This window comes from Trematomus bernacchii, unplaced genomic scaffold (assembly GCF_902827165.1).
Source record: "Trematomus bernacchii unplaced genomic scaffold, fTreBer1.1, whole genome shotgun sequence".
Classification (NCBI taxonomy): domain Eukaryota; kingdom Metazoa; phylum Chordata; class Actinopteri; order Perciformes; family Nototheniidae; genus Trematomus; species Trematomus bernacchii.
This window is the reverse complement of record NW_022987973.1, coordinates 11,695,512-11,983,869: the sequence shown is the minus strand read 5'-3', so window position 1 is coordinate 11,983,869 and position 288,358 is coordinate 11,695,512. Positions and strand designations below refer to the sequence as shown.

At 38.6% G+C, this 288,358-nt stretch overlaps 2 protein-coding genes across 3 annotated transcripts in view; one reads left to right on the top strand and one right to left on the bottom strand.

Annotated features, from left to right (window-relative positions):
• The window catches only part of gpc5a (glypican 5a), a 109,186-nt gene extending 22,220 nt beyond the window's left edge, over positions 1 to 86,966 (top strand). Inside the window, exons 3-9 of the mRNA XM_034116688.1 lie at positions 230 to 690; positions 779 to 1,012; positions 1,806 to 1,936; positions 2,028 to 2,153; positions 32,060 to 32,180; positions 44,854 to 45,016; positions 85,689 to 86,966. Of these exons, the coding sequence (XP_033972579.1) occupies positions 230 to 690; positions 779 to 1,012; positions 1,806 to 1,936; positions 2,028 to 2,153; positions 32,060 to 32,180; positions 44,854 to 45,016; positions 85,689 to 85,849 (1,397 nt within the window). The 3' untranslated portion in view covers positions 85,850 to 86,966. The remainder of the gene's footprint in view (positions 1 to 229; positions 691 to 778; positions 1,013 to 1,805; positions 1,937 to 2,027; positions 2,154 to 32,059; positions 32,181 to 44,853; positions 45,017 to 85,688) is intronic.
• An 11,003-nt stretch (positions 86,967 to 97,969) lies between these two features.
• Positions 97,970 to 230,106, bottom strand: LOC117471715 (glypican-6-like). Of its 2 annotated transcripts, XM_034116909.1 has the most exons (10): positions 229,947 to 230,106; positions 198,820 to 198,978; positions 164,912 to 165,303; positions 148,115 to 148,280; positions 133,002 to 133,132; positions 131,394 to 131,537; positions 130,001 to 130,030; positions 106,338 to 106,468; positions 104,154 to 104,329; positions 97,970 to 102,713 (listed from the first exon to the last, which is right to left on the bottom strand). In XM_034116909.1, the coding sequence occupies exons 1-10, from the start codon at positions 230,104 to 230,106 to the stop codon at positions 102,490 to 102,492; spliced, it is 1,713 nt and encodes a 570-aa protein (XP_033972800.1). In that variant the 3' UTR covers positions 97,970 to 102,489. The 2 variants fall into 2 exon arrangements, with proteins under 2 accessions (XP_033972800.1, XP_033972801.1); XM_034116910.1 differs by lacking the exon at positions 130,001 to 130,030 and having other exon boundaries at positions 102,490 to 102,713.
• Between the last annotated feature and the right edge of the window lie 58,252 nt (positions 230,107 to 288,358).

The following is a 288,358-nucleotide window of genomic DNA, read 5'->3' as shown; positions in this document are numbered from 1 at the left end:
TCAAAGTAGAAGCTTCATCAAGAATCTGTACTGTATTCAGCCCTGTTCATATTACAGCACAGTAGTTTAGTGTGAGAGGATGAGAGGGCTTTAATGTTATTGCATCGCTCAAGAGGCAGCAAGAATACTTAACTTTGAACCAAGATAAAGATGATAATATGTTGAAATCAGTTCTCTCTGTAATCGTTTGCCTTTCTTTGTCTCTTCCTCTCCTGCTGTCTCCCCACAGAGACCTTTGAGGCTTTGATTTGGCAGGCTGAGAATCACACCAATGTGGTTCTCCAGGCGTCGTACCGCAGCATGGCTGATCAGGCTGTTGGCCCGGTGCGGGAACTCTTCACAGACATCAGTCTCTTCCTGCTGGGGTCTGAGCTCAGCGTTGATGACTTGGTGCATCGATTCTTTGATGCACTCTTCCCACTGGTCTACAATCACCTCATCAACCCTGGCCTCAGCGACATATCACCGAGCTACGCTGAGTGCGTGAGGTCGTCCAGGCGGGATGTGAGACCGTTTGCCGCGGCGCCCGGCCTCCTGGCTGATCAAATCGCTCGCTCTGGGGTGTCTGGGAAACTTCTGATTCAGGCACTGCACCTGGGCATTGAGGTCATTAATACAACAGACCACTTACAGCTGAGCCGCGAGTGCAGGCGGGCCCTGCTCAAGATGCACTACTGTCCTCACTGCCAGGTATGGATGCAGATCTCTGAAGCCAAGTACATTGATCTGATGTAAGTCTTTTTCAGCATTACTGATCATAAAGTAATTTGCTCCACAGGGCTTAACCCAGTCCAAGCCCTGCATGGGTTACTGCCTCAACGTGATGCGAGGCTGTTTGGCAAGCATGGCAGAGATCGACAGCCACTGGAGAGAGTTCGTCCACTCGCTGGAGGGCCTGTCAGCGCGGATGCAAGGGCCTCAGGATTTGGAGCAAGTGCTTCTGGGAGTTCACACGCTGCTTCATGATGCTGTCGGACATGCCCAGAAAAATGGGCCTCGCCTCTCTGCACAGGTCAGATCCTCTTTAAGGAGAGATTAAGCACTGTTTAAGATGGTAGACTCGAAGCTGTTCTAGGGCTCTGTGGGAGAACATAGGAACCACCAGTCAAGTGGACAAGAATAGATAAAGTACAAGGTATTTTTGTTAATATTGGAGTGTTTTTACTTTGAATCTCAAGGCTATTCCAGCTGCCAGCTCCATACTAAATGGTTTGAGGTGTGGAGACCAAAGATAAATTGCACAAGTCACACACAACAATTTAGTCAGACCGGAGCAGGCCAAAATATGTCCAGAAATACATCCCCAAGGCGCTCAGAATTGTTGTAGTTAGACTGTCAGACACGGGAGGATTCAGTGTCAACAGCCACTCTTCAGTTTGGGCCAATGAGTGTAAACCTAAGGAGTCTTTATTCTTAACACAAGTGATCTATCAAAGCCTAACCATAAAGTATTTGTTTATGTACTAAATGTAACTTTCTGTTTACATGTATGTTGCTTGTTTAGTGAATGCCTCAGGATGTTTGTCCCTGAACCACACTAACATTCCTGTTCTGATGAAGACCCCACATCTCCATCTAGTGGCTGTCTGGTGTCTCTGCTGCTTGATAAGATTCACATGAAATACATTTAGAAATTTGAGATGATAGGCTTGGCTGCACTAATGGCCTTGGTATAAACAGCTGTCATTCCAGCATCTGTAATGAGGCCTATTCGTCATGCACCAGTACAATTTTCCAAGACTTAAAATGCAGGGTTCTCCCTCAGTGTTTAGGCCTAAATCTGTGCCTGTCTCTTCGGGTAATAGGTGCACAAACTGTGTGGCGCACCGAGCAGAAGGTCTGCGCAGTCAGTCAGCATCCAGCACAGCAGCCGGGACTCCATCCCTCTTAAAGCTGCGCTCAGTGGATCCGGGGACACGCTGGCTGTGAGGAGGAGGTACGTGGGTTAAAGAATGAAGCGTCATTTTGTGATATTAGTACGTAAGCCTACTATAAGTAACCCCCCCCCCCCACACACACTTTTTCAGGGACTTTCTAAACAGCTTACGCCTCTACCGTACGTTCTACGGTGGCCTGGCCGATCAGCTGTGTGTGAGTGAGCTGGCCTCCGGTGACGGGCAGGCCTGCTGGAATGGAACCGACATCGTAAAAAGGTGTGTGTGTGTTTAAAGAAGTCAAGGGGTCACTTAAGTCATGTGGATGTTTGACATTCACTGTGACACAAAGAAGGCTGTTTTTACCTTCCTCTGCTGAGGGGGAAATAGTCTCTAAGCTCACATTACATAGGTATATTCGTCAAAACTTGTTTGGGAGTCCTGATCCAATACACTGAGAATGGACTTTTCAGTAATGTCAAAGATTATTTAGGTTTTAATTTTTTGAAGTAAGCTTTTCTTTTACATGAATAGTTCTCATTTTGTAGATTTAAAAGAAAATGTGTGAGGTAATATTGTGCAATTGTGCATCTCTTTTTTGTAAATGTGATGTCTTATTTAAATAAAGGGAAGTATGTTTGAATGACAGAAAGACATCACTCTAACCAGCGATGAATTTAAGTGAATGCTACCTTTGTAATATATGGTAAATGTTGGTAGTGGCAGGCAGAAATCGTATGTCACCTACTACCACCATGGCAGAAGGGGTTTCCATATATTAAGACATATTATTTTTATTTTCCTATGTATATAAAGTAAATGATTGAGGTTACATGACACCCATTTCTGCATTCGGCAACACTGACTTTTTACCATTTTAAATCCTTTAAAATGGAAAAAAATGTCAGGATATGTAAGTGACCTGCCGCACTGGCAGATATATGACAAATCAGACCCTGACTCAACAGATAAACATCCAACAACTATACATATTGGGTTTTAAAGGGCTTTCCTTTGAAGGGTTTCAGCTCCAGAGACATATCACTGTATGATCCTGGAGCAAAGGCTGTTTGCACACCATTTGACCCTGATCTAATGCACATACACACACCCTTCACATACACAGTGCCCTCAGGAACCGGATGACACCGATGTAGGATTCATCTATTAACCGGTAGTGCTCTCAGACATAGATCTTGGATATGAATGGTTGTGAACTGGAGCAGACAAACTGGTCTCTTTGGTAGTATCAGTCAGCGGCCTTGTCTCCATTACATCACGACTCTCCATCCTACCCATGCTGTCATCACTCAAGGACCCCCTCATATATCCGCAGTCTGTGGTGGTTCCTCTTAACTGTCAGCCTCTTTCAGCGCTGTAGAAATGGCAAGTGGACCCGTATTTCAAACAACAGCGAGGTGGAAGTTGCCAGTTCAGGTTAGACGGCCCATTGTAAAGGATGACAGCCTTGTTGAGATCGTTTCACAGCGGCTGTGTGAAGGTATAAAAAAGGAGGGAGGACCGGGGGAAGAAAGTCTTTCACAGCCTTCATAGCAACCAGAGACACTCTGAAGTATGTGATATGCTGTTCTTCAAAAATTGCATTACTATGGAAACGGAGTATTGAGGTTAAGTTTCATTCTACCGTTGACAATTTGCACTTTTTATCTTTTGTTATTTTCCAACATAACACCTCAAGTTTCCATTACAAAGCAGGCAGCCATCTCTGAGAACAGAGATGTTTCTTATGTGCTGGCGAGAGAGGCAGGCCAGCAGGCTGCCGACTGTCTGTCATCTCTGCAAGCCGCCTCCGGGAAAAATGTTTATGGTCTGTGCGGGCTTCTCTCAGCTCCTAACCTGCCTTCCTCTTTTTCTCATTCACTCTCACACTTATTTATAGGGACTCGCTCACCTCAGGTTCACCCATAGGTTCTCATTTTGATTCGCTCATTACCCAAAAAAACAGATGAAGAAAGCTAAGGGGAATTGTGAGACATTAAGAAACTGGGGAGACGAGGCTCTGAGGAGGCTATCGAGCTGCGGCCCCGCAGCTTAGCAGGCTTCCTGCAGATCTACAACCCGGTGCTGCTTTCTATTAGCCTAGAACCATAGGTGAACAAAAGCAATAAATAACCTCCTGCCTACGGGTCATAACCCAACATCCACTGAGAGAGAGGGAATAAAACTCACCGCCGGATGGTGGCTGATTTACAGAAGCTTATCGAGGCCTCTGAGACTTTAAACGATTGGTTCAGTGTGTGTTTGTGCTTGTGTGTGAGAAACTGTACATTTGAATGTGTGTGGAAGACAACGGCTCTTTGTGTGTGCTGCCGCAGATTGTTTTATGGTCTGAAAGTAGTGAGTTGCACCAGAGCTTTGTCTTATTTAATAAAGAAAAAAGACAGGCACAAAAAAAACATGGCACAGGAGTCTGAGATTGAAGGGAGATTTAATGCACATCCTCATCTGGGTCCCTGGTAAACAAAAAGATAAAAAACAATCAGATAAGATCAGAGAGGAAGAACACAAGCTGCTTTCATCTCAATGTCTGTGTGAGTGTGGATGATGGGGTCTCGCTTCAGGGGACATTTGGTAAACACATTCTTTCTATCAGTCTCTCTCTCTGGCGCGTCCCTCGCCATGACATTCAGAATGGGAGGAAAAAAAGATTGGACATTATATTTTCTGATTAGTGTTATGGCTTATTAACAGTTTTCTCTTCTTTTGTGACAGTCCATGATCCCACACTTCTGCATTGAATTGAAACTGGAGAGGTGTTATATTATGTTCACAGTAACAATGTGAATGATGCAGAAACAAATTATCACATTTACAATAGATGCAGTGCAAGGACCTGGATATCACACCTCTGTATACTATTGTGTCACCATCAGAACTGTCTGTACCAGAGGTCGGTATCTAATGCCTTGTCACATTTATTCTTACCTTTTCAATCATATCTATTTGGTCATTTCATGCCAAATTGGTGTCTTGTTAGCTAGCAGAGTTGTAGTATAGTTTGTGTTCAGACAAGCATTTCAATAATATAACTTTGGTGTTATATAAACCTGCAAAAACACTTGGACACTTGGGGTCACTGTAAACACAATGATGGACAATTATCACTTTCTTAAGCACTAAGAGTTGCAGACTTAGACATCCACCAGATAGTAAGCAGATATAGAGGAAGCTTTAATAACTTTAATTTGGAGTTGAGTTTGTGTCTACCTGATGACTATTTGTCAAATCTTAACTCTATTTGTCTAAATGTTTGGTCCCAACAAAACCCTTAGAGAAATTACTGGGTCTCTACTAGGTTCCCTGGCTATCACCAATTGATGCTGAGCAGGTAGTATTCAAATGTTTGTTGTTGTTAAGCTTTTTACTGAAAACGGCAATACGAGCTTTGAGAGTGAAACACTGATGTTTAGAGATATAAAAATGCACTCAGATGCTAACAGTCTCCTGAGCTGAGGGGAGCTGCAGAAGTGGGTGATATTTCTCTGTGTTCATCACTAAAAGCGGCCTCTTTGAAATACAAGTACTCGTGTTATACCTTGGAGGGTTTGTTTTGCCCTAGTGTTAGGCACTTCAAGACTGATTAAAAAGTTGCAGTGATTTATGTCACTGGACCGCCAAGAGACAAAAAAAAGTAAAACAGTGAAACATCCCTCAAACTGGATCAATCTGGAAGTGACGGTGATCTTTTTCGGTTGGAGGCGCGGCCCTGTCTCTGCAGAAAGGTTAACACATTCCCACATGCTTTCTCCATCCGTCATGGATACGCATGCACACACACACACACACACACACACACACACACACACACACACACACACACACACACACACACACACACACACACACACACACACACACACACACACACACACACACACACACACGGGTTGCCAGGTTGTCTTTGTTCTCTATCGAAGTAACAGACTGACAAAGACTGACACACTTTTATTAGATGAGGGATTGCAGGGACCCTCATTCCTCATCAGTTTCGACACATTCACCTTCTATTTCAGTTTGACACATGAATTAAAAAAGTATATGTGAGCCTGCGCAAAGAAATGTTTGTTACTATATTATTTTCTCCCTGATAATGAGCTGCAACCACCAGAGTTACAGCAGTGCTAAAAAGCTGTGGCCTTACTGTGTGTGATGTGTTATTCATGATTCCCTCCTCCGGCGCAGACTCACTTGAATTCATCCCCACCTGCAGTCTGTCTCACGGCTGCCAACACGCACCAGGTGTTTATGTTTTCAAACGAGCCTTTTTCTAATTGAGTACAAAGGTTTTTATTTTAAATTTAACGATAATAAGGCAACTGACCTTGCATGCTGTTGAAATATAACATTGGAGGGATGAATAATGTGGGATGAATGCTACAGTATGTATTGAAAATATGCTTGAAGGCAGGTGGGCAGAATTAAGCGTGGCCTTCTGTTTAATAGGCCACCCTTCATGCTGGAGTAGATGTCCGAGCGCCGACCTTTAACCTTTGTGTGTCTGTCTTTGCCCGGTTAATCCTGCAGAGGTTAATCACATGGTAATACGAGCCCTGGAGTTCAGACCTCTCCTCAATGAGGGGCCAGTCAGGAGAGGACAGGGGTGATTCTGTAAATGTAGGTCTATGCTGCTCTCTTTCATATATTTTTTACACTTCCTGATACGCCTCTTTCATCATTAGTCTCATTTCCGCACTCCCCCACTAGACGTGAAGCTCAGGTGATTTGCCTTGGCTTAACTGAAATGACAGCTTTTAAGCTCTGCTAATAGGAATCCACTGAGGAAGCATCAAGAGCTTAGGTTATCCCAGGCTGCACAGGAACATGCTTCCTCATCTGAGGGCTGTCTGGCCTCACTGCTGCAAAACCCACACAATGTGCCCATCAGGGGACAGTATGTGTTGAATAATAAAATATATATTCGCTCTAACTTTTCTTTACTTGTGAACATTAAAACAGAGCAATAACCATTTGTGCCACCTTCCCAAAAGTTATCTGAGAAAACTGCTGAAAACTGCAATTATTTAAAAAAAAATACTATCTAACCAAGTCCAAAATCAACAATATACAGTAATTGATACATAGGCCATATACAATTAAAACATGACATTTTTCCTATATTAGTCTTATGAAATGGCTTTGTTTGTTTCTATCAATTTGGTAGAGGAACACGCCACTTTGACGGTTTCAACAAATCACAAGGGTTAAGAAAAAGTAGTTGTAATGTCAAACTCTCCATATAATGCTCACATTAGCATATAACACTGCTGTTTATCTTTGTACAGTGCAAATAAATGCCCACTCTTCCTCCATTAATAAACCTGCTGGCAAAGAGGTAGTGCCCATTCAGTAAAATGACTGTGGTCATTATAGTCGTAAATCCAACAACGGTTCCTCAGGCCTGCTTCAGTGCTGTTGCAGCTCTCTGTCACCAGCAGGTGGAGCTCTGCTCTTGAAACACAGCAGGTTGCTGATCCCTCCACTGCCTCTCTCTGCATCCGTTTTGAAAGATGTATGCCGTGGACTGGTGGTTCTTATCCACGTTGTCCCTGACAGTGACAGACATGAAACCACATTTAAGTGATAAATAGACACTGCAGAACACCAAGTCTCACCGCCTCCACATGCATTGGTTTGCAGTTATGAACTGACCTTATTTGGAACGGAAAGGAATAACCTTTTTAAACATGCACTGTCAAATATATTATGCATAGCTGTCCTCTTAGTCACTCTCATGCGAGAAAGTAGGAGAGTTGTTTCCCTCCATCCCCTGCAGAAAACATGTGGTAAAGAATCCTCCGCACTTTATGAACTGTCGGTAGCCTTCAAAGTTGAATATAATTATAGCGGATGTTTTTCTCTCTTTAACAGCCTGGGAACAAACTGGGTAATTTAGTGCCTTGTAATTCTCTTAACACTAACCATAATAGTTTTGTTTTGACTTGTTCTAGGTGTTAATCTTTTGGTAACACAAAAATAGCAACAGACATTTATTCACAAATGTACACATGCTAGAAGTAGACCAAAGAAAGCAGGACAGAGATGGGTGGGGTGATTGGACAGTTTTGATAGATAGATGAGGGAAAGATGAGAGGAAGGGGAGAGGGGACGTTCTTGAAGAATTCCTCTGTATTGCGACAGCTGGCTACTGCAGATAACCACAAAACCACTGGAGCACTTGAGGTCTGGGTGCTGCATGGCTAGAGTTCCACTCCAACATGACCTTATATCCTGCCTGGGTTTAGAGCAGGGGCTCGGTCAGAGTACCACATCCTGACGATTATCCCAAGTGACAGAATCAAGAACTCTGTCTGGCTGACTAAATTGAGTTCATAAGTCCCTCTTGTATGCACATATAGATGTGTGTGCGTGTATCTGTCTGCTTCAGCCCCCCCCCCTCTCTCCCCACCCATCTCAAATTATGCATGATTGCTCCGCACAGATACATTTTCAATCTAGCTCCCTGGAAAAGAGCGATTTCATTTATTGTGCTCAGAGATTTTCCCTGATGTTGCTACAGTAACTGCCAGCGAGACCACTGTGCAGAAGAGACAGTAAATTCTGAGTTGGCTGGTGGCTGGAGGTGCGTGTATGTGTGTTTATCCGTTCCCATTCATTTTTCAGTGTATCCACCCCCCTCCACCACTACGAGTTGGACGCCTGCCTCCAGCATCTGGAGCAGATTGTGACCCTGCAGCATGCCAGGTAGCAGGACATTAACAGCCAAGGCCTTATTGTCCACTGATGAGCTGTCAGAGCACACACCCTCACCCTCGTGTGTGATACCGGCCCGCCTCCGTCTACCGGCAGGCGAACACACTCTGTCCCGGCGGAGCACTCTTCCTCTTTACCTCAGATATAAATCAGAGGCTGCTGAAAAACTGGGAACAAAGAGTTGGAAAAAATGTGAAGTTGATGCTCATAAAGAGGGAGCAAAGGTAGCACGTCTTTGATGAGAAAAACCCTCTGCGTGAGCGGGGTCTATTTGTTTTGCTATAAAAGACTGTTAAGGAATTTGAGGTGCTGACAAAAACTTGATTTAATCACAAGGACACAGCAATATTGTTCTGAGAACAAAAGCAGTTTCCCACAGTTCTAGCTGGAATAGTTCTGCACTACATACCAGTAAACAATAGACTAATAGAGCAATTCTAGTAATGGACGTCAGCAATAAAGCTCCTGATATTTCCTTTCTTGATTTGTTTTGTGTTTGGAGTCCGTAGTGCATTCCCCGAAGTATTTTTCTCTGTTATTGAGACAATCACAATGTCGGGCTGAATGCAGAATAAAATGCCTAATGTGGAATTCAACAGTTTCCTGCATGTCAACACAAGAATAAGAGTCGTGTGCCATCTTATCAAGAGCTCCTTATTTCATATCAACTTTATGGCTGCATGTGGACCGTATCCATGTTGGGTTCTGCTCCAGAAGAGACTTAATTTCTCTGCCGGAGTGTGGCTGGAAACAAAGACCCTCATATCTTTGTATCATTGTCTCGGTTTATCTCACCGCTGCAGGCTTTTGACAATGCGTGTGGTAGCTTCTGTTCCTTTTGATTTTCCACTCATTTGTTAACTAAACATGTTTCCCATTTACTGCCACAAAGTGAAAACTGTGGTAGTCATTAAGTATTCATTACCTGTGCAATTTGTTTCTTCTTTATGCACTTTTAGCCTGGAGTATTCTCTGAATGCGTAGGTAGCTCGCATTTAGAATATTGACGTTTTTTTTAAGACAACTCTTATGCTGTTGCATGTGTTTTAGTGTTTATTACTGAATAAAGTTAGGAAATGTGCCTGTTATCGTCCGTATATTGTTTAAACATTATAATATCCCTATAAAAAAAAAACATTATTGCCTTTTGATGTCTTTTCTTTCTTTATCGGGGAGTTTGTACCCACAGAAGACTCAGCACCTCTTTATAAGTGGTAAGCACCTTTTAGCTCCTGACCTAAACTGAAGCTAGGTGTGAATATGCTCTCATTAATCTCCCCTCCCACAGTACAAAGGTCTGAGTCTGGAGGCTCCTGGAGAATACATCTAAATAGCTCTTTTATTTCTCTGACATAAACACAAATGTCTCCGACAGCAATTGCACACACAGTGGGAGGCCCTGAGACCAGACTTTGCTCTCTTATCATTGGCCCTCTAATGTTGTCCTGCAGTTTCTATGGAAACCGAGTCGGCCTTATTAAAAAAAATAAAAAAAGTTTCACCTTCTCTGAGTCTGCCCTTTACCTGACAGCCAAGATAAACGAGCAGGGTCCTGGGAGGAAGGCAACACAAACATGCATCTCTGCTCAGTGGCCCGTGCTCATTGGCTCTCTGCTGGAAGCCCTTATTTACCTTAATGCTGGGAAGGGGGGGGGGGGAGGAGGAGTAGTCAGCGGAACGTGTGTGTGTGCAAGGAGGGGGCAAGATTGTGATTACTCACAATACCTCCCATCAACAACCTTGAACCATGCTGCAATAAAAAGAAGAAAACAACTCTTTCTAGCCCCCATAATGCACACGGGCCAGATGATGTCATATGTCACCTTCAGCTAATGAAGGTGATGATGACATGCATGAGCGCCGCATACGTTCACCATCTGCTAGGTTCCAGCAGACTGAAGCTGCTCCCCACAATGCTGCAGAGAGGAGAGGAGGCAGCGAAAGTGTCCCTCGACGCGTGTGAAAAACAGCGCCTGCATCCCGATGCCTCGCCGGCAGTTTAATCATACCTGCACATCACAAGAGGCTAAATTGACCAGTCTCTGAGGCCACTTACTCTATCTGACCCCAGCAAGCAGGGCAAGCCTCATGATATGACAGCGGTCACCAGAAAAAAACAACACTGAATCACCTGTTAGTAACACAACCGATTGTAATAAGATAACCATAAATGATGTTTCCTTGGATTTGTATATTAGCTTTTTCCTGCTTCCCTTTGGTTTAATTATAATTAAGGACAATGATTAAATGTCAGGATGAAATACATTAATAACCCGAATAAGATACAAATATTACATTTAAGATAAATACAGTAAAGGGAAACAAGACATGCTATAAATAGTAGATTTGTATACCATAGTTTTCAATCTTTTCTAGCATTCATGTGTTTTGATTAATCTCCTCAGGGAACTTGTTGCAATAACAGCAGACCTTACATTTAAAAGATTCATGATGTGGAATATTTAAAAACATGTGTGTCAGTTTCGACTAAGAAAACCTATCCTTCAAACAAACAGACCACAGTGAAGCTGGATGTAAAAATAGGGCTGCAATCGATGATTATCTTCAATTGTCTAGTTACAAATAACATGATTCAACATATAAAGATCATTTTTGACACATGTTTGTGTTCAGAGGGTCAACCTACTGATTACATCTACCAAATATGAGCCAAAGAATTGATTCAGCAGGTTTAGTGTTCAATGTCTGCTTTAAATATGGTTTTCAGAACGTTTTTTATTTCACACCCTGTCAATGTGTTTATTTTAATTTGGCATATACACCTCACAGTCACACATACTATAAGCGTGGAAACAGATAGTTAAAAGTTTGAGTGAAAGAAAATGTATTAGCAACAACAATATTGTTTCCAGCTTCGAAAGGCTGAGTATCTTTGCTTTTTTAATTGCTCTCTGATATTAAATGTGATTTACTGGGTTTTGTTCTCGCTGTTTGCACATATTTTGCAGACCAAACAAAGAGAAGATTTGTGAGTAGATGTATTGAAAGTAAGGGTTAGCTACAAAATGTGACTGATAATGCATTTGCAGATTTGACATGTGCTTAAAATAGATGATCTTATAGAGGCATTCATTTTTTGAACAAAGCTAGAGACAGGAATTTATATGGAATAAAATGGGCTGGCTGTTTTACTGTAGTTTGATTATTTTTCTAAATTACATTTCAATGTATTTGTTACTTGCATACATACAAAGATATCTATGGTACATTTCAGCCATATTCTCCTCTTACATTGCCCATTAAACAGCAATGCCAAAAACAATATTTTACAAACCCCTCCAGGTGAACTTTGTTCCTCATGCTTTCAGTCATTGTATTCATTGTTTGTGTTCATACTTGACAAAGAATAGTTTTTCAGATTGATTACATTGGGAAGAGAAAGCCCATTTGTTGTCGCTGCAGGTTATGGATTTTAGATTGACAGGTGCTTGACTCCAGCTTCTGAGCAGAGTGGGAAAAGGCGAGTTTTGGTGACAGAAGATGATCTTTAGATAACATCAGATGACCTTTGAGAGCAGCTGAAGGTATCAGTCTCCACGGGGAAACTCTCCTCTTGTCTTGTCTATACACTTTTTTTTCTTCCTCTCTCCCTCTTTTCTATCTCCTTCTCCCTTTCCCGTTCCCTCTCTGTGTCTGGTGAGTGGAGTTTCTGCGAGTTGGCAGCCTGTATCTGATCCTGAAGTAATTTACTGGTAGCGATAAGGAAGTGGTGTGCACAGTCTTTTGCTATAGTCCTTTCTGACAGGGCAATCTGAAGCCTATGGAGACTGAGTTGGAGGAAAATTGATGGAAGGAAACACGCGAGGTTATTATTATACAAATTCAACAAACTCAGATTGAGTGGAAAAACAATCACAGGTGACTGCTGGTTTAATTTTAAGCGATGGGCTTATTCGATTGACTTTGGAAGTAGAAATAATCGCATAGCAATAACAGAAGAGGAAAGGAAAGAATGGAGTAGTATGTAAATAAATGACCCTCGTTTAGCACAAAAGGATGCTTATTTGCACCATTTTATGTCTCGAAATAAGCCTGAATAATTATTTTTTTGTCGACTATTTTGGGTTTGTGAGAAAGACAAAGAGACGTTGACTTGTTTGGCTTTGACTACACAAGCTAGTATGAATTGATATGTACGTCTTTGTGTGTATTTTTGTTGTGTCAAGTCCAGTTTTGCCCAGAGGATCTGTTTTTCTCTCTTAGCCAGGCAGAGCAGGGTCATTGCCTCAGGCGTGTCTTGGAGAAATGCTTCTCTGCTGTGGGCAAGAAGAAATATAAAAAGAGACCCTAAATCAAGACACAGAGCCCCATGAATCATGTCAGCAGCAGAGCTGAAGAAGAGGGATGAGACCATCTGTACCGGCATATGAATGGCTAACTGACTCACAGTGCTGTTGACACAAGCTGAACAAGTGTGAAGAGGTTGTGAAGATTAGCGCCGCTACTCGTCGCATAGCCTGGAAACCTGCTTCATTCAAAAACGAGAAAACCCAAATATGCTGCATGCTCCATTCGTCACTCTGTCGTTTTACAGAATTGCACGAGGGTATGTTTTTGAAGTGCTTTAAAATCAAATAAATTATCATTACAACATATCTTTGACACCTAAATCCAAGCTGAATGGTGTGCTAGCTTCTTCAGAAAGTTTCTCCTTTTTTTTTCTTTTTCTAAAAAGCCTTTTTGAGCCTTTTAAAACAAACAAGGTACACTTTCACAAAAATGTACTTTGTGGTGAAACATTGTTGTTATTCATGCCTGAATAGGAGGTTATCGAGGGAAGTAAAACTGTTAGTTAGACAAGCAGATGAGGCATGTTGAAGTAAACAACACCATGAAACAGATTGATTCATTACAATACTTAATCATGAAACTTTGATGTCCACACTTTGTTGTCATTGAGCAGCATAAAAGTGTCGGCTGGGTGTGTCCCTCCTGTAAAGTTAATATAAGACAAGGGGAAATGCTAATTAAATTTAAGCTCATGGTCAGGCTTGTAAAATGGAATTTAATTTTCGCTCTGAAGCAAATGATTTTGCCCTCTAAAGTAAAATAACAGTCAAGGCATTGTTTTGACATTTAAATGACTTGACACTGCACTGTCGTAAAAGACCTTGTGGCACGGATAAATTAGTCTCCATGAGAAGGGACTGAATCCTAATGACTGAGCCCAGGGGTGAGATCATGTTGTTAAAGCACAGTTACAGGACAGATGATCATCACAAAACTTCACGGCCGACCCTGGGGCTTGTTATTTAAAAGAATACACTAGATATATTAACCCGTCAAACCCCTGGCACACAATGAGGTGGTATTTATGGATGTGTAGGTGGGCTCAACCTCATGACAGCAGCTATTGTTAAGTGATTCATGTAATGTTACTGTGCTGGAGGATAATGCACAATCTTCCTCCTATCAATTATGATGATCTCCACTGAGTGTGCAGACTAGACTTGTTTGCACAAGGCTGACAGGGGGAAGATACATTACTTTACCCCTTAAAGTCTATAGACAACAAGGAAGCATATCATAGTTTGTGCTAATAAGGATCAGCCCACTTTGTGCTCTTTAATAAATAAATATGCCATCTTAATTTGTAAAATGGTGCAAACACATCATCCAAAACAACACAAGCTGTTTGTTGAATGTTTTGTTATTCTGATACTAAATTAGCTACAAAAGCATCAACATTGTTTTAATGCAACTGCACTTGTTGTTTACTGTGCATCATTTCCCACCCCTCTCAAATGAATACATGCTTTGTTTAAACCCTTTTCTTCCGCACCGCAGCTGTGAGCACAGCATCCTAAAGCTGGTGTTTGTTGGATATTTCCTTAATTACAAAAGCAATTTAAACAGCGAGCCATACCTGAAGGGAAAAACATATTGACTTATTTAGCATCACACAGAGAGAGATTAAAAGATATGTTTAATTGTGATGGACCTTGGGGGAGAGCACTCGTCGTCTATCGAGCCTCAGCCTTGGCGGTAAGGGGGGGCAGTTTTGCAGTTGTATTATTCTGGTAGACCGTATAGCGACAAGTGAGGGGAGATACTGTGTGGAAACATAAACACAGATAAGCCCATCAGAGGATGAAAGGAGAGACACTACAGTTGGTGATCAGTCAACTATAAAATTGACTCAGACTGAGCAGTTTTACTGTCTCTCAAGAAAGATTGGTGATATGACATCGAAGGAAAATGTTAAACAATCCTCCTATATTTTATCTCTTTCTCTCTCGACTCCACTCTTCACTTTGTGTTTACTGTGGCCGGATAAGAAACATCATCTCAGTTGATTTATTAACAGGTGCAATGAAACTCATTTACCTAATCTAATGCAAACAGGCCTGCAATAAATCCCACCCTCATGAAGGTTGTAATCAGGGTTATTGTGCCATGTGAAAGTGTTGAGCCACCTATGTACCTCCACTGCTGCATAGAAAACGTAGAATGTATGGAGAAAACAGTTTGATCAAAGTATAAAACAAGTGACTGAACGATTGTGTTTGAACATTAAGCTAACTCGCATATGTGAACAGTGTGAGCTTTAATCTGAATGTAACCTATTAACGGAAACTGCACATTTTAATAATGTGTTTACAACAAGCAATGGCCTCTGTGGAAGTGCCGTAAACACCTGTTGCATAAAGTAGTCTGATTGGGTAGAAGTCTATGAGAAAATGACCCAATTCTTACTTTGTTATAACCAAACTGATGAAATTTTCCTGATGAGTTAATGGTCGCAAGCTCTAGTTTCAAGTCTTCTTTAATATAGCTTGATTAAAGTTCATTTATTTGTATTCATTTGAATTTTGAGCAATGGCAAAATAGACTCTAAACTATAGGGTGTAGCTTTGGCCGTTGCTACGTGTAATTGACGGGTTGCTACCACAGCATTGTCCAGTTTGGGGGATCTCTGTGTTTCTGTCTCACAGTTTTTTAATCTTTCAAAGTGTTTCTACTTCATGAAAGTTAATGGTAACATTCTCTTATCCACTTTGTCTGGTTGTTGGTTGTGCTTTGCCCGTCCATTTGTTTGTCACTCGTTTCAAAGAAGCAAGATGGAGACGGCCAAAAACAAAGATGGTGATAGCCAAAATGCCAAACTCTAGGCTTCAAAACCGTCCATAAAACTAACGTCACAGCGATTACAGCAAATTGTTTTCTACAGGCTTTAGTTTGAAACCGTTACTCAAATAAACAACATGATGAACACACGAAAAAAACATTGGTTTGTTTTGTATTGTTTATCGCTGTATTAAACAATCTGTCGTTCATTTAAAGTGTTTACAATTCTTTAAGCCTATAGTTTACAGTTGGCTTACAGATTATACAGAACAGAAATTGCATCTAGATGCAGCTTGGACAGATTTTCTGCCTCCTGTTTTGTCTGTTTAACGTCGGCATCACCAGACCTCCTGGGCAGCGTCTGCATGTATGTTTCTTTTCGCCCCATTTAACAGTTTCTTTTAATTCCGGCATGTTTGTTTTAATTTCTGCAAAGCACTAGTAAGTCGAGAATACATTTCATACAGTTTTTTCAGTGTTCACTCTAAGATAAAGTGTCGAAGTGAAAAACTGAACGAACAATATTAAAATATACTGAGAAAAATGTGACTGTGAGCTCAGTCTTACTGCAGTAACAGTGGTGTAGGACTACAGTTGAAGCATAATTGCTCAGTGGTAGCTACATTAACGTGATATCAGTTTATAATGTTCAGTTTTGTTCAAATGTTTTACGAAACAGCTGCTCTTTAATGGATGCAGTCTAAATATTATCTTTAAAACTGTAATTTCATTAAAGGTAGGGTAGGTAAGTTTGAGAAACCAGCTCGAGTGCGCTAGAATTTGAAAATACACAACCGGAGAAAATCTGCCACTTCCTTATAGAGCCCCTCCTCCAACACACACGAACGTGCACATGACCAATGAGGGCACGAGATAAGTTTGTGCACAGATGGAAGGCTGACAGGCAGGTAGGCCATCCAGTTATTTTAGCCTAAAATGATTGGTCGTACTTTTTACAGTACTACGGCTTCCACAGATGACATTTTTTTATGGATTTTTTGTCAAAGCACTTAAGATATTCATTGCTATCGGGATGTTAAGAGCATTCCATGGAATATAACAAAAAGTGTATCTCGAGCCGGTTTCTCAAACTTACCTACCCTACCTTTAAGGTGTAGATTAAATATTAAAGGGCCCATGTCATGGCCATTTCCACTGATCATAATTACATTGTTGAGGTATACTAAAATAGATTTATACTGTGCAATTTTCCAAACTCACATTGGTTTCGCATACAGCATCTCTGTCAAGCATGTGTATTCAGCAGTATTCACTTTCTCCACTAAACGACTCGTTGGAGCTCTTGCCCCCCCCTCCCTGTGAGCCTAGTGTGCTCCGATTGGTCAGCTCGGCCACTCGTTCTGATTAGTCAACCACCAGAGAGGCTGCGCCCATGTCAGTGCTTTTCCCGGCTGCTCTCAGCGTAACATCAGTCTTATCATGGCGTCGGTACAGCGGTATATTTTATATACATATATATTTTTAACTGTTGTTATAGAAGAGTGTGATGGCCCCAGGGCCTTTGTCTTACGATGGGGTGGAGCTGAAGAGGGTAATCAGCGCGATCACGGACACCTCCGGACACAGTCTCTCTCCAAAGCGGCTGCAGGAAGACTAACTCTGCGATCCTCTCAACCACCTATCTTTGCATTTACCACAATAAATGTGCCGTGGTTTTGTAAACTCGTGTATGTCTCCTTGTCTTTCCGTTGTGGCCTACGAGCTACTCTCATAACAAAGAGTAAGTTATTTTTACCCGTTATAAACTACTACTGTTTGATGAGAAATCAAATCATGGTTTGCTATATATGAATTCAGGGAAGAAAGGATAGGCCTACTAAGTATTTCCATTAAACTTTATTTTTAGAAATGTACAAAATGAACATAAATATACATATATACACACGGTATATCATTCATTCCTCCTCCTCGCATCTTGCCTGCGCACAGTCGGTGCGGTGCCTTTTAGCACCCTCAGTAGTAGTAGAATCCCTTCCCCGTCATGGATTGTCCGCCAGGATCTGGCTGGACGAAATCAAATGCAAATCACAAAATATTAGAGAAACTTAGTTGTTTTAGATTAGTTAGTAGTAGTTGTGTAATGAACAGCTTGCCTGCTAATATGCTAACCTAGCTTTGTTTACCTTGGTAGCTAACACGATATGAACGTTAGCTTGGAGGAAAGGCAACTATAATGCAGTGTAATAAAACTACTATGAACAAAAGCTAGTGGTTCATATTAGGCTAGCAATAACGTGTTTATAATTGCAATCGTATACGGGTATTCTGCTACCATACAATGTAACTTGCATGAATACATTGTTTTGCGCTAGCATACAGCTAGCCTCGTTAGCTACATGCAGTATATGTACGGTCACAATGTACGGTAAATCACAGTACAGTATACTGTATGAGTATTCCGTGTGTGTGACTGCAGACATTCTCCTGCCATGACAAACATGTAAGGCCATCTGCTGACATTGTAGTTGATATATTTAAACGCTAGCAACGTAGCATCACAAAAATGTTTTTCTGACCGAAACTAGCTCTAGCTCCGTGTGTTAGATCGCTACGCCAGCTATAATGTAATTACGTTTCGCGACTGACCGGCAAATCACCCGGAGTATACTGTCAATAGGTATTTTGTGTGTGAATGCAGACATTCTCCTGCTATGAGATACATGTATGCAAGGCCATCTGCTGATATTAGAGTTGATATATGGAAATTCTAGCAACTTAGTTAGCACTGTGTCAATGGCTTAGCAGTCCAACACAGTTTACACATTTAAACAGTCTTGTTTGATAAATACACAAATAACAATGCAAACTTACAGGTTGTATACCCAGATCTTCCCCTGCTCCAAACGGTCCAAACAAGCTGTGCATATCCGGCCTCAAACTGGGCAATGTTTTGGAAGCTTTCGTCTGTGAAATGCCGGTTCTTCGAACCTCTGGAGGAGGAACACGACGCTGCTGGTGTGGCCATAGCTCTTCGGGATTGGTCCATTTCGTTCCGGGTACCGCATGACATCATGCGGTACCCGGAAGAATCAAATGGGCAGTGACGTATCTCCAACGAGGCGTTTTGGGGAGGTATTTTCTGTGTTAGAGTTTTACTCGCTACAGGGTGTACTTTGAGGGTTTTGACTCTGCACACCGTTTACATGCATAAAAACCTTCATAACACACAAGGGGACGGGTAATAACCGGAAAAGCATGACATGGGAGCTTTAAGAAACATATAACTGTTTTTATATTGTATTTTGTTTAGAATTCATTCAGCTGATGAATCATACCCACACTTTAGTCTGCATCTCCCCACTTGGACGCCCTCCAATGCTTAGTGTCATTCTTTTAAATGTAGTGACACACAGACTGCTTCATTTGAAGAAGCCCTGAATAAAACTCAAATCACTCTGCCCGGTGTTTTTGCAGCTGTCACTCACCTTGAAGCTTTCGAGGGCCTGCCGGAGGTTTATGAGCTTCTTCAACATTAGCAGCAGTTTTTCTTTTTTTTCGGCCCATTCAGCCGCTGTTATGCCGAGTGAATGAAAGAATGAGGCTGAGAGAGCAAATATAAATTAGGGTTTTACAGGGGTGATTAGACTGTTGGTATTTTGGTCCCTTTTGCCAATGTGTTGTTTACTGATGCGGGTCCACAGTGCTCTCTCAGAGGTGCAGTGACAACACAATGGATCTCAGGAACAGCAGATGTGGCTACTTGCTTCTGCCAGCTGTCGTAAAATAATCAGAGATGTGAAGATAAAAGGCTTGAAACATAATACAATTTGCAGCTTTTAACTAATCCTGCTGGTGTCTGTTTTGGAGCTTGAATTAGTGTTTGACACACAGCATGTTGAGCTATGTCTAATTGATACATCATGCATTATTATTACTTCTATATATGTTCATATATAGTTATGCAAATAATGGTTTTCATCATGCCGGTTACCTATTTCACTTAAAGGATAGGTTCCAATGAATTCAGGTTTATTGCATGTTTTCTTTGACTACAAGATTCCCAGGACACATAAACACGTGATTAATCTTAGACTTTAATTATTGACCACTTCCATTGTCGATGACGGGCCTTGTGTTATATTCTTTCTTGAGGGTTGCTCAAACATTACATTACAGCCTTAAATGAATGACTACAAGGATTTCACATGCTCAGTTGAATAAAAAGATAAATCATCACATGTAGGTAATATGACAGCAGTGAGAGACAATCCTTGATTTAGAGTAGTGTTTGTGTGCACCTGATGTGAGTCGAATATTCACTTTCCTTTAGCTCTGTCTTTGGTTTCTTACTCCTGAGGGACAGACAGTATAGGGTGGGTTTATAGAGCTTTTCAAGGAAAACAGCTGCCTGATGGGTCTGAAAACAACAGTACTATTGCTTTGAAGCTGCACAGAGCCGAGGAGAGCTGCATATTTGAGTGACAGTTCTCAAATGGAGGAAAATACCCACATTAGATTTGAATGAACTTTATTGATAATATGAAGTTTTGGCACTTCACGGGAAAATATTTCCACTCTACTGATTTCTGAGTTAAAAATGTTTACTCCAATGCTTTACTTTTATTTTACATCAAAAGTTATTCTCTCTTTCCCCCTTTGCTGTCTATTTTTGTTATACTTTATTAAACACATAATACATTTTAATCTTTAAAATATTACTGTTCATTGCAAATAGTTACACTTTACTTCAATATTATAAATACTTTTTCCACCACTGCCCTTAACACACAGCTACACATATAAGATTAATATAAAAGACTAAAACAAACTAAAAATAGAAACCAGGTCATGGTATGGTTTTCTTGCCAATGTACACAAACTCTGCCAGCGTGAGATAAAAAGGCTGCAAATATTTTTCGCCTCCATGCATTTTATATTGCCATGAAGATTGTGTGCTTCCTGCTGCTCAAATCTTTGAAAGTAAAATACTGATAATTTACAGACAGAGAGACTTGCTGCACTGCTGAGCATAGCACCGACAAATTACATGTTGATATCCTGCTGAAATATCACAACACAAGGGTGCATGCTTCTTCAAGCATTAATACAATCTATTCATACATATTGTGATTGCACTGCTGGGCTGGATAGAAACCTTGTTCTGAAATGATTCAATCAGTGCTAAAGTTTATTTTATTTTAGTTATGATTTTTTGTTTACTGCTAACTTTAAACCTGACATCCTATCTGTAATATTTTATATCCTGGTAATAATAGTGTTGCTCTAGGCTTGTTGATTTGTTTATGCTTGTTTACCGAGCGCCTCATAAATCCATAATTATCCGCTCAATGTTTTTGTCTCTGCGTCTCCATAAAGCAGGTGTTGAAATGTTCACAAGCACGGTCAGTGGATGATGATGATGGCAAAGACGACTAAGCCTCTTAAGTTTTATGCCAGAGGAAATGTTTTTCATCAGAGTAATGATTTTGATAATCTGCACTGGATTGAGACCAAGAAATCAGTACATTTGATCATATTCGTTTGTGTTCCGCAGCGAGATGAATATTGTAGACGGATGGGAAAGATGCAGCATTGAGTGTATGCATTGTGAAGAAAACACAGTGGAGCAGTACTTTGAATGTGAGCATGTCGATCGCTGATGTCATAAAAGCTCTGATGAGTCTTTTATTGTCTGCCCTGCTCTTACCACATCTGTTTAATTCTGCACATTATTGTCCTTATGGGGCATTAACACCTTTGGAAATCCCTTCTTTGGGTGACCATCTGCTTTTATGAGACAGTTGTATCTCCTACTTAGCCAACTTTTACATTTGTCCTTATTACCTTTCATAAAACTCAAATATTTAAGAGGTGTTATAAAAGTTCTCTTGCCATTTTAGAACTTCTGAAATCTATGTTGCATTAACGGCATGCATGATGCAGTAGCTCATAAATTAACAGAGCTCTTAGATTCAGAGGGAAATGATTGGTACAATATAACACGCTCTTTACAACCCTAATAATGTATGTCTTTTGAATGTGAGGTAGATGTCATTTTGGGCATCAGCGTTAAGAGGTGTAGGGCCATATGCTCACACTAAATGTAAATGCTTTTATATTGTTTATAAACAGTTTGCTTGGGATGTGTATAAATAGTTTTGTTGTTGCCATCAATGTGAACCCGATGCACCGTTAGCAAGGTTATAGCTTCAACAATAGAGTTGAAAACAAGAAAATACAATAAAGCTGTTCATTCAACTACTAATGGACTAGCTATTTACTAAGCTTTTTCCCTTTGATATGTTTTGACTTTGATATCACCACATGGTCGCACCAACATGGGTTTTTAATGAGGCAGTTCGTGAAAGCAATTCATTAATGTATGGACTTGACCCCTGTAGTTCTGGTGCAGGGATATTTGGACTAGATACTATTAACAGAGTGTGTGTTCTCATTTTCCCAAGCGATGAATGTTGTAAAAACATGAATGATATAACAATCAAGGTAGCCCCCCCAAGCTGATATAAAAGAGACTGCATGGGCACATACATCTAAAGGTATAAGGATAAGAAGGGTATCCAGAAAAGCTACACAGTGTGATTAATAGCAGAAACAGAGTTAAAAATGATTTATGTGGCCATCTGACACTGGTCCAACTCTTGCTCCTTCCAATATGTGTTACTTAAAACCTAATTAAAAACTCTGAAAAGAGCCTTGTCAAAAGCACAAATCTATCAATTAAAGAAAACACAACTTTGAGTAATGTTTTTCTGTCATGTAGGACTAGAATTCTCATAATAAAAAGCAAATAAGGTCTTCTGGGCCAAACTGCCTTTAAAATGCCATATACATATTGTGTTGAATGTCGTAAAATGAAGATACAACTTAATTTTGTTGGCTAAAAGCTACAAGAAATACCCTTCCATATACAAAAATATAAATATAAACATATTTAATATAAACATTAGGACATCAGGACATTAGGACATCAGGACAATGTAGATAGGCATCTCTGGATGACTGTGCTTTGTGATCTAATACGCTTCTATGCAATCAACTTGACTTTTCCTATCTTTCCTCCATTAGTTCCTTAAATATGTTTTTTTTTCTTTCACCCACATTACAGTGCACTTACACATTCTGTCTTTTATTTGTCTCCGTCCGGATGAGCTTTGTGTTTAGAAATCTGTAATTAATCCTTCTTCTCAAAAAGCTTGTCCCAACATCTCAGTACAACAGTGTAAGTACAGGTTCCTGGAACAAAATGCCCATTATCCACAGACCAACTACCAAACCATATTAATTACAGCTGCCACCTTGCTCAAACAGCTCTGTCTGGCTTAGTCCATAGTGTCCTCCTGGCACAAGTCAATACAACTTCAAGGCTCATGGCTTCCTAGTAATTGGAACAAACATGGCAGTAGTGACGTTTGGAGCTAAATCTTTGCCAGAGGCACTGTTGACTGCTGCTGTATTATCTTCTTTGTCACAGCTCTCTGTAAAGTTACACAGTTCTAGATACACATGCTGGCAAACCTTGTAATCCTAATTATAGTAATCCTTTTTGAAAATACCTTTTTATTTTAGCCTTTCTGCAAAAGTCTTGACAGTCAATTTCTGTCATTCATGAATTTGTTATCCTCTAACAAACTCATAACTCACAGCACCTATTGTGAAATAAAACTGCACTTATTTACAGCAGGAGGTATGTAAATCATCATGTATTATTTAATTACAGTGTTGCAGAGTCAATATGTTTATTACCATATTAACTCTGGGTTATTGTACCAAACAGATGTTTGTTTGAAGCATGGCCCTCTTGTTGATTTTACACATTAAATTGCATATGTTCCATTGTCTTGCCTGAAGTATTTTCTGTCCTTTCTGAGTGAACAGACTGCTTTGAAGTGCACTGCAATGAGCCAGAGAGACTTGTGTTTCCTCAGTGACAACGGGAAGGCAGGTATTGCTTTCTAGCCTCCTAACCGCAGGCCTGCTTTGTTTCTTACTCAGCCAACCATGAACAGTGTGCATGGTCTACCTCCTCTATCTCCCGCCATGCCACTGAACTCCTTTATCCATAACATTTTGATGAAGGTATATTCAGGGAAAGATAAAACTGCATTTTACTTTTTAAAAATCCTACTGCTTTGTACAAAACTGTGAAATTAGATGGGATAGAGGGAAATGAAAATGAACATAATTGACATTTGCCTTATAGTTTCTCCTGACTTTTAAAATGAACATAGCCACATATTAAGAACAAAAACAAATTAGAAGAAAAATGCGAGTTACTCTGTATTTATCACCACAGAAATCATACATGTGAACTTGCAAGTAAAAGACAGATGGTGTGACTGCAAATAATTAATAGGCATGCTCAGCCACAGCTCATGATTGATACCTCAAAGGCAGCCGAAGCATACTAATAGATCTGAACAGTGAGCGCAGTCTGTGACCTAGTGAAATGATGTGAACATTCAGCTACCATCTGTACATTGCTTACAAAAATCCCAACAAGCTGATTGAACACAGCATCTTAGTTTGTAAGGGTTGCCTTAGTACAATTTTGAATAAAAATGGCGTTAACCAACATATAATTAACACCCACATCTGCAGATATCTTCAGCTAGTTGTTTAGCACTTCATTCCACAACTGACATTTTTGGTTCACTCTCACAGCTCACATCCTGTCACTTTAGGCCACAATGGTCAGCTGTTTTCTGTAACAAATCCCTCGAAACCCACTCAACAGTACCTGCTCAACGTCCAAATAGCTGCCAGACACATGTAGAGACTAGCCTGTGAACAAAGTAAACATAATGAGGCCAAAAACAGAGCTCAACTACAGTTAATACTGGGCTTACATGTATTGCCAACAAGACTTAAATCATTGCTAATGCTGCTCTGCAATTGCTGGATGTGTAAATAAGCAACTGTTTGCTAGCTAGCGCACCATATCTCCCTAAATGTTATGATTAGTCAATGTATTGTTGATAAATATAAGTGCATGATAAAGATATTATTACAAGTATCACATTTTAACACAGTGCATAGCAAATGTAAAGTGCAAGAGAACACATTCATTATAACAAAGCAATTCCTTGACCGACAATTAAATGTCCATTTAAGTGTCCATTGGAGTTTTTTGTTGTTGTTGCAATTTACACTTTGTGGGATCTAGATAAATTAATCCAACCTAAGAAAGACATATTATAAATTGAAAGCATACGTCACAGTAGCCTGCATCTGTGTTTTATTATTGTTCAGATTGAGGAAAAGCTGTGCTCCGTTTTGAGCTATGATCATAGTAAATTACTTTGACGTACCAATCCTACTCTATCCTGACGTCAAGGAATAGGCCTCAAATATCCTTGCTCCAGAAGTGGAGGTTTTGTACTTACAGACAAACATAGTTGGATGAGATAGGGATAAAAGATTGAAAATTTCAATCTGGAGGCGAACAGCAGTAATAGCAGAGATGAGATGCAAACCAAGAATCCCTCTGGGGGCGAAAGATATGGATTATAGGATCCTGTTGCTCGTCCACAGAGACACAGGCAATCGTTCAGCTGTTTGATATCCTTTTGTAGCCTCTGCTTGATGCTACTGTGTGCTTTTTACTCACCCTATAGAATATGTTATGACTATGATCAATGTTTTCTTTTTTATCTATGACACCTTTTAAGAATCCAACCTTTATTTTCTGAGATTGCAACTCCAAGAGAGTCTCTGTGTTGCACTGCTAGCCCTGCAGCATGTTACAAGAGATTGTATGTGCTTCAGGTTATGGATCCCAGTGGTATAATGAAATAGATTGCTCTCTGAATGCAAGAGAACCTGTCTGTATGTATGAATGTGAGTTTCAAGTTATATTTGATACATTCTTCAACCTTTACCTGTACCAAATTCATTCATGTCTGTGGTTTGTACAATATGAAATAGCTTTTGGTAACAACAGACCTTTTTCAATGTAGATGTGTGGCCGTTCACATTTTCATTGGGTAGAACTGGGCACAGATGGCTCTGATGTAATCTCTTCAATCTGCTATTAATCACACAGTGCAGAAAAAAAAGGAAAAAAGAGACTGCAGTAAAGGTCAACGAGAGGTGGATTTGTTACATGGGATGGTGTCTCCAGATAACTGCACACAACCTACTGTATGAGATTATCAAAGGCTACAAGTGCGTGTGGGCACAGTGATCTACCTTTACCGCTGACTTCATAACTTTATTTTTTAACAGGTTTACCGTTAACAATTTATAGTGGGGCCAGACCTAACATGGACTATCTTTATTCCAGCTCTTACAAATACAAGCTCCATCTCAGCAGGTGTGTCCTGGGATTAAACAGAGCTGCAGGCAGCAGGATCATAGCTCCTGTGCACACGGTTCAGGTGCAATTTAGTCCCAAAACATCAGCCTCAAGCCGCAGGCGCCTGCTGCAGCCAGCAAACAGGGCCTTCACTTTCACACTGAGATTTTGGTCGATGTGCACAAGAAGCCAAATTATTCAGAGGAATCGTGTTAGGGCAGAACATCTGAGAACTTGTTGACATGCACTGCAGTAGCCTGGTTACTCGAAATCCAACTTGCAGATGGTCAACCAACAAGATGTCTCCAGTCTCCTAAATCCACTCTGCTTTTCACATGTACAGTACTTCAACCAAAATTGAGTATTATTATCTCTCAAAAATTGGGTTGGAGATTGGTCTAGCCACCAGCATGTTGTTATCAAAGGCTGGCACATCTTTACTTCATATACACTATTACGCCTTACTTTATTAGAAGTGCAGACATACATACATGAGCTACATACATACAAATATGCTTCCACTTTAGTTAGATTAGGTTCAATATAAATCAAAGAGCTGCATCATATTTCTGTCAAATCATTTTAAAATGGTTTGCATCCTTTAATCCAGGCTTCTCAGAAATATGAAGAAGCACACATCAAAGACCCACAATGTTCCTGCACACCGACAAAAAAATGAAGAGACTGAAATGCAGACAACTTAATTTATTTCATGTGCTAAAGATGTTTGCTTATGAGCTATTGCAGGGTGTCTGCGGGGTCTTAAAAAGTATTAAAAGTTGATAAATCAATTTAGCAAATATTAAGGCTATTAAAAAGTATTAAACGGCATTTTCCAAGGTATTACATTTTGTAGCTTGTTTTCAATAAGTATACAAATTGTCCAAAGAGGTTGTATTCTAAAGTTTGCCTGAATGTAATCATTGCGAAGGTGTGTAGTGTGATTCTGTGTAGTTTATTTATGGCATCCCGTTGAATTTGACCTCATCTGAACAGGACATCGCACGCTCACTGCTTGATAGCGCGCGAAGGTCCGTTTACGCCGGTTGTTAAACAACATCGTTATGGGGAAATGCAAGTTTGCGTCCAAATGGTTGGAAGATAAGGAGGAAGGACAATCAATACTGTATAGTAAATGTGAGGTAAAGTGTGTCGCCAATGTAACCGGTTAGAACTCAAAGTGGCGATGAGGTCTTAAAATGTATGGAAAGGGTCTTAAAAAAGGTCTTAACCTGTTTAGCCCTGAGCCTGTTTTTCAGGTCTCAGGCTCGTAAATGACATTCCCAGAACAAATGACCATATCTTCACTTCTAAAAGGGGTAAATTAATAATCTTTTTTCTCAAAGCAAGGTTACATCTGTGAGTTGGATGTAGAAGTGTCAGAATCAATATAGATGTTTTTATTTTAAAGTAAATTCAGATTGAACATAGTAAAAAAATGTAAATTATAGTGTCTGTCCAAAAAAGAAAATTACTTATAGTGAAAACCACCCTTGAATGATGGGATAGTAGACTAAAAGCTTTAGGAATCCAAACTATAACATATAAGTACCCTGTATCAATATTGATGCAAAACAAGTGAAGTTTGACCTTTTTAGAGAGATTTAGAAAAAAAAACCCACTTCTGGGGTCATTTGGGTGCATTTTCCATATCTCTGGCCCCCCTCGGTCGATTTTGATGATTGACATCTCTTTTTAACCGTTAGAGCCAATAGAATCGAGGGGAAGTTCCTAAAATCCATCCAAACATTACCCATTGGTGAATGAGTGCTGCACAGCCAGAATGCCCCGGAACCGGAAGCTGCGATACACTCTGGTGGCTACCATTAGCAGCTAATTTAAAATCTCCGATTTTTACATAAAAATGGAATTATGGATTATCAATAATTTTTTCAAAGTGACAGACACATTGGATTAACCTATGGATTAACCTTCAGCATGCGTTTTTATCGTTTTAATGCCATTGAACACGACTTTTGATCAGAATAACAGCTAAGGTGAGACAATATCCCGTGTTTGCTCCGTAATGCTACGTGTTGTGATGTCTGTGTTTGCTTCCCCTGTCGCGAGTTCTGATCGCTCAGTGATGATACTAATACCTATATAATCTGATATCTTGTATGTGCAGTTACGATAAGTAATAAGGGTATTTCTACCTTGAGTTCTGTGCTAAGTGCGTTAGCATTTCTTCGCTCAGGGGTCATTTAGACGCTTCTTATGAGACTTTTGTTTTGTTTTGGTAAAAATGGTTCGTATTGTCAGTTAGCTGAGTTTCTTCCCGTTAATCTGGTATGACACATTAATAGGTTTTTAAATATTAAGAAGCCCTGAGACACAGTTTCGTGAAAAGAAAACCCGCAGCCCCCTCTACCGGGGGCTCTCGGGCTTAAATGAAAAGGTATTACATTTGACTTCAGGATTTCTGCATATACCCTGTATTGTGACTGGTGATTGATTGGTTGTGGCTATTTATGTTTTTAGCACTATATGCCAATGGTCTTTTTACTATTTTTGCCACATTTTTGTCATATTGTGGCACCTTTAGCAAATTATATAAATGTATTACAGCTAGTGTCAAAATGTAGTAAAAAGGACAATAAATTACATGATGAATCAATGATGGAGAGAATTTGAGCATAAAAAAGCCAACAACTTGAATAAAGTCTTAAAGGTCCCATGACATGCTTTCCCGGTTATTACCCGTCCCCTTGTGTGTTATGTAGCTTTTTCTGCATGTAAACGGTCTGCAAAGTCAGAAACCCTCAAAGTACACCCTGTAGTGACTACAACTCTAACACAGAAAAGACCTGTCTATGCTGCCCCAGAACGCCTCGTTGGAGATTTTTCTTTTTCCATTTTTTTCTTCCTGAGTATAGTGACGTAACTCCTCACACACACACACACACACACACACACACACACACACACACACACACACACACACACACACACACACACACACACACACACACACACACACACACACACACACACACACACACACACACACACACACACTCACTCAGCCTTATATTTTCTTAGCCGCGGTGCTGCGCGGATCTTCGCACACACACATTCACTCAGCCTTATATTTTCTCAGCCGCGGCTCCGTGGATCTCAACACACACACACTCACTGTGTGCTCAGGCTGAGTTCCGCGATGTCTTGCAGACCCCACGCAGCAACCAGGAAACGACACCAGTAATCCACCTCACACTGTCCGCTCCTCGAGCCTCAAAGGGCGGAGCAGCGAGCCCCGCAACGTCCCGCCAACATGGCACCCAGACCCCACGCAGCATTCTCATCTGTTTGTCATTACTGGTGTCATTTTCTGGTTGCTAACAAACGCCATTGTAACACATAATCACCGATGTTCCGCTGTAACGGTGGTGGACTCATCAGAACAGAGTGGGCGAGCTGACCAGAGCACACTGGGCTCATAGGGAGGGGGGGCAGGAGATCCAACAAGGCATTTAGTACAGAGAGTGAATACACATACTATACAGAGATGCTGTATGAGAAACCAATGTGATTTTGGAACATTGAACAATGTAAATCTATTCTAGTAGACCTCAACAATGGAATTATGATCAGTAGAAATGGCCATGTAATGGGACCTTTTAAAATATTATATTTACTTTGTATATTTCTGAATTCAACTCTGGCGATCTGCACCAAAGCATTGTAATTGTAGACAGATTTGAGATGTTCACTTAAATATTTTATTTGACGCAGCTGGAAGTTGAAAGTAGGGCTGTGCGATTATGGCAAAAATCATAATCACGATTATTTTGGTCAATAATTGATATCACGATTATTAAATACGATTATTCATTGACTTTGAAAACATCCATTTATTGAACTTTAAAACAAATATAAATAATAATTTGAACAGTATCTTTTTAACTGTTGATTACCCTGAACGTATAATTCAACTGAAAAACTAATATAAAAATAAATAAAATAAATTATACATTTATATTTACATTTAAATAAATAATATAAAAATAATAAATACCAATAAACAAGATCAACAAATATTTTGGAGCGCACTTCAACAAGCTACTAAACATATGTAAATATGATAAATACAAATAAATTAGACTAAAATAAATTAGATCAAATATGTTGCAGTGCACTGTCACAACCAAGCAAAGCAAAATAATCTTTTTTTTCGATTATGTTGTTTTCGTAATTGTGGCAGGCCAAAATCGTAATTGCGATTAAAATACGATTAATTGCACAGCCCTAGTTGAAAGACAGCAGCCGAAGCAGAGACAGGCCACCCAAAAGAGAGAAGAAAGAGAAAATAGTGGTGATGGCAGACTAACTGCTGATAAAAAGGACACTGAATGGCAGCTGCATTTTTCCAAAACTAATCACATTTAGGAGTTTAGACTTGAAGGAAATTAACAACAAAATTACTTCTCAAGGACCCAGACACACTGACCAAATTTGAATTCTGCCGCCTACCCTTTCTTTTAGACACCCAGGCTTCCTGCACTTTATTTATTCATTGTTTTTTTCCCTTTCTGACCTTGTATTGCTTGAAAACCACCCACCAATGTGTGTTAGCTGCTACAAAATCACCCACTAGTCATTAAAACCACCTAATGTATTTTTTGTTTTATTGTTAATTCTACATTCAGATATTTAAATTCAAAGAGAAATCGGGCCGAGATGTGCTGTGTGCATACATACTCACACAAGAGCTCAGCAGGGCTTTGAGCAATGGCTGACTTTACCTTGATCTACTAGTTTGATTAAATGATATGCTGCAAATTGAGATGTGAAAGGATTGTGCTCAGTCACCGGCAGCCACGGTCAAAGTCATTACAGCTGACAGACTGTATTCAAACTAAAGAGTGAGGAGTCCTTGAGGAGATCTGAAGCCTATTACCAAGCTATAACAACAATAACCGGCTTGGCAACAAGGAATAATGCCACATATTGAAACGTTAAGGCATGACTGAATAGATAAGTGTACTGTGCTGACACTCTTATTTCAATGAAAGGGAATTATATGTAGATACATACGAAGCCCTGCAGCATAGACTCCTGTCTGCTCACATGCAGGTGAATCATGATTCTCCCACGTCACAAATCCCCCGTTTACCTTTAGGGTATGCCGATGAATTATGCCATCACCTTGGTGTTAGTTCAGACTATTGATCATCTTTACCTATTGCTCCATAACGAGGTAATAGATTGTTTTCACTGTTGATTGTTTTCTAACACATCCCACGTGCATTGTGCAGTGGTGGAAGAAGTGCCTGCTCATTATTTGTGTTTGTTACTCCATCACTCTTCTTTTAAAATGCTACTTAATTAAAATTAGAGAAATATGATCAGTAATGTATTACAATTAAAGCAAATGTGCAACTGTTATTGTTACCCTCGTAGGTGGTTAAAGTCCCCTACGTGTATTGGGGTTACAGATGGGGTCCAAAACTAGCAAGCCACATGAATGTTATATTCATTCAATTCAATTTTATATGCTACATATATATGGCCAGGATCCGTTGAATTTTCGGAATATTGGGTTGCAGATTAACATTTTCAAAAGGGGGGTTTGTTTAGCATGAAACACTTGAAATAACTAAAGGATAAGTTAAAAAAGGATAGTGAGGTCAAAGAAAACTATTTCTGCTAAAAAGTTAGCAATGATTGAGAGTCAGACCTAAAGATTTCAGATGTGTGTATCTCACACTGCACTGTAACTTGAATTCATGTACCTTTTGTTATTCATGTTTTATTATCTTTGCTTTTAAATGAGTGTTTTTAAATGCCTTTTTATAATATGTTTCTTAATGCTCTTAATGTCTTTCATTTTTGTAAAGCCCTTTGAATTGCGTTGTGTTGAAAGGTGCTATATAAATCAACTGGCCTTGCCTTGCCTTGCCTTGCCTTGCCTTGCCTTGCCTTGCCTTGCCTTGCCTTGCCTTGCCTTGCCTTGCCTTGCCTTGCCTTGCCTTGCCTTGCCTTCCCTTGCCTTGCCTTGCAGATACAGTATATCACGTTGTATGCTTTAACATGCCTTATGCATATGAAAATACTAACAGATCCTTTTTTGTATTTTTTTTCACAGCTACACCCTCCGTGTGGTCGGCAACGGGATCAAGGCTCAGAGCGCTAACCCTGAGGTCAAAGTGAAGGTAGCAGACCCTGTCATAAATCAGATCATCGACAAACTCAAACACATTAACCAGGTGAGTCTCTACAGATTTACTATGTGTACATAATACACTTTCCTTTAAATCTATAATAGAGTCCCTCCTTTTTAACAGTTTTCTTAGGCAATCTGCTAATCTCTGTGCGTCTTCGTTAGACGTGAAGTAGCTGTCATTATATGATAGCTTGTTTTTTAAGATGCTCTGAAACCGCTACATTGAAAAGAAACTCACAACGCTGAAGCCCTTCACTCTTTACCTCTGGATAATCTTATCTTATTTGATCATCTTTCATATTACCAGTAAGTACCGGCTGATCCCCCAGGCTATGAAAAAAAAATCCATCATTACACATTTAAAAACCCATTTATTCCGGTTTGTGTGTCTTCACATTTACTGGTCTTTGTCAAAATCAATGTATCTTTTCTATCACCCAGCCTGCTTTTCCGCATGCTTGTGCTGCTGTGGCTCTTCTTGCTCTTCCTCTGTTTATCTCTCAGGATGATGAGATTACGGCAGTTTACTGGAGCACTTTCTCTTCTGTAGCTTCAATAACAGCCGCTGCAGCAGCCGCTGGGTTGTTGCACTGCAGCAGCAGCAGCCTCACATGTCTGTTGCTTTAGTTTCCCCAGTGGCGGGCTGAAGGCCAGGTCATCTCTCTTGACCTCGTGCTGGCACCCCCTCCCTGACTAATTCACACCATCTGTGGGATGTCAGAACACATACATCTATATCATAACCATTCAGAGCGCCTGATCTGCCTTGTTGACATAAATTTTGTATATGTCTCTCCCTCCGTTTGTGTTTTTGTGCCATCTACACCTTTGTGGTTCTGTGCATTTTTACATGTACAAAGACAGATTTACAACATTGAATATTTAGACATTTTAATCTGTAGCGCATGGTTTTCTGTTAATACCATAAAACAGATTATATTCATTAGATTGGCAAAGATTGTACAATGTAATCATTTGTAATCCTCTCAAAGCAAGTAATTCACAGAGTGTAACTATATTTCCTAATGTTCACTGTTAGAGGTTTGTAAACATAAAGACATCAAAACAACAGGTAAACATGGTCAGTTAATAATCAGTTGAATTAAGTAAACATTTTCTTCGTGTTATCTTATCTTTGTGTCTTTCTTGTCTTCTTACTTTTCTTCTTTCCTTTCTTGAAACTCTATTTATAACTAAATCAGAAATGTTCCTGAAACGTTATAAAACAACTCAGTGGAGACTCGTTAATGCAACAGTGATGAAAAGTGACACTTGGGCTCAATACCTGATATGATACTCATTATCATCTATCACACATCCAGTGTGTGAAGAACTTAAGTGAGTGTGTGTACTCACTTAATACCATACTTTAGCAAAGAAAGGTATATGTGAGTTTAGTTTTTGCCTTGTTTTTGGATTAATATTCTGCTTTCAGCCCCCCCACAGTAGTCTTTGCTGAGCAAATGCATCATTTATTTTCAAACAAAAACATTTATTCCCATTTAAAGATCTTGCTTAACAAAAACAAAGATAATGCAACCTTAACATGTTATTTTTCCCACCAATATGTTGAGTGTCTTCTGTCATGACCCCACCCCTCAGTAAGCTAGTCCGACAATAAGTGTAGCTGCATCAGTTGGTCGGTCGGTTGGTTGATTGGTCGGTCGTTCCACTACTTTGATCCCGACTGAAATATAAAGAAATCTATGGATGGCTTTGGCATTTTCACAGACATTAGGCTTTGAACAATGGCTTTCCATCTCGCACCACCAGCAGTCAACAAAAAAAAATCAGTCATGCATGGTTCCCAAATGTCCTTAGAACTTTGGTGATCCTCTGACATTTCCTCTAGAGCCCCAATAACTATTGGATGGAACGTGGGTCACACATTCATGTTCCTTTCAGAGTTAATTGGACTATATAAATATAAAATATATATAAAATACTATAAATTGTACACATGGCGCTCTAACCTGAGATGGTGATTATGGTAATGAGTCAGTGTTGCAAAATCTGGCTAAATGTAATGAATTGTAAAATAAGTTCACACACTAACATGAGCTATCTTCTAAGATATTATGTTCTTTATATATTCCTAACAGTCATTCAGCTATTTAAAACATATTTTAGCATGAGTATGTAGACATTAATAGCATCATAGGTTTTCACGTCAGCTGTATAAAACCACTGACATTTCCGAACATCCAGCATATTGTGTCTTGGGCCTCAACGACACAAACAAAGCTTAATATTTCACCCACTCTTCGGCAATGGTGGTAGAAGTATATCTACCATTGTTAGAAACATTAAATAAATAGAATAGAATCCAGAAAAGATGTATGAGATATTGACAGTGTTGGTGTTAATTAAACACAATATAAGGCACCACATTTGTTTTGTTTATCATTTAAACACATTTAATTTAGTGCATGTGTTATGTGTTGTAATAGAAAAAAAATACCGCAAACAACAAGAATCTTTGAAAACGTACATTTCTTTAGGTCAGAAAATAATTCTAAAATCACTTGAAAAACCAACACAAGTGTAACTCTTTAGAATATAATGACAATCTTTAAGTATGTAAGACACAATCTGGACACACTACTAACCAAATCAAAATAGTATTCTATTATTTGTCATTCACTTTGCGTGTTGACTCTTAATGCGTCCAATTGAAAATCATGTCCACAAGTGTTGAGCTGGGATGGTGTCTTCAGTAGTGTTCAAAAAGCAGTTCAAACATTTAAATAAAGCTCTCAAAAATGTGGTTTGACGAGTGAAAATCTCTTTCAAATCCAACATTTGCCCCTTTGCACGAGAGATGTTTGGCAAATCCTCATGATTGGCTCCAGCACTGTCTCCACCACATGAGGTGCTAACAACTAAAACCACTGTGCCGGTTCAGAGTAGAGATGGTGAACCTTGTATGTTAGGTATGTAGTCACTCAATGAGTTGTTCTATGATGAAAGCTCTTTTTCTGTTTTGTCTGGGTTTCCAGGGAAACCAAGATAGAAATATCAAATAATTAATCTTAGCAACATCTCTTGTACACTCAAGCTAAGTTTCACTCCATCACAAGGTCCAAAGGGAAGTGCTTTGTTACGCTCCTTGTAAGCCTCATGTCAGTAACATAAAGCACTCATTTTTGCAAAAATAATTTTCTCACAATCACTCTTGCGAATTAAATCAGACAGTATTCAAAAGCAATTTAGAATTTGTCCTGACCTCACTCAGATACACTTTTTAAACATGTTTTCCATCTGTCCGTCCCTCAGTTGACAACGAAAGCTTTTTGAGGTAATATAAATGCTATCGTTGTGGAGCCTATAATGACTATCTTTTCAGTAGCAAAGGCATCATTTGTGTGATGTGTTTTAATGCTGTTAAAATTGTCAGCCCAAAGTCACACCAGACGCAAGATGTTTGTAGCATACACAAAAAACCTACGCGATCCCTGATTCAACCCACACTGAACAGTGATCCGCCGTTACTAAAGCAGCGGTTTGACGATTTGTTTACCAAAGCACTAAATGCCCACAGTGCATCTGTAATGCTAGGAGGGGGCTTTGACCAGTCATTATTGATATTTGGTAAAACTCACAGCATATAAGCCCTATGAGATTGGTAATAGCTGGCTGTGGAGGGAAATAAATAGTCAAAGGCCTTTATTTAACGGGGCTCCTCTACGCTAAGTTCCAACCACGCCACAGGCTGGCGTTGTGACCTTTCCAGAAACATTTGTGATTCCACAAAATGCGACGTAACGAGTTGCAGAAGCGTCCTAGAAGTCACTCTCTGCTCTGCTAATATTACATGCCTAGTCTATTTTTGATTAAGCTGCAGGGCGTTACACAGATCAGATCAAGCCGGGTAGCAAAAGGAATGGCGAGAGCATCTGGTACATTCCAAAAATGAACAGACTAATATAATCACTAGGGTCTGTCTGTAGGCCTATTTTTCCTGATAGAAGCTAATTTTGAGAAAGAATTATAAATGAATGGTTATATTAGCAGCTCACATGGTCGCAAAGACAGCGTTAACATTCTGATGTTCGACAACTAAAGTGGTATCCATGTTCGTCTTATTAGTTTAGCGTGTTCATCCTCGGGGAATCATGGATCTGTTACAAATATAATGATGATTCATCCAATAATTGTTGACAAAATCCACAGAAAATGCAATGTTTTTTCAAATCAAATATATTCACACGTGCAAAAAATGAAAAAGTTTCCATCGTGATTACTTTTCAGAGCTGTTTAATCCTGTGTGATTAATAGAAACTGTGGTGCAGTCTTTGGTGATAAGCCTTAAATAAATAATCTGCTACTGAAACTGGACTCCTGGGATGGTGTTACGTTCCCTACTGGGCTAGGGGAACCAAAGGGAAGTAACACAAATATAAAATGACCAGGCGAGAGAAAAAGGAGAGGAAGCCAATCTCTGAAGCCACCAGCAGGTCTTTTAATGGACAAAAAGAAAAAGGGCTCACCAGCCAACTTTCAAAGTAAACTAAGGTACAAATATATACTGGAGCGCATCTCCTAATAATTATCAAAACACAGGTCCCACACAGAGACATAGACACCATGCTGCACACATGCAGCCAGAGGAGAAGAGGAGTGACTGCAGCCTTCCTCAGGTCCTATATGGAGGCCCTGATTGGGGATTGGGAGCACCTGGGGAGAGGCTGCACCTGGGGACAATCAGGCTGTACCTGGGGAGAGAGGGAGAGAGAGAAAGACACACACACACACAAACACTACGGCTACAGACAGATGGTATTTCAGTGTCTCATTAGTACCTTGGTTTTTTTGTTGTTTACTGTGACCATGATATTTCTTTTACATCAAAGTTTTATTATCCCCCAAAATATCAAAGTCATTTGGTGTGTTTTAGAAGGCAATGATGGGCGACCTATTTTTATTCCAACAAAACACCTAATCAGGCGTTAAGAGTGCCTTATACAGAGAAACCCTGCTGTCGTAAGTGTCACGCTGCGGTGCATAGGCTTTCTGAAGCATGCCTGGCTAATTAATCAACATGACATCTAAAATGTTGCATGTGAAATGTACTGTCCCTTTAGAGTCTGAAAACGTTTTTAAATGGTATGTTTTCAGACTAGAAGTCGACATAGAGCAAGGTTAGTTGAGTCTATATCTTTATGTTGCACATCTGGTATTATTCATTCAACAGCTTGAGTGTGCAGTCCTTGAGTCTACTTTGCATTATCATCTCATCGGGACTTGATTTGCAAATAGTTCTGATTGGCATCTCATTAGCCGGTGAAGCGCGGCACAATTGTCAACTTGTGACCTGAATTGTCATTTAGCACCCATTTTCTACCCTCACAATGTATTGCTCTGCCGTGTTTAAGGTTCAGACATCTCGTGAGGCAAGTTGAACAGAATACACGACCGGAAATAGTAATCATGTTATTCACCAACTATTTGGCTGTTTAAGATGGAAACTGGGCTTGGGGAGGACATGTGGGTCATGTTCAGTTTTAAAATGCATCCTTTGTTGAATGGTGATTATTTGAAATTTAATTTATTGCATTTATGTGAAACAGATGAATACTTGATGCAAGGGGAGGTAGTAGAGTGTGTGTGTGTGTGTATGTGATTCTGATTTGTTTGTGTGTGTGTGTGTGTGTTTTATGACCGGAAAACATATCAATTACATATACCAGTGCACACACTCATTCAATCGTGCACATGAGTGACCTTGTGCACAGCTGCGTATACACCACACATTATATTACTTCTATAAATCACTATGGTATAGGTGCACCTCATTAATATGATGAAACTTACCTTAAAGTACATGTGCATGTGTGCATGAAAAGCAGGTTGCCTATTTGAATGGATGGAGAGAAAGTGTATACTGAGGTATTGTATGGATGAAGGCAGAAGGTGAATTTGTATTACGTCTGAAGGCTCCACTGTTGTGCATTTTTATCAGGATAAGAAGGATGTGTCCATGCGAATGTTTGTTTTCATGTTTTCCATCTACATATCAGAGATGTTTTTTTTTACTATTTTCATTTATTTGCCCCTGACCTTGACTAACTCAAGTGCAGAAACCGCTCCCAGTTTCCCGAGAACCAAATGGAAATGTACCATTACTATTCCACAGCAGAGGCTGCAGAAAACACAAAACAGCGGTGCTGCTATTGACAAATTCATCATGCAATCTGAGTGTACAAACTCTAGATTTCATCATCTTGCTCATCAGCAGCTCTTTCCTATGAATTATTTGTTGGCTGCTCTCCTCCTTGCCTGTCCTCTCTTCTTGATGTGGTAAAACCCATCAAGAATCTATAAGTAGGCCCTGTCCCTGTGTCTCTCAATCAAAATCAGGAGCAAGCAGCTCCTCACCCCGTCTGCAGGCTGAATTATTTACCAGTCATTGATGTGGTGGTTGACCAGCAGTTTTGCTTTTGAATTATTCATGCCCCCTCTCCTCTAAGTCTAAAGGATTAACACTGAGAATATATTCACATTTTATTTGTTCCGCACCTAAAGGGCCATACCGCTTCATAACATTTGACTGTGATAAAGTCCAGTTAAGAAGAAAAGTAATATTGATTGAATATAACCATCATCCTTAATATTTAATATTCAACACACCACGACCGCTAAGCATTACTTACAAATTCAGTTTGTTCGACTAATTCATGTTGGTATCCAGCAGGAATCTGTTCAGTCAGATGTCAGAGCTGAGTCTTAATTGGAGACAAATCCCAAAACCTGCAGCATAATAATTCGTTTTTAGCCAAAACACATTCATTATATCCATAAGCACAGAAAATAAAAACATTCAAATACAAATCCAGCTTAGCTGCATACCTGTAGATAACAACTTTATCTTAAATTGTTGCATTTGCTTATCAGAGATTAAAATCCAGTTTGAGAAACAGCAGCATAATCCTCTGTGTAATTAGCCATGAGTTGCAGCATTTAAGTTCTACAATAATACAAAATGACATTAGAGTAATACATCATTTGAAATCTTTTCAATGAAGGAACATGTCACCAGGTGCAAAGTCGCAGCTCATTGCTATGTTTTTAAGACAACAATGATGCACAGAGGAATAAGTCATAGGCTTTACATGAATGCATTGTTATACAATTGTGGAGCCATGAGACAGAGAGTTAATTTGAGTTATAGTATTATTCTTGAAATCACATTATATAGTCATTTCTCCCCCGACCGCTCACTCACTGACCTGCCTGCTGCTGCTCTGGATCCACAGCCTGTCAGTGCTGCTGCTGCAGGGAGGGAGAAGGAGAATGACATTGTTTGTCCCAAGTACCGACTTACTGTACATCCTAACACTTTTCTCCTCTGACTGGCAAATATGATCATTGTAACAGCCTCTATTTACAGACGGTAAAGTGTTCAAAGAGAATACAAATTAACTCTGAAATCCACACACAGCTTTATTCATATTGTGGATCTCTGAAGGTGTGATATACTTTGCCAGATGACACCTTGTACCTCTCTAGGATATGCTCTCTACAAAATCTGTTTTTTATAATTAACTGTTAACACTAGCAGATGGTTAATATAACACTTTGAGTATTTGTCTTTGGAGTAGACCTTCCTTTTGTCTGTGGTGTAGAATAGTTGTCTAGATAGGATAAATATGGTGATAATACCTTTAAATTAGTAACATGACCACCACCATGTCCAATTACTGTAGACGCAGCTGAAATACAAACCCTTATGGCTCGAGGTCAAAATTGTAGTGTAAAAATGTTCAAGCATTAGAGTGCAATAAAACGAGAACCACTTTCTTTCCTTCAATATATATTTTTTAAATGATGTTTCAAAAGAGTTTATTATGTTTAATTTATCTATCTTGATCAATGACATGTACAGCCCAAAATACACCGTGTAGAGTTTAATTATTCTTATATTTCAGTTTCTTCTTTCTTCTTCTGATTCAGTTTGTTTATTCCAGAGGCAGATGCCAATATCAAGATCCCCTGCGATAATAAATAAAGAAAATAGTTGCACTGTGGCACTCTCAGCCTTGGAAAAGAAATAAAAAACACAATGGATAGTATAACCAAGTGATACCTGAGAAAAAAACACAATAAAAGTAGAGCCATCCACATTATAGGCACAGCTTTAGTGTCTGGGTGTGTGTGCATATTTATGTGTGTGGGGGTTCTATTCATTATTCTGACTACCTGTGGGAAGGAACTGTCTCTGAAACGGGTGGTGCGTGATTTAATGCCCTGGTAGCGTTTTCCAGATGGCTGGAGTGAAAATAGTGTGTGGGCTGGATGACTTGTGTCCTTGATGCTGCTTTGGGCCTTCCTTTTACGGCAGGTAATGAAGATATCATAGCTGTGGCAGTACATTCCTGATGCTGCTTTACAGGGTTTTGCTGCTGTTTCCAGTCCTGTGCAGTCAAAACTTCCAAAGCATAGTGATGCAGCTTGTCAAAATATACTCTCTATGGTGCGATGATGCAAGTTAGCTTCAGAGACCATGCTGAATCTTTGTTGTGATTTCCTGAGAAAGAAATTAAGAAGTTTGTTAGGTCTACAGTGCAGTGGTGGATTGAATATGTATACAATATCTCAGGTGGCCACAGGGCTTTTTTCAAGGTGAGGATCAGAGTTTGCATGTAAATATACAAGGCCATGATTAAGTGATGTGTCAGTAAAATATACAGTGTGTGAGTGAGGGGCAAGGAGTCAGAGACACACTATCCACATGAAACTCAAATCATTTTTGCATTTATTGTTTGCTCCCCAACCCCTTTTGTAATTCTTACCACTACAACTCCTAGCCTCTTGTAGCCATCGCTGGTCTATGTTCTCTATTGTCAATAGTAGAGATGTCCCGATCCGATCACGTGATCGGGGATCGGAGCCGATCACGTGATTTTCAAAAGATCGGAATCGGGAGAAAAAAATCGGGGATCGGATTATTTTTTTTATTTTTTTTTTTTATTTTTTAATAAAATATTTTTCTTATTTTATTTAATGTTACAAAACAAAAATGACCATGTTCACGTCTTAAAGTCATCCTGAGGCCTTAGTTTTGGTTTAAAATTACACAACATCATGTATGTGTTGCTTCTTTTGGGCTTGTTTTCATCGACCTGGTTGCTTATTTCTCTCAAATCTGGCAACAGAGTGGGCGCAGTGTCTAATAGTAGCAGTAAGCTAACAAGAGGCTACGTTCAGCTGGTGACTCGGGACAGAGAAAATGTCAGGAGTTTGGAAGTATTATAAATTGAAAGCGAAGGCAGTGTAACAGCCAGATGCAATGTTTGCAAGGCGGAGGTTCCGCGTGGTGGAAAGAACAGAGCTACGTTCAACACGACCAATCTAATACAAACACCAACAACAACACGACGAGTACACAGCGGCCATTCAGGTAACGGCACTGAAACAACCGACACTTTCAGAGACTTTTAAAAGGAAAGAGAAACTGCCCCAGAACAGTGAAAAGGCCAAAAAAATAACAGCCAAGATAGCTGAATTCATCGCGTTGGATAACCAGCCGTTATCTGTGGTGGAGAACGTTGGGTTTAAGGGACAACTTGAATGCTTTTCTCCTTTTTTTTCTCTTAATGCATTGCATAAAGATCGGATCGGGAAAAATCGGTATCGGCAGATTGTCAAAATCAAATGATCGGAATCGGATCGGGAGCAAAAAAAGGTGATCGGGACATCCCTAGTCAATAGTGTTCTTCCCATGGATATCAATATTGTATTTTCTACTTTAATTTGCAAAAAAGATAGATCAACGGCGGTATAAGTTAAACAACCTTTTTTCATTTTTCTTTTGACTTATATTTTCCACGCCATAAGTTGTAGATTAAACAAATGCAGTCATTTCAGGAGGACTTTTAGAATTAGATGACACTCAGAAAGTAGGTTAAAATAATGACTTCAGTGAGCCATAAATACAATTTAATTACTTAAGTGCTCAGTTATTAACTGGTGTTTAATTATTTCTGAAGGTCAGCGTTTGTATGTGTTTAGGTTAATTTCGTTTTGCTCCATTTGTTGCATTGCTCCAATTACATGAACCAAATTATGGGTGGAATTATCTCCCTCTTTTTCTCAAATAAAGGCTTGGTTTTCTCTTCAAGTTCAGGTTAGTAATTGTAACAATTGTACAATTATGAATGCAAGTGTTACTGAATAAAGAGCTCATAAATGAATCTGAACATTTGTTTTATTCTCACTTGCCCTGTACATACATCAAAGGATACAATTCTGTTAAATTCTAATTGACCATGAGCTTGTATTTTGTATAAAAGGTGTTGCTCATCATTATCTCTTGTGTAAGCTCTTAATTGGTGCAGCAATTTCAAAAGAGAATTGCCAATTAGTCTGAAATCTCTTTTTTCAGAAAATGCATTGCGAGTGTAAAGTACTGTTTATTAGCATGTGGTCAGTTTTTTTGCTAAGAGGGTAATTGGATTCCTTTTTAAATCGCCACACACTGCAGTAACAGCCTGCCCAAGGGTGTCTTCTCATCTGAAGATGAATTGAATGAAATCAGAGCACCTGTCTCACAGCCCGCAATAGACAAAGCCCCGTGTCACTCACACAAGAGAGGCTAATAACACAGTTAGGCCATTCAGACTTGCTTTATTATGTGTCAGAAAGAGCAGTACAGCTGTTCAATACAATCAAACCCAGAGCTGTTACTGCCCTGGCCTTGAACAGTAAGAGAATAAAGAAGCTGGCTGATTGACAGACCTGCTCAAACATGACCGGTGTCTCCTCAGCTTTAGAACAAATTGATTTAGCTTTGAAATATCATTAGCTAACAAGGCCTTATTAATGAATTAATTACTACTATTTCATGAAAATCAGGTCATCTGTGTGTGACTTCATAAACTAAAAGCACATGTTTAGCTTGTTCTTTTAACACCTGAATGTAATGGATGTGTAAAACAAATCATTTGATTCATCAAGGTGAGATATCATTATCACTCTTTTATCTCGTTTTTTTCCCTTTTTGCTGATTCTCATTTTAGTTGTATTCTCTAATTGACAATGTCAAAAATAAGGCTGTTGGCTACAACAATTTGTTACGATCAACAGATATCATGAAAATACAAAAACAAACTGTGAGTCTCATTCTTTGAAAACAGGTCATGAACATAAACATATTTTCTTTAATTAAAATGTCTATGCCTGTCTATAATCATGTGGCTTTTAGAAAACAATACTTAAATAATAGTAAATGAGGCAGCAGTAGGTAAGAAGGAGTTAAAATAAATATAGTGCCTGCATTCATCGTAATGAGAAATGCCTCAAAGAGTGTAACAATGTAACACTTGGAGGTCCACTGCTCCCTTTATCAGGCTTTGACAAGAGAAATATAGAATATTGTTTGCCTTGTCCCTTAATGTTGCTCCCTATTCTACCAAAGCTTATGTGTTACAAACCAGTATGAGCAGATAATAAACTTAAGTAAATAAGTAAGAACATGTCTCTGATGATCGGAGTGTAAGATTAGTAGGAATCAACTCTCTCATTATTCTCTGCATTATATTATCTTGGAATAAACTAAATACAGTTGTGACCTTGGTAAGTATAAGAAAGTGAATCTTAAAGCTTGGGTAGCGTATTGTCTCACATGTTCAATCTTAATTATCGCAAGATGCTGTTTCTTTGGTAAACAGGGCACAGAGGGGATAGCTTCTGAACTCCACATAGTGAGCCCACGAGCAGGGCTCTACCTCAACAAAGTTCAAATTTAGTCAAACTCCCAGAACAGGCTAATCTCAGGAATTATAGAAACCTAGTATTCCACTTAATGTGTTAAACATTTGGACATAAATGGAAAAAAACATGCCAATTACACAAGTGGAAGGATCAAACTCACAATCCACTCAATCCTTTAACCTGTCACATGCAGGAGCTGAAACTGCAGACAGGTTAGTCGCCAGCACTGAAGTGTCCCAGCTCAGCATGGCAGCCCCCTGACATGACACCCTGACAGCTGCTCCCCTGCAGTGAGCCGACACACTAACTAATTAGCATAGACACTACCTTTCTGATCAACACAAAGCATTCTCTCTTGTTTCCAATTACGCCATGTGCATTTAAATGAGCCAATTAGAGTATGCATTTCCCCTGGTATCCAGTTCACAAAGTGTTTGATTGAGATTCTGCTGCACATCAATACAGCAGGAAGTTTAACTGCCCTGCAGGCCACTGCGGACGAGAAGGATGAGCTTCATGTTATACATACTAGATTCATTTGGTTTAGGTGGCGATCGAGATACGTTTTGGATAATTATTTAAGTTTTTGTTAAAATGTACAAAACAAATTATTTCATTATTTATTTATGTTTGTATAAGCGATACATGATAAACAATCTGGGCAGAATTGTATAGAAATGAGAAATTTGCAATCCAGTTATTAAGTAGATACAAAGTTAGTTAATACTTAGAGGATTGTGACCAATTAACAGCATGAGGAACTATTTTGCATTTTCCCTGCTTCTTTCTGCATTTTCTGAATAAATATTCTGCACTGTCCTTTCTATGAAAGGAACTTGTTCACTTAATCCTGCTGTGAATATTAATGTGGTATACATTTAATATAGATATATATTGCTTAATTCAGCAGAAAAAAAAGCTAATTTAAACTAGTTTACTTTTTTTAAATAGTACGATATTTTAACTGAAAATGTGTCATTTTCTGTGTCTCATTTCACAACTAGCTGTTGCAAGGGAAGTCCATTCCTAAACTGGGGTCACTGGACCAGATAGAAACAGGAAGTGGAGACGCAGATGGACGCTACAGCGGCGACTGTGATGATGAGGACGGCTGCGGTGGTTCGGGGGGCGACGAGGTGAAGAGGAAAGTCCCCAGAGTCTCCAAATGTAAGTCTGATCTTTCTGTGATTTTATTGAAGAATAAACCAGTTAACCTTACCACGTGAAGACATGTTACCCAGCTTTGTTTAATAGCAACAGCATCTGAGAGGGAATATATATTATCATTTATGTTCTAAAGGATTGGGTGAAATGATTTTCATTTGTATGTTTCGATGCATAATTGCATTTAGTTGTTATTGTATAAATCTCCTCTTTGTATGAGGTTAAGATTTTGTACATGGTCCCTGATAAATGAATGAAATACACTAAACATAAAACACATTATTAAAACAAAATGTCACAAAGCACACATATCATTACAAGTAATACTGTATAAACTCTTCAAGTTCATTTGCTTCCTAATTTTCAAATGCATTAAATTGAGCCTTTTACTCATCGCCCTTTTCAAAATTGCAGAATTACAAAAGTTAAACAGGTTTTTGATCGTTGAAGATATTAAATGCATAAGAATATATTTTAATAAGACTGGCTCCAGTCTCCATTTTATGACAGTCATAATAATAGTCGTTAAATATAATAGTTGCTATGGGGACATTATTGCAATCAATGCCCGTTACTTTAAGAATTATGGCTCCTCAGAGGATCAGTAACCTCTGATGAATCACAGCGGCGGAGCTCTCCTCTTCACTTTGTGTCCCGTCGCTCCTCTCAGCACAAGGAACCCCCTCTCCTCTCTGCTCTCCATCAAACATGCTAACCACCTGATTAATCACCTCTCTCGTTTTGCCTATGGCGACAGCGAGGAAGAGGGGGTCATCCAAACAAGCCGTTCTATCCGTGTAAATGTTTCCTTTACTGCTTGTCAGTCTGTCTGGAGGCTTTAGCAGCTCAGGCTCAGGGAGGCTGTTTAACAATCGCTCATGTGAGGTAGTGGGGAGGCTCTGACATTTATCACCCATTACAGTACAGCAGCCCTTTCCTTGTCATAGGCCAGATCAGCCTGTCTCCCATATTTATGACCCACTGTCTGTCATGACCTTTGTCGAGCATCTGTCCCCTGCTGCCTGACCCTCACACAACTACCCAGGGTTTCCACCTCAACCAGACCTCTGGTCAGTTCCTGCACATTTCCACTGGTATTAAATGCATGTATTGCTTAAAAATGGGTTGAATTATTTCTTAGTGGCTGTTTGTTATTTAGGTTTTATTGTTGTAGTATAATTAAATGTAGAATTTGGATACAGTAGCACTTAACATGTTCAATGTCTCTCTCCTACTAAAACAAGTCTTACACAATGTAAAGCAGCTTGTAAGAACAGCACACACTTAATGTAAGTACAATGCATTATATTTATGAACAGGATTACAAATATGCCCTAAAACTATAACGGAAACAAAGTGCTACTCTTGGACTCCAGCCTTTTAGGCCATACCTCTTTAGACGAATTAGATCAGTACACCTAGTTGTTTGGTGATTATCTGCAGGTACAACTCAAAATGAAAGTATATTTTCAGATCAGAAACAAATGCTTTAATATGTGTTGTTCTAGAGGTCATGCATTTTTTTCAAGGACTTGTTGTGTCAGTGTCTCTGTACTCTGCGGTCTGGCGTCTGTGCTCTGACAAGTTCATATTAGGCGAGACCCAGCCTCTTGAGAAACCAATTATAAATGACAAATCACAGCCTGTAAGGATAACACCGATGGCAAACTTTAGGTCTTTTCAGTACAAAAAAGATACTCTATATACCTAATGTTTAGTTTCAAGTAGATTATCAAAAGAAAAGACTCTCATTTCAATAAAAGCTTTAACTTAAATGACTTGAAGGTGTCAAGTTAAATCATAGCATGTACATTGATTTAAATATTGCAGCAGTCATGGAGAGGGTTTGCTGTGTCTGAAATGCTCTGTGATCGTCACACTTCTTTAGATCAGACAAGCAGTAGCGTTAGAGCCATTGCGAAATTCTTCAGAGTATTGACATTGTTCTTCATTGATGGAGATTGTCATTTAATTTAGTTATATGTGTTGCCAGAAAAACAAAGTTGAGAGTTCTGAAAAGTTCCTGCATCATACTGCAGCAACAGAGCTGATACATTGGCTACCGAGAGGGTTAAATCACAGTGGTGGTGATGAACTATTAATGAACATTGTTAGTTTTTTATTTCAGTGTGTGTGCAAAACTTCAGAACAGAAGCCCCGTAGAGACAGAAATACACTATGAACACTGACAACTACAGAATCAAAAAAATAACAAATGAAAAATAAATAATTCGATGAAGGTGAGCTAAAAACTGACATGCTACCAGCTCCCCAAGAACATGATCGACAAACTAAAAACAATACAACTCATTCACAAGTTACAAGTGAAGGAGATCACAGGGAGAGTGAGAGATGTATGTTGCAAGATATGTGATATGATGGTTTTTTTTTGCAGTGTTTACGAGTTTATGAACTATATAGAAGTCACAAGACAACGTGATATATCTCAAGCTTACATTATTTGAAAGGCATGTCATTCTTCACGTAAATTAAGCTGTCAGTGCCAGATACTATAACACCATTTATAATTTAATTTGATTTCTTTCTCCACAGTTATCCATAATCCCTCTCTTGGTGTGTTTGATGTTTATCAGCAGAACATGCTGACGATAGATCAGGATGATGAGGAAATAAAAAGGGAAAAGCTCAATACTGACAATACAAGCCTGATTTAAGGGATTATCCTCATTAAGCAGAATTACTGTTGTGTGAGACTGCTATGTATGTGACAAGAAGCAACAATGTTAGCAGTTCATCCTTCAGAAATATTTCAAGGAGTTTCGAAATGTTTAGTGCTTACAGATGGCTTTTGTTTACTGCATTGCACTCCAGATCCCTGAGTTACCTGAGTTTTTTTTGTGTGTAATCTCAGACAATTATTTTAGAAGGTAACACAGACTAAGAAAACAAAGGATTCCAAGAAATATCAGAAAGATTAAATATATCCAGAATCTTTTGTGTATTTCATTTGACGTCAGGCCCTGTTTTTGCAGTAATTGCAGACCTCCCAATTACTATAACAAACACACACATTCCTCCTTAATTAAATGAAATTAAAATTGAACACAAATGAGAACTAGCACCTCAATGTCAAAACTGTTGTAATATCACAGTGTTGTGTATTGCAGCATATTACAGTGCATGCAAAGCATCATAACCAGGATCATAATTACCAATTATAATCAACATAACTGGAATACTCATTAAGAAAATATATAATATATCCCATGTCTGTGGAGCTGTGTTGGTCCAGACTGTGACTGTGTGCAATTGTGAAACTCCATTGACATACTAATTGCTCAAATCAGATATCATTTTAATATGACACCTTTTAACTTCATAATAGCAAAAGAGACATTTTAACTTTGTAGACCTTATCCAGACCTTCATTTTTCTAAATAAGGCGAGCCGGAGGGCCTCAAGTAGTGGGGATGAGACAATGCTTTTCTGCCGCCCTACTTTATTGTTGAGCCTGATGAGATAATTATACACCTTTTAATTACATAAAAAGCTTCCCAGATATGAATATAATGAATCCAGGTTAACAATTTAAGCCTTGGTGGCTTATTAATAACCGAACAGTTATGAGATAACAACAAAGAAAGTCTACAGCCATGCTATTGGGTAAAATGTTTGCCATGTTCACCGTCTCACTTTACTGTCTCAGAATGAGAATATTTCCTGTTTATCTCTTAATAAAAAGTACAGCTGAGGCTGATAGCATTAGTTTTGAAGATATTTTGTTACAAAGTTTTGGACTGACATTTTAACCATATAATGGTGCTAGAGGATCATCATTTATTACAATTTATCGCTAAGTGGAACCAAGTGGTGACATCGAATGTGATGAAAATCCTTGGAATAGTTGTTGAGACATTTCCTTCAAAGCCAAAAATGAGAACCTGTTGGTGGCACTGGAGGAACAGTTAGATTCATCAAAGATATCCAGGGCAATTGTACAGAACAGACCAACATAACAACATTACAAAACAGAAGATCCAAATGTCAAAATGATACAAAGAATGCGAGTATGTAAAATGTGTGTAAAAGATGGACACAGGCTGATGTCAAGCATCTTCTAGGTGTCTTTCAGCCAGAGCCTGAGTCACACAACCTCCACTCCATCATGTCTGCTGGAAAGAAGACAGTCTACACAAAAATGCAAGAATTAAGGCTGAAGAATCCTTCACACAGACAGTAAAATGAAACAAATACAGACAGATATTACTAAGGAAATGGAATCAAATCTCCCAAGCAGATTACTTACGACTGTAAGCACAGTTTTGGTGGGGTGGTAGGACATGGAAACAGACTGAAAGGGTTCAAAAAGATACTACTGAATATATCCTCTGAAAGTTGCTGGGATCAAAGTAGAGGATCGACTGACATCGAGCCGTGCCCGAAGAAGAAGAAAAAACGTGCCTACAGTTGCCGGATACATACTAAAGGAAAAATAGAGGTTTACCTCAACTTCCCTTTATCCAATAATACATCTTGGATCAGCATCGCCTGCAGTTGGGAAAAACTAAGAGGCTTTTTCATGCTCCAGCACCAACATGCACCTCATGTCTCTTTTCTGGCCTGGTGTAGTCGGCTGCAGACACTGTGACTGCTTGCAGTGTGAGCGTTGTACTGCAAAAAGACATCTTTCAGACACTGTGGCAGCAGTGGAGACACCAATCGATTTCTAGCAAGTAAGCACAATGAGGGGAAGGGGAGAAGCTGCTTTACCATGACTCTTATTCATTAAGTGTCACAGTAGGAGAGTATTTCATGTTGTTTAGGTTTTTACCTTGTGGTAAATGACTGGATGTAGCTGTTGCATGTAGAACTCCTCCACTATCTAATGTCAAGGGATGATTTGAAAGAACACATTCAACAAGGGAATTGGTGCATATTTAGAAAAAGCAATTTCATGTCGTAATTGACGTGTTGTATATATTCCAGCTCTAAATGAGAGATCTGAGAGACAGGGGATTACATGAAGGCCACTGTGGACATACAGTAATAGACCCATCACTGGGAGACATTTGCAGTTTTCCTAACAGGCCCTGTAATACTTTTCCGTGCCTATTAGACAAGTCTTTATCCTCGTTACAGTGTGAGATCAAATTAGGTCACCTGCTGTGACTCCTGCCCTCCTCTCTGCAGGTAATGATGGGATCAAAATCATTTACCGGGTCTCATTACTTTTTTACCAGCAAGCCTTTCTAGGTGGACAGCTAGATTGTCCGATCATCACACAATTAAATGACTAATTAATATCAATGTGATCCATCAAGACTTGTCTTTTGAAGATTGTACTATTCATATCCAAACTATGCAGTGTTTTTCTGATCAATTATTTTTGTATATTTATATAACAAGTTACCACTAAAAGACTGCACAATACACAGTATGATTGCAAGTATATTTTCAAGCTGCTACATTGTACACAGTAACTAGTTTATTCATATTATTGAACGTGTAGTGAAAATTAGATCACTGATGTATTTATTGTTCTTTTTGAATAATTTTACCCTCTTAACTTGGTATTTCCTAAACTCTATTCTGAGTTGTTCACCATAAACGTGGCGGAGAACACTTTCATTCACCAACAAAGCTAAACCAAATGCAAATGCCAATATCTCCATTTCAACAGTTGTTGTTATTTTCTGTGAATAAAAATAAATAAAAGGTCAAATAAAGTGCCCTAATGGTAGCCATAGCAGTGATCTACAAGAGGAGTTTGTTTACTCCGACTGTGTGCTGCAGGTCAGGTAACTGTTGTAGCTTAAAGGGCTGCTATAGCTGTTCTGAGAGTATTATTATCTTAAACAGCTAATGTGGGACTTGTGTTTACTTTTGGGACTGAAACTTTAGCCTTGTGTCATTACATGTTTGGGTGTAAGGATAATCAATTAACACCAACGCTGAGGGACCCAATCCCAGACTATTGCAATCTTCGTGAGCAGGGACCAATCTCTATTACAAAAGCAAATGGGTCCTGAAATGATTCACACCTACTAGGTGTATGGACTAATAGAGTTGCATTAACGCCAAGCAGCACAAATGAACCACTTTCTAACAGCAGACTCCCGCTGTGACTGTCTAACACAAGGCAGAACAATACTGTCCATGAAATGTTCCCACAGGGGGAATAGCACCATCCAACTACTGTCCAACATGGAACTCCTGTCAGACATCACAGTGTTGAAGTAGAAGGGACATGTGTGTTAGTACACAAACATAGCTCTGCAGGGGATTGGATACCACAGCAGAGGCCCAAAGCTCCAGCTACTGAAGACAGAGCTGTCACTCTACCAGTGCAAATTAAACGGACCAACCCACGCACAGTCTGGTAGACAGTGGTGGAAGATGTATTCCTAAAGAAGACTCCTTAACTGTACCTTTAGTGATATTACTAGTTTACTGTGGTACTGTATTGTGGTAGTTTAAACTAAAAACGTTATTGTGTTGTTTGTTGTTTGTTTAGAATGCAACATCTTAATCAACAAAGTGACTAGTGACTTTTACTGTTTAAAGTAGAATATGAATCTCTATTGTAGTGGTGTAGCACTATAAGTAGTATAAAACGGGAAAACTTACAGGAAGTCACCTTATATGTGTTCTTACATACAATACTTGAGTAAATATGCTTAGTAACTTTCCACCCAATAGAGCTCAACAGAGCCCAAGAGTTTCCTGATGTACCTTATCAAGGTCATACACAGTTAATTGCAATGATCCTCACTTGTGGTTTTGCATACACTTGAGATGATATATGACGGTAGGCTAAATAACAGAAATGCCTCTCCTCATGATTGAGTACAGTTCACCATCACCACAAAGCACATAATAAAAAGACATTCTCATAGTCATGATGTTGATGCCAAGCATACTACTAGCTATAGACGGGATGTACAACCATAACGACTCAGTGCAGCACTCATGGATCCCTGGAGCGTCTTGCCCTGTACAAGGTCAACAACTCTCTACAAGCCTTCGGGAAACGCAATGAGCTTGTGGAGAAAACCACTAAAAGCTACTCGATCACACAAGTGCCTATCGTTTGCCGCTCCATACCGACCTAATGTTTCATCCCTGCTGCTATTCAGCATAGCTTTCAAACCTTTCTGTCAGATCACCATAAATAGTGGATAAAGGTTCATGAAGGGGGCTACCATCAGTCAACTCTTCTACATGCAAGCCATCAAGCTCAATGACAAGAGGATCTACAGCAATGACAGAGGGAAGCCATTTGGAGGGGAAAATGTAGCTGGGTGAAACCAAATGGAGGCAGGATAATTGGAGTTGAAGGGTTGGAACTATCAAAAGACCACATCATAGACTGGAGACAGCACAGCTGCAGGACCCAAGAAATGCAGCAACGTCCAAGAACAATAACTTACCCTCCAGTACACACAGTATGCCCTACTGCTGGTCAGATATTCAGCTGGTATTGTAGAAGCTTAAACTAAAGCTGTTGATATGAAGACACAGAGAGGCCTCCCAGTGTACGGGGAATCAACCCAAAGTCCATCAACCTTCTGTCGGGCTGGAGACAATGGAGGTTAGCGTCAAGGACACTGTATGAAACACCAAGCATGTACATTAGTAAAATGGTTCCTCTCATCGGCAGACAGATGAGGTGGCTGTCAGAGGCTGCAAGAAAAGGAAACCTCCCATTTGGGGGTTGCCAGAGCTTATGGATCAATGTCGTTAAGAAAAAAGGTCATAATTTCACTTGTGCCTGTAAAAAAGTGACCAGAAAAATTGAAAAGTATCATGTTGGTCATGGTATTAAATCAATTATTTTATATTTTTTGTAGTGTATTGTTGTTGTCTGTAAATCATTTTTACACCTGAATCTATCCTACAGAACGACATCAACTTCTTAGTTACTTTGGGTACATTCTAATAATAATAATAATAATAAATTGTATTTTTATAGCGCTTTTCTCTAACCCAAAGACGCTTTACATTTGGGGAAGGGTAGACAAACAAGGACAGGCAATAAAACAACAAAAAAACAAAAAACAGAAAAGCAGTCAGGAGGAAGTTGGTTGAGAGGGGGGGGGGGCTTATGGATATACAGAGTTGAAGAGATGGGTTTTGAGGCGGGACTGGAACAGGGTGAGGGACTCAGACTCACGGAGGTCTTGGGGGAGGGAGTTCCAGAGCTTCGGGGCTGCCACAGAGAAGGCTCTGTCCCCAAAGCTCTGGAGTTTGGCCTTGGGGATGGAAAGCAAACCGGCTGAGGTGGATCTGAGGGACCGGGGTGGTTGGTAGAGGATGAGGACTCAGCAATTTCTCTGAAAGGTTTCTAGTTTTCTGGGAAACTTCCTGCAACACCCCTATTAAAAGTAGAGGATCAACTTGAAAATGTTTATGTAATAGAACAAGAATGAATGAATGAATGAAGTAACAGTAACACTGGCCTGAAGATGATCACTTCAACACCGATGGACATTCCCGTATTATGAATTGTTTAGAAATGATGGTGAAAACCTCGAATTCATTTTTATACCATAGCCAGGTTTCTCACAAAACTCACTGACAGCAAAAAAGCAGACTCTATATCAAATGGATTTATCTTAAGCTGAAAAACCTGACGGGAGATAATTCATTGTAGACCTCCAAGTTCAGGAGTTATAGGTCAAACAAATGCAGTATTTTTAATAACACCACTGGCTGTTCTGTGCAACCTTTTCTGTTTTGGAGAAAGCCTCTGAAATCAATTCAATATTGCTTGCTCTAAGAGCTGCAGTCTCAAGAGTAGGCAGTGCTGGTAGACACTCAGGGAAAAAATAAATAACAGCCCTACAGGATTCAACCCTTAAGAAATACATATCTGCAAACACAGAATAACAAAGTCTAAAGTCACTAATATACACTCAAATTGGTAGAATAACCAGATATATATTCAAGCCATCTGCCATTAAATTGTTGGATTAATCTGTTCCTCATAGCTACACATTAGTCTGAGTATGAGCCTGGTGTAGATTTCCTTTATTTAGGGCCTGAATTTGTTTGTATGTGTTTTTATGTGTTTGCTCTATGTTACACTGTCTGTTGCTTTCTCAGTTGAACTAAGGTTACCTTGACATGCTCTTGATAACTAAACTACCTTAAACAACATATTAACCCCACTGCCTCCCACTTATCCGCAAATTGTTCAAGGTTTAAGCTTTACTGTGGGATTAGTTTATGTAATCAGTCTCTTGTGACTCATCATGAAAGCCTCCCCCGTTTGCTGTGGGCTTATCAAATTCATGTGGATAATCATGCACCTTTCTCCGACTCGGTCTGCTTTCAACTATTGGAAATTATAGATGTGAGTGACTCATCAAAATACATGTTTTCTTTAAAAACTAAAATTAGGATGGTACTTTCTGTGGAGCCTTGCTCTCTGACATGGTTAAACATTTATAACCTCTGAGACCTATAAATAAAGAGCAGTGTGGCAATACATTCAAATACATGATTTAGGTCATGAGTAAGGTCATAATAGCAATGGACAGTCCACATCTAGAATTCAACTTTACCAATTGCACCCATCTATAGCATTGAACAGCTGTAGCATATATGGCACACTTACTGTATGACCAAACCACCTTCTACTTTCCAAATACTTTTCTTTGTCTTATGTCCTTGTTCAAGTACACAGGAAAAAAAAATCACCGCTTCCTGTTTGCGAATGAGAAAATGTGTACCCTTTCACATAAATAAGCCACAAAGCAGGGCAGATGAAAGCACACAGATTAATATCTGCTGTGTATTAACATATGGTCACAGCTCAGATTGGATCCTGTTTCAGATGAAATACACCAAACCTAGTGTATGTGCCTGCTCTAACTCAAGCCATGCTTCGATGAAAATGAATTGCAATTGCTTTTTGATTTGCCACAGTAAACATAATGACATTTTTAATTTAAGATAATAGAAACCTTGCATTTTCTTTATCAATTTGCTTCCAGGTGTTTGTGTTTTTTTGAGTGAAGCCTTTTAACCACAGTAAGTTGTCATTATCTTCAGCGGCACATTCCTGTTTTTCAATCATTCTCTCATACCCTGCATGATTTAATGGCTGGCTTAATGAGCTGCTGCTTGCATGTGGAAGGACATCTCATCGTGTTAATGAACTGTGAAAAGGGCAAGCACACATCATTGTGTGAACTGCTTTAATAATCAGCTCGGTGTCAGACACACAGCCCATCTACCAAGAGTCTGCTATATCAATAAGCACAGAAGCTGGACATTTCATTAAGACAACTTATTCTATGATCAACTCTCATCCTCTTCCTCCCACCCGTCTACTCTTTGTCTCTCTTGCTGTCACTCACTCTCTGTAGTAGATGCTTTCCATGCTACTGAATTGACTGGCCACAGTTTCTCCGTTGCAAGCTTAGATGTGATCCTTCCACGCTATAATAGCTTTCCTAAAAGGGTTTACTATAATGACAAGTTGAATGAATAAGACCATAGTATTACTGTATGAGCTAAATGCTGAAGTTAACTGTTGAGATGGTTGCCATCTTGCAGTATATTTGCACATTGGCTTCTCCATTTTTAAATCCAGGGGCACCATACCATACCTAGATGTTAACAATTAAAGTTCTATGTTCCTCACATTACATTACTTGAGTCGACAGCAATGCTGGTGGCGGTGGAATGTCGAACTTAGTCACAGTGATGCTTTGAGCGTTATCCTAACGACAGTGATGCTAACATATGGTAACAGTGTCAATGATGACATTCTGGTCTTTAACAAGTTTAATATTTACCATGTTCTTACTAAAACATTTGCTTATCAACACAAAGTACAGCTGAAGCTAATGGGAATGTTACTTCTGGTATTTGGTCATAAACAATAAGATGGGATAGTGGTGGTCTAATGGATATTGAGGTGGGCTGAAGATCGGAAGGTTGTGAGTTCAAATCCCGCCAGGAACACCACCACTAGTGTGCCCTTGAGTAAGGCACTTAGCCCTTAGTTACTCCTGGGAGAATATCCCTGTAATTGGTAATTGTAAGTCGCTTTGGATAAAAGCGTCAGCTAAATGTAATGTATGTTTGACCTCATGGTGGCAAGAACTACAAACCGCCCAAATGGCAATCCACACCAAAGGTTGTAAAGACATTTTACCAACATTTAAAAATGTCATTGTCAAGGTGAGAGGAAAAGTCGGTAAGATGCATCCTCTTGGGAATGACATTGCCAGACATTGAGCAACATATCATTGTTAAAAGTAGTGTGTGTAGCAATGTCATGTTTTTTAATTGGTTACGATTATAATCTGCCATTTTCTCTTGGCGAGTCGTATTTTACATCTGCTGGAGGAATGAAAGAAGACTTTGCATGACCCAGACCACTTGTCATCACGGTGACATTTGACAGGCAGGTTTTGTCTCCCACTCTTCATGTCCTACGAAAATGTCTCTCAGCCTTCATCTTCAGATCTCCAAGGTCATCCTTAGATGTGCATCAGCTGCCCTGGCAGACCCACGCTTTCTCTCCCATCATCCCACCTCTCTGTCTACCTGCCCTGCCAGGCATAAAAAGCCATCTACTATATGTCTGCTTCAAAAGCCCTCAGCTCACCCACGTTCTCAACAGTTCGCACACCCACAACCACGGTTATACACAAGCATGCAGGGACACACACACACACACACACACACACACTTGCTGACAGTTACATGTCAGGTGAACCGATGAAAATCTCAGTCGCCCAACAGGAACAAGTTGTCTGAATCTACTCAGGCTGATGTTCCGTGTTGACCTTCAGTGATAATGGATGAGAAATAATGGAAAAGGCTGATATCCAGACAGGAAACATTGCTGCAGCATCCTGGAGTCTGTCATGGTCACGAACAGAGTGGACAGGTTTGATGATGTTACATTTTGAGGTTAGAGTGCGGTTGTGATTTATAGCGCCGCAGAAGTTACGATATCATTTTTTAAATTATTTCTCAACGGACCCTTGTCTGGCGTCTAATAAATGCATACAGAATCCTTCATCTTAAATAATCAGCTTTTGATTGCCTATCCCAGATGCACTGATGCAAGGGCGTTTAGGATGTTTCATAAAGCTCCATATTTTACTCAGTTTCAAACCTGCTCACAGGTGATCTCTATCTTAAGTAATAGTGACCATGTTTCTCAAACTTTTAAGGAAAATGTGTTACTTTATTTCTTTCTTTCTTATTTTCAAACGGTAATTTACCATTCACTGGTTCAACCTCCTTTACTGTGAAGATCATGCTGCTTTTCTCTATCACGTATAATCGTTAAATTACATTCTGGAAATTATGATTGGCATTTCCACAATGCATTTGCTGTACATTAAATTAATAATTTTAAAATATAATCAGGATTAACCTGTAATGCAAATAATTGTTCCCATCACAACAGGTGACACTTAGTACTCTAAAAACATTCCATTGCCAAAATGATAGCAATGTGAGACTATGCATACTGTGTGTCAGAGCATGACATAGGCTGTGGCTCAGTGGATAGTGAGCTGGACTTAGAATCAGGGGATAGCAAGTTCGAGTCCCACTGCAGTCAGCATGTCGTTGTGTCCCTGGGCAAGACACTTCACCCCAAATTGCTCCTGTGGGGATTGTCCACAGTACTGAATGTATGTAAGTCGCTTTGGATAAAAGCGTCTAACAAATGACATGTAATGACATTATTACAGACTTTGGTAAACCTTTGGCTTTTTGGGCAGGAATTCCCTCGCCAGGCAAATCGTTTTTGTGGTTTGACATTTTTGATTGGACTCTGCATTAGTGCTGCAATCCTCTGGTTGCTGCTCATCTCATAGGTGCTCTGTTGGGTTGAACTCTGGTGACTGGGACGCCCAGTGGAGTGACTCACTATGACTGATGGACTTTTTTCTGGAAGCTTTTAGAAATAAAGAGTTCTTTGTAACACGGTTGGTTATCCTGCTTCATATATCCTTTGGAAAAAGGGTATACTGTGGCCACAAAGGGATGCTCCTGGTCAGCAGCTGAGGATGGTGTAGAATTTAAATGATGCTCAGTTGGCATTAAAGGCCCTGATGTGTGCCAAGAAACACTGCTCAGAGAGTTACACCACCATCACTAGATTGCTCTTTGGACACAGACCGGATCCAGGGTACTATTCACAACACATTCTCATCTCACATCAACATGATGCCACATAGAAATAGGGTTTTTTCACTCTTTAGTCACCTTTAAGTTTGGTGAGCATGTGCCGTCTGTAGGCTCATTTCCTTGTTGACAGCAATGAAACCTTGAAGGGTCCTTTTGGTGCGGCAACCCACACATTTTCAAGGTTCAACAAGATGTGGCACTGAAACGTCCTTCTTCACCTAGCAACACTTTTGTTCATGCCTATGTGGCCCTTCCTGCAAGCTTGAACAACGCTTGCCAATTTCCTTTGACCTCTTTCTCTGACAAGATGTTTTCCTACACAAAATTGCTTCTGACTGCATATTGCTCATTACTATTGCAATCGCTTTAAACTCTAGATGGTGTTGGGCAAGAATATCTTAACAAGGAGGCGGCTACTAGATTTAGCTCCTTTAGGTCCATTTTATCCTTCTTTAATAATCACATTATGATATTTGAATTCTACTGTTTATGTAGGTGTGATTAGTAATGTGAAAATAATTTAGCTCCGTTGGCCAAATGCGCACTAAACAATGGGCAAAACTGTAAACATCTGACACAAGACAAATAATATTATCTGAATAAACACAATGCGAGCTGCAGAGGCTGAAAAGAAGACTGGGCTTCTGACAGCGATAACATCTGGAACAGAAATGTGACAGTGTCAACAGTATTGCAACCACATGATCATATCAGTCAGATATCAAAGACCTGATGTGTCAGTGATCTGTGTTCCCCCGGTGGGAGTCACATATTTTCCTCGTGTTTGCCTCCTCAAGGCTCACAATGATTAATTTTCCACATCAGATTGATTGAATGTCACAACACCGTGAGCCACACTCTCAAATAGCAACACAGTTAACATGCAACACTTATACACGCAAACACAGTCCACGGGAGAACTGAGGAACATTAGGTCTGGGCTAGTGTTTGGAAAAAAATATTATAATAATTATACTTAAGTAAAGTGGAAGAATGATTTAATTAATTTTTCTGAGGAAATATTCAAATATCTTATTACATTATGATGTACAATTTAATTGAAGTAAAACAAACAGTGAACAATTCAATACCTTAAAATTCAAAGCTGACTTTAATCAGTGCGATTCATCAAGATTCAGTTTTCACTCCTAATTTAACAATATTTGTAATCGCACATTTACATTTATTATGTCAAACTGAGCAATCATCAAATGTAGTGTTTACCAAAAAAACTTCTTTATTCATTTTTTATTTCAGATTTGATTGGACTAAATTATCCTGAACTACTACTAAAGACTTAATAAAGTCTGATGCACAGCAATACATTGAAATAATCATTAGATGTTGCAGAATACACATCTTATCATTGCATTTTTACATTGTCACATTATTGTTGATCTATGACTGAAGCCCATTATATCAACAAATGTTCTCGCTCACTCTTGTCACATTTTGCTAAACTTGAGTATAAATACATCTAATTTATAGATGCTTTCAAATTCAACCAGTCCCAAAACAGAATCGTAGCCTGAAGCAAGAGACGGAAAATAATAAACTAACACTATGCTAATTGTACAGAAGGTGTCAAAATGTCTTTCCCAATAGGAGCAAGAGTCAGTGATATCTCCTGATCCGTTATGTACAGACGGCTGAATGAAATCCTTGCAACAGATTACATTTACTTTGGGCTGGATTTGGGCAGAAATGGTTGTCATTTGATGTTCAGCTTGAGTGATGTTTGAGTGTGAACACTGAACAATCTGGCTTTGCACAATTAGATATAATAGCATTTCAAAGTTTTGTTCAGCCGTTAAGCACTTTGTTACAGATAACAGGATTATTTAAAAACAAACTGACAAACTCAGAAGAGATGCCAAACACCTTGTACGATTCAAGCTATTTAAAAATCCAGTTTGCTGTTGCAACAAAATAAATACAATTTGTATTCCACAATAGGAGGGTCCTTTTAAATTGTACACGCACAACCAATTAAAGATTTCAGAAAAGCTACAGAAATACATCTATCTGTGTTTGGTGATATTCCATTTGTCATAAATAAATTCCAACAGCATTGCTTACAGTGAAACTAAAACTAAAATACAAGGCAGAGGGTGAAAAAGAGAACAAGAGCCTAAATAAAGCAAACAGTTTAACTGGTTATTGCGTTTCTTTGCAGGAGAAAATGGGTTCCAACTCAGGCCAAAATCCATAATTTCCTTGAAATGGCTCCAATAAATGAATGAAGTGGTAAAACGTGCAAGTGCCAACACTTGAGCCGTCATACACATGAGGTCTTTTTGCTAAAGTTTCCTTTATTCCTTTTCAATTCACTTTGATGTGTTGGTGCCTAACAATCAGAGAGACATAACACATTTGGGGAATAGAATATCCTTATTTTCCTAAAAACCTAAATTACAGAATGCAGCATTAGTCTACGTGTGTGCACCTCTGCCAAAGCCGCGCCAGGGGAAAGCACAGCAATAAAACAAATGCTCTGGGTGCTTTTATGTGCAGTGAAAAGCTGTTAGTAGGGTCAGCTTCTGCAAGCTGTTTAATGGTCTCGCTTTTACGACTGCCAAAGAATGATGAATATTTACTCACCAGTAATTGTTCCATCAAACATGAGAGGTTAATGTTCTGACTGTTTAGGTAGAGTTAGAAAAGAAATATAGCATTAGAATATTTGGCTGTCAGAACTGTGTGTTTATTGTTGAAACGTGGTTTCTTTGGCACACACAATGCAACAGAACAGTATAAATATTGTTTCTTCATCAATCAGTTCCAAAATACCTATAAAATAATCAAAGTAATGCCTGACTGACCCCAACATTATTTCTGAAATTGATTTCATCGCTATTCAGAAACATTTTCTTGCAAAGTATGAGTGAAATAAAGTCATAGATAATGTTGTGGGGGCGGGTTTTGAGCTATTAAATTCTCCATTAAGACCTATGTTGAAAGTGTCTATTATCTCTCCAATTGCTTTTTGAATTATATTGTAGAAAAGAGCTTTGCCATTGGCTTTATTACACATCCAGGATATAGCCTCCCAAAGCACCACACACTGCAGCGGTGGTTTTATTACTACTTACAAGAAATTGAAGGATTTCTGTGGATATTTTGTGAGTAATGTTTCAGAAGGTTTAGACAAAAACACCTTTATTCAATGGGAAATGTTTTTTTTTTACATCAATAAATATAAGGTGAAAGTTAATTCATGGTTTAAGTCCCCCATTAAGGTTTAGTGCCCTCTGTACAGCAACAGCAGCTATTTTTCCAAGATATACTGTGTTTTATCTGTTTTTCAGTATCCCAATAAATCATAAGACCGGCTCTACTATGAATAATGATCTTTTGGGGAACTACTCAAGTCGGCTAGATAAGCCATTGTGAATACAAGTTTTTTATTTTTTTGCCTCAAGTTGAATTAAAAGAAATATACATGAATAAACAAGGCAATCCTTCACCAGGCTTTACTGGTTATGCATTCTACATTGTTACTTATATTTTGAAAAAGCAACTGTGTTAGTACTCCTACACCTTTATTTAAAAAAATGATGATTTTCTTGGTGAATTATGTTTGATATTAATTATTAACATCAGAAAACACATGAAATGTAACTTTTTACATCAAACAGCTGACATATCACAGCAGGAATAACACGATTGTATCCAAAAACAGTAGTGCTGGCTTCATAGCAATTATTTCTGGCTCATCAACTGGGACCCTTGAATGCAACAGAAAAGGTGTCACAATTTGAATAAATCTAATGTATTTATATTCTTAGTTACTATGTTTATTATTTGAATTTGCACCAATGCCTCCACTACTGACAGATTGCTGTATAGTAAACAAAACAAGTTGTTTTTTTGGTAATAGCCTTCATTTGGAAATGAGGCAGTGCTGGTGCATCAAAGTGCTTCCTGTCTCAGTGTCGTATACATCTTCATTACATTGTGCATCTAATCACACTATTACATTGTACTTTATTTACCAGGAGTTGGATTACAAATATGATGAAATCACTAAAATGACAATGGTGATTATCCTTTATCATGAATGTAATGGGCCTCTTCAGCTCAATTATTTCTGAGTGCCTACTTTCCTGTTGTTTTAATTCTCTTTGTTCACTTTTAAGTCAAAGTTGTCGACAAAGTAGGGCAAACAGTAACAGCTCAACATGTATTGTGAGTATACTATATTGTATATTTTTTGCGTTTATAACAGTATTAGCTCACATTATAGTTGCAGATTAAAGCTTTGCATGCAGAGATGACTACAGATAAAAAACTTTTTTTCCTCAGGATTATTTGAAAAAGATGATGTGCAGGATATTCAGTGCATGTGGTGTAAGAAAGTCAGGTCTTCCTCGAGGCCAAAATGGGCTACATATAGTTTCAAATGGGTGAATGTCGTGCAAGCCAACAGGGCTGACTTTGTGTGCATGTTTTAGTCATAAACATTACATTTGTTGACATTATCAGCTGAAACTTGGCTGGATTCAACTGGATTGGGGGCAATGAGATTGAGGCCCCGGCTCCACGGGAACGCATACGGCAAAACGCATAGGAGTAACGCAAACGCAAACGCCAAAAAGCTTCCGCCCACACGCAATATACACCGGATTGTGTCAAGCTACACGAGACAGCTCCGTTTACATCCAACTGCTGGAAAAGCTGCAGTACATATGCCGAACCTGTACGTGGCGCTGTAACTTCCTCCACAAAAGCAGCAACTTCCTCCACAAAAGCAGCGAAGAAGAATGGTTGTCATGGCTGCACTTCTGTTTATTCTCCGCGGTGGGGGCCGAGGGATCCGGGCAGAGTTTTTCGCCGGTCAACGTGTGTTAAAGTTTAAATCTTCCGGACAAAATTATAAAAGTGCCGGTCAAAGGTCTTCATTGTTATTTATTGAGCTTTAAAACAAATGAATAACGACGATATAATGATATATAATCATAAAATACTCGGAGCCTGTCTCTTTTTCCTCTCTTCTCACAGCGTCAGTGTCTGTCTCATGCAGCAGCTGATCCTGTAATGAGTGACCCGACAGTAAAAATAAACATATTTATAACTAGTTTAGGTAGTTTGAGAGGTAATTAAAATAGCTAAGGGTGATGATCTGACTTGAAGTGTGTGTTTTGCTCCCGCTGCATCACAGCGGGAGGAGCTGCGTGTCTCCGTCCTGTTAGATTAGACTTCACTCGCGTTTATGTCCATATCGAGATAAAGATAAATAATCTGAATTCAGTGTGCAGTGTACTTTTGCGGGGGTGAGCAGCAGAGGCGGGGAGAGGCGGGGCTATTGCGTCGTCATTATCAGAAATGGATGACCGTATAGGCGACCACACGGCCCCGTTGGACCCCCCAGAGCGCTCCGTTCCCAGATCTATCCACCTTTGGACCCGTTGTCGTTTGCAGGGTCCGTTTCTACCATTCCGTTACGGCGTCGTCGAGCTTAAAGGGCTATACGCAAGAGAAATATGCGGATTCAACCCGTTTTCGTTCCCGTGGAGCCTAGGCCTGAGATGTCACTCCATCTCACTACGTGATAATCTGTGCTGACCTTCTGTCGCTTTGGTCCCGAAAGGTCCTTGAGTCAGCTCAGACTCTGTAGCCAAAAGAGGCAGCACTATGGCTAAAATTAGAGTAGTTATATAAAGTTTATTATGTAATTGAAAATAAAAAATAAAACAATTTGATCAGATCACACGTATCTAAAAAAGGAAGCAATTAGAGATTGTTCTTTTTTTTAAACTGTAAAATGTGAATGATTAGCAGCTAACAGTAGAGGTTGTAAAGTTATTGTGTCCCTTGGAGAAGTGTTTTCCTGTTAGAGCAGAATCTGAGAGGACGGACATCCATTATCTGTGGGGGCCGTGGAGCTAGAGAGAGGATTATCTGACTGCTGCAGGTTTAGCTGGCGTCCCACAGTTTGCAGACATCAAGATCCATCTCCCAACTGTCGATCAGAGTCTGGCGCGTGTCTCCATTAGCACCTTGTGGCAGATGTTTTCCATTCACCATCCATCGCTTAGTGTCACACATCCTTAATTGAGCATGGTAATTATCCAATCGCACAATATTAAGTGTCCTATTTGTGGAAATGCGGTTGCTGAAAATGAATAGTTATTGATCGGCGCCACTGACATTCAACTTACTCCTTTTCGCACATTAGCCTACCATTGATTGCTGGCAGCACTTCCTGTGTGCAATACTGTGAATCGACCTGATTCCTAATATGCGGTCTGGGCTTGACCATTAGAACCATCCATTATCACGCTTGCCATCCACAGGCTTGTCACCAGGGCCTGGTGGGAAATTGGCAGGCAGACATGATTGTGACAGTGAGGCAGAAGCAGATTTAAGTTCTCTAATTTCTGTCAGCAAGCTATTGCATAATTAATCGATTATAGTCTATATGCTTTACAGGCTTACTGCAGCTTAGAATATGTATGAGTGTTGTTTTATGTGTGTGAGTTAACCTGTTCTGTGTCAGCCACAATATGTGCTTTTTACAATATGCATAAAGCAAAGATTGTGGTTGAGGCGTTTCCTTCAGTGTTACGTATTTTGTTTAGTATAATCTTACTCTCTATCAGGTTAGGTTAGTTATTTGAAATGAAACATTGATCTTTAACACATATCAAATATTTATACATCTCATGGTGGGATGTGGTGTATGTGCAACGGTCATGGCCAGATACACCCATCAGGGCAGAAATGTGCTGTTGGCCTCTATTGAACCCACTCTCTTTCTGCCCTCCATGCACACAGCAGACTCTACATGACAGCTTCATTTTCCGCCAAGAGACCAGTGAGCCTGTGCTGGATAACACTACCTGACCAGAGGTTTACTATAGGGAAGTCTGGTTCAAATTATAATCCTTAAGACTTCAGTTCTGGGCAATGCAGCAAAACCTGTGGTTAGTAAGGGTGTGGGGGCAGCAAACAGAGAAGCAACTGCCATCCCCTGTGACAGATACATTTTATTTTTTTGAGTGATTCAAAAATAGAAGCAGCCATGTCTTTCACCAGTGAGATGTTTTGTAAAAAAGCTGCAGTAGGACAGGTTTTTGTTATCAGCTATTCAGCTCTGTAGAAGAGTAAACAGTGAAACTGATCTGTGAGATAAAATCATAAACAATGACTTGGATTACATGCATCTAAATGTGAGCTGAACCGTGCACAGGAATGGCAGACTTCACCACTGACAATGAGAACGTTATGGTAAATACTAGTAAATCGATTGAATGGCTACTGCTGAAAAAATGCAGACCATAAATTATACAAAAACTGGATTTTCCTTTAGATGAATCTTGAGAATTACAAGTTGAAACACAAATTAATTTGCCAGTAAGCGATTTAAAACAATTTTATTGAGAAATACATGACACATTCACCAATGTATGTATTATTATCATTAGGATTTTAGTTTTATTATTTTTTGTCCTTGTCATGTCGTTATCAAAGTCAAATCGAGCTTGCATTGCTGCGTATATATCATTCTTTCCCCCTCCAGTTGCCTTTTGTCCAAATAGAGAAGCATTCAGTCGTGTGTAGCCTGATTTCATTGCTTATACCGGTTGTCCGCACAAGCAATCTCTTTATGTTCTGCATTTATGGGTAACCAGGGCTTGCTGGGGGTCCGAAATTTGGAGGAGATCTATCATCGTAACACAGGTAGGCAGTTTAATAACGCTGCTGTGGACTCCTGAGAAAAGCAAGGCATTTATTTAATGTAATGTGGGCAATGTTGGGGGGCTGACAGATAGCCAAGGCAGGAAAAATGATGTCCTGTTACCTCTACCTGCAGAATTCATACAGGACAGCAGCCTTGGAGGGAAGGTGCTGTCTCTCCATAGGGATGAAATCTAGATGTTGAAACCTGTATTTTCCTTTTTGTACATTTTTGGAAATATGGTAAATAATTTGGGATTTAAACTTCTAATATTCTCTGCAATTTAATAAATCCTTCATTTATTCATGGTGGATATATCAGTCGCTCCACATAATCTAAACTTAAAGGGGACCTATCATGCAAAATGCACCTTTGTACGTCTTTTATACATGCATATGTGTCCCCGGTGTTCCAGGGAACTCACCAAGTGTCAGAAAACACAACCCTCTCTCTTTTCCTCCATACCCAAATCTCTAAAAACGGGGCTGCAACGGATCTGATACAGACTGATACAGATTTGAACACTTTACTGACGTCAGGACGGTGGCGCTACGGCTATTGGGCCAACTCCACCAATCAGGAGGAGACAGCCACGGCCATTGCCGTTCGAAAGCGCTGGAGACGCTGTAGTACATATGCCAGGCCTGTAGGTGGTGCTGTTCTCACAGAATCAGCCCTTGCAAAAACAGGGCTAAAAAAGTGCAAATTGAGCGAAATGAGGCATGGCTAAAATGCATGATCTGTTTGGTATTTTGAAAAAAAAAAAGTATAAATATGCCTTATATAGGTATGGTCCTACACTATATTATTATAATATAGCATGATAGGTCCACTTTAAGCTGATCTTTTAATCATAACATGCTGTCTTATCGTTTTTTAATTGACCCTCTGGTCTCTTCTGTGTTTTCTTCTAGCTAACATTCACAGGAACACAGAAAACTGTGCTTATATAAAATATAACAAAATACATAGGAACAGGTAAAACATATGCATAAACCTATACAAAGGTTCTTATAAAAAAACCTTGTGAGATCAGTGATAGCATAAAACACACTCATCCACACATGAGTATTAGCTTGGAGATCAGATTCCGTTTCATATTATTGCGTCCCCCTCGTAACCATCAAAAGTCCAATATATACATTATGCTTTCACATGAAGAATTGCTCAATAAGACTGTAACAGCCCACAACAAGAACTTGAATGTATTAATCCTACACACAGTGGGAAAATGAAGAACATGGCAACATTTTTGAACATATCCTTTTCCTCAATCATAAAACACTCAACTTTAAGTTATCATTGGTTTGCATTGATACCAAACCAACCTACAGCCGTTATGCACATTACAAAAAAGGGCTATAAGAGTTATGAATAATGTTGGATATCTTGAACACACTAATGTATTATTTTTGAAGTCACACATATTGAAGTTCACTGATCTGGTTAAATTTAAAACGGCACAAATCATGTACAGAGCAAGACATAATCTACTTCCTAGGAAATTAAAAACACTGTTCATAGACAGAGAGGGTGGGTATAATTTGAGAGGAAATCTACATTTTAAACAACTCAAGGTCAGAACAACTCTGAGAAGTATGAGTATAACAATCTGTGGGGTGATTTTATGGAATGGTTTGGAGCAGGAGTTCAAACAAAGCACAAGCATAATTCAGTTTAAAAGGATGTACAGAAACACTTTTTGGGAAAACTATGAGAATGAAGAGAGGTGATTGAAGATGAGAAATTATTGTATATGTATGTATACATGTAAATGTAAGTAGCAATAACTTGCATAATGATTTAAAGGACAATCATTGATCAAGTAAGGGGTGGGAATTAATAAGCATTTGCTTCCTTCTACTCCCTTTCGGACACATATGATTTATTATTATTATTAATATGAAGACTTTTTGTTTTTTGTTGAATATATAAATATTATCATGAATGTGGATAAATACTGTATTTTAACAATACGGTATTCTGTTTTTCACATTTGTTATTTTTTTATTTGTTATTTTTTTAATCTGTTCGAAATAAAGATTGAAATGAAATGAATACTGACAGCTCAGTACCATTCAGATAATGGAGTAGATTACATTACAGTATGGTGTCTATACCTATGGTCTATACATGTCAATCAGTTGAGACATGCCATCCTTTAAACCAGATAATTGTCTTTGTAAAGAGTATTCAATAATAAAACAGGTGAGTTGAATATAGAAACGCTGTCCTCTGCAACAACTCCTCAAACCAGCAAAGGTGTAAATACTTTGTGTTGCGCACAAGACATTTTTTATAAAAAGGCTTCACCCTGAAATACAAAAGTTAGATACTCTAAGTTCCTTTGACATTGTATTACATTGAGTGCTCTCACATACTGTATGTATACTGTAGATTGTAGAGGGTTGCTGCAGAATACTTTCTTCCCCCTCCACATTGATGCTCCTTATTGCCTGTAAAGTTTGCTGTGGCAAGAATCCCACTTGTAAATCATGCATATTGGATGAGACATGCAGCAGATGAGGCTCTCCAGTCAGGCCTAGCGCTAATTAAATATCTATTGGCCCTGCTTTCCTACCTCATTTCATGCCACATTCACACCTTGTCTAGGGTTGTTGAGGAAAAGTTGAAATAGAACTTGTGGCCTCACAGCTTTATTTAGCCCAGAGCACTGCTTGGCTATAGACATATTGGCCGTTAAAGCAATGAATTCTGACTGGATTCCTACAGGGAGTTCATAAGAAAAACTCAACAGTTGAAATGAAACCTCAGTAATATTTGAGTAATGATTGTAGCTGATTGCTCGTTTAAAACATCATTCTGTTGATAAAATGAAAAGATTGACTGAGATGGTAAACAAATCTGTGATATAAATGATTGTGTTATTGTTTCAGGGGAATACTTTGAAATGTAGTTTATATGCAACGCTGAACATTTACATGTTAAGGAATTCTGCATAGATGCTTAGTGATGAAATATTACCTTCTTGTCATAAACTGCAGCTGTGTTTCCCCCTCGAGGTTTCCTATATTTTATACGATGCTGAAAGGTGGTGTACATGATGGCTGAATGTAGGCAGGAGTTATAAATGTAAGATGTAATATAATGTTGGAAAAGAGTATCACCTGTAGAAACTCCACAACCCTGTTCATAGAAGGTTATTAATATCTGGATTATAAACTCAATCTAAACAACGTCATTAAAGTTAAATGCACATCACAAAGTATGTGCCTTTATAATGACCTGACATTTACATATACGTACTATATGTAAATGCAACACCTCCCTGTGATGGATCGCTTGTTTCATACTGTACTGAAATACTTTGACTGAATTTGTGCCCGGATATAAAATAATATATTAAACTTTGAAAGAGAATAACATTAACACTGATGTTAAGTACCTGAAACTTGCTCCTGATGTTTTCAAAGTTTGAACAATTTCATGATGTAAAAGTCGGACCTCAATTGTTTTTTCATTTTTCAAATGTCATCACGTCAGTGTTTTAAGCCTAAAAAAATGTAATACAAACATTTTAATCAGCTCAATAAAGGGAAATAAACGTCATTTATATTGAAAACACAGAACTTTACTGTACTCAAATTCTCGCTGGCTAATGGAAGAAAAGTGTATTGATAATGTGTACAGTACAGTAGGAAAATGAAAATGGTGTCGGACTGAAACATTGTTACCTTTATTTCCCAAGGAGTAATCCTGTGATTGGTACAGGTTACTGGCAGTAAATTGATATATTGTATAAACCTGCGATACCTTTCGGATGTTCTGTTTACTTCAGTGCTCACACTTGCATACATATCTGACCAGCCTTTGATTGTGATCGAGACAGCAGAGTTGCTGCTCACTTCTCGGACATTTTATAGAAAGTCAGCAGCACTGTTCACCTTGGGGTCCATTTGATGATGTCTAAGGGATTCCCCTAATCCTCTGAGGGTAGGGTGGAGGGCACTTTCTCTCCCCTGAAGGGATGAAGCCACTTAATGGATCACAAAGTTAATCAACCGCAGGGAGAGCCTGACTGAACTGGAGGAATAGGCTGAACCATTAGACTTCAGTCCTCTGGGACACACACACACACACACACACATCACAGACACAACAAGTCCTCCAATTAATACGACCAAATAGGCCGATTGTTCCGACCCATAATACGACCCACAGGAGCGTTACGTTACGTTTGTTATGAACGTATCTTAAATACGGTTATTTTCTACATATATTTGCCATTTATTGTCTTGCTTATAATAATGATAATAGTAATTTAACAAATATCATTTTAGAGCACACATTTGAAATCGACAATCGGGCTCGATATATGGTTAAATTAAAATCAGTAGGCAAGGCTGTAATTTCGCCAGCTGTTACTCTCATGAGCGAGGCAGAAAATAATAGTTGTATCATGCCAAAAAGCTGCTGTGTCGTTTATTGCACCTCAAACATTAAAACAAATCCAGAGTTACGTTTTTCTGTACTTCCTCTAAGAAGAAAGGACAGTAAAAGAAGAGCTCTGTGGCTTCAGGCTTGATCGCCGTTCAAATGACAGCGTTGGTTTCCCCAAAAGTGGGCGGGGCTGTAAAGTGACGTAGATTTTACTCTCATCTATTATTCAAAACCATTCTATTTATTCTAACGTAAATTACATGCCAGTGTTTTATCTTTTTATTTAGCGATTTGTTTAGGTTTAACTGGGAATGTTTTTACAGGAACAATACCGGAAACAGACGTAGGAAAGATCCTCAGCTCGGTGATTGGATTGTTTAGCCGCAATGCACGTTGGGATATGCTGTTTATGCAATGTGAAATCCGAAAACATTTAAAAAAATAATTATAATACTTTATTCCGAGTGTTCTTGCTTTTCTCTTTGGAAGTCATCACATAACGACATTGTAATACACGGTTCGGCTGCATTAAATATTACACATCTGCCGTAGATATTTATTTATAGAGCCCTGATCAGAAGGCCTTTTGACAAACTGTAAGAAATGCCGCCAAAACTGAATACGTGACGTGGATCACAAATATATTAGCAATTAAACAACATCTTCAATTTCTTTTCACACAATACGTCTCCTTGCAGTATCAACACTAATTCGGCTGACTTTTATATTTGATCCAGTTGGTAGATAGGTTATATTTACACCATAACGGTGCACAGCTGATAGAAAGGGACTTTTTTGTAGTTTTTAAAGATATTATTTACTGAACTACCTTTCCAACTCCTCATGCAGTTGACTGTTACAGGTCTATACAGGTTCATGGTACAATGCATAAGCTTCAAATCGAGAGACTGAAACTGTATTTTTCTTTACCGTTCTGTTTGAATTTCACAATAAAGTTAATAGTCATATTATGTTTGATATTATTATGTTTTATTAACTAGACCACTGTTTTTTTAACCAGCACCGCCTAGTGGTTAAAGCACGTTATTGAATTTTGTTGTTGAATACGTTTTATTTGATGAAAACATTTAAATATTAAGAGTAGCCTACATACAAAATTGGGGGAAAGTAGAAGGTCAATGATAGAAATATAGAATAGAAAATATCAAGAACATACTGTAGTGATCTCTACAATAAAACAGTTTAGTGCAGGACGTCCAAAGATATTAATAGGAGGATGTGCAAAACAGACAAACTAATAAGGCTTTATTTAAACATTAAAGAATACTTGAAGTTAAGGTCTTCTTTTGAATAAGAAAAAAACGTTGGGGGTATCAACAGATACATATTAAGTCTGACAAAGTACTTAACGTCTAATATATTGCATAGTTTATTTTGGCACTTGACAATCACCTTCCCTGAATTTGACTCAGGTGTAACTAAAGTCTGATTTAAGGGTTGTTTATATTTCACACCATTAATCAGAATCTGCAAAGTAACTAAAATAAATGTAGTGGAGTAAAAATACCAGGTTAACCTCTGAATTGTAGTGGAGTAGAACAAAGTAGTATGCTGCTGTAACAAAAACATTTCCCACTTGGGATCAATAAAGTATATCTTATCTTATCTTAAGATGATCGATGGCTACTGCCATATTTGCAAAATTTGCCTCTGAACCTTGACAAGTGCATGTTTCAGGCTTATCAATGAACAACAGGAGGGGTCACAGACATAAGACCAGCTGTTAAATAAAGCTCTTCTGACCTTAGGTGTCATGTGGGTATATTAATTCACCCATTTATTAATTATATGTTTTAAATATGTGTTTCGTATCCCCTAAACCTCCAGGGTGTACACAGTTTAATACTGGCAACTTCTAATTGTGGGAAATTACGAAAACGTCTTATAAAGAGACGTGGGGGGGGGGGTCTGGACCCGTCCAATTCCAGTTTTGGATAGTCTGCTGTGGTTCCATTCCATTTCATAGAGCTGTTTGACGCTCAGCGTAACCTTGTCGCACTGCCACTCCAACATCCAATCACAGGGCTTGATGACTAATCACGGTGTTTGTAAAGCAAGGCGGATGTTGTAGTCCCAAACGATAGCTGGGGATTCTGGGTAGTGTAGTGTCTTCGAAAACTGTAGTGTCTAAACTCCGAAAAAACTATTTGTTTCTCTGAATCGAAGGTTAAAAACACAAAAGCATTGTACACAATTTAAACCAATCAATATTGTGTAATTAACAAGGATAAACTGATGTTTTTTAGTGGATGAGTAATGCAGATATCACTGTGTAATCATTGGACAGTGAGGGGAATATATCCGGTTTTATTATGAAAATTTCGAGACCGGAAAAACTGTTTTCACCCCGTGAGGGTTGACGCTAACTTTACATGGAAGCTGCCGCATGTACACGTTATCCTGGCGAGACCTCAAATCATCTTCGTAATATCTATCAAACTATAGATCCTACACATCGACTGGACGTGGATTCTAAGAGTACAATATACACTTCTCGCCAGAAATCGAATCAAAAAGCATTTTAATGGCCAAACTATTCCACAATTTAAGATTTTCCAGAGAGGGTTATTTGTGAATAAACGTCCCTCCGGAGCGTTTGCAATGAACGGGCCAGGAGCATGTTGTTTCTTAGACGACAACTAGAGCAAGACAGTGGTCGTGTAAGAAACAACATACACTTTAAAACGTGTCTCTGGGTCGTAATAAGGGCATGAACAATCGGCCTATATGGTCGTTTTTTGTAGGAGGACAGGCTGCACAGACACACACGCACACGCACACGCACACGCACACACACACGCTTCACTGTCCTTAAACCCAATAGAAAACAAACAATTGGTTGCATTTCATTTGGTCAACAGTAGATACAAGTTTTTTTTACGACTTGTTAATTAGAACAGACAATACAATTCAACAGCACCGCATAGGACATCCTTCAAATTAACAGTCGAATCAACACCTCTCTAAAACAGTTTCAACAAAAACTGAGCATAATGCGTTTTATAAAGTTAGGAATTTTTATCATGACAGTCTTTCTAGATGCATTGGATTTATCTTGACTTACCCGATAAAAAGCCACTAAATGTAAATAATCTTTACAATACATACATGTTGCCATGTGTAATAATAATAATAGCCAGTGTTACAAAACAAAATAAGGATAAAACAATTAGATTAGTAATTAAAGTAATTAAAAATGATTGCTGAAATTAAATGTCTTTTTTCATAGTGTGCAATATTGTAGATAATAAAATACCCCGAGGACGCATGTCAAAGGACCAATTAAACTTTTTTTCATTTTACATTAACCCTGAAGGTCAGTACAGTTTATACTTAGCAATGAATCCTAACCAGTGGTCCTACTTCTTTATGTAAATGAAGTACCATTGTAGAAGCCTTGCACACATCTTTTTGATAAATGTTCAGATCTATCAAAGACCCTGAGAACAAAGAGAAACCTTTAGTCTTACCGTTTCTTTCACTGCAGCTTCACAGGGTCTCCTAATGACAGACATGACCCACACCGGTCGTACATGCACTTAGTAATTAAGTGCCAGCAGGGTTATGCTGTTGCGAGTTATTCATATGTGCTAGGACAAGAAATGCAATTCAAGTAAAGACTTATTTCTATTCAAATCTGTAGGATTTGCATATAATTGGCATAATAGTAGCTTAGAATATGTGCACATCTGTTCAATCAACCAGGAAATGTGTTACTTTAAAAAAAAAAAAAAGTTTCATCAAGGACCAGTATATTCTCTCTCGTTGTACTGACTTAATTTAGTGTTCTTTATAAATAACTTGGCTATGTTTTTCTTTCTTGATCAACAGTTGTGCCGTATTTGTCACTCCTGCATTGAGACTGTTCACACAGGAGAAATGATGGCATTTGTTGCTTGTTTGGATAAATACCCCACAATAGCCGTGGAAGATATTATCAAAATGCTGTAGAAAAGGTACAGCAAAATATGTGATGCTGGGCAGTGGGCACACATACGGGACTTGTACTCTTTTGTGGTGTAATGTTTTTTTGAAATCCTTAAGTTATGCTCAGATGTCTGGGTTACAACCTTTAGGGTGATCCAAGTGTTTAGCTAAGGAGCTGCCTCGCTTTGCTGTACAATGTCATGTTTTTCCTCCACCTTGGCATGATATTAGCTAACGAGCTTAAGCAGAGACTGATACAGACGTCTTCAACTGTCAGAAAAACCACAGCTACAATGTATCATGCTGGGAACTGTGACCATAAACTACTACTAATGATATCTAAACCTAGTGTTGACAGATCGAAGTGATACGCTTCGTCATTTCATTTGAAGGACTTGCATCATTGCTGTGATCAGTACGGCCTTGTGTGATTCAGAATTACACATCATCAATTTTTTAAGATGGCAATAAGAATGTAGTTGGGTTTCTTTTTTGTATCTATTGAAAACTCTTCAATAGATCAGCTTATAAAAAGTTATTGACGTATTCTTCTTTTGAAAACTCTAAATGGGATGAATACTTCCTGGAGGTCATACAGGTCTCTCTTTGTGTCTTTTGTCTTTTGTTTAGGTGTAAGATGTTCTGAGGAAGGTCAAAGCCAAAAATGTCGATACATTTTGGACGTGTTTCTGCAGTCCTTCCTAGCCCTTCACACCAAAGTAGCAATTACCAAAAACACATATTCCTTCTTATTATTTGAAACTTTAGAGAAATGTACAATATATTTCAGAATTGCTCTCTAATACATCTGAGATTTCTCCTCCACTGACTACATTTTTGTCGAAATAAAACCCTTGGCTTCAGTTTTCAAAAACAGCTTTCAAAATGGTCACCATCAGTGTTTCCTCTCGTATTGCTTTACCAATCACTAATGTATCCGTCAAATGACCTGTGTTAGGAAGGACATGCCGACTCAAAGGAAGCTCTAGCTATTTTGTAACCCCCTCGCTCCTGAGCAGCTTTTTACAAGGTCTTCATCTTCAGTGAGGCGGCAGCTATCAGTGGCCTAATCACCCAGGAGCTATTCCACAGCTGGTCTGATGCATTTAGGCTGGGCCTTTTGGTGTGTGTGATCATACGGGATAATGCTCAACGCTGCCTTTGTTTACGTAAAGGTTAATGGAAGGTTAATAAGAGAGGAAACAGCGCAAATTCAAAAACCTTATTATGCTAATTGTTTTTGTCGTGGTGGTTAAAACCATGACAAAAGGTTTGTGGTAGGAGGAACATATCTTATTGTTCATGAAGCTGATAGTAGGTGTTACTCAAACTGGGAATTTCTTCTTGATCGAGTTATAACCTGTGAAACTGACTTCTTTTAATCAACTATTTTCTGACTCTCTGTGCATGTTTTATTGTATACACAATCTTAAGTGGGTCCAGTGCTTTCCAATTGGTAGCTGATGCGGTTAATGTCATGCTGAGCTCAGCACCTTACCTGTACACAATGCTGCGATGCTGAAACAGAGTGCTAAACATTGCTCAGATTTTCATTCACTGTAAACAATCAACAACAATAGAACGAGAGTAGAAATGTTGCACTTGCTCACCCTGACTGTTTTATTACATTTCATTACCCATCTCATTACCTGAACTACTGCCTTCTGGTAGGAGTTTCAGAGTTGCTCTTAGAACATTTTTATAATGTTATCTCGGTCTTAATAAACCTTAAAAAAGGGTCGGATAAGGGATAAAGTATGGATGATCCTTGTATTTCTTTAAAGGTCCCATGTCATGCTTTTCCGGTTATTACCCGTCCCCTTGTGTGTTATGAAGGTTTTTCTGCATGTAAATGGTCTGCAAAGTCTCAAACCCTCAAAGTACACCCTGTAGCGAGTAAAACACAGAAAATACCTGTCTATGCTGCCCCAGAACGCCTCGTTGGAGATTTCTCTTTTTCTTCCTGGGTACAGTGACGTGACCATACCCAAATGGACCCATTGGTCCAAATCCGTGGAGCTCCTCACACACACTCACTCTCTCAGCGGCGAAACTGTGACGTGCTGGGGGGGTGCTACTAGTGGAGCCTCGCAGCGGCAAAACTGTGACGCGCTTACACTGTATAGTGCGCCACGTTTGGGGGCTTCCCGCGTCCATTCGCGATGTCTCGCAGCAAGCAGGTAATGACACCAGTAATCCAGCCACACTGTCCACTCCAACACGGCACCCAGACCCACGCAGCATTCTCATCTGTTTGTCATTACTGGTGTAATTTTCTGGTTGCTAACGCCATTGTAACACATAATCACTGATGTTCCGCTGTAACGGTGGTGGACTCATCAGAACAGAGAGGGCGAGCTGACCAATCAGAGCACAGTGGGCTCATAAGGAGGGGGGGGGCAGGAGCTCCAACAAGCCGTTTAGGACAGAGAGTGAATACACATACTATACAGAGATGCTGTATGAGAAACCAATGTGAGTTTGGAAAATTGCACTATGTAAATCTATTCTAGTAGACCTCAACAATGGCATCACGATCAGTAGAAATGGCCATGACATGGGACCTTTAAGGGTTTTTTAAGGGCAGAATTTTTTTTATCCATGGCTGTATTATTGCTGTTGATGTATGTGCCCTTTTCATAGCATCAGCAAGAGGGAACAGCTCAGGACAGATGTTGGGAAAGTAAAGTTATTTTCTATCTTGAATCTTGATTAATGCTTGCAAAAGCCATTATCACACAGGACATCTTTTTTTTCTTATCCTGTTTTTGTTCAAGCACCGATAGAACGACCATCTCTTTTAAATTTTAAAATATATATGTTTGTATCTAATTCAATTTCCAATGCAAAAATAAAATATGAATGACCAATGACGCAAAAATCTGTTTAGGATTAAGAAGTGAAATATCTGCACTAAGCTTGAAGTGAGTTTGTGAGTGAGAGGATGGGTTTTCAGGGCATTTAATGCTGCATTCATACTATGTTTTTTTAACTCAAAATGGTGAGATAAAGTTGCTGAATAACCTTGTACTGTGAGACGAAAGAGTTATTAGTTTGCTGTTGCATGAAGTTGACTTTGACGTGGGTTAACTCTAAGAATACAATATGCTGCTGGGGAGGAAAAGGAAGGAGAAGTAGAAGGGCAGGTTAGCACATGTCAATTTGATCAGGCCGGTTTGTTTTGTTTTCCTCAGTTGAAAAAGGAACTGTGCATGAAAAATGTAACACATTTCCTCCTGTTAACAATCTCTGACTCCAGCTGATACAATATTAACAGGATTGTTTTGAGCTTGTTTTTTATCACTCGCCAGGAATTACTTTATTCTTTCTTGCTTTTGCCAGGTAAATTGCTTTAATCAAGATTAGGAAATGATAAAAGATTATATTGCCAACATTTTACTGTGTTGGCGATGTATCACAATCTTTTATGTAGCAACTTTTCTCAATCATGATTAATCGATCATCTTTTAGTTTACCAAATCACAGGAAATACAAAAACAGCAAATGATCATGTTTGAAAAACCCTGAATGCTGCATTTACAGTATGCTTGAATGGTTGAACAGTCATCAATAGTTGCCATTCATTTTCTGACCACCCACTCATCGATGGATGATCTTAGTGCTCCACAATAGTCATAGACTTGATCACTTTTTATTTTGCAGAAAATATTTTTGTTCACTATGCCTAGAGTAAACAAATCATAAGCTTACGGGTATTTCTTTGCTCGTTTTGCATATTACTTAGAACATTTGCAATATTTGCAGCTTGGGTGTCCAGAGATTTTGTGCCTTGTAGATATCGTTTTCTTCGTGGCGACCCAAAGTAGTTGGAACCAGTCTGTTCAAACAACAGCCTGCTAAGAAACGGTGTGGACACAGAGCGGCTGCAGAGCCTGGAGTTTTTCAGGCTGATTAGTATTCTGCCTGTGTGTGCAACCTGAGAGTGACTGACTGGCAGTCAGAGCCCAGTATTGACTGCTCTGAGGATGTAATAGAGGCTGGGGTGATGGGATCCAGGACACGAACACTCTCACTGTGGCATGTACTGCAAAGCTATACAGGATATAAGCAAGGCACTTAATCATTCTGCTGGCTCCATGCAGAGATGCACTGGCTCTGTGTTTTAGAATAATGCCTCTGCCTTAAATTAGATTCCATTGATCCCACTTTTCTCTATAATTGTGCAAACAGGATGGATGCTGGTTTTATTGGGGGTCAGACCAGACATTTGGAAAAACTTTAGCTTTAAGTACAGGGGGTAATTAAATCAGACAAAAGGCAGGTTGACCTGATTCAATCCTGATTGGACTATTAAAGTATTGCCAGATGATGTGTCTGTAAGGAGAGCATGTGTGTATAAACCTTTACTAATAACGGTTCTGATTTATTCTTACTGTGATTGTGTCTTTTTAAAACACTGTGTTATGAGACTTCACAAGATGGCAGCCACAAAAGGCATCTTATTGTTTTGTCTTTGCTTTACAAATAGTGATGTGACGTGTTGTCAGTAAACACAGTCTGTTTGTGTTTACCAACCTGGCCAGTCTATGATTGCTTTCCAATAAGTATACAATAAATGCAATAAATTAAAGAGTCCAGCTGTCTCTGGACTGAGCGCCACAGTCTGAGACAGAATACTTATCGACGTCTTATTCATTTTGATTGCATTTTTATATAAACAGTGTCTGTTTTTTATTTATGTTATTGTTTTAATTATTTGCTTATTTGTAAGGGACACGTGCAGAGAAACATAACAGTTGCACAATCATCTTTTTATATCCTGTGTATACATGAGTCCCTTGAATGGCATCAATGTCATGGTTTAAAAAGTAAACAAATAGTTATAGCATTACCCAAATTAAATAATGAATGGTTGGTCACTTGATCACTGTGCTGGCCAAGGTTTAACCGGGAATTTTTGAGGTTTTTGCCTTTGATCGAGAATGCAGATTGTTCACAGAAAGTCTTACAGTGTTGGCTATGGCTCAGGAGGTAGATCGCTTTACACTATTAGGAAGGTCAATCTTCGATGCCTGGCTATAGTCCTCGAGATAAACCACCCCAAATTGCTCCTGACTGTGCATGTGCCTCTGCTTGGGCACCCATGTCTGAATGTGGTGTGTGTGAATCGTCTTGTAAGAAAGCATTAAAGTGGTCACTCAAACTAGAAAAGGGCCTTATAATGCAGTCAATTTACGACTAGTCCATTTACAGTAATAACTTCATGTGAGAGTGTTAGCAGGAGAATCGTGTAGGTTTCTGAACGAGAGTGGAAATTGATCAATTGTTAAAACTAAGAATATATTTTTCCTTTAGGATATTGCAATGGTGACTCTTAGCTGGGTCTTGTCCAGAACTGTAATAGCTTGATTATAAAGGGATGTTTAGTGTTAGATATACGTCCTGTGAAACAACCATTATGAATTTATCATATTAATTAAGTGTGCCTATGGAATTCCTCTCTCCTTTTAAAGATGATGTAGTTTTCCTCAAGCTATCAAAATATAAGTCTGCATGCCACAGTTACATAAGGTGACATTTGTGCTCCTTTATTACCTGTAACACCATTTGTTGGCAGTTAGAGCATCAAGATACTGGACAAACTGAGATATCGGAACAATGGATACTTAATAATTCTTCTTGAATCCATTCAGGTTCAACTTCTAATTACCCCCCTCCTCGGTACTGCTATGTACAGTAATACATATATTTTACACCAGTGCTAGAGATGTTATAAATTCCCACACACAATCGGGAGCTAAACCTTGCAGATGTGGCACCTCTTGATCATGTCAACGGTGAAAGAGACAAGAAAACAAAAAGGGAGCGCTCACAGTAGATCAGGGGTGTCAAACGCAATTTCATCGCGGGCCACATTCGCATAAAGGATGCACTCAAAGGGGCGGTTGTAACTATATAAATATAATATATATATAAAATAATGTATTATATTACATTATTGCCTCTGAATTGGATTATTATCGGATAGGATAATAACTTAGTAATTAACTACGTCTGAACGCAGAAGTCCAGGGCAAATAATTGCAAGTCTCTTCAGTGCGCATGTCACAAAACGAGATGCATTGTGGGACATGTAGTTTATGGGCAACCTGCTTCTGTAAAGTGGCATGTAACCGTATAATAAACTTATTATATTCTTTTGCAAGCTCTTGCGGGGGCCACATCAAATGAAGTCGTGGGCCGGATTTGGCCCCCGGGCCTTGAGTTTGACACCCCTGCAAGTAGATCAATCGAATAAAACTGGCTATTCATTAAACACTATAATTGTACAGACGACGTAAATGAATCAAAATGATGTGATTTTTTTGGAGTTAATTTATTCAACTTTCTCTTGGCATCTGAATTTAATTGAAAGGGGATGCTGTCTCCAGCACAGAGCTATTCAATTGTTGTGTTTGAGAATGGGAGCACTCAGCTTCTCTCAAAGAGGTCTCAGGTGGTTTCTCTTCGTTTAGCTTCTCCCCTCAGATGATCTTGTTCTTGTGTAAACAAAACAAATTCTGTGAAAAAATCTACTGGACTCAGAAATCTGCATGTGTCTTTTTATTTCCATTTATCCTGCTTGTCGCTCTCTATGGGCCGCACATGGATTCGGCTAATACATTGATCATTAGAGTTAATTTAGAGACGTGTATAGCTGCGCGCACTACAGGCATGCACGTGCATTGAGTGCGAAGGTGATGTGCGTCCATGTTCAGTATGGGGGTTTCAAAGTGTGACAGGGATCATTTAACTCATCCATTACATTGCATTTAGCTGACGCTTTTATCCAAAGCGACTTACAATAAGTGCATTCGACCAAGAAGATACAAACTTGAAGAAAACAGAATCATATAAGTACATCAGGTTTCATAGAGCTAAAACATTTCAAGTGCTACTCAACTGGCTTTAGATAAGCCAGTCCTTTGTTAGTATATAAGTGCTGTGGTTAGTAATTCTTTTTAGTAGTTCTAATCGCTCGAAGTGGAGTCGGAAGAAGATGAGTTTTCAGTCTGCTGCGCCGGAAGATGTGTAGGCTTTCTGCTGTCCTGATTTCAATGGGGAGCTGCATTCCACCATTTTGGATCCAGGATAGCAAACACCGACGTGTTTTTGCTGATGGGAACTTGGGTCCCCCTCGCAGGCATCCTTTTTCTCAAGGCCTTCTTTATAGTCACCACAGGGACAATAAGGGAGGGATTTCAGCAGAATCGTTGGGTCCTCTTGCTGTAATGGCCTTTTGAAGTGATGGTGCAGGGACAAAGATGGTGGTTACGATCAATGCGTTGGATTGATGTAGCACTTGTTCAGGGGAGATCTTCAACCACACAGGCCAGCTAAAACAAGACATCCTGTACGCATCTACATCGGAGACACGGTGACAACAGACTCCCATATTATACTGTCGGATAATGATGGACAGGATAGGGGACAAGCGGCATCCGTTTTGACACAGATATTTTTTATCTGTGACAAATGATAGAGGACGGGTCCCAGAAATAGGCTCTTTTTCAAGAGCCCGAGAAGATTAATGGAAATACCAGGGAGGACGCAACATTGTTGAGTTTATATGAGGCAAACTCCTGAATCCTGTGTGTATCATAATCACCAAGGAACAGTTTGAATATGAAGGAAATGCAACAAATGCAAGCAACACTTCTTTTGTCATATAAGACAGCGTCATAGACATCATCATCATCGTATCCAAGTCACAAGGAAGATATATCATAAGCAGTTGGAGAAAATGTGTGGTATCTTCTACAATTAGCTAATGAACCTATGAAAAAGTTCTGAATATCATTCCGAATAAGAGCAAGCAACCACAACATATTTTAAACAATCAAGGCTGAAACTCATTGCTTTGTGAAAAGCTCTGAGTTTGGTCATAGGTTGTAAATTCCCCGTTCTGGTACAAATAACGCAATTCTGAGGTCCAGATCCAAACTGACATACAAATCAATCTTACCATCAATCTGTATAGAAACATTTAGGAAAAGAAGTATTAGAAAATCTAATCACTGGTTTTTGCTCTTGCGTCTTAATATAATTCTGTTGCAGACTTTAAAAATAAAGATGATTTGACTTTGCCAAGGTTCAGTTCTCAGGTTTGTTTCTTGCTCAAGGAAGTCTAAAACAAACTGTCTCACAGAAATCAATCTGGTTGAATGGTGTTGAATGGTGTTGAAGCTCCCACCCCAGGCGACGATCGACAGCAGGCAGTATGGATTAAGATCTTTCTCAAGTTCTTGTTTAGTTCTGAAAAAAAAACCTGAATAAGCCCAATGGAAGCCTATTCACGTCAAATGTACATTGTCTGATTATTATGTTTATCATGACAGCCATTAGCCCATTTGTATTAAGATTTGTCTGCCAAATAACCAGAGTTTGGGAGTCACTGAAGAGCTTTTTCACAAGTACAATTTTGGGGATCTGGGGAAGTAAACACACACACAATATTCTCGACTCAATGGAACTCTTGCTCTCATCTCTCTCCTCTCTCTCTCTCTCCATTCTCTCGTACTCATCTCTCTTCTCTCTGTCTCTCTCCGCCTCTCCTCGTCTCACTCTCTCGTCTCTCTGTGGTCGCTCTCTCCTCGTCTCTCTACCATCATGCTTCTCGGCTCTCTCGATCTCTCGTCACCGTCTTCAATGCGTCTCTCCTCTAGTCTCAGTGTCAGTAGGGGGCAATCTCTCTCTCTCTCTCTCTGCTCGGCTCTCTGCTCGTCGATTCCGTCGCCGCATCTCTCTCTCTCGTCTCTCTTTGTGTTTCTTGTCTCTTCTAAACTGTTTTCAAAAAACACACAATTGCAAAAACTGAACACACTTCAGATACTACAGAGAACAATCACAGAGCAATTTGATTACACTTGTAATTGCCTTTTACATCAGAATATAGTATTTGAAGTACCAATCTGAAATCATCAGGGCGTGATAGAGGAAAGCTACAGTTTCCATGTAGGATCCTCTCCATTGTAACTAAAGCAAGGAAAGCTGTAATGAAGTTTGACAAATATGAGCTGTTTGTAATAACCTTACCTTCATATAATCGCACAAAAGCTGCTCTCCACTGCTGCAGTTGTTAGCTGTTTTTTCCTGGTGCACTTAGTGTGATATTGATCATTGTTGGTCCAAGTCCTCAGGAATCAGCTTTTATTGATTTCACTTCAGTTGTAAGCCTCTCTTTCTGACCTACGTCTCTTTTCAGACCAAGCACCTTTCAGACATCCTAACCTCTCTGCTGAGGATGTATTGAAACATGCCAATACTGCACCACTTTCCAAACCAATGTACCCAAAATCAGTTGTTTTTGGATCCAAAAAGAGGACAGACCATTATATCTATTTTCTGCCATTAGCATTTGCTATGGCCTGAAACCCTACTTTGACACAGGAGAGATGTAGCCTTTGTTGTGTTTTATGATTGAGGATGAAGATATGCTTTTAGAGGTGTAATATGCTCCACCTCATGGACCTGTACCAGTCATAAATGTGACTCTGTACATATATACATATATATCATTACTATTATTATTATAAATACATACCTACTATTATCATTTATTACATTATAGATTTTATTTTTTATACTCCTGGAAATAATTACTGCACTTTATTCCTTATTCCTAAGTATGTACTGTATGCTGCGTGTATTTGTTGTCTTATGTTGTGATGTTTTTTGTTTTGATGGCACCATTGAAAGGGAGAAGCATTTATTTATCTCATTGTACATGTATAATGACATTAAATGATTCTATTCTATTCTATTCTACCTTTATTACGATTCATAAAAGGAAGCCACTTATAGTCAGAAGATTCAGCAGTGATGACGGTTATTAATAGCCGCAGTGCAGTCAGAGTCAATACTGTGTGTGTGATATTAAGTAACATGTCCACGTTTGTGTTGGTAATCAAGATGTGTGTCGCTATTGAAGGTATTATTAAATGGCTCCATATTTGAATACTTGTATCACTTTCTGTAGTGGTGTCTGTCGTATATTAAATGCACTGAACATTCATAACACATTGAATATAATTGTTAGACTAAATACATTCATGCACATGAATCAGATCCTCAAAGGCAGTACAGTTTGTGTATGTTTTAAGTCTCTTGCAAGCAAACCTAATGTCCATGACTTAGTTTGAGATTTTTGCATCACACCATGAGTAACTTTCAGTTTCCTCTGCGGTTAAAATTTAAATGTGGTTAAAGTGATGCAGAATTAATTTGTCTGAAAGTTACATTTTGTCCTCCTGTAAACCTTAAGGCTTCAGTAAGAAGAATTGATTTAGGTGTTGAAGTTTGATGTTCTTGGGTCCAAAACCCAGGCGGACTATCTGTGAGCTGTAGACCTTTAGAAAGCTGTCCTGGGGACTCCTGGTGAATCAATAGGCAGTTAATTCAAGCCACTACTTCCGATGCTTCAGTAGTAGCTCATGTATGGGCCCTTACATGGAGAAAAGGCTGAGATGAGATGGGGATAAAATACGATTGGATTTAGTTTATTTTAGATTTTTTTTGTAGATTATATTATATTAGACTTTAATGATTTAATGAGGGAAAATGTAGCCATAACACGGGTTGAGGGTTAGTAATAGCTGTGGATCCCGACTGGGGAAAGGAATTTCAGGTTATTTCCTGGCTGCACCATAAAAAGTGGGATTGAAAACCACAAAATCCAAACGGCCTCTTTTGCTGGTCTTATTATATTCTGCAAGTAAAATAAAGTTTGATAAGCTTCTGGGTTAGACAGACTTATGATCTCTGGGCCAAAGTGAGAATCTCGGAAGTCTTATTGCTGGTCATCTATCAAGGTTTCAGCTTTGCTCCATCCCTGTGGTGAGGAACCAGTAACATTAACATCTTACAAAACTGACAGAAGACCCTAAAAACGAACCAACCTCAGTAATGAGTTGCAAAAACCAAAATAATTGTTCAAACATTGATTACATTTGTGTGATTTAATAAAGATTTAGAACATCCTGGCCACATACAAGCTTTAACATGTTTTAATAGCAACTTAAAATGTAAGTTAATTACCATATAAGATGCTTTTTCATAGTCCAATATGTGTACAAAGGAAATTAAGTTGGGATAGGGTCAGTTCAACATACACCATCCCGCCATGAATAATTGTAAGAACACCAAATGTGTATTATCTGCTGCTGAAAATTATACGCAACCAAAACGCTATTCACTCCTCTTTAGGTAACATTTGCCAAAATCTACAGTCCCAAGCTGCTGTATTATTATTTGTTAACCTACTTTAAAAATGAAACTATATATATCTGACCTATTTTAGGGATCAGATGTGCTCAGGGGTAAGTGCCACAGATAGGGAGGGAAGTCAGATTAGAAGACAGTTGGGTTTTTGGTATTTTCACAAGACGTTTTGACAAGAAGACAAACGTATAATAAATCATCCTTCTTAACAAGGCACACAGTAATACCTCTTCCATGATGTTATATTGATAAGGAGCGTTCTTCTGACTAACCTGTTGGTTTCTTCTGCTCTTTCCTCAGTGAGTCCAGATGTGACCAGCGATCAAAAACGTCGTCATCATAATCATCATTATCCACCTGCCGAGGACTCAGCGAGGGAGGGCCGATCCAGGAGCTTTGGACTGACAGGGGCCATCTGGGTGTTGATATTGCCTTGTTTACATATGCTCCTGGCCTTGTAACAGCTTGCCTTTTTGCAGCATGAAACTTTCAAGACTTCATTTCAAACTTATTTATCCAGAAATAAAAGGGCCAGGGAAAGTTACAAGCTCCAATATGTAATGGAGCACCACTTCCACACAGTGCAGGACACGGTAGGAGTGACCACTAACGGTTGTGTGGAAATTAGAAGACACTGATGGCTTATTTTAAACAAATGGTTCAGCTTTGCCAATATCCATTTTTTTAATCTGACATTCATTAACACTATAAAAGGACTTATTTATAACAGACAATGTCAAGTTTAAGTAAAACATACGGTATGTTCTAAAAGTTTGTTATTAATTTAATTGTATTTCTACACATAATATATGATTTGTAGATACAGGTAATACATCTTTGTAGTGGGGTTTTAAACTACTGTGAACACTTCTGTGAAAGAAGTCAAGTAATTTAAAGGTGACTTTTGGATTTGATATTTAAAAAAAAAAAAAAGGCTCTTTAACTCTTACAGTTGCCAATATTTGTACAAGCCCAAAATAAAATGGCCTTTTATTCTTCAGACATAAAAAAATATATATATTGTTACTTACAAACATTCGAAAGTGGTTCAGATCATTGTAGAAATAATTTGGGATATTTATGTTCTTATACATTTTGAGACATTGTAATTGTCTTCAATTGTAATGGCTGCAGTTTTGTCCAGTGTTCAAAATGGACCTGTAAAGCTTTCGCTGAGAAGAGTTGTTAAAGGAGAGGTGATGGCAGGTTGGGGAAAGTGAGAGAATTCATACTCCTTTCTTCTTTTAGGAATAGATTAGCTCCTTCCGGAGTCTATTATCATCTTTCAAACTCAATCCTCCTCTGCCTTCATGGCCTGGATGGGAGCTGATAGCTCCAGGAGCCACTGGTGAAGAAGAATCCAATTGCTCCCTCCTAGCACCTGACTGCGTGTTGCTGGCAGCTCTATGGGCAGGGAAACAGAAAAAGATTGGTTCACATATGCCCTGTATGTCTAGTCAATGGCAGAGAGAGAAAAGTACTCAAATGTGTTTTCGTATGCTGCAAACTGCTTGTATGGCTGAGGACAAAATCCTATTCAGATCCTGCAAAAGCTCAAATAAAATCTTTAAAACCCAATATCACTTTTCATTTACATGTAAACATACACATAACAGAAATAAATAAATAAAAAAACATTAAAATCTGGTACTGTAATAGACAACGGTACAATTACTTCTGGTACATGTTTGACCATATTCGATATGCTCTACTTCTTCACGTCGCAGTTATCATTTATAAACGAATTCTCATGGTTTATAAATGATAACTTAATTAATTGAACTCAATCATTTGTACTTTCCATTGAATCTAATGTCTTGTATTTGAGGCTTAATCTTTGAGGGTGAGATTCCTCTATGACAAAAGTCACTGCTTAACAACCGTAACACAATTTTAACTTACATTTATAACAACCAATTATAGTTGGCACCATCCAAGTCAGCTACTGTCATTTGAAAAGCTGTGCTAATGACACTATTAAAGAATAGTGTTCAGACTCACACTCAGCAGAGACATTAGCCTTTAGGCTAAGTATAAGATACCAGGTAATACCGGTTCTTCTGTACTTAAAGGAAAGAGTTCAACTTGATGTCTTATGTGATTATTATAGCTATGACAGTTATCCAAAGAAAGGGGGGGGGGGGGGGGGGGGGGGGGGGGGGCAGATGCTGCTGATGAGGATGAGCAAACTAATGTGTGTGCAACCACCTTTGACAAGGTGTCATCCTGCTGGTATTTCAATGTGTCAGAACCTCTTGATAAACATCATTCTTTACCCTCTGCTTTTTTGTTCTAAAAGTAAATGTGTTGATTAAAAAGGGGTTAAAAGCGCTGTGTTTACCGCCAGGTTTTTATCATCAACATTGGTTTAATTGTAACAGCCTAGGTTTTTCAGTTCAACTCTGTTTTTATCAATTTACACATCAATGTGATTGCTAAGATCTTGGAGCACAACAATATTGCAACAAAAAAAAGTCAGACATTGCAACAAACAACCAGACAGGTTTAAAACAAACCCCTGGGATAGTTGAAATGGAAAATAAAGGCAAACTGTAAAATCAATCCCAGTTTACAAACTTCCTAGTTGAACTTTTATGGGGCATTCTAGATATATAATAGCTCTCTGAAATTCGGCTCAACTCAATCTGAAGCCTGTTTTCCTGCAGAATCTTGAGGCTTTGGATTGTCATTTGTCCGTTTGCTGATTTACATTAACACCCTCAACTCTTTATGGGGTATCCCCCCCCAGGCCTGCTGACAGAATTAATCCAGAGTTTTTTTTGTTTTCTTGTGGCTTTAAAATGATTTCCTATCCGATATAAATTACAGCTTTTTCCTTGGAATGTGTGAGTTCTCTGTATAACTTAAATATACAACTTAACCAGAGATGGGTGTATATTTATGTCCTGCCTATTCTTTAATATATATTAGATGACATGTGAATATTTTTTTTTAAATAAAACTATGAGATTAAAGATTATACAACAATTTCCGCTGATGTTTGGCTGTGCCCTTAACTCGAAACCTTGAATGTGTGATCTCACTCTTTTTGGAGCAAGGATTGAGCAGTAAACTAAGATCTTTGCTTATTTACAGCTTAGCTCTGTCCTCAAAGCCAGTGTCCCTAACTGGCAGTCGGTCTCACTGGTAAATAAAACAATATCGGAGCTCCTTCACGTTGAGCAGCTGATCCCCACTCACCTTAACATCTGACACAAGGTGTGTCTGTCAAATGTTGTTTTCTCCACTAAGTGCTTCACCTACCTCTCAAAGCAGATATTTGTTCATTTATAATTTCAGTATCAATAAATAATGCATCGAGCTACAACCGCTAGTGCGTGTGGGTTCAACCACTGATTTTACAACTTGCCGTGAGTGTCTTTTGAGCTTTCCTATTATTTTTAGGAACACCAAAATCTCTCACAATGGTTCCTTTAAAATAAATGACTGTGATTTTAGTCAATAAAGAGGTAATTGTTTTTTGGAGATGTTCATGCTTTATTCCACACGTTTTAACAAGCAGTGATGTATGCAAGCATATATTAGTGCAATAGATCTGATATGGCAGATCTGTAGTGGGGCTAGAGCTTTGCTTTTTATCTTTGCTGTTAGCTTATCAGATGCAAGGGTGTCACTTTTTCTCACTAACTATACCGTGTTGTGTGGGCAACAAGTGTGGAAACAGCCCCCCCCCCCCCCCCCCCCCCCCCCCCCCCCCCCCCCGGCCACTAAAGCATCGCTCTTGACCGGAATAATTTGTCCTTTTACGCCATAAAATGTATCAATGACACCAAAAAGGGTGAGAGGCTTACAGAATAACAGGTGGTTTGGGTCAGATGCTCAAAGTGGAGTTATTCTTTGTAAAAATTGCCTTTGGACTTTTATAACACCAGTAATTGGGTGGTGAGAGTCCTGGACAGTAATAAGACAGTGTTCACTTTGCACATAGAGACTTAGGGAAGAAAGGTGATATTAATTAACTCCTGCATTTTAAAAGAGTGTAAGACAGGTATTTCAAATTGCTCTCAAGGAAGTAGTTTCTTTGTGCTGGAGTGAGTCCAATTACAATACACTTTGGTGTCTTCAAAAGGACTCTGAGGTAAAGCATTAGATATATGAACCGTTATATATGAACCGTTGTCTTTGGAGTCTTTTATCTGCATAGTGAAGAAGGGCTCCTGGGACCCTCTAAGAAGAATAGTGCTGAGCGCTGCTTAAACGTATACAGAGATTAATTTCATATTCCCATCGAGGTTTCTGTTTCACTCAAAATTATTACTGTGACCTTGACAGCATGCAACGTTTAGCCTCAACTTAGACGAGAGGCTTTAATCATCGCAGTGCAGACGCAGACAAGGCTTTGTCTTAAAGTTGTTCTTGTTAAAGCCAATGTTTTTCAGAAGCTTAACCCTCCACACAGCTCATCCCTTTGAATCACTCAAGGACATATATTGTTGTGAAATAAGAGTGAGGTCATTTTTAACTGAGCAAGGATTATTGCAGCAGAAACATTGCATGCCTTGAACTATTGGCATGACAAATATCTTTTTATTACATGAATGTGTTTCGTCATGTTTTTCCCCTTTCACTCAGTTCCAGTTACGCATTCACAAAGCTAATTGTACTACAAACAAAATACCGGAAGAAATAATAGCATTTGGATCAGCCCCCGCTATGTTTTGCATGTGTTGCTAATCAGCTAATGTTACCATGCTAACATACTAATATACGATGATGAACATGGTAATACCTGCAGTCAGCCTTTAGCATCATTGTACAGCTTCTCATAGGTGCTAGCCTGGCTCTATGTTCTTAGTCTCTACTTCTTAATGTCAATAGCATTGACACTAATTATAATGTGTTTTACCCCAATATGTTCAGATTTGCCATTCATTCTTCCTTCAGTTGAGCATTATTCAATTGCAGGTTTGAATCCTCAACATTTCTCTCTTTTATGAGAGTCCACTCCAGTGATCAGTTTACTCACAGGTCTGACGTCTGTATTGTGTGAACCTATAATCAAATCCCTCCTACACAAACCACTGCAATAGACTAACACAGCTACTGTGACTAACTGAACAGTAGCTACTGTGACTAACTGAACAGTAGTAGGCTACTGATGCCAACAGGTGGAGCTCAGGTGGAGTGCTGCTGTCGACCCGTGCAGTGTAAAAACACCGAGACATTATGGATGCTCACAGGTATATTTTGCTCCACATTCACAGCTTGAATCCAATAGTGAGGTTCAGAACACGCATTTATTCATGAATACGCTGTATCATTTCTATTATTCATTTTTTTCATTTTATATTTTCAGACAAAGAGAAAACTGTTGGCGTCGTCAACAAGCACCAAACCGAGCCCTGCTGCTTCCCCATACTGTAGGTACTTTTCACATGTGTTTTCAGACATTAATGGCAAGCTGAAAGTACAAAGGAACACACACACACACACACACACACACACACACACACACACACACACACACACACGCACACCACCTGCACCACCTGGAAATAAGTGCCTGTTCCTTCTCACTCTTTTGTTTTTTTGTGTCCAAGCCCCTTTCTTTTCCTTGGAGAAAGGGGTAAACAGCCCCATCAATATGGTGTTTTCCCGCTGTCTACCCACCCACTGCTTACAGATGATCAGACAGGACTACAGCACAGGTTTCACAATAAATCGTCTCATCCCTTCCCTCCCTGGCTTCCCTCTTGACTCATCTTTTGCATCACTTTCCTTCTCTTTTGTTACCCACTAAGGTGAAGTTACTTTTAACAAAACACAATTTTAATCTTTCTTTTTCACAAAAATGCATCTACAGCCAATTTATGAAGGGTGCATCATAAAACTTAAATCATACGTGTTTATAATCCTCCTTTAATACCAAGCTGATATACGCAGACACATTTCAGCCATAGTTGTCTGCCAATGCGACCTGAAATCGAAATTTGACAGACTCTAGCTGGGACATGAGCCATGCTGGGTTCATCCTCAATGAGCTGAGAACTGGGATCAGATGTCATGATAAGTGAACATAAATAAGCTGAAAATATGTAGGAGTCTAACATTTATGAAAAAGTATGCTGATGTTCTTTTTTGGTCTCAATGAGCCTGCTGTCAATTATAAATAAATAAAGGAGCCAAAGAGGACAAGGAAAACATTAAAAAACGTGGAAAATATGAAGCTTTATTTCATATAAAACAATTCTGTGCAAAACTAACCAACTCAGATGCTTTTTACCTTCATCATTTTACCTTTTAGCTTCTTCTCAAAGAGTTTGAGACAAACGGCATTAGACACGGATTGGTTCCTTCCTGATGCCTGGAGAGATCGTTGTTGTCCTCTTTATCGTCTTTATCCCCATGGCTGCTCTGGGAAGGTCAGTTGGCCACACAATGCAATAGTGCAAAGTGTGCGGCACACTACAGAGAGCTAATTTGGCACACAGTGAGACGATAAGACATGCAGTGCTAATCCTTGAAATGAGAAAAATCACATGTGGAGTAAATGCTTTCTGAAATATTTAATTAATCTTCTGCTTGTTTACACTATACCATTCAAAATCTCTCAATATAATTTACCTAATACTGCTATATTGCTTTGTCCTAAATCAACATATTTTTCTCATTTGATCTGCAACATCATTAGCATTACCATCATCACTTACCATGATGTTCTGTGAGAAGAGCTCCATTTTATTTACTGTCCTACTTATAACAGCTCACAGGATCATTGCTGCCACTTCTGAGACAATCCCCCTGGCCATTGACCTATTTGCCAGACAAGCCAAATTACGAAATGTAAATTGTTCAGATCAAATAAGTCATGATTAAATCTTTCCTTAATATCTTTTCCTGTGCTGCACACCACCATCTCATACATCCCTCTTATATTACACCCCCTACTATCTTTTCCCACATGTTCTCCGGTGCAAGGTGGGTGTCCCGCTCTACGTTAGTTCGTGACTGAGGTCTGACACATCCTCTCGCTGCAACCATGCCAGTTCCATTCATGACACAAGCCGATACATTATTGATGCTTTTTAATTAGGTAGTGAAGCATCAGCTTATGCCACACTTTCAACATCACTTTGCAACTGCATACAAAAGCAAACGTGATAAGTAATGTCACTGTAACACAGGATGTGGTATTTATAACTACAAGTGATGGTGTTACTGTGAACATTTGAATAAAGGTGACAATTAACACAGGTTTACCAATAGTGATTAAAACACAACTAACATTAAAGTTGCAGATTTACTAATAACTTGGATTTATATAGCACATTCAAGAAGCCCAAGGACACAGTCACACAACAGGGACGGGCAAATAAAGGAAACAGAAATAAGCAAAAGCTTTTGTTTTTCCCAATTGGATAATCATCGTAGGTCTAATTGGAATATTGTTTTAAATATAAAACACTCTGAGTGTTATTTTCTTAGAAATGTGAATGGATGCCTTTTATGTTAAATACAGTGGCATTTATCGTCCTCGTATTGTTTTTATAATTATTGCAAGGTTATCTACAGTAGTTAGCTATAGCAATCAGTTTTGAATGTCTGTATTTTAATAATATATGTGTATTAATGAACATATCCAAGAAAAGGCTGAACGTTGACTGCAGAAGCTATATTTTCAGAGCGGATTATTCTTGGTAGCTCTGGGAGTTACGCCTTTTTAGTTTCTTCTTGTCAGGTAAAAGAAAAGGTGCACCGGAGCTGTGTGCCTCTGACACTGGCAGTATGCAAAACCTCTTTTTTTTCCAGAGTGCAGATCATTGTGGTGACAGGCCTAATATCCACTGCAGATTCCTCTCTTACTCAAGTCAAGTGGTGGGTCAGAAGGGATAAAACCGCTTCCTTTTCTCTTCCCTGATACGTGCTAATACACAGTCTGTCAGTACTGAGGTGGCAGGGCCCTCGGGAGGGTTTCCACTGAACTGTTTCTTGTCTGTAGAAAGATCAGGCAGGGTAATCTCTGTCTCTGCTATCCAGGACTGTGCTGCTGTGTAATTCAGTCTTTATCCTAAATCCAGGGAGAGACAGACAGCAGAGAGAGACAGTGAAAGAGGGCGAGAGATTGAGAGAGATAGAGGGAGAATCATTTGAAAACTTCTAATGTATGAAACAAGAAAAAACTATTTGCGAAAGTAAAATGAATGCAAAGGGGGAAGGCATTGACAAGAGAGCAGATGTAGCTATAAGGATATATATATATATATTCGCGAACACTTTTCATCCTCTTACAAAAGCGGTGGAAAGATATGAAACTGAAGTGCTGGATTTGAGACAGAGCATACACACAAATAGAGGGGATTGAGAAAACATAGGCATCTCTTTTTGTTAAACATAAAGTACCATTTGTTCTATAGACCAACTTTTTAATGAAAATGTGATACTTGAGATTCACCCTGAAACTTATTTATGCCTTATTATACGATACTGGGTTAAATCCATTTAATTGCTCAACTCTTGTGGGAGGGAAAATTGAAAACCAAGGTTTAATTTCATAGGTCTCTATTTTCAGGGGATTTATCAGCGTCTCTAAAGCCCTCACACTATTACTTGTCATGTAAAAAGCAATTACTATCAGTGCGTAGATGAAATGTGTCATCAGAGAATCTATTAACATTGTCCTCAGACCTTAATATTTACAGGCACCACCCTACTTTCAGAGGCAACAATGAGTTTTATGAGTTGTGAAGGACAATTAAAAGACCTTGGTCTCATTGTCAGGTCTGTAAGTCTGTTCAAGCTAAGAATCATTTCTAAAAGCTATATTGTACTCTACTATTTTATTTATGTTGCCATAAATGATATGTGTTCTTGTTGGGTCCGAGTCTTATGCCGCAAGGAAATGTCCTTTGGCTCAGACATCATGACATTACTAATTATGTAGGCGCAATACAAATATTTGTTAAGAGAAAACAACATTATATCCTAGACGACTGCTTTTCTCACCTTACAGAAAAAATATAACTGGTAGTCTATTAATACAATTCAAAGTGTATAAGTACATTCCAGCTGGGAGTTGGACGAAAGGATTGAAAGGCTACCATTCTCATGATGTAGAGAAAGTGTGAGGCTACAGTTAGCAAGTTAGCTTGGAATAAACACCGTGAACAGTACACCTGCCAACCTGCACGATAAACTCTCACTAATTAATATGTGTAATGCACGGCAACCTCAAAGGTGATAACAAGACTACAGCACGTCCCCCTGCTTCCCCAGACATTCAGTCTTTATTCTAAGCTGCCAATTGTTATCTGGCAACACCTGTGAATTCTTTCACTCACATTGTCATGAAATGGTTAGAATATGTATATTTCTGCACATTTGAATTCCCCCTCACAATTGTGTAAAAATAATCATGACTATGAATCTGTTGGAAAACATGAAATCCACTTATATCATTTATGTTTTGATAACTAAGTTGAAGTTTCATTATAAAATTAAATCAGGAAAAAAGCGCTCCCACTAATCACCTGGCTCTCATTGAACTACATTTCTATGATATATGGAGTGTTCTTTTTTTTCAAATGACTCAGTTATTATTTAACTATTCCCAGGGCTAGAAGTACTGCCCTACATGGCAGCGAAACACAGAGACACTCATCACCAAGCAGTAAGAACTAAAAGTGCACCAATCTCTTGTTTGACATAAGACGCTCAACTGTTAATGTGTGTATTTAAACTGGAGGAAAGTATATAGACTGCCCCGTAAATCATCAGCTATACCGAATATGAGTTGAAAAATGTAAAGATATTTAAGTGTCGAAGAATTGACAAGCTACCGTTTATTGCTGACATTATAGCCTGCATGCTTCAGCAGCCATTTGCTGAAACAGCAACATAAAATACTGATCACTGAAATTAATAGAAATATGAAACTGTCCGGTTGCATGAAAGTAACACATTCAGAATGCAATGATAAGGCCCAGAACAAATGCTTTTAATTAATATTTTTTCAGCAGATCGAATGATGCTGTATTTCTCCCGCACTACAGTGGAGCAGAATTAATTCTGTCTACAGTCACAGGGGGGTTTTGCCAAGAGCAATCCAAAATTATCAAGTGGATCCTGCAGAAAAACTGAGCTCTGTCTTTGAAATCCATTCCTTTTTTTGTATTTCATCTGGAGTTTGGCTCTTTCACACTGCTTTTCCATAATTGAAGCACATAAATAATTGTACAGAAAGAAAGAGAGATTATAATGAATAATTCTAGTTTAGATGTGAAGCCGTTTCGTGTTGTCCCCCTTGCTGTTGTCATGTGAAAATGAATAAATTGATGTCTGGGGGAGCTACTAAGATGAATTGAATGTGGCAACGCAGTAAGCTTTTTTTTTTCTCTGTCTCTTCTGTCAGCCTGACGTTCTGCTGCCTCCCCTGACAAAAAGACACGACGAGCCAAGTTTGACAACTGATATATTACAGGTAACAGTTAAGTTAACACATTAATCCCAACTGAGCTCAACACAACCTTTCTCTCTTTCTCTTTCAACTAATCTTTTCTTGAGGGTGAAGATATCTTCACTTTTTGTGCACTAGCATTTGCATTGCATAACACTACTGGAATCCAGGCCCTTTATTCTGCTGCAAATATTAGACATTTTGTAACCTACAATGTGCAAAAGGAGCTACAACAGTACATTTGACTAAGCATGGCCTCCACTATGATCTGCTGTTTAAACTTTAGAGGACTGAATGAGGATGAAATGTTGTGTCTTCCCTAGAATAATCTCTATTTGAGCTCATACATTAGATCTCATTCATCTTAAATATAATGAATTTGTCACACAGAAGTTCTCAATAACCTCAAAGGTAAACTGAAATTATATTTCCTTTCTACAGAATATTCCAATATAAAGTTATAGATTTAAGCCAAATATCTGCCAAAGAACATGATCAACTTAAAAAGCTATATTAAAGGGGACCTATCATGCAAATTGCACTTTTTGATGTCTTTTATACATACATATGTGTCCCCGGTGTGTCGGGGAACTCACGCAGCGTCAGAAAATAAAACCCTTTCTCTTTTCCTCTGTACCCAAATCTTTTAAAAACAGGTGTACAACGAGCGGATACAGATTTGCTGCTGATATGACGTCAAATCGGCGGCGGACCCACAGAAAGTTGCTATCAGAAACAATGCCTGACGTGTTTTGGATGTAATCTCGTCTTTGTTTACATTAGCAAGCCTCGCTAACACTCAGAGCTAACCTGTACTGAAGAGCACATGTGTTTAAAAAGCAGGAAATAAAAAAAGGAACTCACCTTGTGATAAACCCGCAAGAGAAAAAGCATTTGAGCTCCATGCTGTTTCAGAAATAATCCTTGATGTGGTTTAGAACAGGATGGCGTTTTATCACAGCAGAATTTAACTTTATCTCCGGTAGAATTCTGATCAGGCATTAGCTCCGCCTCCTCTTCTTTCTTTTTTTCAAGCTAAGGACCCAAAATCCGCGTTTCTCTAACAGGGCTGCAAAAGAGGGGTATGAGCAGTATGAGGCATGGCTACAATGGGTGATCTGTTTGGTATTTTAAGCAAAACACTTCACAGACATGTTTTGTATAGGTATGGCCCTACAATATATTTTTCTAATATAGCATAATAGGTCCACTTTAAGTTACTGAGTGTTAAGAAAATGTCAGATATAAAAATGATTTTTCATCTCCAACTTAAGCAATAGAGCTTTTTCATTTAAACATTTTTGTCTTGTCACATTAGTAAAAGCACATGTGCAAATAATAAAAGTAGTCGTGGCTGAATTTCATTTAGCTGCTTCAGTCTCAGGGTCCTGTAATGTCGCTGTAATGTCTTCCTGGGACAATTAAGTAGAACAGAGCCTTCCTTAATGTTATTATTTACACCTGTGCTTTTCCCGCTATGAAGCATCAAAATGACCATATGATTAAGCAGTCATGTAAATAATTGAACCCTTTACAAAGTGATAAGATCTCAACACGATCTCTTATGCATTTTGTTATTTCTGTTGTGGCTTTGTGAAGATTGTCAAAATAAGACATGTCAAACATTGATACTGTAGGATACTTGTCATGGAAAGCCAAATTCCAATTGAATCACCAATTGAACGCATTATAGGAATAGTGATTAACACAGAGTAAGGTATAATAATAATCCAAAATTCTATAAGTTTCTTCTTCAAAGCATATATACCTGATTCATTTATAACTTGTAATATAGCTTTCTTTACAAGTAGTATTTATAACAGGAACGAAAGAGGCAGTAATTCCATTTATTAAGGAGTTCATGGTGGATGCATTTTCCACATATTTGATAACTGTTTAAACTGATGCCCTGTTATCTGTTACATTTTACAAAAGACACATTTGGATGGAAAAAGTGTGTGAAGTTAAAGCTCACAGTAATGTTATCCATGTAACACTTTGAACTATATAAGATAAAGCATTTCATATCAGTTCATATCTAAATCCAATCTGTCTTCCCCCAATTTAAACTTTTTAAAGGAATTGTAGAATATAATATCTTGTTATTTGTAGGTTCCTGATCAATGAAGATACATAGTTTGCAAAGGACATCGGCGATAGATAGAGCCACAATATAAAGTATTTTATTAATAAAAGGTTTATTATTACATTTGTATTATTTTCTGTATACAAGAATGTGTAACAAAAGCCAAATAAGCAATCCATTTTAGTCTTTTAAAAATGGTAAGGCATGTCTGCTTGTATAACCATCAACTTCAGTTCCCCCAAAACACTTCAAACAGCGTGCACTGACAGCTCCAAAATTCGTAATGTGCTCCTTAGTTATCTGATTTTGCAAATCACAACAGTACCACACTCACAGCATATGTTTTAGCAAAAGTGCAGCAAACGATTAACATCAAATGGAAAAGACCTTGCATAACACGTTTTCTGTAAAAAACCTCAGCCAACCACAATTTACTTTTTTTTCCGTTTTTCAAATGCCAAAGAGAATGAACAGACAAACAAAACAACAAAACAAACAGAAAAAGCTCCCAGACAAATTGAGCTAAGCATTGAAGCATCTCAGACGATGATACTGAATGTCTGCCTTGTCAGGAGAGAGAGAGAGGAGAACACAAGGCAGTGAAAATGGCAAACATTTCTCTCGATGTAATGAGAGAAGAGGGTTGTTTGTACTGATACAAGCTCTTTGGAAAATTCAGCTCACTTGTGAAAGAGTGTTTTCTCGATTCACTTTCTTTCCTGTTTTTCGGGAACACCATTAAAGACCTGCCTTATCCTCACTCATCCAAAAACTGTTGTTGCAATCAAAGATCTTGGGGAGTTCTCTCATGGGTGCATTCAACCTTTGTGTGGCTGCAGATGGTTACTGAGTTTCTTACACTTTAGAAAACATAGTTGTTAAGTTTCTGTCTCACTGCTGACCCTGACTCAGAAATATCTGCCTCCACAAAGTGTTTTTAATACTTGAAAACTGAATGTATACGTAATATGTAATATGTAACCTGCTAACCCTCACTTCTAATCAAACTTTTTCTCTTCCTGTCGTGTGCTGTATATTTATTTAATCAATTACAACATCTCTGAAGGATAACAATCATCTGAATTCAAATCTGTTACTGACAGAATGATTGTAAATGTAAGGGAAACAATATGACACTTGACATGGAAATGTGATACTTGACAATAAATGTGCTGACAAAAAATCTATTTCTGTTAAATTTATAAAATAAAGTGTAGCTGAATTCTCTGAGAACTCTAAACGCCTGAAGCTGAAATTGAATCATCAGTTCGACTCCATGTAACAGAGCATCATTTTTAAATGAAAGCTCTTTTATCTGCTGCTATCCAGGACTGCACTCCTGGGCAGATACATCCAGATCAGGAAAACTGTTGCTGCACATCCTGCCCACTAGCAAGTTTCTTTATTGAATATTTAGCACATTATAAATAGTTACTGCTGGATGTCCATCCCGTCTAACTGCCTCCCATCTGTCTGACCCACTAAGTGAGTTCAGATCAGGATCTGTTTACTGCCACTTCTGTCTGAGTACGGTGGCCACTCTCTGTGCTCATGCAAAGATGATCCGGCAGAGGACACACGAGCAATCCAAAATATCCAAAAAGTAGATTTTGGGAGGTTGGTAAACTGTTGTTATATTTTTTGTTTCCCATACACCCCTGGTTCTGTTTTATACACATGTTTTACCTCTAAGGTGCTCAACAGGCTTTCTCTGTCACCCCTCATGTATGCACTGACATCTGCATGTGATTGTTCGTCCAAACAGAATGGATTTACAGACCCAGATCTTAAAAATGCTGTATTTTATAACATCCACATTCACATTGTGACTGAAAGACTTTGGGACCAATAAGATAAACAATGAGACGAAGTTGACCTCCCCCTTCAGTGGCACTGTTGCGATGCTGACCTGAACCAGCAACGTGTTACCTTCACTGTATATTCATTTGGATAATTACTTACTTTTGTATCTTTATCATTACTGCTGATATGTCACATCTGCACAACGGTAATAATATTTTGGTAGTGATGTCTCTAATGTTATTTTTATACTAGCCCTTCTGAAAGGGAACGTTTTCAAATGTAACTGAATCACCAGAACATTTGAAAAATAAATAGCAAATTCATTCATGTTTCTCTCCACTAATGTCCTGTTGATATTATAAATTGGGTGCAAGTGCTTTATGTTTGTCATAATATATTCCCCAATTTGTTTCAATATCATTTTTTTATCTTTACACTGACCTTTCAACTCAGCCTGAAGTAAATACTATTTAAGTAATATTTCACGTTGGTTTACATTTGTTGCCTGTCCAATATGAATTTTATATAGACAAATTAAATACAGTTTGAGCATAAAAACAAATTAAAATGCATTTTCTATCTTTTCCTTTAGTGTTGTCTTTCCTCGGGCGTTGCTTGGAGAGAGGCCTGTCGCCGTGCACATTAAGGTTTACGCACCAGTAATTTAATAATCATGCTGGTTTTGGTAGGAGGCTGCTGTTCAGTCACCTTCTCCTGAGGCTGTTTCAGCAGGGAGTAAGGCAAGGGAGGTCAACATATTTTCCATCTATTCTGCAGTGGGAGCTTCCTGTGGTGTCGGGGTGTCTTTTGTGAGTCATGTGAAACCACTGAGGGGGGATTTTCTCTCAGGTGCCGTGAAGTGTGTGTGTGTGAAGACAACCATGCTGCTGCTGCAAACTTTAGAAATGTGGACATCAGTCCCGTCTTGTTGTTTCTCATTTGAAGGAGAAGTACTGCATTTCATGTAATTTGTGTCTAAGAACATCAGATATCTTTTTCAGATCTTGATGCTGTTTTCACTCGTGTCCCATGCGTGCTTTAGTATGCTTTGTGAAATGTTCAGTCTCATTGAGATGCTCAGAGCAGCTGTTCATTGCAGCTGTGGGTTTGTGGAAGCCCCATGTTGAGACAAGAAACTTACTTATTAGCTATGTGAAAGGATTTTAGGTGCTTATGGGCTGATGGGTTTCAATCCTCCAAGGCACACTCCAGCACTACGATGGCTGTTCTAAACATTTATGATTGAACAAATATCCCTTTTTTTGTTTGTTTGTATAACTTCTACATGTCTGGAACCACATTTTCCGTGTGACCTGAGGTCAAGGCCATAGTGTTGTGTTATTGGAGTGCATCTACAGAGCCAGTTAGAGGTCAAGCCATAGGAGATGAATAGAGGTTATGAATAGTAACCCTAGTTCTAAGATACAGAGCGCTCTAACCTTGGCGCCCTATTTCGTTTAGAGTTGCTGACTTTGTAAATGCTTTAAAAAAAAACCCTGACCACTTCTATAACCTGCTTCTATATTGGTGGATCCGTTTCAGTGGTCGAACAAGAACATGCACATTTCAGCGTGGTGCACTATAATATGAGAGTGTGTGAACCGCCAGGGCCTGTCAGAGGGCTGAGCTTACAGGAGTGTGGTTACAATTTGTAACATATATGTTATATAAAGAATTAACATTAATCCTTATAATAAATAATAAAGCAATGGAGACAAGAAATAAGTGAAAATATCCTTAGAATATACCTAATATCACGAACACACGTTTGAGTTCTCTGAGAATTAAAATAATATCTGAACTTTGTAGGTGTATGTCAAGTACCCAAACAGAAGAGAGTAAATCAGGTAACTGTATAGCGTTAGCAGGCAATTGTTGTATAATGGCTCACAATAACTTTCCTGTTTATTTTTAAATTGTTCAGGTGATCCAATAACTCGTTAAAACAAATATAATTGAGCTTTTAACTAAACCAGCAAGATTACATTACAGTACCTTCCAATGAAATACACACTGCAACTGTGTATAAGTACAATACAATCAGTTAAATGATCTGAAAATATAGGTCTTCTGTCTCTATGGGATGGATGTTTCCTGTAGCTTATAAACGTATGAAGCCGAGAAAAATAATCTGTGCTAAGTAGTTCTCTCTGTGCAATACATTAGCACTTTCAAGAATTAATCAAATGTGCAACTATAAAGTGGCTGTAAGAACTGCTGCTCCCTGAAGTCACACTGATATAACCAAACAGGAAACCAGGTGAACTGCTAGCTCTGTACAATCCTGTACCAACCAAGCCCAAACTGTGTAGCCTGCATAAATAAAACAAAACATGTTTTTGTCAGTTAACATCATTTCCATGCATGCACACAGTTAGACTTTCTCCATTTGTTTGAGGGGGAAAAGACTAATAGGACAAATTGGGTGTTGTCTTGTTGTCACAACTTCATCATACAAAAGGAAAAAATAAAAATAAATGTCCCTTGATCTGAAATATCAGAGCTGTTGTGTTTTAGAAGTATGTTATTTAAAACGCACTTTAGAATAATGAGAAAACCCCACGTTTTCTTTTTTTAACAGATGTGAAAGCTGGTTCAGTGACGGCACCAAGCATTCTTTGGGGGACAAGCAGGATGCTGCGCTGCACTCACTTCCTGTTCTACCACACCACAATAAGCCACTCTCCACAGGTTTCCAGAAGGTTCTACATGTCCAGTGAGGGAACAGCAGTAGAACTTGCTGTTAAACATACTGTATGTAACAGTAGAAAAGTCAGTGATCAGGCCACACTCGTGTATTATCTCCATTGAGTCTGCATTGCCCCCAGTGGGAGTGTGAGGGCGGCCACCACCAGCACTAGGGAGGGTGCGCTGGAAAAGGACTTTCCTGCCGCCGCTGCTGCTGCGCGTTCATCGCTTCTGTCGGCTCCAATCACAGGAGCCTCTGTTCCAACAAAAACAAACTCTGTTGTGCAGCCATCAGAGCAGCCGCTGCCACTGCCAGAAGTACTGCCTTCATCACCTGCAGCAACAAAATCACAAAAGTTAGAATTTAATTTAAATATTTTGTCACAACAACTATTATCTGATCCATGGCAAAGGGAAAGCAAAAAAGCTCAGGTAACAAAAGAAATCGGCCCGAGAAACTCACAAGACTTAAATTAATACTCATTTGGCTTATTTAAATTGACTATATAGTTTTGTTACCTTTTTAGGAAACACAACAATAACCATCATTAATAAATTGTTTATAGTTAAGTAATCTGTTAAAACGATAACTAATAAGGCATACTGATTATTAGTGACTATGATGTATGTAAAAGTCGTACAAATAATTTAAATACTATATCAAATATTTGCTAATGATAACCAAATGATTCGTATAACATCTATAAACATTACATAGATAGATGAACCACATTTTTATAACACTTAGTTCATGGTTATAGTTGGTTTGTAGATCGTCTATCAACTTTTTTACAATAGCTAATAGAAATGACTTGCAGGTAAAATAAAACTGCAAGGAAAAATCACACTAATATTAGACTGCTGATAAATAAGGGCTGAAATGGGTTGGGATTTGAAATGTTCTTATGTACTTTTTCAAGCACCTCGTGTTTGACAATGGATGTGTTAAAATACTGAGGCTGCATATGTTCAGCACCCAACTTCTCAGAGATAATGGTGATTGAGTAAGCTTTCAAGGGAACTTTTATCAAAATGAATTGACGTCACTGCAAATGTTCTGTGCTGGTGCTGGTGTGACCGGGCCTTCACAGGTTGCAGAGCAAGAAGTGTATGATTAGCTGCTATAAATAGCAGAGCACAAGTAGATCTTAATACAAGGATTGAATCTGCTTCTGTGAGAACCTATTCAACATATCAGTGCCTGCGGTACTAGGTTCCTGGTGACAAGGAAAACACAATTGCTAACAGAAAAACAAACATGACAGTGACACGAATGGAGTTGACAAACAAAGGTTAGTGGCAGTAGACTCACAGAGCCACATTTTATTTGAAGCTATGAAAATCTTCAATCTTGTCAGCTGTATGGGATCCCCATAATCAGGAAGAGGGAATGGTTTCTGTCATGGCAGCATTGCAGATGTACATCTTCCTAAATAGCCTTGACTGTCTGTCATTGCATGTGTCACCTCCGTACCTACGGCTATTTATTCTCCTAATAATGTCAGTCTTGCCTCAGTGCAACGCTGGTGCATCCAGTGGAGTTTTATGATGAGTTGCAACATGAATGACATCTGAGATCTTATTTCGGTACCGTTTATATTTCTGCAGGGGTATTTGTCTGAGTGTGTGTGTGTGTGTCTGTGTGTATGTGTAGTGTGATCCAAATCAACCAACATGCAGTGAAAGAAACTTTTCTCTGTGTTTTACTTCAAAATATTATTATTATCTTGTCTACACCTGCATTTGCAAACACCCAAGATATTGGAGAACTTACTTGAGTCTTGGAAGTAGATGTCATTGCCGTTGTAGGCGTTCTTTAGCTTGTTGGTCATGACACGTAGCGCCATGATCTGCTGTCGTATCAGTGTGTCCGGCCTGGTGATGTCCACATCCACCTCTGGGTTGCTCACCTGGTTGGTAAGACCCTCCCCCACGACTTCAGGAAAATATCTGGACACAATGACACAGGAACAAACTGAATCACCAATCTCCTTGTGGTATTGGCACTGAAGGCACTATCAAAATGGCAATATTTTCTAGATGTTATTCTGAGTTTGGGCCTCCCCTCAGCCAAAGCTTGAAAAAAGGCATCCCCCCCCTTCCTGCTTGTTTACCTGCTTTCTTTCACTCAATTCCTGGATAAATATTGGATCATGATTATGTTATTTGTTTCCATAGACACTCAATAATTGAGTTTGTATATCTCTAAGGCATTCAATGATTTCTGACTCTGTGAAAGTAGGGAACCGTTAAATCTCTGAAATATCTCCAACAAAATCACATGCATTTAGGCAATTCTATTGATCTCATGATAGGTAATCCAATATTCATACTGAGTTAAGCCTCCCCTGCAACTGTTTAGAGCCTCCCTGAGGAGGTCTCTATCGTGCTTTAAAAACCTCAAGTTTAGTCAATAATGCATCAGAACTAAAAAACTATGGATGATAGTAGAATACAAATATGCAGATAACAACATTTCCACATTTGCTTAATTTGCTATCTATCAGGCTAACAAGCAGCATCAGTGACACTGAAGGCCTATTACTGTATGGTGGCTGACAGATACACACTGCAACTTTAGAGAATATGAAAATTGTGGTGAGGATGTTGTCTTTATGTACATGTGTTTTGTTTACTTATATGTGTTTTCTTAAATTGCTGTGTTGTGCTCTATCTTCCACCAATGCAATCAGTTGTCGTTGTTTGCCAGAGTCAACCAATAGTGCGGATATTGTGTCCCTCTCTTTCACTTACTGTGTGTGTGTGACTAGTTCTTTGAATTCTTGCTTACTCCACAACACCACAAATAAATAATCTCTACAAATGGTGAATTATATGTGAATATTGATATATGATCTCGGTGTAAAAGCCGAAGAACCCATAAAGTAGACAAACTAAACCAAAATCACAAGAGCTACTCTTTTTATTGAAGGATGCTAAAATCACGCAACACATAAGTGTGTAAAAGGTCTCTATGGTCTCCTTCATATTGGGAGTGGTTTCACTTTGCTTTAGAGAGCCCTTTACGTGCCTGATGCCCACAAATAAATAGTGTGTGTGTTAATAAATAAATAACAAATACTTAAACTGCTGTGCAATGAAAACAATGCAAGTCACCGAGGTGTCACCATTGACTGCCCACACCTTTAGTACTTCCTACAAAGCCACTTCCCCACAATCATCATAATGAATGTAAACAACGTACATGGCAATTGTTAGTACTCAAAGCTCTCAAGCTATAGCAGCGTATTAGAGTCCTGCCACAGTAACAGATATCAGATATTTTTTGCTCAGTTCATTTCATCTATTGATTGCAGTCGGGTAGGAAAGAGTATTTCAATAAATATAGCAAATAAGATTTCAAAAATACATTACCAACCTTGGCTTTTCACTAGTTTTGTATTTAATTTGATACTGTCTATACAAAGTCAAGTGTGCATAGTTTGTTTTTAAGGAACAAGAAAATCCGATGATATCATAACACACTTCCTTCAGGGTCTGACATTTGATCATCTCTGGAAATCAATTTACCTTCCAGATTTAGAGCAATGCTTAAAATGTTACTGGCACAAACAAGAGAAATAACATGCCTTTTATAACACCATCTGGTGATTTTGTTACTTGGAGTAGTCCAGAGTGATGGGGTGATATATTTCCTCTGCCAACTTCTCTGGTTCACTGTCAGAGAAAACAACTCGCTCTCCAATCTACTGTATGGCTCGGAGACTCTCTACACGCTGCGGTGGTGATAAGAGGTGTTGGAAACTCCACAGTCCTCTGGGTATTAGAGCCTCGGAGCTTATATAGAGGTTCTCCATATGCACTAACCATTGTGCTCACAGAGAGAGTGTTAATCTGGGAATACAGTGTGGTTATTTTAATCCCTGGCAGGCAGAATGTGATAACCGTAGAGTGGGGGGAATTTGCCGTGGTTATACTGAGAAGCAGAAGTCCTCACCTGCCCTTCGTGTGGCTGTTCCAGCACTGATCCTCGTCAGACTCTGTCAGCTTGCCCTTGGCACAGATGTCATCAGGCAGGTTGGACCAAAACTTCTTGGACTCCTTTAACCTCTCTTTGATGTCAATCACCTGCCATAGGCCAAAACAGAAATATTATATATTAGGGTTGATCGTTTTGTATTTTACAGGCTGAGAAGTCAGGGTGAGAAGTGATTCAACTCCATTTGTCCTATATAACACAAAAGTACGCACAACCGTATGCAGTTCTCAGAATATGAAATTGTTTCCACTACCGTTAGTGAACTTAATTTGTAACGTATTAACATTTGCTTATGGTAAAACAAAATAAACTATCTCAGTGATACAGAAATAAACGATAAAACAAACAGTAATACAGCAGCCTCCATTAGCTCTATCTCTGTAAAGATATGCGTGACAAATCACGATTTTAAACATTTTTGTGGAGGCTAAAGTTTGTGCATTTGAACCCCCCCTTCTGGTCATTTATTCCACCCAGAGTGAACTGCTGTTGGACTGCCTGGGGTTTCTTTTTCTTCCAATTTTGCATGCTGTCCACTTCTATCCATATTGCGCTCATCTCTGATTCATACAAGACAGGCTTGGGCTTTGGAATTTGATATTTGGCATAAGTGGTCACCCCCGACTGATTCCATCTGGACTCAGCAAGAAGTTTGAGCAGACAAACAGGCGGAAAAAATAACAACATGAGGCTTCAGTGTGAACAGAAGAACCCACTGTCACTTTTTTAGTTTTGATATAGTTAGTAACAATGATGAAGACGGAGATCACGATAGCTTAACTGATCTCAATATAAGGTATTCATTTAGTAATGCTATCAGGTAATCTTTCTAAGTATGCATTACATGTGTAAGCACTGAGCTTCTGTTACAGGAGAGAAGTATGACATACAGTACAGAGCCTGGACATTCATTCAAAGAGAGTGTTGTGAGATCCAATTGAAGATGTATACACTTACAGAGTTCAACATTATAGGAAGTAATATCATTCACAGAGTTAAATGAGAAGCCTTAACACAAAGAAAAAAACATGCGATCTTCTGCTTTAAAACACATACAAAATCCACAGATTAGAAATCCTGCATCCATAAAACAGAGAGACTCGACAAGCGATGTATTCATTGTGTGTTTATGCTTGTGTGTGTGTTTGAATGTATTTTGGCAAAAAACAACACTATTGATGTTTCAAGACCTTCTCTGTGAAATTCTATTGCTTTCAACAGTGTTTCAATGGTTTCTTTAAATTGTTTTGGACGTGAACCAATTTCAGCAGTTTAATTCTTCAAGGCTCTGAAAAGCTTAGACTGCTAAAGTATTTCTCATACAATTCATACCGAAGTATTTCAAAAAGAAAATGTGATTAAATGCTGAGCCCAATGCCTTTATTCTCAATCTCAGTAATATTCAGGCAAAGTTGCATAAGTAAACAAACAGATATATGTTACCTCTACTTTAGAGGAGAAACCATGTGATTTTAATATTTATTATTATCTGTGCAGAGGTTCTCCGGTCTGGCAACAATCTTTGAAATAAACATTTGAAATTATGCTTTAAAGAGTTTATTTATTACCGAGTGCATGATAAAACGTGAACTATTGAGGAGTAATTGACATTAAGGACTACCTTTTATCTCAGGCCTTTCTTTATTGGTTAAAACACAGGTGAGAAAATAGAGCTGCCATTGTATCCAAGATTCTGACACATTAACCGGCTTGTTTGTATCAATACAGTAGATGCCTGTTCCTCTGGTCCATTTCTGGGCCATTCAACCTCAGTAGAGGTGAAATATACATTTACAGCTTCAACTGGTATTGTTGTGTTTATTTATAAGACTATAAATAAACTATAAACTAATAAACTAATAAACCGTTTTCACAAGAGCCTCTCACTAGAGGTGAGGTATATTGCATCATAAGTTAAGTTATAAGTATGCAAAATCAATCAAATATAGGTAACTTTGCTTGATAAATGAATATGCTTAAAGGTGGGGTAGGTAAGTTTGAGAAACCGGCTCGAGATCGCTAGAATTTGAAAATACACAGCAGGAAAAAATCTGCCACTTCCTTACAGAGCCCCTCCTCCAACACACACGAACGCGCACATGACCAATGAGGGCACGAGATAAGTTTGTGCACAGATGGAAGGCTGACAGGCAGGTAGGCCATCCAGTTATTTTAGCCGGGCTGGCTAAAATGATTGGTCGTGCTTTTTACAGTACTACGGCTTCCACAGATGACATTTTTTTATGGATTTTTTGTCAAAGCACTTAAGATATTCATTGCTATCGGGATGTTAAGAGCTTTCCATGGAATATAACAAAAAGTGTATCTCGAGCCGGTTTCTCAAACTTACCTACCCCACCTTTAAAGAAACAAACGGCCTACATCACAGCTTTCCATAAAGTCATTTATAAAAAGTGCAGTTCATTCCTTAAAACAGAAGCCTCAGATTGCTTATATTTAGGGGAAATATGAAGGGTATATTTCAAGCTTATTAAAATACATTATTGGGCTTTTTTTTAAATCGACTAAGATTGGTTAGAAAATGTTTTCAACTTTAATTGACACATGAATACAACTGTGTAATATATTTCATATATATTTAAGAAGTACAATATAAATCAAGCACACGTTTCAGGTGGTGGCCAAATTCCATAATACTTTTAGAATAAGCTGCGGGGCCAATTTAAAATGGACAATGGGCCGCAATTGGCCTCTGGGCCGTAGTTTGGACACCCCTGATATAAACAGATGCATCCAACCAAACAACATGTGCTGATGAAGACTGTGCGATAAGGTTAAAAGTTCCAGAAAAAGATACAAAGTAAATCTTGAATTATGATTGCTTAGTCAAACTATTATTTCCAAGGTCAAGAAAGAGCTAAGGTTTAAGATTTCATGTATACAGCAGCAATAATTCATTACAAAACCAGTCTATAATAACAAGGTTGAGGCTACAGCAGCATTTTATATCAAACCTTTCCGCAGCAAACTCTCTTAGAAAGAAATACCAAGATGTTTTAGAATTGAACAGAAGTAAATAATCCAAACACTTCTTATTTCATAACAATGCTGATTTTATATTGAAAAATGTTATTTCAGAAGAATTCAGCTTGATTTTGGTCTGAAGAGATTGTTTGTAAAAAAAGAGAAATCCGAACTTTTTTTAGAGAAATCCGATTATATTTGTAATTTGCCAAAATGTATAAGATTTTAACTTTTCTTTAATTTTCTTATTTCACGTGTACTGAGCTCAGTTTTGTAATCATTTTCAATCATTCAGTATTTTTCTTACTTTATATGAATTTTAATTATATTTTTGATGGTATTTGTCTGTATTTTGTAGTAATTTAGCTGTTTTTAAGAACTCCACCTATTGGAGAGCATTCCCAAATTCATAAAATATTAAATACTAACATGTTGTAATTAAAAATGTACATAATTTTGTAGAAGTTTTCTTTTTAAAAGGTAATGTGCTTTGTTATGTGATCAAGATGTGCTTGTTTTTGTATTATTGAGGATTGTACTTATTTCACAAGATGATCAATAATATGTAATCATTACTTTTTGGACTTTCATGAAACATTTTAATTTCTTTAGAATTTCACTTTTTTCAATGAACTCAGATTATTTTTGTGATTTAGGATTTTCCCAAATTCAGGAGACTAATTATTTCGTACTTAAAATGTTAAAATTGTCCGTAAACAAGTGTTGTGATTTTGGAACCGAGAAATGTTTTTGCTTCATAAGAATTTTGATTGATTTTGATTTTGTTGAGAAAAATATTGACCATTATTTCGTAATTTCGTAGATTACGATGAAGCAAATCGTCTTAAATTCTGAACACAGCAGAATCCTCCAGAAATCATGACGATGTTCAACATCACGGTAATAAATGCTGTCATTTGCTATGTACCAAAAAAATAATAAAACTTCTTTAATAATCCATGAAACTCTGAGAGTGAGCTGATTTCAAAAGTGTTTCTCCTGGTTGGAAAATGATGTGTTTGCTTTGTTTCTGTGTTATAACTAAACCTCAAGGCTTTATTTATAACAGGTTAGTATTGAAGTAATCTCTGTGTCAAACAAACGTTTATGATTCTTACACGTTTAGTTCAGCAGAATATTCTCCACATATTAACACCCACTCTTTTTGTGTCGATCACATGAATCTATTCACATACTCTATCTATATATTCCGCACACTTTGCCAGTTGTACTGCATATTTTAAACAGTCCAGGGAATTAAACATGTTATCATTTAGACATCCCATTAGAAGGATTCATACATCTTTCAACAGTGGTTAACTGTTCTGTGCAACGTTTTACACATGAGCCTTATCAGCTGATCAGGAACAATTATTTTTGCTAAAAATCAGACTGATTTGAATTAACTGTGTTCCCCTGAGTTGCAGCTATGCCCCTGTTTTATAATTTATGTTCATCAATGATTTGGAATAAAATATCGACAGAAAAAGCACTCAAATTCTTTGCCATGTATTCTGAACAGCTGTAGGAAACAGTATTTATTATCTGTACGTTTCAAGAGCTTATTATAAGTGACTTTGAAAACCAATGGGTCTCTGAGTTCACACAGAAGTAAACAAAAGCTCTCTTTTCTAACAATTGATATCAAGTTTATTTGCTGAATTAAAAAAATAATCCAGTTTTTAGCAGATGTTGAAGCTAAAGTTAGCTTTATATTACATTTTTGAGTTATCTGAAGACTTTGTCTACAGCTGAACCATACAAATGGATCCTTAATATGCACACTGGAGCAAGGCTGCAGTAGATGGTCCAAGTAAAATAGATTAAAAAAGGAGCACCACTGTTATTGCAAGAGAGATATTCAGATTTAATTTAAAGTTATAGTCGATTTCATCGGCATTGTTTGTATTTTCTAACACATTTGCTATACAAATGTGCATACAATTTCTCCCTAACAATATAAATAAATAACCAAAATACATTACACATGTCTGCTTTGCCTTTTCTACATAACTCATACAATGAATGCAGTGTTGATTATTTAGCATGCATGGAGTTGAATCTGTAAGTCACAGGTGCACTCAGCATCTTGAAGCAGCTCGCTCTGTGGTCAGTGGATAGTTGAGGATGCTGGAGCGACTGCTCTGCTGATGGAGGCTTGTGGAGAGACAGTCGAGAGAGAGCGGGAGCTATCAGGTTGGCTCTCCCAAGCCTAAGGTAATAACCCAGTGAGCAGCAACTTTTCTTTATATTGGCTTTGGCTGTGGGCCACAGCAGCCTGGGATTCATTCAATAAAGCCCTTGCTGAATAGAGTAAACACCTCATACAGTATAAATGTACTCTGCTCCTTGAGGGGGTTGAGAATTTGACAGGATATATAACTACTTCCCATTATGCTAAATATTTGACACATCTGCATGTGCCAGCTGTTGTTCTAAAAAATTATCACTCATTGAGATAAAAAATTAAATTAGTAATAGGTGGGAAAGGGAGTGGTCAACCCTGTGGTTCCTTAAAGACCCCTTCCTCTATTTAGAGAACCATCTACCTTGATTCCTGGACTCTGAGACATTCTACAAACTGAATGATTTTAAAAATAATTCATTGGATTTACATAGTTTAATGGATCATCTCTTCATTCCATTTCTTAGGCTTATTTTTATTGGACTTCAACTCAATTTTCTGGATCCGTTATAATCCTATTGTAGAATCATAATCCTGTTGCTGCACATTGTATTTCTACGAACCCTAACCCAATTTATGTTCATTTTTTGCAATTGCCAGTTTCCCACCTACAGGTCCTACTGCACTCCCTGACAACTAATGAAGATACATCTTATTTTTAATTTCTCTTCCTGAGGTTTTTTCCACTTAAATACAAAATATTTACTTTTCAGATGAGAAAGCCTATCAAAATGTCTATGGTAATGGCATGAACAAACACACTTGACCTCAAATAACTACATTATTATTACATAAGAGTTATTACCCTATAATGACTTAAAACAAATTGGTATGTTGCGTCACAGATAATGGGACAACTTCCTGGGCAATATTTGACTCCATTGGATATGTCTTTTAATACAAATAATATGTTCCAGTTGAATAAGATCACTTAACTTTATGTCCTTTGTAGAAATATTTCGGTATCAGTATTTCTTTTGCCAATTGTTTTTACATTCTTGCTAAAATAGGTTAACCTGATTGAGGCTGTTTCAGCTTCAAGATTTTCCTTTTGTTTTTAGTTGTTGTCCTAAGTGTACTTGGATTCTTTGTTCTTTTATTCAGAAATAAACCAAATACCACCCCCAGCTTATACATACATCCATTCTTTGGCTTCTAAAAATGAATGATCCTGAGAACAAAAACACATTGTTATCCTACCCTCTAGTTACAGTTGAAACAGTGATACTCAATCAAAGTGGCAGTTGAAAACAGTAATAGCCCAAAAAATAAAAGGCACATGGACACCCACACACACAACCATCATCATGTCCTAGCGACGCTGGGGATTTTGAAGAGTGTATACAGTGAAGCCTCGGGTCTTAACAGGACATGAAAGGGCCTCAACCAACAGGAGGCCACTGCAGGGGACTGCCCTCACATTTGATGTGGTAATCCTGTCATGGAGACACCAAAGCTGGTTAGGTTTAACACATGCTGGTGTGGCTGTGATTCATGATGGCCCAAGGCATGGTCGCACTTACAACAAAATACGTATCAGATCAGAATGTGTTATTATACTTGAGCTTTAACCATGTTAATGTTCTTTTCTGCAAACAGTATTTTTTAGGTGGTCCGGACCTTCGGCATGTTCATGAGCTTTTAGTGGCAATGTGGAAAGAATATGGGTGCTGTCACTGCTGTGATTCTTTGCTCAAAGTGTTTAAAACCAGTTAAGCCCCAGTATTAACTTTTAGCTGATTGTATAATGTGTATCTGGTGTTTTTAGAATAGTTAATTGATTGTTATAAAATAAAGTAATTGTGTTATCTGTAACTGAAACTGTCTCTGGCCCGTTATGTAAAACGAACCTGTGCTCCTTGTGGGTTAAATCTTTTATTATCAATAGTTAGTTCCTAGGGGTGAAACTCCCTTAGGTGGCGTTGTTGGCAACACAAACTCTTACCTACACCACACCGTCACGAAACGCAACATCTTGCAAGAAACAGCGTCTGAGGGCTTCTTAACATTTAACAAACTATGAATGTGTCATACCCACTTAACGGGAAGAAACTCAGCTATCAGACAATATTAACAATTTTTAGCTAAACAAAACACAAGGGTAATAACAAGCCTCTGAATTAGCCCTGAGCGAAAAAATGCTAACGCACTTAGCACAGAACTCACGGTAGAAATACTTTATTACTTATCTGATCTGCACAAACAAGATATTAGCTAGCAAGCTGAGATTCCACAGATTCCAGAAATATAAGTATCATCACTGAGAAACCAGAACTCGCGGCAGGGGAAGCAAACCCAGACAACACACAACGTAGCTTTACGGGACCAAAACGGAAAATAAGTCTTACCGTTGCTGTTTTCTGATCAAAAGTTGTGTTCAATGGCATTAAAATGATAAAAACGCTGCTGAAGGTTAATCCAATGTCTCTGTGTCACTTTGAAATGATTACTGATAATCCATCATCATATTTATGTCAATAACGGAGTTTTCATATATAGCTGCTATGATAGCTACGAGAGTGTATGACAGCTTCCGGTTTTGGGCATGCTGGCTGCGCATCACTCATTCACCAATGGGTAATGTTTAGATGGATTTTAGGAACCTCCCCTCGATTCTATTGGCTCTAACGGTTAAAAAGAGGTGTCAATCTTCAAAATCGACCGAGGGGGGCCAGAGATATGGAAAATGCACCCAAATGACCCTAGAAGTGTGTTTTTTTTTGCTAAGTCTCTCTAAAAAGGTCAAATGTCACTTGTTTTGCATCAATCTTGATACAGGGTACTTATTATATGTTATAGTGTGGATTCCTAAAGCTTTTAGTCTACTATCCCATCATTCAAGGGTGGTTTTCACTATAAGTAATGTTTTTTTTTGGACGGACACTACAATTTACATTTTTTTACTATGTTCCATCTGAATTTATTTAAAATAAAAAAATTCTATATTGATTCTGACTTTTCTACATCCAACTCACAGGTTTATCATTGCTTTGAGAACAAATATGATTAATTTACCTTTTTTAGAAGTGAAGATATAGTCATTTGTTCTGGGAATGTCATTTTCGAGCCTGAGACCTTAAAACAGGCTTGGGGCTTAACAGGTTACAACTCGTTTTAGTCAGCAATGTATTTCCATTACATTCCAAACATGAATTTAGAAAAATGCACATTTACAAAGTGAACAAAAACCAAACATATTTTTACATGTGCCCTAACAGGTTCTTCCTTGGTCCATGCGACGACCTTCTACCAAGTTTCATGAAAAATGGGCTAGCAGTTTCCTCTTATGTCTGCTTAAAGACAAGCAGACTAACTTAGCTGAATACACAACCTCCTCTTTGGCTGAGGTAACAAACATGCCTCTGAGTGTACATAACAGTTTGTTCCATATGTATAGCATTGTGTGCAGTTTACATAAACTGTGTCAAGAGTTCAGTATCAACACAGCCTATTCTCGCTACAGCAGTAAACAAACACTAGTTCATAAATAAATGCAAACATATATACAAAAGCACACACACACTGGACTGAGGGTGAATTGTGAAGACAAATGTCTAACCATGACTCTTAACATGAGCGCCCAAGGCAGTAAGTCTGACTCCAGCAAGAATATTTTCTGCTTTCACGGCATCTGTGCAGCTTCTGCAGCCACAGGGCTAGCTGCAGCCAAAGCTTCAGCGTCTCGCCGTGTCTCACAGGCACTCCAGAGTTCACTGTTGCACTGCCTAACAAGAACCTCTAAATTACAGATAATCTTTACGTAAAGTCATTGGTGGAAGCAATTGAGGAAAAGTAAAACAGATTTGCAGCTATTTGTCTTCCAATTTGCAGTTATACACTACATTGCCAGTTTAGTAGTTACACAAAGCTAAAACTGCTGTCGAGTACAGTACAATGGTATCGGTTCAACAAGACCAACTGCTGCATCAAAAAGGATCACACAGTTGAATAAATGCATCTCTAAAACAGTCTCAGTCTGAACATAATATCCTTAATGAAGAGGATTCACTGCAGGATCTGAAGCATTGTTTAAACACAATGTCACTATTAACAACGCACATCACATATAAGCCACTAAAAAAGGCACAAAAACAATGTGATCCACCATGACTCACTGTGTAAACAGATGTATACGTGAAAAGCTCACAGTTCTATACAGTAGCTAGACCTATATTCACGATCATATCTGACCTAATCATTGAGAGCGCTGTAGGTCACTGTAATCATTCCTCTTATTCATGTTCACATCTTCAGAGGAAGCATGGAGACAATGGATGATAACAGTTCATTTTTAACTTTTTCAACATGCACATCGCACAAGAGACAGTTGTGGCCACATATTACTGACCTGACTGAATCATAACATCCTGGATCAAGCTAACACACTTGAGGGGTTTGGGACATCGCACATGAATTCTCTTGGATAAGAGGAGCTGCGCTTACATCAAAGATGCTTGATGTTCCCTGATATTCAATGCCTAGATAAGTCACCATTATTTATGTTGCTGCTGTTTACATTCCTCCTGTTGAAAAATCAAATATGCAGTAAAGGAATGGACTTTATTCTAGTGTAGAATAAATGGTCTAGAGTCTAGACTACTAATACATTTTGTTGTGTAACCCTGTTTTTCAGATCAAAATAACGATCTATGAATATTGAAAGAATTTCTTGGATATAACTGAACATATCATTTAATAGTTTTTACTGTTAAGAGTTTGCTGTTCAAAATACATACAGAAAATGTTTTTTTGAGATTGGGTGAATCTAACACTTTCATTAAAATAATTTTTGCCCTGTCACTCAGGATATTCAAGCTTCAGACCCACTTATTCGTAACCTATGATGTGCATTTCATATTTATTTTATGAACATGTGGCAAATACCAAACAGGGCCTGTGAAACAAATAAATCAACAATATCTTCAAGATCTGCAGTTTGAATTTGACATTTTATAATGGTTTAAAGTTCAGGTGAAACTAATCACATTAACAAGGACTTGGTTCCATTGTTGCAGTAAGATATTTCAGTGAATCAGCATGCACAATACTTAAAGGGGACCTATTATGCAAAATCCACTTTTTCATACATAAACATGTGTCCCCTCTGTGTAAAGAGATTCTGAAAGTTTCAGGAAAAACGATTCGCTCACTTTTTGTCCTGATCCATTTATAAAAAAACCTGTCTGAAAATGAGCTGATCAGATTTTGGCCCCTTTATGTAACCATTAGCCAATAACCAACCAAGGTAACCCCCCCCACCTTATCACCTGAATCTCTTCCTAGTGCAACATTGTGTTATTTTTAACCAAATATCTCGCAGAAGGGGGTTTATGGGATGCTATGATCTGTTGGGTATTTCGAGCCAAACACTTCAGAGACATGTTTTGTATATAACTGAGAACTATAATATATTGATGAAAAACAGTATAATATGGGACCTTTAACATCAATAGAAGGCATAAATCATGAAATACAATAGACCGGTACATTTCCTACTACAACATGTCAAAATGTCTGATGTAAAAAAAGTCTAAAGCTGAAATGACTGAAAACAAAATACACACAAGCGCAGTATTACCATTTAAATATATGCCATCCTTTCTTTTGTTTACTGCCTGAATCTAATGTATTCTTACACAGCTTCATCCCAGCCCAGCTCTTAGAGGTGGGGTCAAGTGCTTGTTGATCTATCCGAGCGCGTAGGGCACCCTTTCAGCTAAGCATGTTAATGTAGGTCCAGTCATTTTAATTAGGACTTCCACAGGTCATATACAGCGGCTTCAGCTACAAATGACAGCCATACATTTGACTCTAGAAAGCTCCAGCTGCTTTACACTTAGCAGTAAGCGGACTTGATTATACATACAAGACAGCCTAATCAGACAGAACTCGCATGCTTATTTAAAGTGGACCTATCATGCTATATTTGAATAATATAGTGTAGGACCATACCTATATAAGGCATATTTATACTTTTTTTTTTTGAAAATACCAAACAGATCATGCATTTTAGCCATGCCTCATTTTGCTCAATTTGACATTTTTTAGCTCTGTTTTTGCAAGGGCAGATTATATGACACCACCAGCACCATCTACAGGCCTGGCATATGTACTACAGCATCTCCAGCGCTTTCGAACGGCAATGGCCGTGGCTGTCTCCTCCTGATTGGTGGAGTTGGCCCAATAGCCGTAGCGCCACTGTCCTGTCGTCAGGACAGTGTTCAAATCTGGATCAGTTTTTATCAGATCCGTTGCAGCCCCTTTTTTAGAGATTTGGGTATGGAGGAAAATAGAGAGGGTTGTGTTTTCTGACACTTGGTGAGTTCCCTGGAACACCGGGGACACATATTCATGTATAAAAGACGTACAAAAGTGCATTTTGCATGATAGGTCCCCTTTAAAGTCCAGCTTCTCGTTATGATCACTTATAGGTTTTTGTCTTGGCCTATCAAAAGTCCTATCTTATATGAATACTGTTAAATTGTTTATGTATGTGCAAATACTTGTTGTCTTAAGACTGCCTGGTTGTCATTAAGAGTTGTTGCTATAGCATACTGAAGCACAATATAATCACTGCTTACGCTTCTGTTAACTACAGTGATTGTCTACCATAGAACACATCTTAATCGATTTCACAAACGCAATGTGATCCACTATGACTCACTGTGTTTGAGAAGAAAGCATTAAGCGGAGCAAAGGCATGCATGGGAAGCTTGTCCTTCTTATTAAATTACTCATACAGCATCTTGAAATAAGTAATAATAAAGAAAGAAAACAAGAAAACAAGGAAATATTTGGTTGATGTTCTTGTTCTCTTTGGAATTTAATAGTTTTCTTTAAAAGTTTTAAAACAATAACATTTAGAAAAGCAGATGACAAAGTAGTTATATTGTAGCATAGCTGTAAGACTGTTGCACAAATCAGCCTTCACCTGTCTACAAGCTCAAATAAAAAAAATCTGAGTGGCCCCTGATCTGAGTCTGAGTCTGCTAATGGAACAGCCACACGATGTGATCTCAGTGTGTTCTGGCTCATGTTGATTTAAAAGCCCTGAAAGGGTTTTAAATACTGAAAATACAATTTAAATCAATACCGATTTTCAGAGGAAGCCAGTGTCGGAAGGCCAGAAGAAAGTTAATGTGTTTCCTCACTCTCACTCACACTAGACCCAGTAAAAAGAGTACCTGCTGCTACTGAGTTTGGAGGTCATTAATGGACCTATAATCTTAGAAGCTGTATTTGTGTTTTAGTATGGGTTTTACTCTCTAGTTTGAAAATATTTTATAGTAAAATAAAACAATGTGACTTAATTAACTTCTGATCACCAATAAGGATTTATTGCATGTCATTCCTTCTATCTCCCCGATTCAACACTATCACTTCAATAAAGGCACTGGTGGCCTGAACAAATATTTAAATGTTGTATTGATTTAAATGTGTTAGAAGTTATGGTCTGTTTGCTTGAGTTGCTTAGCCCCTGTTTATCACATCTAATCAAATAATACTATTTCTATAAAGTAAATCATAAAGCACTGAATGTTGAATGTTTCTAACAAGACTTATCGGGGAAGAGCATGCAACATATTGCTGTTTAGCATTCGTACTGGATGTCCCAAGCTTAAAGGGTAAAGGCCAATCTTTTTGATAGGAATATCTGTGACCTCAGAGTAGATCAGCCTGTAATTGTCAGTGAGGACACGTGAACAACAGCCTTGAGTAGGTTCAAAGCCTGTGGGATGAAGAAATACGATCTGCAGAGCTGGACTGTATGGCTGCAACATTTAAAAGGTAAAAAGCTATCTATATTCTGTGTTATTTTTCAGCAAGGACTATTGGTCTCTTTGTAATTTGGTTTCTTTTTTAAAAGGCAGGGGACTCCTTGATGTTTGTATCTGAGAAGAAATGGGGTTTTATCTACCTGATTTAATGTTTCTCTCTGTGGAGTCACTAATAATCATAGCTGATGGCCGGGATGATAGATGCTTTGCCTCTAACCAGCGCTTAGAAGCAGGATATTATAACTAGCTCATGCTATGACAGGAACAAGGTAGCAGCGAGAACCAAGGTAAAAGAGCTGAAGAGCTTGAAAGTCTCTTGTGAGAATATGAAATATGTTTTGCACTTAGATTTTCAGAGGCGGAGGGGATGGAAAGTGGAACCCTGCTTCTGAAGTGTCACGGCGCGAACAGGAGCTACATAACTGGACCTTGATGTTTCAGATTCACAAGAGCAGAGATCACAACCAGATGTGGAGCTCCGGTCAGTGTGAGATTTCTAAGGAGTCAGAGTTTCAAGCAGTATAATACAGCATCAAAGCATTTATCTGGACTTTACACATGAGGTCCATTTTAAGTGCCTCATGGAGCATCTACCCAAAGTGATGTGGCATTATAGGGGGTATAACGGACCCTATTAAAACTGATGCAGATACAAGGATATAAATGCAAACTTGTCTAAATCAAATGTCTAAATACTTTTGAGGCGATATAAATGCCTACTCTCTTGCGCTCACAACATGTGAGCCAGTTAATGCAATATGTTCTGATCGTGTCTACAGCTAATTAAGTAATTAGTGTAGGTGTGTGTTTATGTTAATTCACTCTCAACAACAGGCATTAGGTTTAATTAATATGCAATTTTAGAACCTGTACCCATGACAACTGCTTTGTACAATAACCTTTGTAATTTAACAGCACTGCATGTGTGTGTGTATGTGTGTGTGTGTGTGTGTGTGTGTGTGTGTGTGTGTGTGTGTGTGTTTGTTTCTCTGTGTGAGCACTTGTTAACTGTAATGATATTTGCAATATAGTCATAATGGTATTGCTTATATTGGATCATAATTACAGAATTATGTCATCAGGACCTTTCAGTTACAGTAGAACATATAGGTCTTCATAGATGCAGTTTTAATGGTCGAAGAACATTGAAAACCAACAAATGCATCAGAGGAATCTAATCAACAAATTCATTTTTAGTTGGCTGTATTGTATTAAAGGTCCCATGACATGGCCATTTCTACTGATCATAATTCCATTGTTGAGGTCTACTAGAATAGATTTACATTGTTCAATGTTCCAAACTCACATTGGTTTCTCATACAGCATCTCTGTATAGTATGTGTATTCACTCTCTGTCCTAAACGGCTTGTTGGAGCTCCTGCCCCCCCCTCCCTATTTTTTTCATTGATCATAGATCTCTTTTTCAAGGGAGACCTGCAAGTCTATGAGCCTACTGTGCTCTGATTGGTCAGCTCGCCCACTCTGTTCTGATGAGTCCACCACCGTTACAGCAGAACATCAGTGTTTATGTGTTACAATGGCGTTTGTTAGCAACCAGGAAATGACACCAGTAATGACAAACAGATGAGAATGCTGCGTGGGGTCTGAGTGCCGTGTTGGCGGGACGTTGCGGGGCTCGCTGCTCCACCCTTTGAGGCTCGAGGAGTGGACAGTGCGAGCTGGGTTACTGGTGTCGTTTCCTGGATACTGCGTGGGGTCTGCGAGACAGCGAGACACCGCGAAACTCAGCCTGAACTCAGCCTGAGACAGCGAGACACCGCGAAACTCAGCCTGAACTCAGCCTGAGTTTCGCGGTGTCTCGCTGTCTCAGGCTGAGTTCAGGCTGAGAAATCCGCGGAGCCGCGGCTGAGAAAAGATAAGGCTGAGTGAGTGTGTGTGTGTGTGAGGAACACCGCTACGTCACTGTGACCCTTACGTCACTACGACCAGGAAGAAAAAAATGGAAAAATAAAAATCTCCAACGAGGCGTTCTGGGGCAGCATAGACAGGTATTTTCTGTGTTAGAGTTTTACTCGCTACAGGGTGTACTTTGAGGGTTTGTGACTTTGCAGACCGTTTACATGCAGAAAAAGCTACATAACACACAAGGGGACGGGTAATAACCGGAAAAGCATGACATGGGACCTTTAAAATGTCCTCTCATGAGAACCATGACAAACGTGAACCCACCTTCTCTTTAAATAAAGAAGTGAATAACCTTTTTTTTTTATCAAATCAAGGAAAAGGAATAGCCTTTTAAAATGTACGTCATGGCATCGATCTGTGTGTCTAAACTTCATCAGCTGTTATCAGGCACAATAGTAAATATATACTATCATATGTTTAACATACTGATACTTTTACTTGGTTTATTCAGTTTTTTATTTAACAAATACAATATACTATTACTTTTTGAAATGACATATTTCATGACATACTATGCAACAACTTTCTTTTAATTAATGCAGGTATCATAACAAAGCAATGTTTTGTCAAATGAAACCCAAAGAAGGATTCCTTTTGTTTGTATGAAGATATACTTTAAACAGGACCTAAAGCCTTTCGCTTGTTTACTGTACAAGGAAGTTAGACTTGTTTTGAGAATTTTGAATATAATAATAGCGACCAATAATTCACCAGATTATCTCAGTGATATCATTCTGAGATCTCTTGAGCCTATACAAGTATAAACAACATTTAACAGCAACAATTATAATTGTTACATAGATATTTTCCTTGTGAATTGTTTATAGATAATTCTATTTGTATAAAATTCCTCTATAGATAGAGGACAAAGCATTTGCTTGCCTTTCAGCTACTACCTAGGTCTTTGAGACCTCTGCTTTATATGTTTCATGGTGTTTGTTCTTACTCAGAAATTAGCAGTGGGAAAACACACCTGCATCCGTTATAGCACCTGTCCATTTAGAAGTCTTTGCACGAGCTGGAAGGAAATTGCTGCTGAGGGACTCTAAATCTGTAAATGATTTATAATTCAGGCAGAAAATCAAAGAGGGAGAACAGATGGGTCAACACTGAGACAACTACTCGATTAGGTTACCGGATGAAATACAGGCAATTGAAAGACACATGTCTAGCACCTCAGTGTCACATGCATGCTCTTTTAGATCTTTGCTGTGTATATGACTCTAGACCAAAGTTGTCTAATTTCATTATTGTGTTTTATAGAGAACATTATAATGTATTGGGAATTAAATAAACAAAACTGTTCTTCATTACATCTGTGTGAGGATGCTAGCTAAATCTAAATAATATATTGTTTTTCTCTTTACCTTCCCAATGGACACAACTCATTTAACTATAAGGCAGTAAATGATATGGGTACTGAGCAGTTTTAGTACACCACATTCATGCTAAGCAAACCGTGACCTGACTAATGTAAGCACAGATGGAAGTTTCATACACAGCTGGTTTTGTGTCCCATCCCAAGGGTAAACACACCGTTTGGGAGAAAAGGCTTTATAAACAGATGCTTGTCTGTAAGGTAAAGTTACTAAAGCAGCTTTACAAGAAAACTTGGTTAGACTTTTGATATATACAGTAAAAAGTATCAAAAATGAATGCATGCATAACAATCTGAATATATGCCTAGGATTAAAATCAGTATAATGATTCAGCAGTGTTCATTATATTGCATTGGAGTGTATCCAATGTTACCAATTGTATACCTTAAACCACTAATGATAAAAAATAGTCACTTCCACACTTCTAGACGTTATTGAATACATTAGTTTGAATCCCTTGCATGTGTGGGTTAATTTGATTTTTCATTGAACTCAGTCAGAAGGTTTTACATGTCAAAATGCAAATGTATTCATGTGTTAGTCCTACATTGACTGGCAAATGTCCAGTGCATACTGGAAAAGTCTCAAACCCATTCATCAGTAGAAAATTGAAAAGCAGAAATGGAAATGGATGAATTATTTACAGCTGGTATGTTATTGATTAACCCCGGGCTAGTTAGAGGCAGAACAAACACATAAACAAATCATCTGCGACTTCTACCAAGCCAAATGCACGTCAGAAACAGTGGATTCAGTAAATGGAGAAGATACTGTTTACTGCTGGAAAGAATGGCTGTAACGGTCAACATTAATCAGAGTTTAAAGTTATATAAGCCTGTTGAATATTCAAAGATGGACTATGGGATCACTATAAGTGCTCTAGTTTCTAGGTCACATGGACAAAACAGGAGCCACTTAATTGTTTTGTGGAGTGAACCAGTCTCTGCACTGAGGGATTTACAAAGCGTGCTTAAGATGTATTCTAAAAAGTAGGAAAACCTCCAAAGGGAAGTAGCACACAATGGTCAGTCCCTGGTTGTGCTCATAGCAACTGGGTTAGCTTACCTCAAACACAATGGCCCCTGCATTTTGCGATGCAGTGCTTTGAATAATGCACTTAATAGGATTTCCTAGGACACACAGTGGTTTATTTCAGCTTGCCTGCCAACCCACAAGGATGAGTTAAGCTCTAAAGGCTCTGCTGTGTTGAAGCAAGGTAAACCTTCTACCTTTAGGGGGGCCTGCTAACCACCCTATGTCCTGGGAAACAGTGGTGGGCTAAACAGCCTTGTGATGAGCAGTGAGGCAAGAGCTGAGGCAGATTTCAGTAAACATGCTGGGGCTTTCTGGCAGCGTCTACTGACAATCTGCTCAGAGGGTGAAGCAGCCAGGTCCAGTGGACAAGTCAGGGCCTAAATGTAGTCTATTAAGGGAAATTAATCTTATTTCTACCGAAAAAAGAAAAAAAAGTGGTTACAAGGCTGTGTGTTTGTTGAGTTGGGAAGGCCCAGAACCTGCAGGGTCTGAATTTCTTTGAAGGCACCAGCTTTGACTAATGGCAACTGGGATGATAAGATTCTGTCAAATTCTACATAAAACTTTCCCTTCAATGCTATACATGACAGAGTCTAGTGATTGGTTTGAACATCTGATTGTCTCCAGGCCAGCACACTGAAAATACTACAGCAGTGCACAGCATACTAATGCATACTGGCCCTGCTTGTGGTATTTATATACAGCAGGATGTTAATTACAGAAAGATTTAAATAAGATACAAGGGAAAGATGTGTTATGTGTATTTTAGAGGCCGAAAAGAAATGTTATAATGGCATGTCTCCAGCACCTCTCTCTTGGTTGCCACTTGCCATTATTATTGTTCAGCTTTAAATTCATGATAAAACACACAATCAGCACAGTCGTCTACTTGTAATTGCAAGTGCAACCTGAAGAAGCCTGCAAACACTCAACAGATAAAATAACCTGCTGTATGTTTCTATTGCATTTATATAGCAAGGATTTTGGGAAACTCTGTTGCGTAAATGTAATGCATACCTAATAACTCCAGGCAGGGTTTTCTCAGCTAGGTTTTAGACATGTATTGGACGACTACGTGAGAAAGGCTTCAATTGCTGCTCATTACGTCTGAACGAATGAGACTGGGAATCTTATATCTGTCTTTGTGTTATGTCAGTCGGAACTTTCAAACGCTGTTGATGTCGTCTGTATGAAATTATGCAGCTCACTTGTAAGGTTAGATTTGTAAAGATCCCAGAAGAAGGAGCAACAAAAGATTTGAGCTTGCTAAGAAACCAGGCTTAGGAACATGAAACATACCCATAATTAAACGCCATAACTTATACTCTACAGCACAAACCATACTGTGAATATCTTCAAAGCAGCTGTGTACCACATTATCTGTCTAGCCCTCTTTATTCTTTTAAGCAGAAAAAGACTGACTCGGAGTAGAGTTGATATTCCTTACAAACTACAATTGCGCTCTATTACATGTTTAGAGATTAAAGCATCAGAATTCCCGATAACCGTGAAGTACATTTTACTTTTATATGCATTAGTTGGGGTGTGGTCCTAATTTAGCAAAGCATAAAAAGCACTTAAGAAGGCTTTTTGATGAGAAGAGTAAACACATGTTAAAGAGCAAACTTTCCTAAATGAACAATGGGGAAGTGAAGCGGGGCGGGATGTAGTGATAGATAAAGAGTGATGAAGCTGTTTTTAACACCAAGGGTGAGAAGGTGGCCTCATTGATCTGTTGTGTCTGTCTACATACATTAATCCTAATTCTGACAGGTCTCTGTTGAGTGAGCATCTCTGATTATACATCAGTCTCTGTCAGATTTCCATCTCATCTGACAGACAGAATCACCTCTGGACCGATAAATTCATCGCCCTCAATTTAGCCATGGAGGTGAAAACTGAGGCAACCCACGCTCCTATTATTTTAAACTCGCCATTAATAGCTTTTTAATTAATGTTTTAAATAGCCCAAGAAAGCGTTGGAATGATTGCAGGTTCCTCAACTCACCTTCAAATGTAATTAACACTGAACAGTCATTTCTTTATTAAAACATTGTATGTACAAAGTTTTTACAGCATATATTCCTACTTTCCATGGCCACCAAAATCACCTAACAGACAGAAACCTTCGTGCTATAAGTTACAGTGTGGTTTTGTCATTGAAGCTTTGTCCATTTTGCTCGAACCTGTTAAGTTCTCTTCCATATCGCCTACCCCATGAAGGTTTTGATCTAATTATCACAGTCAAAGTACAAATAAGTGAAGTGGAACACCAACAGCTAAGTGTCGATCTTCCATTGTCATTATTTTTAAGATGTACTTGACTTCCCACACCACAAAATTATACTATTCATTTTCTCCAAGATCTTTGACAGCACAATATAATATTGAGTTTAGAAACCCTACAGGCGCTCTTACCCTGTGGTTGTTACTGCTGTTAAAATATTAGCTCAGCATGCCCAGCATACAACATTTGCATGCCAGTAAAATTAACTGGTTCTTACAGTATACTTGGTCTTTTTTTGCCTGCTGATCTGTACAGAAATTGCGGCTATGGAAGGAATAGAGAACAGATCTGCAGTACATGCCAACATTTCATTATAGCTGTAACTTGATCATTTTATTGCATGACTCATGAATTTAATAAATGTAGCCCTGATACCATTGTTCATAATTGGCAGTTGTCTGCAATGCACTGAGCGGAGTGATTCCTCAATGACTGATTGCTCTGGCAGGAAGAAACTTTCATGTGGGAATAGAGATTTCTACTCATATTCAGAAGCTGAGGGATGTTCAGCTCAGTTGTCATCCATGAATTAAAATTCAAAGTGTGTTTCCCTTAATCTCCATGACACCCTTAAATCCTCTCAGTGTAGTGTGGTTACAATAACTACGTTTACATAGGTGGTATCGATCAACAGTGAATTACTATGATTGATAGAAGAAATAAAAGCCTGATCATTTATTTTACACTTCTTGAGAAAAATGGTCGTTGCCAGATTGTTTCCTGGCCCTGGCGCTCTGCTAAAACAACGTTTAATGGAGCGTGGAGAAAGGCCCGGACACTGCTAATGACAGATTTACTTTTTTTTCCAACTGCTTCCCCTTTCCAACAGTGCTCAAAAACAAACAACCCATTAGAGAGCCTCGAAATATTTATAAATCGGTCAGATAAATCAATAACGAATTTCCCCTTAGGACATCCATCAATCTTTTTCTGCAAGCATTTGTGTAATGGAGAAATTGACAGTAATGCTCTGTCAGCAATGATAGTTTAAGCTGACATAGAACAAAGTATTTTGTGCCATCAGACATCTGCTTATCATTGGCAAAATAAATGAAGAATCTAAATGCTGATGTTCATCCAAGGTACGGAGCTCTTCTCAACACCCTCAGAATAGAAATATGACTGTCGAACACATGGTGGACGATCTGCTCCAATACTATACTGATCTTATTTGTTTACCTTCAACGTAAACAAAGTCTGTGATGAACAGAAGGATGAGTACGAGAGGTCACAAAACTACAGAGCTCCAGGAATGCTAGCAACCCTGTGAGGTTGTACTTAGGAAAAGCAGTGCTTTCAAGTAAATGCTAACGTAAGTAAACAAGCCAATACATAACAAATATTACATTTACCAGGTCCAACATCAAACTTTACCCTGGTCGCATGTCAACAATTGCTAATTGGAACCAAACACATAGTACAACTACTCTATGGCTGAGGGTCATTCTTCTAGTTTTGCATGTATTTTAGTCATAAACCAAAAAACGGTAGAGGAACACTAAAGTCATGTTAAATGTATACAACTGGGACCATGTAAGTCTATATGAACTTCCTGGTAATTGATAAGTTCCAAAATTGTTTTGCTTTGACTAAAGAGGTGAACCTACTAACTGTACAACTGTACAACAATACAATTCATACAGCTGTACCGGTAGCATGGCTAAACATGAATCAAAGCCTTAGCTGAGCCAAAAAACTGTATAATATAAGAGTAGTTAAGTTTAGTTTTTTTAGACTTAGCATTGAGTTTGTAGCTGACACTACAATATGTTTTTAATTAAAAAGAACAGCCTTTTTTTTTATATATTTAAAAAAAAGTAGTAGAGCACAACACTATATGCATATAACTACTGTGTCACAGAACAACAACTGAATCTTCAATGCTATAAAAGGACAGTGAAACAGCTCTCTCCTACTCTAAGATTAAAGGGAGAAGGTCATTCAGTTCCAGCGATAAATCAGCACCACACAAAGACAGATTTATCTATAAACACTGTAGGGAAATACCATTAATAAACATTAAACAGTATCATTCAATTAATTTCGATTCTGTTGTATGGGGGAATAGCCCAGTTATTCCGCTTAAATAACAGGCAAAGCAAAACAACCCAAGACAAACATAAATAACAGCACATCAAAAACAGAGTTCATTGTTTAAACCAGTACTACTATCTGTGTATTTATAGTATATTTTGTCGACATGCAGCAAAGACATTTTTACATTTGTCACCAATAGGACTCTTTACAACAGAGCCATCAGATTTAAATTGTGTAGCAATGAGCTGGAAAAGGAGGATGATTATATGGTATGTTAGCACCTTTATCTAATTCCCTTCTGATTTGAGATGCAAATGACAGCTGTTAGAGATACGTCAGCACAAATCCCACGAAAACAGACAGAGACATGCTGCAAAGGGCTTTGAGAGAAATACCCTTGAATAAAAAGTAGAAATGAATTATCCATAAACCTGTGCTTAATGTGAATACAGTCATGTTTACTAAACCTCTTGCTTCTTGGTTTAATTCATTGAAGCCATTCAATATTTGTTTTAAAACCAGCTGATTTCAGAACAATCCCACAACTGACTGCACAATTTGACCGTTCTGTCGATCACAGAATGTGTGCAGAATTTGGTCCCAGTTCCTGTAATAACATGCAGATTGTAAGTGTACACAGAAATGATGACCTGTGATTTCATGTGCATAAATATTAGCACATTGTTTGATAGATTAATAGACAACTGCAAAATAACTTTATAATAGTGCTTCAACACAATCCTTAAAAACATACTTAGTTATAGTGATAATCTATTAACCAACATCCATGCAAAACAACAGGCAAAAAAAAAAAAAGAGCATACTCTGTTAACGTTTACATCACAGCAAGATTGTCCCAGCATGCACTGGGATAAAAAGCTTAGAAACACTCAGTATTCTTCACTAGGTAATTACTGCTTTAAAGGTCACCTATCATGCTATTTTTGAGCAAAAGCATAGGTCTCAGATATATAAAAAAATATAAAAAATATGTCTATGAAGTGTTTTGGTCAAAAAACCAAACAGATCACCCATTCTAGCCATGCCTCAAATTCCTCTATTTCTCTTCCTGTAACAAAAGTGCTGATTCTGGGTATAAAGCTTTTTTTGGTTTTAAACTGAAAAATAAATAAATAAGAGGGGACGGAGTTTATGCCGGCTCATGCGGGACCTGGCAGATACTGTCTAAAATGCTGCGGTGATGAAACGCAAGGATTATTAGATCAAGGATTATTTCTGAAACAGTATGGAGCTCAAAGGCTTTCTCTCTTGCGGGTTTACCACAAGGCGAGTTCCTTTTTATATCCTGCTTCTTACACATGCTCTCTCCAGTACAGCTTAGCTCTGAGTGTTAGCGATGCTAATGTAAACAAAGACTATTACGTCCAAAACACGTCGGGAATTGTTTCTGATACAGCAACGTTTCTGATAGTGCCGTGGGTCCACCATCCGATATGACGTAATTTACGTCCCTGAGAGAGGATTACGCAAATGAAGCCGCTGACTTCACTTCTTCTTCTTCTTCTTCTGCTTTGGGTTTACTGGCAGGCCACAAACAACTTCACGGCGTATACTGCCACCCGAAGTCCCGGAGTCCCCCGAAGTCCCGGGTAAATCGCCAGAAGCGCCGACACCTCCTCATCACTCCACCGCTCTCACGTTTAATTTTGTGTTGCCATAAGTTAGTCTCTCTCTGTTGGTGCACTGGGCTAATGCTAATGCTAATAATGCTAATGCGAGCAAATAAAATGGCGGCTTCACAAAACTTTTTTCTGAGTTTTACGGGGCGTGGTTTGCAATTCGCCCAGTCAATCAGAAATTGGAACCTTTTCCTCCCCAGGAAACACCCCAAAAAAGCCAACCAAATAAATAAACAGCCAGACATGTCACAAACAAGCAATCGATATCTACTTTGAATAATGTAAAGAAGCGGAGCTTTATGGGCAGGTTGATTAAAAAACCACAAGACATATGACATGGTGAAAGTAAGAGGAGGAATGAAGGCTTACGCTGTGTTGCATTGTCCTCCACACAACCCTCTGGGAGCAGCAGAGAAATGAAGAAGAAAGAGATTTAATTGGACATCGGAGAAATTGTGAGACTGAGAGAGAGAATAGCAGCAAAAGAATGTCTATTAGTTAGTGAAGCAAAACATTTAATGATAAATGGTCCTGCTGAAATATTATATCAACCAGCCTCATCTGACTATGAGATTTAGTACCTCAAACTTTTTTATCCACACCAATTTATTTCTGTGAAATCAGTTTAAAAATCTGCTGCCACAACTGATCCATGCAAAGATTGGGACCTGCATACAAACAGCAGCGTCATATGGAAAATGTGTGTAATTACAGTAGTTTCATTCAATGCAATCAGCTTGCTTTAGCAAGATATACATACTGTAATCACTTAAACACTTACAGATATATCAGATATGCATACATTTACACATGGAAATTCAGTCACAGAAAAGATGAGTGTGTGATCTAGTGAGTAAGTAACTCACCTTTCTTAGAAGACATTTTCTTATCTCTTACGATGTAAGATGCTTTCACCTTTTTAGTAATCTTTTTCTATTGCACTTTTTAGATGTATGTTATGAAGCAAAGATGACGGTTTGATTTGATCTTTTTAAACAGCACTGTATGTAAATATGGGTTGAATCCAGGAATGAATAAGGACATTGCAAAGGCTCTTGTCATGTTTCATACAACCAGTTTAGTGAATTTAACATGTTTTTTCCTTATATTTAGAGATTACATTTGGACTGTACATTCTGCATCTTCTAATCTGGTTCTCTTCTCCCACATAGTTTCCTCTTTAATCCTGTCAAACAACTTCTACAGCAGAAGATTATCAACTGGGCCTTTTATTTAAAAAGACAATATATGATTTTAAAGCTAGATTTGCCAAATGAAGAGAGGATTACATAAAATATAATTTGGTATATGGATTGGTCAAAGGACACACTGGTTATGTTATGGTTTAATGATATCCAACCCATAGGCTGACATGTTGCTATTTCACTATTTAAATTTGTTAGCACCTTGAACCATTTTGTAGCAATAGGGAAAATAAGCAAACTTGTAGGCTGCAGAGACCAGAGTTTGAGGAGTGGGTTAACACTGAGTTTACACCTTGTCAAGTTGAGGGACAACGTGTTGATTTGTACTGCAGCTTTGCACTGACAGCATACTCCTCATTGTGTTTCAGTTTCATGGGGATTGAAACAAATCTTTTTATAGCCTCAAACAATATCTGAGGATTTGTCTTCAGCCTAAGGTTTGGTGGCAATCTGTTTCAGCCCTGCAAATTCTGGGATATGGAACATTCACATTTTGTGTGATGAAGTACATTAAGTAATCTGTAGTATGTGGTTGGTTATGTTGTTTCAGAACGCACCAGTCTATCCAGGCTTGTTCCGGCTGCTGTGGTTGGCCTCTCTTCAGGAGTGTAGGGTCTGAAGCGACCACTGAACACATCTGAGATGCCGCGTGCAGATCTGCCAACTCCTGATTGTTTTGGCTGGCCACACCCTTGGAAAACCTAAAAAGACCATGGGACAGAGGGAGATCCAATGCAAAAGTGAAAGACGACACAGAGTAGACTTCTTGGGAAAATCACACAGCTTTTGCAATATTTAAAAACATATTTTTCCATTATTATAAGATGTGAGCTCATTGCAGTACTGATAAGTTAAAAGGAGGTTATCAGCATGAGTTGTACAGTGAACTAGGGCTAAGTCAATCTCTGGTAGAATATACATCCATCCTGACCCCACAACAGATCTGGGTTACTTACACAACCAACATTTTTCCCTTTAAGGCTTCTGTCAATTTGGTCACAGCACAATTTCTGGTCTGTGATTTGAAATATAACACTATATAGAGCCAGCCTGGAACCAATGCTGTCTATCAGTGAGCAGTCTCCTTTCACAGGAAGTGTCAAATTGGTGGCAAAAAAGAGAGAAAAAATCTTTGTATGCTGTTACCCCCATAAAATCTGGTGATTTTAACTTGAATTTCTAGGTCAAAATCCTTTTTGGCCCATACCAATTAACACATAAATACATACACAATTAGTTGATAATTACATAGTTTAATGTGGCCAATAACACATATTTTTATGTTTAATAGAACAATGTCATCCTGTAACTATGATATATTTGCCTTCATAAAATATAGAATTTCTTGTTCCGGTAATCAATGGGTAGTTCATAGAGGTCCACTGTGAGAATAGATTGTTTTCAGATGGCTTGGTCTCTACAGGCTCTGACGGCCCAAACAGCTCACCTCCAAAGCACACGGCTCATTAGCATTCCTCTCTGGCCTGTATGTGATGGAGCACTCTAATGTGCTGCATGGCTGTCAGGACAAGAGGCTGTCTTTTCTCTAATATTTATCAATTCTTCACCATGATTACAATTCCACTATCTTGTACATCACACAAGCAAACCGATTTTCAACAGGTCTGCGCAGCAGGAATGAAAGCACTGTACTTATGGTCAAAATACGACCGTGGGGGAAAGATTGTAATCTCGGAGCAATCTGTCAGCCAAGCACAACCGTGCAGGGATGGAGCATCAAGTGCATAGACAATGGGTACAGTTGTAAATTGCAGCCCTTTTGATATGGAGAAGAATTGTGACATTTAATTCAAACTGACCTTTGTAACTCTGGCAGGAAGATAGGCCAGACTATACCAAAGGTTTGCTCACCTCTCTTTTAAAGACTAGACTCACCTTTACAGTATATGGTTATATTTCCTCATTATGTTCATAACAATTTACTGATGTGTTGAATAAACTCTTTCAAAATCTTACTCAAATGTTGAGCCAGAAAGCTCAGTTTGCAGCTAAATCATTTTTGTCATTTGATGAGACAGTGATGAAGTAGTGTGAAAGGATTTACTACCAGATGTTTCAGTCTTTATAACTACTTTGTGCTCTATAACGGTTAAAAAGAAATTGCATCATAGCATTACGACCATAGCTGATTGAGAAGACGGTACCTTGGCTGACACTTGCATGCTGTTGTCCTGCATGGTCATGATGGCATCAGAGATCTTGATGTCGACCGGCTCGATAACAGCTTCAATGTTGAAGGGTCCCTCCAGTCTGTCTGCCACCAGTAACATGGCATCTGTCATAACAGAGGACACATGTCAGCTCAGAGAAAAATCAAACATTCACACATAGACATTTAACTAATTCTGTTTACGCACACATCAATATGTTTACATCATGTCTGGGCATTAACAATACTCAGTGCAAACCCTCAGGGTTCTTTGCTTCATTATAAGTCTAGGACATTGCTCCAAAGACTGTTTCCTCATCCAAATGTGTTGACAGTCAACAATCACAAACACAAAAAGAACCTACAAGACCTTTATCTAGACACTCAAACACACACTAAGTAGGTGTTTGTAAGAGGATGTGCGACATCACGTATGAATTGCATTTCAATGTGCTTAGCTTACAAATAGCTTATTCATAAAAACAAATCATTGACTTGCAAACATGCTAATCACTGCAGTTTGACAGAGAGCCACAACACTTCTGGTTTATTCATCAATTTGCATTGGTAATTCTGAATTGTGAAAGCATATCAATGAGATATAAATGTACGCCCATTCTTGTACTCTAATTACTTTTTAATAACTTTACATCTCAGACACTCAGTGCTTGACTTAGTTCTTTCTGGCAAATGTGAATTCACTAACACACCAAAAGCATGCAATTACTTTGCATCAGCAAAATACATCACTCAGATCATCTGACGCAGGTAATTTACTCAGGTACAGAGTTGTAATGATTCCCTGCTTTTTTGTCAAAACCTTAACTTCTGACTTTGCATCTAATCATGTCTTTTGAAAACAATACAATACAAACCAAAGAATATTCTCTGGTTTTATTAAAATGGTCAAAACAAACCAACAATTAAAAACAATCACAGAGACCATAACCTTATTAGTGTGAATAAGTCTCGGCATGAATCAATACCTAAAACGGATAACCCACCAAACTGCCACTTTACATTTTTCATTATAACTTTGCGATATTAACATCAATACAGAGGAATGGCTCTATTGATCATGTCGGATAGGGAGGTATCAGTGGTGAAAATAATGTGTTTGATACTACCGTTTAAATCTAATCTCTCCAAAAAAGTCCAGCAAGTCTTGTTTGAGGTGTAGTTAATGGTTAAGTGGTGAGGGCAGGGAACAGTGATATCAATAAGACTTCATCTCTGTGCACTGACATTTGCAGGGATGTGGATCAATAAGCGAAAGTATAGTCACACCTACGGGAGCTGCTCCCTATGAAAGGGCAGCAGAAACACTGTTCCTCTACCACTTAAGCAGAAGTAGAATGACATCATAGGATCATAGGATCATAGGATCATAGGTCATCAACTAAATGTTGATGCAGAGTGCTCATTGGACTCTGTGCAGCTCTATGGGCTGAGGGGGCGACGCCTGACGGTATAAGCAAGGGCCCAACCATTGGAAAAGTGACTGCATCTCATAAAAACTGCCAATAAAAAACCTTGCAAAACGGTTTCTGTTGACATAAGACCAGTTATTTTGAATAGAAAAAAACCCTACCTTGGACCTATTACTCCTAGTACTAGACTCCTGGTACTAGGATGGGTAAAATGCAGAGGCCAAATTTCACTGTGTGTGCTGTGTGCTCTGCATGTGTGACCATTAATGAGGGGTTTCATCCCTCCGATTCTATTATATTATCCTATTTGTTTCCTTTTTAAATGTATATTTGTTTTACTGATTTATTTTTGCCATTTGATTTGATTTTTTAAATGTATTCAGTGAGACAATTCATGTGAGATGAGACAAGACAAGCCAATGAAATACAAGGGATCAACACTCCAGGGTAAATCATGCATCTTGTACACTGTAAAAGAAAAAGCAAAGGTTTAATTATAGGGTATTGAGGTTGTCTATAAGAGACATTTCTGTTGTGAAGCATTATTATGTGTGTTAAAGTGTGCATAGAGGGGCTTTTTATTGAATATTACATAAATAAGAAACAAGTGTGGGGGTCTTCAAGCCTGCACAGAAGGTTTGGGGTTCTATCCCCAATGGAGCCACAACTTGGTCTTATGGTGAAATGGGGAAAAACAATTGTGAAGTCAACAGACTAATGTTTACATGATAATCAAGAGAAAACCCATGCTAACATCTAACTTAGCTGTAACTATATTGCTTGAACTATTTTAATTTGGCGTGTCATTGTTGACGTTTTAGCATAGTTCACAAGTTAGTTTAAAGGTCCCATGACATGGCCATTTCTACTGATCATAATTCCATTGTTCAATGTTCCAAAATCACATTGGTTTCTCATACAGCATCTCTGTATAGTATGTGTATTCACTCTCTGTCCTACACGAATTGTTGGAGCTCCTGCACCCCCCTCCCTATGAGCCCACTGTGCCTCGCTGTCTCAGGCTGAGTTCAGGCTAAGAAATCCGCGGAGCTGCAGCTGAGAAAAGATAAGGCTGAGTGAATGTGTGTGTGTGAGGAAGTCCGTTACTTCACATAGACCCTTACGTCACTTGGTACTCGGAAGACAAAAATGGAAAAATAAAAATCTCCAACGAGGCGTTCTGGGGCAGCATAGACAGGTCTTTTCTGTGTTAGAGTTTTACTCGCTAGAGGGTGTACTTTGAGGGTTTGTGACTTTGCAGACCGTTTACATGCATACTGTAAAAAGCTACATAACACACAAGGGAACGGGTAATAACCGGAAAAGCATGACATGGGACCTTTAAAAACATCCTCAGTGAGCTGTGAGAACTACACTACAATAAAATCACTGCAAGACTTTTCTTTACAAAAACGACAAAACAAATACTTTCCTTCCTTTCTTTAAGGCATTACTTGAGTTTTTTTCCTGATCTGCTACCCTGTGGTTCAGATTATGTTTAGGTAACTGTGATTACTTGGTTACGCATAAAAGATGACTTGTGTACAACTAACAATTAATGACTGTTGGTAGGCGATGCAACACATCGTATCTTAAGCATCTTTGAGCATAAGGAAAAGCACTATGAAAATCCCATGTATTATTATTATTATTTTCAGTGTCAAAGCTGAACACTTTGTACTGCATTCATTGTTAAACCAAAGTTTTGCTTTACTGAGGAGCGTTTAACATGGTAGGAAAACTTAAACTTAAACTTGTTCAGTAAGAAAAAGCTTAGGAGACTTGTTAAATTGACAAATGAGATCATTGGGGTAAATCGAGTATAGCTATCACAATTACAGTATAACAGGCAGCACTGAGGAAAGCCAATACCTCTCAAGACTGCCCTGACCAGCCGCAGCAGAATGAGTTTGAGCTCCTGCCCTCAGGCCAGCATTTCAGAGTGGCTGTCATGAGACCTAAGGAACATAAAGTCTGCCTCCTCTCAGCGGCTATTGACAGGGAAGGATATTAAGCTCACCCGCTTGACTGAGCCAAGTGATTTAGAGGACAGGTGAGGATAGAGGAGAGAGCACTAGCTCGTTTAAACAGAGGTGAATAAAAAGCATAAAGTTTAATACTCAACCCGGTATTGCCAATTAAAATTGAATTAAGTTGTAATAAAATCAGGAGCCCTGTCTCAGCCAAGCAGAGCAGGGCAACCATCCAATGCAACCCAACCTCATCCAAAAAGAGCTGAATACAATTACTCAAACACACATTTGTTGTATTTAAGTGAATGTGTAAACACAAATCCATAGAGAATATTTGTAGAAAGTTCCTAAAAACTGTGGCTTAAGTGTCATGGACAGAAACTTGGCATAGGACAAGATGATTCGATTTTGGTGGTCATTCCAATCTGGATTAGACCAGATCAAAAAGATTCACGTGTTTAAGACTGAACTATTGGCAAGAGCAAGAAAAAAGTGTTAACATAGCACCAACATAGATTGGCATGATATTCTCACAAAGGGAAAAATGGAATACTTATTATGATCAACAAAGAGAAATCAAAAAATAATATAAATATCAAAAGAGAACAACATGTACTAATGCATTTACTGTTCTTGCTATGTACTCCTTAAAGTAAAGTGCATGTCTGATTACTTATGGTAAATTATTATTGTGTGCTCATGTATTGTTAATAAAATACTTGGTGAATTTGTTGTTCCTAATCTCATGTCCCATATGATTGGCATTGCAATTGCAGTGATCAATTGGCCAATCTAATTTTGTGAAAAATGTGACTTGTGGCGTTACATATTAAATACACAAAGTCTAATGCTCCTTATTGACGTTATTAATCACTCGCGGGAGACAATCTATGCCACATCACCATAAAGCCAAAGAGGAAGACGCTAAGCCAATGGGAGAAGACTACAGAGGATAATATGGGAAGCCAACAGGAAGTCTGTCTCTTTTCCAGCCGTCCCACCACGACTGCGGAGAGAGAGCAGACTCGGGCCCGAGTCACTCATTGCAAATTCATTGTATCATTGTACCATTGTTTTATTAAACACTGTTAACTTGTAAATAAGCTTCCTGGACTCTTTTCAGCTAATCCTAAACTCAGGGCTATAGAATTTTACACATCTAAGATTCTTGGACAAAACATAGATTATGCTAACTTGTTTTTTCAACTTTTTCTAATGCAAGCCAATGCTTTTAGGGGGTACTGAGGGAATAGAGCTGAACAGAGAGACCCCATTCCTCTGTCTGCTAGTGGCTCCACCTTTGAAGAGCACTCCTGTTTGTTTACTCCAAGTCCCAAATTGGGTGTGATGCTTGGTTAGATTTCCATCAGAAGCTGGCTGGAGGTCACTGCGGGGGGCCAACCCGAGTCCTTGTGAAGTCTTCAGCTGCCTATGTTTAGCAGAGTACCTCGCTCTAATACTACCGCAGAAAAAAGCCCTCAGTGGAATACAGTAGAGAGAGAGAGAGAGAGAGAGAGCGAGAGAGGAGAGAGAGAGACGGAGAGAGGGATGAGAGAGAGAAGAGAGAGAGAGGAAGAGAGATGAGGAAGAGAGAGAGACGGAGGAGAGAGAGAGAGAGAGAGGAGCGAGAGAGAGAGAGAGAGAGAGGGAGAGAGAGAGAGAGTAGAGGGGAAATTGGCAGCTACTCTGTTATTCATTCTATGAAAGACTCAAAGACCTTAAATGATATCTTCAGCTGAGTTCTGACAACCTATTTTTCATATAGCTTAATGAATATTTGATGGATTGGGAGCATGAGTCAGCCATATCAATTGCTTTGAGAAATTGTTACTTCTACATGCTTACTAATAACTTTTACAATTGTGTCACATAAGGGAACATTTAAAACAAATGATGAGCTGTTGATGAACAGGATTTTAAATACAAATCACATTTAACCATAAGTCATGTTTATATTTATGGAGAACATTTTAGGATTTCCAAATCTCTGTGATCAGATCAAATAAAATGGGCAATAAATGAAATATCATGTTTCTGCCTCTTCAAATGTAGGTTTACTATTACTGTACTTCCATGCAGACTATTTTTGACCTTTTGACAGTTAATTCCAAAGAGAGACTAGTATTTTCAAAAAGGGTTTTGAGTAAAAATGTGACTTTGGGTATGTCATTTTCAGGCTTGCAGACAATAACAGAGGTTTATGTTAAACCTTTTGGCTTTTATTTTATTCAGATTGTACCCAGAGGAAACCCTGTGGCTCTTTTGAAATGTTTGTTAAAGATTTTTACAATTTTGTGATTTACACTAAAGGTTTTATGTCAGAACATGCCTTGTACAGTACAGTACAGTACTCTTTCAAGAACCACTATCAATTACTATATATTTTTTTAATGGTTTTAATAACGCATTACTTTATCTCACTGACATTTCAGTATTGTGTAATGATTAAATAATTGTTTTCTCTTTGGTATTAACAAATAAACGATTTGCAACGCCATTCATCCATCTCTCCATTGACCGACACAGTGGGTTGTATTGGCATGGTGCTTTACTGCTGGCTGCATGGTGCCAACTTTCTTTATTTTTTAGCTCCAGGCTGCACGCTTAGTTATTTTCTAATGGAAAACTCTCTTTTTTTCCTTCACCCAGAGGGATTTGGAGACACACTGACAATTTACCTGCAAAGTCTCTTGTGAAAAAACTTTATGTGAAATGTTGAGGACAAACAAAGCCCTTTCTTCCAATCACTTATTTTATGACATTTTTACTAACTCTCATAGGAATGTCTGCCCTCAAATCCCAGCGGCTGAATGTATTCCTTTTACTTTTGGTTGCTCAGTCAATACAATGTTGATGCAGTGAGCAGTGCTGGAGTGTTCATTGAATACACCCACGCCAAGATACATTTCCGTCACACTATTCAATCCATCCTGAATAGCGACCTATAACATCAGTTATAATAAACATGCTCTGGTTTCCCAGCCAATGCTGAGAAACTTTATACTGGAGGTTAAAATATTGACCAAAACAACGTTGACAAAAAGTGCGTCTTTGCCTTTTTTATTTCATTTATTATTTTAATGATTTGTTCTGATCAACACACATTGCAGTGTTCCTTCAGATATGAGTTTGTAAAGAAAAGGGAGTTAATAATGATTTAACTTGATCATTGGCCAGCACTAGGATCACAATTAACCAAGTGAAATGAAAAACAAAACAGGAAAGAAAATCATACTGAGCTCTGCATGACTGCTCTGGAGTTAATGGGAGGACCTGATTGTCAAGTCTTGTGACAAACCAGATAACGGTAAAGGTCCAGTCAGGCTTAGACTGTGTTCAAAATAATCCTGTGAGGCCTTGTCTTCAGGATCTAAAGGCATGTTACATCCAAATTATGTAAACATGTCACATACAGTCTATCACAAAAGGTCAAAAAACACTGACTGAGGTAATAATTTGTTTGGTATTGTTGAATGTAGAGTATATATTAAAGCAGTGCCCTTCATTTTAAAATACTTATAATCAAATACATTTTGTAATCACCAACTAAGTTTATGTTTCCAGTGAATCATAACATTTGATAAAGTGTTTGTTATAGCAGCAATTGCCCTTCCGGTGTTGATATGCAAGAATCTAGTTATTTTGTTTTGGAAATGATGAGCATAATGCAAAGAGAATCGTCACCCATTGCACACAAATATAAAAATGCCCATTGATTTAGAGTTGCAATGATGAAAATGGAGGAAATAACATTTACCATCTGCCAGTGCAAATTGTAGCACATGTCTGCATAGTGCATACAAACTAAGTATCCCATAATATAAGTTGACACTCTTTCTACATTTCCGGCTACAGCTGATTTTCCATAGCAGGGGTTAGCGTTTTCTTTCCTTGCAGCGCAGCAGGACTATTGTAATATCACAGGATCACGCTGGAAGTGCCAAATTACTAGATCCCCCAAAAATACGTCTTGTACGGCTTCAAGTATGCGTTTGTGTCCAATCAGTGTCCTCTGAGGAGCTCCTGGCAGCTAAGTGTGTGGTGTAGATGTGAGTGAGGGAGCCCGTGATAGACAAATTGCACTTGTGACAAAATATCTTACAATGATATTCAAACAGTCAAGTCAAGTCAGTTTCTCTGCATATATATCATAGGAACAAGGGAGTTGATGAAAGCATTGAAGATTAAAACTTAACATGTAATTGAGAAATGAGTCATGATGATGGCATTCAAATTAAAGGAAATGTTATACAGTAGGATAACACTTTATAAACCATACCAATCTTTTATATGACATAGTGAACATGGCAAGCGTACAGTTGTTGATTCTTAAGTAACAAAAACTGCTCTGCAACCGCATCTGCGATGTGGGGAGCAGCTCCATGTCATGGAGACATCACTGCGTCACTGGGTAAAAAGTGTCAGGGACACGGCTCCATGCTTACATGCTTTGCTACATTGACAAGCTGAGAGGAAAACTACTATGGCTTTGTTCAATGAGGGAAGGTGTCGACTAAATTCTGTACAGCAGCATGGCTCTTTGATGTGTCTCTACTGCAGTCTATATCCCAGTATATAATTGCTTCTCAGAACCTGCCAAGATTTCATGGAGTGCATAATGGAGATCGTTCAAAATATGAACACTGAAGTTGACAAACATTTTAAATATTTCTGCATTTTAAGTTTAGCTATATAAATTATATTGCAATGAAACTAACTGTTCTACATATCCAGTTTGGGCATCATGACTCTACAGTTCAACCAGGTAGGCTGTTAACCAATCTTTGTCTGATTTCTGACCCCTAGGAATGTGGAGACTAAATATTGATTAGTGACGGGTGAATGACCTGCTCTTCAAGCAAAAACCTGCCTGTTTATTATAATGGCTCCAAAATGCTGGAACAAATTCCCTATTAATATCCAAACATCAGAATGTCCACACATCTTCTGTCGCAGATTGAAAACCCACCTGTTTCAAATGCACCTTTACCAATAAAAGAGAAAAAAAAACCTTTGCACTTCTGTATGTCGCACTTAGAAAGGACTGGCTTATTTGAAGCCAATGCAGTAGCACTTACAGTGGGTTGGCTTTTAAAGGCTAATGTACTTACAGTATTCTCTGTGTTTTGAGTTTGTATCTTAATGGTAAATTGCACTTATTATACGTTGTTTTGGATAAAAGTGTCAACTAATGTAAATGTTCCATTCCCCCTAAACCTATTTAAACAGCATGTTGGTTTCCATTGGCTTGAAGTTATTGGCAGAAGCCACATAGAGTCACAGACTGAGCCTCATGCAAAGAAAAGTTAAGCACAATAAACTTGTTGTTGTGTTAGGTCAATTCATACATTTGTCAATAAAAAAAAGAAAGAAACAATCATAGTAAATGTCAAGTAAATTGATTAGGGCTTTAGTCTAATGTGACCTTGTGTCAATTACAAACTCTAACGCCTCAAGGGCAGTGCACACAACAAACCTGACATGACATATCATGTTTCTCGTAAGTGCTACATTTTTAATACCACCACTAGAGATTGAGAAAAGCAGAAACTAAAACTAAAAACATGCCTTTATCCATATCTTTACCTTAGGGGCATGAGATCAGAAAACACCTTTTATGAATGGCCATATTGGTCACTTGGGAATGCATTGAGAAAAAAACTGATTATAAGAAGAGAATCTCAGAGAAAAGCAACCGGTTCAAATTGTTTGCTTATATTTGTGGGCAATGGTTGACGTTTCTCTTTGCATTATGCTCATCATTTCCAAAACAAAAACATGCTTTCCTTTGTTAATAAAAAATAAGCCATGAACTGTCTTAAATGCAAGAATTTAAAATCAAGATACATTCAAAGTTGAACAATTATACCTTGATATTATTTTGCAGCAGTCAGTGCAGTAAAAGCGCTCTACAGGGATAAAGCCATGGATTATTTTTGTTGTCCCAGCAGACCACTGAGCTCTCTGACCTTTCCTTGAGGGGCTCAGTCTCAGTGGATGAAAACACATGCAACATGCAATAAAAGATTACAAACATATTATGTCTCTGTTCCGGGTTCTACAGTGCAGTGACGCATTTGTGCTTTATTTAATAATTACCACAGAACAAAAGGGCTTACAGCTGTTTCATATCATGTATTGTCACAGAGGAAATGAAGTAAGGACACTTCAATCGCCTTCAATCATTGCTCCATCAGCTTTGATACAGTATCAATATTTCTCCACCTACATTGGAGAAAAACTAACTTAACAAAAAGTTATGCTTAGCTAAGCTCATGCTATTTTTTAAAAGCTCATCGATTGTGTGAAACAGACCTTTTGCTCAAATACGTCTGACGTCAGTTCCATTTAACATGTTTTCTAGTTTGCAGCTGCAAGAGGTGAATCAAATGCAAAAGACTTACAACCTGCCAACATATCTGTCTGTCTTAAGGGAGTCTCCACAGGCATTTTCTCATGCACTTTTAGCTGTAACTCGACCAACAAATATGTCTTGATGGGGCTTTTTTGGGCCGTGTCTGGATTACTTACTCTTTTTCCACATATGACTGTCATGTCTTTTTACAATAACACTTTCTATACTGCTACAGCTGCAAGACTCTGCTGCTTCTGCTGTGAAGGCAATACAACTATTACATAAAACATAGCTGGCCATCAGCTGGGGTAACTCAAAGTATTGCTTGTATATAAGATATAGCAGCGTAAGCATTCGTTCCACAAATACAGAAAAGCAGCATCCTGCAGATTCTGTACAGCCAGTAGCAATTAGAAAGAAAAATATACAGTTTTTTGATTATGCAGACGATATGGAGATCACTTGACTAAGTGAGTCATGCAGCTTTCAGCTTTCTGACAGGCAGGAGACCACTGGCCTGTTTGTTTCTGTCATGTCTGTTACTGAGACGATCATGCTCAATAGTCAGTCAGGTGGAATACCTATGTGCCTATGTGGGTCTTTTTCCCTTGTAAATGTCTCAGGTTTCAAGTAAAGATGTATACATGAGTCATACAGAATACTGAATTACTCACCGGTTAAAGCATGTGGATGTTGAGTGACAAAGTAGAGCATTTACAGAAAGAGAGGTAGATAATCCTAAAGGCTTCACTGTGCAGTAAAGTCATAATTCAAGCTTGGTTTCTGCCAAGCTATATATCTTTTAAAGTAAAGCGCTGGTAGGGCGTTCATCTTCATAAATGTACACCCATCACAGAAAGTCTTTCTTGGAGGACAGATCCAGTATTTCCTTGAATGTTCAGGAACTGGGGAGTTGTGGGGAGGTCCGGTTTCACTGGCTCACACTCCATGCAATTAAAAAGAAATGAACAAATAAAATCAATGAGGGTCGCTTACACTGTGGTGTCAAAGGAGACAACAGAGGACAACACAAGCCTATATCTTAATTAGGAGAATAATGTATAGGCCTCCACAAGAACAGCCCAGTGCATAAAATAAGGGAATACAATGGCATTTACAAATCACTTCTCCTTTACAGAAAGACAGGGTTCATTACTTTTAGTGTAAACAAAGTAAAATGTGCCTTAAATCTTTGATTTCAGACACCACACATAACATGTGGTGTCTTCCATGCCAATTATGGTTGCAAAGCTATGATAGGAATATCACTGTCTTGGGAAAGGGTTTATCAACAAGTTATTAATTCTGGCTGTGTGCAGTCGAAAATGAAAAATGGCGTGGATCATGGTGTAAGCCTGAAAAACTGCAGCAGTGTGTGAATAACAGCATGTGTCGTCCCTCTCCCCCTCTCTCTCTGAGGGTATTTTAACAAGGTGCTGACAAGAAAAATGATAATGATGTGTCTGTCATGATGCAGAGCTCGGTAAATGTATCACGATGGCAGGTGACTGATGGTCTGGTATCACCCATTGGCCAAACCAAGAATTATTTCCCTTAAAACACACACACACACACACACACACACACACACACACACACACACACACACACACACACACACACACACACACACACACACACACACACACACACACACACACACACACACACACACACACACACACACACACACACACACACACACACACACACACCACACACACACACACACACACACACACACACACACACACACACAGTGAAAGTCAGGGGGCCTGTAATCTCTCAGCAGAGGTACGAGCAGGTGAATCACATCCCTCCTCAGGTTTATACTCATTGTTCACTGACAGTCTATCTTCCACTTGCAGCCTGAAAGCTGTGATGTCATTACGGTAACCTTTACAAACTGTAAAGTACTGTGCTGTGACTGTATATGTGAAATGTGTGACACAGATCATCTAAGAAATGTTTCTTCTTCTGCGTGGCCACTGTTGGCTTTATCAAAGTTTAGAGAGGTTATGATTGTTTAAATGTAACAAAGATATCTGGAATGAACACAGAGTTGTTCTACTTTCCCCAGCTGTGTGATACTGATGCCAAATGTCTTGTTTTTAATATACTTTATTAAAAATCATGGATGATTATCAATTTGTCAGATTTTCAAGAATTTACTTATAATCTCAAGCTTGTAAGTATTATGTGGTGTTACGGTGTGTCTAATAAATTGCTCTGGTTCTATTGGTAATGCCCTTTGTTACAGAAAGTGACATTTTAATGGCTTCTTCTAGAATATGAAATGCATTTCAGAAAACCTGCTTACAGCTGTAATACAGATAATGATCTTATCCATTTACTTTTATACTATAAATTAAAAAAGGCAAATCCACTATGTGATACTTATTTTGAATAATAAACTTATGTTTTAACTTCTAGTTTTATCTTCTGAAATACTTATCTTAAAAAACATTTAAATATTTGTAAATAAGAATGTAATGTGAGCACAATCGTCATTTTCCAACTTTATGTACAACATTCAAAGGCTTTCTTCTTATACTTACATTTCAACCTCATTATCGTATATGCTATAATTAATCCCAAATATTTGTTATCATTTTATCTAGTCACACACATGCAAGGATGAAGATAATATCCCTAACAATATTGATCAGGTCCACAGTTTTACTGCACTGAGCTGGAAATGAGTCAAGGACACACGCACACCGTTGGCTCGGACAGGCCTTACGCATTCAAAAGGCTTACCTCATTTGACACATAAAGTCACTGCCAATCATTATCAGGCAATTATTTAACTCAAGGTGAGGAAAATGTTTAAAAGCCAGCATGTTGTATTTAGTCTCTTTAAAAAAATAAAAAAATGCCTGGCAGTTTTTATTTTCCTCGCTGTAATCACAGCTCATATTTCATATTAGGAAACAGTAGGCATGCAAGGTGCTGCACCTACTACATATATAGTTTAATATCATAATCAGTCATTTGGACTCTTAATATAATGGGGTACTCAAATTAAAAGCAGAGAATGTTCATGATTTAATTGCACCACCATTTTTCTGTCATGACATTTAGAAAAAGGGCCAGTACATGTCATAAGCATAGTGTAGGTCAGTATATACTGTACCTTATAATTGAATGCTGCTCCGGTGTTACACAAATAGCCTGTTGTTACAAGAATCTGGTATAATGGGCTGTCAGTAGCAGCAATGATGCTAGGCTAGTGAGTTTCTACACACTAGATTTACTCCATTTAAACATTTTAGGGGGTTTCCGATTAAGCAATTTATTGTGCTGTTTCCCACAGCTGATACATTCTTGGAAATTACTAATAAGCACCACCTGACTTTGCAGGAATGGACTAGATTTGTCAATAGGCCAAAAGATATGGCTTCAGATTATCACAGATAGCAAGATAATATTCAGACGGATCATCGACACAACACAACTGCTTTCATGTGTCTGAGGAGAGTGAGCATAACTGTGAAAACCTGAAAAAAGGAATGTCCTTATTGAGAGTAGTGTTTTGAGATCCACTGAATACTGATTTAGTGTTTAACTAAATTTGATGAAACCTTTACAATGTTAAGTATAGTATAAATCTGTTGATTCAGTGTGTCTTTTCTTCAGATATCTCTCTCCAAAAAAGATGTTGCAATTTTTATTTTCCATTTTGTTCCACTGAGTATTAATGATGCAAGAGAGAGAGAGAGAGAGAGAGAGAGAGAGAGAGAGAGAGAGAGAGAGAGAGAGAGAGAGAGAAACATTATCTGGTTTAAGTTTGCCAATTTGGCATTTTTTGTCTGTTTTTAATAAAAGCCAAACAAAAATGTCCCAGATTCAACCAGATTTTGAAAGAATCCAGACCATTTTCTGAGCTCATATTGTCTCCTGCTGTGGAAGTTTCAAACTACATAAAAGCTTTGATTCTCCTTTCTTTTGTGGTCTTATGAATCAATGGTATCAATAGTGACATTCACGCATGAAAAAAAGACACAGGTAAATGTCATTGAGTGTTCTTTACAATTGAAAACTGTGCCTCTAATCTAATGTTCTCTAATAAGTGATGATTTGAAGGGATGACAATGACAGACTGTACACAGACTCAATCCATACATTCCTATAATGCAAATATGTGCTCCAGTGGCGAGAACCGACCTGTGATACATATTGGAGTTGTCTCTGAAAGGCAAATCAATATCTCTTGCAAACTGCATGGTAAGCAAATCGAAGTTCTTTAGCAACAGATAATGAATACAAAATGTCAGCAGACATAAAAAAATGAGTCTTTCATGGTGAAAATAAACATCCCTTGGGTTCTTAATTTCTAATTATAAACCATCAACAATATTGTCTTTCTAAAACAAAGAACAATGTCTGCACAAAAAATGGCTCCAAATTAAAAATCCACTTTTTCTGCATCTCAAGGGTGTTTTTGTCTAACCAAATTCATCATTCTGTTGCAACAACAGCCTTTCCCATTACTGTCAAGCATAGCGTCCCTTTGCGCCAATAGATTTGCCTCTTCACAACCGAACAAGACACTAACTTTTTAACACATGTCATAAAGCTGCAAGACATCTCATTCAGTACATAGGGGCCTGTGTTGATCTGAGACTTCAGACATGCCATCGGAGAGAACAAGCGGTACGTCATCTGATGGGTTTCTCAAATGACAGGCTTGTCACAAAACAGCCAAAAGCTTAGAAGTGCAGTTCACTTGACACACAGTCTTCAGGGATGTCTCTTGAAAAAAAAGCAGCCCCATAAAAAAGAAATCTGTTGGTGTGGGTGGGAGGATGGGATTGGGGTACATAACAAATAAAGCATTGGCCTACAAAAGATCCAAAGGGAACCCTCAATGTGCCTCCTTGGTATCCATTTAGCAGGAGGGCTTACAGCATCCAGCTACTTACAGCCTAACCCAAGTGCTAAATTACTCACCGCGCTCAGCTGGAAACACTATAGAAAATGTGTTTTCCTAGGATCTGGTCTCCTTTATCAATCCCAAACAGCAGGGACCACAGCTTTAAGCACTATGCCAGGGTTCCAGCAACAGCAAATAACATTTCAGACGGAAAGAAAGAAGGAATGGTTGCACAAATAAGATTTCAGTTTTGTCTCTGTAAATCCTTTAAAGCTAAATCTAACACAGTACATCCTACTGAATTCCTACTGAAACTATTCAAAGACACTGCCTCAGAAAAGTAAGACTTAAAAGTACAATTGTTCAAACAGGCAGACAGACAGAAGGACAGACACACACATACGTCTTTGAAAAATTACAAAGAGAAACAGGTGCAGGGCCACTGGATTTGAATCAGAATCTTTCATTTCTTACCAATGAAGAGGTTCCATTCAGCATCTAGGTCTGCCTGGTTAGCTAGACAGCCCCTCATCACGTTGTGGCAGTAGTTGTGACAGGGTTTCAGCCCAGGCATGCCGCGGCAGTATGGACAGTAAAGCATCTTGGTCAAGGCTCTGACACAAGCTGGCAATACATTCACCTATGGAACAAAGAGACATGATCAGAAACAGGTTTATTACCAGGTAGGTTAATACGAGGAATTTGACTTGGTGTTTTGTAAGTCTTACAAGCTCATTAAACCTCAGTAATTGTTTCATAACCTGCTGTTTGATTCGTTTAAGGAAGAGAGTTGTGATAAAACAAGAATATTGCACAGCATGTTTCTATTATTCTACAAAACCTCATGAAGTTTCCAAAGAAACGTAGCATCAATAGTAAGGATTGCAATTCCCAATAGGAAGGTTCATTGGGGGGGGGAAGTCAGACTTATTTAAACTTTTGACAAACATCCCCACACTACATTACGTCTTCTGAAGCTTGAAATGTGAAAACCCACCAGATAAAACTGTTTGACAAGACTATGTTTACAACTCTGTCCATTTTGATTCCATGTGAAGGCTGTGCCTTTTGTTGTTGGGCCATGTCATTGTACCGGCTTGAGTGAAAGCGACAGGATTCTCACATCTGCTTCCCTTCAGAGGTGGGGATGCAGAACGAAGAGTACATCTGATAATTGGCCTGTCAGCCTCTGTATTCATGCTTGACTTTAAATCTTGTCCAACACACACTCTGGAGACCGCTAGTGTGTGTTGGTGTGTGCATTGACAGATTGGTCCGTGGTTGTCATAAAAAAGACCACACAACCGGAAACTATCTTTATACTACAAGAGTTTGGCTGAGGCAGCTGAGGCAGCTGAAGCAATCTACTCATCTCAAAAAACTATTTGAAGAGAAGAGTTAAAAACATGAATTATAAGTCTAATTGTACGGTAAGGCCATGTTCATTCATCAGAGCAAAACAGAAAAAAAATGCTTTTTCCAGAAGTCCGATCAAATCACGTTTAATTTATTTTATGGCCAAAGATCTAACATTTGCAGCCACAAACACAAAGAACACAACAAAAGAAGAAACCTCAGGAAGAAAAAAACAAAGGCATCGGTTAAAATATTTGTCATTATGAGAAGAATACATTAATTACTTAATTTGTGTTTTACCATTTTCTTTGTCATAAGTAATATGTTAATTTGACCTCTCTTAACATTAATACAATTAGAACAAGAAAAAAAGAACAGTCAGAGACAGATCAAACAAACCCGGTTATATAAATACAGTTGAAGATAAAAGTAAACAATAAAACATCAGAGCAACCTTGTAGCTCCATGGCAACATCTTTTACTTTACTGGAACAATTGCAAGACCACATGTGTGAGCACTGTGATGTGTGTGTGAGGGAGAGAACAGGAAAATCATGAGAGAAAGGGAGAGGAAGAGACAGAGATGGGGATCTAAGCTATTAGTGTACTTCCACTGCTGATGGCAGCCGGCAACAAGGGAAAAAGGAAGCATCTTTGACATTTGCAATCTGCCGCTGACAACACGTGATGTCTTTTAAGAAGGCCATTAAACTAGGTTGCTAGCTGTCAATTACACAGCTGCATGTCATACACTGGTATGTGTTAGCAGGATCGGGGTTAACATATGGAAATGTGTCACAAACATGGTTCATTTGGATGAACATTATACAGCTGACATGCCTGGAAACTATTCATATGGTTGGGTTCTGCGTGTGTGTGTGTGTGTGTGTGTGTGTGTGTGTGTGTGTGTGTGTGTGTGTGTGTGTGTGTGTGTGTGTTCGAACAGTATTTCTGTAACAAATGGTCCCAACAAACCTAAACCAGACTGTGAGAAAATGTCCCGCTACTTTAAGTCTGTGTATTAAGCATTAGTAAGAGCAAGGAAATGTGTTGATGAAAGTACAGTATTTAAGACATATTTTATATGATCACAACTGTGAAAACGTTTTTTCTCAATATATAAACATATTTATTATTTGTTCAAACCTCAGCCTTCACTTCTAAACAGATCACAACACTTATATTTGCCCCGACGACTTCATAGTGTGCTATAAACTGTTTATTAAACGTTAAAGTAATGTTTATAATGGTTGAATAGGGGTACCTCACGTTTAGTGTCTCCATATATTTATCAATAATTAATATATTTTTTAAAGTTCTGTAAGTGTCTGCTTTCAGGCCGCATGGCTGCATTCACAGTCATTTGATTGTATGCATAATATTAAAGCTGGAGTGCGGAACCTCTCCCTTGCTAGCGGTGAGAGTAATTACCAGATGGGAGAGAGCACAGTGACGGAGCAGCAGCTAGGAGTGTGGCTGAAGCTAAGTTTCTGGAGTGGATGCTCGAGAATAAATAAGAAACTTTGTGTTCAGAGGAAGATTTAAGACAAACTATTTGCATGGGAAGACTTGAGAAGAGCGGGGGAGAGGAAGTGAGCTCACTTACAGGCCTGAGTGTGCCAACGCAGGACAGTTGCCACAGACACCAGACACTATACTCTAAACCGCGAAATACAGACAGCTTTCCGCTGTGTGAACTCGTTTGGCAGAGGGGTTGAATGTAACAGGGGTTCCTTCATATGTAAAAGTCCTGCATTCCAGCTATAACTAGCTTTAAATGTCTACATTTTCTAATTCACAGGCAGTGCTGGAGGGAGTACAACAAAGAAGAAGGAAAGAGAAGAGCCAACAGAGAAAGAACCGGCTGTTTAGAGAGCCAAAGACGCTGCCAAGGACGCGGAGAAATAAACACCATGGAAAACAGAGACGGATACAGATGAAACAGACGGAGAGGGAACCGGACAAGTCACTAGCAGACACACAGAGGGAACAGGCAGGTGTTACCGCCACATTGGACAGAGAAACGGACCAACTTCATGCCAATCATAGTGCTTGCTTTGAAAAGGGCTGCATCTTATTTTCCAAAGCATTTCTCACTTGCAATTGACAAGCTTTAGGATCTTTTTTTTCTTTCTTCAAATGCATCTGATATTTTGTTAGCAAAATTAAGTTTTGCCCTTTCATGAATTATTTAACTGATTTACATCGCTTGCTTTTCAGCCTGATAATTTTTTGTCTGTACTTTGCCGTTTGTATTGACAAAATCTATCTTACATAAAAAATCCATGAGTTAAATCTGACTGCTACATGCAATTCACCAGGGTACTGTAACACAGCTGAGGACAAGACAGTTTTTAGATTGCACTTCACCTTCCACCCGCATCCCCATGAATCTCCGGCAATCGCTTTCCCTCAATGACTCAAAACCCGCGGATTAGATATAACATTTTCCTATCAAGCTATTTGGTTCATTTTATTTCACAGGCTAATTTGCATATACATATATTTGTTATAGAGACAGGTAAAGAAGAGAGGAAGAGTTTGTCCCTTTTGTTTCCTCTTTTGGTTCAGCCGCACACAGTGACTGTACCTAGTGAAGGACATTAAATCCAGTTTAAACCTCTATCGTAAAACAAAACCTAGTCCACAGGATGACTTTGGAATTTATTCATATAATAAATTCACAGTTCCACTGCTATAGTATAAATGATTGCAGCATTATAGAAGAGCCTAATGAATTGATAGTATACTGTTACATCTACTCTACATCAGCACACCATTACAAATGTCCTGCGTTGGATAGAATATTTAAAAGACAAACACTGGGAGAGTCTTTTTTTACTATAAATCCGTTCTGTCTCTTAACATTCAGTGTGGCTTTTTAGTGGCCACCAAAAAAAAGTATTTCATACTGCACATAGGAAAAATGTTTTAAGCTGCCTTCAGCCTTGTGAGGCTTGAGAAAAATGTGCATTCAAATTGTACTTCCTAACGCAATTATCTTACAGGGAACTTTTACATCATTGCAGTGACTGTATCCAGCCGTCGCTGTATGCCCTGGATGAAGGGTAATCTGATAATCTTGTTAGTACTTATTTACAGTGGAGTGGATGAAATATTTCACAGCTGGCTGAGTGTGGGACTGGCGCGCAAAATGCCTCAGATCCAGAGTGAGATTAAACTAATCTACTCATCTGATGTTTAAGTGCTATGATAACACCACATGGAGAGCATGTGTTTGTGTGCCGGTTGCTTTGAGTTTTCAAGTAGTGCAGGAAGGATTCCTTCAATATAAGTACTCCCTTTCTAAAGTCCTATAATGAAAATAACCTAAGTATGATTAGCTTAATATACTTAAGAGTTTAAATGTTCCTCATAATGCGGATAAATAACTACTATATTAAACATAAATGTTGTTATTAGGTTTGCATTGTTGTAGCTTTTTATTTTTGTAAAAGCATCATCTTTTAAAAGCTTTTTCATATATTTACAGAACCAGCTCTTTAGTTTTATACAGTCATTTTCTTTAAAACAGATATACTGCTACTGTTTTACCATGGTGCTATTTGTTTTTTTACTTATTGTGTTCTTTTATTATTAATAACATGTGCATACTAAGTTATTTTTAAATTTGTAAGTCTGTTCTCCTCACTTTATCTGCACTATCTGCTGTTGTAATAATGTACATGTTCCTGTTGAGGACAAATAAAGGAATTATGTTATATCTCTCACAGGCTCCGCCCTCTACTGGACTCTATGGGTACTACCTTATCATGCAAGCATTCACCTACTGAGATTTCTATAGACGTAGCCGACCCCGGGGCAGGCCTACCTGAATGCGTGCGCATCTCACTTCCGTATAAAAGGAGGCCCCGCCTCCTGACCAACATCCTTTACTCTTCAGCGAGCGGAGGTGATACTAGCACTGAGTCTGAGACGTTTTAAGGAGAAAGGAAAGCGAAAAGTAAGAGAATTATCGAAATGGAGCCACTCCTGGAGCATCGAAACTGCCCGTCGTGCCCTGGCCTGATTGCGGGAGCGGATCTGCACCGCCAGTGTTTCCAGTGCCTGCGGCAGGACCATGCCGAGCAGGGAACGGGCCAGACACCGGCCTGCGTTGCCTGTCGCTCGATCCCGCTGTTGAATCGCCGGCATGGTGCGGAGCCCTTCTGGAGGAAGCTCGGCCCGCAGGCGCACGTGGAGGTAGATGATCCGGACCTCGAGGTGGTAGAAATGGACGATCTGGAGGACGTGCCATTTGAGTTCACTCTGCCGAGGGACCGCGTGGTCGACTTCGCGGAGGGGGAAGATGACGACATCTCCTTGTCCGACATCTCCTTGTCCGACACCCCCGGTTCCGATGGCCAGGAGGGCCCAGCACTCAGGTCTGCGCGACTGGACTTCCCAGCGGTGATGACCCAGGCGGCAGAGCGTGTAGGCCTACCGCTCCCCCCACCGCTGCCACCGAGGCCTATAAGCCGCCTTAGGCAGGGGTTTTACGGCCCGGTGCTTCCGGCGCAGCCGGCCTTCATCTCGCCCCCGTTAGCAGACATCTGGCAGTGTGTGGAGGCGACATGGCGGCGTCCATTGAAGGCGAAGGCCTCCATAGCATCCATGTCGGGCATTATCAGGGTGCAGGGCCGATCAGACACGGTGTGTCCTGGCGTGCCCACCCTCGATGAGAGCCTGGCGGCCCATCTGTTGCCGCGATCATCTGGTTGGGCGGAGGGAAAAAAACCTCTGCCCCGGGTCCGTGCGCACTCCACACGAGCTGTGGCTGCATCAACAGCTTTATTCAACGGTGTGAGTGTGGAGGATATATGCACGGCGGCGTCTTGGTCAATGCCAGGCCCCTTCATAACGTTTTATCTCTTGGAGATGTCTGGCTCTTTCTCAACGTCTGTGCTTGCTGAGGCAACACAGGACTGGTGAGGAGGGGGGGGGGGGCTGTGGGTCAGTGGGCATCTGACCCTCTCCCCGGGCGTAAATGCCCTTACATTTCTCCGGACCCCTAGAGGGTCGCGGGGTGATGTAAGGTGTTCTGGGCCCTTACAGGGCTGGAGGGCTCCCCTCGCCTGCCTGGGGGCAGGAGTCCTCCATACTATAGTCTATACACACTCTGCACGGGGTCAATGTTTGAGTGTGGGGACATAGGGGGCACTTGCGCTCTCCCCGTGCTCTTTAGGGACTCAGGAGAGAGAGTGCATAGTGAACCCATACAGGGCTGCGGACTTTCTCTCTCTGCCTAAAGGCAGACGCAGGGGAGCCCTCAGCACTGTTTTTCGAGCACACTTTTTTGCGAGGCAAGCGTGTCAGGGTGTGCTCTATCGGCCGCAGCCCGGACTTCTCCACGGTTACAACCGAGGGAGAGGTGAGTGAGGCGCAGCGGCTGCTAAAGCCGGTCAGGGACAGTGAGGTGGAGCGGTGTGTTGGACGACAGTACGTGCATACATCGGGGCTCCGCCCACTGTACCCATAGAGTCCAGTAGAGGGCGGAGCCTGTGAGAGATATAACGCCGGGTTACGTATTGTAACCCTTGTTATATTAACACAGGCGGAGCCCTCTACCCTGGGGCACTGTCTGTCCTATACCGCTTGCTGAAGAGTGGTGTAGGATGATGGTCAGGAGGCGGGGCCTCCTTTTATACGGAAGTGAGATGCGTACGCATTCAGGTAGGCCTGCCTCGGGGCCGGCTACGTCTATAGAAATCTCAGTAGGTGAATGCTTGCATGATAAGGTAGTACCCATAGAGTCCAGTAGAGGGCTCCGCCTGTGTTCATATAACAAGGGTTACAATACGTAACCCGGCATTTCAGATTATCTATGTAAAATCTTGATCTGTTAACTCATCTGTCAAACAAATGTATTTGAGTCAACATTACAATATCTCTCTGCTCTGTGGTGAAGTAGAAGTATCAAGTAGTATAAGTATCATCCTACAAACTGTTTTCACTTTTTATATATGTTGCTGATCTTTTGTGTTCATCATTAGCTGATCACTTTCTGCAAAATATATCTTTATCAAGAAGACTGCCTGATTAAATAAAGATTAAATATAAAAAATAAATAATTGTTGTGTTTTGTAAAGAAAAAATCTTCCCACAAACGAGAAAAGGGGAGAAATTAACATTGGCTACTCATTAGCATGCAGCTATAAAAGAGCAACTTAAGATGCAGTCAGCATTTCAGCCAGACTCCTGATGTGAGCATTAACTTTATTGAGGATTGAAAATGTGAGATTATAAATGCAATGGGCCTTAGCAATAATAAGGCCAGCTGCTTCTCATTTCATTTTAAAAAAGGCCACAGTCGGGGGCCAATACCCTCACCTGATTTCACTAACAGCATTGAGACATACCCAAGATAACTAAATCATAAAACAAAGGACATGGCGGCATACTGCCATAATAATGAGAGATAGCTCTGAAAGACACTTGGAAGACAACACCTTGTCTATCCAACAGGGTGTTGTCATGCACATATGGTGTGAACTCCCTTTAGGAGTATCAGAGTGGGAAGAGCACAGACGATGGAAATTGCTTTGTGCCACAAAGTAATGAAGTTGTGAGAAATGACAATGACTTTGCGAGCCACCAAGGCCAATCAAGGGGAACACTAGTGGGACAGTGAGACTGTCGCAAAAAAAGCATGTCTCAATAGTTCTGTCATAATTATTGTGACAGGCTGAGATGCTTTGCACTGATTGGACATGGATGTAAGACTGCATTGGAGCCCCAGTGTCCCCACTCAATTCCACAGCCATTAGCGTCAATGGCAATATGAGTGATCTGTCACAGAGCAAATCAGACTGCCATCTGCTACCAAGAGAAACATGTGCCTGGTCACACCAAACATCTGTGTCAAAACTTCACTTATTTCTTCCTATAACTAAAAGGTTTACATTAAAGGGTGTAGCAATAAAACAAGGAAATTACTTCCTTAGGTTAGAGAAAATTCATAACATTAGCTGGCATATGCTCACAGAAGGGAACAGTAGACCTGCATACACCAGCCTTCTGCTGCACCGACAGAAGCTAATTTAATCATAAAACAAAAAGAGCAAATTGGAGTGATGATGAGACAGAAATATGACAATGCATACTTAGGTTTAAATATCTACTTTCATCATATTCAACTGTAATGTAGTAAAATACGTTTTATGGTGTGTCTGAATTTGCTTAATATAATACTGTGTCTTTGAAGAAACTCATGAAACACAATTGCTTCTTATCACTTTTGTGAGGCCAGAGTTCTAGATCATAGTTTCACATTGCAATTAACTCGGAGATGCCTTTAGTGCCTACAATAATATTTAACTTGCACATGAGATAAGTTAATAACATATTTTGCCCTGTTAAAGTTTAAACCAAGTGCAACATTGAAGTCGGAGACTTTTCAAAGGTAAAGACATTATTGGGGCTCCAACAGGCATGACTGTCAGTATTGCTGGTATCACAGACAGCATACACATACTGTACAATGGAACATCTTCTTATATGCAACAATGCACTGTATCCCAGATTGATAATGAAGGACAGGTTCAGACAAAGGCTATGACCAGGATGAACCGAAATAAATATATAAATAGATCATGGGTTTTATGTATATATTCTAACAGTTAAGTTATTATACTGTCAGGAAAAACAAACTATGGGCAAATAGGATCTGGGATTACAGGAATCATTTTTGTGAAGAACCATCTCTGCTACAAAGGCTTGCAAACATTGTTCTCACACTGCTTTCTTTCAAACATGAAGATAATCTAACCTTAACCAAGTAATTTAGCTGCCTAAACATAGCCACGGATGTTCCATATACCTGCCACCTCTAGCAAGTTTAACTTCTAAAAAATGCCGCATTTAATGTATTTCTCGGGGATACACTGCACGGTGTCATAAAAAGATGAAGAACTGCATACAATATGAGAGTGTATGAATGCATTTAGGTTGTCATTGATAATAAAACACAGTCTACTTTGCATCTCCTTTCTGTGCTAAACTTTAAAGTCTCCCTCCACTCACCATGCTGGATGTAAGATGGAGCCAAAAACTATTCCAGAGAGACCGCACTAAAAATCACTTGCTGTCAAATCAATGAATGTCTGAGACTGGCAACATAATCCACATGTGAGCAGCTGTGCCTCCATAAAACAACACTGTACTACTTGGCGGCCTGTGACCGTTGATCTACCCTGACATGTACCATGCTATGTGGCATGTCTGGAGGAGCAGTTGGGACTGTTTCTTTAATTTACCAAGACAAGTGCAAACATGTTAAAAGCCAAGACCAGGCCGCTCGATGACTAGGCATAACGTACCGTGAGCCTCTCTGCATCTCTGGTGGGTACAAGTCCTGCATATAGTACACTACTGTATATTCAAGCAGAGCACTCACCCTGTGTCCATCTGACTCTGAAGGTCTGCAGCCCAGCCTGAATGTCAGGGGTAACCAGGTCTCATGCGGCTGCCAAAAGACCTCAGAACAAATGTCACAACACCGGTGCTGACAACCTACTCTAAGTGCTTGTTAAATAAAGATGTGGTGCCATATACTTTAAGTCAAGGTGCAAAAAAGTAGTCATAAGACGTGATCCGGGTTGGCACAGTCAACTGATGTGACATATTTTCACTCCTTGTTGGATAAGACACATATTTTCTTGAACATCTTAGAATTTGATGGATATTTTCTTAAATCTTTTACCATTTTGCCGTCCTCTTGTATTTTGTTCTAAGAGTCCTCCCACTCAGTATCAGGCTGACTGCGTCTGCATCTGTTGGATTTTTCAGTATGAATTTAAAAACCATATATACTTAGAGAGATGTATGTATACAATATATTTATTTATTATCCTTTCAGATCATGCCCTTGTATTTCCGACCACATGCTGTCTCTCATTTTTCCAACATTCTACAGTTCACCACAGATCAAAATCTTTTAATTAAAAAGGACATCTTTGGTGCAGCACATTTCCCGATGACGTGCCAACGTTTTTGAGCCAGTTGCCATCTGCCGTCACAGCACTGTGGCTGAGGCCTTATCCACAGCAAGCTGTGTGAGCTGTGAGCCAGCGAGTAGGAGACAGACAAAGACAGGGAGAGAGAAAGAGAGACAGACAAGTTTGCCTGGTGCATCTCTAGAAGTGGGCCTCAGCTGAGAAACATGGGTGAACCATACTCTCGGTCAGAGGAGGTCACTTAATCAGCCCTGAGCAGTCTGCTGTCCAACATTTTTAGTCTACTTTCTGTAATACTCACCACAAATACAGAAACTTAAATATGAGACTCTACTAGAGCCCATGTAAACGACACTTTATATTCTCAGTTCTTTGATTAAATGAAGAAATTAGTACTCTTTAACGAGTGATAGGATTTGTACATACAAAAATACCGCAACCAGTTCCTTTGGCATTGCATTGCGGTCTCAAAGAGCATTGTTTACAGTATGAGCAATTCATTAAGTGGATTTGTATTTATTGTTAATTTTCTTTATTTCATTTTACTCAGCTAACGAATAATCTATTAATGTCGTTGTTTATTTTTCATCCATATGATCTGAGTCACCTAATCATTAGACTTTCTATAGTGCAAGAACATAAAAGACATTATCGACAAACAATCCAAAACCCACAACTATTCAGTTAACAAGGATTTAACGGAGTGCAGCAAATCTTTACTCTGATGGAAACCAGAGACGGTTTGGAATCCTTGCTCAGAAAATGACTTAAATGATTAATCCAATACTTCCATTTAATTGTTTTTATGGCGATGGATTAATCAAACGTATTTTTGCAGCTGCACTGTATGTCATAAGAATCCAAAGGAAAAATAACTCATGATAATGTGCTTTATCCTTTTGAGTATGGTATACCAGCTATGTTTGAACAGTTATTTTAACAAAATATGATGACTTGACAGCTGACAGCAAAAAAACACAACCCATAAATTATTGGCTGAATGTGACCACTACAGTATAACGATTGAACTGCTACCTCTTGTTATATATTATGTATATTTTTCTATTATATTATTTTAGCAAAAATACATTTGAAACACTATTTCCTTTCATTTAAAGGTGGGGTAGGTAAGTTTGAGAAACCGGCTCGAGATCGGTAGAATTTGAAAATACACAACCGGAGAAAATCTGCCACTTCCTTACAGAGCTCCTCCTCCAATACACACGAACGCGCACATGACCAATGAGGGCACGAGATAAGTTTGTGCACAGATGGAAGGCTGACAGGCAGGTAGGCCATCCAATTATTTTAGCCGGGCCGGCTAAAATGATTGGTCGTGCTTTTTACAGTATTACGGCTTCCAAAGATGACATTTTTTTTATGGATTTTTTGTCAAAGCACTTAAGATATTCATTACTATCGGGATGTTAAGAGCATTCCATGGAATATAACAAAAAGTGTATCTCGAGCCGGTTTCTCAAACTTACCTACCCCACCTTTAAGTGCAGAGTAAAATGAAAAATGTGTGAAAAGTGCTTTTAAATTAACCCTATTGTCTGCCACAATGTATTGCACAAAGGAAGCTGTTCACAGCTGCAGTACAATTAAGATAAACTGCAGGCAGTGGTGGGACATCTGCAGAATCTATAATAATACATCACCAAAAGAAACATTTTGCTTTCTATGGCTAAAGTTTGTAATTCAAGGTTACAGTTTTTGATTTTTGAAAACAGAAAAGAGAGTCTACTGATTCAGTACATTAGTATACAGTATACTACATACACTTGGCATGTATAATGGAATTGAGACACAGCTATTTGTTCATACAATACTCATGCAGTTACTAGCTTTTTGGCAGAGTTTAGTACCACAAAAGTGAATATATAAAATTATGCAATGTAAGCCATCTTTAGGCGTTTCATCACTTTAGTCCCAGTTCGTAGTAAATGTTCTCCGTGAGTGATCAGGTTAACCCACTGGCCGTTGCCATAATGAATAAGTGTGACAGTGTTTCCACCGGTCACCTCTTTGCATTCTGCTTTCACTCATCTGATCCATTTCTCGGTACATTCACCGCCGCCCACAGAGAGAATATATATTGCAATCTTAAATGCCACTACTCTAATTTAATGTATATATATGTTTTCCTGATTGTATCTGTGAATGTGTTTGAAACTTTATATATACAGTGATTTGATTTGATTATATATATTGTTTGAAAACTATAATTGTAGGGTGTTAATGATAAACTGTAATAAGAAGTGGAGGTAATCAGCGTTAAGTCTCCTTTTGTTTGAAGTACTACGAATTGAAAGCCTCGTGTTTGGCAGTTTGGCCATCGAACAAATGCGATCAAACCATTTACTAGCTTTCAAACTAGTTTTGTTAAAAAATGCAAAGTACCGACTTTGTGTGACACTGCTGTCTGAGCATTTATTATTAAGTGTTGAATGCGTTTTACTGATTTGCTTTGACAGTAAGTGCGTTAAAATGCCATATGGCTTTGAATACATTAAACAGCAAAGAAAACAAACGATGAAAACCACATTGGTTGTGGTATTTATCAAATGTTAGAATAGACTATTTCCGGCAGAGCAGTAATCTAAGGTATATGTTGTGTAAAGATTAGAAACTGCCGTGAAGCTTAATGTCAAATTATCTGACAGTTCATGGTAGGACATGAGTGTATAATGAGATCAACATGACAGTGTAAGCCATCAAGAAAACAAATCCCTCAGTACAAAATACCTTACATACTTACAACATCAGAACTAAATATGCATCATGGACCAGTCTGGCTTCCTGTGAACATGCAGCGTCAGATATAAGTGCTCCAAATGCCTGAACTCAAAACCTTTCAAAAGGTCCAAATCCCTGCAATCTTCTCTGAGCAGGTCTTAATGTGGTTGGACTGTGTTTTAAGTACCCCCAGGATAAAACTCTTAATGGTCATCATAAACTGTAATCCAAAGAGATTTGGCTCTTAATCCAGGATTGGGGTGCGGGAAACTGTTCAGTGCAAGTCGAGTTAAATCTCATTTTATGGAATGATATCTCTCCTGTTCCGACTTGACTGCATGCAGAGCCGTCTGTTAGCAGTAATTATGTATGGCTCATCATCCTCAGTGCACCATCCTGTTTAAAAGTAACATGGAAAATTGAACAGACAGATGGTTTAAACATTAATATAAAGGCACATTTTGTCATTTGAAAATCTCTGGATTTCACGGCTGATTTGGATATTTGAGTAAGAGCCTTGACGGTACCTTGTTAGAGCCACTCACCATGGGCGATGTACATTATGAATTTGTTATATAAATGGTGGGTAAAAGATCATATTTTATGCACCTTGTTATACCTTTTCTCATTGGTTAGTAAATATTAAAGAAACGTTCATGTCTATAGTTCCTTTCTAGTTTTCCCACCACTGACATGCCAACATTTTCCAATTCACACACACATTCTTTCACTGATGGTGGGGTTGTCATACTAGGGGACCAAACTGCTCATCAGGATCTAGTCTAATGCTCATTCAGGCACTCTCACACACTGATGGTTGTGGAATTGGGAGCACATTGAGGTTCAGTATCTTGCCCAAGGACATTTGACATGTGGACATTTAACTTCCTAAATTAAAATAATGAAATGGATGTTGTAGTTTTGAAGATGTACCTTTCCGTTAAAATGGTTATGGTGAAAGGGGAAAAGAAACTGAGAATATTTTTGATTGATGCAGACCCCAAAGGTGCCTTATGTATAATTAATGAGATAAAATATAATTGTTCAGAAAATTGGCAGCAGTAGAAGGTCAAAAAAGAAGGTCAGGTGATCCAAGGTCAAAAAGAATCTTTCAATCTCAATCTCCACTCTTCTAAGTGGACATGGATAAGAAGTCCTTTAAGTGCCAAAAAATACTAGAATTATCGTCTCGAGGTTTTGAATGCCTTTACCAACCAGTCAAGTTGGAGTTTACATTCATTACTTTCCAAAATGTTATCACATCATTATGTTATCCTATTCTGTGAAATTATAATTAGCATATTAATTATTGAGTTATGGCCAGTTTATCTGTCCAAGTGGACCATTGTACCAAATATGAGGAAATTCCCTTCAGGCTTTCCCTCAGGTTGTTTTTATTTCATGACTCCTGGGCCTTCTTCAATACTAGAAAAAATGTGTGATGAGATTGATCCAAAATCCATTAACAGTTATTAATCCAGCAATAATATTTATAAAATATTTTACATTTTAATACAGATGTCAATGTGATGCCTCAATTCTACTGTTTTGTCCAACCAACAGTCCACACTCATTTTCTATGAAAGGATTTAAATCAGAGAAAAGCCTCACATTTGACAACTTGGGGCTGGAGAAGTAGTTGTCTATAGGGAGAACATACATTTTGCATATTTAGTCCTTTTACCATTGATAAAAATTACCTGTAAATACTTTTGTTTTCAAATGGCTGGACTTTAACTTGAAGTGGAGTAATAGTATATTTTAACACAAATCTAACTACTATTTGCTCTTGATGATTGATGATGATATGATTTCTAAAAAAAACTGCAAAAAAGTGATTTCCAGAGTAATTGCAGCTATAACACTGCACAAATGTAGCGTTCCAGCAAAAAGTACATACATCTCAGTTGTTATTGGATGTAAAATTGAACAGAAAGTGCTTTATATAGAGCTGTGTGTTTACACCTAAGAAGTGAGAAATTGGTTTGTACTCTAAGGCTGTTTTGAGGGAGATGCAAGTGGCTTTCTGTCGCTGAAAGCAGCAAGAATGCAGGGTGATTCTTAGGTCAAGGTGATTTGTCATGTCAAGCAACTCTTCACCTTCAGTTCTATGGTGGTTCACTATCCTGACAGCCTTCAACAACACCACAGCGTTTCCTGGCTCCACTTCATAATTGATGAGGAAGCAAGGAATATTCGATTTGATCCAGAGTGAGGTTGCATTTGAAAGCCGAGGACAGATGTATAGAGGTGCTAATTTTAAATCTTTATCGGAAATGGCTGAAATGCCACTGAGGGACAGTGGACGGCAAGCTCAGTGGCAAGACAATAACAAACCAATTGAATATGATTGACTCTTCAGTGATGATATACCGCAGCAGTGTTCGGCGGGAAGTATATGGCATCATGACGTAAATTCCAACAATGATCCAGAATTGTGTGAGGACAGTGGGTGGCAGGAGGCTGATAGTATATCAAGCTGATGGTTCAATTTCAGACACAATCAAAGTTGGAAATGGCTAAATGTCCGGTCTAGGGACGAGAGAAAAACTAAATTATGTATTTGAATGTAGCCTGTCCTTGTGCGTTAAATTGCGCTAACATAATTCCATTTCAATTCATGTGTTGTTGACACATACAATTATTTCTACAGTTTCAACACTAAATTCAACACTTTACTTCTGGTGTAGTAAGGCCATTATTTTTAAAAGATCATTTTGGAAAGGGTCTCAAAAGTACAAGTTACAGAAATTGTTGACGGAAAAAGTGTTAATATTCTCTGTATTGTTGATTGAACTGCTGATCAAATAATTAGCAAATATTTTGATGAATCAATAGTTAAAGTATATAATCATGTAAATAAAATAACATTGGGTTTTAGACTATTGCTCAGATCAAACAAGACATTTTGTAAAACATTACCATAGAGTCTGAGAAACTGAGATAAGGAATCTCACATTTCATAGGATATCAATTGGTCTACTGCAATATAATCACCAAGTGAATGAATAAGGACAAATCATTGTTGATATACAGTAGATTAATTACAACTATATTTTTTCTCATGCAACAAATATTTGTGTTCATATATCAAAGTTATGATATCATAACTTAAAAATCCATCCCTTATTTTTGCTCAGTGTCCCAGGAAACCCAATCTGTATAAAACATTCATGTTGTATATATTTTTGATGATGAAATTTGGCCATAAATAAGTCTGCCTACCAGTTTTATCATGTTTGCCAGTTCTTGCATCTATTTCATAAAGCTGAGCAATGCATTGCACAACCAAAAGTAAACAGCTTTGGTTATATAATTTTTACAGTTTAGACGTCGATGAAAAACTGTTGCGTAACTTACTGTGTTTAACATGGAATTAGAAAACATATCCGCTAAGCCTTGGAAAACACATTTCTAATCTGCAGTGTTTGATAATGCTCTAAAAACATATATTTTCAGAATCAAATCAACCAATTTCTCAAAACAAACTATGAGCAACAGGAAAGAAAAAACATTTTATATTGCCTTATTTATTTGTCACCATTAAAAATGTCACTAGATTTCCTAAAAAGCAATGTCCAAAAAGTAACACAATGAGAATAGCAAATAGAAAAACAGCAAACAAAACCGCATTACCAATCTCGGGGGATATATGCTTTAATCTTCACTCTTTTGCAAAGCTTTACTCTCTGCGGTTGCTTCTTCTGAAATGAGCCTACTAGACACTGTGTACTGTGAAAAACAATCTGGTTCTGTAACTCATAACCAGAGATCAAGTGCATCTTCAAAAAAATCCTCATATGGAACCAACATATTGTTTATATAATTCTGGGCTTTTATTAAATCATTCAGATGCAACTAATCCAATCCAGGAAAAGTCCAGTGAAGAGATTTCAAACAATGAAAGTATGAATAATGCAGATGAATAAAAAGTTGAAGGTGGATATACCATTGGTACTGTGCCCATACTTTGATACAGTACAGAAGAAAAGAGCATTATATGAATGTTTAAATCCAAAAACCATATTTCTCAATTAGAAAAAACACCAAGGAAGGAATAGAATGATTTAAATCTTTAAAAACAATCACGTTATAGAAGAGACAGATCTTCTTAAAAGCTATTTGCAGAACTGTATACAACATCTGAAAATACAACACTGCCCAACAGCACCGGATCACAAAGCCACACAACAAACAGCTAGGAAAATAAAATGTAACTCACCTTGGCGACCCTGTTGGCAACCTCCCGGCCCACCATTAGCCCCTGGACAAATGTCCGTGCAGCGATGAAGGCCCTGGTGACCTGGGCCTTCAGCCTCCTGGGCACATCTCCAAAGGGCTTCAGCTGATCTGTGTATTTACTGACGCACTCCAGGTAGTCGTCTGTGAAGTGGTACTGGGAGTTGAGTAACTGGAACATGCGCTCCAGCAGCCTGGACCAGAAGTCATTGAGCATCTCCTCCAGGTTGACGTTGCCCCCCGTGTAGTAGCGCTTGAGCTCAGTGAACAGATCCTGGAACACCTCAGAGTTCTGCATGTACAACTTCCCGTACGTCCGTGTGAACATACTGTTGAGAGACTTCTCAGAATTGTCCAGCAGCTCCAAGAAAAACTCTATGGATGGATGATTTGGGGATATAAGGGAGGGGTAGAGAAGACAAACAGCTGGGTCAATGTGCTGATATTTACAGTATGTCCTGCAATATAAACCAGATAATAGGCTTTCAAAGCACAAAAGCCTGGTTTAATGTAATGAAGTGTCTGTTGTTGTACTTTTATGTCTCATTTTATGGCTCTCTTTGCATATATAGAAGCAATCTATAGCAGCCAACAATAAGTACTTGATTATGTGAAAAAAGTTGGTCCAAAGCATTAATAATTTAATAGGAGAAGTAATGGGCCACAAGAATCATGAATGATTAATGTAAAGGTTCTGCTTGCATACTGTAACAATATATTCATAATTTCTAGGCATAGACACCATACCTTATCATTCTGAGCACCCACCGTTATTGCCAGATGCATCAGTTCCTCCCGGAAACAATTTATCTGTCCACCAAGGTAGTTGGCCTATGAGCCTATTTTTGAATGTTGTGTTTGAAAAATACTTCAATGGCTTTGTATTGTCAGAAGAGTATGTGAAACGTAACATACCATAATTCACCGTGTGACAAGCAGACCTATTATACTTAATTATTGATTCAGCCCACACCTTGTGTAACGTCATTAAAAAAGAAAACTTTATAACAAATGTCTTCGAACTTTCCTTAAAGATGAACTGATATTTCAGTTCTGTTGACTGCCAACCTCTGTGGTAGGCTACTGAATGTCGAACATCAGACTGTAGAGCTTACCAACATTTTGAACATGACATTTCTCCCCCTTTTTAGAAAAAAAGGCCACTAAAGCCCTTTTCTACAATTCTGCTTGCTTGGCCTACCTCGGTTTGGAATCTTCATTTAACAGGCAACGTGCTTGAGGTGGGGGTTTAACAGATGATGGTCCTGTCTCAAGTCAATGATGGTTAAAAGCAGCGGGCTGATAGATTGTTGTGACTGATGGTCAAGGATTGGCTTTACAGAGGTAAAAAAAACACTTTTAATGTCCAATAAATTATCCACAATTAAGGTTCCCTGTTAATTTGTTATCTTAAAAGCTTATTTTATGAAGCTGCAAAATCAGGAAATGTTGCGTTTTCATCAGCAGTAACTTAACACGACTGCAGTTTCACTGAATCGAACACACAGGATCCCATGTGTCTCAGTGCACAGGGGTAAAGGTTGGGAAGATCATATCATTTTCAGGCACAAATACTAAATATTTCTCCTCCCTTCATTTTACGTTTCCTGCTTGCTAACAAACCATACGGGGACTCTTCTCCTTGTTGGGTATTCTGTCTGTCTTTGCATTGTTAATGATAGCTGTCACACACTGCATGGTTTATATCTACATCTACAAATACATAATCCCGCTGTGATAATATTACTAAACCATGATGAACATGAATCAGTTCACATGTAGCCTATTTCGTTCACAGTGACGGCGCCTTAAACTGTATATATTGAAGGAATACAAGAATCAGTTTTAGACAGATTCAAATCATAAAAAATGCAGCAGAATCTTTGATTGCAAGAATGTCAAGATTAACATTTCAGGACTATTTCTTTTCATATTTAATAATTGATTCAGGATGAGTTGAGGTCATTTTAAATACTCAATAAAAGTACATTTGAGGTCCAGTGAAGTAAGAAAGGAACACAAATAGAGTAGTAGTTACATTTATTATTCATTTTCTTTGATTTTAACATCCCTGATGTGGTTGATAGATATATGCAATCATGAAACAATTCCAAATTGTCAACTATACCACACATTTAACAAAACCATATAATGCTGGTACATTTTGAATATGTAAAAATAAGTATGGATAACTTATACAACAACTCATGACCTCATTCAGTTTACTCGGACTTCACCGTGAGATTCCTTTAATGATATTCATTAATTTTGACATAATGTCTTCTTTTTTAACGGGATAAGGCAATGTTGAAATGAACTTCCGACTACATGTCAAGTGGAATAACAAAACACTGGTACTGCAGCTGGGTTCAAGACTCAAACTGTGAACTCTGCATGATAATCCACTGTTCTGCAGCGTGTGCGAAACCACCAGCTCAAGTGCCAGAGAAACTAACTGAAATGTACATAAGCATATCCTCTGGCTCTACATGCTAATGTACAACCAGAGGTTTCGTTTTCCCACCACTTCAAACACTGCAGGGAATTACAGTTCATGCTATAACGCTGCCTTTGACCCTTTTTTCAATTTGATTAGCCAATCCCTTTTTCTATATATATTAAAATAGCACAGAATGTTTACACCTTAAAAATGAATAAGACCAGCCCCTAGTCACCCAGTCTAGTTTCTTTGCAACTGAATGACCTGCCATTACACCCACATTTGGTTAAATATTAAAAGCCTGCAGGGACTTTTTCATTTCCCGAATCAAGGACACGTAAGCCCGTGTGTATTAAGCATTCAATTTAGTATCTGTGTTAGCACTCAAGTAGCTCTCAGGATAATTCACATTACAAAACCAAAGAAATACAATATTATTCATACTACTGTTGTAGAGTGTAAGTTAGATTAGTCAAATCATACATACATTCCTGAACACTAGAATTCAATCTGAGATGTTGTGACAAATTAAAGTGAAACCTCAATATGTATTGAATGGTTGAATAAAAACATATTTGGACAGTATTTCCTGTATGCATAGTTGATGTAAGATGATAAATTAATGTAAGGAATTAACCAGTTATATAAGACTGGTTGGAGATAAATTGTGCTGGGAATTAAATTCTGAGCTCACACATTTGTAAACACACTATTTGACTCACCAAAAAATTAAATGAGAGGTCATTATGAAAAGATCAGACACAATTCTTCAAAAGTCTGAAGCTAATGTGGTCATAGAATATAATTAGATCATTTAACATAATAAAGTTATGGCTTTGATAATATTTTACAAGCAGGCAGGTACAAGCCAGTAGTGACTGACAACATTATTTCTAGGTTTATTTCTGGCTGAGTCAGCTGTGGCTTTGTAATTGAATTGTGGTTATTGATTTTCCAATCCAAATCATTTTGAATGAAATCATTGGTCAATTGCTGAAACAACAGAATAAATCTTTTTTTTTTGGGATCTTTGCTGTAGGATTCTTGAAACTAGTAACACTTTCCATTTGTGAATGTCTTTCACCCCACTTTTGAGCATGCAATAACAATGGCATTGTTGAAAGTGTGAAGAGCAACACTTTTAGTATTTGTTGCATCATTGAAGGTGTGCGTGTGTGTGTGTGTGTGTGTGTGTGTGTGTGTGTGTGTGTGTGTGTGTGTGTGTGTGTGTGTGTGTGCGTGTGTGTGTGTGTGTGTGTGTTTACAAACAAGTCTACTGCTTAACTAGCATTCCCCAAAGTGTAAGGTTATATAATATGAATTCAAGACTTCTTGAACTGAAAAAGCGAGTACACTGAAATGATCACCATTCTTCTCTTGCACAACTGTTGGGTCTCTATCTGAGTTCAATGTCTTCCAACTAGAAAACATAATGTTCTCAGAACTTCAGATTACAGCTTGCCAACTCATGAAGAGGGAATTGCTCTCTGCTGGCCAAAATATATATTTTCCAAAGTATTATCAGTGAGAGTTATTGACCTTGGATAACATTCAGCTATTCAGCCTTTAGGGTCTTAATACTTGGCAACATGTCGATAAATGGGTGTATGCTAACTGACACAATACATGTATCATCCACGTCCCTTAAGTAATGAAAATCCTACAAATCAGAATAAATAGGATAAGGCAATATGGATGTTGCAAGAAAATGGCAGAAAAAGAGAGGGCTCCAATGTCTGTGCTATCTCTGTTAGAGATTTAGCTAAATATGTCCTTGTTGGCTTATTGAACTACATTTTAAATATATACAAAATACATATTGCACAATTGTGGAATAGTTTGCTAACTTGGCTCATCTTAAACATTAAGAATAATGAAATGGCCAAATGTATGTTGGAATGAAGTGTTAGGCAATGCACGAAACCCAGCTTACATTTTAAAAGTCTGCAAGTTCATTGTGTAAAAAAACAAAGAAGACTACACCTTCTTTCAGTCTCTAAATAAACATAAAGCTGTATTTTACAATAACTCAGTCTGACCTTGAATGTGTTGACCATTGTTCAAAAACAGTTTGTAGCATTCAGGTTTCCCTTTTTTCTAAAACTTTTGGTTGTATTGATTTATTGTAGTGAGTTACTTAGTTATTTTGAGTCCATTACTGTTGGCTTCTGCGTAGTTTTAACACAAAGCTGTTGTATACATATATCTTACAATCATTGTTTTTATCATCCATCATCAAGCCACCTTTACATTTGTTACAAGGGAAGCAGATTAAATACAAAGCTTAATATTCAACATAAAATGTGTGATTTGGTGAACAACCACATTATTGCCACTCGTGATTGAGGTCGGACTTTGTTATTTTCAAACTGCATATATTATATAAAACGTGTTAGTACCCTTGAAGTCATTTCGAGCATGAAGAATCAATTTTCTCTGAGAGCAGTTACAAAGTGCTCCTTTGATATCTGGCCTAATTACTGTAAATAATTATGATGATTAATAAAGGTGACCTTTCTGTATCTCTGATAATAACACTTTATCCAAAGAAGAAAGAAAAGACCTACTCTCCCATTCATTTCAATTCACATTGCTTGAAAACTAATTTTATTGGCTCAAACAATGGCATCTCTAATTTTTTGTGCGGTTAATTAAGACCAATTTTCAATTAATGGTCCAGCAGTCATGAATGTCCAGAGGGTAATCATTGTACAAAGCTTAGCTGGATATTATAACATCTTATATTTTATAGCCTGGTAATGATTGCAATTTTAATGAAGTCAGAGAGGCGTTGCATGGTCTGTCTTATTGCCAGAAGATGTAAAACATCATATAAAAAAATGAATATAAATCAGATTATTAAACATCTTTCCTTGCATAATCTAGATTCTGATTCACAAATACCTGAAATATTGATATGTGAAGAAGACACAATCACTTTATTTCTACTAAAATTGCACAGGCTAATATGTGCCACTACAATCAAAAAGGGCTTTTATTAGTCAAACTTGAATTGCTATATTCTTTAAATCTCTATATTCTACAGCTTGTTGACAGCCACATGGATAATTCTCAAATATGTCAAAGTGGGAAAACATTTTGAAACACTTGAACTGCAAGTTTACAAGTGGAGCATCCTGCTTCTCACCACTGGAGTACTTATGAACTGTGGGAAAAGTAGGATTTCAGATTGCAGTAACTGCTGCTGATTCTTACAGCCAAGGGGGAAATGAGACAGCTCACAACTGAGCACACTGGAGGCTTCAGTCTTGTTCAATTAAAACATTTAAACATTTATATCATAGAAATACACCACTCTTCTCTCTCTTTATTTAAATCAGGGTGTCAGCAACATTGATGGGCCGTTATCGGTGACCTTCAAGGTTGACCAGTAAATTGTGCTGGACTAGCACGTCACCACAGTCCTGAGTCCTGACCCTGTGATGCAGATCCTCTTACAGACACGGTTAGCGTCTCACATTACAGGTTGAACACAAAGAAATCACATTTCATTCACTGCTTTGTTCAGTGTATTATTCTACATGAATGGAGTAACGTTAGTTTACTATTGGTTACTATTTTCTTCCCCCGATTTAGCTTGATGTTTAAGTGGAGAGGGCAATAGTGTCAGTGTCATTAACATATCACGCAAATACCTTAGTATTTGATTGTAAAGAATCATCAGATGTTACCCCTGATGTTTGAGATGCTGAAAACCTTACACACTGAAAACAAACGGTTTTGTGTGTAACAGGGATATTACAATACAAATATGATTATATTTCCATCTTGCACCAATCTTTTTTTTTTCTTTCTGCTTCTTTTTATTTCTGATGTAGTCTGGCATTCATTTTAGTGGTTCTCTGCACACAAAGATTAACAAATAGAAAGTAGAGATGATATATAACAGCAACACTATCTTCTATATATTTGTATATAATTAACAAAGAAAGTGATTTTTACTCATAAAAGTTAGTTTTATATTACAGAAAAACTTTAAAAATAAATGACATGATTTTATTTCACAGTGCTGCCACACTTTATATAAAGGATGGATGTTTTATTATGTGATTCCTTTTTGAAAGACCCCCAGAAAATGTTAGCAGTGTGCACCGGGTACTAAAAGAGTCTCAGGTCATTTCCATCTCATTGTCATTCACAATTTAATGCAAGCACTAATAATAATACTTGAAATCACTGCAGGTTTGTTTTGTTCAGTTCTCGCAAATATTCATTACCTGCACAAGATACAACAAAATGAGTGTGTGTGTGTGTGTGTGTGTGTGTGTGTGTGTGTGTGTGTGTGTGTGTGTGTGTGTATGTGTGTGTTTGTGTGTCTTCAGCCAATTATGATAATTTTGTCTTCTGCCCTGTCTGTTACGCTGAACAGTGTTGACAAGCAGTCCTTAAATATGTTTTGGCTCTGTCTTTCATCTATTTATGGATATTTTTCGAAAACCAAAATGAAATGTTGTTACAATAGTGTGCATGGTCAGCAACAGTTATTATCAAATGCGTTAAAGTTATTATATCCTTTTTTACAAACGGTGCAACATATTTATCATAAATATGTTGCCAATGTTTTGAAAATTCGGCCCCCACTCCCTCGTGAGATTTGGATTACATAATGAAGATGCATGAAAGGAAATTGTAACTAGAACACAATTGTGGGCTTCCTCATTACTGGCTGCCGTAAGTTTCTTTCTCCCCTTGGACACAAAATGAAGCTGCAGTCAAAGCAAAAATATTTTCATAAATGTTTTTGTTTTTCAGTTTAGCGACCAATTTTGTGGGAAAAGACAGAACAAAAATAATCACTTAACTCTGTCTTATTAATAAATTCAAAAGAAACATTGGTAAAGGGAGAAATAACAAAAATAACAGTTATAAAACACAACAGTATTATAATAAACCACTTCAGTACATATTATACCTTACTGAATATTGGGGTTTTCTGAGAATCACGTGTGATTTTCTTAGACACACTTACTGTTACCCTAACTAAATGCATATAGTGTCTGTATTTCAAAAAGCAATATTAGAAAGTACACCAGAAAATACAGTGTAGATACACAGAGAGTCACATTTTCTGATAAAATGCTACATGGTTTATACACATGCGAACATCCTGACTAAATAATCTGACCTGATTCATTAAGCCTTTAGAAACATCTGTTTTCAACCACATCCATGTTGATGTTGATGAATCCCAATCGTTCATTAATGGAAAGCTTGGTAACAAAACCTAATTATCATGAATTACCATATCCTAATGACACTGGAGGAAACACATCCCATTAGACAGTGGAGAACATCCACATTTATAATCAAGAGGACCATCAAGGCATCGATGAAAGAAACAAAAAAGAGCTTCAGGTGTCTAAGATCTATGAAGCATCAGCGGAGGCTTTACTGCCTCACAAAAGAACAACATATGACAGGAGAACACAGTGGGGGTAAAATTGCATTATATCCTTTCAGAAAACTAAGGAAAAATTATCTCGACGTCCAAAAAAGTGTAAAACTGCAATGCAGAGGAATGTGAAAGACCCCAGGAGAAGAGACCATTGTGATCTCCCAAACAGATACTGGGTCCGTCTCAGCTCTGACATTTTTTACCAGATGATGCACTCAAGGGAACAAACCAGATCAGACTGGGGGGGAAGAAAGTGACGCACTGCAGGATCTCTCACCTTCCTCTGAATCCAGGACTTTGAGACTCTAGGTTAGGATTGACAATTCCAGAATAAATACGACCAAAAAATCAACAACAATAAATGACCACTTTCTTTCTTTTAAGCTTTTTGCAGCAGGTAGGTGAGTACATCAAGCTTGAATTCATTATGTTGGCCTGGAACTGAAAACAAATAAACAAAAGGGAACCCATTTCAGATCAGAAAAGGATTTCCAGTTTTGCCAGAATTTTAAGTGGCATGTCAGAATTGTTAAATATTACAACATATAACATATTTTTTAATAAGAAAAATATTAAGACACTCACAAAAAATGGTGGTCATATGTCCATTAGGTGACAAATAGACATGTGACCACAATCTCTCCAACACTGATCATGTTCTGGTTTGTTCCTTTGAGACTATTTTTTATTTTTGGAGTTACAGAGAACACCCTGACATGTTATTTTCAGTTCCCTGGATATGAGCTTGAGGTGGTAGCATGCATTTAAATGTATGAATGTATTTGTTGCCTCTCCTCAATAAATCTGGTTGTATTCGGCTATTGTGGTGAACTTTACAATTCAATGAGTGTAGATGCTTGATGGAAAAAAGCAATTCATCAACACACTCAGATGGGTAAGAACAGACTTGACTGTCAGTACACGTTTCCTGAACCCCACAAATGGTTTTCTTATTTTTCTGTGTTTGCTGTGTGCAAGAACCAATATAAGAGGATAACAAAATATCATTTATGCCTTATATTTACTGGACAAACACATATGCTGCTTTTTTTGTATTAACTTCATAAACAAGTCATAACAAATAAACTGAACTTTAGGGCCACTGGATTCTTCGGTGGTAAGAGCTGGCAGCCCATAGTGGTATCGGTGGACTTTTCAGGCAATGTCATCCCCTCTTTCTCCCACTCTCAACATTATATTTTCAATAAAGGCACTCTCTGGCTAAACAAATATCTACAAAAGAAAAAAGGATCTGAACTTTGACAGCTGAAGGTTTTCTAAGTACTGTATGCTTTCCGAGTGCTTACATTTTAGTTCCTTGTGTTGCTCAGCAAGTTTTACATTAATTGCTTGTGTGGAAAATGCATAACAAAGAGATATTGATTAAATGGTAGGTCAGTTCATGCATGATTGTTCATCAATCAAAATCAAATTCACTTTAAACTCTAAGTGGGAGCAAACAGATGAGTGAATACATGAATACCAAAGGCCTTGATAAACAGGCAAAATCACTCTTCTTTGATGACAATGCATTTTCAACTGATGACATTGTGTTCAATGATACTGTACGGAGCGGGCAACCAGGTGGTAAAATCCATTCTCCCCCGCATACATGATGCATATCACACTGGAGCTGACAGCATCCATACAAAGGGGTCGTAATTAAAGACCTCTATTGTAGGATGGAGGAACGGAGGCAAGTCTCACACAGCCCATCAATCACACAGTGGCAGCTCATTTAAAACATCTTTAAAATTAAACTTGCACCATGCCAATGCCTTTGACAAAGAGCAATTGTTTTCTGACAGCTAAGTGAATCTCTGCTGAAATCTCTGGGAGAAAGGTTGAGTGTGTGGAAGACTTTCATGCAGAGAGCTGACAATTCTCTATTCTCAAAGAAATAACTCTGGCTGTACTTGATGCTCTGCGATAACATCAGAGGGGGGTCACTTATTTGCCTTGGATAATGGGCTTTTAGACAGAATGGCTCACAGCCAGCCACCCAAAACAGAGACATTTCAAAATGCAGCATCTGTTGTATTGGAAGATACGGATAGTGTCCAAACTTACCATCTGGCTCTGTAAATAAAGGATGAGTGGATATCGATGCCAGTTTGCTTTGCAGATTTGTAAGTTATTTGAAAGATGATTTGCTTCGAATAAAGCGTAATGACGGAATTTAATCACATACCCAACTAAGGTGAAAAAGCTAAGAAAGTACAATTGAAATAGAAGTACAAGTTTAGGTTTATGTACTCACAAGCACAGTTAACGGGAAGATTCACACTCTTGTTTATTGTGAAGCCAGGCATGTGCTGTTGTTTCTCACATGAAGAACTGCTGTCATTAAAGTCTGTTGTCTGTACCCTAAATTAAATGAACACTGCTAAACCCCCCATAGAGGAAGAACAATGGTATGTTTCAGTGACAGGACAAATCACCGAAATACTTTAATAAGAGAGTTTTTACTTTGAATTTGTTGTGGCTAGAGATGTAGAGAAGCTACATGATAGAAATAACAAATGCTGTATGTTAAACAGGCTCCTGAAGCCAAGCAATGATTTGTAATTCCAGTGACACTGTCAACACCAGTACAGGATTTATCTTCAATTACATTATGTTCCTGTTTCTGGTTAAGTGTATAGTACATACGGTGGTTAACTACATTAGAGATCTAGCTACATATACATCACTGTGGTTTAACATTAGTCTTGATTTTCTTTAACACTCTCTTGGAGTTAATGACCGATTACAGGGATAAATGACATGATAAGTCAGAAGACGAATCACCCTGCTTTGTCATCAATGCTGTAAATGTGGATGGAGAATCGAGAAACTGGTTGTAGGTAAAAGGTGGTGCTTTAACAGTTTGTATTTGAACAATTATGATTTTCAGATTACTCTGCAAGCAGAATACTTTCTTTCACAACAACATAACATATAATGTGTGTTGACATGTGTGTAACCAGATTTATATGGAAACGTAGTAGTAATGTACTTAACCCTTAACTACAATTCGCCAAACAATATATATTTTCTTTCCAAACTAGAATGAATTGGTTACTTTTTATTTTAAGATTTTAAAATCTAAATTGAGAATATGAAATACAATGCATTGCTATAGAGTAAACTGAACCCAACAACATGTATGCAGGCTATAACCTAAACACAATCAGCTAACATCTAACTGCTCTAATAATAGTGTGATAATAATCTAAATACTTCCTTCCCCATTGGTCAAAATTCACTTTCAATAGTAAATTAACAGAAGAAAACCTGTGTCTTAGGCTGGAGCCACACGAGGACGATAACGCAAACGGACCGAAATTGTTATCAAAAAATTATTCCGTCCACACGCAACAGGCACCAGAAATGTGTCCGTTCACATGAGACCGTTCGAAAGCACTGGAGACGCTGTAGTACATATGCCGGGCCTGAAAGTGGTGCTGTACTTCGGCACGAGACCGCTCGAAAGCGCTGGAGACGCTGTAGTACATATGCCGGGCCTGTAAGTGGCGCTGTACTTCAGCACGAGACCGCTCGAAAGCGCTGGAGACGTTGTAGTACATATGCCGGGCCTGTAAGTGGCGCTGTACTTCGGCCACAGAATACACCAAAAGCAGCGAAGAAGACTTCCCGCGCATGCATGGTTGCCATGGTTGCCCTTCTGTTTATTCTCCGCGCTGGATTTAGCAGCAGAGGTGGGGTTTCACCGGTCAACATGTCCGTTAAAGTTAAAATCTTCCGGACAAAATTAGAAAAGAGCCGGTCAAAGGTCTTCTTTGTTATTTATTGAGCTTTAAAACAAATGAATAACGACTCTATATAATAATATAAGAATAATACACGGAGGACGGAGCCTCTCTTTTCCTCCCCATCTCCTGACAGCCCGTCAGTATCCGTGGTTTCATGCAGCTGGCTGATCCAGTAATGAGTGACCCGACAGTAAAAATAAACATATTTATAACTAGTTTAGGTAGTTTGAGAGGTAATTAAAATAGCTAAGGGTGATGATCTAACTTGAAGTGTGTGTTTTGTTCCGCTCATCGCTGCATCACAGCGGGTGGAGCTGCAGGTTATCATGCAGAGCTGCGTGTCTCCTCTCTTGTCCGATTAGACTTCACTCCCATTGATGTCCATATCGATCAAATCTAGCTGGAAGCTCCTGCTGGGTGCACTGTCCTGCGAGATACCGGGACCTGGCTCGAAACACTGGGGCTATTGCGTCATCGTTATCAGGAAATGATCGTATAGGCGTAAACACGGAGCCGTTTGCCCCCCAAGAGCGTTTCGTTTGCAGATCTACCCACCTTGGGACCCGTTATCGTTATCGTTTTATGCGTTTCCATGTCGGCCTCGTGTGGCCGAACCGTCTATCTGATAGAGAACTGTAGCAGATACGACCGTTATCGTCCTCGTGTGGCTGCAGCCTTACTTCTCCTTAGATATTAGGAACTGGTTCCAATTCAGAGTCAGTCCTCCAAACCCTATGGTGTGATGTTGGAGAGAGCATAAGAAGCAGCAGGAGCATGATAAAAGAACATCTAAATCTTTTAAAGAGAACTATGATTTGTGATGGCCTCCGGTGTTAATAAGACAGGCGATGATAGTTTAGGACTTGCTGAATGATGGCGTGAACGAGGAGGGAGCTGCCTTTTAAATAAAGGACGGTGGTAAATTATATGAGAAGGTTGGAGCCAAAAGGCACAGCTTTGGCGTCATTAAATACGAGGGAGAGGAGGAAGCAAGAAGTGGCCTTTGTGACTGGTGTCTCATTGAGCTCCCTCTTCTCTTCCAATAATTACCACTTTCAAATAGGCTAAAATTGACAGCCTATCAAAAAGAGGAAACCAGTTAACCAGCAGAGCAGTACGAAAAATGTGTCAGGAAGCGGGCATTGCTTGCACACAGAAGATGACACACAGCTAAGAATGTAAATTGTTTGGTTGGCTGTGACCAGGCCAGCCTACATCGTCTGCTTGTTTGAATCCTTTCTTGCTCTGTGTCAAAACCAACAAGTCTCAGCTCTCAGCAGCCTGTCCCCACATTCATCACTCCTGCCACCCAACAGCAGCCTCTGTGACAGGACTGGAAGCAAGAGAGTGAATGCTTCATGGGCATTTCACTGTGAACCATAGGAGATTCACAGTCCGTCCCGCTCAGGCATGATGGTCAGCTGGTAATGTTATGTTGTCATAGGTTACTGTCTTCTCTTACATTAAGGTGATCAAATAATAGTTACAGTTGTAATTTCCCCGGTCAAAGGAACCTAGATAAAATAAATGTGACTCCCCACTCTTCTCACTCCCAAGAAAAGGTCAGCGACACGGTGTGAACATCTTCCAATTCAGCAGTTTGATTTAGCTTTGGAGGTGAGCAATGCCAACTTAACAACACTTGTTCACACAGGTTTCTAATTAAGTGATTTACAGACTGCTTGGTTCATAAATGGGAAAGAAATCTAGAGTTAACCATCTACCCTAACTTCCTTACTACTATTATTACTAAATAATAAAAGCATTTGAAATCAACCAATGCTGCTTTTCTAATGAGGAAAGCCTCTACAACTTTAGGCATGTAAAATACGGCAACTGAAATTTCTATTTATTCGGAAGGCGATTTGAAGTTAAAATAGGACATTGCCTGCCCTTGGCAAATCATTTGAGATGCCATATTATTTGTGCCTTGCAACTCCGGGACAAGGACATCTGTTTTCTCTTGGGAAAAGGAAGTCTTAACTCTACACTGCGTTGCAGAACTGACGGCACAGCATGTAGGTGATCTGATAGATGAGGATTTATGCTAGACCCTAACACACTGATAATGTATTCTTTATTCGTCAATCACCACAAGGCACTTCTTACAAGGTAAATTCCCAAGAGGCAGTTGCACATTATCTATTCATATATCCCTCCTAGATACCACTACACAGATACATTTTTCAGCAGGGGTCATAGCGCAGGGTACGCCAAAGGAGCAGACTTGGAGGTTGGCTGCCTTGCTCAAGGGCACCTCTGCAGTGCCCCAGAGGCAACATGGTACCCTTCCAGCTACCAGCATTGAACTGAAGACCCACTGACTCCCAACAGCCAAAAACAACCTCCATTATCCCCCTGTCTTGCGTGACTGTGTGATTGCACTATTAGCAGCCCATTTATTAAAAACAAGCAAGGCAACATTCCAAATAAATTCAAACACAATAACTTTTTCTAATACCTTGGCGACTTGGCCAGTAAACAATTATTGTAAAAGCATTTCTATTTTAAACACAAAGATGTAATTCAATTAAGTGACATTAAAAATGTCTTGCATAGTACACACACTTAAGCGTTACTGCACATGCTCCCATCTGTTGCGTGTTTGAGTCTCAACTTTCAGGCTTAAAGACTAAATCTACTTAAAACCAATGAGATATTTTTGTTACTGTTCAAGACGTATTTGATACATGCTTTCCATTCAGGCAGTACTGAAAAGCGTGTGTAATATATAATAGCATGTATAACATTTAGATTTTCAATCAAGCAATTATAAAGTATTAAAATGCCAGACTGTTGTTTTTTTAATTACCAATGTATTGTTCTGTACACCCACAACATGTATTTTGAAGAACTGTATGAAGACGTTTATTTTGTTAAAAGTAGGCCTAATTTCCCTGTGCACTGCATTCCTTATGAGGAAGGTCAATATACAGTATCCTAGTGTTATTGCTCTTTCCGCAGTATAATATTCTACACTGCTAATAGAGTGAGTCTCTTACGGATACATCTAAGCTACACGGTGAATTAACTTTGTCACCAGAGATGGCGCAATACCGTCTCTAAATTGGGCCTTTGGGGATCATTTTCCTTCAAAACCACCTACAGTATCTACCAAGATTGAACTTTGACGAGTTCTTGTCATTATCTCGAGGCACTAAAATAATTGTCCTTGAGGAAATTAATTACCTTTGTGCACTGTTTCACTCTATGCGGAAAGTGATTTTGAGTTAATGAAAGCTGAAGCAGTGTCATCTCTTCCACCGTCCCTCATTTTTCAGACTAATACAATCAGTCAAATTGGTGGGTCACCGCTAGTTCCCCAGAGCACACCGTGTTTGTACACAGGAGAATTTAACAGATTCTTTGTTTTGTTCCTTTCTTGACAGAACAACAAAGGAACGCTTTAGCTAATTCTGCTCCAGCAATTGTGTGAAATTGGGGGATAAAATGATCTCAGTCATGCCCACGTTTTACCTGATACCTGCAAAACAAAAAAGCTGTTTTCAACCACGATGAAATTACTAATGTGAGGAGATTAATCAGGGATGGCTAATTGCATTACACTTCAAAGATTAAGATAAGATTATAAAGGATGTGACAATTCATACTGTTATCAGATATAACTGTCAAAGCAATTTAAAAATTCTAACAGTTTTGTATCACAGAGCTTTTGTTGAAGTAATGTCACTCCATGTTAAAATATAAACAGCATGAGGGGAATTAAGGTCGGGTTGAAGCTGAAAATAGTACGAGATGTGTATTGGCTGATAAGCTTCAGTCCCTCTAAATTGCTACATACTGTAACTGCAGCAACCCTCATTAACACAATAAAGAAAGCCCACTCACATGATCACACACGTCCATCACAGAAACAATCAAGCACATCAGGATATATCAGATAAAAAAAGAGGTGAAAGAATCGGTTGCTATTTTTAACTTCACTCTAAATTGTCAAACCAAATTGAACTGCCTTAAGAAATTGTACCCAACTTGGGAGAAAACAGGCTTATAGACACTGTCCTCCTTTCCCTTCTCATGTACTCAGAGACTGCACTGCACCCACACCCAGTGCAGTTTGATCCTCTTATTTGTTGTGAATAGGGCCCATCAGCCTGAGGCTCAAAAATAGAGGGGTGAAATCCTCCACTTTCAGAGCCCGTTGTGTCTAGTAACCGAGGGGAAATGAAGGTGAAGTGTAGCCAAGGTGGCCGCAGGCTAGGGACGACTGCCAGGCATAAAATAATTAGCTGTCTTGAACATTAGTGTGGGAGAAGTTAGTAACAGCTACAGTACAGCCAGTTAGTAGCTAGTATATGGTTTGAGCTTTCATAACCATCTGTGTTTAGCAACAAATGTGGCCATTATTTAAATAATGTTTCTCACTTCCAATGTGAAGAGGAGGGATATTATTCCCCCAATTTTAAAATGTGCAATTCAGCTTACAGGTCACATAGATGTTGCCCTGTCTTATTGCTGCTGGTCGTTGTGGCTGCATATTATTGACATATTTAGAGAGCTGGATTAATGTCAATTTTTCCCCGTGGCAAACCATGATTGTAGTGGGGTGAATTAACCAGGTCTTATATTACATAATGTTCTACATACAGCCTCTAAAGAAAAGTCGCAGTCACAAATTATAGCTTTAAAGAGCACTTCAACAACATGTGTATTTAAATTTAAAGTGTTGGAGTTATAGAAAACACTAGAGATAGAAATTATGTATTAGAAAGGTCCCTTTAAAATAAATAACATGTAATTATTTTGTGTTAATGTAACAGTTTATATACAACTTCAAATGTGGGTTTGGTTATACTGCCACTATTATGCAATGCACAATAAATAAATACACAAATGCAGGCTATAGGATTATTTCTTAACATTATGTTGTTTGTTTGTTTGTTTTGGTTTGCACGGTTATGTCCTCATCTCTTTTGAGGTCAGAACTACACCCTTGCTTTCAGAACATCACTACCTGAGCAGGTCATGAAATTAAGTGCAGAAAATGAAGCATGATCCCAGTTGAGAGAGAGTGGGCAGAATAATCCTATTTGCGAATATTTACTTAAGCAGTCATGTCAGCCTCGCAGTTGCCTAGCTGCAAGGGCCCAGCTTCCATTAGTCACATCTCTGGTGTTCTCTATTTGTCATTAATTAATAGGTCGACAATCAGACATGAAACACGACCTTCTGGAGAATTGAATGATTTGCATGATATCCTTGTTTTATGGAGAAAAAGGTGTGGTATTATATTTTGTTGTTTTCTCACTGTCTTTCATCGTTTATCATAATTCCATAATTGATGTTTAATGACATATGAAATCTTCAAATGTGCGTTACTGGTCAAATTAACATGCTTTCTGATGCACAAAATCCCTCTGTGATTTAAGGTTAAGTCTAGGTTTTACTTCAAACAGATCTTGATCGACCTTTTCAGAGGACCATGCTGCATTTTCACTCATATTCAAGCCGCAGCTGGCACAAAGTTAGATGCGATGAAAGAATCCAAAAGGCCAAATCTTGTTTAAGTGGCATTTTGATGACATTTCTTTGGCCTGTTTAACCTTTGGTGAGTTTCATTTTTCTTGTGCATTACATCTTATCCACACAGACACATTTCTCATTCCCAAAACCACCAGTACTATTTTCCCTATTCTCACCAATCTTTCAACAGAGCCGGCTGTATTACTGGAGATACAAAAGCATAGCAGTGAGAACTACAATGTGTTGATTTGAGGCCGGGAATAAAAAGCACAACAATAGATTTGATTTTGTATGCATTCAGTTAGTATTACGCAAACCGGATGTAAACAATGAATTTTCCGTGCTTATGCAAGACTATAGCTGTAAACATGATGTAAGCCTGCAAACTCCAACAGAGGGATAAGCGTTCAGTCAAAGAGCTCTAGTGCTTTGGCTCAGACCAAGAGTTGTTTGCCTGCACTCTGAGGTTCATCTCTCAAAGTGTCTATTTTGACATTTAAAGTATGACAAATATTTTGTTTGTGTGTAAGGGGAAATGTTTTCAAACGCGGTGATTTCTGGTGAGAGATATCATTTTATATAAGTCTGATATGTATGTGGGAACAAGATTGTCAGAGAGAAGCACTTGTTTCTACATTTTGAGCTGAGTCATTGTCAGCAGCAAAGTTAGAAGTGTGTGTTATTCAAGAGATAATGTGGGTGACAATTTCACTGGCTGGGAGAGCAGTTTTTATTCACTCTCCCATAGTGGGTCTTTGGATTGCAAGGTCATTCCAAAGGTCTATCAGTTCAGACCAAAATATCTCAACAACAATTGGATGGATTGCAATGACATTGTGTACAAATATATACCCAGAAGATCTCCTGAATTTCCCTCTAACAACCCCTACTGTACGAAATACATTCCTAGTCAAACATAGTAAAGAAATGCATTGTTCCCTTAGGCCAAAGTCTGAATGACTTTGGTGATTCTCTGACATGTGTCCATGTGTTTTAAAGGGAGGCTGTGGCTCAGTGGATATGTGCTGGACTTCGAATCAGGGGGTAGCAAGTTCGAGTCCCACTGCAGTCAACATGTCGTTGTGTCCCTGGGCAAGACACTTCACCCCAAATTGCTCCTGTGGGGATTGCCCACAGTACTGAATGTATGTTAGTCGCTTTGGATAAAAGGGTCTAACAAATGACATGTAATGTAATGTTAATGAAATGTTTCTGTAACTGTTTGGTACAAACATTCATGTCCCCACCGGAATCCATTATAATAACTTTGATGATGCTCTGACCTTTCCTCAAAGTTCAAGTGTTTATGACAAAGTCACAGCACAACTAAAGACAATTAACCTCAGCTGTAATCTTTGTAAAGTCCCGGAATGTGAGCATGCTAACCAAACTAAGATGGTGAGCATGTAAATATGATCCTACATGCTGACATTAGCATAAACTCAGAGCACTGCTGTGCCTGAATACAGCTTAATAGAGCTGCTTGCAAACGTTTTGTAAAATCAAGGTAAAATGACGTAAAATATTTTATATCTTTATCATTGTTATTCTACAAAACTGATATTTTTGTCTCAAATCTAACAACACACACAGCATATTATTTAACTGACCACAATAAACCATAAACCTCATCACTCAGCATGTAAGACAACACGTAAAACATTAAACTTTTCTCATTAACGTCTGCCTCTGATTGCTCGATTCAGCTTTGTCTCCCTGCGCGACGTACAGAACCTTTCTTGGCTCAGGCAAATGCTACAAACCATTCACAGCAGCTAGTTGGCTTGTTTTCGTACTTAATGAGGCTTGAAGAGTTTTAGGAATGAGAAAAGTAGAGCACATTCTCACACCTCACTTTGCAGTAAGAAATGGACACTATTTCTGCTTCAGCCTTCCTTTGCCTCTCATGTATAGAGACATCGTGTGCATCTTTGGAATTAAAATAATGCTGTATAGGCAGAAGCATGAAACCAAGAAAAATCAACATACAATATTAATAAAGGGTTTTTCCCCACCTCTTGCTTAATGCATGCTGAGGTCGTCTCAAGTCTGCACAACCCTGAACAGTATAATTGGGTATTTAAGAATAAACAGAGATGGTTGGAAAAGTATAATTATCCTTCACAGTTTGACGAAACTCTATTTTTTCTATTTGTTTGCTTCCTGTAGAAAGGCACTTGTGAACATAGTACCAATGTACGCTAGAAGGATTATTCCTACTGTACAGAAAGTCTACTCTCGCAAAATAGAAGAACGTGGACACTATCACATCCATTCAATATAATGCAATCTGATGCAACAGCATAGACATAACAGTCACTTTGTGAATTGTTCCTTTTAAATCTGTTTTAAACAAGTGTTGACTCAAAGCTCTGGTTATTCTCTAGTCTGTATTTTGTGTCTAGACTGGGTTGCAGCACTGCTTTTCAACTGCATTCTATAGTGAGTTGTTGTAATCATGTTCATTGTGGAACAAACCACCACACAAGCAAACAAAATGACACCAGTAACCTATCACAGCACTCCACTTAATCGAGACCATTATTCAACACTTCACTGTGGTCTGTTTCTTCTTTCCTACTCAGTCAGTTTGACAGATTTTGTCTCTAAATCCAGACACTTCTTAAAAAAAAAGTCTCTTTCATCTGCACCTTGCCTCTCGACCTCCAGACCTCCACACTAGCTCATCACGACTAACCTATTCTTGTTGCTTTGACTTGACTGATCTTGGTTAATGCTGTGGTATTTTGCTGTTTTAAAAAATTGGCTTTCTGAATGATGATGAAGGAAGCCCAAATACTGACAGGTACAAAAGAGGGAAAGGTTTGTTAAAGCCCGAAACAGTGTGTGTGTGTGTGCGGGTGCGTGTGTGTGTGGTGTGTGTGTGTGTGTGTGTGTGTGTGTGTGTGTGTGTGTGTGTGTGTGTGTGTGTGTGGTGTGTGTGTGTGTGTGTGTGTGTGTGTGTGTGTGTGTGTGTGTGTGTGTGTGTGTGGTCGCCCAGCGAGGTGCCCAGGCTTGGAGAGTAAGCAAAAGATAAATGGTCTGAGGTTGACTGGCTCACACACCTGTTGTGTAATGGGTTTTATGATCTTACTTTGTTTCTCTGCAGGATACTTAGCTCACTCCCTGCCCTGAGTGACATCCCAGAAGTGAGAACAAGCTGTCAGCCAAGGGATAACAGAACACTGGTTGTTCATTTGCAACAAGAACACCCAAATCTAATTATTGTTACTTTAACAAGAAATACACGCATACATCACAGTGCCCACACATCAGCAGCTCCACCGACTTGCATGTGGTAATAATCATGTGTTCTTCATATAATCTTCACATTCCTAGGTTTAGATCCATACAAATGTTGGCATTCCAAAATGTAACAAATTGAACTCCCTCAAGAACCGTTGAAACATTCATGGTGTTTCAAAACTGCATGATATATCAGATAGAAAAGCTCTTCCAATGTCCTCCACCCAGCATCTAGAGAGTACTCTATCAATTTTGAAGAGGAAGTTATTTTTCTTTGTTATGATGCAGCTTGAATTTAAGCATCACAAGCAATTACATTATTGCACAATTACTGTATTAAGGCAATTACCCGTTGACTTAGATTCTTAAACAGCTAAATACATTTGGGCAAAACTGATTATTGTCCAACAATCTCATAAAATTGCATAATCACAATGTTGACAAGCTTTTGCCAAATGTAATAAAAAAACATTCACCGATACTAATTGTTTTGTTGGGTAAGATATGATTTCTTAATCTGTCTATTAGGTTAGAGTATTTATCTCATTTAGATGTTGGCACATCGCTTAGCTTTTTTTGGGGGGTGTGTAGCCCTCCTCTCATCTTTGCTCGAGGCCAGTAGCGCTAGGCTACATTAGAAGTCATTAGCTTTTAACAGCAACATCTCTAACCAAAATGTTGGGAGTCCTGTTTTGATAGTGAGTAATCAAGATGTCATGTATAGAAAAGAATAAGAACGTGTTGAATAATTAATCAGCTGAGATTCATTTGATATTTTTCTGTCATGACTCTGAAACTGTTATAAGAGTGCAATGATTATTTAGAGTGGTATTATTTTATACTTAATAATCCAAATCTCATATTTCAGAAAAATGTAATGTTGTTTCACACTCCTTAGGGTTAGGTTTATTTTTAACCTAATTATTTACTTTGCTAAAATATTGCAGTTATGTTTTGTCCGAACAATGAATACACAAATATTATTACAGCATTATAATAACATATTATAAAACTATGAATCCTCACCAGCAGCGTTGCCATGAAATCTAATGACGCAACCATTATCGCAGTAAAGTAGTGATGTAATTAATTCTGGATCGTAAAATATAAAGTAGTTACCAACTTAACTGCCGTAAGACTTGGCTATAAATAAAACTGGGGGGCAAAGCTACAGTTCGCCTTGTCTGTTCAGTTAATTATATTGACAATATCCACCTTTGCTGAGGGCATCTCTCTGTCATCCACGATCTGACTTCAGCGTTAAGAGGCATTGGAGAAGTCAATTAGCCAGGTTCAGAAAATCTAAGTGATTTCTTCCCATGGATGATATTCACAGTCGTTGAAGAGCGAGGAGCAAATTGGCTGCACACACCATTACATTACTGTGACCCTGTGGATAAGCAGCTTTGTCTCAACCTGGCTGCTGGAGTGCCTCTTCCATTGAAAGCTCCCGAGCAGAGCTTTGTTAGGCTAATCCATCCTGCAGAGTGTTTCCTGCGCCCGAGTGAGTACACTGAGGTTCTCAGAGGAAGAAGAAAAAAAGTCTGTGTATTGTTGGTGTCTGTCCTTGTCACTAACGAAGGTTAGCTTTCACCCAGGCAAAAGCAGGACTGAAGCCAGAGCCAGACACATCACACTGTTCCCCTAAATCACTCTCACAGACGATAGATAAACGTGAGACTATTAGTTAGTTTTACCCTGCAGTCTGTCTTAGATTTTAAGGGAAAGACAGGATTTATTTCTGTAGAAACAGCTTTTTCATTTTCTCATCTGAATCAACTAAAATTATCTGATTTGATTTATATGACTGCAATGCATTTTGATAAAGTGTCTGCCATTGTGTGTGTGTTTTGGGTACAGATTTACAGAGAGCAACACCGCCTATACAGCCACTTAGCAACAACTTGATTATTGGACTCTAAAACTATAGTTTAATTCAATTTCATTTTAGTATAATCATTGAACTAAAGAATCTGGTCTTTATCAATATATATATATAATGTATGTTTTTAGGCTTCTTACTCGAAATGATTGTTTTCATTAAAAACATAATTTTGTACAAATATGTAATTAAAAAGATTATATTAGATTATTTATTTTTGTATTGTTCTGCTTAAGAAAGAGAAAGATGGTGTGCCTGAAAAAGGACTCAACTCACATGCTATCATTTCCTTACACACTTACAAGTCGTGTGACTATAAATACCTACTATTATATTACCTTAGTATTATAAACACCTTAAAAAGTGTCTGATTACCAAACCATAATTCATCCTACTCACTTTCTCTATTTTAAGAGTGAACCCTTTAGCACATTCATACTGCTAAATCAAAATCCCACTTCAATTTCAATTTAGATTTTAATAATAGCCTGTTATATTTACCTACCTACTTTTTAATCTCAATGTCAATACCCCTATCGCTAGTGTACTGCATACATGGAGAGCTTCTCTGACGTATTTTATAATCTAGCTTTAAAATTCACATATTCATCACATGTGAAGTGCTAAACTAAAGAATTATGCCAACCTCGCGGTCACCACATTCATACAATTCTTAAATGATTAATAGAGATAAAAACGGGTCTGAGCAGCGGGGATCTATGAGGGAGGCATTTCCCCACCTTTGCAGGAAGAGGGAAACATTTTTCATCTGTCTCAATAGACGGCACAATCTCAGCTGTAGCTCGAGCAAACTCAATATCCTGAGGATAGAATTTTTTCTAAGTGAGTTTTCACAGTGTATATGTTTCAATATCTGACACAAAGTTTAAATGTAATAAATATATTGGAAAGAAAAATCACATTGCACCAGGCCCCTGGATTTCCTCCTGGTTTTTGCTATAGTGGCTTGGAAAGGTACGCCTCTTATAGCTTCTCCTTGAAGCTCACCATCGGGACAGAGTTAACAGTGTCCAGGCCACACAGAGCCATCCATCCTGAAGTACAAAAGTGACACGGGGCTGCAGCCTGTGCCAGATGATGGAGGCTGCCACCAACTCTCAGCTAGAGGACTGCTGGACAGACCCCATTCCCTCTGTCCTCAGAGACTCACAGACTTCCTGACATTCACTTAGGATAACACAGGGACACCAAAACAGAGGTTATTTATTTATGAACACTTCCAAGAACTGCATGTCCACATGGTTTTAGATTTCATTAGAAAATGACTTGCCTCTCAGTCAAAAAGCTTTCAGTTGCATCACAATACTGTAGGGGGTTAACTCTGTGTATGCCTTGCCGTGCCATGTGTATATTTCTCTCCTGTGTAATGAGGGTCCTGTGCCATCAGATGGTTACCAAGTCCTGAACATGTGCTTCATCCTGTAAAAAATATTTTCCTTTACCTATTCAAGGGCCGAAGGTTTGTGATTATATGTTATTTGGCTTTACAAGTCAAATTGGTTGTTTTTCTTTGCTACAGTAATTTTATTTTCCACATTTTTACAAATCTTGCAGCTGTCAGTGTGATATCTTATATGTAATATTTGTTATCTGACGTGACACAGAAATGTCACCCTTGGATAGTTTAAGGTTCCCTGTGGAGTTTTTGACCTCCAGCTGTTTCCTTTTTGCCATTATTGGGCCCCAATTTTCTGTGTATGGTGCACACGCAAAGAGGACGCACATGCACATGCACACCCGTGGCTGTGACGTGGTAAACATGCCTGAAAGTGCTGTCACACTATTCTTCTGATGGACAAGAAGGTAATGCACCGTGATATGCAGCAATGCACCAACAAAGGCAATCAAAAAGGAAAACTGTTTACATGGATCAGGTCAACATTGCCGGTTTCAAAAAGATAAATCACTTTTGTAAACATTATATGAGGAATAAAGCACATTCATTTCATTTGTAGGACTTCACACAGAATATGTTTTGAAGAGTAACACTAAATGACAACATGCTTTTGTTTGTTTACGAGAAACATTCACAGGGCACCTTCAATCCAATCTCAACCACTGTATACCTTTCCGCTGAAATGTATTCATACAAAGATACTGTAATTCCATATTTGGCATGAACCAATAGAATCCCCTAAAAGAAGAAAAATAAATCTAATATAAAACAAAAAATCTTTAAGGACACCGTAATAAAATATAGTTAAATATCAATAAAATAAAGCAGTAATTTACATAGAAATAGAATGCTATGAATGAATTATAGGACATAAAATATGAAATATGAAACAAGAAATATGTGCAGTAAGCAGTATGAACATTGTGTGCATTAATGTAATGCAAATAGAGACTACGTTGTGGCTGAGGTAAGTGTCAGTGGGGGGGCTGGGCCTTGTTTAAGAGGCTGGTAGCGGAGGGGAAGAAACTGTTCAGGTGGCGAGAGGTTTTGGTTCTGATGGAGCGCAGCCTCCTGCCAGAAGGGAGGGGGGTGAACAGTTTGTGTCCAGGGTGGGAGGGGTCGGCCACTATCTTCCCTGCCCGCCTCAGGGTTCTGGAGGCGTGCAGGTCGTGGAGGGATGGCAGATTACAGCCGATCACCTTCTCTGCAGAGCGGATGACCCGCTGCAGCCTGCCCTTATCCTTGGCTGTGGCTGCGGCGTACCAGATGGTGATGGAGGAGGTGAGGATGGACTCAATGATGGAGGTGTAGAAGTTCACCATCATTGTCTTTGGCAGGTTGAATTTCTTCAGCTGCCTCAGGAAGAACATCCTCTGTTGGGCTTTTTTTGATGAGGGAGCAGATGTTCTGCTCCCATTTGAGGTCCTGGGCGATGATGCTGCCCAGGAAGCGGAAAGACTCCACAGCAGTTACTGGGGAGTCACACAGAGTGATGGGGGCGGGTGGGGCTGCATTCTTCTTGAAGTCCACAACCATCTCCACTGTCTTGAGGGCGTTGAGCTCCAGGTGGTTTTCCCCACACCAGGTCACCAGATGGTCCATCTCCCACTTGTAGGCAGACTCGTCCCCACCAGAGATGAGTCCGATGAGGGTGGTGTCGTCTGCGAACTTCAGGAGCTTGACAAACTGGTGACTGGAGGTACAGCTGTTGGTGTACAGGGAGAAGAGCAGAGGGGAAAGAACGCAGCCTTGAGGGGAACCGGTGCTGATGGTCCGGGGGTCAGAGACGTGTTTCCCCAGCCTCACGTGCTGCTTCCTGTCAGACAGGAAGTCTGTGATCCACCTGCAGCTGGAGTCGGGCACATGCAGCTGGGAGAGCTTGTCCTGCAGCAGAGCCGGGATGATGGTGTTGAAGGTGGAGCTGAAGTCCACAAACAGGATCCTGGCGTAGGTTCCTGCTGTGTCCAGGTGCTGGTGGAGGAAGTGAAGGGCCATGTTGACAGCGTCGTCCACAGACCTGTTGGCTCTGTAGGCGAACTGCAGGGGGTCCAGGAGTGGGTCTGTGATGGATTTTAGGTGGGACAGGACAAGGCGCTCAAAGGACTTCATAACCACAGAGGTCAGGGCGACGGGTCTGTAGTCATTTAATCCTGTGATCCTTGTTTTCTTTGGAACCGGGATAAAGGTGGAGGTTTTGAAGCATGCTGGGACGTGGCATGTCTCCAGGGAGGTGTTAAAGATTTCAGTAAACACAGGAAACAGCTGATCAGCACAGAGCTTCAGGGTGGAGGGGGAGACATTGTCAGGGCCAGCCGCTTTTCTGCTATTGAGTTTTTTGAAAAGTCTGTTTACATCCCTTTCATTTATTGAGAGAGAATTTGATGTGTCGGGGGAGGTCAGTGGTGTGGGAGAGTGGGACACTGAAGGGGAGCGGGACGTGGAGGTGTGAGACCGAAGCTGATGGGAGGTTGGGATTATTGTTCTATTACAGTGAAATCCTTGCATTGCTTAGCTCTGTAATGTATATTATTTATATCAACGAACATGGCATATACAGTCGTTAGCAGCTATATCTTTTTAGTCTAGTTTACCTTATAGATGAACTTGAGGAGTATTAATATATACCAACTTACTCTATACATTTTTGGAAAATATGTGGCCAACATCACTCCATGTATTTAGCAAATGTACTTCTGCCAAATTACTGTCCAGCAGGCTATAGCACCCAAACTTTAATCTAGAGTGTAATATTTAAATGGGGCCAAATCTCATCAGAATCTTGCAGTGTGTACGTGTAACCTCTTTATTCAATTTATTCATAGTTTAAATTAATAATGTTGGCTATTATATTATGCACAAAGGATAATAGGAATTAGAAATCTGTCCACAACCCCAAGTACTTAGCGTGCAGCAGTAGAGCATGGTGTAATTAAATGTGTTAAAGCTATCATTCAAGTTTGGGAAAGCAAAACAGACAAAATGTGTTCCATTGAGGAAATTAAGTATTTTGTTTGAACATTTTAAGTTAAGTCATTTACCTTCTATAAAGTATTCTATGCTTGTTGTGACAAATGGGTAATCATGATTCTAGTTCATTTCTTCACAGCTGAACTGGGGCAAGACGAGCATAATGAGGACCTCTGAGATTCTGTTTTTGATGTAGCCACTTGAAGTCTGCTAGGAATTTCGGGCATTTTCAAATGTTACTTAGTAAGTACTTCAATGACTATCGAGCATGAATTATAAATGTAAAGGCTCTGAGTCTGTGATGTATGGGGAAGTTAGTAGATTACCAGAGGTTGTATATGTTAAATATATATATACTTATATAGATATAAGAGCGGTCCTGGCTTTGGATGCACTGACTTTAAAGTGGACCTATCATGCTATATTTTAATAATATAGTGTAGGACCATGCCTATATAAGGCATATTTATACTTTTTTTCTTTTCAAAATACCAAACAGATCATGCATTAGCCATGCCTCATTTCGCTCAATTTGCACTTTTTTAGCCCTGTTTTTGCAAGGGCTGATTATGTGAGAACAGCACCACCTACAGGCCTGGCATATGTACTACAGCGTCTCCAGCGCTTTCGAACGGCAATGGCCGTGTCTCGTCCTGATTGGTGGAGTTGGCCCAATAGCCGTAGCGCCACCGTCCTGACGTCAGTAACGTGTTCAAATCTGGATCAGTTTTTATCAGATCCGTTGCAGCCCCGTTTTTAGAGATTTGGGTATGGAGGAAAATAGAGAGGGTTGTGTTTTCTGACACTTGGTGAGTTCCCTGGAACACCGGGGACACATATTCATGTATAAAAGACGTACAAAAGTGCATTTTGCATGATAGGTCCCCTTTAAATTAAATGTTTGTGTAAAATGACTGTTGGGTTGTTCTGTACAGGGTGTGGGAGGCGGTGTGAAAACGGACAATACGCATGCTTCTGTATTTTTGATTTGCACTCAACGTTGAGAATGTTGTTGATGAAAAGGCAAACTTAAATAAAATAAAACAAATAAATATACTATAAAAGTCACATTCCTTAAAAAAAAACACCAGGCAACACCACAGTGTTTATTTGAAACTGAGTGAAGTATTTTGATTATGATTTACACACACAGAGATAATAAAGGATGATCCAGCATTTCATATTGTCATTCAATCTTTTTAAACCAAACTTCCAAAGTTGTAGCAAAGTATGTAAAAGGGAAACCTATTTGACACAAAAGCAAATTGTCTTTTAAACCTATTATATAAAAAATGTGGTTTGAAGGCTACATAAGATGTAATGTTTATTTGGAGATGGCCTTATCGACTGCACATTTATATCAAAAGCATTTTCAATATAACGATTCAGTTTTATGAATAGACTTCAAATCGTGTCCATTCATCTCTTACTGAAGCAGAATGTAAGGTATTTGTAAACCTAATTTAGTGGCAGGTCTGGATCATGTTAGTGCTGTCTTCATCCCTATTTGACAATATTGCCTTGCCCGATAGAGCTGAAGCTTCAGGGTTTGGTTGACTGGATATAAAAGATCAAAAGCATTTGACAACTTACGAAACTAAAAAATAGTTTTAAAGTGTTTTTTGCTTCATGAGGAAAATGTGTTTGAAATGAGGGGAAATGATTGTCCATTACTCCATGAGACATTACTGTTGAGAGTTGCAACACATCGGTTCACATATTTGTTCAGTTGTTTTAATGGGGTCGGATTTGAAGTGCACTGTGGACTGTGACTCATCACACTCTGATTTACTAGTCAAGCTTTGTTGTTTCTACTTTATTCCAAAGAGGCCTCATAATCATGCACAGAACCAATGTGTTAACTATGAAAAGCCAAATATTTAACGTCCCATTTACTTCTCTTTAATGCATGAAAAATGTGTTTGGCGCTTATCCTTTAAATGATTCACTAGGTGTTCTGTGGTGCACAAACAACTGTAATGCACAAAACGAATCATGTAGCACTATTAGTGTCCAGTGTCTGCTGGTGTTTGACTGTCAGAAAAAATCAAAATAATTTGAATAACCAATTGAAGCTGGATGAGGGAAAGTGTCCCATCTTTAGGTTGTTTCACCTTAACCTAAACCGTTACGGATAAAGAACGAATCTGCTAAAACTTGAGCAGCGTTTATGTTTGCCCTGTGTGCCTACACAATCAACAAAGACCTTGTGAATTTGTAGAGAACGCAGATTAGAGAGAATGGGCTGTTGTGCTCGGAGTCAGTCTTGGTTTAAGTCTGGTATGAATAAGGGATGGTTGGAGTGAATGAGGGGCTCAGCGTTGAGTGGAGAAGCTCTACTGGGGCAGGATCAAAGAGCTCAGTCATCCAAGGCTGCTGCTCAACCCAGACTTTAGTCAACCAACCACACACTCTAATCTCTTGCAGAGGTCTCCATAGAAAAGCATCAACCAAACTGAGGCTAATGAGCATCTATCAAACAACAAGAACAAACAGAAAGGGTAATGCAGGAAATACAATTGAGTCAAACTTCTCTGCAATTCTGTCTATTAACCTCTTATCCTGCCGCAGACCTACTGCTAGCTGTCAAAGAGACTCAATATACTGCTGAATTGAAGCGATGTATAAAATGCTGAACAGGATAATTCAATTGATTTAAAGTGTAGCCGTAAAACAATGGCACATTTATTATTTTACTCCATGCAAGTTGAAATATTGTAGCTTCAAGCACGGGAAAGAAACAAAATGATAAAGGTATTACATAAAGTGACTTTATTTCTGCACCTTAAAGCCTTCAACTGCGACATATAAGTTGAGAGTATTATTTAAGAGGGATATGTTTGTTTTTTAAAACATTTACATGAATTATTCCAACCTCTTTTAGGATATAGTCCATTTGTAATTGAGATGCAATTTTCTATAAGGTCAAATTGTTGTATTCCATTCACACCAATATTTGAAACAGAATAATTTAGAAGCTCAATCAATTACTTACAATTTAAGCGTGTTTTAAGTAGGCAGATTTGCTTGCGTAAGCCAAGTGAATCTATGCAGATCTTATGCAACTTTGGTGCAACTTGATATGCAAATTACTCTTGTTTACCAAAAGCAAACTGTCTTGACGGTGCTGACCTTTGAGGTAATGGGGAGCTGGAGAATCCAAAACAAAACTATCTATCCTAGCTCTTTTGGCTGTTTTGTACCATCCACTTTACACAACCCTCCTCTAAACTCCTCAACAATACAGTCATTGCTTGGAGACAATTAGGAGTAATGAAAGAGGATTACATTTTAGAAATATGTATTTAAAAAAAATACTATATTCAGATTGACAAGGTTAGTCAAGCTAAAGTAGTTGCCCTGTAAGCAGTTCCTGCACAAATATCACAAATTCCCCTTTCTTGTTTGATTGAATGTCTACAAAGATAGAGACATTTTAAATATGTAATACAAAACCAACATTTTAAGAAATAAAAAAATATGTAATATGACATGCTTCAGTTTCCCCAAACTACTCCGTACAGTCGCTTCAATCTCAAATCCCTTGACTGTGCACCCTTTATCATTGTTCACCCACTGCCATTAATCTGCCTCTTTTACACATCCACTGTCTCCCTCTCTTCATCTCTGTCTCCATCTCTCAGGCTTCTCTTCTCACACATAAATATAGCCAATATTTATCTCATTTATTTTCTTTAAACAGGGTTATCGAAGGGCACCCACTGAGCCATGGCAAAGAAGACCAATGCTATCAGAGACTTAAAACAAAGCAGTGGGAGGTGGTAACCACACTGAGCCAAAGGAGTGCACAATTTAAACAACACAAAGCCGGCTTAGTTTCTTTATCCATACTGTGCATCAATGGGACTGGAATATGACCAGACTCCAGGTCTCTCTGGGAGAGTATAAGGCACATTGAGAGATGGGGGAGAAATATTTCCTCAGCCAGATGATTGGACATTCAGAATTACCCAAACCTAAATTCCAGTGTGCAACAGTCATTCATTGCTTCAGGATTGCTCAATAATGCATCAAAACTCAAAGGCCTCCAGGGGAAGCAGTCAGTAATCAAAAAGTAAGTTAAGGTTTTCATAATAGGGCCCTATAAATAACTGGGGACAGAAATGAGGGCATATAAAATTGATGAGGGATGATTCAAACCCCATGAGGTGGAGGGAGCTTAACGCAAGGAGAATGAATGTGATGTTGAGAGGCCTGACAATATGGGCATGAGTAGAAGATGGAATTGCGTAAGTGATTTGTGTCACCAGTGCCACTATATAACTGCACAGATATATCGACGTTGTTCTAGAGGGGTCGACTTTGAAACGATGCTCTCAACGTAGGAATATGCAGACACCAGTTTTTACTGCTCAATTCAAACAAACTGGCAATGATTGCATAACCTAAAGCTACTGATTAAAGGATTTTCTGAAACACTGTTGAACCGTTTAAATGTGATTAAATTAAATTATTAGTTTTCATAATTCCTGTGTACACAAAATGGTCTTAAAAAAGTTAATTAAGATTTTTATTTTTTATTTCAATAAAAACAAATGTATTTTTAAGCCATAAATGTTTCACTGTGTTTCTATTTAATGTATTTTTGTATTGTGCTGCCAGCAGTGAACTTCTGTATGATAAAAAACAGTACAATTTATTGCCTGCATTCCAGCTTCAAGTGAGGGAGAAAACATACCGAAACCAGTCATTTACAACTTGAAGAGTTTGGGTTTAAATGAGCACCTTACTCCCACACATTTCTTTGAGGAAATGTAAAATATGGTGTGCTGGAACCTCTTTGCTTTTTCTGCAGAATTCTAAATTCCCTAGTGCTAACATCACTAACATCACTCTGCTGTGAAAAAGTATTTAAAATGTTTTAAACCCATGTGTAATGATGCCTTGCAAAACATAATCTTTAAAGTATATTATTATCTCGACTCTAAAAAGACTCAATCCTGTCATCTTTTGTTCTGTGGTGAAATGAAGATTTCATTAGGATTGCTCGAATAAAATAAAATGTGGTTAAGTGGTTGTCATAGTGTCATTAGTAGACGGCCAACAGTAAAAAGTAAATAAATAAACAATACAAAGTAACAATAATAGGTCACACAATAATACATTTCACTTACTTTTAAGAAAGCGCTGTTCAAGTTTGGCCCTGATCCCAATCTAAGTCCTTTAACATTTAGTATAGGCTGATACTAAATGTGATCCTGTTCTTATCTGTTTCGAATGGCAATTTAATATATATGTGACACATTGAATTTACAGTTGTAACCTATTTAATCTGACATGGCTTATTTTTTCATGAGCTTCTTGATAAAAATGCTAAAGGGACAGGCTCTAAAATATTAAGCTAAGAAAGCTTAAATTAATGATATAATGTGAATGAAAGTTTAATTGCAGAATGTGACTGAATTTGTCGTGACATGATCAGCTACAGAAAAAACAGCGAGTGAGTTGGAGCGGTGGGAACTACAGACACTAGTGGTGTTACAGAGTGAAGCTTCTTCCCAGAAAAAGCAATCTTTGGACCAGTACGGAAAACGGCTGCACAGATCACTTTAACCAAACAACAGACAGGTTTGAATTTCAATCATGTCACGTAGGGTATTCATTGGTGACAGCTCACATGACCTGCCACAGATGAAAGCATTAGACAACGCTAGCTAAATGCACTGCAACTCGAATGGTTTCTACCCTAATATTTTCTCAAGAGAAAAGGGAGGAGACATTTTATATCCAATTTCAAACCTAAGTTTCCCTTGTTTTTACATTGCATTTGCAAGAAGTTATGAATATGATTTTAGCCAAAACAGTCCGTTAAAGTATGCCTACCTCAGGACTTGGGACATCTCTAACCTTGCATGCACAACAAACCAAAGTCTGATCCTGTCCATCCACATTACGTTTAGTTTGTTTTAACATAAATGTTTGAGCTGATTTTGACAAATGTGGTTCAGAGTTTAATGTATAAATGATGACATCACATTGTCATAAAAATGGATGACAACGTGTATAATTCAAATGCATGGGTCCACATTTATATTTGGAGAAGACATACTGTACTTTTTAAAGAATATTTCCATTAAAAACTAAAATCTTTTATCAGCCACTCAACCTAAGTTCATTTTCTTTACTGACTAATATTGTATTTGAGATAACCCTACTCTACTGTATTCCAGGGACGTGCAGGTATTGTCCGCAGTTGACTGCCAACCTGACAGATGGATAATTTACCACCCAGCACTGACAACCTGAAATAAAAATTATTTTGATGCTTTTTGGCCAGGCAAAATGTGCGTCTCTCTTATTCCAGCCATATCCTTTCTGGTCCAGGTAGTCCGTTTTGTAGGTTTACTTGTAACACACTTGATATCTCATAAAGGGAAAAAACGAGTGGATTTAGACATGCGGTTTGCCAAGGACCAAAGAAATATGTCCTTATTCATCATTCATTGTTATCCCTTTTTCCTTATTAAAGGGCCTGCATTCCCATTCCCACCATCTGCACATAGATATTTTTTCACAGAATCACAGATGACTGAGGGGCAGAAAAAGGCTCATAGAATCTGCTGTTATAGCGTGTCACAGCTGGTCTTTATTTAAACTTCATGTATGAAATATTTACCTTCAAGTAAGTGTTTTGTTGGTAACATCAATTGATGCAAATGAACCAACTGACTCATGATCAGGAGAGCGAGCCCTAGACAAGAATATGAACAGATTGACTGAAATATAAGGGGATTGAAGAAACTGTAGAACCTTGATCTAATGATGTGCAACATGACTAAAGGCTTACATACAGGTTTGCATTCAAGCATACAGAATGCCAGAAACATTCATTCCCCACAAAGCGGTATGAGAGCTAATTCACAGTGGCTCTTTGAGGACGCCAAGTACAACGCACAAATATACTGAGCAATGCTCCCATCAGTCACTCAGGAAAAGCATACATTCGATGTCTGTGAGGTGCGCATAAAATAAAATATAGATAGCTAGTTAGACAGATCTATAGGATTTGGAGCTGGTATGACAAGAGAAAGAAAACTATTCCCAAAATGAAGTTAAGAAGAAGAGGGCTAAAATCTATTAAAAAAAGTAATGCTCTGCTGTATCTTTACTTGTTGTTTTAAGTTATTTTTTAAATATAGAAAAGGTCATCAGATATAACAAGATTGATAGTGCTTGTCTTGAACACATTTATTTAAAGTAACATTGCCCGGGATAAAAATGAATAAGTCCTTCTTACACGTCGAAGAGATACATTTCACTCACCATCAAACTTTTTATGCCTGGAGACAAACGTCGTCCTCATGTTGTGGCTGCTGTTCTTGACCAAGTTCTCAAACTCCAGTTTGCTCTGCTGGTGGAGTTTGTCCTCCATCTCAGATGTGCAGCAGGTGTATCCCTGAGGACATACACGCAGGTGCTCACCTGAGGGAGACAGAGACATGGAGGGCTTTCTTTTAACACACACATCACTGCCACAGGATTTGCTTTTTCAAAGGCTGAGCTGAGTCTTTGATCAAAACTTTCCAGTGATTTTGGGACTCTCATCACTGAAGCTATCAAAGAGGGACAGACCGCAGCAAATGATAAAGAAGAACATTTGTCGGTACGCTGCTATCATGTGATACAGAAAGAAACAGGGGGGGGAGGGGGGTAAGCACAGCAGATTGTAGACACATTGACCTGGCATCACAGACTGCGTACACACAAAGCATCATCAGTGTCCATTTAGAGTCATGTTTCTAGCCACCGTACGTGACAAAGTTCACTCTTCTTTTAGCTCTGTATTACTCCTGAAAGAAATAAATCTGTAAGTGCTAATAGCTCCACTATATTTGCCAGCGACTTGCTTACTGTGTATGTCTTCTTGTTGGTGCTGATCAGGTAGTTTAGTGTACAGTGAAGTTACCAGAGCAAAGCTTAAATCAAAGCAAATGAGATCTGTGATGCCAAAACATCATATAGTGATAATCTTCTCTTGTTTCTCAATCCTTCACACTACACACATCACCCTCATTTGATACACGGTTAATATTAAACATTATTTATATTTATTAGTGCAGCCTTTAGAAGAAATCTTTGAATATTAGAATCACAGCTAGTGGACTCCAGTGCTTGCAGCAAGCTTAGTGTAAACAAGTAGTTAACCCCGAATGTAATACAAATGTATACTGTATGTTGTTACTTGTTGTTAATTGTATGCTGAGGCTGTGAGATCTCCACCACTGAGACTTCAGCTGCCATCTGGAAACAATTAAAACAATCTCAACAGCAAGCATTTTTTTGGGAGGTTTACTCAGGACAGACCTCACCTAGCTTGCTTTCAAATGTAGTTTCCAATAAAAAGTATTTCAACACATCATCGTATGCAAAGCCAGGTACCAATACGGGTGAGTCACACTTGATGTGTTTTTATTGACACTATTATGTTTTGCATACTCTCTTAAACTCTCTCATCTTTGTAAGAAACATTGTGAAATGCGTCTGGTGAACTAGTGTGCGTGTTCCGAGAAAGGACTCATCAGAGATGAATTGCATTGAGAGTTTCAAAATCCTATTTAAGTCTTTTAAAAAGCCTACAAGTTGAGTGGTTTCTCCAAGGATAATTACAACTATTGAACTTATACACCTATTAGACCAAACGAAGAGTGAACGGTATATATAGAGTAAAGCAAAGAACTAAGGGTATGAATCAGAACCAGAATGTAGAGTAGTCATTATATAGAAAGATAGAAAATGTAAAACAGTATTTCTTTGGCTTCAACTTTGCTTTTTGAAAGGCAGTAATCAGTAATGACCTCACACATCTGAAAACCCTCTCATTAAAAATAAACGGTTAGCCTCACATATGTGGAGTGTTCTCTTCGTGTAAAAAGGGCATGCATTACATAAAGGAAAGATTGATGATTAAATGATAATATCAGCCGTAATTAGAGATGTCCCGATCCGATCACGTGATCGGGGATCGGAGCCGATCACGTGATTTTCAAAAGATCGGAATCGGGAGAAAGAAATCGGGGATCGGGAATTTTTTTATTTTTTTAATAAAATATTTATATTATTTTATTTAATGTTACAAAACAAAAATGACCATGTTCACGTCTTAAAGTCATCCTGAGGCCTTAGTTTTGGTTTAAAATTACACAACATCATGTATGTGTTGCTTCTTTTGGGCTTGTTTTCATAGACCTGGTTGCTTATTTCTCTCAAATCTGGCAACAGAGTGAGCAGGGCGCAGTGTCTAATAGTAGCAGTAAGCTAACGAGAGGCTACGTTCAGCTGGTGACTCGGGAGTCGGGACAGAGAAAATGTCAGGAGTTTGGAAGTATTATAAAATTGAAAGCGAAGGCAGTGTAACAGCCAGATGCAATGTTTGCAAGGCGGAGGTTCCGCGTGGTGGAAAGAACAGAGCTACGTTCAACACGACCAATCTAATACGCCACCTGAGAAACAAACACCAACAACAACACGACGAGTACACAGCGGCCACTCAGGTAACGGCACTGAAACAACCGACACTTTCAGAGACTTTTAAAAGGAAAGAGAAATTGCCCCAGAACAGTGCCAAAAAAATAACAGCCAAGATAGCTGAATTCATCGCGTTGGATGACCAGCCGTTATCTGTTACCTTTTTTTTCTCTTAATGCATTCCATAAAGATCGGATCGGGAAAAATCGGTATCGGCAGATTGTCAAAATCAAATGATCGGAATCGGATTGGGAGCAAAAAAAGGTGATCGGGACATCCCTAGCCGTAATGCCCAGCACTATCAGACACAAACCATCCTTTACCATTCATGCATCAAACACAATCTTTACCTTATAGAGCAAAGTGAAGCAGCACCAGGCAGGTGTGCTTTTTACTATCAGAGAGAGACATTTGAGAATAGAGAGAATGACTATTTGAGCCAGATAAAGCAGATTTTGGTAGCAACATGGTGTGGGTGCTGGCAAACCTTTGCTTGAGAAAATGTACAGTACACACACCAGGATGGGTTTAGGACAAGAGTTAATAGTTCAATAAGTGACATAACATGAAGACTTAAAACAAACCGAAAATCTGGGGACAGCAGAAACTTTTGCTGAGGCTCTTCACAGACAATACCAGCAAACCTCACAAAGCTATCTGCAAGGAGGAATGTGATAAATCATTTAAATATAAATATGCCAAGATTATACATAAACTTTAAAAACAATCAAATCACTGCCTAAGCTGTGTCTATACTCAAAATAGTTTTATTTTCCTGTACTTTCACTAAGTTGGGTGCATTTAGATGTTTTAAAAACAGAACCATTGAGGTTAGAAGGCCATTGAAAAGTTAAAAGCAAGTATATATTTGTCAAAACAGAATGTGGGCAATTATATCCTGGTAAAAATGACAACATAACATTAATCACTTTCAGGTCTTGTAGGTCCACACAACATAACCTTAAGTGACTTTGCTGTAAACCCAAACTCACTTAGAGACTCCTACTTATATGTACTTTTTTAAATGAACATATCTGAATGTAAATACAACAAAGCAGCATACAACCTTACAATTACGCTTGGTTTATTTATTTTCCAGTAGCTTTCATAGTTCTAACTACAAAATAATCTCTAACTTAAACAATAAAAGGACTTTGAAGGTTACAACATTACATTACATTACATGTTACTTGTTAGACGCTTTGGGTGAAGTGTCTTGCCCAGGGACACTACGACATGCTGACTGCTGTGGGGTTTGAACCTGTGACCCCCTGATCCCAACACCAAGGCTCTTTCCACTGCGCCACACACCTCCCTAAATGAACTAGTATGAAACAGGAGTTCTAAATGAATCACAATCAGAAACCACTGTTGCAAATAAATGCCCAATTAGAAACGAGTGCCATGTTTTCCTTCTCAAATACTATACATAGCAGGGTCTATTTTGTTGATATTTCTGAGAAAGAGCACCTCAATGTAATTATGAGCCCATAACTCAACAGAAGGAGCTTTTAAAGGGTCTTGAGGGCTCCGTCAATGACTATTTGTCAGAAGATGAGACAGTTAAAAAACGTTTAAAAAATAAACAAACAATGAATGTGATTGAGGTTACTGTATAAACAATAAAACTAAGCTGGTCATAATGCATATTATGTTTTAACTGTTTGCATTCCTGGGCAGCAAAATGCTGAAGTTGTTTGGAAAGGTAGCAGTTTTACAAATCCTTGAGAAAGAAAATCACCCAGTTTGCGACTCCTTACTGAATCGTACAAATAGAGCAATTGTACTGCCATATACTCTCTGTATTATCTCTCCTCTGCTGCTCTATGTCTGAGAGGATACGATGTCATTATCAGAGGTAAAGAACAGAAGAAAAAAAACAGGTCTGGACAGCAGTTGCATGACACAATTGAGTCTTTCTCTTTCTATCTCTCAACTTCTGAGAAAAAGACACATGAAATGGCTGTCGCTGCACCAGAGGTGGATGGGTGCAGAATAGACTCAGACTGTGAGACTTTTTTTGTATGGATCCTACTATACAATGCAGGCACTGACATTCCCACTGGTGTTCTGCATGCATATACAGTAAGGTATAGATGAAGGAGCTGTGCTTGGCTAATGAAACAAGGAGGATGCAGTATGTACGTGTTGGTACTCTCAAATGTGCTTAATCCTTAATCAGTCCTTAGAGGGGAGCCAGGCCACAGTAATGAGGTGCACCATCAACAGCGCAACACCAACCCATTGTCCCCAGAGTATGCACAAGCCTTCTGGCCACCGATAACAAAGCTCTCTAAAAAAACTAAATAAGATAAAATGCACAAGTGGATTTCCATTTTTTTTTATTCTTTAAGACGCTTTTGTTCCTCCACTTAAATGCTGTAATCTTTTAGCAATGCACTTAGCAATGCATTCCTCAACTGTCACACATTGTTTCCAGTCCGCGGAGACGCAACACTGTGATAATCTTTATTCCAAGCTGTGATCAGTTTAGTGTTGTATAGGGGTATTATTTAATTTTTTTCATGAGGAAGATCTTTTTATAAATCTCTGTTTATCTTCTCAGGCGATGATCCTGTCACTGTTTCACTGTTTAACAATAATTAATGAATGTATTTCATATAGCACATTCTAAAACACAGTGAATTCACAAGACGCTTCACATGAATGGGAAACGATCATAGGTTTAATTAATATAGATAATTTCAAGGCAAATAATAGGATAAATAAGATTAGAGACCAAATACTAAGAGACCCGAATGTAAATGGGAAACACACATGACCCTAGGGGAAGGCTTGACTTGGGGTCAGTTTCAAGGCACGCTTCAATTAGTTGACAAATGCCAAAGTAAACAGCTAATTTCAGCAGTGTGACCGCGTTGCAGGATTGAAAATTGCAGTGTTTGAAACAATGCCAAAGAAAAAGTTTGGTACAAGAATGGATGCTTTATTGGCATAATGATAGATAACTTGATGTCAATGACATTAATTGCTGCAATAGGAAGCCCTGCAACTCTGAAGTAAGTCAATTTCAATTTGAAGTTTCTGTTGAGGCTACAAATTGACTTAACTTGTTGAAGAAGGTAGAACACCACTGTTGGCCACTAAAGGTTGCAGAAAAAGAAATACTGTAGAACAGAAATCAATAAAAAGGCAGAACTGTCCTTAGGTGCAAATGACAGCTGAAAGGAAATCCTGGTGCTTTTAGCTTTCATAGCTTGTGCACCCTTCTGTTCCACTTTCAGTCTTGTTTTTGTATAAACAAATACTTTGACATATCTAGCTTCAACAGTTTGAAAAAGGTGATGCTGCTGTTACATTAACGAAGATAAAATAGGATTATGTGTGCAGAAGGCATGGCAGGATTGTGAGCTACATGTTTATGATGTTGTCACATTATTCCTTCTCCTCTTTGCTCAAATGTTTTTTTCCTGGCTGCTTTCCACAATGCAGATACATAAACGAAGAGCAGAATATAAATAGTAGTAAGGCCTAAATAATACACGACAAAAGTATTCAACAAATAAACTTTCCTGCAGATTTGTCCGGTATCTTTCCACATTGTGAGCTCTGTGTTCCAAACCAATACAAACACAAACACCTACCTTGGTGAACTTGGGGAACAATCGTCCCCAAATCTAGATGGGATTTTGGCTCACTCGACCATATCTGTCCCGTTCTAGTTGGCTGCTTTGCACCCAAGATGGAATTTGAAACCGAGCTGTCAATACACTGTACGCCTGTGAGATCACACAGTTCTGCTCAGACTCTCTCAAGCTGTTAAACTTGTAAGACTCAATAGCATCCATGCCAACGAAAATGGAGACGTACACTGTAAAAAAAGTCCGTGAAATTAACAGGGAAAAGCTGTAAAATCACAACATCAAAAAACTGTAAATAGAGAAACAATGAAGCAGTGTTTAATTTACAGTAATATTTCGTAAAGTACTGAACCAAACAAAACTGTTAAATTCACATTAAGAATATGTTAAAATAATTATATTTCATTGTATAATTTACAGATTACTGTGGTTTGAACACAGAAAAACTGTAATACATAAAACAATACAATACAGTTAAAATTACAACATGACAGTGTTAAAATCATGTTTTTTTATATTTTTTCATTCTTGAATATACTATAATATACTTACTTCTTATTTCTATTTGTTTAATACATATGTTTATTTTTGAAATTGGAAATAACCCAGTACTGAGATATTCTTGGAAATTAAATGAGAATCCATAAAACAGCTGGCGTTTGGATTCTGCGGCCCGACCGGCTATTTGGAGTGGAATGCAGCCCACGGCAGACAGCCCAAACAGTAATCGAACGCCTCCGAAGGAAACGGCCGCTGAACTGAGACACGCCTACTGAGCAGTAGAGTTTGTTTCTGTTATTTCATTGGACTATTTAATTATCGCGGGAGCTGCCACTTTTTGCAGGTTAACGGTTACGGCTCAGTGCGCACCGCGCGGCCAAGTCTGTCTCAAGTCTGCCTCCCACGGACCACGGAGCTGTGTGCACATGAGCGGAAGATCACATCTGTAGCACTGGTAAGCTAACCGTTTATTTTCTTCAAACTTCAATTATAACACGGTGTGTTGTCAGGACAATACTAACTTCTGTTTGTGATTGAGTGCATTTTGCAGCAAAATGTTGAGGGTTCTGCATTGCATAAGTGTTTTTTCAAATGTGTTGGCGCGAACCGCAAGCAAACAACGGTGTGTTGTCAGGACAATGCTAGCTTCTGTTTGTGATTGAGTGCATTTTGCAGTCATAGTTATAACTTCTACTGACCGGGAGTTAATTTAAATAGTCTGGTAACGTTATTGAAGTATCATGCTAAAAGCTGAACTCTTTATTTTCGTTTAATTCATGCTGTTGTGAAGCGGGGGGTTTGAAGCTACATCTGAGCGGGTTCAAATTGAACGGGCAGTCATGTTAGCGTGCTAAAAATGATTACCTGCCGTTTTTTGCAGGTTAACGGTTACGGCTCAGGGCGCGGCCAAGTCTGTCTCAAATCTGCCTGCCACGGAGCTGTGTGCACATGAGTGCAGGATCACATCTGTAGCACTGGTAAGCTAACCGTTTATTTTCTTCAAACTTCAATTATAACACGGTGTGTTGTCAGGACAATACTAACTTCTGTTTGTGATTGAGTGCATTTTGCAGCAAAACGTTGAGGGTTTATGTTCTGCATTGCATAAGTGTTTTTTCAAATGTGTTGGCGCGAACCGCAAGCAAACAACGGTGTGTTGTCAGGACAATGCTAGCTTCTGTTTGTGATTGAGTGCATTTTGCAGTCATAGTTATAACGTCTACTGACCGGGAGTTAATTTAAATAGTCTGGTAACGTTATTGAAGTATCATGCTAAAAGCTGAACTCTTTATTTTCGTTTAATTCATGCTGTTGTGAAGTGGGGGGTTTGAAGCTACATCTGAGGGGGTTCAAAGTTAACTGGCAGTCTACTTTTTTCTGTTCTTTCTGCCACTTCTTTCTCTCTTTTCTGTCTAATTTGAGACGTTTATGTTGCACAATGTTGTTTGTTACTGTAAGCTCGTAAAGGGCTAGTTTGGATGCTTATGGATACTTATCCATAGTCAGTGTATTACTTGCATGTCTTTGGAGGAACAGGCAGGAGTACGGGTACGTATGTAAAGCTGTGGATGGGTGCAGCAGCGAAACGTATTTTAGCCACCTAAAAATTCAGTTTACGTGTACGCTATATTTATAATATTGTCACAAATGTACCCTGCTGCTTCAGTCCCTATCAGAAACAGACTGTATAGCTGTCTGACAGCAAGGTAGAGCTTTGAAAATATTCTTTAATATAGCATACACTAAGAGTAATATTGTTTTAGTTTTTTTGGTGGCTTAACTATGTCCACAGCAGTGCATTGCTTAGCTGTCTGCTGGTTCTCCTCTCTGTTTCTCCAAACTGTAGCTCCTACAACCCCCCTTCAAACAATATGAACTATCCCCTAAAAGCAAGTCAAATTGACATTACATTTATCTCCCCTTAACCTGCAAATACACATACATACATTTTTGTATTGATGGTGAGCAATTTAACAGACCTTAAAATGTGTGCTAAAATTGTTTTGTGAAATATTTCCGGAAGACAAGTCTTGTTTTAATTTAGTTTGAATTGTGTTTTTCTTCTTTTTTAGGACCATCATGCTATTCTTCAAGGCGATTCATGCTGAGTGTGGATCGAAACATAGTACAGGACAACATCCCCTCCTTGGTTTCTGCCCTGTCCATGATGTTTGGGAGCTATTATTGCTTCAACATCGCCTACATCCACCCTGGAGTTTGTCCAGAGGTATGTGTTTTTTGGGATTGGCTTTATCCAACAATTTATTTTATTAAACTGCAACAAATCTAAAGCAGCTGCTTCAGTGAATTGGAGGTTAAGATAATTGTCATTTTGGCTTCAAAATAATAAGATTGATGTGAAGTTTTTTTGTTGTTAGGCAAGCTATTTTATTATTAATTCTGTTGTTTGTTTGTATTTTTATTTTAAGGTGTTTTTTCTCCATCAACCCAGAGAAGGGCACCAAAGTGAAGAAGACACGTGCATCCCGTCTTCAGGTGAACCCGAGAGTCCTCACCTTGATACAGGAACTTTCGGACCATGAGTGGCGTGATGTCTGAATATGGACAGTAAGATCAATGGCATGTGGCGATGTGCCCAAGTTACAGTTTGTTTGATTGTTTAAATCGTAGTTAAAATTTGAAGTGCCTTTTTTTTCATGTTCTTTTAACTAATTTAAAAAAATGCAATATGTAACTCTCAAAATGTCAAACTATTCTTTTAAGGTCATTGTAAAAGCTCAGGACATCACTGTTGAGTGTAAAAATGTTGACGTGTTACACTCCACTGGGTGGTTTTGTTTTGTTTTCCACTTGGGTTTTTGCTTCTGAAGTGAAGGGTCTCTGCTGACCCTACCTCTTCACCTATCTCACTTATGGCGCATTTCCACTACACGGTCGGCCTCGGCCACACTCGGTACGGCTCGGCCGCGTTGGGCCTTAACAGGGCCGACTCACTTCATGCTGCGCTTCCATTACAGTTTAGGAACTGGGGTAGTTACTATAGTAACGCAGTGTAGGCGGAGCCGTGACGTCATCTTCAATGAGAAATCCAGAAACACAACACAGCCGTTAGCTGTTAGCACTCAGAGCTCACAGCTCCTCATATATGTTCAGAAACTAGACAAAAGTTAAACAAGTACAAACCACAGACTGCCTGTGTCATGGTGAATACAGTCGCTGCTTTATTTATGTCTGTATAGGCCGTTGTTGTGAGTGTGGACGGTCGGGGCATATACTGCGTTAGCTTAGCCAATCTCCATCTAGAAAAACACGAATTTTAAAAGGTTTTTCGCCTGCCGTCTGTCTGCAGACTTGACAAAGCATTAATTCATGGTTTTTACTAACCGGTATCAGTATGTTGTTACTTCGGCATCATTTTGAAACGTGTATTACAATTAAATCACGGTCAAATATGTCCATCTTGTTGTAGTTCTAGCCCTCTTGCCAGCGCTCCTCTCTCTAGTTTAGCATACTCAGCCCGACTCAGCCCTGTTTGTTGGCCCCGATAGAACCACAATTTTCTAGGGCCAGAAAAGAGGGGAAAAAGTGGCCCCGCGCCGTGCCGCGCCGGAACGAGGCCTAGTGGAAGCACAACCAAAAAAGGGGACGGCACGACACGGCACGCTTAAAGCGAGCTACGCGCTGCAATGGAAATGCGCCATAAGACGCACACACACATGTGTTTTGCAACTGTAGCTTCATCACGTACACACTTCCTTTAGCAATGAACATGTATTCAACTAAGACAATCCCTTATTTTGGCTAACTTACAGCTCAGTCTGTGGCTGTGACAGTCGAGTATTATATTATACAGGTGCCCACTATAAGAGATGAGACATATAAAGTACTAAAATATTTAAAAACATTATTTCCCATAAATCATTTGATGTGATGCAAGTAACCTCTCAACTTTGTTCAGCTTGAATTTCCTGGACAATGTGAGCTGTTTGTTTATTGTGCAGCCTTAGTTTGTATGTTTTACCAATATGTATGTTGAGAAATGACAGATGTTTTTGATCACTGCTATTATATATATATATATATATATATATATATATATATATATATATATATATATATATATATATATATATATATATATATATATATATATATAATAAATTCTTGGAAAGGCAAGTTCTTGTTGGAATTTTTTCAACTTTTAATACAGTGGCTCTTGAGGTTTATCTAGCTTTGCATTTTAAATTTTAAGTGCTTAATCTGTGTACCCTGGATTACATTCTTCACATTTCTGGTAATAGTCAAACATATATATATACGAAGGTTTAGTGAAGGTGTAGTTTAAATGAAATCTTTCAATCTGACTAATGTATAGGAAAAACATTTTTATATATCAATAATCCTTACAGGCGGTTTTATGCTATATATATATATATATATATATATATATATATATATATATATATATATATATATATATATATATATATATATATATTTATTTGAGATTGATATTCATAGAACAGTTTTTTCTGCATTTTAATTGTAATAAATACATTTTACAGAAAATTTAAATTGCAGTATTTAGATGTTGCTTTCACTGTAAAACTCGTCATTACTACGGCAAAATACACTAAATTATACACAACTTTTGATTACAATTTGCGGGAAAATTCAGTTAAATTACAGCATTACACAGATGCTTTTACAGTTAAACAGTGTTATTTGTTTGGTATTTTTCTGTAAAATTGAATGGGATTCAATGTACAATAGACAACAACTGCATGTAAATCTTACTGAAATAATCAGTTTAATAGCAACGTGATCATGCTAATTCAGCAGAAAAGGGCTGTTGAAATGACAGATTTAAAATGTAAATTACAACAGTTTTAAACTGTAAAATATACACGTTGTTCTGTAAAGTTGTTTACAGTTTACCGTATTTTTTACATCATTATTCTGGCAACAAAGCTGCCAGGTTTTTACCGTAAAAACAACGTTTTTTTTTTTACAGTGTAGGAGTGGACAAAAGAATCAAGCCAGGGATGTTTGTATGTGTAGGAAGTGGGAGTTGCTTTAAAATACACTAACAAAGATGAAGTAAACAAACCAATTGTAAATGCATTTTACAAATGTATGATTTGCCTTCATGAATAAAGATAATTTAAATTAAATAAATCTATATTTAATAGCCAGCTAAACTAAATTAAAATCTCTGTCAAAGCAGTATGACACATTGTGATTTTAAATAGAGAAAATGTGTTTTATAGCCACTAAATACTGTTGAAGAACTATAAACATATCCATATGTGAGGAATTTACATACAATTAAGCTCCTTCAAAATAGATAACTATAAACATTGAAGTTATTTTAAAACATTATATTTGGAATTGTAATTACTGAAAAAAAAAACGATTTTAAGTCAACTCCAATAGATCCGTTTAAACGCCCACCTTAATAATAAAATATTGCAGTTACTGCAGGTGAAAAAGACAAAAGCTTAAGTAAAGGATCGTGAAAAATCAGAGCTGTAAGATAGAGTAGCTGGGAGGAAAAGGATTTGTTCCTAACAAAACCAATAATGGCTGCAGGTGAAAAGGTTCAAGTGGGAACTCAAAAAACAGTCCTCATCTACGTTCCATCTGTCAAAAATGTGCACATATCTAAAAAGGCTTGGGTGCCACCCATTTTGTAACATGCCTCGTCTGTAAGCCTTTGACAAACAGGCGAAGGATGAAAGGGAGAGCAGAAAGTTGGTTTTAACTGCGTGAGCAGCAGAGAGGCACATACTGTATGCAAGCCCGGGGTGACAACACTGACAGAAGTGCTAATATATTAAAGAGGATACAAGTGTCACATCAGGTTCTCCATATAGAGAAAAGCCTGCTTCCATTTAGATGTAAAACAACACAGCTGTATCTTAAACAGTAGATCTGGCACATGTTTCCACATTCATGATTCATAACACTCCTAACCTGATCACAAATTCATGGATCGCAAAGACAGACCAGCACACACACATTCATAATGAATTATTTACTCACAGGTTTATCTATGACTTATGAGGAAATAGTTATGCAATCACTGTGAAAAAAACATGTGTAAAGGATTCCACTGATGTCTTTAACCCAGACCAGCTTGTTAATGTACCACTCTCTGCTTGTAGCTGCCTTGATCACAGATGTCAGAAGGCACTGCTGCAGATCTCTCCCTTTCAGAACAAGCTGATCACAGATTTTAATGTATGCAATTACAGAAGCAAGGTAATTAAGTACAAATGCTAATCTTCGGGGATTTTACAGTGAAATGTTCTGGCATTAGTTTAAATGTTTCCTAATCAAAAAGGATTGAAGCATAAGAAATGGTGTGCGGATTACAAATGCAATCACACAGAAGTAGTTTTGTTCACTTTCTTTGATGCGCAGATGTGTTTGGCTCCTCTGGATCACAATCTTCATGGACTGCGAAATATGATTGAAGCGTAGCATTGTAATTAGGTGAGATTTGCTGAGTAAAGTTACAGAGAATGTGCACATAGGCCAGCTCCATGTCGATGAATGGCTGGAGGGGAAATGGTAAGACGATGCCCGCTGAAACATGCATCAGCCACATAGACAGGGCTGCCTTCAGACAAAGACATTTCCCAAACCCATTATGAATGTTACTTTAAGATTATTAAGTAAGACACATTTGTTTAACCGCAGATAGTCTGATCTGCTCTAAATAACAACGTCAGGAGTATATAGGTCACTATCGGAGAAAGGATGGACCTGGAGGTATGATCATGCAGAGATTAAAGAGAAAAGAACTTCATATGCTTTGCTTTATTCTCGACAGTTGCATTGTATTCGGCTTCAGTTCCCCTTGGCCTCGTATCCCTTGATGGTAGAGAAGCATGTTCTACTTTGAGGTTCACAGGCAGGCAGCAGTCATGTCTAATATATAGGCATAAAGGATGGCACATCTCTGAAAGTGGTTCATTAAAATAGACAGCAGAGCCTACAGTTTATTAGGCAGCATGCGAGGTTAGAGTTCAACAGTTGCAGCAGATGCCCTGGTAAGATTTACAATTTAAAAGTACCTCAGATGCATCACAGGGGGGGAAGGCCATGGAGGTTATTTGTTTGCCTCTTTTTGGTAAAAGCCGATTCAGTACAAAACTGTCCCATCAATATGATTAATAGTAAGATGGCTTTAAAAAAATATGAAATCGTTTTTGGTTTGAGTCAGCATGTTCTGGATTTTGTTGTTGTTATTTAAATTGACTAATGTCACAGCAGGATTTGGAAAAACTTGTCCATGCTTTTATCTTCAGCAGACTCAACTACTGTAATGGTGTCTTCACAGGTCTCACTAAAAGATTAGAAAGCTGCAGCTGATTCAGAACGCCGCTGCTCGAGTACTCACAAACACTAAAAGAGTGGATCACATCAGTCCAGTTCTGAAGTCTTTACACTGGCTTCCAGTCTCCCAAAGAATTGATTTTAAAGTACTATTGCTGGTTTTTAAAGCACTAAATGGTTTAGGACCAAATTATATTAACGATCTCCTGCAAAAGTATGAACCATCCAGGAGTCTCAGGTCTTCTGGGACGGGTCTGCTCTCTGTTACAAGAGTCAGAACTAAACATGGAGAAGCAGCATTTAGTTTTTATGCGCCGATCATCTGGAACAAACTCCCTGAATCCTGCAGGTCAGCTGCAACTCTTAATACTTTTAAATTGAGATTAAAAACGCATCTTTTTGTCGCTGCATTTGAGTGAGCTGTTCATATCCACACTGCAGTATGGCTTTTATTCATGTATTTTATACCTGTTGGGTTTATTTTATTATCTTTGCTTTTTAATGCCTGTTTTTAAATGCCATTTTATAATGTGTTTCTATAATAATATTTAGCAGAAATGTTTTTCTGCTGTATTTATTCTTAAATGTATTTTATTTTCATTTGTAAAGCACTTTGAATTGCCGTGTGCTGAAAGGTGCTATATAAATAAACTTGCCTTGCCTTGCCTAAAATCTCTCTGAAAGGCCTATTTCCATAACTAATTGACAGTGTATGAGATACACTACATTAGTGCACTCCAGAGAATAACTCAGTGGTTGTTCATCTATTACAGAAGGATAAAAAGGTAGGACATTCATTGTTTAATTTAATAAACTAAGATAAGACAATCCCACTAGAGAAAGTGGGTCCATTAAGTTATTATTATTTTATCTTCGTTTTAAGTACTGGAAGCACGCTAAAATGTTGTATTTCCCTGAACAAACTCTCATGTGGCATTAGGTATTGCAAGAGGCAGAGGGTTTGGAGGACATGATGGCCTGCTGACCGAAACTTGAGCCATGATGCTGTACTATACGTTTCCTTCCATTACAAAAAGAAGAAAACTTAGAGGCAAAAAATAACAAGAAGAAAGGGGTGAAATAGATTTTTTCCAGGGGAACATTGGTTCAATTCAAAGCAAAACATTTTTCAAATCTTTGAGTAAAGTAGAGAGTGGACCGTTGGGCACATGGACATAAAACCCAGACATGTGTTTACTCAATAATCGTTCTGGTTGTTTTTTTTGCTAAATGGCAGCCAGCAGGTGGGTCAGTGTATTGTGTTGTTGCGCTAAGGTTTGGGACCTCAATATTCACAAAGCACTGAGAAGAACTACGATTGGACTCAGTTACTTTGCCAATGCATGATAAGGCTTCAAAGGAGAAGGCAGGAGAAGCTTCAAAGCTAAAGTTTAGGACGTCCTAAGGCCAACACTTCAACATGGTAGATCAAGTTAAGTGAAGATTTATACAATAATCAAAATAGAAAATGAAGGGTGTTAATGCCTCTTACTCTGAAAAGCTGAAGTTTGGAAACTAGTAGGAAAGAAATACTCAGTCGATTTATTTTTTATATAAATACATAACTGAAACCTTTCAGCAAAATAACATCTGCCACAGGGTGGAGAATGAAGAAGCCCCTGAGCTAGACTTCATTGCTGTGCTGTTCTTTTCCAACAACAAACTGAGACTTTGGAAATAGTCACAAGCTTCTGCTTCATGAAATACATTTTACTTTCATAAATCTTCATTATATCCTCGTGTTTCAATTGCATTTTGAGGCACAGAGCTTGTTTCCAAATATATTTGCTTCCATTGTCATTGTAAAGGGGCCAGTTTACTCTAACTACTACAACAGAAGTGTTTGTTGGACCGTCCAATACCTTCAAAAACCTCCTCCATTTCACACTTATCTGACGTCAGAGAAATGTTTTAAAAATGTGAGCCATTGTTCCCAAGTTAAAACAATACCCCACCTCTCATGCTTCACATTACACACTGTTGAGTTTAATGTCCAAATGAGTTTGTATGAGGTCAAAAGGTAATTCAAAAATACCCATCATCAAAAGATACATATAGTAATTCACTAGTTTACAATCTACTCGGGAGAATTAAAATGCTAAAGAGACTTTTTTTCACCTCCATCCCCCATAACTACCAACATAACTACCAACATATGTTACAGGGAAATGTGAAAGTGCCAGAATATATCAGGGCAGCTGTGGGAAAAGAGTGGGTTCGATGCCCATGAAGGGTCTGTTGCCAGACAGTGTGATTAACTCCCAAAAGGATTCATTAGTCTACCTGGCCAAAGGGCAAACTGCATATGGGCCATGCCATCTGGTACATCCCTTGACCACTCTTGCCAGCATTTATAAAGTGAGGACATCCTCGCCAGATATTTCAGACAAACAAGCCAACGGATCAGATCAGAAGGAGGAAAAATATTCACCTAAGCTGAAAATTAATAAAAAGGTGTAGTGATGCAGTAACTGCTATTCATTTCTGAAAATGTGTCATCTATTGTACTCTGAGCTGGTGAGTAGTATTCAAAGTGTGTTCCCCTGACAACTTTTTACAATGACTAGCCTTAAAGTGTAGGGTATACAGAAGTGTTATTCTAGTAAATCCACATTTGAATCTGGTTAAAGAATCTTAGACTGTTGCCTGTTAGAGGCTCATAGCAGAAAAAAGCTCAGTAACACAGCAGCACCATCTTGAATGAATCACTTTTATTATCATTGATCCACCACCAGATTCAAGCTCAGTCTCATTGAGAACTGCCTCTGGAATATTGCCCCCTGTCTGCTCTTATAGTCTGGCTGTAACAGAGACTTATTGCCTTCAAATGAGGGCAGAGGCCTGCAGAAGCACGTCAGCATTCTGGATATTTCTATTCATTCAATTTAGTTTTCTTGAGCCAGGTCTCAGACGATATTCATAATTCAGTTTGTTTGTAACCCAGTTTCCTTGTTTTTAACATTGATTCTTTCCAAACTCATCACTTGCTTTAGTGTACAGATTGAAATACCCAGAGTGAAACACACAACAGATTCACAGTCAAACTCAGACATAGAAGGAAGTGCTTTCTTTCAACACCATTACAATCAAAGTGTTGTTTTAATTCTTTAAATATCTATGATTTAAGAGTTATTGTTGTATACTTTTAAACTTAAATGCACAAACTTAAACATTTTTAATGAGTTTGCTGCTGGTTCAAATGAACTGAATTAACATTTCATATGCCTTTAAAATCATAAAAAAACTAAAGCAGACCTTTTTTTTCTTAAGCACCTATATATACATCACATATATCACTGACTTCATTAATGTGATAATTGTGATGAATTTTTGATTTGGGTAATTACGGATTATAATTTTCATGAAGTGAGATGATTTGTAACAAACATCTATATGTCAATTACAAGACAATTACATTTGTCAAACATCACAGGTCTTTATTATTACTATATTATGATAAAATGTATTAACTATTAGTCATACAACCCAGCCCCTCAAGGTTGATGTGAATAATGTATTTTATAATTATGCAGTTTGTGAAATCCCATTTCCTTGTTAAGTTAAATGCACCAAACACTTTTATTTATTTTTCTGAGGAAGCTCTTCTAATGCCTTTAAGATATATAAGTATAGGCACATCTTGGTTTAATGCTTACTGACTACTAGATACCATGGACATAGCCACATACTGTTCATAACTAAGTATATACTCACAAGTTATATCACATTACCATCTTATTTTCACACTCAGTCTTTGTGTGAATTCATGTGTGACAATAAATAAATCCAAAGGAACATTTGAAAATGATTTTGTTGGTGTTGTTTTAAAAGGTATGTTACAGTCCCTTAGGAGATTTCAGTTCCTTTTTGTGAATGTAAGCGCATTTATACTATTGAGAAGTGGCAAAATATGGGTACAATTAATTAATATCATGACATTTGCCTTAACTACAGCAATAAAATCCAGGTTAGAGATAAGATAAAAAAGATAAATCCAGGTAGATTAATCTGACCATGAGAGGACGGGTAAAGTTAGGAATTAAGCTAAATGACAGACCTTGAGAGAGTTGGTCTTTTTACTTTCCCTCTGCTCTCTTTGGACTCAATGCTACAGCCAAGTTTAGCACACTGGACAGTAAACGCTAAAAGTCTGGCTGAGCCTCTGCTCCCTGTGAAAGGTTAACATCACTATCTTTGAGATCTATTGACTCAGGTTCGCTTAGGCCCCTCACACGTTCTGGGCCATGACTGTCCTTTCTCTATTTAGGCTGCGGCACATTAAAGGGCCCTTTATTCAGCTGATATGACCTAGATTAGAGGGCAAAAGGGGGTAAATTACACAAATATAATTAAAGGTTGTTGACAGATGGGAGACAGTATCAACTCTGTAAGGTTTTATGGAAGGTAAGAAAAAAGCTTTGAGGAATAAAAGGTAAAGTAGGAAGGTACTAGTGTCAGCAGAATACACCAGATGGTATGTTCTGTTTAAAGGTAACTTACAATCTGCATAATGAAGGATTCATATAATCAAAGGCATCCTGGAAGTATTGGGACGACGTCTTCCTCTAAAAACATCTAAGTTGTATTTTATACATGCAAAGCTAAAGTAGGCTACCAACTGTCAGACAACTCTCTTGGTGCTTTTTACTTTCTATGATGAACTGCATCATATCAGTGTATCCTGCAGTCCATTCTACTACAGACATGTAGTTCAGAAATGAAAAATAATGACCATTACAAAGTGATGTATGACCTCATAAAAATGACTGCATATTTGTTATGGTGCTTGGGTTAAGAAATGACTATAGGTAATTCAACTTTAAAGCATGTCACTTTGTTTGAGAGAGATCTTATGTTGAGGTTTTAAATAATGATCTTCAAGGAATGTGTTTTTCTCCTGCGAGAAATGTAGATAGACACTTTAAACATAAAGCCAAACAATTGAGATGAATATAATGTGAACACTGTATTCCTCTTCTATGTCATTTATGACATTATCATGAGGCAATAAAACATCACCAAATCAATATTTAAGATGTTTTACAAGCAAGTCAACACACTTTCTTAGTAGTTATAACTTGTCAACAGGAATTACCAAATTGGAAGTCAACTCAATTACTGTGTTATATCACATCTGTCTGCATGTTGAAGTGGGAAAAATGCATCAAGCTCGATTGATCTCACCGCTGCTCTGCCATCTGGATCTCCTCTCCATCACCCAAATCACCCACTTTCAACTATTTCCACTGAGGCTTGGGACCCAAATTGAATATGTCCAAACAAGATGACACAGATAATTCCCACAATCTCCCCAACCATATGTTACCTCATTTGGAAGCAGCTAAAAGAATTTCTAACTTTCAAATAACTTCCAGAGTTGGAGCAATAAACAGTAATAGATACAAAATATATATATGGTTGGGTGAAGCACCAAGGTAAAGCTTAATGCTCTCATTAATATCAAGCTAAAGCTCATAGTTGTATGCTCTTTGCAATTCGATGTCACCCCTCCTTTTCTTATGAAGTGCAGTCTGTGTGTTTGAAACATGACAGCAAAGTAGGTGTTAAATTCAGGGTGATTGCAAAAGACAACGTGCATACTATTTTTTATCACAATTAACTGTGGTTCCCATCAATTTAGCGTGACAGCATAACAAGAAGATTATTAGTCTTTAAATATAAATAAATATATTAAATATATTTAAATATATATATTGTGCAACAACATTGTGTTACAAAGGGGACAAAATACAGGTTCTGAAAAAAAATGGTGGATTACAAATTGATGTATTTTTGTCTTCCAAAAAATAAACAGTTTCGAGTTTCCCCAAAGATGATAGGCGCTGGAGGCTTTCCATTTTGTGCCTAATGGCAGAACCTGTCAGTGTCTGTGCTGAAGAACCATGAGGGCTTAATGAGAAGCTATTATTATCTATTTTCCGAGTTGGAAATAAGAAAAAGGCAACACCTTAAATTGTAGGAAAATGGTCAAATTAAAATGTTCCGAGTGCAAACAAACACTGGCTTTTTAAACGCTGACAACATCTTCTGTGAGTACAGGATGCATCCCCAATATCCAATAAACATATCCAAACTCATGTTTCAAGCGGTAGATATCAAGTTTTCCATTAATCGCAGTCAGGCAACTTCAAATACTCTTTGAAATCTGATAAGCGCTCACCTGCTGCACTTAGTCCCTCTGATTTACAGGTTGGAGCACTCACATTAACATTTTAATAAACCTCCCATCTGACAATTAAATTCTGGCTAATTTTAACTTCAAACTTCTGCAGATATTTGACTACCGTATATATCTAGTAAAGCCAGTATGCGTGTTACCAGGTTAGATGGTAAATGTCAAAGGTGAGCCATCGGACAAGTCAAACACCAATCCAGCTGAGCTTTTGGCCCCTGGCTCCAGTCATGCATGCAGTCTATCAAAGCAGACCTATAATCTGTATATCTTCATACCTCGGTCATGGGTAATGCCTGTGAACAATTTTCACAGTATATATGTATTGTATGTGGAAATGAGAACATTAGAATGTCTGTATTACACTATTGGGAGGGGTGTTATACACATTCTCATATAGAGTAAAACATATGTGACCTGCTCTATCGAAATCAGTCGCATTGACCGGAAGACACATTTTGAGTTGTATACACTGTTGGAAAGAGGAGATTCCTGGCTTTCTAATGATATCTAGATTGTTTTTGTACTCCAAATATTAAGCAAAATATGTCACATTATATAATGACTGTCACCGAGTCATCATTTTGAGAAAAAGGCCTTCAAAGTTTCCTCTTCTCTGGAATCCATCGATCTGATTGGTTATTAGCAAATGATCAAAATAGTCCGGAGGGAAAATATTTCCGTTTGGATTACTGGTCTGGGGGAAGCTCGCGAGTGTGTGTGTGTGTGTGTGTTTGTGTATTTTTGCGTTTGTGTATATTGTGTTTGTTTCCCGGGGAAAACACTCACGAGAAACACCGGCTGTTGTTATGCTTGCTGTGACGTTAAATGACTCCGTTCTCCGCTTGTAAATATGCCGTTACAAGCTTCATAGTTGTATTTATCATCTAAATTTGCCGAAACAAGTTTAATATTCTGAAAGCCAAGACTTTGTTTAATTGAAATCAGATGAAAACAAACTGTAACGGACCCTGCCGTGTTATCTATGATTACTATATGCCTTACATTCATAATTTCAGCCGGAGGGAGGGGGAGCCGCGCTACGGAACAGCAGATTGCGAGTGAGAGGTGCCTGTCATCTTCCCTTCACAAGCTTCACATATGTATTTATCGTGTGATTTTGGAAATAAAAGTTTCATATTCTGAAAGCCAAGACTTTGTTTATTTAAAATCAAACCAAACACCCGAACCCCGAAAAAATAGTTTTTTACGCAAATCCACGTTTATTTTTAAATGAGCCGTTGCGACATCCGACTGATTTCGATAGAGCGGGTCACATATACAGTATATAAATATACATCTAAAAGTTAACCAATAAATAAAGCTTGAAAATCATGTAAAATGTATTTCTTAAAATATGTAATTGTGGGGTAAGGGTGTAAACAAGCGGATAGCAGTGGATATGAACATGCAGCCTTCTCCAATCTGGCTTTATAAAAAAGTGTTTATTCAAACTGATATAAATTAATAAACCTAATCAAATTCCAATGAGCCTGCTGCATGTGACATAGAAAGAGGAGCCACATTGGAATGGCTGGTTGAATCACATGTGTTCTGAGCTAGGCAGCACACAAAAAACGGACTGGGTTGTTTTATGTCAGGGCTGGTGAGCACTCTAAAAGAGTGAGTTGTTCATAAAATGTACCCAAAATATGTAAAGTTTTAGTTTATTATGAAAGAAATCAGGAAATGTCCAGATGATAGAGGCCATTTTAACAAAAATATTGCAAACGATTCATCAATTATCTAAATTGTTGCGGATCATTTTTCTGTGGATCAACCAATAAATTGTTGCCGCTCTAAATGACTGTAATGTATTTCATTTCATCACACCTGCTCATCATTAGAGGCTACAGTGGGAGGGAAAAGCCTTGCTCTCGTGCTCTGGATTCAGCATGGTGCATGATTCAGTACTAAACACAACAGCTGGTGGTCTGAAGAGCCCGAGGTAGAGCCCCAGGGTGCGAGATGACCAGCCCACTCATTTACCAGCAGCTTACACGGGGGACAGGAAACAACGGGGTTCTTGGAGCAGGGGACGAGGCTGGCTTCTTTTCAGATTCTAGCACCCTGCAGGAGCCAAAGAACGAGGACTCGCCAAGAAGCATCACAATGGCAGATGTTTCATTTCACACATGAAGAAATTCAGGGGACCAAAAGATGTAAACACCTGGCTCATTAACCCATCCATTCCAATAACCCTTGCAACTCCTTTGCAACGGGCCTTGGATTTATAGAACTGGCCCTCTGAGGTATGAAAATATTCTTTCTCAAGCCTCATCGACATCCTCAGAAAGACTCCTCTCCAGCTCTTAAGGTTACATGAGCTTGTCACATTTTCCATGACAGCGATGCTCCCTGGAGATGCACTATGTGGCCCCATTCAAGTCAGTGGTGTGAGCCTAGTGAGCCTGGATATATTTTCCTGCAAGTTCGCTCTATGCTTTCATCTCACAAGGATAGGTGATTTAAATGAACAGTTGGGTCATCCCGCTGTTCTTCTTTAGTTCTAGAGGTCATTCTACAAGCAAAATTAATCCTGTAATTAAATGCTCCACACATTGTTCAAGCTCATCCAGCATCTGAAGAAGCAATTTGAAATATTTTCTATTTGAATTCTGTCCACCGCTTTTGCCCTTTTCTCCATCATATTGTGTTGGTTATGTTTTATTTGAGTCGATAAAAGAATCAATCATCATCAAATCATTTTTGCCCACACAGATTACTGAGTAAAAAGGATCACAGTGCCTAAACCAGAGAAAAAGGGAAATGAGGCGACACAGTGTGAAGGAACAAAGGGCAGACCTCTGAAACATGCAGTAGTGTCATTAAACCCCCCAAGGCATTGTTTAATGTTATAATTAAAGCCCAGCAATGTGACCTAGGGTTAAGATCAGCCCTCTGCATTTTTAGCATTAACATAAAAATAATAACGATCTCCAATTAGTCTCTCCGCCTCAAAGCCGCCAACCAGATCACACTAAACTGGGTCATGAACTCATGTAATCAGTATAAATGTCCTAATTTATAACTAGAACAACATGCTTTTCGTGCTTGTCTCGTCCATGGCTAACAACTACGGCTCTTTGAAAACATATTGTGCCAAAATCTGTTTACTTTTAGGGGTGTTGCAAGGTTGGCACTGAGGTGTGCTATTTTCTTCTTACTTGGGGAGCCATTATCTTTATTCACTTGAGAGAGCCAGTCATGCAGTAGGAACTCTCTTGTTGCACCCACTGCAACCCTGCCGTCAGGAAATTATTGGACTTGAATGCAACTTTACTGATTGCTCAGTTTAGGTAAACATTGTACTGTGAAGCACACAGTACATTGAGTTGGAATAGTTTTCCTATTGATGAATGTTATTGTGCATATGACTTATAGCTCATCTGATTAGAAATGAGAGAATCAGTAGTAACACACAACTTTAAACAGGCGGCTTACTGAGAGCAAAAAGCCCATGTTCTCTGTATCTCTGAATCTCCTAAACTGAACCCTTACTGAACTTCTACTATTACAAGGCAAAAGATAACACAGAACCACCCACACAATATCAGAGCCAAAAATGCCTCAATCCAGTGATGCTACATGCACACTGTATTAAAATTGAGATCCATATTCCAGTTATGAAAATAGTCTGTTAGGGTAGATATTACAGTATGCAAATAACTTTTCCCATAAATATTTCCCATTTACACACAAAAACCCAGCGTCAGCAAATGCATTCATATGCCCCACAATATACAATGTGTATCTATGGTTCTATGAATCCTAGGCTATGACCACAAGAGATGATGTGCAGTAACGTTTCTAACCATCAAGAACCATGACAGCCACAAGGAGTCTCACTTTCTAGGCGTGGCTCTGCCTACACTGGAGACGATGAGACTGACTTTGGGTTGTGAAGTACAAGGCAATGTCACTTCCGTCTAAAGGACAAAATGTATAGATTTTCTGTCAATTGTTGCTATGAAACTAGGACTAGAATCAATTGAGATTATAATGAATGTACTTACTCAGTTCATAGAATAAGAAAACTACAAAATATATATAACAAAAGGATCCCCTGAAAGAAGCCAAACTTGAATCAATTGATGCCAAACAGTGGATGTCTATGAATCCATTTGTCACGCAACTACTTTTTTCTCTAAACGTAGTCACAATTTTTCACTGGAATACATTTCTATGAACATGGCCCTGTAGTTTAAGAGTGTCAAAAGTCCCCAACAAATGCATTATTTACTTCTGTAGAAAAATTGGAGTTTGGTTAAAACTAGAGTGCCAAACTGTTTTAGGGAAACCAGCCATTTAACCCACAGGACCTTACATAAAGGTTGACTTTTTTTCCGATGCATTTTCCTCCTAATTTTAATTAAAACTGTAAGAGTGAGAAATGTTACTCTATCCCAATATTGAATGTTCTGCTTCACAACTTGGTGACAAAGGTATAACTATATTTAGAGTCATGAATGATGTTCATAGGCTTTAAAGTTAGCCCTTGATGTACTGCTGTGGTTTTGTTTGTACAAAAAAATGTCTGCATGTTCGAGCCTCAGCACTATTGATTTTGATACATCAAAAGCCCCCCCACAGAGGCCTTTTAAGGGGTAGAAACTGTCAACCTTTAATGTTTCTTAAACACAACAACAGTGTCATTGTCAAATTTGTAATGCCACTGCCACACCGTTGTCTACGTTTGTTGACAGAGTCTGATGTTTCCATGACAAGTTTGGCACGCCATGTTTATCTTTGCTCAATGCTTGTTTACTTCTAAATCTCTGAGGGGCGGCTTATTTAGCAAATTACCTCAGCCATGTGTACTTGACTGTGTCTGAAAAACAAAAACAAAAAGTCCCCAGTGTGAAATGGATTTGCATCCTTGACACCTCGATATGACATACCCCTGTGGGTTTTCCCAAAAGCACTGTGTGGTGCTCATCTCTCTGAGCCCTATCAGCGGTGTCAAGCTTGGGACTTCTATTCAGAGACTAACCTCTGGAGACAAAACGTCTCTGTGGGCAAACAGAAAGACCATAACCATAAACACAGCAGAACGCCTTGGTTTGCTAACATACGTAATATATAATGGTACTAGGAAAACCACAAACACCCTCTTGGCTAGAATGTAAAAAAATATAAGTGATTAGTGGTGTCTGTGTAGTCAAAGGTATGCTGTAAATGGCATAAGGTCAATCCTAAGGGTCTCCCTTACATATACATTAGAATGCTGGCTGACCTGTAATCATTAATATCCCAACTATTTTCACATATCGACAATGAAGTGACAATGTGCCCCCCAGCCCCCTGCACACCACCATCACCTACTGACACAGCAATCCTCAGGGAATCACAGCATTATCACGTGACTTTTCCTTCTGTTACCTCCTCTGACGTATTTTTCTTTAACTCCTGTATTTACTAGATAAGCCCAGTCGAATTGCCTCTCTTCTCCTTTTGTAGAAACCGGTATAAAAGGCAGCATGTAGCGAATACTTCTGTGCAACAAAAACAGCGAGTCAGATCACTAATCCCTAAAGTTCAGATGGATTACATTCTACCTGACTCCCTCTTGTATTCCTCACAGAGTTACCGCTCAAGTCATTCAACACATGGTTACTCAAGGATGCTCTCCATGCCTTTATGCTCTGGGCTTACTGGGTACATTTGTTTATTTTCTTTCCTATTTCCTGTGCTCTAAATTCTAATCCCTCAACATAATGTACAATCACTTCCATCCATAGACTCCTTGCTGTTATTTTCCAGTTCCTCTCATGGCGTGATAGGGTAGAGATCCTTAATCCTACCCTCCATTACTGATGTATATTAAAAACAGGAAAAAGTGCAATAGCAGTCTCCTACAAGAGCGGGAGGCTTTTCACACCATACATGGTGTTGAGGGCTGCCAGGAGCCTGCAGACCATATGCATCTCAGGCAGGAGCGTCTGCAGAGGATTGACACATTCTTCAGGTCAAAACAACTGTCAGATATTTTCATTTACCAAATTTGACAAAAGGTAACAGCTGGTTGATTCACATTGAAACACATTTAGATGTTTCATGCATATAACACTTTTGTCATTTTCTTTCACAATATAGAGATGCAAAATAAATAATAATCAACAAAGTGAGGCCAAACTGTCACACACACACACACACACACACACACACACACACACACACACACACACACACACACACACACACACACACACCTCATTAACTGTTCTCTCTGAAGATGTATACAGGCTGGCAAGAGACTTATTTCCAATTTGGCAGAGCCAAGAGCATCTTAATGGGCTTTGGAAAAAAATGCCCTACAGAATTTTTATATGAATATTTGCTAGGCAAGGGCTTTTAGAGTGGTATTCCCACACTTTCACTAAAGGTCTCATGTCATTCCATTATATAGTGATTAGGCATCTGGATGCCAACACATCTAAAATCAACCCCCTAATGTATTTTGCATACCAACCCTGCATGTAAAGTGTATTCAAATGAATCAGTGCAACAAACAGACTATTGATTACATTATTTTGAACATGCAAAACACCTAAATAAACCGTAGACCATCTATAGATGTATTTATGCCATATATTTTCATTATGAATTCCTGACAGAAATGAGGAGACAGCTTTTAGATGTGTACTGTATAGTTTATTGCTAAGTAGCTTCAAACCAGAAATGCTGATTTCTTCAACATAATCTTAAGGGAGCTCACAATAATAAACTTTACTCAGACTTAAATAATGTGCAAGTTCAACCAATTAAGGCCCTCAACTTGTACTTCAGATTAAACAAAATGGTCTTTAACCTCGCTTTAAAAAACAAATATGTTTGAAAATTCGTTTTTTTTAAAGTTTTAATTGAGTATAAAGTATATTTTAGGAAGCCTTGAAATAATATTACTTTCAAATTTGAATAATTATTGTAAGATTTTTCTTTTTAAAGCTGCAGTAATGTCTGTGTCAAGAAAAAACTCAACATTAACTGTGCCACATACAGACATTAACAGTACAAACAGCAAAGATTTCCCGTATCTGGGTTCTGTTCATGATAATTGTGGAACTGCATGCCATGCAAGTTACCACCAGCAAAACGCTGATCACAGTGATAAGCAGAGAGTTGACTTGCAGGAATTCAAAAGAAGAAAATGTATTCAGGGTGTGTAACAGTTAATAAATGTTCTGTTAAAGAGAAATCAAATCATATTCTTTAAAGTTGCTACCGATGAACCCCAAAGGTAATTGTTATTCTTGAGAAAGGAAATATAAGACGCGGGCACGGCATAAATAGGAACAGCAGCACATCAAGTGATTTTGTTTCAAAGACGAAGCAAAGAGCTGAGTCCACCCATGAGAATCCCGAGCGCTCTCTGTAAGTAGATGTTGATATTAACAGCAAAGCCTCGGAGCAAGAGCTCCCTGGAAGGGACTGACTGAAGCATTCAGGAGCCGTTGTGTTTAAGAACAAAGGGCTGACAATCAGGCAGCATTGTGTGCATGACACTATAACTAACGTCTGACACATGCACACGAGGGGTGATCTTCACAGGCAGGCTGTTTTGTTGGCTGACTGCTGTGTAAAACACCAGGCAGGCGATGGTACATTGACAACACAAGAGTGGAGGAATCATACGGTCGTCCTGGAAGAGTTTAATGAAGCTGTCCACCAGCCAGTTATAGACATTTTCAGCAGTGTGTTTCAGCACCAGCACTCTATTCTTCCAACACTAACTGTGTGAAATCTAGTCTACAGCCGTGTACAATTTTTCTTACTGGCCTCTACCTCCCACCAATCCTGTAATATAAGCCATCTGAGGCAGTAAAAAGTCCTTAGGCAAAAAGAGAAAGCCCTCTTTAATCAATTAAGTGGGCAGTATGGTTGACCTCTAACCCAGTCAGCTAACTTCACCAATTACAGTATGTCTGCATCCGTGCCAAAGAGTTATTCCAATCCCAGAATAAACTATGTTTGATGACAATTTGCCAAGCACAGCAGCGAGTCTGACAGAAGTGTTCTACTGCTGAGCGTGCAGCACATCTCTTCACGGTGAAACCACACACGGTAATCTGACTTGTCTCGATGCAGCGGAAGACTGTACACTGAATGTTTCTGATTTCTACCAACGTGTAATTGTGAGGGTTTATTTTAAGCCCTGCCACCCTATGACTGAAAAGAAGAACACATTTGGTTGTTATTTTTTCGATTAACATCCGTCTTCCAACAACAACATTAGATAAAAAAGAGAACATACACAGAAATGACCTAGCCTCCTGGTGTAATCCTTAAAAAAATCAATGTGGGGTTTCTGCTCTGATGGTTTACCAGGTACTTTATTATCTGGATACGTTTTATGGAGCCCATGAGACATATTCCGACACTGTTACAATTCAATAATTGATGGCCTGAAGAGTTTAGATAGTAGCTGTGCAAATATGCTTATTCAAAAGTGAATGGAAAAAACTTCTATTGGGAATTCCATCAACAAACACACATTAATAATAAGGGATTTTTTAAAGGAATCATTAGAATAATTATTGATTTTATTTAAGTTTTTTGAGATTTATGTTAAGTTCAAGTTATACATTGGGTTTAATAATTTGTCTAATATATTTTCATACTGTATGGTCAAACTAACATCTTTGTGTGTCGTCCCTTTAATAAGCTTTGCTTGTCAGCTGCTCTCTTAAAAATGTGTTTATGCAAATGGAAGCTTTTCAACCTGAGGTATGGCCACCTCTGCAGAGGGACTAAACCGTGTTTAGTATCTGGAGGCAGAGCGATAGCATGACATGATGGAGTGATGAATGCTAACGCTGTACATGAAGCTCTCCACACGTTTGTATTAGCATAGCTAATTAGGCATAATTGAGTGCTTTTACTAGCATCTCTTGAGGCCGTATATCTAACTTCTGTTGTATTTATGCAAGGTTATTTGGAGGCAACAAGATTTAATTACACACAGTGTAGAGGCTGTACTTCATTGTAATTTGGATTAGATCACTGCCCCGAAAAACATGTTGATCTATAATGGCCAACAGACCTCTGTCTTTGACTTCAAGTTGTTGGAGTTCCAAGTAGACAAATGTTACACAAGAAAGACAAAAAAAAAAAAAAATGACATAGTGTTATAAAAATGTGAAAGTATTTCCAAATAATTGTGAAAACATTATCTGACACATTCTGAGCTATTACGTTGATAAATGAAACCCGTCCAGTGCTCCCGAGGGGTGAAGGCCAAAAAAGAACTCACTGTGCTCAAATACTGGAATGCTACATGTTGTTTTACTCCAATAAGAATGATTAAACTAAATAAAAACAGCTGCCTAAGTTAAGGCCAAAATTCTATCTTGAACAAAACATTGAAATGATCAAATGGGATCAAAACATAATCCAAATACAAAGCAACAATTGTGAAATAAACCATGTGCATGTTCCAGTAGGCTACATCAGGGGACTCTTAATTATCATTCCTTTCAGAGAAGACATCCTGCAATGCTTAAACATATTATGGGTTGGTTATCTTACAATCCAATTTACAAAGTTGGATTAAAAAACAAAGCACCACTTTACAACACTGATGACAAAAAGGAAAAAGGACAACGTCAGAATCCGCTGTGTCTGTGTAGCCTGTACACTGTCAAATCATGAAACAAATGATGTGAAAATAACAGAGCAGGAGCACTAGTTTGAAAGCACATCATGTAAGTGGTTAGAAAGCCTCTGAACATTTCAGTTCTTACAACATTATCTTTGTTTATATTTGAGTAGACGGCTGAAATGTCTCCCTCTGAGGTGAGGCTGAATATACAGTACGGTTCTGCCGGAGCAGAACAAGTATGGTAAAAAGTTTGTATTGTTTCTGATGAAGATCCTGTTCTCGTCTGAATTTTCTGAGCTTAAGAATCGTCCTATTTTTGTCTACATTATAGCAATTTATAGCAATATGGCACGACATTGAAAATGTGCTACATGGACTTGAAATTGGTATGTGATGTATTCGCAATGCGAGGAACACACACATGCTCAATCAGTAACAAAACGATCAGATTCCCATCAAGCCAAAACCCTGTTAAAGCACATAAGGCAGCTCTATGATCATTACTGTCTGACACTGCCAATTACCAATTCAGTATCTCTATTTTGACTAAGAGGCAAAAGAAGGATTAACTTCAGGCCTCTCTGCTTTCCCTCTTCCCTCTCATGAAGCTGACTATGTTTACTGACTAATCTGCTTTCCTGCTTTGACCATAAATGTGATTACCACCACACAAGAGATAATAAAACCCCATATCTCTGCTGTACCAAAGCACATGAATTAAAACCTAAGCTTTAGCCTTGAGGAATATCGAAAAGAAGAAGAATAAGGAAAAAGAAACCCTCAGCAAAAGGAGTATTTTGTGCTGAGTGCATACAGCCCCCTACTGGTAAACAGCACTCACTCTTTAGCCAAGCACCACACAACAAGCTCCATGATCTTCTGTTGAATGCGTGCAACAGGTATGAAGCTACTTCCAAAACATATCTACTGAGGTTGCATTGTCACTAAGTAAATATTCCACTGTCTCTATTTAAGCAGCATTATGATGTTGAAAGTAAATTACATAGATCCCACATGTTACTCTTGGGCTGTTAATCCTGATGTTTAATGGACTATTGATCAATGAATAACCTGTTGGTAAACCCACTTATTTGAGGAAAGGAATAATAATTTGTTATGGACCCAAGGCCAAAACAGGTGAAAAGTAATGTGGGTTTTACCTGTGAAAGTGCAAATTAAGTTTATAGGCTATTAGCCCTTTCAGTTTGGCCTCTAAAGTGTTAAAGTTAAAACACCTAAATAAAAATATTAACCATATGAGAATGGATATATGGATACCTAATAAGCAATATGACAGGATAATCATTTGAGCTTTATACTGATTTTTCAATCCAGTGCTTGGTGTCTACTTACTTAGTGGCTATAAAATGCAACTTGCTGTGACTCTACATAGGTAGTGGACCTGGAGTGGATCATACTGACCTTTAAAAAGCTAATAAATAGAGTTGTATTGTATTGCAGTGACTTTGATTGTTTATATACTTGAAATAAGTCCAAAAACATAACCACTGAATGTACATTTTGCAAAAACAGACTCACACTTGAGACTCTTTTTGGATCTTCTGATAAAAGAGGATGTTGGTTACAGGGTGAGTTAAATCCTCAAATGCTTGCGGGAGATCAGTTAGTTCAGGTTGTGTGGACATCATGATCAAATGCTTTTATTTTCGGGGGGTAAACAAGACACGAGGGGGAAGAAAAGCACCGATGTCATGTATCCTACCTGATATTTCCTGATGAGGCACATTGACGAGGCTGAATCCTTTAGCGGTATAAGCTTGCCGTGCCTCGCTACAGCTCCGCGCTTTGCTTTCTCCAGCAGATGACAGGGACAGCACCGACAGAGTACATAAGGCGACTTGCAGCCTCCACATCGCATACATTAGTGGAATCCTTGATAATGTTTCACAGGGAAATATCCGTCACAAAGAAAAAAAAAAGAAATCCGAAAAGGTCTGACTGAAAGATGTCTCCGGTGGGGAGGATGTCAGATGTTCATTAAAAACAAAAAATAGAAATCACTCCTCACTTGACATACTGGTACGTCCACCACATTGCAAACGCTTCGTCTGTTCTTCCCCTGGAAAAAATAAAAAGACCCCGGTGAGTCCGATTGCTCCCAGCTAGAACCAATCCGTTTGGAGGGAACAGTTTCTACCAGGTGCTCTCTGTGCAAACAACTTCTCCCGCACACACAGCAGCTCTGTGTTCGTGTCGGCGTGAGGAAGGAGAAATGAAACGGAGAGACGCGCAGCACGGCACAGGGCAGGGCAGAACATGGGGGGGGGAGAAGCTGCGACTTCAGCTGCTCGCATCCAGGGCGCGCACTGTCCTCTGCATGTATGCATCCACAGTAATGCGCACACAGCACATCACTGGGTAGACACATGTTGGAGGAGGCGCGGGGACCTGGAGGTGGTGTAGGCAGAGCAGACCTACACATACACCAGAATATTGTGTTTTATTGTACTATGCAAAGTTACAGATCCTGCAACTGTTTCATGTCTTTTAATAAGGTTAACAACAATGGAAGTATACGATAAACGCTTTCAAATATACCTAGAACATTAGAGGCTTATTGTCACTCACACACACACAGACATCCACACACACACACACACACACACACACACACACACACACACACACACACACACACACACACACACACACACACACACACACACACACACACACACACACACACACACACACACACACACTATTTATCGTTTGCGCACATTTTCCAATGTTAAACATTGTTTTACGTTATTTCATATGTCTTGGGTCATACTAAAAGTATTTACTTGAGCTGTGTTAAATGCCCTTCACCCTAAAAGCCTCCCTTTGCCTAAACATACACAGCCTGTTCTGTAGAAATAACACAACAATTCCATTGAGGTGTTTCTGGGTCTTACATTTATGAAGAAGATTGTACCTAATTTAGCATCATTAGCGACAAATAATGCATTAACTATGGCAGCACAGAAGTGTCTCATCAAACTGTGTCATGATTAAAACAAGTTTATTTTCACAAAGAGACAACTTTGAGAGAAGAAGAAGAATTTGTCTTGTTAAGAAAATCTAACAAGAAAAGTATCATGTTATAATGAGAGATGGTCTCTTGAGTTTAAAAGTAGACTGCATCTCATAATATGTGCTACAAACAGCCCCACTGTGGGTTTTTGTGCTGTAAGAAACAGCAGGCTTGTTAAAGTAACATTTAAATTGCCTCAAAGTGCAATTAGGCATGGTTCAGGGTGGTGAAACAAAAAGGGGAAATGGTGCTAGAACACTCACATTTGAGCCCGATTGAATGAATTAAGAAGCTAAGAAAAAGAAATTCAAAGTGAATGATAAGTCCTTCAGGATCTATAGAATGTCAGGACTGCCCCAAGGAAAGAGTTTTTTCTCGATACATTTGATATAGTAGACAGAGCATGTGAAAGAGCAGGCATGATGTGAAACAAAGGTGCCCAGAAGATGATGCAATGGTGAGCATGCTGCTAAACGCCTGATATAATCAAATGATATGGCATTATACAGACTATTTCAGTTTGATCAATCATTTTTGTTATTTCCAGGTACTTACCCTGTGAATTGTCAGGAGGAAGTGTGTTATGCAAGTTATTTGAGTGTCTTCACCCACACAGTTAGTATTTTGTTCTTAGTCAGTACTTAAACATGAATCAATTGCTTGATAGAACATTTCATAAAAAATAATTCACACAAATATCTCCAAACATTAACATATTTCAGTGTAAAACTTCCACTTTCCACCTTTCATAGATTGTAACTATACTGGTGTAAAGTCACAGTATGTTGCATTACTCTGCAGTCTGATGAAACCGTCATGCAATCAGTCCCAAAAAAGAATTCCTGATTAATGTAGTGTGATATTTTACATGGTAACTTGATGCCACATTACTAGAATAATGGCTAACTTTGCAAATTGGCTGAGTTGTACAATGGTGGAATCAGATCTGAGTCTGCAGGAGTCCGCCAGGAGATTGCATCATAACAGGAAACGCATGTGATTAGCTAGCTGATCAAATACTTGAAAATGTGAGTGATAAAGTTTGTTGTTTGTTTATTTCTTTGTAATTTATTTATGAATATATAGAATCATGTAAATAAAATGACTTAACATAATAAAATACCAACTTTCTTGTGAATTCAAGTCAAATCACATGGAAAAAGTACCTCTGTTCAAATAGTGAACATATACAAGATATAAAACAAGAACCAGAATAATGAGACAGGATATTATTCTTCTGTGTCTGATCTGGTAATTGTGTGGAAGACACGTAATGAAAATTAAATACATTTGACCTCACATTGTTTTTCTTTCATACCGATCTTTTGTTTAATAAGATTACAAAAAGATGTCAGTCTTTCTGTACAGAGAATTGTGAAGCGCAACAGTGACTGAAAATGAAGATTTGGCTATTTTATTGAGAGATGGCTCAGGAACTGAATTTCCTCCTTTGAAACAATTGTTATATATCATTTCTCTATTGTGGGAAGTAACTTTCTATATTGCTTAACGTTGTTATTCAACTTTGTTTGCAATGATTGTGACACAAATTGTCTAAATAAATGTAATAAAATACAACCAAATGGACTCATAAAACCGAAAAAATAAGCTTTTACCTCAATGTGCACATTGACCACTTTTGAACTTCCTACAAAAACAGATAAATGGTGTGTGTCAGAGGCCTATGACTGTTATATGAATGTTAATGACCTGTTGTTATATGTTTGAGTTTAAATGATCATCGGCCCAAATTAGCCCGAATTGATTATCTTCCATGGCAGCCAATGTGTCTTATCTGTGTTGTTGGGCTCTGTTGAAGTATGTATTGTATTCTATTAAGGAATGCAGTGCAATGAACATATCAGATCAAATATTTTTTTTGTTCCCTTTTCACCATTGGTTCCATCTGCACAGCACTGTTACAACCCTACTCAGCTAATAAGCCCTTGCTAATGAGCCAGAGATGATGTCCAGAAGGTGATCCCAGTGGTGGATCGATAGCTCACCATGAGGAGTCAGCACGGGGTTCATCATGACTCATGCTCAGTGCACCACAGGGAAAACTGAGCTCTCACTATGCAGGCCTGCTGCTTTCACTAAACACTGCTAATTGTCAGAAATTAGATTTCACGTTTTCATGGGATATTAATGCACTAAAGTTTTATTTTAACTTTGAATCCATAGCAAGTCAGACAGATAGAACTGTCAACATGCTTACAGACCTGGCCATTCGACATGCACCGCTTTAACACAAATGACAGATGACTGGAAGGGCGAACTAGATAATAGGAAGTTAGTGGGTGCAGTACTACTTGATTTTAGTTCTGCTTTTGATGTCATTGACCATTCTTTGTTTTTACACAAGCTGGAACAATATGGTTTTAATTTTGATACGCTGAGGTGGTTAGAAAGTTACCTGACAAATCGAAGTCAAACTATTTTTTTTAATGGAAGTCTGTCAAAGATGAAGACAGTAACGTGTGGAGTACCTCAGGGTAGTTGTTTGGGACCACTTTTATTTTCTATTTTTACAAATGACCTACCATTAGTTTTAGAAAAAGCCAAAATTGTAATGTATGCAGATGACTCAACAATATATTATGCAGCATCGACTATAGGAGAGTTGACAAATGTTATGAATAAAGATCTACAACTGATATCAGAGTGGGTCAAAAATAATAAGTTGGTACTTAATGCTGGAAAAACAAAATCTTTATTAATAGGATAAAATCATCAGTTAAAAAGGTGAACCAAAAATGCAATTAAACCATATTCAAATTGAACAGGTCAAGGAGACAAAATTGCTAGGTATAACCCTGGATCATAAATGATCTTGGTCTAAACAAATTGATAATGTTGTATGTAAAATGGGAAGGGGTGTGTCACTTGTAAAAATAATTTTAAAATATTTGCCAATGGATGTCAGTAGACAAGTTCTGGATGCTTTGGTTCTGTCGCAGCTTGATTATTGTTTGGTTATATGGTCTAGTGCTGCAGAAAAATATTTAAACAAACTACAAGTAGCACAAAATAAGGCAGCACGATGTGCACTGCAATGCTCAGAACCAGAGTAACTGAAATGCTGGAGACACTGAAATGGTTAAGTGTCAGACAGAGGTCAACTTATATTTTGTTAAATGTTGTCAGAAATATTACAGTGACTCACTCACCACATATATTATCACAAAGGTTTATAGCGCAGTATGCTCAATATAACAATCAAACATGACATACAATAGAAGGAAGGTTTATATTACCCAAATCTAAATCAAATATGGGACAGAAAACAGTCATGTACAGAGCCATGGTCAGCTGGAACTCTTTACCCGTCCATATCATTCAGGAACATTCTCAAGTACATTTCAAAAGGTTGCTAAACAATTATTTAAGTATTATAAAGTACATTTGAACTGTGCCTATGGCTATGTATGCATATATTATTATGTACACTTATTTGTATTTACTTTTGTTTGGCCTTAGGATGGCGATAAATTGGATGACCATTTTATTTTTCAATTCATACAGCACTGTAAATTGCATGAAATTATGAGCTGTTTTGTTTTGTTTTAATTACATTTTGTTGTATGTATGTTTATGTATGTTTTGTGTGTGTGAGGACCCCAGGGAGAATAGCCAATGCTCATGCTAGTGCTAATGGGGATCCTAATAAAGACATAAAGATATAAGACATAGAACTAAAGATAGGGCAACTAATCAATCAAAATCAATAGATAGAGGATCTACGGCGAGAGGACACACAGCTGACTGACGCCATTATTTTCAACTGTGGATGGATAGATGGGTGAATGAATGGATGGATACAGACATGTCACTGATGGATCTACATGCTTCTAACAGGGTAATAAGCATTGTAATCATGACCTTGGCCAGAGATTAAAACACACCCACAACTGTCTTTTCCCTTTTTTTCAAAGATCATTCATTGCCAATTCCTACTTAGCTTACTTATACATAAGTAAAGAGCAGAATGGATCCTGTTTTTGTTGTTGTACAACAAAACAAAAGACAGGATTGATTAGACTAGAAAGAACATTGTATCAAAGGAAACAAAAAAAACATTTGTATACCAGTGTTTGCTGTAATATTGAGTTTTACATTTTTAAATCACTGCATGGTGCACCGTGGCAATGTCAAAGCTTTTATGTAAGTAACACTGTAAGCAGAAGACGAATAAGGTCACTTTGTTCACATTAGCACAGCAAGAAAGGATATGAATAATTAATCATGTGCTTATAATTCATGGATGTTTAAGACAAATATGTGCAACTGCTTATTCAGACAGAACACCTTGGCTTTTTGATGCCTGTATACTAAAAACAAAAAATATATCCAAACAAACAAAACGGGGGAGTTTTGACATGCACACAATATGTTTTTTTGTACACAAAACTTTTAACGTAAAACACATTTAAACATAGCTGGGGTTGGATGTATGTATGTTTATGAGTAGAGTGTTAAAACCATGAAAAAACGCGGTGTGTTAAGGCAGTAGAGATCGTCTATCTGCATTTCCCAGATCCTGTAATCCCGGATTTAATAAACTGGCAGGGCCTCCTTCCACTTCAATACGCCTGGAATATCTCCACATGGAGGAGTCATTGAGATAATATTATCCTATTGCCCAAATCATCTTTAAAATCTCTTTAAAACTGAAAAAGCAGCATTTTAGGCTCCTCATCCCACCTCTACAGTCGAACCAAGACACCCTGCCAGGAGAATTTGATTTTTGATGCAAGCCAAAGCGAAAAGCCACATTGAGACAAAAGAACATAGATTATTTTTCCATTTGTTTACCTTAATACAACTTTCAATAGTTCATGATTTCTTATAGTATGATTTATCAGGGATTATGAGAATGTGGTCCTTTATTTTTATTTAATGTCACAAAAGCTCTAAAGCGTTGCAGAATTAATTCCATGCAGCAGTGTAAAACGAATATATATTTTACACCTGTAAACATATATAAATAATGAGTATTACTTTTGTATATGGCCGTATCCATGTAAGCAATCGGTACACTGATGAATGAAAAGTGATCCAAAGAGAATTGAATATATTTCAAGATGTCTGCACTGGCTAATGATTTCAGATGGGAAGACACGATCAATAAACTGCATGCTGGCTCAAATGTTAAATCACAGTATGCCCTTAATCAGTTTCACACAACATGGAAAAGGTCATGTCAGAGAGCATCAATCCATTGTTGACAGGCATTATGTAGAATAAACACGCAGACCAGGATCACCGTTATTTCAACATGTCTTTCAGTTTTGGGTTACACTTTGGTTGAAATTACAAGACATACGGACTCTAGTAAGGAAGGATGATGTAGGTTGCATCTCATATAAATGTTATATCTGGTGTGTGAGGTTCAAATGCTGCCCTGTCAGTGCAAGTTTGTTTCCTCTGATACTTAACACTTCATTTTCTATGATATCCATTTAAGCCGAGGTAATTTTTGTATTCATTGTGAGCCATTTTATATATCATACATAATTCAAAATAGTTTCAGGTGGTTCTTTTCCTGGAAGGAAATTTGTTTTGAGCTAATTAATGATGTCCTATGGCTCAGTAATTAGGGATCTGCATCTTATTGCAACTAAGTTCTGATGACTTACAAGAAGTGTAAATGAGGACAAAAATGAATCATCACCACATCAAAATTGGCTACCTAAAAGATGAGCTGCTGTTCTGTTGTCCAAAATGTTAGATATTACAGATTTCAGTTATCACATTTTGGACACTAGATCCAATTTCACTATAGGACAACTAAGATCCAGTGTTTTTGGGGGCATGACCAATATTAGTGGCCTAACTTGGAATATATTGGCCTCTGCTACATGGTTTTTACCTTTTTGTCCCATCTGCCTTTCATAATATCAATAGTCTGAAGACTAAAAGTTTGAATATGAACAAATTTGAGGGGCTTCAAGTTAGACAAAGGTGATCATACCACAGCTCAAATGTTATGTATTAAATAATACATATTAGTCTTATTTCAAAGTAATACTTCCCTTTACAATATATCTTCTTGAGTGATGTGTAATAATGTACAGCCTTAAGATGTGTTTCTATACATTTGGTAAAATATATTTTTTCAATGATGCACAGAGCTTTTTTTTCCAGATCTTGACAACATATCATCACTCACATATAGTCGTTATAAAAGACTAGCATCACCCATTTATCTATTTTGGCTACTATCTATTTGTTTGACATTGTTTTCACCATGAGGACTGAAGGAAGGATGCTTGCCCTCATACGGGACGTGGAGGAGCTCAACCGCTCAATCTGACAGCCGCAGAGCGTAGTGCGAGACACGATCAATTAGAGATGGAGACAACAATACAGATAATATCACCTCCTCATTCAAGAGCTAATGATAGATGGGGTCTGGAACCATGGGCTCATTTATGCATTTACATGAAGTGGTTAACACTTTGTATTAAAAATGGGCGCTTAAATCAACAATTCAAGCGGCCAGTGTTTTTTTTTCTGGTGGCGATGTAGGAGGAGAAAATGAAAAATGTTATTCACTTCATTTCAGATAGCAACGCGTTCCTTGACATAGTTAATGTAATAATATTACCAAAACCCTTTTATTAACATAATATATTACTTTGCACTCTAAAACTGTTTCTTATTTGCAAACTGTGTTCACGGCATTTTATACACGTAAATATCATACGCAGTCAAACATTTAGAAAACATTATATAGTTGCTCTTACAATTTTTTATTAATACAAAACCTGTTTAGCCCTTCTTCTTCTTCAGTGCAAAACTAATGCAGTAAAACAATAAGCACGGTTACTACTGAGAATACAATACGGCCATGAGCCTGGAGTCAATTATCTGAATAACAGGTGCAGAGCTGCGGGTCTAACTGGTAAAGGTTTAAAGTAGAAAAAATTGTAAAAGTGTAAAGGGTGTATTCATGGATACAGAGTCTCTCTGTGGGTTGTGGTAGTGCTCTTAATAATTTTGGTCTTAAAGGATAGATTTCATTTTTTTCTTACTGTAGAAAAGTCTACTTTATTGAGTTATTCCTTGCTTTTTGCAGGATAAAAGAGTTGCATCTGTCAATCTGTGAAGCATTACCTTTATAGAGATGGAAAAAGTGGGCGGTCAAATCCAGGATCATTGCAAAGCAAAATACATTCAAAGGTTTAACCTTAGCTTATAGGAGGCTAAAGTCTTGGAATAATCTATATCTATATTTCAAATATTATAATTTATATTGTATTATATTGTGTATCCTTTTTGTGTCAAACCCTTAATTCCGGTATGGTTAGAGTAGGGTTGGCAAATGGTGGAAGCTTTTTCTTTACAGAAATAAAACCCTGTTGTTCTTTCAGCACACATCTAGTGCTGTGGATACAATGCTGGCTTTCAGTGCAGTTGAATGCATTAAAGTCAAAGTAATAACAGCAGTAATAAAAAGCCAACTACATGCTAAACGCGCGGCAGAGAATATGTGCCAAAGCAAAGGTGAGTTCTAGCATTGCCGTTTTACTGCAGATTGCCTGTGAGGAGGTGAAGCACAGACAATTTACTCGCTTCTCCAACGCCTGATGTGAGCTTTATGGATGGCAGCCACCTCAGGATGGATGCTGTTTCAAAGATGACAGCTCATCAACATGAGTGACAAGTGTTACGGTAGGAAATGACCAACTGCGGTGGAGGGGAGCAGGACAAACATTACACTTCCTGCCTTAGGGTATTCAAGTTGAATTTAGTTGTAAATCAGAAGAAATGTTATCATTAATAAACAAGAGTTCTCATTTCGAACATAATCCCTACATAGGTGTGTGACCTTTACCTGTAAAGTACAGCATTAAAAAAAGGTCCTGGAACACATTACCAAAAAATACTTGTTTATCCTCTTAAATAATAAAAAAATGTGAAAGCCAAGAAAAAGGTTTGACAATGTCAATGCAAGTTAGTGAAGGATGTGTAAAAGCGGCAAAAAACAACAGGAGTAATTTATTGTACCGAAGTATTTTTATACATTTTAGTATTCAATAAGACTGGAGAAACTCTATTTTCAGATCAGCCTTTATTTACATGTCTCCATGTTTACATGTTGCACTGTAGCTTTTTAAAGATGGATCCTTGCAGAGCAGACCTGTAAGCCATTCTGTTGCCTCCCAACTAAATGTTCTTAGGGAATTTAAGCTCCCTCTCATAAGCATTGAATGTGTTTAGGTCTTTTATTGTAAGAGGTAACAATGTGGTCTCTATTCTCAGATTTAAAAATGTAGTGCCATATTTCGCTTCGTGAGTTGGCTTTCTGAACCACACATAATGAACTATGATCTGTAAGAATAAGAGCTGCGTTCATATCAGAGAAAAAATGCCCGCATACCCTTTCAGCGAGCCAAAGCAGCACACACAATTCTCTCTAACATAAACTATAGTTATATATAAAAATGTTATATATAAAAATGTGGTAATATATAGTTTTTAAGAGCAGGGTGTTCTGATATTTTTTCACAGTAGCTTAACCTAGGTACAGTAGGAACAACAATAACTTAATATTAGCTGTTTTACTCTGCCTTTCTGATAGCACTGAGATCACGGTTTGTACTGTAGTTCAAATTGTTATTCTAACGGTGGTTGTTTTTGCTTGTGGAGCCAGATCACTAGCAGTCATTATGTTGCCAATGACATATGAACAGGTAGATTGACCTGTGTATTGTTATTTGTTATCAAGACAAATTAAATATATATTACTGGTGATGCACTATTTTTTTTTTAAAGATTCATTTTGGAAGCTCTAGGGAAAACAGGAAGCGATGAGTCTTTGCAATATGAAAATGGTGGATAGGGAGGGTGTCATATCATAAAGGTGATAATGTGTCAGTATTATGTTCAGCTGACTCCAAGCGGCCAAAAACATGTTACTTGATGCTTGTTTGATTAAAATGTAATAACATTTATATTTATTTACTTTGCCCTATACATAATTGAATATCAATACAATTCTGTTTCATGAAAATGCTTGTTTGACCTGTATTAGTAGTAAATGTACTTGTTTTCTGTTATCATTTAAATAATAGGGAGTTCAGTTGCTGCAGTGTGTGTGGTATTGCCATTGTATAAGCAGTATGTTTTCCAACAACATGTGGACATTAATAAAGCAAACATGCCACAGAAATAAATGAACCCACTCATATGAATCCATTCATATATGGAATCAGTAGGGTTGTATTCTCATGCAGTGTTTATGAACATAACTGCGACACAGCTGACACGACTGCAGTGATTCATCATGAAATGATTTTCTGTCTGTACAATTATTTATGTGTTTTAATAATGAATAAAGGGAAATGTGTCAGGTTGAGATATGGTCCTAGGTCCCAAATCTTTAAGTTGCAGTTTTATACACTTTGGGCTTTATTGAGACCATAAGTTCAGTCATGAAAAAAAGACCAAAGCTACATGTGTACCCAACCCCCTCTTAGGAAAAGATGCACAGCCTCATGCAAGATGTAATTCATATTCATCACTTCAACACTTGAGGTGATGAATGTGATGTCTCTGATTTACGTCCACACGACTCTGCTCACTAATGGCACGCTTGAGGGTGACACTGATCAAAGTTACAATCCCAGAATGAAGAGATAACATGGTAAACCATTTCTCCATGTACATAAATGACTGGTGTTGAATTGTGTTTTGGGACACGCATAACCAGGTTTGCAGACGCTTGAGGGTTGTGAGACTTCTCTTGGGGAGAAAGCAACAAGGTGGGTAAAAGACATCTAATAGTGTGAGGATTCAGATTGAAAAGGTGTGAGGCAACATCTCGTAATATATTTCTTAGGGAACCATCTCCTTATAATACAAGTCACAACATTAATGCAGTTGGTCTGTGTGGGCTTCCTTGTAAGATGGGAACACTGTGTGCACCTTTGGAGCTTTGATTCGTCCCCCCACTCCACCCTGGTCACATTTCATGGGGATTTTAGACTGAATCAAATCCAGACCTTTATATTGCACACCTTTCAAACTCACTACACCGGGTTCCCGGTGACAAATGTCAGTGTTTTACCTGTTTTCTCAATTCTTTTTTTCTGGGTGGCACACAATTTAACATGGTGCAATAGATATCTTTAAAAATACTATCATCTCAAGTGGGCTTACTGGCCAGATTTATGAAAATCAAATGACACATTGGTGGTGCTGCTCTTATGTAATGTGTGATTGTATCTGTGAAATGAACATCTGATTTATTATTGGACTTCCTAATAGCTGTATGTTACAAGTCAAGCCGCACTTTCAAAGGTGCAGTTTGCTCGGATATCAAAATACAGAAGATGTGAGGTTGTCATCATGAGAAACACAAATATTTACCAACGCTGCTAAACACTGCCTGATCTAAAATGTTTGATGACTAAATACAAATATAGCAAAAATAAGATGACTTTGGTGATATCTTGAATTTTCTCTAGCATGTTTATACTTTATTTTTAATGAAAATGTCTCAACAAATATTGGATCGATTGTCATCCAACATGGCTGGGACTTCAGTAAGGCAAGGCAAGGCAATGAAAGGCAAGGCAAGTTTATTTATATAGCACTTTTCAACAGGCAATTCAAAGTGCTTTACAAAAATGAAAGACATTAAGAGCATAAAACACATTAGAAACATTAAAAAGCAAAGATAATAAAACATGAATAACACAGGTATATGAATAAAAGTAACAGTGGAGTGTTAGATGTGAATAGACATCAGGACAGCAGAAAGCCTACACATCTTCCGGCGCAGACTGAAAACTCATCGCTTTCGACTCCACTTCGAGCGATAGAATTACTAACAAAGCACTTATATTCTAATAAAGGACTGGCTTATCTAAAGCCAGTTGAGTAGCACTTGAAATGTTTTGGCTCTATGAAACCTGATGTACTAATATGATTCTGTTTTCTTCAAGTTTGTATCTTCTTGGTCAAATGCACTATTGTAAGTCGCTTTGGATAAAAGCGTCAGCTAAATGTAATGTAATGTAATAGCTCAATTAAAAGCAGCGGCAAAAAGAAAAGTCTTCAGCCTGGATTTAAAAGTAGTAAGAGTTGCAGCGGACCTGCAGGTTTCTGGGAGTTTGTTCCAGATATTTGGCAATATCCCTGACCATATTCCTCCACCCCTAGTCTTGCCGTGAAATGATAGTTCCTTTTGACACTTTTCTAACCTTTTTGTATTCCTTTCATCCTTCTCTTTCATCCATTTTGCATCCCCAGACAACACATTTCCTCCTGTTTTACTGTTACCCGAACCCATCTTTGACCTTTAAACCACTCAATTAGTAATGGTATTAATCCACTTGGGTCACCAGCAGATTGACATTCTTGTTTTGGTTGGATTGCAATAAGATGTGGTACAGAATTTACTGCAAACCCACGGATATAGTGTCAGAAATGTGATGATCTATTCCCATCCATGTATCTCCACCAATGTTTATGTTTCCAGTACTTTGTTTTACAACCAAGTTTCTGCAAAACTAATTACATTCCCATCATCCTCAGATTTTTGTTAAGTGCTTTTTGGCAAATGTTAGCATGCTAACAAGTGAAACTAAGATCATGAACATAGTAAACATTATATTTGCCATATACCTGGAAATTAGCATCATTGTAAGTTAGCAATTACCTCAAAGCACCACAGTACTGTAATGTTTAAAATAATGTTTGAGAAGAAAATATATGTTTGTGTCAGAGCTCTGATAATACTGTAGGACTGAGCATCCCATCCAACATTTGTTTCACTATATTTCTCCCCCAAGCAGGTGATTCATTTATTATCCATTAGTAAGAAGTCCAGACATCAAGGTTGAAACAAGCCTTAAATTGGTAAGAATTAAACAGTTTGAATAAATGTGATGCTGTGTTGCTCCTTCAATCCTTCTGAGGCCTTGGCTTCAGATCCTCTTTCTTCATTTGCCAAGGTTTCAAATTGCTTTGATATTATTTTATTGTAAGAACATATATATACTTTCAAAATGTTGTGTCTTAGCTGGCACTTCTAACCGCATCAGTGTGGATTTTATTCAGAAGAAAGTTAAACGCATATCCTTTAGGGTTATTGCCACTGTACTGGAGGCTTTTATTTTACATGCATCACTACAGATACATTTCGTTTTTGCCTTGTATATCTAGAGACCGTTAATCTGTTTCTAAAGTTCCTTATTTTTTTTAAATAAAGCATTTCACTACGGTAAGTGAAATACTGATGATGACAGCTGTGGTTAAATGTTACAGCTGTCATTATCATGACAAGTAGGTCTTTTTTTACTTCAGCTCATCTTTCATTCCTCCAGTCAGGCTTCACATTTATTCCCTTTTAGTTTTTAAGGCTCCGTCAGTCCATTGCCATTATCAGGAAAAGTCCTTGGTAGCGTCTTCCTGTCAGTTCTTTCTCCCTCTCCTTTAAGACTCAGCTGTCTGTCAGGCTCACTATTCCATGAAATAAATAACTTCCTTCCTTTAAGCTTTGTCTTGGCGCTTGCACAGATACAATACATTTGTAAAACAATGCAGACTTATTGCTGAGCATATACCTCATAATTATTCTCTTTTATATTTATAATCATATGTTTGAAACTGGCCCATATTTGGTTTTCCTAAAGTGTTTTTGACTGTCATCTCACTGAAACAGCTATCCTTTTTACATTATGCCCACAAGAGGTCGCTAATCAGGAAAACAAAAGGCAGTTACTGCCTGACTTCGTAATTTCCGATTAATCTCTTGATTTTTTGTCTTGTATGATTGGTCAATCTTTGTTCTATAAAATGTCAGAATAAAGTGAAAAATACTTATACGAATGTTCCTTCTTTTGGTTTATCCACACATCGACCCTTCTTTTTCTGAGACCCATAATATATGCCTAAAAATAGCATAATAGGAGACCTTTAAGTCTTTGAAGGACTGAAGCCCTCTTCAGAAAGGATGGAGCAGACGGTCCTTCAGTGTGTTCAACAGGCTCCTGCAGATCTGTAAACAAGCGGTTACAAAATGCCATGGTTGGAGCCCCACAGTTTGAAGACAGTGGCTGAGAAATGAAATCAGGCCACCTTGAAAAAAAAATAGATAGAAAGAATGACGAAGACTTGTCTGTTAAACGTTGTTGTTCTCATTCTGCTATAGTCCCGTATTTTGTTAGTACTGTTCCAAATTTGAGGAAGTTGCCAAGATCAAACGCAGGACTCTCCCCCATGAAACCCGTCTCTGTGTGTGGTGTGAAACTAAAAGTCGATGTTTTTATTTTCCCATTTCTATTAAGTTACAGTAGTTGGAATTATTTCCCAAGTTTTTTGGTCCAAACCTTAAGTTACTGTGAAGATGGAAGTGTATTTTGAAATGATTCTACGCATGTTACAAGCAGAGACTGACTAGAGCTATAGGGCCACTGACTAAGCTGACATTTCTGACAAGTTGGATCAAGTCCTTGCCCTATATCCAGATCTTTATTTAGCCTCACCTGCAAAAGGTTAATTCTTGTATATCTTTTCCAATGACAAGGTTGTCCTTTCCTACTCTGTGTAGCTTGAAAATAAAAAATAAAATCATGCATCTGATCATCTCTAGAAATCCAGAGATGTCCCTGACCTTTGCATAATGCAACAGGGGAAGCAAGAACTCTCCCTTAAACTTCTAATGCATCACTTTGAGCTCTTAAAGAAGTTTCAGTAGTTAAAGATTGGCTTTCAGAAGAATGATTCAGCAACATACATTATAAATATACTGTACACAATGTACTCCTTTTTTATCCTGAATATCAGACGGAAACGACATTTCAAAATGTCTTAGTGATAAATAGAAAATATCCTCTTTTGTAATGCAACAATGTCAAAAGGCAGATTCGTAAAATGTCAAAAAGGTATTAAATCAACAGAAATAGTAACAGTCTTGTTATTTACACAGTTGCCCTACAACTACAAAACAATACATCTCCTTAAACAGCAGTAACAAGTGTCCAAATTGGACTTGAAAAGACAATAATCTATTTTATGAACAGCTAAGGGAGTAGCCCATTATGCTGTAGTATGATTTCTGAAAACCCTGACCTTTCACAGCAACGCACACAAGTCACTTAATTGTGTTACTGTTTGCAGCTACATACTGTAAGAGACGGCATGATTGTCTAGCAACTCCTAAATCACAACAAGGAGCATAATAAATTGCCTGCTTTCAGGGAAATCTAGTTAAAAGAGTATTATTAGGGGCCAACAAGGGAAGTTTAGCTTTCAGGGAATCTGCATTGGGTAATAAGGCAACTTCTGCTGAACAAGCTGAGCTTAAGGACAAGATTATGTTGTGGCTGTTAATGCTTAGGTTGCTGCTGTAAGCAATTAAAAATTAAACTAAGAAGGACTGATAAAAGTCTCATAGAAAGAAATATCCAAACGTTTTATAAAATTCCAAAAAGCCGATCTACTTGGTATAATTTCATGGATTAAAGGTCACCTATTATGCAAAATCCACTTGTTCATGTCTTTTATACATAAACATGTGTCCCCTCTGTGTAAAGAGATTCTTAAAGTTTCAGGAAAAAAGATGTGCTCTCTTTTTGTCCTGATCCATTTATATAAAAACCTGTCTGAAAATGAGCTGATCAGATTTCTTTGGCCACTTTATGATGTCATAATGTTATTTTGGCTTGTGTAACCATTAGCCAATAACCAACCAATGTAACCCCCCCCCCCACCTTATCACCTGAATCTCCTCCTAGAGCACCATTGTGTTCTTTTTAACCAAATATCTCGCAGAGGGGCGTGGGGAGTGGCTCCTTATTATCATCTAAAGTAACAGACAGAGAATCAGCACTTTTGAAACAGGACTGAAACAGAGGGGATTATGGGATGCTGCAATGCATGATCTGTTTGGTATTCAAGGCAAACACTTCAGAGACATGTTTGTATATATCTGAAACCTATAATATATTGATGAAAAACAGTATAATAGGGGACCTTTAAAACAAGAAATACTATTTTTTTTCCCTTTGTTTTTGCTTAAAATGCTGCAAAAAAGACAGAAATGACTTCAGACCTTCAGTCCATCCACTGCTGCAAAACACCCCTCTGGCCCAGGGAAATAGAACAACAAGTCCTCTAACTCATACGACCAAATAGGTTGATTGTTCAAGCGCTTATTACGACCTATAATCACGTTGGAAAGTTTTCGACCTCTAGTGCTCCCGTTGACCGCAAACGCTCCGGTGGGTCGTATATTCACAAATAACCCTCTCTGGAAAATCCTAAATTGTAGGATAGTTTGGCCATTAAAATGCATTTTGATTAGATTTCTAGCGAGAAGTGTATATAGAGAGGCGAAGTCCCTCCCCTTCCGGTGGACCTCCATGGGACCTTATTTCGGAAAAATTATGTATTGAAGTCAATGGCGAGAGAAAGATTATCTTTCGATCCCGTTTGAATTGTGCCACGAATTACACATATGATGTTTGTCAATTTAAAAGATAATTTTGCAAGTAAAATAAATAAAAATGTGTCGTAAAACTGTGAAGTAACACATTTTTTTGTGTGAAACGCTCAATGAACTACATCTCTGGTCTCGCACACATCACCAACACCAAGATGGCCGTCACGTTAGCACATTTCACCTCTTTCTTTCAGAATGAGGCGAAAAGTATTAAAAGAGGTGAAAATCACTACAAGTCTGGGCATGTTGAGAGCTGTACATACAGTACGAAAAAGGGGAGTGTAATGTGTAACATAAATGACATCACTTACGCGACTCTGGGATTTGTAGTCTTTCTAGTTGCGTATTTTTCATAGTCTTATATTTCAACAGTTTTACGACAAACTGTGACTTTTTTTACATGGAAATTATTTTTTAAGATTGACAAACATCATATGTGTAATTCGTGGCACAATTCAAACGGGATCGAAAGATAATCTTTCTCTCCCCATTGACCTCAATACATCATTTTTCCGAAATAAGGTCCCATGGGGCGGAAGTAGAAGGGCGGGACTTCGCCTCTCTATTGTACTTTTATAATCCACGTCCAGTGGATGTGTAGGATCTAAAGTTTGATAGAGAGAACCACAGTGACGTGTCCTAAAACCCGGAAGTAAGTTAGCATTTTTACCACGTCCGATTCCTTCGACAAAAAGCAATGCAATTTCTCCATAGGATTTTGGAAAATAGCTCAAAATAAGGTCTGTGTTTGACACAAATTGAAGAGAGAGATCACGTTTTGTTCTAGGACATTAAATACATCAGCAGTGACCCCGCTGGTGATTTTTGAAGAGTTTACGTGTCTGAAAAACGATGGTTGTTAACAAGTGGCTGAATAGGACTACAGAAGTTGTCCAGGCCGTTTTACGTCATTACACCGACACGTAAAACACTCCCGCTAAGTTTGTTTGCCCTGTTCTGCTTGAAAGCAAGTACCTGCCTCCTGCAAACTGTTCAAACAAACGCTTCAACTTGTACCATTTAGAATCTGTATGTTTGAATATGGATCTTAAGTTGGCGTGACGTTGAAGCAGCGACCCTGCTGTAGTTCGTTTATAGCATAACGTTAGCATTTTGCTTCTGGCGACTAGATTTATGATTAGAAAATTATAAAAAGTAGGGTAGACATGTGGATATTATCCGGCTGAACAAAACGTGATCCGTCTCTTAAATGTGTGTCAACCACAGACCTTATTTCGAGCTATTTTCCAAAATCCTATGGAGAAATTGCATTGCGTTTTTGGCGAAGGAACCGGAAGGAGTTTACTTCCGGGTTTTAGGACGCGTCACTGCGGTTCTCTATTACGAAGATTATTTGAGGTCTCGCCAGGAGAACGTGTATATACTACGTCTTTCCCCCTCTTCATTTCTAGTGACGGCAGCGTCCATGTAAAGATAGCGTCAACCCTCACGGGGTGAAAACAGTATTTCCGGTCAGTTTTCATAATAAAACCGTATTCCCCTCACTGTCAAATTTCATTTCATTTAATTTCAAACCTTTATTTATCCAGGTGTATCCCATTGAGATCATTGCTCTCTTTTTCAAGGGAGACCTGCTCAAGTAGGTTCCACATGAAACATAAAAACATAAACAGAACAACAAAAACGACATCATACAGCATCATTACAGGGATTACAATTTACATAACTATCCACATGCACAGGTACCAACAGCTTCCGATTGAGTAGCATCCAACCGAGCTTTAAAAACATTTAGTGGCACCAGATTGCTCAGTTTCCATTTCAATTGCAGACTATTCCAAGACAGTGGAGCTGCGCATCTAAATGCTATCTTCCCTAAGACAGTCCTAGCAGTTGGCACATTTAATAAAACCACAGCATGCGATCTCAGGCAGTCGCCACTTACAATTCGCCGTGAGATCAGGGAGCAGATGTAGGATGGAAGTTTCCCTAACATGGCTTTGTATATAAAAATGTACCAGTGACTGAGCCTCCGTACAGTTAGCGAAGGCAAACCAGCCCTTGCATACAGGGTACAGTGATGGGTTAATGCTTTACAGTTTGTCACAAATCTCAGTGCACTGTGATACGCAGCATCTAACTTGACCAGGCAATTGGCAGGTGCATTCATATAAATCAAATCACCATAGTCCAGCACAGGTAAAAAGGTCACAGTGACTAGCCTTTTCCTGGCCTCAAGCGAGAAACAGGACTTGTTCCTGTAAAAGAAACCTAGTCCAACCCTCAGTTTACAGTGATATCTGCCGTACTCATCCACTAAAAAACATCAGTTTATCCTTGTTAATTAAACGACATTAATTGGTTTAAATTGTGTACACTGCTTTTGTGTTTTTCCCATAGGTTTTTCCCTTTCGATTCTGAGAGACACATTTCTTTTTTCAGAGGTTTTGATAAAACATCGAACTACCCATAATCCTCAGCTATCGTTGAAGCTCGGTGATTGGATGTTTTAGCCGCAATGCACGTTGGGATATGGTGTTTATGCGATATGAAGTCAGAAAACTTTTTTTTTTTTAAATACTTTATTCTGAGTGTGCTTGCTTTTCTCTTTGAAAGTCATCACATAACGGCATTGTAATACACGGTTCGGCTGCATTAAATATTACACATCTGCCGTAGTTCTCTATTTATAGAGCCCTGATTAGAAGACTTCTGGACAAACTGGAAGAAATGCCGCCGAAACTGAATACGTAACGTGGATCATAAATATATCAGCAATTAAACAACATCTTCAATTTCTCTTCACACAATACGTCTCCTTGCAGTATCAATAGTAATTCGGCTGACTTTTATATTTGATCCAATTGGTAGATAGGTTATATTTACACCATAACGGTGCACAGCTGATATAAAAGGAAATACTGAGTTGAGAGAATAGTCAGGGGTTTCGGGGAATGGGAGACACATCTATGGAATCAGAATTTCAATAGCTTACCTTTAAATTACGGATATACCTTTCTGTCTAGGATGTGTTACAAATCAGATATTAATGTGTAGAACTACAATATGTGAAATAATATAGCAATATCCTGTAAAATTATGAATAAAACTACACATCTTCAGATATTATACATACATAAGTGTCCTACACTAATAATACAAAGTTATTATGGCATTGTATGCTGTGTGTTATTTGTAACATCTTCAGAAACTAACTTTCTAACTCCTCACAAGTTGACTGTTACAGGTCTATACAGGTTCATGGTACAATGCATAAGCTTCAAATCGAGAGACTGAAACTGTATTTTTCTTTACCATTCTGTTTTAATTTCACAATAAAGTTAATAGTAATATTATGTTTGATATTATTATGTTTTATTAACTAGACCACTGGGTCATGTTAAGACCATCTTTTCTGTCGGTTTGGTGTTACAAATATCAAAACAATATATGTGTGGATAACAAAATAAATCCGTCATAAACTAAACTGGAAACTTATACTGGAAAGTATAATTGATTGTGTTAACACTGTAAACTTGACAGTAACTAAAACAAATGTAGTGGAGTAAAAATACCAGGTTAACCTTTGAATTGTAGTGGAGTAGAATTACAAAGTAACAATAAATTGCATGTTATACATGCTGCTGTAACAAAAACATTTCCCAACTTGGGATCAATAAAGTATATCTTATCTTAAGATGACTACTGCCATATTTGCAAAATTTGCCTCTAAACCTTGACAAGTTCATGTTTCAGGCTTATCAATTAACAACAGGAGGGGTCACAGACATAAGACCAGCTGTTAAATAAAGCTATTCTGACCTTAGGTGTCATGTGGGTATATATTAATGCTGCCCATTATGGACACAAGCAATTTTCACCCATTTATTATTATATTATTTTCAATTTGATAACTCCAATGTGTTTCCCATCCCCTAAACCTCCAGGGATGTACATAGTTTAATACTGGCAACTTCTAATTGTGGGAAATACGAAAACGTCTTTTAAAACTACAATTCCCAGTAGAGACGTGCCATTGAACATGTTGCGAAACACACAATAGCCAGCATGTGTAGTTCTGGGGGGGTGGGGTGGGAGGGGTGGACCCGTTCGAATCCAGTTTTGGATAGTCTGCCGTGGTTTCATTCCATTTCAAAGAACTGTTTGACGCTCAGCGTAACTGCCACTCCGACATCCAATCACAGAGCTTGAGGACTAATCACGGGGTTTGTCGAGAAAAGCGGATGTTGTAGTCCCAAACGATAGCTCAGGATTATGGGTATGGTAGGCCATCCTAAACTCTGAAAAAACGATTTGTTTCTCCGAATCGAAGGTTAAAAACACAAAAGTATTGTACACCATTTAAACCAATCAATGTTGTGTAATTAACAAGGATAAACTGATGTTTTTTAGTGGATGAGTACTGCAGATATCACTGTGTAATCATTTGACAGTGAGGGGAATACCGGTTTAATTATGAAAACTTTGAGACCGGAAATACTGTTTTCACCCCGTGAGGGTTGACGCCAACTTTACATGGACGCTGCCGTCAATAGAAATGAATAGGGGGAAGACGTACTGTAGTATATACACGTTCTCCTGGCGAGACCTCAAATCATCTTCGTAATATCTATCAAACTATAGATCCTACACATCCACTGGACGTAGATTCTAAGAGTACAATATACACTTCTCGCTAGAAATCAAATCAAAAAGCATTTTAATGGCCAAACTATTCTACAATTTAGGATTTTCCAGAGAGGGTTATTTGTGAATATACGACCCTCCGGAGCGTTTGCAATCAACGGGAGCATCAGCCCATATGCTCCATAATTCCATATATTTTGAATATATATATATTTGTATATATATATATATATATATAATATCTGTATGTATATTTTCTATTTTGTATTTTGACATGTATATTTTATATTTTATTTTATATTTTATTTTATTTTATTTCTATTCTTGTATATTTTGTTTTATTGTAAAATGCCTTTTATGCTGCTGTAACAAAAACAATTTCCCAATTTGGGATCAATAAAGTACGATCTATCTATCTATGCCGCAATTTGTTGTTTCTTACACGACCACACTTTAAAACGTGACTATAGGTCATAATAAGCTGCTGAACAATCTACCTATTTGGTCGTTTTTTGGAGGAGGACAGGCTGAAATAGAAACATGATGGAAAACTGGGGATTAAATGCATCCTGTCTCTGCCAAAACAATTACCTCTCTTACCAGTAAAGATATCAAAGTGCGGAGACTACTTTCCAAAAAAACTAATGGTGCACAATAAGACTGTGCTTGCTTGGAACAGTCCCAGGTGTATTTATATTACACAGGATCGTGTTGCAGGACCTTAACAGAGGACATCAGAATCATAAATCTACAGGACCATAAACAGGAAGCATCATTCACCAGCCAAGATAATCCAATTTCCTTGGTGCTTAATGGTTTGTGTGTCACCACAGTTATCAGCGGACAACATCTACTCCACTTTGGGCCAAAATGAACATAAACAAACAGCGCTGCAAATAGAACTAAGTAAGGCTCATGCTTTCATTTCTTTGTAGAAAGCAGGAGGGTTATGTTTTGACTGGTTTCACAAAAGAGTCAACATGGATGGTACATGCATAAGTGCACTTAAAATTGAAAAATAAAGACATTATCTCATGTGTTAAGTTTAAGTTGGAAAATTGCAAAATGTGGTCCTTTGTTAGTACTAATGACTAGCACACTATACTTATGTGATACAAGCTATTTTCAAAAGCTGCAAAGGGCACCAGTAATTATTCTGTAACTCTGGTACATCATGAAATGTCATGGCGTCTATATTTGTGATATTAATAATAACTAATAGATTAATATGTTTTGTCCAGTCACACACAGTGTGAAAATTAATGATGCATGCACGTGCTTTGAAAGGGATTGAAGAATATATATTTATAAAACACGTGCCTCAACGTCTTCTTCCCTAATATCTAAGAGCATGACTTAGTATATATTAAGGTACTTTAGTAGGCTTGGAGGCAGAGATGAAGTATTGTATTTATAAGGACTATTTGTCCCTTCTCCTAGGAAACAGTCTGATAAAACAGCTTTATAAAAAGACACAACAGCAGTGATTAAACATTGGCTTCTTCTTTTAGCTTGATTCTTGTATAGATTATTGTAACGCACTGTATCATCAGAACAATAGAGCCGTCATTTGGCAGAGACTAAGGTGCTCTCGATAGGCAATACTTTCATGACTGTGGATCAGTTAATATTCAATACTCATTTCTGGTTAAATCCAGGAGGAAATCTTGTAGCACTAGCCGGAAAATGGTGATTAAACTGCTGTCCTTTCACTGACATGGAATGAGAAGATAATGATGTCTGTATTCCCTGAAACACAAGCCCTTCTCATAAAGAGGCACAACGACAAAGAGGAACTGTGCCAATTGATTCTATCAGCTCCTATGCAGATGTTGTATTTGTCAAAATATGTTGATGTTATATGTGATACATGGTTGATAGGAGAGTAAATAAGTTGTTGATTTGTTATGGATCATGTCATAAGTGCTTAAAAATAAAACACGGTAGTCAATTCTTTAGTAAAACCCATGCCTTACAGGTTCTTATGGTGGGGTGTCAACACGGTTGTTGTATAATCGGATATACAGAAGTGGTGCAGTATAGGCTAAGTTGTCAGTAATGTGAAACACCTAGCTAAAACAAATAGGCCTAAACCTACTTGAATTAACTAGTTATCCTTATCAGTTTCTATTAAAACTGATTCTACTTTATGTTTAATTTGGAGTCGGCTGTTTGGTGGGCTTTTTGATTTTATTATGTTACACGAACAGGTGCTTATATAATTTTGTCCACACCATTGAGGGCTTAATAACATAAACAACTCCATACTTCTACAGTTCAACAAAACTATAAACTTTATTGCAGGATTGTTGTATTATACTACATTATTTGTAGCTATGTGTACCTAGTCAACTGACTATAAAGAAGTAACTATGAGTGCACACACAACCATCCTGTTTTCAGTGAATGTCAATGCCATAATAATCACTCATATTTTTTATTATGAAAGAGCACAGAATTGTACTTCTAACAGTTAAAGGGCCCATGTCATGCTTTTCCGGTTATTACCCGTCCCCTTGTGTGTTATGAAGGTTTTTATGCATGTAAACGGTCTGCAGTCAAAAACCCTCAAAGTACACCCTGTAGCGAGTAAAACTCTAACACAGTCTATGCTGCCCCAAAACGCCTCGTTGGAGATTTCTCATTTTCCATTGTTTACTTCCTGGGTACTGTGACGTGTGAATACCCAGAGGCCACACCCTCTGCCAGCATTTCACGAAACAAAGCTTCACAAACCTTTCAGCGATTCATGCCGGATATGTACAGCGTAGGGCACTGAAGTATTCATTGTTGTTTGTGTATTTATGATGTTTAAAACAAACAAGGTATCTACCACGACTGTTTAAATGGGTAAACGTTTTTCGGGCTGCTAAGCCATTGACACAGTGCTAACTGGGCTAACTAAGTTGCTAGCGTTTCCATATATCAACTCCAACGTCAGCAGATGGCCTTACATGTATCTCATAGCAGGAGAATGTCTGCATTCACACACTAAATACTCATAGACAGTATACTCCGGGTGATTTACCGTACGGTCAGTCGCGAAACTTAATTACATTATAGTTGGCGTTCCTAGCGTGTATGCTGCCGAGCTAAAAAAGAAGGCTACCAAGAGCTAGACATGAGTTTGCTTGGGAAAACATTGTTTTTATGCCAGCTACAATGAATGACCGAACGTAGCAGACTACCCGTATAAGATTGCAATTGTAAACATGTTCTTACTAGCATAATATGAACCACTAGCTGTTGTTCATAGTAGGTTGGCATATTACACTGAACGACTAGCAAACGTAGGTTAGCATATTAATCTAGCTGGCAAGCTAACGAACCTAAAACAACTAAGTTTCTCTAATATTTTGTGATTTGCATTTGATTTCGTCCAGCCAGATCAGGAAACTCCTGGCGTATCCGGCGGACAACACATGGCGGGATGACCACTCTGATGCCTCGTCCTAAAAAGCCCCAGCACCAGCTTACAAAGCTGCAATAGGCAAGATGTCGAAAACGACTATAAGGGGAGGAATGGATGATATACAGTGTATATATGTATATTTACACATGTTCATTTTGTACATTTCTAAAAATAAAGTTTGATGGAAATACTTAGTAGCCTTTCTTCCCTGAATTATTTGCTCCTATAACATATCATTCATTCATAGCAAACCATGATTTGATTTTTCATCAAATACAGTAGTAGTTTATTACAGGTAAAAATAACTTACTCTTCTTCCGTTCTACGCCTCAAAGGTCCATAATCGAATCTGTAAATGTTATGGAGGTTCTGCAGGGTGTATGGGTTGAGACAGTTTGGCTATAGTCCTGGGTGGTGTACCATGCACATAATAGGTGCTGGGACTTGGTTCATTAGTGTTACAACCTATAGAAAGGTAAGATATTTGTAACATAACACGTTTAGCAATTAAACCAACTATGGCAATGTTTACAAAATAAACATGAAATTACTAAGGAAGAAATAAAAGGGCATATGATAGTCTGGTATGACTGGGTGGTGACTTAACTGGCATTGATCCGGACCAGTGACCTTGTATAAAGTTCACAAGTGGACCTTTAATAAAAAAATGTGTGAGTACCCCTGGTGTATATCTTGGCATATAATGTTGTGTGCTACTGTTGGTGTTTTCAGCTAGCAGGCTACATAATGTTGTAACTGTCAGCTAGGCTATCTTTCTAATTTCTTTGCAACAGACGTTTTCCACTTCGGTAGGCATCATGGCGCAGTTTCCACAAGTGCACCTAAATAACAACAGTTGTAGGTACAGTTTGGTTAGTTAACAGACAAACTTGTTACTGTGATGTAGATAAATGATGCAGTTCTAACATTTTAAATGTAAGAGCGATACTAAATAAAAACGTTCCACTGTGAAACCGTCTGCTCTAGTCTAGTTTGGGACGGTGGATCAGGTCTATCACGTTGGTCTGTCTCACTTTCAGGATCGGACTCTGGTTCAAACATATACGGCTGTACCGACGCCATTGTAAAACTGATGTTCCGCCGAAAAAAGCACTGTGTTAGACATGGGCGGAGCCTCTCTGGTGGTTGACTAATCAGAACAGAGTGGCCGAGCTGACCAATCGGAGCACACTGGGCTCACAGGGAGGGGGGGGGCAGGAGCTCCAACAAGCCATTTAGGACAGAGAGTGAATACACAAACTATACAGAGATGCTGTATGAGAAACCAATGTGAGTTTGGAAAATTGCACAATGTAAATATATTTTAGTATACCTCAACAATGGAATTATGATCAGTAGAAATGGCCATGACATGGGCCCTTTAAACCATTGGGGGTTATGAAACCGAGTATAGGCATAATCAATTAAATTAAAATGGCAATAAGAAAAAATAAATCATAAAAAAGTTTTGTCTCCACACTCTACCACAAAGAAACTATATAAAAGTTGTTTTTAAATATGAAATATTTTCACTGAGAAATATCTCTCGTGGAGTTAAGTGCCAGTGTCTGTGTTTGAAATAGGAATGTTTTTTATTAAAATAAACAGGAACTGTGCTCTAAAAATATAACTGCAAATATTATTTGTTACCTTCTCACAGCTGTGTGTGCACACACACACATTCCCAGACTATGAGTTTGATATTATCACCCCATCAGAGACACACACTGCTAAGGTATCAAACAGTACAAGTGTAATTAATGGCGTTGGCTCCAACCACCTAAACTCCCTGAACTCTTCGCCTTCAGTTAATTCTGCTGTTGCCTGGTGAAGACTCTCCTCCACCTGATGATGAGCGAGTGATTTCTGCTGTTGTCATAAATAACACTCAGCTCTGCTGGATGACATCCAAGCCGACTTCATATCAGCAATAGTTCCAGAAACCTCCATGCCTTGGCAAACAGCTGGGTTAGATTCATCATTTATATTGCTCCTTCTCCCCATCCTGCTTTTTTACCCGACTCACCCCATTAGCCTCTGTCGCACCATGCATTTATTTCAAGGATTATCAATCAAAATAAATATTTTCCCAATAGAAAGTCATTCAGATGCTTCAGTATTTTCTTGTAAGATGATGGAAATCTACAAACCTTGAATGACTTTAATTTCTGCAAATATCATCTGTTCTCAGCCATTGGGGATCAGAATTGTACATAATGCAATATAATTATTGTACATTTATCAAATATGTACAATTCAATTTCCATGCATAATACTGTGATTATCTTTTATTTTGTATTGTATTGAAGTAGTGGTTTACTTGTATGTTCTAAATGTTCTTTTGCATTATTAACTTGAATAGTGTAGGACTATACACTTGATTGTTTAGCGCTGTGACTGCAGTGAATGTAATGCATCTTATCTGTTGCATTATTATTTCATTTGACAAAATGACAAAGTGGTTCAAGTATATTAGAATATAATTTCACTATGTGTAAAATGTCAGCCATATTACTAATTTATACATTCACTGTATGATTATAGGCAAATATGTGCTTTTACTCATAGATGAAAACACTTTGTCTTCTGACAAATACAAGGAAGGAGCCTCAAAATTAGTCAAAATTCGGTGTGAGAAGAATTTTGTTCCAAGGAATGAATCATGACAACATGCTTTTATTATTGTCAATGCATTCGATTGATAATCCGTTTTTTTTCGATGTTCTACTCAAAGACAACGTTGGGAAATGTGTTGTTAATGTATTTGTCAGACTGAGTTGTCCTTAAGCAAGAGTAGGTGCATTTAAGATCTTAAGAAGCACCTTTTTTCCTTTTTGCTATTGAAAAAAATGTATTATGTTGTAGCAACAAATCACATATACAAACATAATAAATCTCACTTTTTAGTTATTGTGAAGGAAGATGGCATAAAGATTCACATTTATTCAAATTATGAGAGATGCTGCACTGAAATAGAGGTTTAGTGTAGCACATACAGGTTGTCTTTATAATGTAAGCATTGTAGCCTAGGTTTCAATTCTATAATTGTTAAGTTTATAGACAGTATGTGCATAATCTAGTTTGCATCTCACTTCCCATACTTACACAAACAGTGTGCTGTAGATGCAGGATATTTATTCATGCACTTGCTAAAAACAAAAATGATTACAGTATGTCCTGTCAAATACTCAATAGTTCAACAAAAACATAACAATAGATAATAGATGAAACTGTGGTCATTGTGTACAAAGCAACATCTGGTGTGTACCGTCTGTCTGTCCGCAGGGTTTCACAAGGTGTTTTGCTCACCAAAGGTTTTCCTTACAGAGAGCGGGCCTGAATGTATGAGCCGCTGCTGAAGGATCAGAGTGTGGCCTGAAATTAACTGGATATTGATTCAGTGCAGAGTAGTCCCCAAGACAGCAATTTGAGGGTACAGCACACAGATAGTTTGGCAAACTGCTTTGGATTCAGAACACTCAGTGACTTAGAGTGTCTGCTTTTGGTGATAGAGCCGGGAATTTCTGTCGGGTTAAGAGACCACCTACAATACAACAATTAGAAGGAAGCCACTATTGTCCACCCATCACGCCTAAAGACTACAAATAACCTATGTTTTCTTATTTGTTGGATGACAATCAAGAGCTGACAGCAAATTATGTGACATTAGATTTCAAACCAAAACATTTCAGGTAAAACAAGCTTGATAATGCATATGGTCAATTGTATATGCTGTTGTGGGGGGTTATAAATACAAGAGCACTGTTTTAAATTAAAGTGCATTAAAGTGCATTAACTAAGTAAACTATACAACCAGCACAGCCCCTAGTAGACCCCCCCCCCCCCACATACAACAACACAGACTATAACACCCCTTGCTGTTAAATACCAACCAACTATGTGCAATATGTGCTATATGTGCAATATATATATATGCCGTTATTAACTGTGCTGCTATTGTAAATCCGAAGAACTGTTACAGGATGTGTATTTTGTAAATTGTGTAACTTTTTATTTTGTATTACATTTTTTATTACAGTATATCATAATTTTTTTTTTTAAACATAGTACTTTTTAATGCACGTACATAACATACAGTATGTAACATTAAGCTGTCTGTGGCTCTTTTCTGCTGTAACTACGTACATTTCCCCTCTAAACTCCTCTAGACTAATAAAGGTATTCTGATTCTGATTCTGAAACAGTCACATTCATTGTGTAATACTGGGAGAAAAACTTAATAGAATGATTTCAAAAAAGTGATGGCTGACAATAGAGAGATGGCAGCTAAATTTCACTTTAGAACAAACAAATAAGTATGCTTCGGTTTCCAGAAAAAACGAGTTGGTAATGCTTATATTGAATAATATATGTAGAGGTAAGGCGTTATAAATGCAAGTGCAGCATTTTGAATTACAGTGCATGAATACACTAAGGAAACAGTGACATTCATTGTGTATTCCTGGGAGAATAATATGTATATTGAACTTATTTCAAAAAAGTGGTAATTGGGTAGCTGCTGAGCAGGCTATCATGGATGAGTTGTGCAGTGACAGCAGCCATTACGTTGTGTACAGAGAGCACCAGGCTGGCTGGAGGCCTCCAGGGAGATATGTCAGAGCCTTTTAGTGGAAGAGGAGAAGAGTGATGAAGCAACCCGCCCTCATGTATCCCCCCCGTTCAATGAGCAGCCAGACCACTTAAAGAATGCCGATGATTGGCAGCTCCAAATCTACAAACTGCTCATTGTGCTGCTCAAATGTATGAATAATACATGCCCAGCAAAAGGGTATGTTGCAGTGTCTTAAAATGAACCCCATGTATCAATAGCTACTGCACACACCTTTGAGGTTAATAAATATTTTGTTGGTACGGCTTACATAGTGATTTTTGTATGGATCTGGGGTTTGTCTTTGTTTGGTTGGACACTTGTGTTTGTGGCTGCTGTAATAAAGTTGCAGTTAGTGCAGCCACACTTTCAATGGGTGTAAATGCTGAGGAAAGAGAATATATTGAACAACATACATTTTTACAAACGGGCAAGTAGTCAATGTTTATGAATTTGCTTTATTTTCAGACAGTTTCTTACAAATAACGTATTATTTACATATTAAACTTAATGTGGAATAACATAAATGAGGTACAATAAAGATTTTAAAAGTATTTTAGGCAACAACTAACACAAAAGCGGAAGCAGTACCTCCACAATGTGGATCATGTCTAAATGCACCTACAGCAAATATTTTCAACTTGAATATATACACAAAGTGTGGCAGCAGGCTGGTTTGTAGGTTTTAAAAATGGTGTTACTTTGTCTATGCCTGATATTTTTGTCAAGGTAAGGCTTGAACGCACTCACAAGACGATTTCATCTCTGCAAATCAACCTAATTGTCACCTTTCCCTTGCTATCACAGGAGGCTGAACTCATTGTCTTTTATTACCCTTGTAATTGTGGCACTTCCTTGCACATTTCCAGTATACCGCATCATATTTCATTTCAGCAGCAAAAGGTGGGAAGAGAGAAGATAACATTAAGACAAAACCAACGATATTGCCTTCATGTATGTTGTGCCTGAGCAGCTATTTGAATGCAAAACAGCAGCACGGCACACACACAGGTGATTAGTATGCTGGTAATATCCATACTCTTAAGGTCATTAGAACAGATAAACACATGCAGCACATTTGCAGAATCCTTAATGCTAAATTGTCTTCTTTCTCTCAGGGCAGAGACAGCTGTGAAACGTTCCTTAACAGGCCCATGTCTCATAATATTTCCATTTAAATGCCGGGACAAAGAATACCAAACTGCAGTGTTATTCAGAATGAGGAGCAGGCTTTAGGCTGACAAGATTAGCTTCTTTATCCTCTGCCTCCTACTCCACTCTCTGTGTCATGGTGCCTAAATAAGCCTTTCCTCAAGCTTTTTTTGAGAGACATGCTAAACTGTGGATTCTTCACAGCACCCTGAGGCAACATCACAGCCAATCACCCTCTAATTGTGTGACATCAAACAGGTTTAAGCATTTTGAAGCTTCACTGCAGAGTTCAAATTGTCCAAATATGATCTCCTACACAACAGGTTACAACCTAATGAGAACCTGATTGAAATGCCTGAACGATTTATCTAAAAACATGTGTTCATCGGAGATGCGCTGATGTGTTGGGTGTAATGTTTTGGTGCTGGTGTCATTTAGGTTTTGATAATAGTGCTGAGCATAAATGTAAATGCAAATAACCCTTTTAAGACTCCACATGAATTCTTATGACATGCAATCGGCCCCCGTCATGAGCAGTACTGTGAAAAATATGGGCGGATCACACTGAAACGACTAATAGGTGCTAAATCTCTTTAGGGCTATAATAAAATGTAATCCTGTCTTTCCTACAGCACCACATTAAGTTGACATTTCCTTTTTGTACATGTATCTAAAATAATGTCTTTCTACAAAAAGAAATGCTTAGAGTGGTCTTCACCATTTTAATGTAATTAATATGACAGTGGCCAGTAGCAGCCACAATGTAACTATTACATAGTATGTGCCTTGGAATAAATGCACCACCAGTATATCCAGTTTTGAATTGCCCCAGTTCAAATTGAATTGACCTGTTGTTGTGTGGACACGCGGCCTTTGACTTGTGTCTCTAGCTTGGTTCCAGACCTCTGAAATGCCTCCCACATCTCAAATGGTTTCGTGTCAAAAAGATCTATAGTTTTCCCCCTCTGTTGGAATAGCAACTGGGCCAATGAGAGTTCTGCGTTTAAATAGAATGCTTTTTATATATCACTTTCTAGTTTAATTCAGTATTCAACCAGTTATACAGAGCTGGTGTCCGAGCCAACCATACAAGGTGACACCTTACTCATCAGGAGCGAAACGCGCGCACACGCGCACACGCACGCACACGCACACGCACACGCGCACACACACACACACACACACACACACACACACACACACACACACACACACACACACACACACACACACACACACACACACACACACACACACACACACACACACACACACACACACACACACACACACACACACACACACACACACACACACACACACACACACACACACACCGTTGGAGCAATTTGGGATTAGGTATCCTGCTCAAGGACACTTTGACATGTAAACTGCAGGATGGGGATAGCAGTTTCACTACATACATTATTTTGGCATGGCAAAAAAGCCGAAATATCTACAAAGAATCCACTCCTCACACAGAAAAAAGTGCTAAGATTGTTCATCCCCTCCAGAATGACACATAGAAATTAATTCTGATCCGATCATTCCTCATCATTTATCTGTGCCTTGCACATCCGTTACTAATCATTGTTGAATAAATCCGTGTCAAAGCTATGGTTAAGCTTTGGTAAGATTTATGGGCAGAACATACCTGCTTTGGGTTTAGGGTAACATCATGATTTGGCTTTTTTTCAGCTGCTTTTTTTAAAGATGGAGCCAACGTTGTGATTTGTGTTTGTCGGGATGGTTCACCATGGAGCTCTCCAAGGTGCTGATCCTGCTGCTGGGGGGGGAGAAGGAGCTATCCAGAATGTTCTGTTTCTCCCCCAATCCCAACAGTGGAGAGGCTTTAGCCATATTCCCCCATTGGTGTTTTCTTTTTGCTGAATATGGAATCCCCGTTGAAGTGTGAGTATCATGGTCAAATTGATCTTACATCATTTATTTATTTTCTGCGCCATAGATTTACTTGGATCGATACACGGTTTCCATGTGGTGTTTTTCTTCCTTTTGCACAGAAAATAAAACTCCTTTAAGACCGTCTCCCTCCTCTGTCTTTAACTGCATTCTTACAGGGTTAAAACAACTATGTAGCAAATGTGAGGGGTGCTTCATTGTCATGGTTACAATAATAAACATTTGTTAAAGGTTATGGAGGGATCGAGATCATGCAAAACAAAATAAATTGGCTTTCGATAAGAAACTGGAAACTAACAGCTGTTACATCTTCCCATTTTTCTCCGGTCACTGGTGTCATTATGCTGTTTTGGTACGCTTGTTAAAACGACCATTACTTTTTCTCTTCTTGTGCATTAACAGGTACACTCCCTGGTAAACCTTGCTAATACAACAATTAGGTTCTGAATGTAAATGTACATTTCTGCATGTTCTCCTGTGTGCACGTGGGAACATCTATTTGTTGTATGTGTGTTGCACATACAAATGGTGAGCTAACCAGTGTTTGCTAGTTTTTTACTCTTATATCTCTATATATTATATCTAAAGGCACAAGTACACTCAGAGATATTCACAGAAAGAATTACTGAAAATATCCTCTTTCTGGTGGAGTAGGCATTGGACTGGAGTTCAACATTAATTGCTGCTGAATTAACAGTGTTTCCAAAATGCTTATGATGCTAATTCTAAAAATACATTTCAACTCCAGTTGCCCCTATTGAAGGGTTCTACAGGTGGCACATGGGCAAGATTCACGACAAGCACTGTACAAATCCAGGCTTTTCTTGGTTTAATAAACACAGGTAGTGATTAGTCAAAAATCTAATTAATAAATCACAACTATTCCTCCACCTTTAAAGGGATCTTTTGTTAGGGTTTTAGGGAACGGTGCCTTGCTCAGGGACACCTCGGTAGCACTTGGTCTTGCCGGGACTTAAACTGGTGACCTTCCAGTTGCCAAGCCAAGTCCCTATGGACTTCGCCACCACCGCCCTACCGGTTTAACGTTACATTCACTGCTCATCAGCTTCTCCTTTCAATAGTATTGCAGTTACACATTTTGACAGTTTTGATCAAATTGTTCGATTTCAGTGCTGTCCATATGAACGAAATCTGGAAGGCTTGTGCAAGAGTGTGTATTTTATATGTGGTGGCATGACTTTTCATATGGCTTGACACACTAATAGCATCACACCGAAAGGCACACAAATACATACAAGTCATTGCTCTCCCTGGGATATCCACTCCTTCAAAAGGGAGCAGAATGCACATCGGCTCCAATGAACCACCCACTAAATGTGTTGACCTCTATCTAGGCTACGAGCCATCACAACATGTGGCCTTCAAGAAATGACACAAATAGAGAAGAGTGGAGGGGTTTTCACAATTTTCTATTTACTGCAGGTCTAGTGGAGGTGGAGTCACAACACGTGTTGTTTCCCTTGATCCCATCACTTCACAATATAACATCTAAGGACCTGGCAATAATGTAGACTTTGAGGCAGAAGTACTTCAGAACACGTGGCCGAACCCACAGCCCAAATATTGAATCGCCTATTTTGGCTTTTTAGCAAATAGATATTTTATATGAACTCATTACACGGCCTAGTTCAATACTCAATTCTGATTTGTCAATTGGGACATTGTGTGGTCCGCTATTTCTCCAAAACAGATTGTTTCTTTGATCACAATCTCTAGTCACATCAATCCCCAAAAGTATTCCGGTCAATTTAACATCAGCTGTGTCCAATTATTTTCTTATCCAGAGCAATCACATTATTTAACTTAAGACCATAATTCACCAAAATCATCTAGGTATTTAGATGTTCCACTTTCTTCACCAGTTACTTGCAAACACTGGGTTTTCTGAGCTTGTTCTTTGTTTTGAGCAGCTGCTAGACATAAGACATGTGACACTGAACCATTCAGAGCACTTGAGGATTATAATTAGTCACAATCTGTCAAATGAAGGTAAAGGTTTGCGGGGTTGGAGAACACTTTGTGGGTTCCTCATTGACAGCATCTTCAAACAAATGATCAGTTTGAACCACGGGTTTCACAGGCCGTTAAATAAATAGCAGCTGGTTTTATTTGCTTTGAATCCACAAACTGAATATTGCAGGAAAAATAAAGTTCAAGACTGAAGTGCAGTCTTCTTATTTCCTTACGCAAATGAATGTTTGTTGACCACTGATTATCTTCTGGCTGACATTTTGTAACTGGCCAATAAAGCTGCAGTATTTAATTATTAATGTGTGTTTGACATTTGGGGTCAAGTATTTGCATGACAGTGTTTGACGAGCTTTAGTTCCTTTAGCCCTCTTAGCTTTCAACACGAAATGTTGTCAATACTCAAGAGCTTCTACTCCCAGCCCTGCCATTGTGATCCTATGCCTCCACGGGTTTCATTATAAATTGTTTTTTTTCCCCAATCATCCATCAGGCTGGCTGATTAAAGGAGAAAATTATTATTACCACCTGTAATGTTCGGGTTAATAAGTAAATGTCTTTGCGTGAGGAAACAAAACACGCGAAGGACAGAAAATACGAGACGTAATTTAACTATTTAGCACATGGTACACTATGGTACACCATTTTAACAATTGTAATTAGATATTTGAGATTAGATTTTTCCATATATGTGTCTTCATGTAGTGTTCTCCACTTGTAGGAATTGTTTCAGTTTAAGTCAATTTTCATTGCGAAACACTGTTTGGTTTTTGATAACTATTTTTACTTTTTGAAATTATATTTAAAGTCAACACTAATATGTGTTGTGCATTTTACAATTTCGTTGAATGAAGACACTACAATAAGCATATTCTAATTGAGTTTTTAACATTTATCATGGCAGTTTTCTTTAAATTAACCATTTCTACAAAATAAACAAAGTGTCACACCTTTATTAACGGAAACTGACATAGGTGGTACTATGAAATTAACAAGTAGACTGGAATAGTGTATAGAAATACAAAATAAAACAATTGTTTACTATTGAGACATCAAAAGATATTCACAGTGATCAAAGGATACTATAAATAAATAAAAACAGTGAACAGTTGGGGGCAGTTTCAATGTGTCAACCACCATCCAGGCAAAGCAGAACTCTTTTTAAAATGTTTTAAATGCCCTTGCCATGGACGGCTACAATATTAGATAGTATTTCCCCATCTCAATCCCTTGTATCATTTTAGATTCACCTGTTTAAAAAGGATACATCTGCTGTATCACTTCACTCAAGTGATGCCTTTTAGTGCCATGTACTGTATACTTGTTTTTCTGCCTGAGAGATTCATATGGAGAAACATTATTTTCAAGTGGACACAAACTTAAAAGAAGAAATTCAAATATTGATTCCACTCCACATGAGAGTCGTGGTTTTTGAGAGGTTCGACCAAAGGCATCGGATCCAAATCAAGTGTCGGGAGAGATGCAGAGATGCCATCTGGTGGTCTAATGTCAGCCAAGCTGTTAAGAGAAATGTGTTCTCTGTGCGAGACCCTGTGAGCCCCGAGAGCCCCTCATCACACAGCACCATAGGCAGCTCCCATGGTAAAAGCTGGCAAGCTGCTTTGGTGTCTGATAAAAGGCTCAAGTTCAAGTCGCATCAGTTTCAAAAGTTTTCCAGTTTGTCTGCAATTCAAATGAATTGAGGCTTTACGCCATGCTTGACTCGAGTGTCAACAAGCAATTGTTTTAATGCTATTTTAATGTGTCAGGGGATAACTAAATATTCTCGGGTTCTAGATCAGCTTTTTTTTGTCCTAAATTGCATATGCCTGAAAGCCTTGAAGCAAAGAACCCCGTGCCCTCTGTAGCTGAGGCGACCCGTCAGGATGTCATCTAGGTTTCTAGCCGAAGAGAATTATAAACAACAAAAGGGGGGTATAACCACTTTGTGTCAGGATACATGGGTCGAGCCAGTATGCTGAAAAATTATAATTTGGTGCACTCTGAAAAGAGTAAATTGTTGACAGTAGATTATTCAAATATATTAGACAATTTCGTGACCAAAAAAGAGGCACAATCCCAGAACATGAACTGGGTGTATGCACTGCACTTAGACGCCAAGAGAAATGCACTTAACGCCATGAGGGGTCATTTTAAAGACCACAAGTGGTTTGCAGCTGATGTGATTTTGAAAATCTTTGGTAAAGTCTATTTCAGATAACTCAATTTAAAAAGGACCATTTTCACAAACACATTTAACAGTTCTGTGACCTTGTGGTTATTGCTCCCTTTTTTCTTGTTACATGCCAAAAATATCTCAACAAATCGTTGAAGGATGTGATTAAAAGTCCACCAACTTTCATTCCACTTGAAAATGCATCATGTTACAGAGGCTAAAAGATGCTCTAACTTGAGTTCTGTTATAACTCTGAGTGATGTTTTAACATTCAACACAGTTTGCAACAGTACCACTGCAGGCACAGTGGCAGTATGTAAGAAATGATAGAACTGTGAGTGCGTTCTTTACATAATTCAGAGTTAGCGTCAGTTAGCTATCAGCGGACAGCACACCCTCCCAAGGGCAGATCCAGTGTGTTCTCAGGGATACTCAAGTTGATAAACAGAATTATACTCTCCAGATTCCTCCCAGATTGCACACTCCTCCATTGTAATTTTCTTGAAAAGCGTGACCTGAGCACACCAGGTTGCTGTCCTGGGGTGGCAGGCTGCTGTTTTGCTGATGAGTTACTTTACAGTGTTCACACTGAGCAATTGCCCTCAGTTTACCTCTGTGTTGGGAGCTCTCTGTTCAGCTCCAACATGCCGAGCATCAGTGATGAGAGGCTTGGGCTCGGGTCCAGGAAGCGCTCTGTTGCAGAGAGGAGATGAAACCCCACATTCAAACTGCATGTATTATCTCGTAAAAAGAAATAGTAAAGGGGTTATAAGCTTTATTGCCCCATTGAGCGTTTATTGAGCATGCATGCTGTTTTTGAATACCCCCCACACACAGCATTACATGTTTGGATGATTTTATGCAGCTCCCAAATTTGATAATGTGTAGTCTTTGTTTGGGATTGTTCTTTGAGATGTGTTTACAGGGAGGTATTGGCCAAAACTACTGTAAACACTCGAAATATCTTCAAGGTTCAACTTTTGATCAGGCTTAACAAGCGTGTCTTGAATACATGACAAAATAAATCAGATGTACGTAGTTTACAATTACTGTGTATGTACTTAACATATAAAGTTGAAAAGAAAAAAGACCAAAAAGAAAAATCACAACATGAAATCACTGTCATCGCAGTTGGAACGGGATAAAAACTCTGCAACATGCAGATTATGATTATGCTGCCAAACTGTCAAAGAACACTGACAACGGAAGAGCCATGGTGCTTAAAACAAAACGTTAACAATGAAGACAAAAAGAGTGAAAATACAAATCAGGGATGTGTGTCAAAGTAAGTATCTACTGAGGACAACATGTCTCTGAAAAACTTTGACTGGTTCAAAAATAAGAACTCTTTTAAGGATTAAACTCCTTATAATGGTCTAACTCACCCTTTGAAATGTCCCCATTAGTTAAATGAAAAGAAACTCAGAGAGAACAGAAATCATTTATTTGGATTTAATATTGTTTACCCCAATTATAAAAGACCCAGCTCGATATAATAACGGTTCCCAAACTTTATCAGAGGACCATTTGTGCGGTCCGTTTTTTAACCTCCAGAAACAGTCAATGTTTGTGGAGGTTAAATAAGCTAGCATACTCCAGTGCTTTCTGTTATTTCCCTTGAGTCCATCTTCTTTTTCCTCCTAGATTTCCTTCTCAAAAAAGCTATCAAGTTGAAACATTTTTGGGTCTTTGCATCAGTTTGTGCTGCCCCAATTAAATACACAGCTAATAATATCACTTTATTGAATTTGCATGCAATCGCGCCACCTCACATTCGGTGTCCTCCTCTTTAACTCTGGGTTTGAAAAGACCCCTTTATGGATCTAGTTTGACTTTCCATTAATTTAATGGCAAAACTCCCACATTTCGCAAACAAACCCCCACATGTGCAGAGAGCTACATGCATTTTCTGTGTCAGCACAATTTGCCCAAACCATCACAAAAGGTCATTAAATAACAAGCATCGAACAAAGGTTTACACACTGACTGTTTGAAATGTGAAATGTAAAACTCTAACAATGTCACATGTAACATACAGAAAGCATTACCCGATCAATTATTTACTATTTACTTTTTGTTTAATGGAACAATTTCAAAATTAAAATTTAGATAATTTAGCATGTACATTGTATAATAGAGTATCGACTACATATCAGAGCACTGCCCTGTGATTGCTCCCATAAGACTTTGCAGTGTTTTAACAGAGTCAGTGGCTTTGTGTTAATTAAAAAAGCCATCTGCTTAGGAGACCCTGCGTCTTCTCTGTGATGGAAGTGGAGAGACCGAGACCGAGCTCAATCTATTTAACTCATGAATTGCTGTCAGACGTGCGTTGAGCTGGAACAATTGAATGTGTTGCTTTCCTTCTATAACATTACTGAGGATATTTTGCTATGTGAGAAATTAATCTACTGTGGAAAAAACTAATTCTACTCATGTTGACGGAGAATGGGTTAAGTGAGTAAAACAAAGGCTCTTAATGGACACATTAAAACATACTTTTATTAAGTGACAACCTCCAGCCACGGAGGTTTGCACCACTTATTGAAAGAGCGCACCTAGGGCTTGGTGTTTCAACACCTACATAAAAACAATGAAAGTGGTTATGTATCGTGATAATAATAATAATACTCTGAACACCTTTCTCTCCAGGAATACAGTTACACATCTGATAAGAAGTGAGAGATGAATCCTACATACCATGAACGAATCACATTTGTGTTTAAATCCACAAGGAGGAAAAACACATCTTCCATACAAACACACCTGTTTGTTTGCTTGTTTGGGTTGTTTGTGGAGGTTTTGGGTAGTTAATGCGATAATAATTTATTGGTTAGATAAGTCTGAATAATCAAGGCTCAGATTGTTTCAGGTGCACTTTTAAGTAAAGAATTTTTTTTTTTTTCTGACACTTAACAACAAGCAGAGACACAAAACTGTGATATATTTTCACCATACAGTATATGCCTTATGTTTAAGCAAGATAATACAGATATAATTAGTCCTGCCTTTACTTTAAAGTTGCTCTTCACCAGCACCTGAGACAAGTTTTCACAAAATAGGCAAGGTGTTTAACTGCTTACATTTAAAATACAGTTCCTTTGATTTACAATTATTTAAGAAATTCGGTATTTGCAGTACCTCCTTTGTTTCTCCAGGATTTCCTGAATGTCTCAATGAATCTCAGGTACTGATATCTCAGTATTAAGTATGCCTGTGTGTAGTTAGGCTACCAACTTGTGATATTTGTTCTTGCTCGTTGACGTTTAGCATCAAGACCATTCCTGTTAGATACAGTCACATATCTTTTTTTATTCTAAAGATCTGTGGGAAAAATGCAACTGTTAACTAATCCAGTGCAATGTGTACATACATATTCATGAGGATTTCCTTTAATTCATGTAAATGTATCCCATGAAAAGGTAAGAGTGTGAAAATTGACACCAAATTATATTATTACAGCGGCTCAAGCAACATCAGATTTGGTAACGCATAAAGTAATATATCATCTCCTCACATCTTTTCAAAAGGAAATATTAAACATCAAAGAGCCGAATGTCTGAATCTCAATCCCCTGAAAGGACAGACAGACCGTTTCTAATTTCTACATCTCTACATCTCTTCTTTGTTCTCAAACTCCCCCTCGACTGTTTCTATTTGAGGAGGCCAATGTGCAGTTTGCTTTGGGCCTCTTGAGCAAAGTGAGAGGTCAAGTATGGATGATAAATGATAAGTAAGCAGGAGGGCTCAGAGCGGAAGTACAGCAAAATGTTCCATATTGACCGAGCAGAAGTGGGAATGTGCCATGAAATGAGTTTCTGAGCTTGGTGATGTTTAATTTAGTGCAAAGCAAGCAGGATGCAAAAGCTCCTATCTAGGGTTTTTGATTAATGACAACAAAGTGGACCCTTTCCATGTTGGGAAGCATACGAACACTTGATCTGTATGTATTTATTTGAAAGTATTTGTTTAATTGTTTCTTGAGTCTCTGTTCTGCAAACCATAGTCCTTTTTATGTTCAGGTTTGTTTCATAGGCCACCAATGATCAGGGACCTTTAGAGAAATGTGGGTGTTGCTACTTGTCATTGTAAGACAAGCACCTAGTTCAGTTGTCAAGTGTAAATGACAGGCAGCTGGTAGATAGTGAACAATAGTCAGAATCTCCCAAATCAGATCATTGTTTAAAGCTTATCACCCTGACAGCATTGAATCAGGACATATGGGCTGTGAAGCTGCGTATCACATCAGTCTGTGCTGCGATGCTTATATTAGCTCCATCACTTTAACTGCGTGGATGTATCTGGGCTTCTCTGCTAGATACCAACATATTTACTTTGTGTTGGACAGGTTTTACCAGCATTTTCTTAAATATACAACTGGACAACAATGTAGGTTTTGTTTAGAGCCTTAACTGATTGATAAAAGATTTCAATAAGCAAAATATTGTTTGACTTTTTAGTGAAGACACTGGCTTTCCCTTTCAATTAAAAAAAAGTCTGTTGTAGGAAATGCATTCAACAGATTTGTTAGACTTAACGATGCAAATAATGTGTTTAAATTAGTAACACTGAATGTAAACATACCTAAAACTCCAAAGCACCACACAGGTAAGGCAAGAGCTTAAATGTATCGATCATAACATTATAAATCCCAATACTATATACTGTATAAACAATGTGATACTTATTCACAAAAACCATGATCAGATATGTTGCCATCAACAGAGAGATGGAGGACAACCTGTGCACAAAGCGTGAAGCTTAAAAGTAAAAAGATAGGCGGAAGTCTTCATGGGCTGTTTGCCAGTGCTGTCAGTGGCAGATAATATTCAGCCCACCCTCACCAGTGTTTCATAAAACAAACAGAACACAGCGCAGTGTTAGGTTGCTAATGGAGTGTTAGCCACAGACGTATTAAACAAGGAATGAGGAATCCGAACATGGTGGCCAATTTATTCTATGAAAGCTGCTCAATCAGCGCATACACACAGAAATCTTCCCCACCATGTGTTGCCATAACACAATCACATTAGCAGCTCTGAGTCTCTGCAGAAGACCGAAGCCCACTGCTGTTTACTGCCAACTAAAAGAGTTCATGTAACTTCCCTAAACAATGGGGCTTTCTCAACTCTGCTCAGGGGACTATTCCTAAACAATACCCTGGAGACACTCTAATATAGTGCTTTAAGATTATCACACTTAAATTAAATATTTACATTACTCTTTTTTGGTTGAACATGACCTGTAAAACATAATGAACATTACCAGCGATTGTGACACAGCATTGCTCACAGCAGCAACTTCACATCACATGTACATTTTTATAAATATATACTGTGTACTGTGAGGAAACATATAGAAATAACATAGGTTAGAGATGACTTAGGCAGATAGGGATTTTGGAACGTAACAAGCATTCTGATCTGGCAATAATGCACGGTGAATCCGCAGTGTTAGGAGAGTAGAGTTAGGCAAATGTCTCAATTTGGACAAAATATGACTTTATATGAAATTATGCTATGAGGCTAACCATATGTTATTATATAAAATAATGACAAATGTGTATGGGGCAAACAAAATAATAATAGGTTTCAATATTTAAAAGAATTGAGACAATAGGAAATGATCTTCACTCTTCCTAGGGCTGGCCAACTACCAGAGGTCGATACTGATACTGATATTGGAAGGTTCCAAACATCTGCTGACAGTATATCGAGCCTTTACTGTATGTTCATGTTCTTAACACATAACATAAACAAACATCAGGGAAACTGATCCCTGAAATGTGGATATTAAAGTAGAGTGACCAAGATTCAAGGTTCACTGACTAGAACATGTTATAATGGAAAACTTGTCAGTGCAGTGAAACGTCTTTGGCATTGGTTGTAACTTATTTCCCAACATTAACGCCAATACTGATAATAATAATCAAATAAGCTCATGTTTGCCTTCATATTGGTGTTGATGTATTCGTCTCTATAGAAAGAAGCCTCTATTTATAAATGCATGAGTAAGTAAAGAATCTATGGAGCATGAAGACCTATATTTCGTTGTGAGATGACATTTATTTTCAATAAGCCACAAATGAAAACATTTAAAAGTAGAAACAGTTCATGACTCAACTCTACAGAGTGGGAAAAGATGGGAAGCTTCAAGATTTAAGGGTGATGTTTTGTTGTATATAGTCACAAGCTCCACACACAAAATAATTAAAGAGTTTTAATTGCTAACACACACACACACACACAACAGCTGTTATTGTAGCTACTCTACAAATGGGAACTTTAAATAATATCTCCATCTTTCCAGAATAATACTAATTCCTAAATCACGTTTGATGAACATTTTATCGATCCCTAGATCATGTTTACGAAGCAGGTATTCAGAAGGGATTTCTCTAAGAAAGGGTTGAGCGCCAATACAAGAGCCCAATTATAAACTAATATACAGCACATTATCTCTCTTCATAAGAAACAACAAATATTGTCATTAATAAGATGTGACAGGCTGATAATCAGACTGAATTTCCAATTAATTTCCGTTGTGTTGACGTCAGCTGTTTGTGTTTGTGAGAGGAGGTAATTTGCACTTAACTGATCAGTAGCAAGTGATAAGCAAACTGCTGTTGCTAGGAGCACTTCACTTTTTTTCCAAATTGAATCAAATGAATATCTCCATTTAAGAGTTCTTTCTCATAAATTAAAATTACAACCATTTATATAGCTTGGCAATTACTGTCAATATTCTTTTGGCGCTAGTAAGAAAAGATAGCATCATCATAAAGCCATCAACCATTGGCTCAAATAATTCCCCAGAAAATAGCTGGCAACAAGCAAATACAAGACCTACAGTATATGTGGAAAGTGACTCAGCAGGCAGGTGAATTCATGTTATTTTACAGCATAATACATTATTAAAGAAACACAAGCAAACAAAGTTAAGCTTTACATCGTCTTGAGGCGAAATAAGTATAATTCAGTAGGTAAACCACCCAGTTTGATTTTACTAAGATAAATCACTGTAAACAAAGAAAGAAACACATTCTTAATGCAGGGGAAGATGTATGTGATTGTGTCATCCTGTATGGCCTCAGCGAGGGTTATTAGTACTGCAGGTAGCACTCTGATGGATAGCGAGGCCAGGAAATAGCCCGGCAGAGGCCACACATTACGGCCGGGTCGATTGGTTGATCACAGGCGTGAAATTGCTGTCACAGATCAATGGCTAACTAATCTGGAGAAGGGACAATTTCAAATTGCAGGGTCTCTAATCAATGATGATTAATCTTCAGCAACATTCACATTTCCTAAATAAGACACTTGATTGTCTGCAATTGGATAATTACCTGTTTCAGTTTGAGACGACAAGCAGGTGGCTGATAAGCTTTACAGGTCCCTATAGCTACGAATGAATACATCCTCAACACGAGAGATTATCGGGGTTAAATATTCTGTAAAAGTTTATCGCATCGAGCTGTCAATAATTCTTAATGGGCCCTTTTAACACGTAACTCTGCAGACACAAGATGAATTCATTGATCAATCACAGCTTCAGAAGCAATGCATTAACAGGTTGATGCCATGTTTTAAACTATTTGAGGATCTTTAATGATGATGCATACAGGACATATTGAGCTGTTTATAATTGCTGCTCTCAATCACAGCTATTGACAACCGCTGAAGATTACATCGTTTTATATGTTACCCTGAGTCCACCCTGAATTGCGACTGCATCACAAAATTGCTTCAATAACATGCAGTTTCGATCAAATATTCTCACAGATCTCATCACGAAGTGTGTTTAAAATATGCTGGTGTGTATCTGTGTGTGCGTGTGCGTGTGCGTGTGCGTGTGCGTGTGCGTGTGTGTGTATACTTAATGACTGGATGATGCCTCCCTTAAGCTAGTGGTTTCATTTTATATTCATGGTACTTTAAGGGGAATTCTAGAGCTATATATAGCAGTATGGTTAATTATTTTCACACACTCATTAAAGAAGTATATATACATTTGTAATCAAAGCCAAAGAAAAATCTTAACCGCTAAGACGTAAATGTCAACACACTACATTAGCTGTTGGTTTTGACCACATGTGGGCAGTGAAAATAGGCTGCAAAGAAAACATTGACATCGTTTAACCTTACAGGGTTGATAAACTGTGTGGAATTAACAAATAGTTGCCTATTTGTGCATTCAGCAGTTACAGAGCAATATTAGTAATCATTTAGAGTTGTGTGGCCACTAAACAAATGAAAATCTAATATTTACTTGCCATTGTCTTTTCTAGTTTCTACCAACCAAGAAAAATACCCAGCTTTGGCTGCTAGATGCTTCTCTATGCTCACCTCAGAGCCGACACACAGTGCTGGACAAGCATACAGTGGAAGAGATTTGTTCTGAAAATATCTTCCTGCTACCTCTGGAAACAATGCTAGTGAGATAGATTGCTGGCTATAAAGCAATGAAATGGCTAAACATGCTAAGGGATTTTATTCTCTGTGTGATAATCACTACAAGTGACACCCTTAACACATAGTGTACGTCTCTATTATTACATTGTAGCAGGTTTCAATAAAAAAAAAACACAAATTTGCAAGCACAAGTCATCGCTATTTGAAAATTCAGTCCAGTATACTTGCTGTTCAGAGGCAACACAAAAACAAAAAAAAAATCATTTTAAGCAGAGCTGATCAAACAGAACATGATAAATAAAAGAAAAGCTAAATAATTAAAGTCAGCAAACATTCAATCAATGCCCAGAAAATAAAACAGGGTTTTAATGAAGTGCTATGTGGGGCATCTGCTCTGTTTCAAAGTCCACAACCTCTAAATGGGTGCTTACTGCTGTCCTGATGAAGTTCATTTGTCAACCTACTGCAGCATTTTTTATTAAAGTCCACGCTTAATCTCCTGTGTCATCTGACATCTAAGAAGCAATTAATAGGTGTATAGTTGACCTCAAGGTACCCATGCAGAGTCTACTGTTCGGCACAGTGTGCTTGTTGTGACCTTGTCACCTCTATGCCCTGGGGCCTCATTTATAAAGGGATATACGCAAAAAAAATGGCGTGCGCCAGTTTCTACGCAATGTTTGCGATTTATAAAATACTAACTTGACGGGAAAATGTGCGGTCCTCCACGCAAACTCCAACCCATGCGTACGCACTAAGCACAACAACGGGAGAGACGAGAAACTGCGACACCGTTGGCAGAAGGAAGAATGGAGAGAAATATGTGGAAATAAATAAAATGTTACCTCTCATTTATCATATGAAGAATTCATTTTCAAACATTGATTAAAGCCAATCTTAAAATGATTAAACCAATGCCTGTTTGCGACTCCTCAGTGCACACAAAAACATAACTTGGAGAAATAAATAAATACGGATATGTTATTTAAAACCACCTCGAATATTGTGTTAACGTTATGAAATGTTTTCTCATAAATGATGCGGTAAGCAGGAGGACAGAATTACGTCTAAACTGACGCCGTTTTGCATTTCTATAGGTTGTAGATACGAGCATGGTTTTATATACTATCACGTTTAATCGTGTTTTATGCCGTTTGCCAAGACTTGATAAGTCGCTCGTAAAACACAGGAGGTATGGACACTAAGAACACCATATGTGTAAATTGTACAGCTAATATAACACAACACATTAGTTGTATTTCCTTTAACTGGTGGATTATGGATATATAGTTGCTGATCGACAGCTGGAACACAAACCACCAAATACAAACACATAATTCAGATCCAGTCGTCATGACTCCACTCCGGAGGGATTCCCCGATCATTTCTTACAGTTTCTCATAAAGGGGGTGTCTCCTGTCCCCGGTACAAACACACTGCCTGAGGAAGGCTATGTGTATTTTTTTTGTCATTAACCTTTTTCGGACCACTTATTTATTTATTTTGGTGACGATCCGACCTCCATGCTGCTACTCTGGTTCAAACTGCACCCACCAAACAATATGATTTATCTCGACCTCCCCAAAATAACCAAAATCTGACACGGTGTGAGATGTCTTTTTTAGCTGTTCTGTCGTCATTTCCTGCGATCTTCTTCATGCAGTCAGTCAAAATGAATGAATGAATGAATGAATGGGCGTTTCTTTGACTATTTATAGGCAAATATGGGCGTTACGTGAAGCCTGCAAAAGCTGCGCCGCATTTCGAGTCGATTGTGATTTATAAAGGGAAACAGGCGTAGGAAGTGCCGTACCCACTTGCCTCGCCGGTACGCAATGTTTTGTGAATCGGAAAATGTCGGAACATTCCTGTACCTATTTTTTTGCTTTGTACTACGTAAGCAACCTTCCCACGTGAATCCTACGCAAGGCGTTATAAATGAGGCCCCTGATGTTTTTGATGCCAGCCGACACTGTCGTAACATCAAACTCATCTGCCATCGTTTGAGGTTATGGGAGTCAGGGTGTGGTCGGGAGATGTGTGATTCCTAGAAGTGGTTGATCAGATGACCAACATATGCCATCTGTCTTTTATTGTATTTGGACCCCATTATCATTAGCCCAGCAAGAGTTTGTAAAAGGGATGCAGGAGTTTAAGGTTTTTTTTTAAGTTTGAGAATCAGCGGTGAAACCAACTAACACCTAACTAAGTTTCCAGATATGTTTTAGAGTTGGTGGAGAGCAAAACAAAGCTTCAAAGAATGAGCATTTTGGACTTACATCTGCAATATTATGTGAAGAAAGCAAGAAGAAGTCAGTGTTTCCAAAGGGAGTACTAGTCAACCGGTGGAAATGTAACCTGTTTCATTTAGTTTTTAGCAGTTTGACTCTAATAGTCATTTTTTATTATTACAATGGCAGGGAGAAATCTCCACGTTGACGTTGACAGAGTAAGGGTACTATGGACTGGAAATTATGTAAGGATTCTGTGGGTAGGGGGATTAAACTGTATCTCATACATACCCCATTCACGGCTTATTATAAATGGTCACAACAATTCACAGAATTACTTGTAATTGACCTTTTCATGGTTTATTAACACTGATGTGGTCTGCTGTGCGCAGGCTACAGCTCATTTAGCTTGCCTGTGAAATATGGAAGTAGGAAAGTACATAAGCAGGGGAAATATAAAAACATAATAGCATGAAGTCTTACACTGTGCAACAGTTCATTTAATTTGCTGAAACGCAGTTTGAGGCAGCACATCCTTTTTTCAATTTGTCATCACACCACTGACGACAAAATATACAAAGCGAGTTCACACAGTAAGGGAAAGTGTATTTTTTAATACAATAAAAGATTAAAGAGCATACTCATTATCAATATCTCATGGGCTTTTATTGGACACGGTGTAATTGTAACAAATTAGATATGTCCCTCCTCTAGAAACAATGGATGGTTTTGTCCTGCAATAGCAGAAAAATGTACAAGTGAATTGAATACGATTATTTTGCATTTTTTTTTATAGGTATTACCAATATACTATAAGTGCTAATATTTTGCAGGTGGCTCATCTGTATTGCTTGCAGGGACACTTCATGTTTTACTGCTGCTAGTTACTGCAATGATGAGTCAATATGTCTACTGTGATAGGTATGTTGTCTTAATGGTACAAAAAAGCCAATGGGGAAAGTCATCACACAAAAGCAGGAGTGTAAGCCTGAACTGAATTGACCAAAGGTCCAAGGTTCGCCATGTCTTGGGTTCACAAACGCATGGATAAATACATCCAGCATGGAACACGGCAGCAGAGAAACAAAGGAATGAACTGGACTGTATAACTATAGTATGTTCAACAAATGGCTCTTCATTTCTCTTTTAAGAGGCATCTGTGCTCCTTGTTACTGGTGGCAATAAAACAAGATGTGGTCACAGTTGTGGATGCTTTTCCCCCCCAGTAGCCAAATAAAATAGGGTAAAAAAATACTTTATGTACCAAAGTTCATCCTGTTACAATGTGCTACTTTTCATCTCCAATATGGAACAGTTTGTAAGGCTCTATAATCTGTAGTTTGCTGATTAGTAAGCAGAGTAATAGAATATATGGACTGCAAAGCTCTGCAATATTTAATCTGCTCTCGGTATGAATAGAAGAACATGACAGAGGTCTCATCATACGATACTCTGGATAACGCAGAGAGGATGCTCTACTAGTGTTGCATACTCTAATGTTACAATCATATACATGGCAGGGCGGGGATGTGTTGTGCAGAAGAGCTCCCTCGGATATCATTAGCTGCTGTGCTGTGATGAAGAAGCAGGAATCGGATCATGTAATCCCCTCCTGAGACTCTATTAATTAATAAGAGCTTTGCTAAAGAGGCCCTCCCCCACTTAGACTCTCTATGCTTTCTTGCAGGGAATCGATTTGTGTCTCTCCTGCTGCCAATGTGTCTGGCGGACATCTTTTACAGTACAACCCTCACGCCATAAGCAGTCTGTGTGTCTGCCGCTGAACCATGCAGAGCCAGATGACACCTTCAGACCCAGGGATCACATTCCCTGCATCATCTCCACTTCCTGCTGGACTTGCAAAGCATTGGGATACCGGCTGGAGTATTGGCTCCTTGACATACCAACTACGAAAGTCGAATAAATATTGCGTTATAAGATGTTAAAAAAAAATATGTCATGGTGAGGTTGTCCAGGCTCTGATGGACCTGATGCACCTCAGAAGCAGCAGAAGGCTTTTTTGATACAAATGGAGGTCCTGAACCCTGCATGATTAACATCTGCAGGATCCAACAATCCCCTCACTACCAGAGAGGTCAAGTTCAATGTTGGTTATAAAAACCCAGCCTATTCAGAAAGATATGGCATTTAAAAATGTGCAAATTGTACGTTTCCAAGCTATTTATACTGATTATGGCTGAGGACAGATCGATTTAATCAAATTATTTCGCTGAGCAGATCAATGCAGCAGAAGATGCACTATTAATAATTAATGCACTAATGCAACAAATGGATCCTTTAGTGACACCTAATCAAAGACTTCACCGAAATGTCACATATTCTCCTTTTAACAGCAAAATACAAAGTTAGTAGAAAGAAATGCATTTCACCTCCAGACTTGAGCAGTTTGACTCATCTGCAATCCTTAGCTGACTATAGATCACCCTGCAGAGAGATGTATCAATACAGCGTTGTGCACATTGTGTTTCGCCTTTTACATCTGTTGTATCTGAGATCAACTATAGACATTCTGGGCTCAGCTGTCATTCTTGTTTTAAAAAGACAGCAGTGAGTGTTTGTCAAAACAAATATTGTACAGCAAGGCATTTAAAAACATATACAAAGGTTGACATGAAGTTCTGTTTGCCTTGAGGTCTACACTGAGCCTCAATGGCTCAAACAGCATAATAAAGTAAATATATATACATACAGTGTATTCTGAGTTGGCCAATTAACTGGGGTGGTTTAAAGAACTCTGTAATGAAATCCACTTAATTGAATACAGTTTAGTTTATCACGTACAGTAAAACACCTGTTGCAGCTTCAACGAGATGGAACTAATATGTGATGCTAACTTTTGCCAGTAATAAACAACCACACACTGCGCATGAGTGATTCAACATGTGCCCATAAGGTGTTTTTCTCTTTCTATGTGTTAGATTTTGACAGTTTTAGAAAATTGATTCTTGTCAACATGGCGTCTGTCGATGCTAATTAACAAATGGTGAACAAGAGAACATACAAGCGGAGAACACAGCGGCTGTGGCTTCAGTTTTACAAATGGCTGGAGTCTGTCTGCTGAACAGCTTTCAATGGACACCCCGCTAACACTGACTTGATATTATTGACTTTAGCCGACTGTTAAAGCTCCCATGTCATGCTTTTCCGGTTATTACCCGTCCCCTTGTGTGTTATGAAGGTTTTTATGCATGTAAACGGTGTGCAGAGTCAAAACCCTCAAAGTACACCCTGTAGCGAGTAAAACTCTAACACAGAAAATACCTCCCCAAAACGCCTCGTTGGAGATACGTCACTGCCCATTTGATTCTTCCGGGTACCGCATGATGTCATGCGGTACCCGGAACGAAATGGACCAATCCCGAAGAGCTATGGCCACACCAGCAGCGGCGTGTTCCTCCTCCAGAGGTTCGAAGAACCGGCATTTCACAGACGAAAGCTTCCAAAACATTGCCCAGTTTGAGGCCGGATATGCACAGCTTGTTTGGACCGTTTGGAGCAGGGGAAGATCTGGGTATACAACCTGTAAGTTTGCATTGTTATTTGTGTATTTATCAAACAAGACTGTTTAAATGTGTAAACTGTGTTGGACTGCTAAGCCATTGACACAGTGCTAACTAAGTTGCTAGAGTTTCCATATATCAACTCTAATATCAGCAGATGGCCTTGCATACATGTATCTCATAGCAGGAGAATGTCTGCATTCACACACAAAATACCTATTGACAGTATACTCCGGGTGATTTGCCGGTCAGTCGCGAAACGTAATTACATTATAGCTGGCGTAGCGATCTAACACACGGAGCTAGAGCTAGTTTCGGTCAGAAAAACATTTTTGTGATGCTACGTTGCTAGCGTTTAAATATATCAACTACAATGTCAGCAGATGGCCTTACATGTTTGTCATGGCAGGAGAATGTCTGCAGTCACACACACGGAATACTCATACAGTATACTCCGGTTTACCGTACATTGTGACCGTACATATACTGCATGTAGCTAACGAGGCTAGCTGTATGCTAGCGCAAAACAATGTATTCATGCAAGTTACATTGTATGGTAGCAGAATACCCGTATACGATTGCAATTATAAACACGTTATTGCTAGCCTAATATGAACCACTAGCTTTTGTTCATAGTAGTTTTATTACACTGCATTATAGTTGCCTTTCCTCCAAGCTAACGTTCATATCGTGTTAGCTACCAAGGTAAACAAAGCTAGGTTAGCATATTAGCAGGCAAGCTGTTCATTACACAACTACTACTAACTAATCTAAAACAACTAAGTTTCTCTAATATTTTGTGATTTGCATTTGATTTCGTCCAGCCAGATCCTGGCGGACAATCCATGACGGGGAAGGGATTCTACTACTACTGAGGGTGCTAAAAGGCACCGCACCGACTGTGCGCAGGCAAGATGCGAGGAGGAGGAATGAATGATATACCGTGTATATATGTATATTTATGTTCATTTTGTACATTTCTAAAAATAAAGTTTAATGGAAATACTTAGTAGGCCTATCCTTTCTTCCCTGAATTCATATATAGCAAACCATGATTTGATTTCTCATCAAACAGTAGTAGTTTATAACGGGTAAAAATAACTTACTCTTTGTTATGAGAGTAGCTCGTAGGCCACAACGGAAAGACAAGGAGACATACACAAGTTTACAAAACCACGGCACATTTATTGTGGTAAATGCAAAGATAGGTGGTTGAGAGGATCGCAGAGTTAGTCTTCCTGCAGCCGCTTTGGAGAGAGACTGTGTCCGGAGGTGTCCGTGATCGTGCTGATTAGCCTCTTCAGCTCCACCCCATCGTAAGACAAAGGCCCTGGGGCCGTCACACTCTTCTATAACAACAGTTAAAAATATATATGTATATAAAATATACCGCTGTACCGACGCCATGATAAGACTGATGTTACGCTGAGAGCAGCCGGGAAAAGCACTGACATGGGCGCAGCCTCTCTGGTGGTTGACTAATCAGAACGAGTGGCCGAGCTGACCAATCGGAGCACACTAGGCTCACAGGGAGGGGGGGGCAAGAGCTCCAACGAGTCGTTTAGTGGAGAAAGTGAATACTGCTGAATACACATGCTTGACAGAGATGCTGTATGCGAAACCAATGTGAGTTTGGAAAATTGCACAGTATAAATCTATTTTAGTATACCTCAACAATGTAATTATGATCAGTGGAAATGGCCATGACATGGGCCCTTTAAATGGATTTGATTTAGTCTGCTGCTGAACCGGTCCATTTTTAAGATACTGGTGTCTTCCTGTACATTTAAGCAACAAACACATCTGGTTCTCTCACTTCGCAAGGGGGTCCAGGGGGATTTCACCTTGAAAGGAATTGAATTGAATTGTAATATGCAAATCAAGCCTTGAGAGTGTTTTGAGATTAGAACACACACGACAACAGTACCAAAAAACATCAACATATTCAAGTAAAAGAAGAGGCTTACATTCTGTATGTAAAACGTGAGGAAACCGGATGTGTCTGTTTGTGATAAATCATTTCTAAATGTGACTCTACACCCAGTTATTGACAGTTGGTACTTGTGTTTGTGAGGATGCAGCCTTCAGTTTATCATTGACATTTACCACACAGAGGAGTAATGCAGGACACAGCACAGGAGTTGGTTGTCTCAGTGTTGAACTCCAGCAGGTGCCTCACCACTGATCCAGTTTTAATTAACTTGGAGGACTCATCTTTGCAGCCTTGTCGAACCTTTTAGAAATGCAGATTCGTTTTAATGCAGACCCTTGGATGGAAAGCTTACATTTCTAACTTTAAACCTGGCATCTCAAGGGTTTTTTCTCAACTTAAAGTGGACCTATCATGCTATATTTGAAACATATATTGTAGGGCCATACCTATACAAAACATGTCTGTGAAGTTTTTTTTTTAAATACCAAACAGATCACCCATTGTAGCCATGCCTCATACTGCTCATACCCCTCTTTTGAAGCCCTGTTAGAGAAACGCGGATCTTGGGTCCTTAGCTTGAAAAAAATAAAAGAAGAGGAGGCGGAGCTAATGCCTAAAAGAGATAAAGTTAAATTCTGCTGTGATAAAACGCCATCCTGTTTAAACCACGTCAAGGATTATTTCTGAAACAGTATGGAGCTCAAATGTAAGGTTTTAGTGTTTGTCTATCTGTCTTATTGTGACATGACTCTGCTCTATCTTTCCAGGTGTCTGCACTTCCTGTCTTTGTGTGTCACCGGTCAGACTGATTGTTGTTCCCGCCCCTGATTGTGTCCACCTGTGCCTCATTACCTAATGTGTGTGTGTGTGTATATATAGTCCTTCTCTCCCTTTGTCTTGTGTTGGTTCGTCTTGTCTCTTCATGATATCCATGCTGTTACCAGAGACTTTGTAAATACCTAGTTGAACCTAAGGATTCTTTGGAAATGTCCTAGTAGATCCTAGAAGACTATTGAAAAGCTTTGTGATCTTTATAAATAAAGACTATTACCAAAGCAAAGGAATCGAGCATCTGAGTTCTTAAAGAGCCCTTCGTGTCAGAACCAACCAACCAAACAAGATGGACTCAGCCGATTCCACTACAGTCAGAACGGCCCTGCAGGCGCAGGGTACACGCCTTCATCAACATGAGGGACAGCTGTCAGCAATCAACCAAGGGGTGCAGGATTTACATGCTCGTCAAGACAACTTTCAAGCTACGGTGACGACAGAAATAAATCTACTGGCTGAAAAGATGCGGGACGTACTGACTCACCTCGTGGCAAACCCTGGTGTTCCTGCGGCAGAGTTTTCCGGTTCAGCGGGGGTCGGGTCTGCTGATATCCCCGTTCAAGTACCCATGCAGTCACCTACGATCCGTCTCGCTTCGCCGGAGAGATTCTCCGGAGACTCTGGAAACTGTCGTCCCTTCCTGGTACAGTGCGATCTCCACTTCAAACACCAGCCCGCAGCATTTCCCACCGATCAAGCTAAAGTAGCTTTTATTGTCTCTCATCTGACGGGTAGAGCGGAAGCCTGGGCAACAGCGGAGTGGTCCCGGTGCTCGCCTGTTTGTCAGTCATTGGAACTGTTCTTGGATACCATGAGCAAGATCTTTGATCAGATATCACCCGGGAGAGAGTCAGCGAGAGCCCTGGTGAACATTAAACAGCGGCAGAGGAGAGTGGCGGATTACGCAATTGATTTTCGTACTCTGGCAGCGGAGAGTGGGTGGAACTCGGCGGCTCTCTTTGATGCTTTCCTGCATGGGTTAGCGGATCCCATAAAGGATCAGTTAGCTCCATTACAGCTGCCTGAAGATTTGGACTCGCTCATCGCCATGGCTATCCGGGTTGATCAACGTCTAGCTGATAGACAGCGGGAAAAGGGAAGGAATGCAGTATCCACTCCACCTTTCAGACGGGAGTTACCGAGGGAATACTACACTTGGCAGAGGAATTCCCAGACTTCATCTCCAGAGCGACCAGCGCCTCCTATCGCCGCGGAGGAACAGATGCAGCTCGGAAGAGCCAAACTCACGCCGGAGGAGCGTCAGCGCCGTCTACGGGAGCGGCGGTGCTTCTACTGCGGCCAGCAGGGTCATGTTTCGGCAGCCTGTTCGGCAAAAGATCAGGCTCATCAGCAGGAAGGAAGACGCTGGTGAGCCGAGTGACTTCCTTCGACTCTCCAGTCAGAAAATGAATGCAGGTACGAATCAAGCTTGGGGATAAGACTGTGACTCAGGATGCATTAGTCGATTCTGGGGCTGATGAGAGTTTGTTAGACTGGGAGCTGGCTAAGAGTTTGAATTTAAAGGTTGTACTTTTAGATCAGCCCTTAGAGGCTAGTGCTTTGGACGGCCGCCTTTTATGTACAGTTACTCATCGCACTGAGCCCATGGTATTAGTCGTAGATCAGGAACATCGAGAGCAAATTAGTTTTCACTTATTTAACTCTGCTCAACATCCTCTCATTTTGGGGTACCCATGGCTTGTTAAACACAACCCTCACGTTGACTGGCAGACAGGAAAGGTGAAAGGGTGGGGGGTTGAGTGCTCTCGTTCATGTTTAACCAGTGAAACAGGGTTGAGTAGCAGACCTAGTAACTTTAAGCAGGGGTCAGGTAATAGCAGTGACATTTGTTCTAAACCTTCTGACTTTCCTGACTTGTCTAAAGTTCCTGGTTGCTATTCAGACATTAAGGAGGTGTTTAACAAAACACGAGCTACTTCATTGCCTCCCCATAGACCGTACGATTGTCCCATAGAACTTCTGTCGGGCTCTACTATTCCCAAGGGACGGCTGTACTCTCTTTCTGGGCCAGAAAGGGAGGCCATGAAGGCATATATCGATTCTTCACTCAAGACTGGGTTGATTCGGACATCTTCATCGCCAGCAGCGGCAGGTTTCTTTTTTGTGGGAAAAAAGGACGGGACATTGAGGCCCTGTATTGATTATAGTCCGCTAAATCAGATCACGGTCAAGAACAGATATCCCCTTCCACTCATCTCTACGGCATTTGAACTATTACAGGGAGCTAAGATATTTACCAAGCTTGACCTAAGGAATGCTTATCACCTTGTGCGCATCCGGGAGGGGGATGAGTGGAAAACAGGTTTCAATACACCTACGGGACATTACGAATATTTGGTGATGCCTTTTGGACTTTGTAATGCACCTGCTGTTTTCCAAGCTCTCATTAACGATGTGTTAAGAGATTTCCTGAATGTTTTCTGTTTTGTGTACCTCGATGATATTCTCATCTTTTCTCCAGATGAGAATACTCATGTCAACCATGTTCATCTTGTTCTTCAAAGACTCCTGGCTAATCATTTGTTTGTGAAAGCCGAAAAATGTGAGTTTCATGTCAACTCAGTATCATTTTTGGGCTTTGTGATTTCCCCTAACAAGATGGAAATGGACCCAGCAAAGGTCAGTGATGTGGCAAATTGGCCTACGCCAAACTCCAGAAAGAAAGTTCAGCAATTCTTGGGGTTTGCTAACTTTTACAGACGTTTCATACGCAATTTCAGTGCTATTGCCTCTCCTCTCCATTCCCTTACCTCTCCCCATGTTCAGTTTGTGTGGAATCCACAGGCAGAGAAATCCTTCATGGATCTGAAGAGGAGGTTCACCACAGCTCCTATCCTGACTGTACCTGATCGCAACCGACAGTTTGTGGTGGAAGTAGACGCCTCTAACGATGGTGTTGGAGCTATACTGTCTCAGATGTCAGCGGGGGACAATAAACTTCATCCGTGTGCCTATCTCTCCCGTAAGCTATCTTCTGCTGAGAGGAATTACGACGTGGGAAATCGGGAACTCTTGGCTGTGAAGATTGCTTTGGAGGAGTGGCGGCACTGGTTGGAGGGAGCGGAGCAGGATTTCCTGGTATGGACAGATCATAAGAACTTGCAGTACATCAGGAGGGTAAAGCGCTTGAACTCCAGACAAGCCAGGTGGGCTTTATTCTTTAACAGATTTAGCTTCACTCTGTCTTATCGACCTGGTTCTAAGAACGGGAAACCGGACGCTCTCTCCAGAGTTTTTGATCCGGAGCCAGTTCCCAAGACTCCAGAACCCATTCTGCGGTCAGACCGGGTGATCGGGAGTGTGACCTGGCCCATTGAAGCTAAGGTAAAACAGGCTAATGGAGAGAATCCTGTCCATAAAGGTTGTCCTCAGAATCGCCTGTTTGTTCCTAGGACACTTCGTTCTCAGGTGATTCATTGGGCCCATACATCTGTCCTTTCATGTCATCCTGGAACCAAGAGGACCCTTTTTATGGTGAAACACAGATTCTGGTGGCCTGCTATGTGGAAGGATGTTGCAGAGTATGTGGCAGCTTGTCCTGTGTGTGCTAGAAACAAGACATCTCGTCAAGCTGCGGCAGGTCTTCTTCAACCTCTGCCCATTCCCCACAGACCATGGTCGCACATTGCGTTGGACTTTGTGACAGGATTTCCACCTTCGGCAGGTAATACCACAGTACTCACAGTCATTGATCGTTTTTCCAAGATGGTACATCTCATCCCCATGTCCAAATTACCTACTGCCAAAGAAACTGCACAGGCCATGTTGTCCCATGTTTTTCGAATACATGGTTTCCCTAGTGATGTCGTTTCAGACCGAGGCCCACAATTCGTTTCACGTTTCTGGAAGGAGTTTTGTCGCCTGATCCAAGCCACTGTGAGCCTGACATCCGGATACCATCCCCAGTCAAACGGCCAAGCGGAGAGGATGAATCAGGAAATGGAGACATGTCTGAGATGCCTGGTGTCCCAGAAGCCTACCACCTGGAGCAAACATCTGATCTGGGTTGAGTATGCACACAATACCTTACCCACATCAGCCACCGGAATCTCTCCTTTCCAATGTGTCCATGGATACCAGCCTCCATTGTTCCCGGAGCTCGAGCAAGAAGTTACCGTACCATCAGCACATGCTCTGGTTCGCCGCTGTCGCCGGGTATGGAAGGGTGTTCGCCAGATGCTGCAGAGAAGTGCGACCCGCATGAAGAGTTTGGCCGACCGAAAACGACGTCCATCTCCTAGATACAAGGTCGGACAACGAGTGTGGTTGTCCACCAAGGACCTTCCTCTTCATGTCGCCTCCAGGAAACTGGCCCCCCCGGTTCGTTGGTCCATTTCCCATTTCAAAGGTTATTAATCCTGTTGCTGTTCGCCTATGTCTCCCAAAGTCTCTCAAGGTCCACCCCACGTTCCATGTCAGCAAGCTGAAACCAGTTTTAGAAAGTAGACTGGTTCCCTCCTCCACACCACCTCCACCTCCTCGGGTCATCGACGGAGGTATCGTCTATACAGTGGAAAAGATACTGTCAGAAAGAAAGCGGGGTAGAGGGAGACAGTTCCTGGTCGACTGGGTAGGGTATGGACTAGAGGAAAGATGCTGGATCCCGGGCAGCTTCATTGTCGACAAGACTCTGATCACGGATTTTGACAGACTACGGTCTCAGGTTTCAGGGACGTCTGGAGTCGTCCGTAAAAGGGGGGGTACTGTAAGGTTTTAGTGTTTGTCTATCTGTCTTATTGTGACATGACTCTGCTCTATCTTTCCAGGTGTCTGCACTTCCTGTCTTTGTGTGTCACCGGTCAGACTGATTGTTGTTCCCGCCCCTGA

Excerpts from the sequence above, each read along its gene's own strand:
- LOC117471715 (XM_034116909.1), bottom strand. The coding sequence starts at position 230,106 with ATGTATGCGATGTGGAGGCTGCAAGTCGCCTTATGTACTCTGTCGGTG. Across the intron at positions 198,979-229,946 it reads GCCTCATCAGGAAATATCAG|GTGAGCACCTGCGTGTATGT; the intron begins GTAGGATACATG and ends TGTCTCCCTCAG. Across the intron at positions 165,304-198,819 it reads CAGGCATAAAAAGTTTGATG|AGTTTTTCTTGGAGCTGCTG; the intron begins GTGAGTGAAATG and ends ATCCATCCATAG.